Raw genomic sequence first — 236,341 nt, forward strand, 5'->3', positions numbered from 1 at the left:
AAGGACTGGACACTGGAGTCTCTTTCCACTTCCGGCCTGGTGCCTCCTCCCCCGCCATGTTTAGGATGGTGTCCTCCCAGAGGAAGGTGACAGCAAGCCCCAGGCTGGGGTGATGGGTGAGGACAACCCCTGTCCTGAGTGCAGGGCCCCCAGCAGCCTGGGGGAGGGACCCTGCTTCTCCTTGGAGTCCCTGAATTTGCACATTCCTGCCTGGGAGGGATGGGCAATCTGCTGAGGCACACGGCTCCCACATCCACCCCATCTTTGTGCCCCACCTCCGCTTCCCATGGCAGAGTGGGGTTCGGGTGGCTCGGCAGTCACTGAGGCTGGGAGCTGCGGGGGAAGGCGTCACCCCTGGGAGGCTCTCCCGAATTCCCCTAGCGACCTCACGCAGGCTTGCTGAAGCGTTACGGACTCCGCCCACAGCTGCCCATCTGACGGCGGGATGCGGCCTGACGGCCCTCCCGGGACGAGGTGAGCAGATCACCCCTGGCTGAGGCTCCTTCTCACAGCACTACTGCCCGGGCCCGGGCTGCGCCGTAGGAACAAGTCTGTCATGGCCACCGCTTTCTTTTACTACTCTGCGCTGTAGCGGGATCTGCTTCATTTTGACACTGCTGGTCAAATGTTATCCTGAGAAGAGTTCTGGGGAAGCGGAAAACGCGCTGACTGAGGGAATCTGGTTCTGGTCCTCACGCTGGGGGAGTGAGGGCGGGTCTCCAGGCCTTGGATGGCCTGGCGGTCAAATGCACAGGCTGATCTAGAAAGTAGCTAAGGTCCACGCTGAGAGGGAGAAAGAGAGGGGGGCAAACAGTAAGTTCATTCCAGCAGAACAACACTCAATCTAAAACCCAGCAGGTTAGACTCAACACTGAAAGCACAAACCATAAACAAAAAAATCTGATAAATTGGACCTCATCAAAACCAAATATATCTGCTTTGCAAAAGACCCCATTAAGAGGATGAAAAGACAAGCTACAGTTGGGAGAAAATACGTGCAGATCGCATGCCTGCCAAGGATTCGTATGTAGAACATATAAGGAACTCGCAAAGCTCAGCATTTAAAAACAATCCAATTAGAAAATGGGCAAAAGTCATGCACAGACATTTCGCCCAAGACAATACACAGCCGGTAAAACGCACGTGAAGACGCTTGACATCACAGCTGCTGGAGAAATGCAGATAGAACCACGATGAGGTCCCACTCCGCGCCCATCAGAATGGTCAAAATAAGAAACAGTGACAACGCCGGGAAAGATGTGGAGACGCTGGATTCCTTACACATTGCTGGAGTGAGTGGAAGATGAGATAATTTGGCATTTCCTTTTAAAACTAAAAATGGACTAACTATATGACCCAGCGACTATGCTCAGAGGCACGTACGTTGCATAGAAATGAAAACTTATTCTCATGCAGAAACTTGTACACGAGTGTTCACAGCAGCTTTATCGGTTAACAGTCACAAACTAGAAACCACCAAACGTTCTCCAGTGGATACACGGTTAAACAAGGTGTGGGAATTACTGGAATATTACTCGGCAACTTAAAGGAATGGATTACCGAGACACACCACAATTTGGAGGAGCCTCAAGGAAATTATTCTGGGTGAAAAAAGCCAACCTCAAAAGGATACTGACAGCATGGTTCCCTGTACATAATATTCATGAGATCAAATGATCCTGAGATGGAGAACAGATTAGTGGTCACCAGGGCTTAGGGACAGGGATGGAGGCGGTGTCCTGAGGAAGAGGCAGCATGAGGGGGTTTTGCAGGGGGAGTAGAGAGATACCTTGTTCTGGTGGTGGTTCCACAAAGCCACGCACATGGTAAAACTGCACAGGGCCAGCGACACGCAGACACAGTCACGCAGACACACCAGTGAGTGCGTGGATAACCTCATGAAATCCAGTAAGCTCTGTGCATCATACCAGCATCAGCTTCTCGGTCTGAATGTTGTACTCCAGCCGTGCAGGGTGCTAACACCGGGGGAGGCCTGGGAAGGGCATGTGGGACCTGCTGATACACGCACGCTGTTGCAACTTCCTGTGAGTCTATAATTACTTCCAAATAAAAACCTAAAAGCCCAGGAGAGATTATGTTACCGCCATCATACAGGGGACGGCCACCGTAACACAGGACCCCAGGGCGGCCGCTCTCTGCACGCTCCTGACACGGGAGGGCGTGTCGTGTGGTGGAAGCCGCTCCCTTCCTTTCCAGAGTGAGGCTCTCCGCTGGACCCGCAGCGGCCCAGTTAGAGACTGCAGTTCCCAGCAGCCCTTGCAGCCAGGTCTGCCACGGGACTGAGCTCTTGCTAACGAAGTTCGAGTGAACTGACGTGTACCAGGGCTGTGTCTGATCCTACAACACCCGTGCCTCTTCCCAGTTCTGTAAACTCGGCAGGTGCCTGGGACTCAGCTTCCACCATGTGGAGCACATCGCAGGTCACGTGGCGGCGCCAGAGGGCAGAGGAACAGGATCCCTGAGGGACCCCGTGGAGCAGAGCAGCCCTCGGATCTGAAGCGGAAGAGAGGTAAGTGTCTCTGTTCTTTAAGCCACCGTTTTGGGGCTGTTGGAGCAACTCCGCCTTTACTAAGTGGAAAAAAAGCAGGCACACAGCATGATCTTATTCTTTTACCAAAAAACGTGTCCGCACCAACACGTCCCAGCAAGAGGCCCGGAAAGGGATTCCCCGAAGTGCTCTGGCAGTTGTCTCCTGCTGGTGGGAATCAGGGACACTGTTTTCTTTCCTTTGCTTGCCCACATTCCCTAATTTTCTACAAAAGGAACACGTGTATTCCATTTGGAATGGGGAGAGCAAGCCCGGGACGGGGAGAGGAGTTAGACCAGAGTAACGCAGTAAGTTACGGCCCAGCCCACCCGCCGCGGACGGGGGCTGGCAAAGCCTGCTGGCGGCCTGCCTGGCTCTCGGGCACGGCCCCCTGCTGCCCTCCCGCCTCCCCGCATGGCCCCTCTGCTCCCCTCCCTTCCCGTTCCTTCTTGCCCAGGGGGCTGCTTCACTCTTGTCTCTACCAAGCTTGGGAACCACGCTGCACACGAAGCCGGCTGCCAGCAGGACTGGCCTTCTCAGCACCAAACCACCGCTCACACTATCCCCGAGGACAGCCAATCTCTGGCTGAAATCTCAAACTCAATTAGCACCGAGACGGGCTGAAGCTGTGCCTTACTAACTAATCATCTCAAAGCTGCCAAGACTACGCTCTACCTGGGATGTGCCTGTGAACTTTAAGGTTTATCTCTTCAAGTGCTAATAATAGGGAGCAGCCAACTTGCAATTTAAAAATGCAACTTGAGAGTGATCTTTTGAGATTCCTTTCTACTGATTTAAGGAGCTGGAGCAGGGAGAAGGGGGGAAGGACGGTGGAGACTGGGGAGAGAAGCCCGCCTGTCTTAGACAGTGAAGCCTAATTATTCCCCGAGCAGAAGAGCTGGAGGACAGGCCTGTCCATCGCCCAGGCTCATCTCCCGAACGTGCGCTGTCTGCGTCGGACCAGCCCGGCTGGCTGCATCCTCAGGGAGCAGGTGGAGCGAAGCGGCCCCTCCTTCCGGCCAGAGGTGTCTTCGGCATGCCAGTGGGGATGCGGCCCCTGGGAGGCACAAGCAAGCCAGGTGGGTCGTCACGTTTTGTCCTCTATCTGCAGACGTGATGGCCCAACCCTGCCTCCCGTCAAACTGGCGGAGGGTCCAGATCTTGCGAGAATCCTGGTGGCTGAAGCTGCTGTTCCTTCTCCTCCCAGCTCGGGTGACCTTAAAAGACTCTCGATTTAGCATCAGGCCCACACTCTGCCACTCTAAATGCGATGGGGAGCTGGCGCATTAACACTGAAAGATCACCATTTTGTGCCTGCAGCCTTCCGTCAGGGGTGTGAAGTATAAAAACACTGCTCGAAACCAAAAGGCCAACTCCCGGTTTAGCGCAGGGAAAAAAATCTGGACAGCCTTTCACGGCCCCCTCATCCCATTCTGCCTGCTCCTGTCGGGTGCCCTGCTGATTAACAGTCACCTGGCCGGCAGGAAGGACGGGGTGGACGCATCACTGCCGATCCTGGCAGAGAAGCGTCCGCAAGACAGAGATTTCCAAGTTTGGGCCAAGAGTGTTTCTCGGGCAACCCTGGACACAACACGCCTGGCAGAGCTGGGACTGTCAGTCCCTTTGCTTCTGGGGAGGAGGCTTTGCTGCTGAGCAGCCACAGAGCTGGAGGGCGGGGCAGTCTTCTCCCCGAGGGGCACTGTGGTGTGAGCCCTCCAGCCGCACCAGCCCACCTGGGAGTAAATCGGACAACACTTGGAGAGTGCCCGGCACAGAGTGGATGCTGAGCTGCGCGGGGAGTCATTGAGTCACAGAAAGCACCTCGTAGTTCCGGCCTAGTGATCACCCGGGGACAGTCTCCGTAACGTTCGGCCGGCACACCTGTGGATGGCTCCGTTCCTTTCCGTGAAGGGCACCAAAGGATGGTCCCCGACCTGGTGCTCACAGCAGCAGCGGGGCCCAGCTTCTCACAATGCACGTCTTGGAATGGATCCCAATCCATCTCCAGTCTCTATTTTTACCCACTTCAGGTCAATATGTTCTCTGTATTTTAATGGCTGGCACACCGGCTGCTCTCTGTTTGTCTTTTAAGCACCAAGGATCCTGCGATCGGGCAAACCAGCCCCTCTCACCTTCCCAGAGCTCAGCACCCTGCCGTTCCGCTTTCTCCCCTCAGGACCGAAGAAGGAGAAGGTCAGAGGTGGGGATGCCCCAAAGGTTGACAGTCCAACCCTTGTATTTCTTCTCCTCTTTTAATTAGGGACAGTCAAACGAATAGAAAAACAGAACAGCACGCGTCACGCACATATCCAATGCCCAGCCTCAGTAATGATCTACTCACGGCCAATCTTGTTGCGTCCAAAGCCTCAGCCCCCTTCGACTCCCCTGCCTCACTGTCACTGGACAATCAGCTGTGCGTCTCACAGAAGAGGGGATGGGCCCGTGCACGCAGAGGAGGAGCCACCCGTCTGACTCCTCCACCTGGAGCAGGAGGCCAGAGCTCAAGCCCCCGCCCCCAACCCCGGCGGGTCGACCCCCTCCATGCCTTGTGGCTGCTGCCACACTCTACCTGTACTATTATTTACTTACTCTTTTTCTTTAATGGTCTCACTTTTTCATCCAAGGACGTTCATTTAAAATAGAAACTTTTGATCACTCCTGTAAATGGGGAATGCGCACTCTTTGCCACAGATGGTAGGTATCACTAAAGATGACACAGAGATGATGTCATTCACTCTGAGTAGGAACCACTACCTGCCCGAGGCTCTGAACTCAGGGTCTGCCCTCTCTCCACTGAAAACGGAGCTCAGCGGGGCGAAGAAGGACCCTTGGTACCAACCGGGACTCAGATTTGCTGCAGCTGGGAGGACTCAAGCTGCTAAGAACCCGAAGAGCTCTCACAGTGTGGTTTACTGTTACCATAATTTCATTCACCGTCAGGGGGCTGGTTTTTGCACACATGAACGTCTCTGCTGTGCACGGGCAGTCAAGTGGCAGTCAGGATGTACCTGTCGCCTGCACGTGCTCCAAGTCGCTCACAGCAGTCGTGCTGTCATCACTTCGCATGAGCTGTGTGTACCTGTAAGCCCTGCCTAGGGTCAGTCTACTTGCCATTCACTGTCTTCAAAAAGATGGGCAGCAACGCGACAAAATGTTATCACACACCCACTATCCTCTATTCTGGATTTTCTTGCAACAAAGAAGTGTCTCACAAGACCAAAGAAAGGAAGATACCCGCACGTCAGTGAAGCTGTGTTATGATCTGTTACTGGGAGCCCCGGAAAGGGATCGCCTGTCACATGTTAGCCAGTATGACTCGAGGCAGGAGAAACAGCCAACCCCCTTGGAAGAGATGAAAGGAATTTCAAAGCAATGAAAGGCTGGTGTGACCGATTCATGTGTCACACAGGATGATCATTAAAGCCTGCGCCACAGTTTAATTGGCAGCATGTTTCTCTTTCTTAGTGGTTCATAAAATAATGGTGCATCTTACAAGTGATGGCAACTCAAATGTGATAAGCCCCGAATCAGCTGCGGTATGGAGATGTTCCTGCCCTACGTCCTGCCGCCCCAAACGGCACTGAGAGCACGGCCGCCTCCTCGACAGGGCTGAGGTTCTCGCCTGCAGGGCTTGTTAGTAACCAGGTTGCTGGACCCCACTTCCCAGAGCATCTGATTCAGTTGGTCCAAGGTGGGGCGTGAGGATCTGTGTTTCTGATAAGCTCCCATGACGCCACAGCTACAGGACCACACCTGGAGTGGCCCTGTCCATCATTTCCCATCACCAAATCGCCTTCATCTTCTGGCTTCTTTCAGCCCGGTAGGGTTCGGTGTGGAGGGTCTGTGTAGGACCAGAACCCAGGTAGGAGCCACCATTCTTTGGGACTTCTCAGAAGGCAGTGTCTCTCTGGCATCATTCATTATAAAGAGAACATTACTTGTAGTGGAGGCTGGGTCTAGGAAGCTCTGGGGACTCTCCCATCCTTCACAAGACCTTCAGCAGGTCAATGCTTCTCCCTACGAACAGGTTGTGGCTTCAAACTGGGGGTCAAGGCCCCGAATCAGCTCAGCAGTCTGGGCTGGAACCTGTTCATTTTAACATTTACGGCAAAACACGGGACACGCAAGTCAGGCACACCCAGCTCACACGTGTCCCGGCTGGTCACTTGGGCAGGTTCCTTTCCCTTCTGCATGTGCGTGAGTTCCTGGTTTAGTAAAATGAAACATCTGTGTACTTTTTCCCTCAAAAAGAACAATTTTCAAAGCCGCCAAAACATCTTTGAAATGGAAGATTTGCCAACACTGCCCTCTCTCCTGCAAGAAGCAGGGAAATGAGTCCTCAAAAAGCACCATTTCAAATACAGACATCACTAAGTCTGCCTTCCTCGAAAGGCCCAGATCTGCTCACATGTTCACAGAGCTGCACATCAAAGGTGCTTCAAGAAACAGAAGACAAAGCCTTGTCCTGGGTACAAAAGGTTTATTGCTTATAAAAATAAGTTACAAAACAAAACACAAGCCCGCATGACACAAGGGCTCATTCAAACCATGAAACAACTTAGAACACGGACAGACCCAGGAGTCAGCTCACCGCCTCGCTAACATGCAGGGGAGAACACACTGTGTCACTGATACTGAGTACCTCGCAAGGCCTTCTCTGCCTTCCGTTCTCCAGCTAAAGCATCTAATTAGTTCCATCAGCAGAGACGGGGTCTGCTCTTCAAGTTCGGCCTCAATGTGCAGCATGCTGTTTTGCAGGAGGGAGGGAGTGACACCGGGGCTGTGAAGACACGTCTGAGCTATCGGCATCACTTAGGGCTTGTCCGGGACAGTGCCGGACGGGGGTCTGTGGGCGGGGGTTACTGCCGGCAGGTGTCGTGGAAAGCTTCGAGGGTTCGGAAGTCCCTCCACGTGGGGGGTAGGCCATCTTGGAGAAACTTCCCGCAGCGCTGGCACGGGGCCTGGAACAGCTTTATGTAACTTCTTAACCAGGTCTAAAAAGAGAAGTGAGGAGAGAAATGAAAGAAACAGGATCCGGGGGATTCCAATGTCATCCTTTCCGTCAGGCCTAATGATCTCGAGGGCTGTGACCCCAGGAGGGACCCTGTGATTTTACAAAACGCTGCACGCAGAATCCGCAAGGTCACAACACTGCTGATTTTCAGTTCTGGTGCACCCCGGGCTCCTCCCAACGAAGGGAGCTTTAAAATAGAAACCCCTCCTCTCAGAGGCAGGACACGCTCCCGGAGGAGTGGCCGTGAGCTAGGCACAGCCTCGGGGCTCCGGGGCTGCAAGTAACACTTCACCCCCAAGTTCCGCGTCTCCTGGGTGTTAGCACTGATCCTCTCCCAGGTCACCACCCGGAGGTGGGCGTGGACGCGTGCGGAGGGGGCTGCGCGTGGGTGGCGATTTCAGAATTCTCTCCTAAGGTCAACGTGCCTTTCTTCTAATCTGATTTCAGAGGTCACCACTCACTGTCACGACGTGGCCCAGTGCACCTGGGGGGAGGGTGGGGCCGACCTGGTGCCACCAAATAACATAATAAACAGCAAGTACAGCCTTGAGTGGTTCAGAGTTCAGAGTTCCCTCGGGCATCATACATAAGGATGAGACTCACATAACTCAATTCTCAAACTCAAGGAGAGCGTGAGCTCGCCGACCCAAACCCATGGTAATAGGCAGCGAGTTAAGCAAGTTCTCACTGTGATGGGGGCACGTGAATCTCGTCATTCAATGTCCTCCTAAATTACGCCGGTCAGAGAAAATTGTTCTTTGAAGAGGTCGGCAAGTTTACTGCTACAAATCCTATCTTCATCCGCGCTGTCTTCCTGGAGGCCGACAGTGACCCCCGATTCTGTCCCCCTGCTGAAGGCTGGTGTTGGAGGTTTTGGCAATAAACAGGAGGAGGTCAGTGGATCCTCCAGTTAAACTATTTTTACTTCTTGATCTCAGGGTCAGTGACCAAAGGGAAACTGGGCATCACAACCTGTTAGGTTTAAAAGCAAGTCTTTCTATCGACATGAAAGGGAAATGCTTGCTGAAGACAGCCGCCTGACACGGTCTCTCGACACAGGAGAGGACCGCTGTGTGGACGGCTGCGCTGAGCACCTGGGTCTGCTTCGGCGGCCTCCCCAGTGTGGGACTGATCAATGAGCTGGGCTGTTATTTTCTGAGAAATAAACTGCAGGCTCCTAGAAGCTTAATTGTGGCAGCAAATGGGAGGAGACGGAGTGGAGGAGTGATCCGCCTCCCATCTGCCAGCACTGATCGGACTTGCGGACGGCTCTGTCTCCTGAGTGCCTTCTCTAACGGCAGCCTTCCTAGCGTGAGTTTAAAAGGGGGGTTTAACAGCAGTGAACAACGGAGCCGACTGGTGTGAGCACAAAGCCAGGTCAGTGTGGTGCCCAAACAGCTGGCCAGTTCTGTCGGGACGTGGTGGACACAGATGTTGGCCCTGCTCAGGCCAACCTGTGGTCACATGATAAATTTGGGCGGCCGCATGCTAATGAAGTGGCTCGGGGGAGGTGGGGGGCGGAGGAGGGTTCCTGACCTGTAGGACTGATTTCCACAAGGTAAGTATTCCGGTTCGATGTCAAGCTACCAGTGGCTGAACAACCAGCTCAAGAAATCCTGGACATTTAACAAGAGCTGGCAGCAGCCGACTCCAGCAAACCAGAGACCACAGGAATGGCTGATTCTGGGTCAGTCTCCTTCCTGAGCTCTGACACTGCCAGGCCAAGGCGTAGGTGTCTTGGAGGAACGACAGGATTCATCTTAGTCACTGCACCTGCCCAGCGCCAAGCGCAGGGCCTGGAGCTCAATGAACACCCAGTGACTAAATCAAGGGTGGGGACTGTGTCGGACGATCACTTCTGAAACCACCCACGTTTGCTCAGCACGGGCAGGAAACACCAGCTAATTAAGAGGGAACTGGTTTCTCCTAGACCCGTCCCCAGTTTAAAAGACGAATCATTTCCAAACTGGGCCGCCTCCTGCCGCGAGGCCCCGGCGAGATGAAGGCGAGCCGGCCGCCTTGTGAGCTGTCTGTCCTCACCCGGAGGGCCAAGGACCAAGGGGGAGACTTGGCTCCCAAAGCCACTTACCATGAAGGACCGGACCACAACATCAGGCATCTGGGGCAGCTGATAGTGGAGGAGGGCAGTGGTGGCATGGTCTGTCACCTGGAACCAAGGACAATGACTGGGGTTAGAGCCACTGGGAGCCAGCACAGAGAGGACAAGACGAAGGTGCTCCTTTTATGTGACATCTCATGGAGGAAAGGACAGCTGATAAAACCTGAAGGTCGAAAATTAATTAGCGAAGTTGGGGGCAGGGGAGGGGAAAGAGGTGTGCTGCAGGCAGGTCACAGGTATTCAGGCCTGGAGGCAAGTGGAGTGAGGAACTTTCCAGCAACCCCAGGCAGGTGCAGCACCTGAGAGAGCAGAGAGTGCGAGCAGTGGAGAGGTAAAGAGGGGGCGCACCACAGAGCCGCATCTCTGCAAGAAACACATGAATGCAGAGGCTTACTGCCAACTGTCCACGTTCGACATCTTTACCTGGGAGTGCTTTTCCAGCCCGTGTAATTGGTCTTTCTGCTCCCTTTAATTCCCATTCTGTCTCATAATTTGTAGCTGCATAGCTTGTGATGGGGGCTGACCATTTCTGATGATCCTTCCCTTAGGTCTCAGGTTCCTACCGTCACCTTTCTGAAAAGCTGTGCCACTCCCAGTGTGGCCCTCTGACCAGCCCACTAAGAGCCCAGGTCTCTTTTCAGTGCCTAGTGGGCTACACCCACTGTCCCCTAGCTCCTTCAACAGGGCCAAGGGCACGACTGCTTTAAGTACTAGCAGTATCTGGTGACCAGAGGGAAGGGGCACTGGGTTTAGGCCCTGGCACTGTCTGCTGGCTTCACCTCTCTGGGTCTCAGTGTCTCTCCGGAAAAGTAAAGGGCTGGACTGAGATCCCCTGTAGTTTTGAAATTCGATGACACCATTGATGGCTAATGTCTGCCATCCATCAGCAAATTAATAGATTCTACCTAATGTGATAGTTGTGTTCAAACTCATGGTTTTATTTGGCTGTCTTCATTAGGGACTCCTGCCATTACAAATGTTGTGGTTAAAAAACAAAATGAAACAACCCCACATAAAAATGATCAACTCTGAGAACAAGACTAAGCATGGTCTGCTTGTGTTGACCTGTCAGTTTTTCCCGCCCCGACCAGGACACTGTGACGGGCTGACAGACAGACCTCAGCAGCAAAACGACCAGGTGGAAATCAGCAGGGCGGGTCCGGGCCTCGCTTGGGGAGTTGCAAATGATCCAGAAGCTAGCCCAGCTGCGTCCACACCCAAGGCCAGAGAGGCCACACCCCCAAGAGTGAGGCCGCGGGCTCCCTGGCTTACAGAACCCCCTCTCAGCTGCGGCTCCCCCCCCACCCTGGGAAATGGTCATGGACGTGAAGTGCTTCTCCTCCACCAGGCTGGGGTCTGCCCGCCCCCTCTCTTCCACTCTCCCTGGCCCTCGGACTCGCCCACTCTCCCTCTGGGCTCCCATGGCCTGCCCGGGCTGGTGGGCCCCACTAGAAGGTCAGGTCTGTGTAGGCAGGGATCACACTCATCTGGTTCATGCTGTGTCCCCAAGGCCTAGAATACCACCTGGCACCTAGCAGGGTCTCAGTACATATTTGCTGAATCAAGAAATAAACTGCAAAGGGCCCACTCATCAAAGGCCACGCACCAGAAACACCTGTACTGGCTTCCTTGCAAATACAGTTCATGTACCCAACAGTGTTGAGAAATTCTTACCCAAGTGACTTTCAAGATTAACTTATTCCTCCAAGTGCAAAGACTGTTTTTATTTTAAGCATTTCTGACAGACAGCTTTCTAAAATGAGCAATGCCTTTAAAAAAAACCAAAAAAAAAAAAAAAAAAAAGCCGGTAGTAATGATAACTTGGCAAAATGGCAGGTGGTGACCGGCAGGGTGAAATTAATGGCTACAAAACCCAGCCAAGCAAGTGGGGCCCCAGTGATACCTGAGCTTAGAGCCTGGCTCTCACCCTTCCAGATGCCTTGCTAAAACCCCATGCAAGTGGCAATTATGGGCTGGTAAGACACTCCTTACAATCACATTTCCCAAAGAAACAAAGTTTCTGCAGAACTCTCCTGCCCTTACCACTTACTGCACAAAGCCTCTCACAAAGCCCCGCCCTCACCGAGCCCCGTGGAGCAGGCAGGCAGGCTGGCTTTGCTGCCCCCGGTTCCGGGTGTGCTTCTTTCCCAAGAGGCAGAAGGTCCATCTCCTGTCCCTGGGTGGGTCTAGATCTGGCCGTTGGGCACTCTGAGCACCTGGCCTGGGGCCCAATTCCCCAAGCAGACTGGTCACCCAGAGGCCACATTCATGGCTGGGATGCTTTGTCTGACAGCACATTTTCTTTTTACAATTTTTAGCACATATTTAAAGTTCTGAAAACGTCCCCTAACTTGGATCCCCAGCCTCTCTCGACACATCGGAAGATCTGGGGGCAGTAATAGTGCACCTGCCTCATGGGTTGTAGTGAAGATTACATGAGTCCAACCACGTGATGTGCTCGGCTCCTAATTATCGCTGGGACCGTGACCTGGCCCTGCCCCCACATATCCAAGTGGCCGCCGTCAGCAGGAGCCAAGGAGGGGTGGTGCCTCTGGGCAGGGCACGCATCTGCCGTTTGCCTGGCGTCCTGTCTGGCACCCAAGCCCGCTTCACTCATGCTATCTGCCTGGCCCCGTGGCTTCTGGAATTTAGGGCCTTTACCCAAACACTGCCAAGAATCTCTGCTCCCCATCCTCCTGCTTGCTGGGTGCCTGGCAAACCTGTGCCCACCTCCCACCTCCCTCCCTTGGCTGACCTCTGAACTTGACCTCTTCGGGCTGAGTTTTGGTATCTGCAAGGTGTCAAGCCAGGGAAGGCATCATGCTAATTTCAGGGATGCTCTTCCACACCTGCTCCTCCTCTGTGTTCTCAGTAACAACACCGCCCTCCACCCAGCGGCCTCAGTCGGAAATCCAGGCTTTTCCTGCCACTCACACTCAGGCAGTCTCTTGCATTACAGATCACTCATCTCGAATCCCTCTGCTCCTCCCCACTCCACTGTCTGAACTCCAGCCTCCTGTCGCGATGAGCAGAAGAGCCCCACCTCGTTCCCTCCCTCTGTGGCTCCCGGAGGGGACATTCTGCACTGAGGGGGTGAGGTCTGTGGCTCTGGAGGTTTATGTTCTGGCTCCACCTCATCCAGCAGCACCACCTTGGGCAAGTTCCTTCATCTTTTTTAGCTGCAGTTTGCCCATCTGGAAAATGGGGATAATAGCAAATAGTCCCCATCACATGGGATAACTGTGAAGATTAAATAAAATAACGTGTGCATGTTGTTCAAGACGTATTAGCGGTTAGTATTACAAAGCTAGAAATCTAACTTAATGTCACTCCCCCGCTGAAAACCTGTTCAGAGCATGTGAATGCACTTAGGACAGAATTCAGGTGTTAACCTGGCATTCGAGGTCCTGCCTCCTCTCCTCTCCTGCCTTCCGAGATGTCTCAGACCCTAATGCTCTGGCTCCTCCTCCTCCAATGCTCCCTCCCCTCCCCACCTTCTCCTCCTGGGCTCCTCTTCCTCTTTCTGGGACTGGTTTAGATCCGTGTGCTCGGGAAAGCCTCCCAGAACCCCGACTGGGTCATGTCTCCTGGCTCAGATCTTTCCTTTCACAGCATTCCTCACGACTGAGCTTGTATAATTATTTCTCTGCCATTTTTGTTAGTGTCACTCTCCCTAACTTGACTGTGAACTCAGAGCTGGAGACCATGTCTGCCTAGTGCCTGACACAGAGGTTCTCCAGATGTGTGTGCTGACTGAACAGATGATCCCTTCTGCCACTCAGACATCCAGGGAGACTGGCTCACGTGAGGTCTGGGGGCAGAAGCAAGGGCCTGACGGGTGGAGAGAGGGAGACAGGAGCTAAGGACTATGCACCCTGCTGGGAATCTTGACTCTCCATCTGCTGGGAGTTGCCTGGGTTCACTGTCGGGTCCTCCCTTCCTTCCTGGAGCACAGGTACTTTCCAGGCTCCCTCATGGCTGGGCCACGGGCTCAGTTCCGGCCAAGGCAGCAGGAAGCGGAAGTGGCGGGTGTTACTTCCGCCGGAGACAGTGCAGAGCAGCGTGGGCTCTCCTCGCTCTCCTTTCCCAGCGGTGTTGAGAGCCACGCTCCGATGGTAGATTCGCAAGACGGGGGAGCCTCTGTGAAGTCGGGTCCCAGGGTGACTGTGGAGCTCAGCCCTCCAACATCTCAGGGTGGGTGTGCAGTGTGAGCAAGAAATAAACTTTTGTTGTTTTCAACAGCAAAAATGATGAAGTTTGTTACAGCAGCCTTCTCTCTCCCCTTCAGACTGAAATACTGTATCCTCCTTGGGTATTTATTTCCCACCTATAAGATGAGCCATGGTGTCTGCCAGTTGGGCCCACTGTAGACCTAGAATCAGAATCTCCGGGGTGGGGCCCAGAGACCAAGCCAGCCTCCCTAGCTACGCTGGGGATGCCAACGTGCAGAGGCTGCATACAGATCCCCTGGCGGTCCTGCCACCTGGCAGCTGCGGATTAAGCAGGTAGGTGTGGGGTGGGGCTGAGACCAGGCACTTCCCACAGACTCCCAGGCCTACCCCTGCTGCAGCTGAGGGACCAGGCTGCTCGGGTGGCAGAATGTTCTGGGCATGACAGGAAAAAGGCCTTTAAAACAAAGGCCTGCAAACCCGAAGCAGAACTTGTTTTTTTATGAATCAAGATGAACAATACTACCCAGATTTCATGATGGGGCTGTGGAAAGAGGGGGTGGGGCAGTGGTGGTGAAATATTTTCCTAGTGAAATGTTTCCAGTGGGTGGGGGGGATCGGTGGGGTTCCCCTTACTTCTGAAAGGTGCTTTCTCAGGGCCACAGGATGCTTTTATTAACCTGATAATTACCTTCACGAGAGCTTATGATGTGTGTGCTCTGCTCATTCCACCCCCAAGGTGACTAAGGAAGCTGTCTCCTTCTGTCCATTTGGAGACTCAAAGAGGTTGGGAAGGTGCCCAAGGCCACAGAGCTGACGGTGAGGGGCGGCGGGTGCGTGAGCCCGGACGCTGCCAGGCCCAAGCCTGTGCCTCCTCTCCTAGGACAGCGCTGGCCAGCTCTCCCAGTTTGCCGATAAAGGCACCTGTCCCAGGTGCCTGGCGTCACCTGCCTACCACCTCCCAGCCTGGTCAAGTCCACCCAAAGCCAGAGCCCCGATGCCAGATGCAGGTTAAATCTGTGAACGTGGCTGCTGGGTAACAGGCTTCCCAAGAGCACAACAGACTGAATTTACAAGAAATGTCCTCCTCCAGATGCGGCTGAAGTGGCGCCCCAGAGCTCCGTTTTGGATCCAGGCAGGGCACATAATCAGTTCTCCCTTTACTGGGTCGGAAATATGGTCAAATTCAGCCTTTTTCAAAAGGTCCAGTATAAACTATCCTCTTAATTGCCAAACGGTGGCAGCTTTTTCTAGCGCTGACACGATCATTTAATTTCTTCAGTTTTCCATCACCAATTACAGAAATATTTTAACACAAGGAAACAAAGCTGACTGATTTGCTATGTTTTTCCTCCCCTCCTCCCAAACTCCTCCCCTGGTTTTCAGGTTCCCATGGCTGAACTCCAAAGCAGCAGGTAGGACTTGGTTGTCAGATGTGGGGGAAATTCACCTACAATGATCTTCCTTTTTGTCAAAGTATTCTACCTTCAGTATTTTTTTGTTTCACACTTTCAACAACAAAGTTGTTTTTTCGCTCAGCATCCAAGACGTGAAAAAAAAAAAAAAAGGCCTGAGGCAACAACAACAAAAATGGCTATTAACTAATTTAAATGGGCTCTGGGCGTCCCAGCCTGGTGTGGGTCCCATTGTGATGGACAGCTAATGAGATTCCCCTGGGAGATGAAAGCTCGGTCTGGCAGCAGCGGAGGCCAGGAAGGGCACTAATGCTCCTGCGAAAGGGAGGCCATTCACCCCACCAGTGAGTGCTGCTCTGAAAAGAGCTCAGAAAAGATAAAAGCCGATGGCGAGCCTGAGGTAAGGGAGAGAGGAGAAGACATGGAAGTAACAATAAACCAGGGAGACAGGGGACCCAGCCAAGAGGAGTGGAGGGGGAAGTGACTGCGATGAAACCAGCAAGGGCGGGAACAGGACAGCCGGGTCCCAGAAAGACAGGAAAAAAGAGGAGTGTGCAGACACCGGGGACTCTGCCAAGAGCTGCCCCGTCTGACCTCAAGCCAAATAAAAACTGCAGATGCTGGCCTAGTTTGGGGTGCATTCCCATCTCCAGGCTGGGCTGCAGGTGATTTATTTCTTTAGAGTAGGGTGACATGTCTATTGACCGTCAACACCCCCACTCTGCTTTATCAACCTTACCTTCAGTTTTCTCCTCCACCAAGCGGGGCTCACCGGAAGTCCCCCACCCCCAGCTCAAAGAGGCAGAGGAGGTCTTCCTGCGCCCAAACTGACGGGGAACCAGGCTCAGAAAGGGAGAAAGGAATCTTTCAAAAGACCTTGAAACAGCTGCCAGTCAACACCCTGGGGAAGGAGCTGCCAGTCAAAACAAGTCTCCCAAAGCTCCTCCACCATGCTGTGCGCAAAGCGCTCCGGCGCCTTCACTCCCAGGACCTGAGAGCCGGAGGGTCCTTCGGAGATGACGAGTTATTTTTGCTAAACCCAAAGTGGAACTGCCAGCAACAAGGGCAGCGATCCAAGCCGATGTCTGCTGAGCACCGGCCCCGAGCAGGGGCTGGTCTATACCGTGCAGCCGGTGAGGAGCCCGGGCTCTGGGGCCAGACTGCAGGGGTTTGGATCTTGTCTGTCACTACAAGCTGGGCGACCCTGGACACAGATCACACGTGTCAACGCAGGGAAAGCGCTTGAACGGTGCCTGACAAGCAGCAAGTGCCCACCTAACGTGAGGCATCATCTCTTCTTCTCGCTTAATCCCCACAACCTCGTGATGGCGCCACTGATGGAGGACAATTTCCACTTCCACGTGTGGAAGCGAGGTCACAGGGCGGTTAAGTGACCTGCCCAAGCCAGGCAGCTGCTGAGAGCAGAGCAGGGCCCTGGGCCTCGGGGCTCTCTGCGCCAGGCCTTCGAGTGGACAGAGGCTGGGGGGGAAGTGGGAAGGTGGCACCTGAGGCCATCTCCTCCCTAGAAGGGAAGGGACCCAAGACACTTAGGGTGGAGGCAGCACTCCGCCCCAAGTCTGTTTACTTGCACCCCCGCCCTGCCTCCCTCTGCCTCACACAGCTCTCCTGCCTCCACACTGGAAGCTTCTGCCTGTCTTGCTCACCACCCACCCTGAACAAGGCCTGACACCACCATGGGTGGGCCCTCAAGAGGAGCTCAGGACTGAATGAGTCTCTCCGCCTTGTAGAACGAAGTGGGAAACGGCAAATGAAAGGCAGCAGCACTTAGGGAGGTGTGCACACAGATTAATCAAAGGCCATGAGCAGTAGAATCTAAAAGGGCGGGGGCCGAAAAGGGGGAAAGCCCACTGTTGCCATGGTGACTCTGGCATCCAGAACACACTCTTCTTCCCACCTGCGCTTCTCCCTCCCCAGCTGAGGGGGCAAAAAGGACGGGTTCAGGTCCAGCAAGACCATTTTCTACTGATGATCAGTCCCCCAGAGCCAGGCTTTAAGGCGGCCAGGCAGACTTTGTTCTTTACCATAAGGGAAGGAGGGAGGACAGAGTGGTGACTCACAGAAAGGACCAGTGAGACACCAGGAGGGGACAAAAACTCTTCTAATATATTATCATTCCCCAGCAGTTTCCTCTTTTAAAAAGCAAGGATATGCTGTACTTCTTGGTGGCCCAGGGACTGTTCTTGGGTCCCTGAGCCCCTAAGGTAGTAGGTGTGGTCCCGACTCGGTGCGGGCTTCCGGGCTGGAGGGGAGAGCTTGCAGAGCAGCAGGGGGACGAGCACAGACCTGGGGGTGGGCTGCTGGGCACCAGGACCTGTGTTGCTAAGAAGCTCCCGAAGGAGACTCTTGGTGTCAGCAGTGTTAGGAACCACGGGTGAGCAGGCTGCTACAGGTCACTGCCCGCTTCCCACCACCAGGGGGCAGGACTGGGACCGCGCAGTCTGGGTAGGGGCTGAGCCTGAACACTGGCCCCAGCAGTTACGCGGTGCTTTTCCTAACATGATGGATTAATGGCCCCAAGTACATTATCCGCCAGCACACAGCCCACGAAGCCCAGGGCCTCCCCTGCTGAGCTCAGAGAGCTGGAGCTTCTGCCGATTAAAAGTATGTCCCACAAGATTAATAAACAGGAAAAGTTAAGTACCCAAGTGCTTAGAAGCTGCTTATTTAAGAGAAGCCTGGTAGATAGACCAAGATTGGGCTGTCCTCCACCCAGCACCTGCTGTCACACACTGTGAGCAGGAGCTTCTCTGGCCCGTGCTAACGTGAACAAAAGGCAGCGTGGTGGGAAAGGACACGGAGCTGTGGGGAGGCCAGGGTTCAGTCCCGGACTCTTCACTAATTATCCAGGTGACCTTGGCTGCATCACTCCCCCCACTGGCCCTCAGTAAAAGAGCATGAGGCTGGGATCCCTGGGCGCTTAGAGGTCTAGGCTTTCAGTGGACACCGCACAGGGCCTGACTGCACGCCCTGAGGGCACACCTGTGCTGAGCTCCACCCTCGGGCCAACCAGCTGTGACATTAAAGACCTTTGTTCTCTGAAAAAGGACAAGCTGATCCCAGCAGGCAGCAGAGGTGCCAGGGTGCCAGGTTCCCGCCCCGCTCCGCCTGCCGCTCTGATGTGATGGTACCCTCACACAGTCCTCAATTTCGGGGCCGGTTACAAAGAGCTCAGAACCACGGAGACCGTCAGCACAGCACTATTCTTGGGAACTTCTTTCCATCTCAACAGGTTTCAAAGAGACTCTGGAGCACAAAGTAGCAGGCAGCAAAGCCAAACATTTGCTACATAGTCGTACCCATGCTGGTCCTGCAAGTCAGAGAGATAAAAATAAACTTTCATTCGCTGGATATACTTTAATGCCACACAAGGAGATTGGCCCAAGAGTCTGGGTCTCCACTCAGGATTTTGCCAAAGACAGACCCACCTTTCACAAAAGACACTAGAAATCTCTTGCAAGGAGAAAATTCTTTGTGGGTCTAGGAGTCAAAGATGTGAACCTGGCTTTTTAAATGTTTCAAGAGACAGCAATGCTGCTCCAAGGATGAGCACTGTTTCAAGAATACTGAAAACAGTCCCAGAAGTACTCATTCCATGAAAAGAGAAACCATCATTATTTCAAAATTGAATGCTATGAAGCCAGTCCTGCAAGTGCTGGGGGTGGGGGTAATGGGGAAGCAGCAGAGACCAGCTTCTAAAACTGGGGTAAGAGTACAGGAGAGCGGAAGCACGGGGGTTCAGTTTTTATTACGCAGCCTGAGCCTCTCATCTGTGCCCTGGGTTTGTATGCCACGGGCCAGCAGACCCAGAGGCCCGAGGAGGAAGCATTGCAGTTCAGGGGGACTAGGGATTACTTAGACAAGATCAATACTTCCTTCTCTGCCTGATGAAGGAGCCATCTGCACGGGCTCTGAGGGGCTTATGACTGTCCACTGGAGCCTGGCAATGCTGCTCTGGGATGAGACCGGGGCAGAGCTGTCTGGGAGGGAACTGGAGAGGGGAAGACAGACACTGCCACTCCACCCTTTCTGAAATCCCCAGCCACAGCTTTGAGATCAGTCTCCATCTGAGGATGAGACCTTGCCTATAAAGTACAGAACACGGCCTGTGGCACAGACCAGGGCCTCCATAAAGGAGTTTTTGTTTGGTTTGAGAGGCTTCAAGCTGACCCTCTTGAAAGTCCCAGCCAAGATGCCACTGATGCTCCAAAGGGAAGCCTCTCAAATCCCTGGGCTGTTGAGGGCAGACTGGTTGCAGACAGCCTCCAGAGGTGGATGTGCCTCCCCTAAGCCACTCTGCAGCCACCTGCGGGACCCTGCGGACACCATGGCATAGCATATGTGGTCCTTAATGTCCTGGGTCCCACCCTCGTCTCCCTTGGTCCCCACGTCACACACCAGCAGTATCAGCTGCTTTAGCAATTCCTCCTCCTCAGCTTCGCTGACTCTGCTCTGCACTCAGGCCTGGAAGGCCCTTCCCCTGGCCGAGCCCTTCTCCCACCTGGAGACTTGGGCCAGGGGCCTCCCCTCCCACCCTGGGCCCTCCTGCACCCCCAGCAGCACCCTGTGGGTGCCCCAGTCCTGCACTTGCCCGACCTGTGACCGGAGCCTCTGCCTCAGCCTGAGCTGTGCTCTGCACTGGCACCACTCACCTGATAGGGCCCCGAGTGAAGGAGAGATGAAATACGTGAGGTGCTGTTGTTTTATTTTTGGCCAGCGGGGTTCGGGGAGCAGAGTGAAAGGAGGACTTCAGGGGTGGGAAAAACTGAGGTCACGGGGCGCTGCAGGGAGAGGGGCCTAGGTGAGCAGGGAAACTCCAGTGAGGACGCGGGGAGCTCTCCAGGGTCCTGACCAGCTTTAAGCTTCTGCCAAAGGCCTTGGGCAGCGCCGAGAGGAGCCGCACACAAAAGGTCCTTCACATTTCCCAGGATTAAGGAATACAGGCTCTTCCTTTAAAGGAACAAAAAAAAGTTCAACGCTCTCCAGATGGTAAAACGCCAGATTCTGCTGCCGGCTGCCAGGAAAGCCCAGTCCCAAAGATACCTGACTTGTTCTGCACCCACTTGGGGTGATGTCATTTTCTGCAGGAACAGCCTTGCCGTTAGAGAAACACATCCAAAGACATCTGGGCTCCCAAGGAAATACAGACAATACCACCTACTTCCTCAGCAAACTCGAGGCAACTGCAGAAGAACAGAGACCGTGGTGCAGGGGGTGAGCCCTGCCTGAGAGGCGGCTGCTGTGGTGCTGGGTGCCTTCTGCACAGCGTCTGCTGGGTGGGGGGTATGGGGGGGTTGGGGTGGGACACATCCATCTCAGCTGCCTTCTGGGGCTCACCAGAGGTGCCACTAGCCTTCTCAGGACACAAGGGGCTGTTCCAGGTTCCTGAGACTGTCATTCTAGGTCAGCATGTCAGTGCTGCCCCAACAGCACCACTGGGGGCTTGTGATTCGGGTGACTGACCTTCGGACCAGGAGAGGAGAGAACGTGCCTGGAGAAAACCGAAGGCAGATGATGCTTTGGTGTGTGGATCTGTCACGGCAGCTGGTCTTTGGTTTACTTTACAAAACACACCCAACCTAAAATGGACCCCACACAGAGACGGCCGCGGAGTCGAGTTCCACGCCCCTCCCGGCAACGGCAGCTGACGTCTGCTGCACACGTGCGCTATGACCGCACCGCCGGGCTCTTCCCAGCACTCTCAGCACGCTGAATCCTCACGATAAGTACCCTATGGCGTAGGCTTTATTGTTACCCCCTTTTAATTGCTGGGGGACCTGAAGCCTGAAGAGAGGGGCTAAATCCCTGGCCTGAGGTTCCCAGCCAGCTAGTTCACGCACAGCAGTGCGGGGTGCAAACCCGGGCCTGATTTGAGCCTGTGCCTTACATCTGGGTCCACTGCGCAGAGGCCAGCAGGAGGGAGGAGGGCGGCCACTGCTGACGAGCGCCTGAGAAAAGCCGGTGAGTCACAGGCCAGAAGTCCGCCTCACACTTCACACCGACGGGCTCAGCTACCCTCACACCCATTCCTCTTATCTTCCCTGCTTTGCAGGTGAGGAAACAGAGGCAGGTGAGGCCGCACAGGGAGCAGTGGTGAGCTGGGGTCTGAACACGTGCAGCATGGTGCTCACCACGGTGCTGGATCGCCTCTCTCCCAGCGGTCACTGTGGGGAATGCGGTGGGAGGCGGACGGGGAGCGGGCTGGGACTCTCCGTGGGCGGGCGGGCGGGCTTGCTGCCGGGAACATGCCCCGCGGCGCCGGGGGGCCTGTGGGCTGGTGGGAAGGGGTGTGGGGAATGACAGGAGGCTGGGCTTCCCAGAAGCCGCTCTGGGTTCTGACCTGGGGTACACTGAGTCTCAGGCAACCCCTCAGGAAGAAGTCAGCTACGGAGATGAAACCGAGCCCTCTGGCCTCCTCTAATGGCAGAGAACCACAAACCACTTCCAGCGGGCGGGCCGGCTTTCCTGCTCCACAGTGACCGTAACACCGGGGGCTGGCGGGCACCCCGACTCTCGGTCACCACCACCCGCAGCGGCGGGGGAGAGAGCCTTGCAGAGGGAAGGTACTGGGGTCTCATGAGGGGGAAACAAAGGATCCAATCTCTCCTGGGTTTAGAAGCTTGGGAATATTTCAACACACCCCCTAAGAGAAGAGGTGGTGATAAACAGCTTTCCAGCTATAGAGTGTGTGTAATGATCCCGCCTTTCTCGGCTCCCAGGCCCCCCTGGGCTGACACACCATCACCACCCCTGTTTTCCTTCTGCCCACCCAGCCTGGTCAGTACAGCCCGGCTCTCGGCTCAGGAAAGGGCTGCCCTCTGGGATGGTCGTGGAATTGCCTGTCGCCTCTCCTGTCCTGAAGCTCGTCGACAGCCCAATACTTGGCTCATGCCGTGTTCCCCGGCACTGTCCTCCCTCATCCAGTCCACTGACAGGAATCTGTCTTCCTCCACTGGCCCTCGCACCAGTCAGTCATTCGCAGGCTTTACGCGACTGTGACTGCCAAGACACACCGGGGCGCCAGCGACAGGGTGCACAGAAACAGGACGCCAGTGCACCATGTTCTATTGACCAGAAGTTCTCCTTTTTGGAAAAAGAGCATTTAAAAGAAGAGGGGACCGTGAGAGCAGCACCAGGCTCTGGACAAAGCACAGGCCCCCTTGTGACATGAGAGAGAGCCCCTCCTGGGGGCTGAGGAATCCCGTCCCGGTGCGGGGGCCTCTGCCCACGTGGGCCTCCCCTGAGGGGGGCACCGGGCCAGGAGAGGACAGAGATTTGGCGTGAGGTCTTAGGCCTCTCTCCACAGCCCCAGCCTCTTCCAGGGCCCTACCTGTGGTGCTTGAAGAGGGCCTTTTGAAAGGAAACGGGAGTGGGCTGGCTGGGAGCGACGGCAGACATCACAGAGCACGAGACTGAACATAACGACTGTTTGTTGAGCCTCTCTGGTGACGTGCGATGTGGCGGCAGCCTACACGCACAGGGAAAAGGGACTCAGCCCCGTGCAAAACAGGCTAGCCCTGCCCTCAGGGAGCAGCCCCCCGTCGGGACAGTCCCCTCTCCTGGGGCGTGGAGTTAGCGCTGTGCTGGGCCTGGCGCTTACTGTTTGGGCAGGCACTCAGTCTATGCCAGGTACTCCGTGTTTCTAAAACTTCTCTTCTAGGGATGGCTCAGTCTCGCCCCTCGGTGGAGTCTGCCCCACGTGGAGGCCAGTTTTTGTATCAAAGCACGAATGAGCAAGCGAACCAACGAATGAGTGCCTGAGCACAGGGATGAGGACGCAGTGGCAGCCTGCCCACAGCATCACCCACCGCCGGATAGGACGGCCCACCTGTCCGCAGCTAAGCTCTGCTGACGGCACGGGCCCGAGAGGGTTACTCTTCCCTCTGCTGCCTCTAGAATAACGACTGTGGACTGAGACATCTGCGGGCTATGACTTTTGTGCTTTGCCTCCAACTGAAAAAGCTGCGAGGCAGGCGCCAGTCCCTCTGACACTGTCTCTGGCTTCTCCACCTGCCTACCTGGGGCTGCACACACCCCACCTCTTTCTTTGGCCTCCCTGCCAAGACTGAACACAGTAAGGAGCTGCGTATTTGCTCCCACTCTTCCTAAGTTACTGGATGAAAATGCCCACTGTTTTGAAGTGAAGAGGTTAAAGATCAAAACAGTGACTGCCCCTGCAGAGTTTAAATGTCAGAAAAATCTGAACACGCTTGAAACCTTTCCTGGCTCTTTGTGATTCTGCCCTTTCAGACTGTCCCCCCCTATTTCCAAGTTCCATTCTCTGAATCTGTGCTGCTGGAGACTTGCTGGCTATAAAAAGCTCCTTCACCCCAGGACGGAGTGCAGAGAGCCCCCAGGGAACCCCAGTCAACAAGGGGAACCTGTCGGCAGTCGTGGACCCGCCGCCAGCTGCCCCCAGCCCTCCACCGCTGCCCACACCCGGGAAAGGGGTCTAATGAGGAAGAGGGAAAGGGCTTGCTGACAGTCCCTGCTGCAGACAAAAGGCAGGTCCCACTTAGCTTCACAAGGTCGGATTTGCCACAGGACCTCGTGGGAGCATCTTTAACCCAGGGAGGCAGGCACAGCCCGAGGAGAATTTGACGGTGTGTGCTTCCATCCTCTTAGCTCCAGAAGCTATTTTCCGAAAATAAAAAGGCGAGTGTAAGCTTGGCTTGGCTCTGGAGGCAATGCCCTTTTCTGCTCTCGGCTTTGTCACATTGAGAGGAAAGACCTGGGAGGGCTTCCCGCCTTCCCAGCAGGCCTCTCTGTGCGGTGGCCACTGCTACTACTTGTGGTCACTGCAACCACATGAGCACCAAAGAAAGGCAGTCCTGGGGTTCTCCACCAGGGCAATGCAGGGAGGACTCCTCCAATGATACGAGCAGAGCTGATGCTGGTGGCTCCGAGTTCCCATCTCAGACGTGGGGTGCAGCTACTGCATCCACCAACATGGTTAGGACATGTGGGGTCTGTTTTCTGCCTGAGAAATGCCCTCTGACTGGTGACAAAGGAGCTTCCTTGCCCGTGTCCTGTTCCAGTCACTTTCACTCCTGTTTCAGGTGGAGCCTTTGCAGGTAAGGCTGATAACCAAGCCTTGCCCACCAGTCTCCATGCATGGGCGTACGCAGGCAGATGACGGGCAGAAGGGAGTGTTCACCACTGTGCTGTCAAGTGATGTCTTTCTGGGAAACGCTACCAGCAGCATCAATCAGGACATCCAAAATTTAAGTCAGTGGACAGGAAGAAAATAGACTTCCAAGAAAAAGCTGATCCTAAAAAGCAGACTTTAGAAATGGTGCCACCTCATCTGTCCTTCTGGCACTTTGAGTTTGGAATGTTGAGCATCAGCCCGTCACCTGGACCAGGACTTCAGAATCGGCAATGAACGGTGGTCCCAGCCTTGCTTTCAGGGCACGGTCTGGCTATGGAATAGGAAGGCCGGCCCTCTGAGCACCAACATGGCCCGAGACGAACACAATGAAATAAGCACAGTGCAGTCGCCCCCCAGCCCCATCCCGTCACGATTCCTCGTCACACACTCTGCATCCTCTCCACCAACGTCTTGCACAAGAACAAAATCCCAACCCTTCCCACGTAACGATGATTAGTTGAAAGCTGTACTGATAAAGGACTAAACTTAATTCTGTACTACATTATTTTCCCAAATAGCCTTCATTTGACAGCAAATAGACAATGTTTTGGTAGAGAAGGGAGAGGATGCTGTAGCCCACTATTTCTCACCTGCCCCTGAAAAAGGAAAAGAACCTCAACGTTAGCTGCCTTTCCTTTGAATCAGAACGCTCTACCACCTGTCTCCAAGTTGCGGTCCTCTAACCTAGTACAGTCAGTATCAGAGGTCAAGTCCATATAGTTAAAAATAGGTGAAGGGAGGGATGATAAAGGCATCTTAGAAAAAGCTCTGCACAGGGGCAGACAACATGCCATTCACCAGTGGAGATAAAAATTCCCCTCTCTACAAATTCATCTATTTTTACCGCTTCAAACACATTACATAAACTATAAGGAGGGAACCGGTGAGTGCTCCCGAATCTCCCCAACTAGTTAATATCAAATTTTAAACACTGCTGCTGCACGTGTTTGTAGTTTTAAACAAATATAAAGAGTGCTGTGGCAGGCTACTTTTTAGGGACGTAGAATAAAAATACAGCACTGACTCTCCAAATCGATGTTTCACCCATTTTACAACTGCCTATTAAACTTTCTGCCTGCATTCAAAAATACTTAATACTACACAGAACATTAAAAAATATATCTGCAAAGGCAAGCCTGTGCAAGCCCCTCCCTAGACATACGCGGTATCTGAATGGAAACTGGCCGCTGTTAAAATCCCAGAGTGTGGGTCTGTGATGCTCACGGCCCCCTTTTGTGAAGCCAGAAAGTAACTTGTTCCAGGACCACAGAGGACACTAAGATAAACCCAAAAACTGTCTTAACATTCCTGACTACGAAAGCGGCACAAGATACAGTTAATGCACAGTGTTCCTTCTCAGAATGTTTTTCGGCCGGCTGCTGGGGAAAAAGGGACAAGAGCGTTTGGCCTGGACAAAGTTAGCAATTAAAGCTGAGCTTTGTGTGTGCTGAGCAAGTAAATGCCTTGGGTACGGTCACTTGCACAAGAAAGCCCAGACTGCGATGCGGTTGTCTGCGCTCAGGGTTGTCTGCACTCACGTCCTCACGTGACTGCGTACTTCCTTCCCAGAGGCTCTGACCCAGAGGGGAGGCTGTTTTCTCCTTTCTGCATCTAGGCAGCTCGGCTGGGTAAAGGGGTGTGAAGAGAGTCAATGCCATGATTGTCTTTTTAAAATAAACTTTTAATTTTGGGCCGGTTTCAGATTTACAGGAAAGTCACAAAGATGGTACACACAGCTCCCACGTGCCCCTCCGGTCCCCTCACTGTTAGCATCTTTCATTACCAGGCCCTTCGTCACAACTAAGAAAGCAATACTGATTACTTATTACTGACTAAACTCCAGACTTCATCTGGATTTCACCAGTTTTCCCATTAATCTGCCTTTTCTGTTTCAGCAGCCAACACAGCTTAGTGTGCTGAATTTAGCTGTGGTAAGATTGCGACACTGCAATGCTTACACAGGGTCCCTCCATGTGCGGTGTTGAGCCTCAGGCTCCCTTGCTTCCCCCTCACTGTAAAGGGCCCAGGGAACAATGTGAAACTGATGTACGTTCCACACCGTGAGAGGGCTGGTCCACTTCGCTCCTTGGGTACAAAAGCCCCATGCTCACTGCCTAATGGGAATGCGTGTCCTTTGGGGTGATAAAAATTTTTGGAACTAGAAAGAGGTGGTGGTTGCACAACATTGAAAGTTCTACAAGCTATGGAACCATTCACTGTAAAATGGTTGATTTTATGTTATATGAATTTCACCTCAATTGAAAAATAAACAAATGGGCGCCCTACGCTGCGCCGCCTGGCACACCCTGGACCCAGTTGTTACTCAAGTGCGGATAACTTGGGCCTGGCTTTCAGAATGATGTCCCTCCACCACATCAGTCCTTTCGGTGGCTTTCGCTGAACTGAGAAGACAATCCAAATTCTGCACCAGGGCCCAGAGGCTCCTGCCGGCCCCCACCTCCACCCGCCTCCGGCGCCTGCGCGCAGGCTCCTGCAGCTCTGGACCGCGCCACGCCCCTCCTCCCCGGGAGGTTCCACCTCCCACACGGCTCTCCACAGGGCTAGCTCCTCATGCTTCCTGTCTCAGTTTAAATTTTGCTGCATAAAGGCTCCCGTGACCACCCTGGTGTGAAGGAGGCCCCTCTTGTTCTCGACCACAGCCCTCTAGTAGCATCCTGAGTTAGTTATTACGCCTCCTTGTTTGTCTTGTTTCCCTGTATTCCTAGCACAGTGCTTGGCACGTGGCAAAGGGGCTCAATAAATGATTGTTGTTGAACTTGAGAAGACAATGAATAATGAATTTACGACCAACTCTGCTGTGTGCACTGCTGGATGGAAGCAGAGACAGAGAATGAGAGAACTGAAGACAGTGGCTGGTGCCCGGCAGGGGGGCTGGCCTGGTGCCGTGGAGGGGGCAGGAACCCTTAGAAGCCCCAGGTATCGAGCTGGTCCAGGGAAGGGACCCTTCCACCAACGGGAGCTGGGAAATGAATTTTCTCTGGTCACATTTCACTTCTTCCGACATTCCCCAAACAGTATTTCTCGAGAAAGCCCGACATCTGAAAAAGATGTCACTGTAGCATAAAGGGAGGTGGGGCCAGCCTGCTTCCCCCAGCCCATCCCCTGAGGCAGCTGTGTCCATTACAAGGGCTGTGAGAAACTGCGTTCAAAGACTGCGGGTTGAGCTTAGAACAACTCAAAAGCTTCCGATTTTTTTTTAAGGTGTAATTCATAAATAGCAAAATTCACCCTTTGTAGATATATAGTTCCATGAGTTTTGAAATATCATTGTATAATCACCATAATTAAGACATAGAATGCATAGAATATTTCCATCACCCTAGGGACATCTAGGGACATCTGCCCTCTCTAGGGACATCTCTAGGGACTCTCTAGGGACATCTCCTGCCCTCACTCCCAACTCCTTGCAACCACTGATCTGGTTTGTCTCTGAGGTTTTGTCTTTTCCAGAATGTCACATAAAGGGAGTCATACAGTGAGCAGCCTTTAGTACCCGTTTTTTTTTTTTTTTAAGACCAATGTTTATACCTCAAAATAGTCATATCTCCCTTAATACCTCCTGAGGAAGAAACAAAAAGTGAAACTTACCTTCTGGAATACTTGATAGTTGGACTTGGACCATATATCAAGCTGGGAGGGGATAAGAGATAAAAGTATCATCAGCATCAATTTTAGAATTTTGCACTTCAAGAAATGATACTGTATCTACTGCTATTAAGCTCGGAAAAAAACATGATTCTAGAATAACGGAATCTTGGGGTTGAAAGGATCCTAAATGTCCTGCCTGAATTTCTTCTTTATCAGCCTGTGATGACTTAAGGAGGCAAAATGAAGTCCACTTGAGGTACATGTTGCATCCACGGCCCCGTGAGCTGAGCCCCTCACTCACTTTTCTAACCTTGACTCCTACCTACCACGGTTCTCTTGCATCACTCAATATGTCAAGGTCAATCCTGCCCCAGGACCTTAGCACTTGCTGTGCCCTTTGCCTGGACTGCTTTTCCTACAAACCCCCACATGGCTCCTCCTATATTTCCTTTGGCTCAAATGTCACCTTGTCAGAGATGCATTTCCCAGTGACTGTCTAAAATGTCATTCCCATACCTGTCATCTTCATTCTCTTTATCCTTCCAAAAATGAACAATTTTCATAGCACTTAAAACTGAAACTCTTTTTGTATATGTTGTGCTGGCACAGGACCTGGCATGTCATGGGCAGGGGGAGGAAAACAGCTCCCAGCTGCTGAATGCCTGTTCTACACCGGGCACACACTGGGCCTTCCACATGCACTCTCCCACTTACTCCCCAGAACAAGCCAATGTGGCTGGTCCTGTTAGCAACCTTCCTTTCTGGATAAGACAACGGTTCAGAGCCATCCAGCTGCCCAAGTAATCTGAGAAGCTTCTGATGGATGGTCTCGCTTGGGGATGCTCAAACTTGGCTGTACAGACTCCTTGGTCCCTCCCCTGGAGTGTCTGAATTAACAGGTCTGGAGGGGACCAGAGAATCTGTTTTTCTGTTTGTTTTGGCAGTGCTCCCCCGGTTAACTGGGATGGCTGGTCAGGTCAGGAACTCTTGATCAAGGAAAACAGAGGTCTGAGATGAAACGTGGGTACAGTCTGGAGTAAACCCAGTCCAGTCCTCCTCTGGCCACACTTGGTCCTGCACAGGGTAATGCGTCTAACCAAAACCATGCTGGTTTCACAGGTTGTATGAAAAATCAAATCAGTGCCTTCTTGCTTTTTCAAGAGGACAGAACAAATGGAGTATGGCAAAACAGAACTAACCCCAACACAGTGCAGGAGATGGTGCAGACTGAAAGAGGGGCTTTCAGAATGTCCCATGGGGGCTAAAAAGTCAACTTTAATATGCAAGTTCAAGAGATGAGCAAACTGAAACACCTGCTTAATAGGCCTCTTGGAAGCTGCCCTTGGGGCTGGCCAGTGGTCAAGGTGGAAACCTGAGACGTGGCGATTTAAGCCTGTATGTTGGGGAGTATTGATTCTGGAGCGCCTGGGAGCACGCAGAGCCACCAGGCGGGAAGACTCCTCCAGGAAGACAGGGAGTTAAGTGCCACACCTGACATGGGACAGCTTGGAGTCCTGTTTCTGATTCTGTTGGCTTTCTGAAAACAGACCTTGGAAGTGAGAGGTGGGGCTGGGAACAGGCATGCCTTCAGTGTCCCCGGCTTCTTCTTGCTCAGAAGCAGAGGAGTCGAGGTCGTTCTAAGTAGGCCCCTCTGGCCCTGGCAGGGCTCCTGCTGGAGGGCGGATGTTTAGCTGGTCCAAGTCCAGAACGATCATGGGAGAATTGTGATTAAACATTTATTTGGATCTGTTTGCCTCCCTGTGTCCCCACTGCCAAACCATCTCCTTCCTGGATTCCACCAGAGCCCCCACTGGACCCCTTCTGCTCTGGCTAAACTGCTCTCCAGAAAGATGGTGTCAATTTTTGGTCACTGCCCCCAACTTAAGTCAACTGATGGAATAAGAATTTTAAAAATCTTCAGGCTTAGATTTTTAATTTGACAGGTTAGCAATCTGTAGGGGGAAAATTGGTATGTTACCTCCAGATAACTCTGAAGGAAACCTCAAAACAAACATATGAAGTTAATTCCCTAGGTTATCAGTTCTGCCGAAGAAAATTGCTGGGCAGCTGGGCATGTTTGGGAGGATGAGTTGGGTTCACATCACAATCTTAGTGCCACAGTTCGGCCCAGGGCTTAAAAAATGCAGCATTTAAAGCCTACTCAGACATTGAGGAATGAATAAGAACGACTTTTTGTATCTTTTAGTTTTACCAAATCACTGCCAAGATGACAGGGACATGCCAAAGATTCTAAATCTGAATTTTAAGAAAAGTAACATCAATGTCTGACTTGAAACTAATATAGTTCTCTTTCCATTTTAAGACCACAGCTGTTTCTTCTGAAGTTCTCCACTGTTTATCCTTCCTGCCTGTTCACATCAGACACAGCCAGCCAGACCAAGACATAAACACAGGGCCATGGAAGAGAAAAAAGAAAGGAAGAATCTGCATATAGACTGAAAAGTTAGTTTTTACTTTAAAAGAGAAAATTATACATATAAACCCTTCAGTATCTGCAAAATGTTTTAATAGAAAAATCATCCAAAAAGAAATATGCACAGGTTTAATTAAGAGACGGACTCTCTCGCCTAATTGTGGCTTCTCAAAACACACCATGCTCATTCAAAGTGAGCGCGTTGCCCTTTTTGAAGGCGGTTTAAATATATTATTCAGGACCCTAGGGAACAGTTCTGACCATCTGGGATAGAAGGACAGCAGACAATACGCCCTATTTACCAGGCGCATAGGGGTAACAAAGGGACCCAATGACAATGGCTCCCCTTTTGCTGTGAAGGCACAGCAGGCAGGGTGTACTTGATTTTCTGCTAGATTTATGCCAAAGAAAGCCATTTACGCGAGCCTTCTGGAGTCAGTGCCCTGCTTCTCCTCAGGGCCGGGACTGATCCAAGTGAATATTTATTAGCTTCAGCCTCTTTGCTGCAAAGGAGGACATGGCTACTGATTTTTTGCTGGCTGCAATATTCAAAAAGGAGAATTCTAGAAGCTACAAACTTTCAGCCTGATGAATAAGAAATTATTCTGAAGTGTCAGAAAAAAGAAAGGCAAGCACCCCTCGGTATTCTGGGTAAGCATTAGAAAGATTTTAAAATGGAAAAGCCAAACTTATGGTAATCGTGGCTGAATCTGCAGTCTTAGGAGCAGCCTCCGGGACTCTGGGGACTGGAATGAGTACTTTAGGGGTGAGAACGTGGTCTCTTCTCACGTAAAATGGAAACAAACCCCACAGATGACCAACTGCTTTAGCACAGACACGTCTGCTCTCAGGTTACATGCCAGACATCAAAGGTCCTCTTGATGCACAAGATGAACTGGAGACAACAGTGATAGTCAAATTTACTCACTGAAAAGAAAAATCGGAATGTCCTCAAATCAGCAGGCAAAGGAATGCTGACTCTGAAGACGCCCACCTCCACCAGCATTTCTGGTGCAGCCAGTGAGGGCGGATACCATTCACTGAAGACTGTGCATTTAGCTTGCACTGTGCCTGAGTTATCTTTCTAAAGTCTCCTAGCAATCTCGTGAGGATGATAAAATCACTTCCAATTCACAGATGAGGAAAATCAGGCTCCAAGAAGTTAAGCAACTTTTCCAACATCACAGTATGTGGTTGAGAATTCTAAACCGGGTGTCTCCAGAGGCCGAGCTCTTAGCCTGGGAGGAAGACGGCCCTGCAGCTAGAACTGGGAAGGCATGCTGACTCAATGTGCCCCCTATGCTGTCACAGCTACGGGGGTGGGGGTGGGGAGCACTCATGCAAAGTTCAACAGGACAAATCTCCCAGCCCTGCTGATGTGACAATCATCACCATTAAAATGCATTCGGCAGCAAGTGAGAATTATGGCAGCTTATCAGAAACGTTATCAATTCTTCATTTCAAAAAATAGCACCATGAACTATAAATGATCTAAAACTGACATCTCCAAATAAAACTCATAAGCCTCACAGGGGCTTCAACTTTTAAAGCTCTTAGTTACTATCAGCTTCGTCCTGCAAGGTTAACAGGTGACGTGTCAGTAAGGGTAGGATGCTATCAACCAGCAATGGGGACAGATTTCTCCATGGTTTAGCCAAGTTTTCAGAACCATAAGCTTCAATTTGGTCGTCTGCTTAAGTCTGCCCACCCTCCCCTGGAGAATAAAAAAGTGAACAAGTTTCACAGGTCTGTTATTCTTCAACTTTTCACTTTCAATCAGGACATACATTTGTTACTAAAAAACTGCTGAAAGCACAATTTCAGGGCATCCTCCTCATATGAATGAAACCGGATTCCCCTTCCCCAGCTTTCACCCTTCCCCCTTAAGGAACAAGAGGCCATTTTTCTGAAGGTCGTCTGAACAATTTCAAAGGCTATAACAAATCAAAATGTTCCCTGCATCTAATATCAAACGGGGCTGACGCCAACACTTATTAGAGAAATCAGATTCAAGCCTCCCCCAGCCCCCTCGACCCAAACACACACACACATCCAACTTTGAAGTGGGAAGAGTGCGGGATCAGAAATTACCCTGGAGACAGCTCTGGCTGTCTTTGAAGGTTCCCTTTGATACCACCATTTCTTCTCCTCTCTTGCGCTAGGAGGCTAAAAGCTGCCTTTTTTATTGATATGGGGTAATTAATGAAGCTATAGCATTAACATAACCTAAAATCCCCTAGTAAGACAAACTCAGCGGAGACACTGATATTTTTTTCAGTTAAGTCTGCCTAGTATAAAGTCAGGACAATAGTCAGGTACCAACTTAAACCTGCCTTTTAACATGCTGATGCATGGCTCCTTGCTCCTCCCCGATGACAGTGACGAGAGGGCTGGTAAGTCTCAACAGCATATTTTAATTTTATTAGCAGGATTAGTCTACCGGTGCTCGGCATCAAAAAGATGCATCACAGGGAAAGAGACACGATGATTAGGGTGGTGGTGGTGGCTGTCAGTGCGAAGTGGCAGACAGGCTTGCTGGGATTCTAACAGGCAAAAACCCGCCCGAGCTGGAAATTAGTGGGACCACTGTTGTAGCAGGACGGGTAACTAAACCTTTCAGAAGCCGGCTGCTCTGGGCTTAGAAGGCGCAGACGACAGCACCGGCGGGAGGAGGCGAGGCCTTCTAAGCCACGCCCGCTGCACCAGGGGCCCTGCCCTCAGAGGCTGCAGCAGTCCCCTGCCCCGCCCCGCCCCCCCCCAGCCCCCAGGCAACTGCTTAGACACTGGCTCAGCAGACGCAGGGCTGCACCTTCGGGACAGCAAAACTGCAGGCGCCAGTTTGTTCCCAGAGACCACACCGCGGGCTCCAGTGGCTCCTTCCAGATGCTGCATCTTACTTGGGATGTGCTAGACCTTCCAGCACATTAACTGCATTGACGCTTATATGTATATAAATACATAAGTTCACATATGCCAGTGTCAGTCCTAAAAATGGAACTCTAATAATGTCTGCGTGATTTTATTTTTATCATTTGTAAAGTACAATGAAAAAAGGGGGCTAATCAGATTGACTAGGATTCGATTCTGGACAGAGCGGTCATTTGAGCACTTCTCTGCCAAATGTGGTTAGTTTACCTTTAGAATAACAAATGGACCCGGGCCTCTCAATCTTGCTCTCCCTCTTTTCAGAGTCCCTGCTCATCTCCAGGGCCGATGGAGGAGCTGTAAAACGGAGCAGGAGGCCTCCTGTATCACACTGATGACACGAGTCAGTAGAACTCAGGTTCCCAGACACACACTCCTTCTCCTTGTGGCGCACAGACAACCACGCTCCTCTCTCACCAGGACAACGTGACCTGGGTGCACACATGTGTCTCCTTCATTCTTTATTTGCGACTTCGCTCTCTGCTGCTTCGTTTAGTGCCCATCTCTAATGTTTGATTCTCCACTCCTCCATCCCAGCTAGAACATTTTCGCATCCCCAGGAGGCTCCTTCATTATCTCCTCCCACACGTTATTACTCTGCTGTGCTGCAGGCACTGAGGTATATCCCGGGAGAGAGTCTCAGGACGGGAGCCTGGGCCCTGGAGGAGCTCCTGGCAGACAGAGGGCTGAGGTCTGGCTCGGTGTGTGACTGTGGGCAAGTCCCTTTACCGTTCTGGGTCTCGGTTTCCTGACCTGGGAGATGAGTCTAAAAGCAGTACCTAGGATTTGATAACCAATGCAAAATTTGCTCAGCACAATGCCTACCAGACCAGACATGGAGTGTGCTTGTATTTTTATTAATTGCAGGATAGAAGTGCCAATAACGAGTCAGGATGCACTCACTCTGGCACTAGAAAAAGCCTGTGCACAATGCTATGCTGTATTAGTGACGACGGTGATTTGTGCTGTAAGCAGAGGCAGACCCAGCCCGGCCATCCCCAGAGCCCATGTTCCTAGAAGAGGCCTCTGGGGAACTGGGGACAGGACGAGAAGGAAGACAACATTCAGCCAGCGTGAAGGGAAGAGTAAGTTTGTCAGGTGGACAGGAAGGGCAAGCACCTCAGGTCAAGGGCACAGAGCAGGTGCAAGCATATGAAGGAATCTGGCATGTTCTGGGAGCCAAAAGTAGCACAAAAGCCTGGAAAGTAAGACAAAACGTACAGAGAGAATGATGGCAGGTGAGGTCAGAAAGGCAGGCAGGGGCCAGATCATGGCACTTCTGTGCCTTGTCAAGGAGTCTGCATTTTATTCTACAAGCCAGAGTTTTCAGAAGCGTGTTTTGCCAAATGCCAGTGTCATAATATGCTCTAAGAATAATGAAAGAATAAAAAAACCGATGGTCAAAGAAGTTAGGAAAATACTGCATACTATATATACCCTTCTTGGGAGATTCTTAAGGCACATAAGCAAACGAAGAATTTCTACTATGAAGAAACCTACTGAACATTCTCAAACCCAGGATTTCTCGAACTTTTTTGACCACGGACTGCTTTGTGCCAAACATCTACTAATATCCCTCTTTTGTGCTTTGGGCAGCAGGGAGATGGCACAAAGCAGGAAATCATGCCGCTGCACGTGTGTTTTAGGAAGACAGCTCTGGAGGCCACATGTAGGACAGACTGGAGGAGGGAAGCACGACTGGAGACTAGAGGTGAGCAGGCTGGTGCAGCTGCTCAGCAGCGAGGTAATGAGAATCTGGGGGAAAAGGGGATGGACGGGGGGGGGGCCCAACTGCAGGGGTAAAGAGGGAGACTCGTCACATCCCACGCTCAGGCTACACGTGAGGGAGGGGAAGGAAGGCTGAGCCGCTGGGGGTAGAGTTACCCGGGATAAGGAACAGCAGGGGGAGCTGAGTGCAGATCTGGACAGGCTGAACTCGAGGTCCACCTGCGGAGGAGAGGTCTGACCTCGACACAAATCAAGAGTGATCCCCGTGGGAGTTGAGGGGCACATGAAACCACAGGGACGGATGAGAATGGCCAAGGGGCATGGGTGGAAGGGAACTGAACCCCCAAAACCTGGGAGCCACGGGACAGACGGGCGAGAAGGGACTTCCCGTAGCAGCCAAGGAGGGGTGATCGGAGAGAAACTCTGGAGGTGTGCTCATGAGGCTGTTTTCTAATTCTCCTGTTTTAAGTGCAGAGTAAAAGTGACACTAGTAATCATCTACTGAGCAGTAAGCAGGTGGCAAAGTGCTCGTATTATTTCGGACATTCTCAGTATGGGGCAGGTAAGTAAATATGTTAGCGATATCCTGCAAAGCAGCCAAATCTCCACCGCTTACAAGCCAAGCTCAGAGCAGGCTTCACGTGCACCCGGGACTTGGTGTCTCTCGCAGCATGGCCGTTGTTATCACCCAGCTTTTATGTACTTGTTCCTTATTTCCCCAGGTCACTTGTAAGTCTGTGGAGAGCCAGGGCTGTGTTTCACACCAGGTATGACCGTACGGTTGTAAATCTTGAAAAAAATTTTATTTATTTTTAAAGATTTTGGGAGGAGTTTTTTTTTTTTTTTTTTGATTTATTTTTAATGGAAGTACTGGGGTTTGAACCCAGGACCTTGCGCACGCTAGGCATGCGCTCTACCACTGAGCCGTACCCTCCCCCTCGTAAATCTTGAACAGAGGCACGAGAACCACGTCTCTACGTGAGCACCGACTCAGGGGCTCCTGGACAGGGCACCCGCTGCCCCCGCGCCGCTCCTGCTGCGGCTGAGTGGTCTGCAGTTCCCTGCTTAGCGCTGCCATCAGGGTTTGTGAGTCCTGCACACCACAGATCACACTTGCCCCACTTACCTACCTCATTCTCCACACTTGTTCCAAAGATATTTTGGTTTCTCTAAAACTAAAAAGGAAGTCTTCCCTCAAGGAATGCTTTACTATCAACGGGGAGGTTTATGAGACACTCGGCAGGGATCCTGGAGTCAGGTCCCTTCCCAGGTTGACAACATTCACGTGGAATGTGGAAACGGGGAAACGTGGGTCACCCGTTCAAAGTACAAACCTCGTTCTCTATGGAACACACCTGTATCACACGCTGTTATATGCTAAGCTACCTTCATCACCTGCTTCTGAAGAACATTCTATCCTCATTATAACATGGCCGTTGGTCGTAAGTGCTGCTAATAACAAACTTTTAAGTTTTAATGGGATTCACGAGGAAAAGGGAAAGCTCCAGGGAGAGTGGAAGATGGGGGCTCAGTGCCAGGAAGTGACCAGAGTGAACCTGGGTGGGTGTCTCTGGCAGAATGCTCATTACTCCCTGGTAGCAGACACAAATGGGGGCTGTCAGCTCCCATCAGCATCCTCCGATGCTCTCTATAGAGCCATATGGAGAGTGTGCAGTCAAGAGAAACCAGGGGTCCACAAGGGTGAACTGCCCATGAAACAAGCCACCCGTGGAAATAACGTATCATTTTTCAGTTGTAGGGCTCAACAGGCATGGCTGCGGCTAAGCAAACTCCGGGGGCCAGGCGTTAGTTTCACGGGACGAGCGCGTCATCAGGTTGCGTGTCAAACTAAGTCGAATTTTCCTCGTGGTTCTAGGAAAAGCAAAATGCTGAACCCTGGCCTACTGATGTGCTGCATGAATAGGCAAGAAAAAGAAAGAGAGAAAGAAAGAGAAGAAAGAAAGAAAAAAGAAAAAGGGAAAGGAAGAAAGAAAGAAAAAGAGAAAGACAGAAAGGAAGAAATCCATTCCCTCAGCAGACACATTTAATGAGGCAACTGGGTCTAAGGTGATAAATTAGAAATTCAACTAAGGGCATCAGGCTTAAAGGAAAAAGCAGAGGCTTGATGAAAAATGCAAGGGGGGAGAGAGAAATGTGTTTTGTAAAGCGTTCAGCCTCCTACGGATAAATCTGTGCTTGTTGATCATTTCAGCTATGATTGCTAGTGTTTAATGTCATTCATCTGGGGCTTGACTACATTTGCTCTGGGATACAGAAAATAAAGGGAAAAACAAAACAAAAGACTGCAGAACGCTTACCTTGCCATCTTCTGTGTACACGTTTTCATTATACCCCTTTACTATCGTTCGATCAATGAACAGGCTTCGCATGACGACAATCACTTTCAACACCTTCCCCAAGGTCACCTGTCAAAACACGTGCATGCAAACATGAAAGCTTACACCTCGACAGGCAAACCACCTGAACCGGGCAAGATCACGAGAAGAAAGGATCACCTCCCTCCTGTTTCCGAGAGATGCCCCAGAGGCCTCGTGGATGGAGGCACGATGGTGCCCCTGGTGCTCGCATCCTAAGGCATTAAACAGGGTGCAGGTCCCAACTCATTTAACTACCCTGAATTTATTTATAACCTTGGCTTATAAATTCTCAGGATAAGTTCCAAATGTTGGCTATCAGCTGGATAAAGTAAATTTCCCTTTTTTTTTTTTTTTTTTCTGTCTTAGGATTACCTTCTTCAAAGGCTATCCTATGATTCTGGCATTCAGTGAAAACATTTGTCTTCATATTATGTCATGACCCTATGCACACCCGTGGAATATGCAGAGTACAGTGGGGAGTGGGGAAGGCGGGCACCAAATGCCCCTGGCTGAACTATCTATTGATAACTGCTGGTAGAAAGTGGAGCTCTTCTGAAGGTAAGGGAAAGGTAGCTGAATTTTATCTCCAAAATGGAACATGATCCTGGAAACACATATAAGTGCTTTTACTCTCTTAGAACCTAAGCACACATTATAGATTTAAAAAAAAAAAAAAAACAACCTAAAAAAAGTGCAGTGTCACATATGCCAGGGAAGCAGCGCCTGGCTGTGCCTGCTGAGCAGGCTCGGCCCCCAGAACAGGAAGGGCACCGTCCTTTCTTTCAGGGGCTCACGTAAGCCATCGGGCACTCTGTCAAGCCTCTTTTCATTTCCTAGATGAGACCCTCAAGGCAGACTCAGCGCAGGACCCAGCCCAAGGCCCGCTGTCCGGGCTGCCCCGGGAGGCCCTGGCATCACAGACGGGCTAGAAGGAGCCCTGCCGGACCAAGCCAAGCACCGCCGCCCCAAATGAAGCCTCGCTCCTGCAGTCACAACGTGCAGGCCCTTCCCGCGGTGCTGCCTCCCAGCCTCCTCCCCTCATTTTCCGATTCCGTGCAGTTCTTAATCTACTGTCCCCCAAAACAATGGTCCTCTCTCCTTGGTTATCCTGGGTATCAGTGAACATTACTAACAACCGATTCCTTTACTATGTCTAGTGCTGGGCTGACCTGTTTCTATATGCCCAAAATGGTACAGAATATCAACAGGGTAAGAAAAAGAGATGATAGACTTATTCACATTTAAGAGAATGTTAATAAAAGTATCTTATTTCTGGGGAGTACTTTAAATACTGCTACACCGTGTGACATTTCATGGCTCATCTCTCGTATAATTGGAAATTGCTATTTATGGATGCCAATAAGCCACCTAGGTAGAAACAGAAACTGTCTCTAGTTTACAGGCAGTCTGCCGGGAGGCAGGCAGGGAGGGCAAGGAACCCGGCAGGCTACAGTTTGTGGTCATAAGCACTGAAATTAAATAGCCTCTCGCTGGTTTACAGTGAAGGTCCAAGCTACCTCTTCCAACAGGGCCACCACTTTCAACTGCACATTTTAACTCTCTTTGACGATAACAAGAGACAACTAAGCAACTGTTTCCTTAAGGGAACACAATCTAGCTGACTTTGATGAATTCCCTTAGGAGTTTCTCAAGTTTCTGAAGACGGAATTCAGGAAAAAACAGACAAACAAAACCCCACACACTAAAGATACGAGAAATGTTGTATTTCATTTTTTTGTTTTTAAAAGTGAATTTTGGTCTTTTAAAGTTAACTAATAGTAAAAAAAAGTTAATAAATGTTCATGATGGAAACATTTTAAATTAGAGGAAAAAAGAAAAGAATTCTTCACAGTCTTTCCATCCACAGATAACTGCCAATAAAATTGGGGGTACTTCCTTTCAATCTTTTTATTATCAAAGATTTACGGTTTTTGAATTTTTCACATCTATAATCGAAACTAACTATATAATTTCAAATCAAAATTTTATTTAAAGTTATGATGTTAAACATTGTTCCATACTGCTGTGCAGTCTTCAAAAATGGCGTTACATGCGGCATGGCATTCTACTGAGTGGATATGCTGTAACTTCTTTCCCCACGCTCCTGTTGCTGGACATGAGCCGCTTCCAGTTTTCTCCAACCTTAACATGGCTGCAGTGTGCCTTTTGTTCACCAAGCGTTTGGTGTGATTGGAACTATTTCCTGAGGATAGATTCGTAGAACCGTACACACTTATTTCACTCCACTCTTGTTAGCAATGGGTGCCACCAAATCAAAACAAAACGAAATTGAATCTACCCCGCTCCCAGAAGTACTGACTCAATTAATTGCTTTAAACTTCTTATTATGGAATACTTAAAAAATATACAGAAGAAAACGAAATAGCATAAAGAAACCCCCATGGACCCACCCCCATGTCAACAATCACAGCTCTTGGCAAATCTTTGTTTTCCCTACTCCCTCACCTACATTTCCCTTCCTGTATTATCTTGAAGCAAGTAACAGTCATGGCATCGTTTTCTCTATAAATAGCTCAGCCTGCATCTGTAAAAGAGAGGGCCCTGAAAACAAGACAGCATGACCATGGGGCTACCCCGCACGTAAAGCAACAGGAGCTCTCCTGTATCACCAGACCTGCAGCCGAGTCGGCGTGCAAATCTCCAGCGTCTCATAAGAGCTGTATTTTTAAGGTCTGCTCGTACCAGGATCTGAATATGATCGACATAGTGTGACTGGCTGACATGTCTTGTCAGTCTCTCCTAAACTAAGGGATCTGTCTCCCAACTGCCTCCCCACCCCACAATTTTATTTGTTGAAGAGACTGGGTCATTTTTTCTAGTTTCCCACAGTCTGGATTTTGCTGATGGCGTACTTTACATGTTCCTCCTTACTCTGTATTTTCTGTAAATTGGTAATTAGATGAGATTCAGGCTTGATTTTTTTGGGCAAGACCACTTCACGAGCGGTGTTACAGTCTACCAACAGGAGGCACGCGCGATCAGGCGGCTCAGTGCGTGATGCTGGTGGCTGCTGACCCATTAATTCACCAAGGGTTGCAGATGGTTATTTTCCAATGCCATCATCCTGTCTTTGTTTATTAATTGGAACAGTTTTATTAAAAAACTTCCCCTATCTGCTAATTGGTTACCCAGTGGGAGCGTTTATCATATCGGAAAGGCAGGATAAATGCTCAGTCCTTTCCCTTTACTTACCAGTTTTCAAACAACTTATTGGTTCACTAGTTTCCTTCCAATGCAGATGGCTTGGTTTTCTCTCCCCTTAACGTTATTATAAACTCAAAGAGTCAAATACATTTGGTGTATTTTTATCTGATGCAATTATTACTCTTACTGATGTTCAGTTCGTCCTGTCTGTGGCTGGTGGGCATCTTTTTGAGGCTGGACCCTTTCATCACACCCTAGTCTCTGTGATGGATTCCTTGCTGTCTGGAGTATCACATTCCAGGCCTGATCTGTGCAATTCCCTCCCGAGGTCATAAATCAGCCGTTTCCTCCAGCAGCTCTGGTTCTCTTCCTCAGGAGAAGCTATTTCAAGACCACAACCAGGGCAAGAGGGGCAAATAATTTTTGATACGTTAAAATTTTTGTTTTTTATTTTATGATTCTGGATGAGAGTAATTTTTCCTTTTCCTTTCTACTTTTTTTTCCCTTATCCTATATTCATTTGTACACTGAGGTTCAAGTGTTTTGTTTTCTTTTCTAAAAAAAAAAAAATTAGAGACTCCAGTCATACCTCTCACCTCCACTCCCACCTCCACCCTGTCACACCTTCCTCCACTCCGCCTGCCCAGTTTGCTCCGGAGTCCTGGGGCTGGCGGCTTCTCTCTGCCCTCCAGGCGCTGTGACCGCACAGACGTGCACCCCAGCGGGGTGGGGGGGTGCACAAGCGTGGTGGCTCACCAAGAACACCCGGACGGCCTGTGCCCATCCCGGGCTGCAGCAGTTTATGCACCATCAGTGCCATGAAGTCTTGCTCCGGTTTACATTTACTATCTTTCAAACTTGTCAAGCTCTATGAAGCTTGTCAATTCTTATTTTTCACACAGCCAGAAAAGACCCTGGTATTCACCTAGGTTGAATATGCACAGATTTATGGCTTTCTGCATTTTTAACGTGGTCACAATGAAACTGCATACACAATTTTGATGTTTAACATTTTCACGTTCTGGAATCCAGCACATTTGGAATCAGGTCTTGAAAAGGGGTGCGGCAGAGGGCCTGGCACAGATGACACTCCAGAGGCAGCAACGTTACCCGGCCCAAACCCTTGTCTGGACTTTGCAGAGGCAAAATGATCTGAAGCCAGTTAACATCAAAGCTGGAACCAGAGCGGCTGCTGTCTCCAGTCCAGTGAAACTGCCACTCCTGCTGTCACACCTGGGGCTAAAGGTGACAGTGGTGCTGGGCCCGGAGGTCTGAACAAAAACGTGCTCCTGTTGAATGACGGCTGAGAGTCTGCAAACCTGGGGTGCAGGGCAGTCTGGGGGGAGGTACGAAGCTGCCACTCGGGCTGATCTTGCTGGCTCCCAGAGGAGGCCATCAGTGTGAAGGTCAAGTGCACCAGGACTCAGTGCCACACCTGCCACTTACGGGCAGTGTGACCAAGGGCAAGTCAGACCACCTCCCATCCTTGTTCACGCAGCTGTAAAACGCAGAGGGGCCTGCTGAGGAAATGAAGTGTGACGATTCACAGGAGACACCCGTGGCCACGGGCGTGGCACACGACACAGCCTGACAGCTGTGCTCAGAGGCGGCGCGGTGGGAAGGGCCCCACAAGCCCTCGAGCCTGGCCCTCAAGGTGGAGCTTCACGCATGTTCCCTCCCGCCCGCAGGTCACTCTGTAATGATTCAGAGTCTCGTGCATCTGCACTGCGCCGGGTCCTAAGGTATCTGGATGCACTGGGTTGCAGTGACCTTGAAGTTCTGGTAGGCCGATAAGGCGGTGCACCAGATACATGCCAACGGACACCATTCTACCAACTAGCCGACGCTGGCCATGGAGGGAGGCCAAACGCCCGGTGGTGGGGCTACAGGTGGGTGCTTGGCAACTGCTTTGGGATCCCACAAATAAAGCTAATGCCATCTGGTAATGAAGCCGGCTTGCTGTTGCCAAGGTAACACATCTTCTCTACTGAGCAGCTCACTCACTACTCCTCCTGTGTCTGTCCCATGAGTGTTCAAATGGCAAGTTGTGAAGAGTGGAAGGAAGCCCTGTGCTTCCTCAGCAGGAACCAAGGTTGCTTGAAAGGTGCTTGGAAAGGAAGATGCTGGGCTGGCGCCCAGCCCGCCGGCACCTTCCAAGAAGTGCCCTAAAAATGCTGGCACAGCCTCCTCCGTGTGGGGGCAGCCGTGCCTGAATTGGTGGTCTTCTCTATCCGATCTACAGCAGTTGCCTGCCAAGCTGTATTGCATTCAGAGAACGTCTAGTTCACTGTGGCAAGGCAAGTCACAGAGTGGGAGGAAAGTTGAGGGTAACAGCAGAAATACTCAGTTCTGCTCTGTGGCCAGCTGCGATCTAACGCGTAAGTAACAAATCTGGTAGCTGAGACATTATCTACACTGGCAGCCCACGTGGGCTTAGGCGGTGAGAGAAGCAGGTGCAGGGGGAAGGCACTCTGAACCTGAGCAGTGTCTGTGTCTGGGATACAGGGGAGGTGAGCCGACCAAAAGTTTATTTGCATGAAGAACCCAGAACCAGATACGGCAGCCCCTGGCCCGGCATAAAGCACGCGTGGGGGTGGAGCGGGGAGCACAGCATCCGGCACCCAGACACAGGCTGCACTGCTGGGCTCTGCTCTGCGGGGAGGGGTATGAAAAAAAAAGCAGCAGCCACACGTATACATACGTGTCCACAAATGTTAGTTTCTAGACACAAACAAGGTAAAAGTCTATCATGCAAGTGTCCTTAAGGGGTCTGCTGTACCTGAAGTGATGTTTTTTCAAAGTGTAGTTAGAAAAGGAGGTGGGGAGAGGGGGGCAGACGGGAGTACCTAAAGGAGGTTCACGAATAGTCTTTCTTCAGTGCGGTACTAAGGACCTCTGTTTGTCCTAATTCCAAAGAAAGATGAGGATAAAGTGAAGGACCCCAATAAGCATTTTATTTATGGAACGAATAAACGTATTTATCATGCAACGCAAAGACTGATTCAGAGAATCATGTGACTTCAGACCTGGGGAGTTTTAAAGTCATTTTCTCCAACTCTCCAATTTTCAAAGGGGTAAACGGAAGCCTAGGGAGGTGAAGAGGTATCAAATATGGCTCCTCCCTCGAAGGAGGTGCTACATCTGACTTACGGCTGAACTCACTGGAGGGTAGGTGGTGCTATACCACGTGGGGCTCACCGTGCACTCGAGGAGTTTTGGGGAGAGGGGTGCCGCGTCACTGACCAGAAAATGCTTGGTTTGGCACCTGTCCACTTTACCCGATGTTTGGAAAGGTGGGGTTGGTTGTACAGAGGAGCACCCCCTCAAATGATGTCTTGTGGAACATTCCTCCAAGAGATGTTCTCAGATGTGACCTGGAAAACGTGTCCCCCCGAGCTCTCCCCTGACCCCTGGGGGTCCTCCCCAGAACACTGCAGATGCCCCCCTGGCTCCATGATGAGGACTGGGGTGTGCCCACAGGGCCACAGCTTCCTCCTCCATCTAAGAACCTGTGATACAGCCCAGGCAGGTGTCTTATGTTCATCTTCGTAGGAGGAAGCTGAGGTTCAGAAAGACTTGAGGGCAAGGTCACTGCTTTCCTGCGCAGGGCTGGATGCCCACCTCCTGCTGTTTCCCCTTCTCACGCCTGGTCCCTGACCCCACACCAGGGTCTCTAAATCACAAGAATCGGTGACTGCAGAGCCTTGGGTCATTCCACCCTCTACCCACTCAGCCATATATTTGGCGATGCTGGTAAGGGGCACAAAACCTTGCTTTGCAAGACTCCTGGCTTCCCTCCCGAATGGCTTTATACTCACACCCCTGACGCCATCTATACGATGCTACTAAAACACTTGCTTTGTCTAATTTGAGCGTTTTTTAAAAAAAAAATTAGCACTCTGACTTCTGCACAGCTGCCAGGTACGTGCGGCCCCGGCAGAACCGTGCCGGGCGGAGCTGTGCTCTCAACAGCAGGCCTCGCGGAGCCGCAGCAGCTGGGCGGCGGGAAACTGAGAGGTGCAGAGGGAAACTGGCTGTTGCTTCTTTCTAGGAGAACTGTGAAACTGGAAAGAGCCAGGAGAAAACCGAGACAGACCTACCCTAAAAGGCTGAAACTCTGGCAAAGCTGAGGTGAAGACAAACCTGTTGCCACGGCTTGGAGGCGGTGGCCACTGGCGCAGAGGAGAGCTGGCCAGCAACCAAGTCGTACAAAGCAAACGGGCTGCGTGCCTTGGAAACAAGAGGGCAACCCAAGGGATCGTCAAGGTAAAACTGACCTTTATGCTGAAGGTCACTTATTTCGCTCCACAGGCTAGTTCAGTTGTGCCTCTGATGATAAAAAGCGACGCAACGTTAACACAATAAAAGAAAAGGAAAAGGAAACCGGAAAGCCCATGGGCAGACTAGATTTGAGACACAAAGTCGACACAGCCTTAAGAGGTGCATCCTAGCTCCCCCTTGACAAAGACCCTGGAACAATAAGGCAGATAAGCTGACTTTAGGTTCTGTCTGCCAGCCAGTTAGAAAACCAGCTCGCCAGCGAGGCAAACGAGCGTGAGGGTGATGTTTATGAATTCTGGGGGGAAAACAGTCTGAGTTTAGATGTGAGATCCGCCCCTTCCTGGCTGAGTGAATTGAGTGAGGCAAGTTACCTTGTTTGTGAAGTCCCCGTTTTCTCGCCTGCAGACCCGGGATAAGGCGGTTGTGAGGAGGAAATGACACCAGAAGGGCTGAGCACAATGATGCAAACCTGGCAAGTGTGCCCTCAGCAGTCCTGAGGCGTTACTCCCTCCACGCCCTTGTCAGAGGGAAAGGCAGCAGGGGGCAGGGGTGTGAGCCAGGGCTTTGGAGCCCAGGAGACCCAAGTTCAAATTCTGCCTCTGCCACGTACAAAGCAGCGTGGCTCTGGGAAAACCAACCTACGTGAGCTCTGCTTTCTTGTGTTTAAAATGGAACCCTTTATAAGGACTGGACAGCCAGTGCTAGTAAGTGTCCAGGAGAGTCACTAGGGCACTCACTACATGGCAGTCATTGTTTTGAGCAATTATGAAACTCCTCGTCTAATAAGATGAGGTTTATTTCTCACCAGGTGGCTCATTCCATTGATGAGTGGACCTGCATCACTTCCTAAGGAGCCACTGATGCCAATTTGGGCACTTCTGATCTTCCTGAACTCAGTTCTCTCGTCTGAAGTCAAAACTGCCCTGGGTGGAGGGGAATCTCGTGATAAAGGACTTAGTCACTTGCCAAGTCTTATGAGCAGTCTTCATGACAAGGAAGAGTTAAGAAAGACATTTCCAACGAATATATGTATGTATTATGCATGACTGGGACATTGTGCTGTACACCAGAACTGACACATTGTAACTGACTATATTTCAATAAAAAATAAATAAATGTACTTAGGGTAAAATTTGAAAAAAAAAAAAAAAAAAGGCATTTCCATTTCATGCAATGAATATCAACTTCCTCACAGTCTTCTCTCTCATCTCACTTCCTGTCCCCCTCAACAGTTACAAAATTCACACACAACGTAAAGAAACAAAAAGACAACAGGGAAGAATTGTGTTTCCTGATCTTAGTTTCTGGCTACCTTGGGGTCTCTCTTGCAGGGTCATGAAAAATCCCCCAAATCATCAAAACAGAATTCTGTTCATTTTAATTTATAAAACATACGTTCAAATATACAACATAAACCCCTCTAGGAAAAGGAGAAGGCGGTGCCTGTATCAGAACAGGGAATCTTGATTCCAAAAAGATGTTATGGAATGAGATGGGATACGGGTTAGCTGACAGAAGGAGAAGCTGACCACTGTTTTCTCGAACATGCTGAACGTGTCAAGTCTCTCCTACTGGACGTGAAGAGGACTCCTCGTCAGCCCACACCCTTTACCTGTCCCCTGCGCTGAGCACGGCAGTAAGGAAGCCCCCGTGCTCGATGCCCCTGTCTTGCTGAACGTGCCTGCTGCCTGGGAAGCAGCTGTTTCCTGTACTGGGCAGGACCAGTCTGTGCTGGGTCTGAAGGGGACCCCACACTGGTCTGGTACGGAAGGCTCTGCCCATACTGGCGAGGCCAGGTAAACTGCCTCCCTCATTCCAGAATCTGGACTGGAGAACATGGGAAAGACTGGGAACAAGAAACAGCCCTCCTGGGAGAAGGAGGCTGTGTAGGAAGAGAAGGGGCAGAAATAAGGGTGGGAAGGAGGGAGGGGAGACAGGCAGATGCAAAGCGGAACCTGGAGCCACTCTGGACCGCAGATGGCTTGCTTTCCAGTTCCTCCCTTCCTTCCACCCAACGGTTACTTGGTCAACACGTATTGTGCACAGCCCGGGCATCAGGTACGCAGAGATAAAAGAGACTTTCAGAGAGCTAACGGTCTAGCGGCAGAGACAGACAACAAATAAGTATATAAATAAAAATAGATAATTTAGAAACAGTTTGAAAGGAAATGAACAAAAGGGGGACAGCTTAAAGAGATTATTTAGGCAATACTTATGTCTGAAAAAATGACATTTAGATCAGGTATCAATTCACTCAAATATGTCCTGAACACCGACTACGCGCCAAGCACTAGTCTAAGGGAACAAAACATGAGCGAACACGCTCAGTGTGGGGCGGGGGGCAGGGTGGGCAGACAGCAAACAAAATATCATCTGTGAGGGGCTAAGAAGACAACAAGCCTGGGCAAGGGGCAGGTTCCTACTGGGTTGAAACCCACCGCCAAAGGCCGAGCTAGCCCGTGCAGAGTGCCGGGCAGAGCGGCCCGGTAAAGGCCTCAAGCAGGGAACGCCCTGGCGTCTGAGAAAAGGGGCCGGGGGGCAGAGGCAGGCCAGGTGCACGGGAAGAGCCGAGGCTTGGATACGGCGTTTAGCTTCACTCGGGGTGAAGTGGGAAACCCCGCAGGGCTTTCAGCAGAGAAATGACGTTTGATGTGCGCTTAAAAAAAAACACGTCCCTGGATGCTTCGTGATGAGATGAAGAGAAGAAACAGGGAGGCCACAGGAGAGGACAATGACCACCGTGACTAGGACGCTGGCGGCAGAGGAGGTGAGGTGCTGACAGACTGCAGACAGAATCAAGATAAAATTCTAAGACAGGATTTGCTGAGGAAAAGGGAGAAACTAAGGGAGCTCCTAGAGTTTCTGGCTTGAGCACCAGGTAGGTGGTGTTGCTACCTATTGAGATAAGCTGGAGAAGCAGAGGGCGAGACAGGGACAGGGAAATTATGAAGTTCAAGATACTTCTGAAACATCTAAGTGGAGAGATGTTACATGTGCAGTTTGGAGGCTGGGACTCCCAGCTGAGGTCTGGGTTAGGCTGTTCAAGTGTATGAACGATCACGATGGACCCTCATTTTCCAGGCGGCCTGCGTGAATCCAGACGAACTGAAACCTCACCCTAACCCCATGCACCTGAGCAGCGTTACCTGGGCTCTGAGGAGCTCAGGGACAGTCTTTCCCGAAAAAGGTAGGTCCGTAGTCTTAAACAGGAACTGCCCCTCTGATGACGTGATTCAAGTCCAGGAGAAGGTGATCCCCACGCAGAACTGCCACTTGCCACCTGCATTAGAACGGTGTCCTCTGTGGCACAGGTGGCCCCGTTACATCTCCATTTCTTCTGTCGATACCCTGTTAGGCAGCACTTGGCTTTTTAATATTTCGACTGTAGGATGTGGGCCAACTTGACCTCGATGGAGAAAATTTTAATTCAAATCAATACATGGACAAGGTCACTTTAAAATCCAATTAATATGAATGGGAAAATATGCCCCACAGTTCTGTGAGCTGAAAATGGAACAGTTGCAAGTTAACAACAACAAAAAAGGCACCCACACAAGCTTGTCTGGGTCCTCCCGGGTTTGATAACGCAGCAAGCTGTGTCCTTAAATACAGGCAGTGGTCAGAACGCTGAAAAACTTTTTTGTTTTTGCTTCTATTTAGGGTAGCCTAAAATTAAACTTTTTTTTTTTTTGAAGAAAACCGTAAAATGTATTGAAAATTGTGAATTTCTGTAATCTTGTTTTAAGTAAGTTAAACTCTGGACTTTAGCTCACCTAGGAATCCTACAGAAATCGAAGGCTTTAATGTAGTTTGAATAGAGCAATTTGCATTTCTCTAGAACACATTCACAAAACCGCTTGCAACGACAACCACAACATAAGGGGAAACTGAAGCACAGGGGTTTAACAGTTCTGCTCCTACAAGTGAACACAGCCAGGGCTCTAGGACACTTCCTCCTGGGCTTCGCCACCTTATCCCTAAATGTGCTCCCTGCTGATATCACAGAAGCGCTTACTTTACGCAAGGATCAGACGCTCACGCAAGCAATGACGGGAACATATTTCATCTCCGGGTTCTCCTCTCTTCCCTCTGCTTGGTAACCCCATTTGGAATCTTAGCTTTTCCACCCTTAAATCAGGTTAGAGCAGAATATAAATGATCAAGCACCCACCTTGAAAGATAAACTTGCTTTGTAACTTCAAGAATGCCTGCAAATTATGTAAAATTGGAATGAAACATTTGGGGAGCCAGTGAAATATCATAAACTTATTTCTCAATTTTTTTACATTTGGATTTCTTTCTTTCTTTCTTTTTAAAAGCTGCTGAAGGGATTGGAGCTAACATATTTTGGACAGCCTTTCCAGCATCCTAGGGAATCCTCATTGATTTGAAGTGCAGATGTCCTGTGATGCGGGGCTGAAAAGAAAGCTTCAACTAAGGTCACAAGACAATCGTGTGAGTGTGTTCACCTTCCAGATTACATCGCAGCAGCAAATTAAAAGCAGCCCAGCTCTCCACACCCAAAGGACAAGCTGCCGCCTTGCATAATGTCTGCTCCATCCTCCCCTCACGGGCTGGTTCAGAGGGCCGTTTTGCATCCTCCTTCATGGGAAAACAATACAAAGCAGCAGACTTCCCATGCATCCCTCCCTCCCCCCACAACCGCCAGCTACCTCATGTGCTGCTAGTGTTAATGCTCGTCGCACTCATTACTCTTTAATGATGCCTGTTTGTAAATAGCAAGATGGGATGCAATTAAACCATGAGAGGCTAAATAAACACACACACTAATTAGGATCTTTACAAGAGAGTTTTTCCCCATGTATAGACTGGAATTTACCTTTCATTAATCTAACTTAATTGCAATAGTGCACCAATTAAGTGCTCTAAATGATCTCCCCACATCAGGGGTGAGCAAGCGATCCTTCCTTTGGGTAACAAACCACATCCTGCAGAAGGAGGGGATGAAACGGGAAAGCAGCACCACTAGGCACAAGGAGAAGAATTTCAGCAGTTAAGACGGGGATCGCGCCCTTACCCTGACGCAGGTGCTTCAGATGAGGTGCCTGAAGTTAATGCGGTCAAGGTCATAGGTTCACATTCAGCCTCTGCCCCTCTGTGAGTCAACCACCTTTGCTTGGTTCCAGGGTAGCAGACATCAGCCCTTAACATTTGTCAGCTTTCTGTCACTGGTTCCAGGAGAGAAGGAGTAAAGGTTTGGATCAATCAGTTCAAACCCATTCCCACTCCTGGAACACAATGCCCAGGACACTCGCTCTGTGGCAAGGCAGCACGCAGCAGATATTTCTGGATGAAAGGGGCATCTGTTAGGTGCAGGAAAAGTTATGGTGTTTCAACCTTTGATTCTAGAAGGTGTAAGACTATAATACATTGGCAACTAAACTGAACTGAAAAAGAATATGATGATATATCAACATTAGGCATCTTTTTTGCAAAGGCCTCAGAGTACGAGCAATTTATTCATTCAACAAATATTGACTGAGCCCCTCCAGGAAGCAGGTGCTGGATCAGGGTCAGGAAACCACTTTAGGAACAATGTCACTTCCTCTAGAACTCTTCATCTTTTATATATTTTACTTGTCCTTCCCTAATCACTGCTGCCCAATGACATATTGTCGTCCTCTCTGTCAAGTAAAACAAGCATGGATGCACAGAGGCCCGGCTTCCCTTCTGCTCCCTGACTGGGCCAGTGCTGCCACTGGCTTGGAAGCCACAACTCTGAAAAAAGCCAGGTCTGGAAAGGTCCAGAGTGGGAGGATGGCTGAGGCTACCGGCTGAGGGCCAGAGACTCAACATTAAACCACATGACCAAGGCAGCCTCAACCAGATCCTCAGTTCCTAATTTTAAAATAGTACTTGGGGCATTCTCATGACATTTCCCAAACTGTATTCCATGAAAAGGGGTCGGGTGGCCATGTATGTCGGGGAAGCTGTGTAGCCATCACCCCCCTCTTGAGGAGCCGCGGTGTACAAGGGGAAGGCTCTGGAATGACTGCAAGAAAGGAACCTGCTTGACCAGGTCTCTTTAACCAGTGAGCGCTGCCGAAACTCACCATGCTTATCACCTTCCTGAAGAATTAGTGCTCCAGGCTGCACCTGAGAACCTGAGCTCATTCCCTGCCCACTTTGCTCCCTGCAGGTAGCAACGGCCCCGCAACGCTGCTCCCTCACCCCAGAGCCTGGAGCCCACTGGACCTGGGCCCACTGTGCAGCGGAACAACAGGGGCTCCGATGATAGAAAACGGCTCCCTGACAGGGTGCCGATAAAAATTTATCAACTCTAAGATGTTTAATTGCTCCCAGTTCAAGAACTTTCAAAGGTTCACTTTTAAATTCACTTTTATGGTTACATTATAAGTCTCTGAAATTCCTTGTCTTGTAACAGCATCACCGACAGCCTTCACTTAATCACTCTGGTAGATCACATATAAAAACAAAATAGAGCTTAAAAAATCGTTCTGTGTTAGTGAGCAGATGTCTCGCCCATTCGCAATTAATACGACCCACTTCCACACAATCAGACTGCTTAAAATTCCTGGAACAAGATGTAAAAGTTAAGATGCAAATGTTCTGATTTTAATGAGAATGAATGGAAACTATAAAATCCTCTCTCCCTTTGAGGGTAGGTACAATCTACATATAAGTCCCAACTGTGCACTAAATTTATCAACAAAACAATCATTTGATAAAGTCTGTGTGAAAGAAGAAAATAGAACTGGCAAAGTCAGGAGTATATTCAGAAAGCATTTCCTATCAAAATCAAATGTTATCAAAACCATGATTCGTTTAAGGAGCTTTACAGGAAACTCGACGCATTTCAGTACATTTCCCCCAGTTACCTAGAGGTGTTAGGAGTTTGTACTTCTTTGAATCCACGTGACCTTTCCATGGACAGCACAGAGGGTGACAGAAAAGACCATGACTTTGTGCCTCCTGAATCTCAACTCCCAGCTCCACCACTTCATATGACCTTGAATGAGTTATTCAACCTTCTGAATCTGCGTTCTTGTCTATAAGGCGGTGATAACATCTTGTGTTGAGGGTTTGGTACGAAAATCACATCAATATGCGTATGTGAAAGGGCCAGAGTTCTGAGCACATGGCAGGCAGAGGAAGTGGTGGCAATTATTAGAATTATTACATTCATGGTGGCAGGGGCAGACTTTTCTAGGATCTAAAGACAAGTCTCACCTTTCACTTTTCTCTCTCCCTGCTTGGAAGGCCCTTCCATCAGCTTACCCCTTCCTGATGGTCCGGCTGGGAAGTGTCTCCTGCAGTCTGTATTGTCACTAGGCAGCGGTGGGTTTCTCCAGGCGTGGACCCCACCCAACTCCATCTGAATCAGACACACCCCCACCTTTCACCCTATTAGCTGTGGGGTGAAACTGACATTTCCAACAAGCACCCGGAGCTTAACGATTGTCTCAATGACGCTGGTTGAGATGCTTGACGCGGGCAGCACCAGCCGGTCTTTATTGAATTAAACAACAAAAACAAAGAACGTTAACTCTCGCCGCACTTTTCTGTGCCCCTGTCTTCATTCATTCATTCAGCAGCTATCAACAGAGTGCCTCCTTTGTGCCAGGCATGGTTCTAAGCCCTGGAAAGATGACAACGAACAAGAAAGAATCTGATAACATATTTTTCCAGGGGAACTCAGTCTAGCGGGGGATTTGCTCAAAAATGAGAGTAGAAGGGCAGGAACTAGGCACTGACACTCCTTTTATCTTCTGTGACTGGCACAAGGCCTGTGGAAAGCAGACGCTCGAAAACTATTTGATGACACCGATGAACAAAATCAAGATGGTTAAGGCTTCAAAGGCACAATAAAATTCTCGGAGATGTGGTAGTGGCTCAGAAACATCATCCAGAGATGGGAGGACATGCAGTAAAAAAGAAAGAACATGCACTTTGGAGTCAAACTGACAGAGGTTAAACCTCAGCTCTGCTACTTATTTGCTACGTGCCTATGGTAACTTATTTTTTGCCTTTCTGAGCCGTACCTACCTCAGAGGGCTGCTGTGAGATTACACTGCAAATAGCACATCCATTCATTTAATAAATGTTTACTGGGCATCCAGCATATGCCAGGCACTGTTCTAGGCGCTGCGGATACAGCGGTGAATAATACAAAATCTCTGCCTTCAAAGAGCTTGCATTCTGGATGGTGGAGATGGACAGTGAGCTAATAAATAACATGCCATATGGTGAAAATGCTATGAAGAAAAATAGAGCAGACGAGGGACAGAATGGCACGGGCTGGGGTAGGGTGCTATTTTAACAGTGCAGGCAGGGAAGACTAGGGGCTTTCAGGAAGTGAAGGAGAGAGTCAGGGCTGGAGGGCACAGCTGGTGCAAAGGCCCTGAGGCTGGAGCAGGCCTGATGTGCTCTAGGAGCAGTGAGGAGGCCATTGTGGCTGGAGCAGCACGAGCCGGGGGCAAGTGGTAGAAGATGGGGTCGGAGACAGTTTGGGGAAGGAAGGGGATCGTGAAGGGCCTTAGACACGGTGGTAAAGATATCTCTAAGTGCGATGGAATGCCAGCAGAGTCTTCTAGGCAGAAGAGTGACATTCCAAAAGTAGTAGTACTCTAGCTGCAAAATGATTACGATGTGTGACAAGGCCACAGAGGTGCCAGGGTAGAAGCTGAGAGGCCCGTGGGAGGAGGCTGCAATACCCCAGGTGAGAAAGGACAGCAGCTTGAACTGGGGTGTGCGGTGGAGCTGGTGAGAATACATTCTGGATCATATTCTGGATATACTTCCAAGCAAGAACCCAAGAAATTTACCAGTGGATTGGCTGTGCAATCTGAGAGAAAGAAGAGGCAGAGGCCACTCCGAGAACTTTGATCTGGGCAACAGGCAGAATGGAGGAGTCGCTTCCTGACACAGGGACCACTTCCCAAACGCAAGTGTGGAGACATCGACAAGCACCTGGGGCTGAGGCCCGGGGAGAGACCTGGACGAGGATGTGTACTTGGCCGTCGTCAGGAAGCAGAACATATTTAAAATCCTGGGATGGATGAGGTCACCCAGGGAGTACAGACAGAGAAGGAACTAGACCCAAGAACCGAGCTGGGACATGCCAATGTTTGGGGAATAGGACGGGGAATCTATAAAGAAGATGGAGAAGGAATAAGCAGTGAAGGGGGAGGACATCCTGGATAAACAGTAGCTAAAATTATGAACGTTAACTTTAACGAAAAGCCCGACAAAGCCCCTACAACAAAATGCCACCTGACCATCCTCACACCTCTGTGACTGAACAAAACGGAGAAACAACGGATGCCCGTAACATAAGCAGGATCACCAAGGAGTCTCCTTAAAAGCAGGCATTAAAGCTAGTCAACACGTCATTTTAACTAAAAATACATTTCAGGAGTGAGGAAAAAAAAGAAGGTGAGTATTTTCATCTATGTTTAAAAAATAGGTCCCACGTTACTGTATAGGATTTTTGAACAGAAACAGAGGAATTTTTCTTATATACAGAATGTCTAAGATTAACAGCCACCACAGTAATGAAGTCATGAGCGAGGCCCACACAGTTTCAGGATCTTCAACAAATGTCTGGTAGAAATCACGGCAACCCACTGCCCCCGCCCCCTCCCCGGCTGACGTTCCTGAGCTCGCCAGCGGCTGGCATGGCTCCGAGGATTAACCAGATGATCTTCACAGCAACCCCACAAGAGAGGGCTCAGATCTGCTCCATTTTCCACAGGAGGAAACGAGGGCATGGAGAAACTGAGCGACCACTCAACATCGCACGGCTAGAAGCGGCCGAGCAGGGACGTGAACCCCAGGGGTCCGGCCCCAGGTTTGCTTATGAGCTGGATTAACTGCGATGGTGACGAGAATGATGACGACCACTGCTCCTACAACCACATGCAGCACAACGAGTTACGTGAACTTTAATTAAAATTCAATAGAATATAATTTGCATAATTAATAATACTACAGACCATATTAGTATAAATTCATACCCATCTTTTAATTCAATTGCCAACAGAAATGGATTGTATACGTCACTTTTATTAGAATCGAGCAACTGTTTTATCTCAGTGTGCAAACACAATGAAAAGATTAACTGCAGGTAAAATCAACTCTGTAGATTGGGATTAGGGAGTAAAGTAAAGCACCAAGATAAAGTGCTTTTAAAATCAGTTGAAGATTTAACATAGCTCTGGAAGGATTCAATTATTTACATGCTTGGTCTATGCAGTGTAAATCCAGGCTAATGATCTTCCATTGCTGTGTATAAATCTGAAGCAGGACAAGCCGATTGTCTTGAGGAAACAGCAGCCTGGGCTCCTGTGTTAATAACTCTCCCAAACAAAGACGATGACTCGGGAAGAGTAACATCGCTTTGCTCCACGTTATTGATGGCACAGTGGGTACCGAGAGGGATGGCTCCATTTGGCCAAATACAAACTTTGAGACAAGCTGCCAGGGATTCAAAGGCTCTACTGATCAATATCATTGTTCTTCTAATAACGAGACCTACAACAACAATTTACATGGTCTCTTTGTCCTATGGAAATGATGAGGCCCCCAGAGAACCCTTCTTCTTTGTAGAGTTCCCTGTGTCTGGTACCAAGGGCTACGCAATGCTGCACAACGAGGCCGATCACAACAGATGTTCCCGGGCCCCGTGGTTGCCAGGCTCTCCACAGACGCTCTGCGCTCAGTGGCGTGTGATACGGTGGGTGCTGTCAAATGCATTTTAAAGCAAAGCGATCCATTTAAGACCAAACCAAGGCACCTCTGTACACGGCATACCCCTCTAATACAGGACTCCAGGAGCACAAAGGAAGGAACTATCTCAGCCGAAGAAGTACGAGTGGGCTTCTTGGAAGGTAACGCTAGACCTCAATCTCGAGGAAGGCACAGCAGTTTTGCCAGAAGGGGCAGGAGCTGGACAAGGATGCCACAGTCAGAGGGCGAAGCAGGCACCAAGCACAGAAGCAAATGGGCGTGGAGTGTTTGGGGAATCCCGTGGTTCCTAGGGAGCCTCTGGAAAGGAGGAGGTACCTTCTCCTGTCACACAGTAAGCTGGCACTTAGCTAGTCTGGGGCCAGGGGTGCTAATCCTTCTCCAAGACATCACCAATTCCATCCAAAGAGGAACCATCCCATCCAAAACGCCGCCAGTGCCTCCACTGAGAAACATTAGAGGATACGTGGTAGGGTAGAGGCAGGTGGGGGGAAAAGAGGTTGGAAAGGTAAACTGAGGTCAAGTTATAAAGACCACATAAGCTTCCCTGAGGAGGATGGCTCTATCCTGCAAGCAGTAGGGGAGGAGGCACTCACAGTGAGACCTGCCCTTTGGACAGTGCATCAGGAAGCGTGTGGAGGTGGCATTTTGTGTGTACGGGGGTGGCTCCTGCTAGAGATTTCAATTTGGGGTCATCTTTCACATCGTATTTGATTAACAAACATTTGCTACAGAATGAAGGTAAGTGTTGGAACAGAGAGCTGCCGAACTGAAGCGGGTGTAAGAAGCAGCCTGGAAGCCAGGTACCCTGAAAATAGACCCAACACTTTACCACTGAACACAGCTGAATTCAACCAAAAAAAACAAACAAACAAAAAACCAAACCCTGTTAAGGCAGTTGCGGTTTTACTACTTTTTAAGGTAACTGTGCATTCACTAAACACCTTTTTCTGAATTTTGAAAATACTGTTCACGCTGCCTCAAAAAGGCAAAAGTGCCACCTGTTTCCACCAGATACTAACTTCATAAATGTGTTCACAGTATTTAAAAACTAAAATCCAATAAAACTCCTTTGGAGTTGGAACCACTTTCTCCAACATTTAAGTCCATTATTGTAGATGCTAGGCTCACGAAATATACCTGGTAGACTTGGCAGGATGGACTTCCCAAATCTGGGGGGATAAATGCAACTGAGACGTGTTGAAGGGAACTAGGGGTCTGAATTATGAGCTTTAAGGGTATCATCAGAAATGACAGAACCTGGCGGGGAGGGTGTAGCTCAGGGACAGAGCGAGTGCCTAGCACGCACAAGGTCCTGGGTTCAATCCCCAGTACCTCCACTAAAATAAATACATTTAAAAAATCTAATTACCCCCCAAATTAAGATAAAAAATTTTTAAGAAAAGAAATGATAGAACCTGGTAATTACTGGCATATTAGCATTTGCCAGGGGAAAGGAGGGGGGGTCTATGGTAACTAACTAAGCTATCACTAATTCAGACTAAATAGTTTCAGGGAATCTGGGGGGCACCATCAGGGGCCACTGTGTCCTGAACACATTCATACAACAGATGTAAGGGCACCACTATCTCTGGGAACAACTGTGTTCAACTAATAGCAAAAGAAATAAAAGAAAAACATATTCCTAGTAAGTGGTATTTGTAAAGGAGGAAGGAAGGAAGGAGAAAAAAGAAAAGGACCATAGACGTAATTTCACCTGATGTAAAAATCTAAACACGCATGCTTAAAAATGTTAACCTCTTATTTTGAAATAATTCTGAACAATTTCAGACTTGCAGAAAAGATGCACCAATAGTACAAAGAATTCCTGTATAGCCTTCACCTAGAGGCCCTGTGTTAGTGTTACACCGCACTAGATGTGTGCACACATCTGCCATCCACACACACACACACACACAGGTGTGCACACCAACACTCATACTGTCTGTTATTAAATTTTACCCGTTAATTTTATCACTCACTGGTGATTCCTGATTCTTATGTAAAACAGTTATTACTATGGTGGCTGCAAAATTTTCTAATTCTTTCTGCATTTATTAGTTCGTATTGTACTGTGTGGAATGGCTTTCCCATAGCTATTTTTAAGTTACCCTGATACCTCCCATTTCTTTCTTTCTGTCTTTATTCATTCGTTTATTTAAATCAGTGTGGACACACAGATTATAACTGTTTCTGTGGGTTATAATCCATTACTATCACTATTTATTTGGGGGCTCAATGGTCCCAGGCTTGGCCAACAGGAGCCCCTTCAAACCGGCTTCAGTGTCCATGTGACACACCCCCATCACTCTGTGAGCACTCCCCCTGCTGCAGCACAAGATGTTCCAGGTTCACCTTGTACGGCCCCCGCTCTGGAATCAGTCTTTTCTTCAAGGAGCCCAGTTCTCATTAGTGAGAACGATGTTGAGAAACTAAGATGGGGAGAACAGAGTCCTGGAGTCTCACTGCTTGCAGACCTTCTCAGCAGACAGTTAGGACATATGTGCACACGTGTATGTGTACACACACTTACATGTCAAAAACAATCAGTTCATATTGACACTTCCAGTTTCACCAACATCAAGAATTTATTCTAGCATTCTGCCTTTTTTGTAATGTCCTCTCCAAAAGGGAGAAACCTGGTTCCCATTATCCACAATGTATTTCCTTATTTGCTCAATCCTAGAATACACATAAAGTAGCTTTAGAATTGTTAGCCTACACCCCCTATGAAAAACTGGCAAACTATGTAGAGTTTAAGTATTCATTCACAGACTTGACAATCCTTAGCTCGAGGATTTAGAGTCAAAATGCTGTGATCAAAGGATACGAGGGTTAGTTCTCCATCCCTTCCCCAAAGGGTAGTCACATTATTCATTTGAAATATAGTTAGGTTTATTTATTTCTATTCGCACTCCTTTATTAAAAAATCCACTCTATTCAATTTTACTTGTTTGTTTGTTTTTTTGCATATGTGAAACATTACTATGGTTCTAAAAGTCAAAACTACACACAAAGGTATTCTCAGAGACATGTCCCCCTCACTACACACATTTGTCTTGCCCTGTTCCCACCCACCTCCCTCTGACCAGCCTCTTTCTTTCAGCTTTATCATCTTTCCTTTGTTTCTTCCACAAATGAGCAATAACAGATATTTTTTTATCCCCTTCTTCCTTACAAAAGAGGAAGCATATTAAGGATACTCTTGCACTTGTTTTTTTCAATATACCCTAGAAATCACTTCCGGTGAGTCACAGAGGTCTTTCTCATTCTTTTTTTAAAGATGAAAAAAGAAATGGCGCGGCCGTTTCATTCAATCACTCTCCTCTGCCCAGGCATTGAGGTTAATTCTAGTATTTTGCAATCACAAACAAGCTGCAGTTAATAACCCTGCGCATATGTATTTTCGTATTGTTGGAGGTGTGTCTCCGGGGTAAATTCCTAGAAGTGGCATGCCAGGTCAAAGGGTAAATGCATACATAGGTTTACCAGACATTGCCACAGTCCCTCCGAAAAGCTTGCACCAATGTGCATTCCCACTAGCAGTGTGTGATAGTGTCTTTCCTTACAGGCTCACCAACAGAATGTGTTGTTGTACTCTTTAATTTCTGCAAGTCTGGTAGGTGAGAAATGGTACCTCGGGCACAGGTTTAATTTGCATGTCTCTAATTATGGGTATGGTTGAACATCTCTTCATATGGTTGAGCACCATTTATATCTTTGGGTGGGGTGAACTGTCCCTTTCCCTCCTTTACTATCCCATCTTTGGTCTTCCCCACTTAAGAGTTAAAAAATGACCTCAGGTATCTCAGGCCTGTTATCTGTGATACATGTAAATATTTTCTCCCAGCTTGTCAGCTGTCTTCTGACTTTGCTGTTTTTTTGCCACCTCAGTTTTTTTCCATTTTATGATGGAGGCCCTGTTGATGTCAGATGCCACCTTTATCGCATGCTAAACTTTCAAATGTAATTGAGTCTATTTCTAGTCTGTTTTATCCTACTAGCCTGTTTACCTATCCACGAGCCAATACCACACACTTTTAATTATAGAGGCTTTTCATGCCCAGCAGGGCAACGTGCCCTGGTAGCTTTTCTTATTTCGGTCTTCTATTCATTCTTGCATGCTTCTTTTCTATATGAACTTTAATACCAACCAGTGTGAACTCTTTTAATGAGTACATTCTATTCCTTCACATCTATTGATATGATCAATACATGTGGTCTCAACCTGGTCACAGAACTGCATAGTTATTATGTGTGTCACATGTTCAGTGCTTCCTTCTCTAAGTGACGTTTTCTTTGCCTGCCCACCTGGTTACTTATTGATTGATGGTATTTAGAAAGGCTGATATTTTTGTTCTCGTGCCTACCTTTGCATCTATACATTTTAATGCCCTCAGACTCCCACTTTCTTAGATACCATCTGAGCATTTCATTTGTCAATTTTTAATGGTATCCTTTAAATCTTATCTATTACATATGTAAAAATCAATGGGCTCATTCTACTTTCATCTTTTCCTATCCCTTCTCTCATTTTTGTTTACATTATTTCTACTGTGTTAAGAGCACATAACATTTATACATTATTACCTGACTCTTATTACCACCTTTGTTTTAGTCTTATGTCAACAATTAATGCTCACTATCAGTCCTTGGGCTGAAGTTTCCCCACTCATCTCTTTCTTGTGTCAATCCTACCCTCCAGTAGATTCCTCAAGGTGGGCTACTGAGTACAGAATTCTTGTATTAAAAATGGTTTCTCTCTGATACTTGAAAGACATATTTATCTTTGATTCACACTTTCTTTGAAAATGCTGCTGCATCATTGCCTTGCTTTATATATTGTTTTTGAGACATCTGGTGCCAGTCTAATTCTTTTGCCATGTAAGTTATTTGAGTTTTTGCTTGGAAGCCTTGAGGATTTCTTCCTTATCTCTGAAGTCTGACAGCATCACTAGAATGCACCTTAGACTAGACTGTAGGCGGTCAATTTTCCCCAGTACCAGGGAGCTCTTTAAAGGTGCAGACTCAGACCTTTAATTTCTAGGGATTTTTCTTAGACTACAGTTTTCCGTATTAGTTCTTCCTGTTCCATCATTTTGTTTTCCTTCTTCATGGACTCCAATTATGTACGTGTTGTTTCTTCTTTGTGTTTCCCTTCAACCACTTTCTCTCTGACCCCTTCTACTTCTTTATCTTATTTTCATTCTCCTGGTTGTATCCCAGTCTTTCTTCAATGCCCTTTATTAAATTTCATTTGAATCTATTTCTCCTTGAGCATCTTGAAATTTAGTCTTAATTTCTGAGATAATTTTATCATTTTCCTGGGTACGGTAAATCCTTTTCATTTTGTCATCTTTCCCGCTTACTTCTGTTTTTAATTTCTGAATCTCTGATTTCAGGATTTGTTTTCTCATCTCTTCAAATGCTTGAGGGTATTCAAACCAGTCTGGAGTGCCGTCTGTCTTGAACAATTTTCTTCCGCTTTGTGGTGTTTGTTTCCTTGGTTGGGGGGGTGGGGGTGGGATTTCTTTAGTTAAAGTGTTTATTCCTTCAACATTTTATTATAAAAAATTTCAAAGCATGTAAAAAGTTGAAAGAATTGTAGGGTGAACACCCACATTCCATTGAGCTGGAGTCTATGACTGTTGTCACTGTGTTCTATTGTTTTATAACTTATATATTAATCTGTCTATCCACTCATACAGCTTACTTTTTTGAAGAATCTGAAAGTTGCAGACATCAGTATTCTTCACCCCTAAACACCAAGGCAAGCACATGATAAGCGGAGTCTGACATTTGGTAAAAACAAATTTTTTGAGGTTAAAATTTGCCTACAATAGAATGCATAAATTTTTAGAATGTACCATTCTCTGAATTTTGGCAACTGCATAAGGCCATACCACCACACCTCTATCAAAATGCACAATACTCCCATCCCACCACCATGGGACGCCTCCTTGTGCCCTTCCCAAGCCGAGGGTGCTCTGCCATCCCGGCTGGCAAGCACTGTCCGATTTTTCTCCACCTTAGCTTTGGCTGTTCCAAAACCTCACAGAATGCAATTATACAGCGTGCACTCTTCTGTACGATACGCTTTTTCGTCAGCAAAGGTTAGCACAGGTGACAGTTAACAAGGACTTGTTTGTTTTTTAACTCACACGTAATTTGGAGTGTGGGTGTTTTTGGTTTCTTTGTTGTGTTTATTTGTTCTTGTTTTTCTGTATTGTTTGGAAGATATATGGAGAGACTTGAACTGAGACAGCCATCCACAACGTTTCTTACTGTGAACATTCTCAAACATAAATGAAGAGATATTGCTTAATAACCACCCAGGTTTAAAAATTTTCAAGGTTTTGAAACATCTCCTTTGTTTATCCCCTGCTTTTTGTTGGTGAAGTATTTTAAAGCACACATCATATATCATGTCATTTCAGCTCTATGGACCTACCTTCAAACAACAGATCTTTTGTTTCATAACCATGAGGACATTATTAGATCTAACAAGATCACCAACAATTCCTTGGCGCCATTTGAAATTGAGCCCACATGCAGCTCCTTCGGATTGCTTAAAAAAATACTCTTTTGCAGTTGGTTTGTTTTGAATCAGGATTCAGACAAGGGCCACACTTCACATACTGCTGTTAAACCTTTTAAGCATTCCACCCTTCCCACTTTGCCCACATGATTGACTTTGTTGAAGAAACCGAGTTGTCCTGTGGAATGTCCCACATTCCTTTGACTTTTACTTTTTTTAAACTTCAGAGCATTTAATCACTAATAAAGCTCCATTCATATCACTGTCATTGCAACAAACAATTCTAGAACCATCTTTTGAAACTTAGTTTGCTACACTGTTATTGAATAACCTCCTTAAGCAGCAGTTCTCAAACATTTTGGTCTCAGGACCTCTCTACATTCTTGAAAATTATTGAGGCCCTCAAGGAGCTTTTGTTCCTGTGGGATATAGCTGTTGATATCTACTGTATTAGAAATAAAACAGAAACATTTAAAAAGCAAGACTACAAGAGCCAACAGGTGTCAGCAAGATGATGTCATGTCACAGGAGGTAGTCTCTGGGACACTCCACCGTGAACCTGTGAATGAACGAGAGTGACAAAGGAAAGTGGGGTCTCAGTATTGCCATAAAAACAGTGCTGACTTTGTGGCCTCCCTGAAAGGGCCTCTGCAATCCTTGTTGCCAACCCATAATTTGAGAACTGCTGTTATAAAGGAAGGATCTGATTTTTGGAAACAAATGTCTTTTGGAACCAGGTTTGATAAACCAATTTTTGACCTGTCAAAAGTGAAGCAGAACTATAAAAACTGACTTCCCTTATAAAATGGCTTTTACAAAAACAAAAACAAAAACAAAAACAAAAACAAAAACAAAACAACAAAGAGTTTCGGTAATACTCTGTGCTGTGACAAAAAAAATGGGTATGCTGTGTTAAAATATGGGTACAGATGCCTAAACCGAGTGCTAGAGCATCACAGAATTTTAGTCCTGGATGGTCTTAAGAAACTTCTGAAGGACAACTAAAATTATTATCTAAGTCTCTGTATGTTGGGAAAAATTGTTTTTACTACTGCAGAATTGGTGGTGGGGTGTAAATGAGGGCACCTGTTCAGGAAACATTTTGGCATTTTCATGGGAAGCTGACTATTTGTGTGCCCTAAACCAGGGGGCACAACTTCGGCACCTTAATTGGGGGCTGGATAAGTCTTCGACGTGAGGACTGTCCTGCTCACTGTAAGACGTCTGTCAGCAGCATCTCTGGTCTCTACTCACTAGAGGTCGGTAATACCCCTCCCCCCACAATTAAAAACATTTCTAGACACTACCAAATGTCCACTTGGAGGCAAAAATCATCCCCACTGAGAGCCACTGCCCTAAACCAAGCACTGTTCTCCTAGGAGTAGCTCCAAGGAAAAGTTTAGCCCATGGGGCCCAAGGAACACGAACAAGAATGTTCAAAGCATACTGTTCATAATACACAAACAAAAAACTAGACACAAATCAATGACCACTGACAGAAAGATGGATAACCAAATTAGGATATATTCATATAATGGAATACTTTGTATCAGCAAAATGAATAAGCTATAGCTAAACCAACAATCTGAATGACATTTAGTTAAAAAAAAAAAAAAAGAATGTGGAGTGAAAAAATGAAGTCCTTGAAGACAACATGTGATACCCTTTAAAAATGATTAAGTTAAACAGGCAAAATTAAAGAATATACTATATATATATATTGAGGAATACATATAGTTGTGTTAAATCCTCCCTCAAAAAAGGACAGAGAACGACCAACAAAGGCAGGGACAAGAGTTCCCAGCAGGGCCGGGGCTGGGGCCGGAGGCGGACACTCCCTGCCAGGTTTTAGACACGTCCCAGCTCTGGGGCTAGGCATTATAACCATGCAAGGGCCACGCCGGGATCAGTGACGACAGTGTGATCCTCGATCAAGGACTATGATCAATTTTACCTGAAGTTAAAATTTAAAATATAAAATGCCCAGCACTCCCCCCCAAAAGTGTGCAAGGCCCCGAGTCTGGTCCCTGCCTGTGCAGAAGTCTCACCTCCTCCCTCTCTTCCCCTCGCTCCCCACGCTCCAGCCACCCCCCTCCAGGGTTTCACCTGAACACACCGCTGCCCTCTGCTGGGGCCTTTCACCCCGCCGCCTCCCCTCCTGCGGTCTCTTCTCTCAGAGGGCCTCTCCGCACCCAGCTCCACCCACACAGGGCCCTGGGTCTCTCTCCAGCCTGTCCCGCTTCCTCCCCCCTTCAGCCCTGTCACCCTCTGCCATCATCTTAGACAACAACTCAGGGGCCTCCTGTCCGGTTTCCATTCTGAACTGAGGGCAGGCTCCGCGCGTGCAGGGGCTCTGGTCAGTGCTGGACAGCACCCAGCACCATCCTTCCTCTCCCGGTGCCCAGAGTGTTTCCGGAACAAGCACAGGGATGCTTCAGCAACCTAGCTCGCGAGAGTCTGACGCTCCTCCTAGGACTTACCACAAAGACCCCTTCGCTGGAACTCCAAAAGCACGAAGGCTTAAAAGCGCTGCATAGGTGACCTGAGGCTCGGGCCGGAAAGGTGGCTTTTGGGCTCCACCCCAGAGCTGCTGGATCTGAATTTCTGTGCTGCCTGCCAGGAACGTGCCTTTTCCACAAACTACACTGGTGAGTCCTAGGCCTACTAAGGTTTTGGACTACTGAACCCAGCAGGGCAATCAAGGCCCAGGTTAGTTAAGCAGTTTAACTGTTCCCGTCTTCCCTGTCTCAGAGAGCCTGGGATACAGTAGTATGAGATAATGCGTCTAAACGGTTTTAAACAGATGTGTCATTCAAAAATAAGGCACCAAGATGTTAGAGAAATTGAAGGTTGGTTAAATCGTATATTAGAGAGATTGACAAATGAGTTTTATCTGTTGTAAATCGTATAACATATGAAGAAAGATTACTTTATAAAATATTAAGATATGTTTCAAATGCCATGGATGCAGCTTCATCTTTTTCTTCTTTTCTTACATTTTTATACCTAGTGGATCAGTCAAAAATTGCAGATTAATATTTTAAATGCCAAAAGAAGCCAGCTGCTTGTTCTAGTCTGACTCAGTTAAGCTCTTACAATATTTTGACTGTTGGAAGAAAATTAATAATGGGATGTTAGGCGGTAGATTAACTGAAACTAAATATCAACATAGCTAGGTTTATTTTGGGATGACTGAGCTCATCTCCTCAAAGAACGAAACAGGATTTATTCTGTCACGAGTTATTAACTTACACAGCACCAAAGCAGCCCCCCAACAGAGTGGAGGGAGCTGGCCGCAGTGTGGTTAAAGGCTGTGCAGGAGGCTGAGGGGTCGGGTTTCACGCTGGCTAGGACTTGGCCGGTACAGGCTCTGTTCCATTACCTAAGGTTCATGGAGACGCCAGAAGGTCGAGGCCACAGCTGTCCTGGGAGTTCTGGAACCAGGTTAGTATCAATGCCTGCTCCTCCCCCTCCCTGAGTAGCAGCCACGAGGGCGTGGGGAAACCGATACATCCGCTAGAGAAGGATGCTTCTGTCTGTCATTAGTGTATTCACTCAGCAAATACTAACTCAGTCCCATCTGCCCTCCCTTCCCTCCCCCCGCCCCATCTCCTACACCTGCCCTCCCTGTGGGTAGATGAGCAGGAAGCGGATTCACGCCTGCACTTCCAGGTCAAGCACGGGGCTCTGGCTGGAAGGTGACTGCTCCCAACGCTTCCGAGGCCTCCAGGCCAATGAGAAAAGGCAGGTTTAGCTTTAGATGGCCAAACTGACCCCAGATCACCTTAAAAAGTGCCAATTCTATATACGGTCCTCGTGTTTTCCTTTCTTCCACATCGTGTAGAAACAGCTGATGACAGGCCGGGGCTCCCCGTGATGGTGCATCCAAGGCGCCTCACTGCTTCTTGGCAGTGATTGCTTGGTGAAGGAGGGAACCAAAACGGGACCAGCAAAACTACCCTTTGTCCATGGAATACTCGCGCATACGCCATTTTTTCCCATGCCCGTGCACAAATAATCCGAAAACCTCTCTGTGTTCAAACACCAAAATCAGAGGAGATCCATAGCGACAACAAAGTCAGAGGGACATGCTGACCGCGGAGGCCAGGCCATTTAGCCAGAGCCATTTCTGGGCCCATCTGTACACCGGTGTGGCCACTGTATTTCACAACTTAAGTGACTCTTCTGGAAAAACTGTGCCCCACTGCTCCCAACACTCACCTTCCTCCACCAGACAGGGGCCCACACTGGCTCCGTGGCTTGGGCTAAAGCTTAAAAAGATACCCTGCTGTAAGTGCAAGCATGCTCACACCACCACTATTTAAAAAGCAAAACCGGAAACAACCCAAACATGCACTGACCGGAGGAGGGATAAAGCGTGCTCAGCCGCAGAGTGGACTGGGACCTAACACCCGAGACGGCCAAATCACCAGCAACCACCACCAACGCGACACGTCTCAGAACCAGTCACACAGCACGACAGTTTTATAAAGTTCAAACTTCAACAAAGCTCAGTGATACCTTATCTAGGGATGCATGCCCACGTTGTAAACGGTACTTAAGAAAGGAAGAGAAGGGGAAGCTTGGCAGGACGGTGGTGATTCTGGGGGGAGAGGCAGGGTCTGGGGAGAAGCACATGTTGGTTGTGTTCTACTTCTTTGATTGAGTGGTGAGTCACGGGCTGGTCACTTACTTTATAATGGACAAACACGTTACATATATTCCTTTGTATGTATCATATTACACAATTTGAAAAAGTTAAGGAAAAAAACGACCCGCCTGGTGCCTGGTAGTCTAAATCTTACTCCCCCTCATCATGAATGACAATAGAGATGGGAGGAGGAAGCAGCCTGGAGGCGGGAAGCGGTGTCCCGGGCCACCTTGGTTTCCTCACTTGTAAATGGAAACTGGGGAGCCCACCTCGAGGCCCACCCAGAGGGTGTAAGAGACGAGCGCCAGGTAAGCCACGAGCTCGCTACTGGGGATGGGTGTCTGGAGGGAGGCTGCTTTCTCGGCCCTGTCTCTCTTCCCCTGGGGACTGACCCCTCAACTCCACAGTCCTGTGCAGCTGCCAAGGCAGGACGTGTCCCCGGGCCAGGGAAGGAACGGGGGGTCGGGCGGCGTGAGCGTTTCTCCCGGGAGCGGTGAGCACCGGCACAGGACGAGAGGCAGCTGATGCCAGGTCACCTGGGCCACAGAGTCCCAAAGGGACGGCTGTCCTGAGCCGGCACCCCTGGGGCGACTCTGGTTTTGGTCCCTCCTGGCAGGTCAGCTCACTGTATCTTTGAGCATCCAGCATCATTAAAAGGCAAAACAAAGACCCAAACCCACCCTCTTCCTGCTCAAGTCGAGCAGAGCAGGTTTCTGTTGCCTGCACTCAAGGGAGCCTGGCCGATTCAGGAGGAAATGCAGTTTTATTAAAAAGCACACAGGCACGCTGCAGGCCTCAGCCAACGCAGGTAAAGGGAGATGTCAGCAGAGACTGCTCAAATGTGTCCTGCTTCGGCAGCTGGTCCCTCCCCGTCAGTCTCACTCGATTCCCAGAGCATTCAGAGTACACTGCCTTCCAGCTTAGCATGATTCACTCCAGACAAATCTCCAGAAAACAACTTCTGACTCCTGCCTGAAGCTCGTGCGGCGGGGCTCAACTGCCCACAGCACAGCCCCAGCCTTCTCCACCCGTGAGAGGGAACAGGTGACCAGCAAGGGTCAGGGGAGATGGCAGCTGCCGGTCCTGCTCTCCTCCCAGGTGAGGATTCCCTTCGACCTCGGAGATGTGTGTGGCCGCAGCAAATGGCCTAGAGATCTGTAATTTAATAAAACACCACCTTTTTAAAAGTGAAGAAGCCAAAGACAGCGATTATGTTAAAAGGATGATTATCCACCCGGCAATTTGAATCTGATTCAGATCACACACTGCTTTTCCTATAAACAAGCACCCTGTTATGTGACTTCCCATGTCACCCAAGAAAGATAACAGCCAGCTGGCCAGATGCAGAGTGCTCTGCATCAGCCACTCGTGGCAGTAAAACCAGTACATATAAAACAGGATTCCGCTCTTGAGTCGAGTCCCTAAACTCTCCCATCAGTCTATTAAACAGAAGCTCCGCGAGAAAGCAGATGAGGCTGACAGGTCATTGTGAAAAAAAAAGCCAGCTTTCTCAGGTGGAAGTAACTTGAATGTCTCAGACCCGTTTACCCACAACCCCCGTTCTCCACGCTCGTTCCTGTCAATGCCAAAGTCCTACCTTCATCACGAAACGGAAGCTCAATGACCCAGAGATAATTTGAACAAAGCTATCTCACTGAGGATGCTTTTGTTTCTATCCTCATTAACTCCTTGGTCCCTGTCAAGTATTCCCAAAGTAGGATTTATGTTTCAGCCGCTGGGTCCTGAGGATCTGAAAGTTCGACAATTTGTACGTTTAACGGAAGCTGAAATTATCGTGTGTTTTACAGACAGATCCGAACTGTTTTCTTCTTCTATTAAGAGAACACTGTTATCTCAGTCCCTGTGTTTTTTTCAACTGAAAGAATTTTAAAGTAGCTTGTGACCCAGCTGAACCTCACTAATTTTTTCTCCCACATGAAATACCACCCATTTAATAATCCCACATCTTCTCCTCCCCTAAGAGAAAACACACACACACGTGCACACACAATAAGCCTGTTCTCTTTGGGTGAACAGACTGAGTGAACAGTAACTCATCCTGGGTGACTGGCTATTTGTAAGAGTTTATGAAATTAAAATGCTAAACTATGCAGACTTCATACGGGGCTCCGGAGCAGCAGGGCTGGAGAGACGTAAAAGACACCGGCCCTGAAGCTCACCTTCCGGATATGCATCAAAAATCACTGCTCTGATTCGACTTATTCTGCTTTCTGTAAAGGTGGTGGCTCCTCAAAACCTGTGCCCAGGGAAGTGGCCTTCCAGCATGTATTAGTTCACAGCGTTTAGAAACGTGTCTCATCACTGAAGTTTCTACGCCTTTCTAACTACTAACATAATCTGACATTTCTATTCCACTGTCTTTCCCAAACACACCTGTCTTTGGTGAATTTGTGCAAATACAAACATTAACGGTGAGGCTCACCATGTCAACCTGCTCAAAGCAAACCCCAAACAGAAACAACAAAATCGGAAGCTGTCAGTGACAAGGTCTCAGAACACTTTCTTCAAATACGTAACAGATTTAAAAAATGATTTTCCACAGAACCTGTTCTGTTTTAAGAGGCTGTTTTCGTGAGCAGGATCCAATAGCTGAGCATTCCTGCTGTCTTTGGGTAACAACGTAGAACAGATTCACCCAAACCATGAACTGACTTACAGGTGAAAAGGTCTCACACTGTCTCTCCTGTCTGGGTAACTCTCAGATGGCTCTGTAATTTCATTCAAAAGCAAGGGTTCAGCATGCAGAATGCTTAACCTACACAATGCCAGTAAAAAGAAATATGCTATTCACCACCAAGCTGGGATTTAATTTCCATTCTAGAGATCTGACAACACAGAAACAGATTCAACCTTGAGGCCAATTTTCTCTCACATGTCCCTACAAATAGGTCAGGAAGCACTTACCAGAAGCATGGCCGATGTTCCATTGGGTCTGGATAAGTGGATGGACATTTCAGGAAACATCCTGTCAATGCGGCTGATCACGTCATCAACGTATCTGGGTGGGAAAAGAAACACACGTGTCTGAACTGGAACCCTGGTCACTGAAGTACAAATCTACAGTGCACGCAAGACTTCTCTTTTCAACTTAATTTTTCGTCAATGAAATACATTCTTAAGAAGGCAAATGCGATTTACGAGGCTTTTTAGGAGAAATATTACTCCCCAGCTCTTCCTCCTGCCTTCCAGAACTGCCCATTTTTTAGTGATTTCTTTTGGTATTTGCCTTCGTCGTTCCACGTGATATGTTTTTAATGCTAGTTCTTGGTTTTTCATTTCAAGGTATGACCTCATGGCTTTCTTCCCTAGATCAGAATTTAGCTCTGCCTCCTTCCTGGCCACTGGGCTCCAATCACAGGGCCCCTCCCTCTGTCCTTCTGGTCCAGGGATGGAAGCAGCTTCCTGTTTCACTCACCTGTGCTGGCCTCACTGTTCCTTGCTTGGCTTCTCATCTCAATCACCTGAAAAATCAATTCTCTGGATTGAATTCTTTTTGTTTTAAATACCTGAAGTTAGTCCTGTTTTCCTGGTTTGAGTCTAATAAATTCAGATTATATCACAATTTTTGCTTAAATCAGTATTTGTTGTTTACATCCTGAAATCTCTGTGTATATTTTTTAACAGCTGAGCCACATAATGGCTCATAAGTACATTCATTTACTTGTGCAGTTTTTTGTTTAACTGGATTTTCATTTGATTAGTCTTCTGCGTACCTATTACAGTTTTATCCCTTAAACTCTCTACCTGGCTCTAAAATTCCTCTCACTGCAGACAAACACATCAGACAATCTATCAGCTCCATTTTTCCTTGGAAACATTCCTCTGAAAGGCAGTCCTTTGTTCTTCTGACCCAAGGAACCTGTATGTCTTAAAAGTGTTAATCATTATGGAGATAACTGACACTAAGCACTTAGCATGATGCCTGGTGATACCCAGAACTCAAAAATTATAAATACTCCTATTGGTATATCATGGGCATATGCTGCAAAAACGTCCCCTCTCAGTCGTGACAAATCCCTGCCCCTCCCTACCACCAGTGGAAGCTCATTCAGAAAACGCCATCCCACGGAATCAACAGAGCTGGGTCTGGCTCAGATCCTCCGAGAATAAAATCATAGCAGCATTTGTGCTCACCATCCAATCACAGGGACCCAAAGGGGACGTATAATATAATAGCTGAGACGTGGATCTATCTGTTAAGGATTTTACATTGGATTTCGTATCCGTTGGATATGACAAATTAAATTATATGTCCATTAGATCAGGGACACAGAAAAGCTATGTTCTCTTGGGAGAAGAGGGAGGGCAGCTCTCCACTCACAACATGAAAAGATTTTAGTTTGAAACCTGGGGCTCATGGCAGGTAGCAGACAACGTAACACCATTCGCTAAAAAGTGATCATCAGCGTATGAGCCATGGAAGGCATGGAGTAATCCTGTGATTAACCTATCCGGTTTTCCTTAGAGAATGGTACACCAGTTTTAAACTTGAAAAAGGACCTGAAAAAGGAAGAGGAAAAACTTCAGAAGGCCCAGCGGTTAAGTGACGACAATGGTAAGACTGGAGCCAGAGACAGGTGAGAAGAGGAGGAGGTGAGCAGAAGGCTGCTGGCTCCTGGGGAGAAGGGCGCTTCGGGGACACCTGGAGATTCTTCAAGTATGCAAATGGCGTTTACAAACCGGGTACCAAACAGCTACCTTCCATCTCTAGACAGGACCATAAGAGGAGGACATGGCATCAAAAAGCGACCTAGCTCAGAAAGAACAAGAGGCATTTCTAAAAGGTAAGACGTCATTCTACTGATTTTGAAAATGGTTTAGAAAACAATCTTTCCTGGGTGGCCAAGAACCAGACTGACTAAGACATCACGCGGCAGCTCCCACGTAGCTTCCAGATTTACAGCTTCACGACACACAACCTTGGCTCTAAGCTTAAATGCTACAAAAGAGGTGAAAAGATGAAGAAAGGAGGAAATTCACTCATTTTTTTTTCATTACTGCCTGTTCCTTGAAATGGTGGAAGACACGTGGCAAACTTCCTGTCAAAAGTTTACACCAGGTCACTGGAAACACTTCTGCATTTACACACTTCTTTGCTAACTCTATGTGTGTGGTTTACACCATTACTTCAGCCCCAGCAGGGGGCAAAAATCCACGTCCTGCGTGAATGGAGGTCATTGCTAAGTGTATGTTAATAGGAAGGGGACGGGCAAGGTCTTCTGCACCGATCCTCAATCAATAGTCATCATAGCTCTGGACAGCAGAATGCAAATGAATATGCAGAACTTCAGCACAAAGGGAACGTCATAATTTGCTCCCCCTTGTATCTTTCACCTTGAAGGTTTCAAAACACTTTCTAGAAAACTTGTCTCTTTCGTAGGCTAGGAATTTAGGGGAATGGGTAGGTTAGGAGATGATTCCAGAAACCAAGTTCAGTGTGTAGATTTTCAGGAGTCTATGCCAGCTCGCCGACTTTGCTTGCTCTTCGTAGGGGTCCGAGTTCTCCGTGGACAGACAACAAAAGCTCCTTGCCACTTCTGGACTCCCTTATTTATGACTCTTTATAAAGGAAGGGCAGTGGCAGGAGAAGAACTCCTAGGGAAAGTATCTGCTGCGGACATGGGAAAGTATGGGAGTTTTTGTTCCCTCCCCAACTAATGATCTCAGATAAAGCTCAGCAAACTCAATCCGAAGATTTTATTAATCTTGTAAAAATGCATTTCAAGGAGACTGTTTTTCATTCCCGTGCCTAACATAAAGGAGATGCAAATTTCCTTTTTACAGGTGACACTATGTATTTGCCAAAAAGAGAAAGAAAGTCAGCTGCGTCTTCAACTGACGAAAACAATGTCTGAATCCTAGAAGCAAAATCAAAACATTTCATTTTCAAATAGACCCAACCTTCAAAACGCAGATCCACCGCTAGTGACTTGACAGAAATAAGGAAAGCTTGGAATGGCAAATTAAAAAGCTGGAGGCAAGATGACATTTCCTTTCCGCTGGGGAGAGCGGGGGAGGGGGGGTCGGTATGGGAGGTGGTCTGGGTCTCCTCCCGGATGTGCCCTCCGGCATGTATGGCCCGGCTCTGAGCGCGGGGCGGACGACAGGTAGGAACAGTGCGCCCCCCTCCCACACTTGCACCATATGTCGCACTCCGTTCTGCGGCAGGATGGAATTACTTTTAATTTTTACCTTTGGAATATAGGCAAACAAGCACTAACACAGCAGTGGTGACTAGTTTACACTTGAGCAGACGCGGTGCAGAACGACATTAATTTAGTGCCAAATTGAGCAGTGAGTCACAATTTGCACATATCTGTCAACCTGTTAACAGGGTAATAACTTGGAAAGATCGCTGTTCCTATTTACATTACAGAAGCCTTTAGAGAAAGGAGAGCTGGCTGGTTCTTCCTGAAGCACTCGGCTGATCAGCCAGTCTGCTGGTCCAAGAACCAGGCTTTAGAAACACAAACTCCTTAAGTCGCAGGCTTAGACCAAGGCGTGAGTCGTACTTCAGCACTTCCAGGTGGAAAGTGAACTTCTAAACGACCAGAGATGGCCGCCTCCCTGTCCTGCTCCCCAGTCACAGTCAGACTCCCAGCGGTTTCTGATCGTTTTTCCCAGTGCGTCCAAAGGCTCCTTCTCAGGATTTCCAAAGGCTTCCTTAGGATGAAGCTTCAGTCTCAACTATTCCCACACCTCTGCTGCAGCAGGAACAGTCACGTCATTCTCAGATTTCTGGCATTGATCTCTGAAGCCCTGGAAACCTTGTCCTCTTCTGATTTCCTTCGAGCAGGTTGGCGTGCTCCTTTAAAGGTCCTTAATTGGAAAAGTAAAGGACACTGGGACCTCTAATTCAATGTCCCCTTCAATCTAGGCACTTAACGGCATCTCCAAGAGGTGGACTACATAAAGTCCCCTGTGACACAGCTCACAAGCAGCCCCAGGCACTTTCGGACCTCCAGGTTGTTTCAAACCCACTGACTGATATCTCCACCCAATTACCCCACTTCAGCCTTGTGAAATGACATAAATATTTCCTCTGAAACCTAAAGGTCTTCTGATTTATCAGTGTCTTCAAATCTTTCTTGGGTCACAGATCCCTTTCAGAACGTTCTGAAAAATAAAATACATGTCTGCACAAAATTTTACATGCAGTTTTCCACAGTTCATAGGACTCTGGAAGTCATTCACGGGCCCCGAGTTCAGACACAACTAGACCTATCCGAGAACTGAGGTATCTGATGTTCTTCTTTGTTCTTTTCTGAATGGTAAATTGTATTTGTCAATACAGCTATTTCCACTTTAGAAATGTATATATGTATTCATATGTCACAACCTAGAAGTGAGCCCAACCGAAGGGGAGTACTGGGGGCAAGGAATCTAACAGCTCCGATCATCTTACAGTCATGCTCCCAGGCTGGAGCCCACGGTTAGTGTTTGCTCTTTTGTTGGTTTTTAAACTACTATCTCTCGCTGTTAATCTTTCCAACAAAGGCAAGGACCTACTCCCATAACCTTAGAGGTCATCTGAGAGCAACTACTTCTGGCCTCTGAAGCCACATCACCCGTGCTTTATAGCGGCTCCTGGCTCGTAGAGAAAAAGTGCTGCCTGCTTTCTGCATCGCTGCTTAAGGCTCAGCAGGGTCAGAAAGTCAAGTCTCAAGTCCTCAGAGGGCCCGCGAGGCCCTGCGGTCCAGCTGCTGTGCTGCCCCGGCCTCACCTGGCCTCCTCCTCCTCCCACGGCCCTGGGCCAGCTCGCACCACCTTGGACACCGGCACGTACTGCGTTCTCTGCCTGAAGGTTTCCTCTCACCACCGCTCCCACCCCACACCCAGGTCAGCCCTGCTCGTCTTTGGGTTCCAGCTGAAATGACACTTCCTCAGGGAAACCTTCTCTGACAACCCCCTGGTAGCAGTCAGTGAACCACATCTTCCTCCTCATAGCACTTTTTAATTCTCTCTGTGTCTCCTGTCCCCACTGTAATTAAGCAGTTTCTTGAGCGGTTATTTGTTTAATGTCTATCTCCCCAACAGGACTCTCCATGGGAGCACACGACTGCCTTCTTCAACGCCCAACCCCAGTACCTGGCCCCGGTGCCAGGGGCCCACCAGGCACTCCTTAAATATTTGCTGAAGGAGTAGACAGGACGTTGAAAGTAAGCTATGCAGACCCCAGTCAGGCAGGTATGAAACAACTAAAATGCAAAGTTCTCTGCAGCTGATGAGATCTGCGGTGCCGAGGAGTTCATTGCATTAGCCATCAAAACTCAGTAACAACAGCAACCACAGAGTCCCAGAGAACCAGCCTCAAAGAAGGCAGCAGACGTTCTTCAAAGCCTTGCAGCTTAATATGCAGCTGCAAAACCCCTGCACCTGTTTTAGGAGAAGCTCTCTGCCTCTTAGAAGCAAGAGCCTTCTGAAGATGTGCACTGCGGTACTGACATGCCCGTTTTCAAATGCTGCTTTTAATGAACTAATTAATTCTGCAAAAACATTAGTACAAAGATGTGTGCTACCAAATCGGGATTACAACACCAAAATGATAACAAAACAGGACGTGGAAGACATTTCTAAAGATATCAGGTTTTGCAAAACATTAATTTTCTCCCCTACACATTAAAATAAATTGCAAAGTATTTGTTATTAAAGCCTTAAAATAACTTGCCGGACAGATGGCTTAGTTCTCAAAAGTCTGACCCCTCCTCAAAAGGAAAAGAAAAAACCAAACCCCAACAAACCTGGACTCCAGCCAGTGATTCCCGTGTCAGTGAGATGTTTAGCAGCTCAAACGAGATTTAAATAGCATTTACCCCGCATAGTGTGCATGATACATGCTGTTCATTTTCTCCACCCATAGAAAATCTGAAAGTTAGGAATGCATATATTAATAAACCACTTTTTTGGGGGAAAGGGTAATGCCCAGTAGATAACAAAAAGAGAATAATTTGCACCATCTGAAAATGATTGCAGATTTTCCTCCACACCTGTCCAAACTGATGAGCCCGCCAGGACTCTGCAGTGGGTGGAAACAGAAGGGGGTTTGTTTAATTACTTCATGAGCATGAGATTGCCTGAGACTCCGACTATCAATCTCAATATGCTGAGGAAAAAAGATCGGGGAACTTAGGTCAAACAGGCTCACTTCTTCCCCTTTGGTCAAACTTCTCAGATTTGTAAAATACTGGCATCATCATGTCTGTGGAAGGTTTTTGGTTATTCTTTAGCTGTACATAAAAAAGCAAGACTAGATGCGTTAACAGACAGAAAGAGGAACGTTTGCTTAGCTTTCTCCACCATCTATCTCTCCCACACCCCCTCCCTTACTATCTCTACCCAACTAGCTACCTACCTGTTTTTCTCTTTCAAAGAAAGATACTTGAAACTTCAAAATCCATTTATGGGAACTCCACACCTGAGCAGACACAGCTGCCAAGAGCAGGAAGAGGGAGTGGAGCCAGGCCACAGCAGAAGGGGGAGCCTTCCCCTCTTCTCTCCTGAGCAGCTTATGAATTTTGTACTACATGAATGTGTTACCTGAACAAATTTAAGAGAACACTTGGGCAAGCAAACAAAAGCTACCTACATTTCCCAAAGTTGAAATAAATGCACAAAGACTCACCCCACGCTGAAATGTAAAGACAAACTTTCCTCCCTCTATCGGGTGTCAAGCAGCGCAGGAAGCCCGGGGAGTCTGGGCAGGAGCACGGGCCAAGCACCGCCGCACACACAGAGCTCCGCTTGCACACGCCTCCGCGTGGCTGGCGGTCAAGGGCTTAGTCTGTGAACTGTCCACGTTGTAACTATTAGCAAACACGGATTGAGCGCCTACAGCCCTCAGTAATTACTGTGCTCAGGGAGCGGTATTAAGCACCAAGGGCAGAAGAGCCCGTAGTAGCTGGCTGGCAGCAGGCTTCCTAGGAGAAGCGGACGGGTCCCGCCTGCGCTTTCTGCTGGAGGAGAGCCCCCCGGGGTTGAGCAGGAAAGTAGGCCTCGCTCTCCAGTTTTCAAAGCACTTTTGTATTCTTTACCTCATCTGCTCTCTCACCGACCCTGCGAAATAAGAAGGGCAAGTGTAAAACGCCTGCTTCATAAATGACAGGAAAAGGAGGCTAAGTGACATGCCCAAGGTAACCGCACAGCTGAGCGGCAGCGCTGGGCCCAGAGCCCACGCCTCTGATCCCCGTCCCAGGGCTTCCCTGCGCGCCGCAGTGCTTTCAAAGGTCTGTGAGGATTCCATGGAAAAAGCAGATTGTCTTTTTGTCATTTCCCAGACTTTATAAGACAACTGAGAAATTCTTTTGTAGCATACTCACAAAATGGAACCAACGTATGATTTTCTCTCTTCTCATTCAGTAAAAATCTACTCAGTGCCTAACTGAGCCTGGAGTCTCGGTCTCTGCCTTCATGGGGCTGACACTTCATTTGGTTATAAGCCATTTTCCTTCAAGGTCGCAGGCTTACGCCCAGAAGAAAAACAGGACAACTAAGTTAAATTTCCTTCCAATTCCTCTTGGGATAAAAACAAATGTGCAAAGTTGGTAGGTTACAGGAAGGGGCGAAAAAGTGAACACTTGTTTTGCATTGTATTTTATATTAATAACTATCAGGGAGATGTTTTTCTAAACTTCTTTTCTTCTTGCATTATAAGTTTATTCAGATGTTGACAGATCCCAGCTTTCCCTAAAACGTTTACATAATGTATTAAGCTTAGGAAAGAATTGTAAGTTCACTCAACTTCTACCTCCAGAGAAGACAAAAACCAAACAAACAAACAAAAGACACCCATATTGAGCTTTCCAGCAATACCAATTAACAAGTTATTAAATCAGTCATCTCTGTCAGAGCTGCTACAATGACACTTCGAGCTCAGATGGGTGGCGATGATTGTCAGCAATTCACACGTGAGAAAGCACCCCTGGCCTCTGACTTTCCACCAGGGAGGCGGCTGGGCAGACAGTGTCCGTTGAAGGCTGCACCCTTCCTACACTCCCACAGCTTTCCTTCCTGGCTCCGATGACAGCTGCGGACCGGTCACCACGCGCAGACCGGCCTGTTCCGATCGGCACTTCTCAGCAAGGCTTTCACGTGGCGACCGGGGCCAGTGACACGGAGTTTGCTGAACACACACACAGAACGAGACCTCATTCCCATTTGACTTTTTAACGCCCCGGAGAACATACACTGTAGCCTTCACACAGAGCATGCTAATAATCACTGGACACACGACGTGTTCCCATCCTAACACGACAAAGTGCATCCTAGGAGTCAGAAATGGGCAACACGTTTCAGGAAACCACGAAGCTATTTTTTCCCCTCATTCTAGGACAAACAGATTTGTGTGACAGTCATTTCAAGTTTCATTTTCACTTATCAGACAATGATTCCTTGAGGAGAGCCTGAGGCCCACCACCTCCTCCAGTCTCTGCAGCAGCTCTGCACATAATACTCGCTCATTAAACATTCGGTGAAGCGGACTGATTTAGGTGGGAGGGATCAAGGCTAAATAAAGAACACAGAGTAAATAGAAACTTGCTTTGTAACTGTTTCTTTGACAGAAAGTAAAAAATTCTAAAGCAGAAGACGTCACCCGACAGCTCAGACACCATTTCCGTCCCCCTCGCCCATTCTGAGGGCGGCTGGGCCGCAGCACGACTGGAGACCATGAAGAACGGAGAGTGACTGAAGCAAAACTTAACCTTCCTGGGTGGGGTCTCTCAGTGGGAGCTTCGGGGGCTGCACCACCTCAGCGCCATCCTGGTGGCTGGAGAGCTCCCTGCCCAACTATTCACTCTGCATCGAATCCCCCCCAAGTCTCCCTGACCCCAATCTTCAGAGGAAATGGTCTCCAAGCTCACAGATGGCAACCTTCTCTCCTGGCATCCTTCACTGGTCCTTCAGCAACCATATCACAGTCCGCCCCACACACCTGGCTGAGGGCTGCTCAGTGTGCACCTTCCTTGCCAGACTGCGAGCTCCGTGAGGGGAGGGCACAGTCCAGCTGGTTCCTGCCGTCGGCCCCCGCACACCGCCCGGCGTGCAGCGGGCTCCTGAGGGCTACCTGGTGAACAAGTCGGGCCAGCAGCGCACCAGAGCCTGAGGCCAGGGCTTCGGAATCCCACAGACACGGAGCTCCCGTTCTCACTCCCGCCTGCGTCTTGGACAAGTGGCTTGAGCCTCTCTAAGCTTTGGTTTCCTCATCTGTCAAATAAGGATAACAACACCGCCTCCTCCAGATGGTCGTGGTGAGAACTAAATGGGAGAGTGCAGCGCCACAAGCACTTAGCACAAAATACGCAGTTAGTAACGTGAGCTTGTTCCTTCCATGTGTACAACTGTCGCCTTTTTCCGAAGAAGGTCAGAAACTTTGGCTTGAGTCTAGAGGAACACAGACCCTCAGGGAGCCGATCAGACTGAAGAGCGCTTGAAGAATAAGCATTAAAGACGGGGGACGTTCTCTCAGGTTTCCTGCTCATTTAAGCACACTGCTGCGCTGCACGTGGCAAGGAGAGTTCCCCCACCACTTCGGCATGAAGGCAGACGGCAGAGGGAAGGCCGCTGCCGCTGCTGAAACAGGACTCCGCGTGGAAGTGGGCTGGCAGGAGCAGATCAGGCTTCTAGTACAGGATCTGTGCTGAGTCCTCCCCCCTGTCCCCCGTCCTTCACCCTGCCCTGTGTGCCAGGACGCTGGCCCACACTCAGATGACATCGCAAGCCTTTTACCCTCTGTCTTCTGGTCGGGTTCTGGTCAGTGACAGGCACTTGCCTGAGGTTCGGAGAGGGGGAGAAGTGTGAGGTCTCAGGGCACAAGGATGGCTGTGACAATTCAATAGGGACAAGACACCATGGGCTCCAATCCCACAGCGGTGAAGGTGTGGGTCACCTGCCATCCGGCAGACGCACAGGCGGCAGAGGGTAACGGAGACATGGCCTGGTGGTGGCAGAAGTTGGCTATGACTTCTAATTCGGGCTTTGTTACCAGCTGCAGGGGGAAGGTAATAGTTTCACGTTCACTATTTCTCGACACCCCCTGCCCCATCACCTCACAGAAAGAGCGCAGGGGCCATGAGCAAAGAGACACATGCCCTGCAGACTGACGCGCCCCTCCACAATGCTCCCCATTCAACAGGCCGAGCACGGGGACCTCATGAGTGGGCTCCTCCGCCCGCTGGCTTCCAGCTGGGTTTGGCCAAAGGGAGGCACTGACAGGAGATGTGGAAGACGGAAGGAGAGTGAGGTCAGGGTATCACCTGCTACAGCGTCACCAGGAACTGGCTGCACCCCCTCACAGCAGCCCTCTCCACGCAGCGCACACATGCTCTCTCATGTTCCAGTGAGCACACGCTCCCCTCACCCTCGGGGAAGGACTGGCTGGGGACCTGGGGCTCTCATCCACCCTCCTGCATCTCTGGAAACAGCCCCTTTAGTAAAGTCTCCCCAAACTGGAAATAGTCCCTTTGTTGGAGACTCCTCCCAGAACAATGAAATAAATCATGCCATTACAACCAACCCTGCGATTCTCCTGCTAGAATAAGAGAGCTGCAAAATAAATTGAAAAATAGTTATATGAATTGAGGATAACAGTGATATGACTATTCTAAATTGATAACAAAATAAAACTTTACATACATTCTGCTTACTTAATTCAACATTATTCATGTAACAAATATTTCCTAGAGTGTTTTAACTGTGGACATGGCTAGTTTTGAAATTCAGGGCGTTTAAACAGAATAATGGAATCATAATAAAGTATCTGCCTCACTGAGAAGCTGCTACCCCAGGCTCCCGAGGCTCCTCTCACTGCCCCTTTCTCCTTAAAGGGGCCACGCACCTCCACGCTGCAGGGACAACCACTCCTTGTCAGACCAGTGCCAAGTGCTAATTTGCTTCTCCCTCAAATTAAGATTTGCCCAGACCAGCAATTTGCAAAGCATGACACGCGTACTCAGAGTGGTATGTGAGGCGGTGATGTTAGGTGATATACGGATGAACACTTTCAATTTAGGACACTTTATATGGAAAAATATATACCCAGGAAATAAAACCTGTGATTTCATGGTTATTACTTCTTAGAATGAGGCTAAGTTTTTAAAATGAGTTTATTTAAAGAAAAATATTTTGCAAATAATAGAATAGCTGACCAAAGATTATAACAAAAATCCTATCGGTGGGGTAGCGGGATGGGGTGGGGGTACAGTTCAATAGTAGAGTGCATGCTTAGCACGCATGAGGTCCTGGGTTCAACCCCCCCCCCCAGTACCTCCATTTAAAAAATCATCTCTTCATCAATAAAACAAATAAGAAAACACCTTTAAAAACAATCCTGTAGGCGGTTGTAAATGACTGAGTTAGAAACTCCATTCAAGTAAGGCAGGTAATTAAACAGCTTTGTTTCAAAAAGGCTTTGCTTGTCTTTGACCGCATTTTTTCATTCTACATGAATCTTCACTTTCAGATCTTAAAATATAAAAAGGTTTTCATGCATGCATCTGGAGCTATCGAAAAGGGGAGATACGGCTAAGTGTCCTAGGAGGGGCTGGGTGTTTAGGTCAGCAATATGGTGGAGGAAGGGCCGCAGCGGATCAATCACCCTGGGAGCTGACTACACTGGAACGTGCATCTGGGAATCTGCCCTGTGAGCGTGAGACGAGGCCTCCTTAATAGAAAATGAAACGGCTTTCACTTGGGCACCAGCATGCATGGCCATAGGCCCCAAAATTCCTTCTGCCACTCTCAAAGGAATTAAAAACTGTCCCAGAACATACTTCTCCCAGTGGATCCAAATGTAGGATTCTGCCGGAGGCAGGTAAATGATACTTAAAGTACCCTGAACAAACTCTCGGAGGGCGCCCCCCTCCAGGTTCATGGTGGCCTCACCAAACCAGAGCCAACTCAACATTTATCATATTGCCCTGAACTGAGAAATTTTGGGTAGTCTTCCTAATCCTTGCACAAGCTCTTTTACACTGTGCATCAGAGGAAAACTAAAGGTAATCAATCTGACCCTCTGCTCAGTCATGTCACCCCTCCCAACTCCTGCCTACTTGTCCTCCCCGCTGACACCCCATCCAGAAAAAGCTTTCCTCTGCTCAGGGAAAGGTGGAAACTTCAGAGGAGCAAAGCCCACTATTTACAAACAAGGAAAGTCTTAAGAATGATTAGGGGAAAAAAAAAAAGCTTGGAACGGTAACATCATCCGGGAACCGTTCCTGAAAACAGCCCATAACAACCATCTCTCAGTAATTACTGGAACAAGCAAAAATCAGTAAGAATATAGAAGATGTGAACAATACTCGCTACTAACTTGACCCAAATGACACCCCCAAACAGTAGCACACACACACTTTCCAAGTGCAAATGGAACATTCATCAAGACAGACCACAAGCTGGGTCTTAAAACAAGTCTCAAAATCATGCAGAATGTGTTCTCTGACCACAACTGAGGTTAAAAAACCAGTAACAAAAATGTATCAGGAAAATCTCCCAAGTATTTAGAAATTAACAATATACTTCTAAATAACTCACGAGACAGAAGAAATCATAAGGAAAATCAGAAAATATCTTGAACTGAATGATAATAATAAAAATATATCAGATTTGTGGGTACACCAAAGCCAGGCCTGAAGGGAAATTTATAGTTTAAAAAAGCTTAAGTTAAAAAAAAAGAAAAATGACTAAAAGATCAAAGATCTAAGCTTCTATTTTAGGAAGTGAGAAAAAGAAAAGCGAATGAAACCCGAAGTAAGGAGAAGGAAAGAAATAGTGCCTGTAAATGAACAAAACACAAAACAGATAATAGAGAAAAATCACTGAACTCAGGAACAGATAATTTGAAAGAAAATAAACAGAATTGAGACATTCCTAGCTGGACTGATCAAAGAAAAAGAAAGAGCAGACGTAATTTACCAATATCAGAAACATCACTCAGATTCTGGAGACATTAAAAAGATAATAAAAAATATTATGAACAACCTTATGTGAATAAATTCAACAACTTAAATGAAATAAACAGTCCTTGAAAGATACACATTATGTAACTAAATATGAAGAAATAAAAATCTAGATTGCCTGGTATCTTTTTTTCAGTTCACTGAATTTGCTATCAAAAATCTCCACATCAGAAAACTCCAGGCCCATATGGATTCACTGGTTAATTCTAATAAAAAATTTAGGGAAGCAATAATACCAACCTTAAGGAAACTCAGAAAACAGAGGAAGAAGGAACATTCTCAACATATTTAACGGGGCCAGAATTGCCCTCAGACTGAAATGAGACAACAGCACCACAAAGAAAGAAAATGGCAGACTATATTCTTCATAAGCAAAGACAGAAAATTCCTTAACAAAATATTAACAAATAGAATCCAGCAATACATAAAAATGATGCTACATCATGATTAAGTGATTTCTAGAAAGGCAAAGGTGGATTAACACTGAAAAATCACCCCATGTTGTGGTATACACAGAAAACGAAATATTCAGCATAAAAGGGTGCGTTTTACATAAATAATACCTCATTAAGGCTGATTTTTTAAAAATGTTTAGAATATGTGCTGAATTCTCTGAACTATTCTCAGATATTACTGGGGGGAAGAGTCAAATTAAGTAGTTTAGACAGGTCTTGGGGAGACCAGGGAAGAGACTGGATCCCTGCGGGACGCTAGGTGGTGAGAGCTCGGTTTGCTGCGCTCTGAGCCCTGCGCCTGCGTCGGTGCTGGGGCGACCAGGAGCAACATCGCAGCTGTAAACCAGGTGGGGGCAGGAGCAGCGTGGGGAATCACCGTCCTAACAGGCTCAGGAACCAAGCTGGCTTTCATCATCATTACTGTCTTCTCGCTGGAGCCTGGAAACAGTCCTTACAACTTGGGTGGAAATGGACATGAACCCACGGAAGGAGCGAGAGGAGAGGCAGCCTTCACATGCCAAACGTGCCCACAGCAGTAGATTTCAGCAGGACGACCTCATGCCGGGAGGCCCTTTTGGTCTCCATATGTGCCCATCTGGATTGTTAAGAGTTTTATGTGCATTTAAACACAGAAAACACTTTGGGTATGTTTAGACCTGAACATCACTACCAAAGCAAGATAGTTCCCTCAAAACAATTTTGGACAGAAATGCTTTTTCACGTTGAAAGGGAACAACAAATGTATCAGGAAGGCAGTACTATGGTTCAGAGCATAAGTGTGAGTCCCACTGCATGGGTTCAAGTCCCAGCTCTACTAAGTGAGGCAAATTATGGGGCTTCAATCCTCATCTTGAAACGAGGATAACAACAGTATCTCTCATAAGGTGGTTTTAAAGGCTAAATGAGATAATGTGTAAAGAACTTAGCACATTTCCTAGCATAACTAACATGTATACATACACACAGTATGTAGGTTATGTGATGACAGTAAGTCGGTGCCTTAAACTCTGAATCCTAGTAACTGGGTCCTTTTGCCTCTGTTTACTCCATCACATCGCCTTAAATAACCCAAAGTGTGCAGGGTAGTGTGCGTAGCTGAGAAAACCCAGGACTGGGTAGAATCTGGGCTCTGCCCTGGTTCTCCTGCTCACTCACAGGGCCACAGTGGGCAAGCCACCTAGCCCTCCTAGTCTCGGTGTTCTCGTCTTTGGACTAGAGGATCCCGAAAGGTATTTCTAACTAGCCAATTCAATATGCGTTTCCTAAGAGCTTATTCTATGCACAATGAAGCAATTATACAGTTCCTAAAGACTATCCATCTTTGAATGGTACATCTGATAATTATTTTAGAAAATTTTATCAATCAGAATACCCCATTCCTTAACCTTTGTGAATAACTGGAATCTACTGTACTTTGGTAAAAAATTCATCAGTGTTTTAAGAGCAGAACTATTCCAAGTATAGTCCTGGCGTAAAACACACTGCCTTGTCGCTCTCCACCGGGGTCCATTACCAGAAATGTCTGAAGAAACTTGTAACTGAAAGGACTACTTCAACCAACTCTTAGGACTAAAGATGAGTGTCTTAACAAGAACCCCAGGAAACAGCAATTTTGTAATCAAGAAAATTTACAGGAAGGGCTCTACCCACTAGAGTTCACAAATGAATATTTACCGTGGCTGAGCAGGCTGCCCTAATGTGGCCGAGTAGGATGTGCAGACGGCATGTGTAATTAAAGGGCACATAACTAACACATCTTTCACTTGGGGAATCTCAGAATAAAATAGATAAAAACAAATATTTACCGGGGGGAGGATACAGCTCAGTGGTAGAGTGCGTGCTTAGCACGCACGAGGTCCTGGGTTCAATCCTGAATTCTTCCATTAAAAAAAAAGATAACAAAACAAAAAACCAGAAATATTTACTTAAATGTTAATGGCTTTAGGAACAGAAGTCAGGAATATAAGCATCCAGGTCCTTAAATTCTTAAGTTTCAGACACCCACTCCTGAAAACAGAAGATCTGCTACAATGAACAGATGCAGCCGAAATTCAGGTTCAGTTGTGTCATATTGATCACTCCATTTAATGCTCCAAACATCACCACGTACACCTACCCTGCGAAGGCTGTAACTCAGCTGATTTGTGAAGTGGAGTGTGTGTGTGCAGGTGTGTACGTGCACCGTGCACCCCCACACATGCAGAGCAAATTTCAAGAGCTGGGGACGCAGCTCACAGTGCTCAGACCCCACACTGCCCTCCATGCGGAGGACTGCAGTGAACCACCCTGCAAATGAGTCAACAACACAGTGTTGTTCAAGTCAAACACCCGGAACTGTGTTAATACGAGGATGACATGTAAAAGGAGAGAGAATCGTTCCATTTTGGTAAAAACAGGTGCAGTGCCAGTGAGGACAACGATCAAGCGCTGACACACTGGCGCGTGTGCTGAGAAGACGAACACAGCGAGTAAGGCTTTTTGGGAACAAGGTGCATAAGACCTCACTCATGACAGGGGGTGAGAGAGTCTGTCTTTAACAGAGAGGAGATGACACAGTGACTCCTGAAACATGCAAATGGCAGTTGCTGGGTGAAGACAGATCAATTATTCTTGGTCGATGAGAATAATAAGGGAAAGTTCCAACAGGGAACACTGAGGTTAAATATTAGGCAAAACTTCACAAGTGGAAGGCCTGCTAGCAGTCGAGAGGCTGCTGGGAGAGGCAGGGAAATAAGCACCTGTGGAGGCACTTGGGGTTCAACTTGACACCTGCCTAATTACAACTGGCATTATTCCTGCCACAGTTCGGGAGAACGGGAGATCCGTGAGAAATGTGCCAGTAGAAGGGTCTCTTCTCATCTAACGGAGGATGAAAACAAGGAGGTTAACCTAACGCTTGTCAACATTTTTAACCCTGTGGTGTAAGCAAGGGTTTTGCCCACTGGGCAAAACTCTTGACATTTAAACCACCACACGCCTGTGAAAACGGCCTGCGTATGCTGCAGGGGCAAGAAACTGACAGGACGGCCACTTGTTTCAGAGAAAAGAAAGGCCAGCTGTCTGGGGGGTGGCTCTGGGTAATACACATCACAACCCGAGAACACTGTTTCTTCCCTGCCTGAAACACTCTCTGACATTTTCCAGCCTTAATTCAAAGGTTTCTTTCCTTGTCAAGTTCCAAATAGGAGCAGATTATTTGTTGTTAAACAATGTAGAGCATTTAAGCGTGATTAACGCGACTCAGTAACTTTTCATCATCTTCATGAAGGTTCTAAGGGCTTGCGGACAGCTCTGGGAAATAGGACCTTTTTTTCAGATTTCCACTGTAAATAGTGCCTGACCAGTGGCCTCTGCCCCCCAAGGCCTAATGAAGGCAGCAGGGTATAGGACAGAACTTCTGCCTTCATTAACTAGCTAAGGAATCCTGTGTTGGGGAACTGCCTTCCATGACCCCTCACACCTAAACCAGCAGAGCCCATTCACGTCCACTGGGACGCCAGCGGTCAGGGCTCAAAGGCCCTCGGCTCACTCTGAGAGGACAAGGTGGAGGGTGTCACTTTCGGCACCTTTCCCTCTATGAGAAGGAGGACACTTTAGTCAATCAATTTGTGCTTGGAAATACATTCCAAGAGTTGACAGATCTAAGAATTAGAATAATAGCCCCCCAAAGAATCATGTAATTCTGACGCTGGAATGCAACTGAGAGGATACCTAGCCGCAATTTTTTACTCAGTGGAAGGTGAAACTGGGCACTGAGGCTGGCTGACTTGTCTAGAGCCTTCGAGTTGCCTGGGGGCCAAGCTGGGATTAGAAGGCAGACCTTCTGCATCTGCCCCAGTCCTAGATAGAGATCCTTTAAATGTGGCTACTGATACACATTATGAACCAATAAACCCTTCCAAAAGACGGACCTAAGAGACTCTCACAGCCACACGTAAAAAAGCTGTCATTGCATTTTTTCCATTGCATATTTTTTACAGTATTCTTATCCACTCTCACTTTTCCTACAGTAAATTCTGGTCACAGCTTAAATATACTTGAAATTATGCCACACGGTTTGGAGAAATCTTGATCTGGAGGAACAGTGAGTTTGTGTTTAAACGTATGCTTGTACTCGACTCGACATAACTCGACTCAATCCAGGCTGGGTGCTACCCCATGCTCAATTAACATCTGCTTCTAGCATTTTCTGAAAAACAGCTGGAGGAAAATGATAGTCCAGTTACATGCATTTGTGCAGAGTCACAGCACTCTTTCGTTCAGTGAAAAGGTAACGCTGGATGAAGGACAGAGTAACATGGTTTCATTTTATGTGGATTTCAAGCAGCAGGCTAATGATTTTCATTTCGCCGATGTGGATGACATTTCCGCATTGATTCAAACACGCTTGATTCATCTACCTTGGTTTGTGAGAAAGTTTCCACTCTAAAAATGAAACTTTAAAAAACTGAACATATACTTCAGTGCTGCAGTGACCAGTAAAATATTGACGCACAAAACCATTTTCCAGCCGTACATCACTTTGTTTGGGTCCTACTCAACTGTTTCAAAGTTCATTTTTACAGTGTTCGGGGATAATAGCAACCATATCATTCACAGGAGCCATGTCCAGTCAATTTCTACAGAGAGTAAATGGAATTTTCCCAAATAGATTAAGTTTTAGTGGAGAGAACAAAGACCTCCTGAGGTTACTATTTCTGAAACAAAATGGCCAGAAATTAAGTTTAGATAATTTCAAGGGATATTTTTCAAGTGTGACTGGCTCAGAATGGGAGGCCCACCATCTTAAACATGACATTTTTTAAATCCCCCAGAAGCAGCAAGCAGAAAAAGAAGACGGAAACAGCCAAGATTCCTACATCATCGTAAAAGTCCTTCTGACACAATGGCTGCGAGGTGCAGGACTCGGTCCCTGCAGCCTGTCCTCAGTCGCCCACCGCCACCAGAGGATACGCTCCTTCTCGCTAGCAAAGGCTTCAGGTGCCTCCTGCCTCTCTCTTTGGAAGCCTAAACTTAATTTTATCCATCTTTATGACTATCTTTTTCAAACAAAGATACCTTTTTCCTAACAAGAAAACAGTTCATTTTATTAATGTTATGGGCATCCACTCAAGCCCTTGTGCTTTATATTTGTAGTTTTTTTCTGTTTCTTCTGTGATACAAGCATTGGCTCCTGGCTGTTGTTGGAATGTGTGCTGTGTGTTTCCAAATGCGTTACCCTGACAACCCAGAGAGAACGGGCTCAGCGAGGGGGTCTCCGGGAGACTGACAACAGCACAGCGCTTAGACCTGCTCTCATGCTTCTTGGTTCTTGACAATGTTCCAATTTGTTCTAGGGGCAAAACCTGAACAGCGACTAAGCGAGTGTACCCTTATATGATGCTGGTGACCCACCCAGCATTAAGTCCCTCTGGTCTGACTGTGAGGCAACGGAGAAGGCAGCAGAGATGCTGAAGGGGCAAAAACATGGGTTCTGGTGAACTCGGGCAAAAAGTAAGCACTGTAGCCTCAGCTCCCCCAGCTGTGAAAGGAAGGCACGTTTGCACCTAGCTCAGAAGGCTGTTAGGATTAAACAGGGTGTTAAGTGCTTTGAGCAGTGCCTGAAACCGAGTCCCTCAATAAACAACAGCTGCTGGTGCCCATGGCGGGGGGGTGGGGTGGGGGGAGTGGGTCGGGGGGTCGGTGGGGGCTGCCGATTGTAAGTAGTATCCAGGCTCATCTGAGCCTTTGTTAATTCTTTCAATGGCAAGATGGTCAACAAAAATCCCACTAAGGCAGATCACTTTGGCCCCATGTCAGATAGGCCCACAAGTGAAAAACCATGGGAATTTTTAATGCTATAAGAACAAGGGGGGTGGGGAATTTTGGTATTGTGAAATTAGTAACTAACCCCTGTCCCAAACTCTCTTATTTAAACCTTGAACCAAGGATGTACAATTCTTGTAAGACGGTGGTCTGTTTTAGAAAGTGGAAAGCATAATGTTTAAGCACAGGGGATCAAACCGGCCTGCTTTGACGGAGTCCTTCCCGATACAAGGACATATTAACCATATTTCAAGCTTTCCCACGGCACTATGCTAATGTACGTTCAATGTTACATTCCCGCAACCCTCCCAGCAATTCCATTCTCAGTTCCTATTTTAAACGCATTGTATTTATACGACTGTACCTTTCTCAATAAAGACTCCTTTAAAGTGAAGTATATAAACTTACACATATCATGTATGCATTATGAATTTTATTTATCTGGATTTATATAATTTACAGGTATTTTCACTTAATGTAAAAAAGGCTTGGGAGGTGAAAAAATTCAGATCCCTTAATCTTTTCTTTTGAAAATAAATTATTCATGAAGCTCTCTCCCTCATTCCCAAATGGTTAGGTTTAAACAATTGCTTAAAGTGCTGTTTCTAACTGAAGAACACATTATTCATAAAGCCTACAGCCCAGGAAACACTTACTTGCTAACTGGTCATTTTCATCTGATCAATGACTTCACAGCAATGAAACAGACCACAGTGGAATGTGCTTCCAGCACGAGGCCAGTGGCATTAAGTGCCTGCCTCTCATAAACAAAGCAAGTTGGTTAATGGTCACTTTATGGTCCACATAGTACCCTGAAAATCTATTACAGTGTCGTGTAGTCAACCTGATCTGAGATGATTTGGGGGTACTAAGCACAGTGGGAACCTTCCTGTAACAGGTTAATGGATCAATTTATTTATTTCAAATTTGTTCTTTTCAAGTCGAAAAACCACTAAAGACTTTCCAAGCAATCAGCTCAATAACCACAGGGCGGGGCAGTCACGCTGGATCTGTAGATCTCGGCCCTTCTACGTCATTTACGGTTCTGGGTCAGCCCTCAGGCTCACTGGCGGCACTGGAGGGGGCCGACCAAGACACATGCCTGGCTTATCTCCTCGGGGGTACATGTCGAGCAAAGTCTCCGGCTACCTTAAGTTCAAAAGTACTGCCGGGCTTCACTTTTTCTTAAACACAAACCCAAAGTTAAACAGTTTATGTAACAAAAAAGAAAGGATTCCATTTAAATGAGAAAGTCAAGGCCACTCTCATTTGTTGATAAGTATTACTTCAAATTTCTCATAAAAATACGTCACTAACTTTAGATCTCACCGGATCTCACCGCCACCCTCCCCCTCAAATTGGGCATTCTCTTTTTAAATGAGTATCTTTCACACATTGATGCTCCAGCGCAGAGTAACCAAGTATCAGCAGGACAGCAGGTGACAGTGAGATTCAGGAGCCGTAGTGATTCCTGGGAGCCACAAGTGCCCAGAGAGGACGTGCCCTTCACAGTACGGTTCTGAAACCTGAGATTGAGAGTGCCTTCCCACTAACGGTCCCCAAACTCAAGATTTCAAGGACTGGGAAAGAGGAAGTTTTATTTTTGCTGAATTTCAAGTCACATTCAGTAAGGCTAAAAACTCAATGTTGTTCCTAACATAAGGAAAAACAAGTTTACAATGTCTTAGGATTCTTTGCCCTTCTGGTATTCCTTCTAATGACATGGTTGAAAGTGAGAATCTGGAATCTTTCTGTCAGTCGTCACATTGCTCCTGGGCAGTGCGATACAGCAGATGAGGACCCTGGACTCTGGACACTGACTGCCCAAGTTCAAATCCTTGCTGACACTAGCTGTGTGACCTTGGCCAAGTCACATACCCTCTCTGTGCCTCAGTTATCTCATGTGTAAAGGAAACGTAAGAGGGCCAACTTCACAGGGGGTCTGCAAGGATTAAATGGCTTAATAATGCAGAGTACTGAGAGCAGCATCTAAGAAGCACTACCTGAGCGCTCACGTGAACTCTGACCTCTGTCACTCTGCACTAGCGGTGCGGCACTGTTGCACTTTCTCGCGTCTGTCTCATCTGTAAAACAATGATATTTTCCACAGCGTGGCTAAGTAACAATGTCTGTAATGTGTGCTTGGCGCATAAGGAGTGCTCCACCTGCACAGCCGTCATCATTATATCAGGAACCGAATGCTTGCTCACATTGTTCTCTACTCCGTGCAAAAACCTTTGCGCTTGAATAAACAATACGCCATAAGCTTATTCAAGATACAAACCCCAGGCCATTCCAATTTGTGGGTGTTAATTCAAAAATTTCAAAAATACACAGTACTATTTTTGGAACTGTACTTCACCAAGAAATCTCTCTTACGTTTTCTCCCCCACGACACCACTGCCGTGAATCAACAAAAAATACTCAATGGCTACTTGCAAACGGATAATTGTAAAATCAAACTGCAGTGCATTTTGTTTAAGGTATTACTTCTGCTTTCATTATCAGGTTACATTTATAGCAGAGACTCCAACTCAAAAAACACTTCTGTCTCCTGACTCTCGCACCTGGGGGTTAGACTTGGTCTTAAGCTAACAGGTACTTATGCTGACAAGAATCCTAGGACTCAGAGCTGGAAGGAACCCAACCCCTCTACCTCACTGATGGACGGAAGCCTAGCGGCAGTAGGTGGTAGGCCCAAGGTCCCGTCATTACTAAGGGCAGAGGCGGGGCAAGGAACTTGCTTTTTGCTTCCGGCTCCAAGGTCCTCTTTTCTCCAACTGCATTACAGGGCTCCCCAGTGCAAACATTCTCTTTGTGAATCTAGGGCTTACGCTGTCTTCGACGCCAGTCACTACTCCATCTTTAACCACAGGAGACATCTACACACACACGCACACAGGCGCAGTGCGACGAGGGACTCCACGACAGAAAGCAGACCGCGCAGTCAGTCCTCTGCTGGGACGTGGGAAGTTTAGATTTTAAAATGTTTGATGATACTTAATTCAGTGTATGTTCATTACTATTTTAATATCTTGCTTTTTTTTTTTAAGTTTTACTGCCCTCAAAACATTTTAGAGAAAGATGTTTCTTATACTTATCTTTCAGGATAACAGAATCGTTGTCAAAAGGGTAGAGCTTTTGGGAGAAGTCGCACAATTTCTAGGGTGCCCAGGGAGGAATGGGGCCCCGTGTGCCCACGATTCACCATCACCTGTCACGGGCCGCCACTATGCCAGCCCTGCGGGGACTTGGCAGCGAGTAAGACAGCCCCGACAAACGACCAGAGAATGAAGAGAAGTTTCTGTTCAGGTGGTGATGGGCTCAGAGGGGTCAGAGGGGCGGCGACTTCAACGGAGGTCAGGAAGGCCTCTGAGGCAACATGTGACAGAGCCAGCATCATTTTTGGACTCTCTCTAAATCTGTTCCTGGAAATGAGACAGAGCAACTAGAAGAGCGAGAGGTGGATGAAATCTTCAGTCAAACTTGATGTGAAAAATCCCCACAAACCACAGAATACAGGTGGGCAGGACTGCACAGGACACGGCTGCGAGGCTGGGTGGTGAGAGGGGAGAGGGGGCAACTGACTGGCCCGAGGGCCACAAAACCCCCAAGCCCCATGAAATACCAATTCCAGAAAGAGGGGTACCCTGCAGCATGGGGTCTGGCAAGGGCTGGCAACCGAAATGCCTCCTCTCCGTGTCTGAGTGAGGAAGATCGCAAATCCAGGGGGCTCAAGAGGGCTGCAGAGGGTCAGTCAGTGCTGCCCACCCAGCAAACACTCCACTCAGAAGGCAGACTTCTCCTAGGGGCATGTGCTGGGAGCAGCAATCACGTGCAGCAGGATAGGAAGCCCTGAAAGTTAGGAGGGCAGGCCGTCCAGAGCAAGCGGCGAGCAGCAAACACAGCATCTAAAAGCCAGGCATCCAGCACCCGTGAAGGCCTGCGTGGCATGGTGCTCTGAGAGGCAGAGCAGTGCCCGCATCCTTCATGAGATGGAGAGGCCACCCTGGCCACCATGCCCTCTCTGCAGAACAGGGCAGCACATCCCACACACAGGGACACGACAGAAACGCAACCCAGCCCGACTCAATAAGACAAGAAAAAGGAAGGTGAAGTTAAACAGACTAATGGTCCACACCATGAAAAAGTGACCACAACCAGATAAAAACCACAACCAATTATTTCAAGCTGAGCTAAAAAAAATTAAGAAAACAACTGGTGATTTGAAAAAAATGGCACAAATCAGAAACAGAAGTTCTTAGAAGTAAGATGGGCAGACAACAAGAACATAAATAATGAGAACAAAATTCAGTAAAATGAGAGACAAAACCTTTCGAAATACAGGCCAAATTAAAAGAAACATAAGAGCAAAGAGACATCACAGAAAGCACAGCAAAGGAACTGGAGGCCAGAGGGAGACAAGTGAGGAGGACAAAAATCAAATGCATCGTGTGGAGTTTGTTTGGATGTTGATTAAAAAAAATAAAAAATAAAAACCAAATGTAAAAGGACATTTTCAAGACAACTGGGGAAATGTGAACGTGGGCTGAGGATTACACGATATGAGGGAATTGCTGTTAATTTTGTTAACTGTGATGATGACATTGCGGTTATACAGGGAATGTCCTTATTTTGTAGAAACAAGTACTCAGGAGTAAAATGACATGGTGTCAGAGCTCTGCTTTCAAACATCACAGCAGCAAGGACAATGTTTTCAAAAGCAAAAAGAAAAAACAAAGAAAAAAGGATAAAGAAAACATGACCAAATACTGGTGATTTCGGATTTAGGGGACTGTCCCATGGAGTTCATTCTTCTATTCTCTTCTACGTACACTGGAAACTTGAACGGCAGGGGATGGGGGCTCTGGCCCGTGGAGATCAGGGGAGACACAGCAGGCAGAAGGAGCCGTGCTGGGGCACAAGGTGGGGATGAGCTTGGAGATTTCCAGAACAGGGGAAAGCCTGCAGCTGGCAGGGGAGGTGGGGGAGGTGGCAGGAGGTCAAGGGGGGAATGGAAGGAGCTGACGCTACAGAACCAAGCAGCGGCAGATGGTGCAGGCCTCTGTAGACCAGGAGGAGAGGTTTGAATTTACTCTGAATGTGATGGGAAGCCACTGGAAGGTTTAATCATCAGGGACACAACTGAACTTACGTTGTAAAAAGACTGCCGATGTGTAGAGGCAAGAATGGAAGCGGGGAGACCAGTGAGAGGGGTTTGCAGGACTCCAGGTGTGAGATGGGAGCAGCCTGGACTTGGGCCGTATTAGTGGTGAGAGAGTGAAGGGTGGGATTTGTGAGGCAATTTGGAGACGCTGCCTGTGAACTAGACTGAGGGGAGAGGGGAGAGGAGGGGAAGAAAAGAGACATTCACTCTTGGATTCTGGTCATCATAATGATCTGTCTGATCACAATCTTTCCCCAGAAATGAGAAGAAAGTTTCACAGTTCCCCATGGTCACCTCCATGCAAAGGGCCCTCTTTCTCTAAAAGAAAATTTCAAAAGCACTGTCAGATTTAGATCACCATCAGAACTCCGATTTACACGTGCCCTGGCTCACGACACTCCCTATGCACAGTTAAAAAGCCACAAACACACACGGCGCAGATTCTGCAGGTAAGTGACAGAAGAGAGTTTACTGTGAGGCCAGCTACACTCTCACTTAAAAGAAAATCCTGCGCTGGCAATTGCTATCTCCTGCCCAACCGTCCCAGTTCTAGTACGGACATCTTCTAATTGGATTTGTTCCACCATAAACCCAAAGGTTTCAAATATAAGAGGTTTGAACCAATGAATATTTAATTCAGATACTTTTGGAGGAATGAACATTAAAATGATCTATTCTTTCTCCCTACGTGGGAAGTAAGTCAAATTTCATGTTCCAGTTTGTAATTGGTGCAAGTCCTCAATACAAAAGTGACTTTAGATTTACCAAAAGATGACAGCAGTGACAGGTGTTACTCCTCTATAAAATGCTGGTTTTCAGAGATGTTGCACTGTAAACAGAGGACGGGAAAGTCAAGGAGGGGTGCCCATGGAGTCAAGGGAGACAGAACAGGAACACGCAAGGCAGCCAAGAGCAAATGCTGCCTCCAGTAATAAGCCCCTCCAAAGCCAGCTCCTCGTCCTGAGGTGATCCGTCCACGTCACCTCTGCGGTGAGTCCTCCCAGTGCCCAGCGCCAGGCACTGCAGGCGTGGGGGTTTGGCGACACCCACTGAAAGGGTGGGTGGTGCTGTCTTTGCCCTTCTCCTCTGAACTCTCCATGCCCGTGAGCTGAATGAAGAGGCTCAACCAGGAGTAGCGCTCCAGGGACACAGGCCAAGGAAGCGCCTGGTGACGCCACAAAAGCTACGGTCTGGACACAAGCAGCCTACAGAGTCTGCTCCATCAGTCCTGTTCAGAAAATCAAGAACAACCTAGGCACCAGCCTACAAAGAGCAGAAGTGGGAAACGTGTAATGAAATCACCGTGAGCCTCTCGGGAGAGGGCGGAGGAAAAGGGTCACCTCCCGGCCCCTGAGGAAGAGGAGGTGCTGTGGGCACCAAGGGGAAGGCTAACAGGACGAGCCGGATGATAAGAACCTTCTTATCAAGCAGCAAGTGGGTTCCAATGTCTAAAATCTCCCAGATCTTTATCAGGAAAAGAGTAAACAGTTGGGTTACTCCAAATAAAAAGCAGGAACATTAAGAACACTTACTTCATTTGTTGTGAAGCATTTAAAAATGATAAAATTAAGCCTTAATATCTGCAAGAAGGAAGATAAGGGATGTTCAAACATCATTAATCCAGTGTCCACCTTTAAAGGAATTGTAAGGACACCATGTCGTATCATGTCGTAATATAATCAACAGCACACATTTAGAAACGAACTTCACGGCTTGAAAAAAATTGACAGTTTTTTCCAAAGAAGATATAAAGATGGCCAACAGGCACATGAAAAGACACTCAACATCACTCAACATCAGGGAAATGCAAATCAAAACCACAGTAAGATACCACCTCACACTTGTCAGAATGGCAATTACCAAAACAACAACAACAACAACAACAAAAAATAACAAGAGTTAGTGAAGATGTGGAGCAAAGGGAACTCTGCTGCACTGTCGGTGGGAATGTAAATTAGTGTAGCCACTGTGGAAAACAGCATGGAGATTCCTCAAAAAATTAAAAATAGAACTACCATATGATTCAGCAATTCCACTCCTGGGTATTTATCCAAAGAAAACAAAAATACTAATTAGAAAAGATAAATGCACTCCAATGTTCATTTTAGCAGTTTACAAGAGCCAAGATACAGAAGCAGCCTAAGTATCCATCAATAGATGAACAGATAAGAGGATAAAGTGTACACACACACGGAATGGAACATTACTCAGCCATAAAAAAGAATGCAGTCTTGCCATTTGCGATGACATAGATAGACCTAGAGGGTATTATGCTAAATGAAACAAGTCAGACAGAGAAAGACAAATGTTATACAATTTCCCTTACATGTGGACCCTAAAAAACAAAACACATGAACAAACAGAAAACAGAAAGAGAATTATAGACACAAAAACAAATAAGTAATTGTCAGAGGGGAGGATGGTGGGGAAGAAAAGAGGTGAGGAAGATTAAGAGATACAAACTTTCAGTTGCAAAATAAATAGGTCACAGGTATGAAATGTACAGTGTGGGGAATGCAGTCAATAAATATGTAATATCTTTCTTTGGTAACACACTGTAACGAGAATTACAGTGGTGATCATTTTGAAATGTACAGAAATATCGAATCACCATGTCCTAACAGAAACTAGCAGTGTTACAGGTCAATTATACTTCAAAAACAAACTCATAAAAAAAAGATCAGATTTGTGATTACCAGAGGCAGAGGATGGGGGAGGGAGAACGAGATGAAGGTGGTCCAAAGGTAAAAACTTTCAGTTATAAGATAATTAAGTACCAGGTACTTACACATACCTAATGTACAACATGGTAAATATAATTAACACTGCCGCATGCTCATGCTACACAGGAAAGCTGTTGAGAGAGGAAATCTCAACGGTTCTCACCACAAGGAAAAAAATTTTCCTGTTTCTTTAATTTTGTATCTGTAATGAGATGACAGATGACCACTAAACTTACTGTGATAACACCTCATGACGTACGTAAGTCAAATCATTATGCTGTACACCTCAGACTTGCACAGTGCTGTGTCAATTATATTCCATAAACTAGAAAAGAAAAAAATTGACAATTTTTTTCTAAAATTTATTATGTACTTTTCTGTATTGAAATGCACAGAAGTAATTACTACTACAGAATTTATAAGGACGTTAATACAGCAATAAAAGTTCAAACACTCAAATGCTCAGAATAGGAAGATAACTGACACTAATCACAAGTCATCTTCCTGCCACCAATTTCTATCTGGAAAGATTCTAAACTCTATCAGCACACCTTCTTGCTTCAACAGTTATGTGTCCATCCCCTCTTTCTTCCTTGTGAACCAGACACTGACTGTGTCAGGTATCATCCTTAGGGAAGGTGGTCCCATCCCCAGTTCCCCAGTCGGAGGGTAAATCCTCAGTAGTCGGACTCTAAACACATGAGGGTAGTTCTGGGTCCCTGGGCAATGACCTAGATGTCAATGGGCATTTGTGTGATATGTGACCTTTTGGCCAACGAAACAGGTGGGGAAATCAGCTGCAGGGCTTCTGGGAAAGGTTCCTTCTTCTTAACAGGAGGCACCAGAAGGCAACATCTCGCCTTCACCTTGTAGGACTGGAGGGCTGCAGCCGTCCTGCAACCGTGAAGGGAGCTGGCCCGAGGACAAGGCCCACATGAAAGATGACACCCATGAGCTACCGAACTACTATATTCCGCTGGCTTCTAAGACACATTCTCCCCTCACGTTCAACCATCTCTGAAATCAGATGTGTTTTATAAGCAATAGTATGTCATAGTTTAATTGAAAGAGTTTTTTTTAGTGGAATGTAAAATAAGGGTACATCTTACAGCTGGTGACATCTTAGATTTGATTAAACATAGCACACCAGAGTACTTTCCCCCCAAGAACTACCCCATCTTGGAACTTCTTGTTGTAATAAACTGTCTTGCCACAAATAAATTGTCCTACTTTTTAGCTTAGTTTTACTGGGATTTCTGATACTTGTAGAGGAAGGTACCAGGCTTAACTAATATACAGCTGTCCCTTGGTATCCACAGGGGACTGGTTCTAGGAACCTCCCCTACCCTGATACCAAAATCTACAGATGACCAAGTCCCTTATATAAAATGGTGCAGTATTTGCATATAAACTTCTCACCTCTTCCTGCATACTTTAAACCATCTTTAGATTACTCAATACCTAATATAATGTAAATGCAATGTTTGCCTTTTGGAACTTTCTAGAATTTTCCCGAGTATTTCTGATCCGCAGTTGGTTGAATCCGCAGACGCAGAGGGCAGACTGCACAGATCAACCAGGAATGACTGGGGCTCCCATGTTATACAGAGCCCACATGTGGATTTCCGTTCTTTTCCACCTGTACCGTTACTAGGCTGAGTTGTTGGTGACCCCAGTCCTTCAGGATGTGTGATAGCCAACCCTGTAGACAGGGTGTTTAAAGTGAGAAGGGGCCATGGAGATTGCTGGATTTAATTACCTAATTTAAAACATGAGAAAACTCAGGCCCAAAGGGAAGCGACCTGTTCAAAGGTGCAGAGCCAGTCAATGCCAGAGTCTGAGTCTTGACTATGTGATCTGGGCTGTCCAGTGCACCCACTGGGGCCGCCTCTGCCCACAGGCCCAAAGGTGCAGCCCAGGAGAGGGTGGGTTAACAGAAAAGAATGAGTTAACTGAAGCCATGGTTTACTGAAAACTCTCTTCCCAACTCGAGGCTTAGGCACTATTTTTGCCCCGCGTGCTTTCTCACCACTTCAGCTGTGTCCCCATGAACATCCTCCATTTGTCCCTTCACGGCTTAGTGAATCTGCAGTCACGTTCTCTGCTGGTTTTCTACATAGCTCCTCCATTTCCCATCAATTCAGAAGGGCACCTACGTTTATTTTTTTTTTTTTTAAGATCGGGAAACCCAAAAGGTGCCAGGGAGAATTGTGTGATTCGGGTATAAAATCTTTGGTAAGAGTGGGTGATCAATGGGTCCGAAGTGATTTTCTGTCTGATATACTTGGTTCTAAGTTTAACTCTCATCTATTTTCATGCTGACCTTTAAGCCAATGTAAAAAGCCATAAAAAGAAACTTAATTACTTTGCAGTCATTCGTAAGACTTGTTTTGGTTACTGTTATTTATTTTTTATCCTTTAAATATGTGATTGGGGGAAGGTCTGCTGAATACTCAAGTTAAGTTTTTATAGTATCTTGAAGCCAGTATTTTAAAAAAGGAATATATTTATCTCCCACCTTAGCACCAAATAAATGGCAGGTTAGCATTACACCTCCATTAGGAGAAGCTCACCTAATTTTTAATATTGCAAGCAGTCATCCTTCCGTGTTACAAAGATGATACAGGAAGGGGTTAGTGGGCTGTCCAGACCACGTTACTTTTCCTTCAAGCTTGCTGGCCAACCCCATTGCTAATGAACACCTCTAACAGACAACGGGCAGAAGCAGAGACAGCAGTGTGGCTCCATGCTAGACCACCAAAGAAAGAACTGGCAGAGAAGAAAGGAGACTAAAACTAAAACCAATGGCTACAGGGAAGCACCGTTTGATAAAAGTCCTGAGTTCTCATCCAGTTGCTGCTTCAAAATAAACAAACTTCATCATCAAGTTTGAGCAAATAGTATCTCTCTTGGTTTCTGTTTCCTAGTTTTAAATTTAAAAAAAGAGAGAGAGAAAGAAAAAGAGTAGCTGTGTCCAGAGTCATTCATTCCTTTAACCAACATTTAGCATATCCTATCTGTCACAAGTGCTGTGGGAACAAAGATGAACATGGTACAACCCCTGCCCTCAGAGAGTTCATAGTCCAGCAAAGAGAAACACGAACACGGGATACTGAACAAGATAAGGAATAACAGACAAGAAACAAACGGACATGATGAGGATAGAGATGTCTTTGGGATCAACTGGGTGCAAGAGACAGGATTTCACTAAAAGTAAAGGAGAAAGAGGGAGCTCGCTGGCAGCACACCCAGATGTCTCTTGCACACCCAAAGAGCAGGAAAGCTGCCAGTCCAGCCCTCCAAGGCACAAGGACTGGGAACTGAGGGGCTGCCGGGGAGCTATGCGGCATCTCTGTCTGTCTGTCTGTCTGTCTGTCTGTCTGTCTGTCTGTCTCAGGGCCAACAGCCATTCCACTCAGCAGGGTCTGTGATGGAGGACTGTGGGGTGTGAGGTTGGCAGGTCCTCCAAGAAGGGGTGTGAGGGCAGAGAGGAAACTGGTGGAGGCCACAACCGTCTCCAACCAGGAGAGGGAAGGTTCTCTAAGGACCCGAGTGATACTATAAAGAGGAGTTAAGAGATCTTAGAACTGTATTCATCCAACTTCTCGGAGTTAAGAGGGAAGAAACTGGGGTAAAGCCATGTGGGCCCAAGGTCACCTGGCTAAACTGAGGGAGCCCAGAAAGGCCCCAGCCTCTGGTCTCTCACTAAGCCCAGGAACCTAACCACGTCCCTGCTTTAAAATGTTATAATGCTAGAGATTCAATTATTTCTCCCATATCCTTATCAAATGATGATAAGTTATGCTCTTAAAAATCAAAGGCCAAGAGAAAACTGGTAAGAGACATTGGGCAGTGGGTGTATTAGGTTATTTTATTACTAGGATGAGTGATGGGCTTAATCCCAGGTTCTCAAATGCCAGTCCTGAAACCAAAAGTGAACAAAGTTATCACTAAGCCAACCTTCCACGACTGATAGGCCTTGCCAACGAATTAAAACCAATCCTGTTGGGAAAAGCAAGGGAGTCTAGGAAAGTGAGCAAAGAAATATTTTCAAAGTCTCTTTTCTTCCTTGATAAGCTCAATTTTTGAACAATTTGCCTCATCATTTACTTAAAAAAAATCTGTAAATATGAACTATTTACCGTGATAATGGAAATAGCTTCCAAAAGACATCCAACCAAATAACAAACGAGCACAGCGACAAACTAGACTGGCCTGTGCATAATCCACACGTCATCATCTAATCAGGAAAGACTGAAAACCAGATCATCACACCGTAATTGTAAAAGAGGCCTTCCCCCTTTTTGCTCTCCCAAACCCTGATCACAACACGGTTATTTCAAGATCCAGCTCGCAGCAGCCCCATTTAAACAGGAAAGGCACTAATTGGGACTCTAGTAGCAGCTGTACTGCTTTGATGTCAGTTACAAGGATGAACTTGAGCAGAATTCTTTATGGTCCGGCCAAGCCAGAGAGTCAGGAAGGTTAACCCTTAGGCTGCTTGTTACTCCCGTCGTGGTTTCTGGAACCCTATTCAAAAGCTGCTTCTGCAGGAGCACTCCCCAGGTGACACATCCTTTGGCCGGGGCCTCTGCTCTGTGACCAGCGACAGAGCAGTCGAGTGACAACTGAGTAAGTCAAATAAGGAAGTGACAGCTCTGGAACCCAAGGCAGCTGGGTCAAAGCCTAGTTTCTTGGACATAGAACTATACTGAGAGTTAGAAAATTCAGCTTCTGGTTTCCACTTGCCACAACTACTACAGCCGTATTATAGCCTTTCTGGGCCTTATTTTCCTTGACTGTAAAAGTAAGTTGGTCTGTTATGGGGATGGATGGTGTTGATGGCGGCACAACAATGTGCATGTACTTAATTCCACAAGTACCACATGTACTTAATGCACTTAAAAATAGAATGGTAAATGTTAGGTTATGTGTATTTTAACATAATTTTAAAAAGAGAGAGACTCAAAAAAAAGTAAGTTGGTTCAGATGATTGCTAAGGAGTGGTTTCAACTCCTTAAAAATCAACATTAGGGCAACCTAAGATTTATCCAGCCCAGCCCCCAGCCCCACAGGCTCCTGGTGGGGGCAGCCCAGCCTACTCCCCTGGCTGGCCTTGAAGGCCTTTCCCTCTCCCTGAGAGCTGTGTCCTGGTCTCTTCTGTGCGGGTTCTGGAACCCAGTCCACCCTCAGCTCCACTGTAGTCTGGGGCTGCTCTCAGTCCACAGAAAGGACCAAAAAAATAAATGTTCCTAATCAAAATTTAGAATTTTAATTTAAAAATAATTAGAAAAAAGGTGAATTGGTCATTATTGAAGGATGCTAGAGAATTAGCTCCAATTAGCTCTAACCAGTGAATAAAGGGAAAACAAGCATTTGCTCTGCCTGTCCAGTTTAAGCTGGACCACTGGGTAACCAAATCGTTGATGGGGGGAGTTGGTCTTTGTAGAAGCATTCCAGCTAACAAGTGAACACAGAATGATGGTATTAAAACATCACCACTCTGCACCCTAGTGAACTGGACACGGAGCATGAACAGCTGGGAACATTCTCAAAAAAGAGAGACAGCCAGACATTCTGTGCCTCCTGCTAGCAGCCAGCACCACTGACTACGCAGGCCAGGTACAACAGGCAGATCGAACACGGCTGACCAAGCTTCTCGATCCAATTCCCAATTTATAGTGCACACAGGGGAGAGAGAAACACGTTCAGGGAACCCACGGGGATGTAGTCAGCAAAATCCAGACTATGGGAAACTAGAGGACAAACCACCTGGTCTCCCCGACAACAGCAGTGGAGTTGTGAGGTGAAAAAAAGGAGAGAGAGACATGGCAGAAAGAACTACAGGTTGAAAGAGACACAAAAGACACTATCAAACCAATCACAAGATGTGGATTTTATCTGGATCCCAATTCAAATAGTTAAAAAAAAAAAAAAAAAGAACCCATGACAGCTAAGAGACAACTGGAAGTCTGGACATTGACTGGACACTGGATGTTACAGAACTATCAGTAGTTCTAAGGGAGATAACAGTATTATGTTTTTTAACACTGGTTATGTTTAAAAAACAGGTCGTATTTTTAAAAAGTCTTTACACTTTATGTATCTCTATATCTTGAAGATACACACTGAAATACTTATGGATAAAATGATGTGTATTAGATTGCTTCAAAATAATCTGAGGCTGATGGTTGCTGGGGTACACATGAGTTGATTACAACATTCCGTCTGCTTTTCTGTATGTTTGAAATTCTCCATCAAAGTTTTAAAAAATAAAACGTTAACAAAATTATTGGGGAAGAACTGGTAGAGTGCAGATAATTTTTAGGGCAGTGAAACTATTCCGTCTGAAACTATAATAGCAGATCCTGTCACTGTACGTTTGTCAAAACCCAAAGAATGTACAACATCGAGAGGGAACTGTTTGTAAACTATGGACTTTGGGTGATAATAACCCATCAATCTAGTTTCTTCAAATCTGACAAATGCACCAGTCTGGGGCGGGGGGGACACTGACAGTTGTGGAGGTTGTGGGGGTTGAGGGCGACAGGGAGTACATGGAACTCTCAACACTTTTTGCTCGATTTTGCTGTGAACCTAACATCACTCTTAAGAAATAAAGCTGATTAACTTAAATAATAGTAATAATAAAGGACTGTAGCATACATGGTTCACTCTACCCCAACACACAACTGTGCCAACCACACTGACGTTCAAACAGGCTGTTCTTTAAAACAATTATGGAGCTGGATGAACCGCCTCAAGGGGGCCCATTTTTCAGCTTTTAATTTTATATATAAAGAACGTACAGCAAAGGAAATTTTATTGCTGTTTTCAATATGGCTACATCATTTCTACTCCTCCTCCCACAATCCATGCCCTTCATTTATACATACCACAAAACCCTGAAAATGATGCCAAAGAAGAACCCTTCATACATAGAAATGAACTATGTTCCTAAACTTCACATATATTGGATTACCAAGCTACCACTATGCAGTGACAATCTGGTGCCCAAGCTCCAACAGGACAGTGATGCCCTGAGGAGATGACGGCTGTCACTAGCATCACCTGCCTTTGTCTGTTTCCCTCCCACCCAGGCCTGGGGCCTCAGCAGCTCCCCTGGGTGTCACCTGGCTCTCGGGTGGCAGAGGCCTGGGGGCTGTGGCTGCCCAATCTAGGTCAAACATGGGGCCCAGCACCTTCCATTTTGCCGCATCATTTTAAAGAGTCTGCCAATGAATTAAAACAGGTAAGATCCAGAGTATCTTTGTAATGTCTCTTTTTAAGCAGATTAGGAAATTTAACCAATACTTGTGTATTTTCCTTTCTGCATTAGAAGCATATGATAAACACTAGCAAATACTAGGTTTATCCAATTAAGTTACATTACTTACTTGCTACTAAAATTTAAAAGCTGTTCTTTAAAAAAAATCCTCAATTTTAGTACTGAAACAAGATCAGTGGGAGAATCCTGGGCTCACTGCTACCTGCTGTACCCACCCCCAAACAGTGCCCAGAACATAGCAGGTGCTCAATGAAGAAATAAATGGAGCTTTTTTAATTGAACTCCACCCGTTTTGGAAATGAGGAGGTCATGTGACACCCCCACGGAAACACATCTGCTCAGTGGCAGAGCCACTTAGCCTGGAATATTCCTTACCTTCGAATAGGGTGCTATGCACCAGACCATGCTACCTACCTCCTTGCAGAGTAGCACTCGGCCCCAGGAAGAAAGACAGGTGGATGAATAGATGGATGAATGGATAGATAAATAATAAAATCTATCCACCCATAGGATTCTACAGGATTTCTTTTTCTCAGAACCTCGGGCTACCTGGTCTGCCCAAAATGACATTTCAACTTTTTATTGAAAACATAATAAAACCATACTGAATCTCCAATTCAGAATCTCAGCTCAAACTGTAACTGTTTCTTTAAATGGCTTTTGGTCTGCAAAGTGCCAAAAGTGCAAATAAATGTATCACTAACAAGAAAATCGCTGGTTCCTGAAGTGGGAGGGGGATACAGTCATATATCTGTACTCACAATGTAAAAACGGCCTTTGAAAAAGGAAGCGGGGAAAGGGGAGAGGAGAGAAATTGAGCTGCTTAACAAGGGCCGTAGCTCTAAGCGCTAAACTGCTTTAGAAACGAATCAGGCACGCGGTTCATTAAATATCAAATGCTGGACCGGATAAGAATTCCTTCTCATTCAGAGCACTCCTGAGCTTGACCCCCAAACACAGACTACTGCAATCAGCAGAAGGCTGCAACGATTAAGAGATTCTAGTATTCGGGAGCGCTGAAAACAGACTGGCAGGCACCAGCTCACGTACACAGTGAGCTGTTTCATGTGTCTGCACTCTGTCTTTCCATAAAACAAATGGGACCTTAGGGCAAAAAGGTAAGGGGTACAAAATAATACATCACTCTTCACTTATCAGGAAGACTCTGGCAGCAGACAGTTATGCTTCCCAATTAGTTCTTAAAAATCAGTGCACAATATTCAATCATTTTGTGAATTTTGCTCGCCTCGGAAACTGCCTCTTTAAAATGGATTTTGAATGTTTGGTGGAGAAGCTGTATAGAAACATTAGCCTGCCTGCTCCTATTTTTTTCAAAAAGGCACAAGAAATATTGAGCTTTAACTCGTTCACTGCTGCCAAGGGGTAGCCTTAGCTCAGTGAATTCTGACACTTCTTGCAGGAGACAGCAGTCAGCAAAGACACAATTTAATTCCTTGTTAGTGGAAGAAACAGTTCAATGGAGCAGATTAGGAAATAAAACCCTGGGGGAAGAGTTTCAGTCACCTAAATTTTTTGATGGAATTTGCATATTTTGAAAGCAAGGATTAAACCCTGGGTTTTCACCAGAAATCAGCAGAGCTTTCTTTATCAGGAGCTAAATCTGGATGAGGGTATCATTTCTCAAAGCAGCAGGGCTCCTAATGGCAACAAAGAACACCACAGAAATTGTTACCCAAAATATAAATCTGATTTCAGAGCTGCTGGCTAGGACTCACATTCTGTGACTATGTGAAACTTAATTTCACACCTTGTATAAACATTTGCTCATTCACAGCAATTGTTGCAAGCTCTAAGGAAAACCACTATTTGTTTAGCTAAATTACAATAAATCGCATGCTTCTGATGTCTGCACAGGGTGATAGCTAAAGACGTCTTCCCTCAAAACTGGCATAAGATGAGGAGAAGCTCCATGAAGTCTGGGCCGTGTGCAGACATGAAACTAAAAACACCATCTCCGAGAATGAAGAAGTCAGACACATAGGAAAATGCACAGACGATCCCAATCGAATCCTTTTCTCTCCAGTTTGTTTATTTCAAAATGTGGCCATTTGTGAGAAACAATCCTAAAGTGATGCAAGCAGCAGAGTTCTCCCTTCATCAACAAGGGAGATTATTCCAAGGAGGAGAAATGACTGGCCCCCGAGAGCAGGACCAGAGCCTGGTGGCTGACGCAGGGCGGCAGGAAGGCAGTTTACCACACGGACAGGACCACAGAGCACAGCTCCACCAGGAGGGAGGGCCCAGGATCATCGCACTACCGCCCTGCGACAGCAGGAGGAGCTCAGGGGCGGGGACATGCTGCCGGGCAAGGAATTCACACGCTTTCTTTCAAAAACTGGCCTCACGTTTCCAACCAACTTTGACCACTGACCCGCTTTCTCCCCACTTCATTCTGAAGCGGTATGGAAGGAGAGCAAAGGGCTCCAACCAGGAGGAAAGCACCAGGGGAAAGGAGCTTCCCACACTTAGACCACCACCCTCCCCACCCCATGCCCAGCAACAGTGGTAGCAGATACATTTACTCCACACTTCGCATGTTCTTCCACACTGATGGCCCCCAGTGCACACTTCCTGCTATTTATGCCCTTCTCCTTCAGCTTCCGATGATCCTGTGACTCGCTTTAGCCAATAAAAGGTGGCTGTACTTTGCTATAATTCAGTCTCTCCTTAATGCCTCAAGAATGTCACCTAAAGAAGGCAAATTTAAGATGTGTGTGCAAAACTTAGCTGTAACAGTCAACTTGCCAAGTAAACATTCTCATTTCCTAATCATCCTGCAAACTTTCCCCTCATGAAATAGGTACTGTTAATTGCCTGGGAAGATTCCCCTTTTATTTCAGCAGTAGTTCTTATTTCAAAGGCTGCCTGTATGTAAGACTTTACAAAATTGGCTTTGACTTTGGTGTGAGACAAATATATGGAAGTTTATTACTACATTAAACCTAGACTTCCCTTCCAGTCATTAACAATGAATATTTTTAGCATCTAAAAATGTGCATCTCAGACAGATATGTAAATATTTAGCACCATCCTTTTGAGACTGTGAAGCTTTCATTTTCAATCACACAGAGGTATGTAAGTGTTTTCATTAATAGTCTAATTATATCGCATATTTTCATTCCGCACAATATTTTGCTTCTATATTTGAAATAATTGAATTCATTTGTGGTAATAAATGTTCTAAATAGACATTTTAATAATTGAAATCAGCACATATTGTAACTCTCAAAACAATTTATAAAGACAAGAGCGAATGTTTATATTATACCAAGGCAAAACTGCCCATGGTCAGTAGCTCGGTCAAGGTCACATACCAGTTTAAATTCTGTACGTTGCTCCAACTGAACCTACTGTATCTGATCAGGGCCAATTTCTTTGCCTCTAGACTCATGAGTAAGTCCAGGCATCCTCGCTTACTGTTCAAGTGAACACTTGTCTTTACAACCTTACATTAATGTTCCCCATTCTTTCGTGTTCCCCTGCCTGGAACATTTTTTCCCCAGAGATGTACACGGCTGCTCCCTCCTGTCACATAGGCTCCAATGTTGCCATCTCAAGGAGTCCCCCACACACACTGTTCTCTTAAAAATGAGAACCCACCTCCCCCAAGCCCAGCTCTCCTAGCTCTTTGTATCCTGCTCCACTTTCCCCCACGGCACGAACCACCTTCGAACATTCTGTTACTTATTTTACTTAATGTCTTCCATACTCTGTCCGCTGAAATGTAGACCCCGCAAGGGCAGGGGCTGTTTTGCTCACGGAATTGTGCTGAACACCTGGCCTCAGTACATACAGCAGGCACTCAGTAGATGTTTGATCAAGAATGACTTGTCTGCCAGACACTGTTCTAGGCACTGGGGCTACAGCATGAACAAGACAAACAGGGGCCCTCTTCAAGGAGATGTCAGCCAAATAATTAAAAAAACAAAAAAAACCCCAATAAACCAATAAGAGAACAGCAGACAGTGATGAGTACTACAAAGATAATTAAAAGGTAATAAGAAGAGAGTGACTGGGGAAGTTACCTTACACGGGGCAGTCAGGAAGGCCTCTCTGCGGAGGTGACGTTTCAGCTAAAAAACTGAGTAAGAAGGAGATACCTGACTCATGTACACGCTTGTCCGCCTCTCTGTCTCCCTGATCCGCTGCGGGCTAAGGCGAGTCACAGCCCCTCCACTGCCCAGGCTGCTTCTCCTGGCACGTCCTGCCTGTTATACAGTCGGTATTTTGGCCCCAGGTTTTCCTGTTCTGGCTTCACTGTGGACAGTATGCTCCATCATTATGTTTCCCTTTGCAGCCATTACACCGCCTGCCTTGAACTCAGCTTCCCCACTGTTTCTGTCACAAACCTAGCTTTCTCTTAGTGACGGATGCAGGACCTGCCTTTGTCCAATATCCCTCGCATGTTGCACATAGCAGGGTTCTGGTTTGGGGGGTAATCCGAGTCTTCTTGCTTTACTATCTGTTCTGCTGGTATTCACTGGTAATACAGACACGTGGTCTAAATCAGTCCAGCTTCCTTTAGGGTTTTAGCCATTAGCGCTTCGGGTGTTGTTTTCTTTTTCAGTCTCTCGCTCTGTGGGGCGTCATTCTCGTGGCCTCGGGGGTTTGCACTGCTTATACGGCATCTTCCTTTTCCCCCCAAGTTCTTCCAGGGGTTTTCCTTCTAACTTTGCACTCTTACCTAAACCTCTGTCTCCTGATGTTTAGATATACCTCTGGCTCCCAAATAAGATGAGAAAACATGCCTATCCAAACCTGATTCCATTTGCTCCGCGAACGTTTTTACATTCCCACGTTTTGTAATATCTACCTTCTGATACATTATTACTCGACAGTTATTTGGCCTTGACTATATATTCAGAATGATCTATGGCTTTGCCATTATTCACCAGAACGTAAACTTTTCTATCCTGTGCCTAAAACCAGGCTTGGTACACAACAGGCAGTCAACACATACTTGCTGAATGGACAGAGGGACTCAGTTGATCCCTTGACTCACTGGGTTTTGTCACTGAGTAGGTATTTAAAGAAAGGCTCGTGGGCCTTTCCTTGTATTCATGCTTTCCTTTTCCTTTTTTTCTTTTTTAAAGAATATTGCTAACACCGTCATCTGTCTATATAACAAAACTTGACTGTATAAAAAGTCTTGGGTCAAACTCTCCCCCCAAATTTTGTGGTACTGCTCCACTTGTCTCACAGCATTGAATAAATGCTGCAGGAAAAAATCTGATGTAATGATGTCTGTAATGTGTGACACATTCCCTGACCACCAAAGAGGTTAAGACCCATCCTTTCACTGACAGGTATAGCTTTTGCTGGTTTTAATTTCTTTTTTGTTTCTTTCATTAAGTGTATGAATAGAGACCTAGTGCAGAGACCAAAAATTCAGGACATTTTGGAAGCAGGGACTAAGCAAAGGCATAGAGATGAGAATAAGCAGAAAGCTGTGAGAATGAGCCACAGTCAGGCAGGAGTCGATGTGACGTGATGTGTCCCTCAAGCAGCCCAGCAGAGGGATTTACTCCGCAGGGAGGGGGTGGCTGGCAAGGCGGACAGGCAGGAGCTGGAGCCCTTTCCCTTCACTCTCAACAGGTTCTGTCATAAAGAAGTCACTACCTCCCCCAAACATCACACCTGACAGTGCACGAGATCAAAGTGTTTTCCTGAAGATATTCAGTCAGTCTGGAAAGGTATTTCAAAGGCATTCTTATTTTCTTGCAAATTTACTCAATTTTCTATCTCCTCTTGCTTTCTGTTTACATTATCCCAACTGTCAGGAGGACAGTATTTTGACATAACAGCAAGCAATTAAAATGCTATCTGGGCAGTCATGAAGAATTGTGCATGAAACTGGTCCTCTTCCTATGGAGCAAGCACCAGAAAACCCCATTCATCTGGATTCTACCGAGGCCGTGGGGAAAGCAGTCTGCTAGGAATCAGGGCGCAGGGGATTCACTCTGGCTCCTGTCCTGATTGTAAGGGACTGTCCCTCCCAGGGCCTCAGGGTTCCCAGTTACACAATGAGAATACAAGCCGAGGTCCTGGGCAGCAAAAAACTATTGGAAAAGGTCAGAATTTGTGTCTCTTACAACATGGACTGAATTAGTTGACTTTCAGGTTTATAATTTTTTTAAACATATGAGCTAGGAAAATTGTATCTGTAAATACAACAGTCACAAAGTAAAACAAAATCATGATATCATAGGGATAAAATTTTGAGCACTTTTTCCTTTTTAAAAATTTCTCTAGCATCGTGATTACTCACATTTTTTAATTTTAAAAAATGACAGTAAATATTGAGAAAATATTCTTTTTAGCCACTTAGATATGCTTGTGTACACAGGAATGGTTATTAATGTATCAGCTTATTTGTCCATTAAAGAAGCCATTAACTTTTGCAAGCCTAGCTCTGAATGAGGATATTCAGAAGTGTGGGGAGACATGGAGATGGTGTTAGGTTTTTCATCTTCATTATCTCATTTAAACTTCGTAGCAACTACACACGTTATCATCCCTATTTTGATAAATGATAACAAGTGTCATCAACTCTATTTTGTGGGTGAAGAAACCAAGGCTACAGCAATTATGTAAGTGGTTGGTGACTATCAGAAAAGGACACACTTAAAACACTGAAAATACTCCATTACTCAGACTTCACTAATTACGACTGAGATTCCTCCAACAAAATCATGAGGAAAGGAAATTGGTGTGGTTCTAAAACTGTACCTGGAACTTCCCTCTCAGGACAAAAGCAGGGGCCCAGGATTTCCCTTGACCTTTCCCCCCATAAAAACATGTCTTTAGCGGCCCCAGCAGTGGGTTCTGTGGCTGCCAGCCAGTGTCTGCTATTACTCTGCAAGTAATGTGGTAAAACATACGTGACACAAAAGTCACCATCTTAATCATTTTCAAGTACACGGTTCAGGGGCATTAGGTACATTCACAGTGTTGTGCCACCAACCATGTTATTTTTAATTTAACTTTTTATTACGGAAATTTTGAACATATCTCACAGTACAGCGAACCGTATAATAAACTCCCTCGTCACCAGCTCGAGCAGTTATCCATATTTGGCCATTCTGTTTCTTTTACCACCCACCCCCCACATAAACATACTTCTTAAAAACTAAAACAGAATAATGCAAATTCATTATCGATTCACCTGTGATCTAATTCAGTCCGACATGGTTGTATGTTAACATCCGCCATTAGGAAGCAATACATTCACCCTTAGAGTAACTGAACTAGGAGCACCTGCCTGCCTGCTAGTGAGACCCTAACTTCAGCCAGCCCCCTCCCAGGCCCCCGCGCACACACAAACCAGGCACTGCACGGTCTCCAATCCCACAGAACCAGCCCCAACTCCGATTTTCCTTAGGCTGTCCTCCTCACACCTTCTGTTTAAGAAAGGCCCCTGTTTCCTTCAAAGTCCAGCTCCAGTCTTCTCTGCAAAGGGTCAGGGCCCTTAATGGCACTCTCCTTCCCACGGGTGAGCCCACAGATATCCTGTAATCAACACCTATGGCTCATCGCCAACAACTCAGGGGTGATCCAAGGGGTCAACCCTTCTGGAACCTTCCTGCTCTGATGGGCATCTTCTGTTTTGTCCATGGGCCTCTTTCTGACCAACCCTGAGGTTCCTGACCTGGGGTCCTGGAACCGCATGTCCTGTCTTCACCGCTCTCAAGACTGTAATCTCCATGAGACCAGGGATCTTGTGTGGTTCGGCATCCCAGATCCCTAGAACAGTACCTGGTACACTAATTCCACAAATGTTTACTGAGCAGTCTGTTATTTTCCAAAGGCAGAGAGTGTCTCTGATTCCAAAAGAGGTTCAGAACCTCCAGCCCAGTCCTTTTGGATCCATGCCTTGGTCATACAGCCCAGCTGGTCACTTGTGTGTAATGATGTGGTCTCTTGGTTCACCCTGAACCCCAAGCTCTGCAGCCTGAAAGCCAGTCCTGCCTCAGGGGCCTAGGCTCTGACCAGATCTAGGGCTTCCTTTAGAGCAGGAGACACGGCCACAGCTTACCTCCCAGAGGACATCGGCTCACAATAATCTCATCGAGGATTGTCCATACAAACCATCAGGAACTGGTACTCTCTTACCTGCCTCTAAATACAATTTCACCCTTCAACTGGACTGCAAGCATCTCACAGTCAAGGGCACATAACACTGTGCACCCATCAGACATGGGCTGGGAAGTCCATACACACTCGTGGTCAATTCATTAATCAATGTCGCTGGCATCACAGGGCAGGGAAGGATGAGAAATGTGGAGCTGTGCCGAAGAGCAGAGCGAAACGAGTCCTGTCCCTTGAATCATAACCCAGAGGCACTAAAGAAGAGCTTGTTTTCCCTCCCAAGACAACTTCTGACAGTTCTTCATGACTGCTACTTGTACCCAAGTATCTTTAAGGCAGACATACAAAACAACAGATGCTTGCTATGCGGAATACAGCTGCATTTCAAAAAAAATGCAGGTGCCATCAGAGACCTAAGTCTGCACCTGTGGAGAGAAACACCCCCAGATACCACCATTCAGAACTTACATCTTAAAACAGAGCTGTTATCTCCACATTGTCTAACCCAGCCAGGAATCCCTTAGAAACAGATAGGAACAACCTAATTTTACTAGTTGCTGCAGAAATCTAAAGCAGTCTATTTTCTAACTCACTACTGGAAGCAAGAAAAATACCTTTGACACTTATCCCTGCCCACACCTCACAAGAATCTGAATCAAACTCATACGGGTAACAGGCACACCTCCGCCAAGCTCTTAAATGATCTGTCTTCCCCTAAAGCCAGGGTATCAGCAATCTAACTTCCTGTTTACAGGCAACACACTTAAATAGAAGTTAATCATTTTCAAAATTAAAACACATAAAACATATAACACAAAATGGAATTTAATTTTCCTTTGAAGGTTCAGGAAGGAACTCATAGATTTTTCAGTGTCTTGGATTCATTAATTTCAATCAGGACATTTACCATAAATGTCTATGAGCAGAGCTTTTTATAAGTTCATTTGGTGATCTCTGCTATGACATTTTATTATTCTTCATTGCCCAATTCTTATGATATTATCTGGAAAGAAACAACGTCCTCCCAAGTACACTCTGTGTGTGTGTGTGCGCGCGCGTGCTTACACAACAGAAAACATACAAGACGATGGGAGACGTAATTTTATCTGAGTTTAAACTGATGAGAAAAACAGGACAGGAAGGCCTTACTACTGTTTCTATCACTATCAACAGGAATCTTTTTACCTTATAGGACATGGATGTGGAAGACGGTTATATGCAAATAGGGATGAAAATCGGCAGAATTCCAGTCTATAAATACTGTGTCTCTTCTGGTGCCCGCTCTCAAAAGGAGTGCACACATTCCCACCACAGGTGCCTCTTCAGAGCGTGCCTCCTCCATGAGCCTTCTTAACTGTCCCTCGCGACAACTCCTGCAGAATTCCTGGTCCACAGCGCCCAGCTGGTGCACACCACTACCATGAATGACACCACTCAGAATAAGCAACTAGCACCCACCGAGTCACGCTGTACTGCTGTCCCACTATTATTTTCCCCATTAACCCATGAGAGAAGCTAAGGACGAGAGAGGTTAATGAAGAAGCCCAGAGGCACAGATGGTAAATAGGAGACCGAGGGTTCAAACCCAAGCAGACTGACTCCAGGACCTCCTTTCTCAGCCTACACTCCCTTGTTTATTTTTCAGATGCACTGTGTTCTAAATCCCCTTGACTGTAAACATCTAAGAGTAAGGCTTCTCTGTGTTCCTGGAGTCGACCACAATGCCTTACAGTCAGTTTGCTGATAATAAACAACATAGTAATTTAACATCAGTTGGTATTCATTGAAAAAAAAAAAAAAAGGCCAGGCCTTTTCCTTGCAAGCCCTATTTACCACGTTGGACGGTTATATAGGCATGCCTCGGTTTACTGCGCTTTGCTTCACTGAGCTTTGCACATATTGCATTTTTTTATACATTGAAGGTTTGGGGCAACCCTGTATTGTCAGATGATGGTTTGCATCTTTTTTTAGCAATAAAGTATTTTTTAATTAAGGTATGTAAATTGTTTTTTTAGACATAATGCTATTTCACACTTAATAGGCTACAGGATAGTATAAACATAACTTTTCTATGCACTGGGAAACCAAAAAATATGAGTGACAAGCTTTATTGTGATATTGACTTTATTGAGGTGGTCTGGAACCAAACCTGCAGGATCTCCAGGTTGCGCCTGTACAAAAAGACTAGAGGGTAGGAATTAAGAACAGTATTCTGGATCTCAGCTGTACAGTAACAGTCTCATAGCCAAGGAAGATTATGATAGAAAGGAGACACCCCTCAGATCCCTCTTAGGAAGGCCTGGCCACCTGGCTGCCTGGCTATGGGGAGCGCATTCAGCAGGCAGCCTCAGCTGTCAGCTCATCCAGGGTCAGCGTCAGCTATAGAGAACCAGTTCTCTGTGCTGACACCAATTCCCAGAGGCCTGAAGCTTCATCATGCTCTCCCTGCTACGAGCAGGGGCACATGGGGGGACAGGTGATAGATGAAGTCTTAGCCAAGGTCCAATTTATAGTGGGTCTGTACACGGGGTCTGCAGACCCAACTGGTGGTGCATAACTGAGATCAACATACTTGGTACAACCACCGCATTAGGTCCTTGGTCTGTGCGGTAAGACCTACCAGAGAGGAGAAGGTCAAGTGGAAGTTTGACACTACCCTGCCCTGCCCCACCCGTCTCCCAGCCCAGACAGTAAATCAAAACCAATACTGCATTCCAGGGCAATGGCAGAGACGAGTACCATTCTGAATGATCTAAAAGATGCAGGGGCAGTGGTCTCCATTACTTCTGGACTCATTTAATGTGCCAGTCTGACTCCTGCAGAAACCAGACGGATCCTGGAGGAAGACCGTAGACACACGAGAGCTCAATCAGGAAAGTAGCCCTGATCACAGCCCGTGTCAGATGTAGCATCTTTTCTAGAGCAGAATAAAACAGCCTCTGATCACACAAAGCCATTGATTTAGTGAATGCGCTTCTTTCTATTTCAATAAAAAAAGATCAGAAACAGTTTGTCTTCCATGGAACAGGGAACTGTATACAATTATAGTTTCGCCTGAGGGCAAATTTCTACCCTCTGTCATAATATAGAAGGAAGAGACCTGGATGTCTGGACATCCCTCAGATCAGCACAGTGATCCATGACATAATGACATGATGTTGATCAAGGCGGATGAGCAAGACGTGGCTAAGTCGTTGGAGGCCTTGGGAAGACACAAGCTCTGTCTTCCACATCCATAAAATGTTTGGGGCTCCAGAGGCCAGGTGCATGCAGGATATCTCACTGTTGAGACAGCTCCCCAAGATTTCCCACACTCCCACACATCTGCTGGGGCTGCTGAGAACACAAGGCCCCGACCACCTTTATCTGGGACGTTTCTCAAGCTTGGGTTGGCCATGAGCAGCTTTGAGGGATAAGGTAACATCTCCCGGCAAATAAAGAACACCTTGCTTACAGGCTCCTACAACGCAGGCCCCCCCCCCCCGGCTCGGTGCTCCCCTCCTGTGCTGTAACCACTCTGAGTGCAGGCTCCATCTCAGCCCACCTGCATCACCCCTTATGGGGTTCAGGGCACCAACAAGACCCTGCTGCCACTCTGGCCACTCCTTTGCTGGGACTTGTGTCAGCATATATGTAACTGTGATAAGCTAACATTTTAGTTTGAAAAAAAAAAAATAGAGAGTAAAAGTCTCAGACCTTTCACAGTTCTTGACAGCTACCTAAAGTAAAACAGATTCCTGCATTCGGCACCTCGTACCACAAGGAGAGAAGCACAGTCTCTGCTGGGCCTCTCTGGGGCTGTCAGACCGCTGAGCCCTAAGGCTGCACAGGCCCAGCAACGGCCAGCTCTGAGACGGAGCCGTGCGCTCTGGACCGAGCACAAGCAGAACCAGAGGCCCCCGGCCCCGGGGCACCCACCATCTGTCTCAGGACCCTTCCCACCGCTTGTCTGCAGTTGCACAGGGGACCCCGTACGATGAGCTGGAGGAGGAGGAGAAGCCCAAGCTTGCTTTACAGACGGGCCACCTTAGTGTGTGGGTTTGAGCCAAAACCGCATGGCAGCTCCATCACAGACTCACTCGGGACGACCAGGAAAGACAGCGGCAAGGGCAAGGCTCGCAACGGGGCGGGCGCCGAGCGGTCGCGGCAAGGTAACCACCCGGTACGGAAAAAAGGCGCGGCACAAGGACGGATCAAGCACGGGCTCGCAGGCAGCAGGGAGTGGTCCGGCCGGACTGGCAGGGGCCCGGAAGGAAAGGTCGGAGGGTCAGGACAGGAAAGTCCACGGCGTAGCCCTGTGGATGAATGCATGGGAGTGGACAGGAGGGTGGAAGGTCCTTGGGTCGCGTTCTCACCCCCCATGGAAGAGGCACTGAACAGCCAAGTGGACGGTGCGACCTGACCAGCTAGTATCTGCCAGCCACTGTCAGCACGAAGGGCCCCCAACAGAGCGGCCACAGCGGCAGAAATGGGCTGAACAGCATGGACCTGCACTTAGGAAAGTTGATATAACTACTGATTCCAATGACTGTCCAGTCTGCCAGCAACAGAGACCAATATGAGCCGTCTGGTAATGGAAGCACGGCTGGAAAGAGCCTGGCAGACAAGGCGATGAGGTGGCAGAGCCCTCTTCAAGGCCAAGGGAGTGCAGCTGGCACTCAGCCTCCAGCTGTCAGCTCGCCCAGGACAGCCTCCAAGGGCCTCCTCACTGAAGTCACGGCCATCCCGGAGCCACCTGCATCTGGTGACAGAGTGAGGCAGAATGATGCAGAACAGCATCCGCTCCAAAGACCTCCTGGGTTGGACCAGGCTTCCTCAGGCCTGCATCACAGTTTGCAGTCTTCCTCGTCCAGTCCAGCTTTTTCCCCCTTCCTTGGACAGAAGTTGATCGTAATAAATATATTCCCCCTCAACTCCATCTCAGCATCTGCCTCCAGAAAACCTGACCTATGACAGAGGTGAATGAGAGGCACAACTCCACCTCAGGCAGCTCAGACGTGTGGGTTCTGGAGTCCTGGCGCCCAGCTCTGAACCCCAGTTCCACCACTTCCCAGCTGGGAGACTCTGGACAAGATCTGAGCCTCAGTGTTGTCATCTGTAAAGCCAAGGAGAGTAGAAGTTTCTCTGAGAGGACAAGTGTAAGAATGAAATGAGTGCCTTTCGTGCTGGTTTTCATTGATAACCAGTCCTACGGTGTTCTTCCCTTGCTGCAGATTCGGCGTTGGTTGGTGATCTCTCATCTCATTTCTTTGAACTCTGAGTCTATAAATCTGGGCTCATTTGTAGAACAGAAGTATCTGTTCCTCCTGGCTGACAGAGTATTGTTTCTCTGCCAAAAAGCAGTGCTAACAGGGCAGAGCTCCAGGGCCACAAGGAGCGCTGAAGCAGAAAGCACTGGAATTCTTAGCACACAAACGCTGAAACTGTCCCTGTCTTCCTGCAAAGAACCAGAAGCAACAGCCTGGGTGGCCTCTGCCAGATTCACGTGCAAGACTCAGTAAGCGTCAGCAGAGCACCCCGCGTGCGGAATCTGAGAGCAGCGAACGGGGTGGCCGTTCTCTGACATCGCCCCAAACCATCGCCTTGAAAAAGACACAGGTTTTAAATATCTTGTTTTGGTTTTTTTTTCCCCTCTCGCTCCTCCTCCATTGCCCTCCTCCCACCAAATCATGAGACGGCAGCAGGGTGTCAGCAGGAGCGTAAGAGGAACACGACAGTCAAGAGGCTGCAGTCCTGGCTCTGTTACTAGTAAACCTCTGTGACTTTCTGAGAAAAACCCCTCCCCACCTGCATCCTTAGCTTCCTTCGCGGTAACACGAGGGGAGAGAAGGAGCCGCCTCCTGGCTCTTCCTGGTCTGGGTTTTCACGACACTCTAGGCACGTCCCTCAACAATATCAGAGGCTCCTTAATGGGGAGGACAGTGCTACATACTGTCTAAATGTCTGTTGAATGAACTGCATTGAATTAATTGGTCTTAGGAGACCTTTAAATATTTAAGTGCCCTTTGTTAAAAATAAAGAAAAGTATAAAAAACTGTTAAAGGAGAGGGGAGGTTAATTTTTAAGGACCAATCCTACCCCCACATCTGATCCGTCAAGTTTTGTTTATGTCACAGTTGGGGGAGGGGAGTCCATTTTAACTGACAAAGAAAAGGTGGGAGTGTTGGCCCAGAGAAGGAAAAGAAATTTGGTGCCTTTTATTTTTTTATTTTATTTTTCCCAAGGTGGCCAAGTCAACCAAAAAAAAAATCCAAATCTATTTTGTTACATGTCAGATAGGAAAAGAACATCTTTCTAGAGCTACTGTGCTTGGGATTTATAATGGCTTAACAGTACGATACAAATGAAATGAAACTTTATGTAACACTGTGTGAGACTTATAAGCATATTTTCCTTGGGGCCCTGAGATGTAAAAGTAGGAATAGATGAGCAGAAGGAGCAGGACCCTGGGAAACACTTCTGGGGCTAGGATTGGAGAGGGAACAGGTTCCTGAGTCTTGTAGCTGAGGACCCCTAGGTTCCTTCTCTGGGGACATTAAGTCCCAGCAAATCTGTCTGTGTGGGGAACTAGGGCAGTTGCACAAAAAGAAAGTTCCTAGAGCCAAGAGTTACATTCCTTCAAATGACCTACCTGGAATGTCTTTGCCTGAGCCCCAGGTCCAGCAGGGTAGGTAGGATGCAGGGGGCATGAGAAGGTTCAGCTCAACAATACAGAGTCTATCTGTGGGCAGGGCATGCAGGGGAATCCCTAAAGGTTGTTCTGTCCTATTATGATGTGTCTACCAAAGTTTAGAGACTAGAGTCTTCTGCAAGTTTGATCTCAAGCCTGGCAAAGTCTCTTGTTGTAGTTATTAAACAGTAAAACAAACAAACAAAAAAACCTCCCAAGGTTTCCAGGGACAGAGGTGAGAGGGGAAAGAGAACAATCACATGTGAGGGTGCCGACCTCCGAAGAAGAGCCAGAGAAAAGAGCGCGGACTCCCAGGCCCACTGGCACAGCAGTCTCCCCATCCTTCTCCCACCACAGTACCACAGATGACGCCCACAGGGCACAGCAGTACAAGCAGCTGCCATGGGCCCCAAGCAAGCCTCTGAGAGCCGAAGGGCTCAGCACCTCTTCAGCACTCCAGGCTCCGGGAGGAGAGTGAGGGGGAAGAGTAAGAGGTGGGAAGGGGTGGCCTTACTCGGCAGTTTCCACTTCTCAGACTCTTGTCTCTGTCTCTGTCTCTTCCTTTGAGAGGGTACTGGGCCTGTCTCAGGCTGTTCTGCTATGAGACACCAACATTATATTTTAGTCCATTTATAGGAAATTTCAGCTTTTCCAAGGTCACATCGTCTAGGGAGCCTTCCTGGTTCCCTTGGGCTGATTCCAGGTCCTTCTTTTGAATTCTAATGGCCTCTTTACTTATCTCCCCAAGACACTCTACATTCCTTAAAGGGAGGTTTGTTTACCATTGAATATCCAGTATCTAGCATTTTATTTGTTGAATTTAAAAAACTAATAAAAAGCAGAGCAGACTGCAAATACCGATGAGAGATAAAGAATAGCAAGAGTCTAGACTCCAGTGGTTCAGAGACCAGTATCCCTACCAGAAAAATCAGGACACCAATTAGAAAAAAAAGAGAAAAATCAGGATGAACTAAATTAAAAGCCTATCCCTGGCACCAGCCAGCTCCAGACCCACAGCCACGACGCAAGCACACGAAGGGAGACGAACCGGGTGGAGCAGCACCGCAAAACATTCAGGCAAAACCTGCAGTGTTTGGACACTCAGGTGCCCCAGCCCCTGACTACTATTTTCACTGGTAGAGTGATGAGCACAGAGGTACTTGAAGATACTCACGAATCAAGCAATAGATAATAATTTATCTAGGACAGGCTCCACATTAAGGCATTTTCAAAGCCAGCAAAGGAAAAGAAACCTACATTCTCCAAACTACCTTCTCATGCAGTGGTTCTCAACCTTCTTTCTGCACTTCACCGAAGAAGATACACAGATGATAAATAAGCACATGAAAAGATACTCATCATCATTGGTCACTAAGGAAGTGCATGTTAAAATCACAATGAGATACTACTGCATACCTACTAGAATGTCTAGCGTGAAAAAGATTGACCATACCAAGCGTTGGTGAGGAAGCGGCGCAACTGGAACTCTCATACTCTGCTGATGAGAATATAAAAGTACACAATCACTTTGGAAGTTTGGCAATTTCTTAAAAAGTTAAACACACACCTACCATATAACCTAGATACTGTACTCCTAAGCATTTACCCAAGAGAAATGAAAGCACATATCCATACAAAGACTTGTACATGAATGTTTACACTGGCTTTATATGCAATAGTCAAAAACTGGAAACAAGGAAAATGTCCAGCAACAGATGAATGAATAAACAAATCATGGTATATCCATTCAATGGAATACTATACAGTAATAAAAAGAAATGATCTACTGATACAGGCAACAATACAGACAAACCTCGAAATTACGCTTGGTTAAAAAGTCATATTAAAAAAAAGTATATATACTGTATGATTCCATTTACATAAAAGGAAATGTAAACTAATATACAGTGACTAAATGCAGCTCAGTGGTTGTGTGGGGATGAGGTATGGGGTGAGCAAGATTACAAAAGTGCATGAGGAAATTTAGAGGGTGACAAATATGTTCGTTATCTTGATTATGATAAGGTGATGGTTTTACAGGTATATCAAAAATTGCATATTTACGCATGTGTAATTTATTATATTTTTTGTATACCCCAATAAAGCTGTTTCAAAAAAGCTATTAAAGAAAAATAATACACATCAGATCGGCAATAAACTAAATTGTGTACTTCTGATTTACATACATACATTTAAAAGTGCCCAAAATGATGATGCAACATGCTTAGTTGTAGACACTAATTTAACTAGAAGAACCAAACCACTAATATAAAATAAAAATACATCTAAAGGAAAAAGGTAAAAAGTATCACTAGACTGTCTTATTCTGAGGACCAAAAGAGTCACAGAGCTAACACTGGTCAGGGAAATAAGGTACTGACCACACTGGATACATCTGGGAGCTGACGAAGAAGCAATCAAGTGAGGATCCATCCTTTTCTGAGTTCTAAATTCCAGTAGGTTCTCATCTGTGGCCTTGAGCAAATAAGCTCTATCAAGTATTCCCCCACAATTATTCCCTTCATCTTGTAGATGTCCTGACAATTGTTTTCTCAGATACCTCCATCCCTGGAGTGTTCCTTGCACCCCTCCTCGAGCAGGGGTTCTGAATGTCAGGTACAAATAGGAAACATCCTGGGAGCTGTTTAAAAATATGGATGACTGGAGATCTCCCCACAAAGAATTCCTGATGTGATTCTAATGTGTATCCAAAGCTGGGAATCACCCCCTAAAGGCTCCTTCAATGCCAGAGAAGGGCTGGGCGCCCACATCTGGCTGGATCCTTTACTTCGGAGTCCATGCTAGTCCACTACTATCCAGCTATCAGAATGTCCCCAGAGTGAGGACTGACCTGGATGGCTCATCCTAAAGACCATCAGGCTCTAAGCTCAGAGCTTCATCCAGGTTGAGAAACTGCCTCCAAACAAAGACTGGTCTCTTCAGACTAAGCAAACCTGAGGAGATGATATACCTAATGTCTCAAGAAGCTAGAAATAAGTATCATCTGCGCTGAAAATTGGGTTTTCAGGTTTTATTAAAAATTCCTGTGTATCTGTCATGAATGAGGACTATCAGAGTGACTGGTACCACCAGATCAAAATCCTTTCTGTCCTGAAAGACTCAAGCTAAGAAACAAAGCCATTTCCTAACCCTTGCCTGGTCCCCATGTCACTGAGGTCACTGCACCTGTGACAGCTTACAGAAGAGTTTTCATCACAGATGAATAGAAACACTGGCTTACTGCTTCTTGACTGATTCTAACTCTAAATAGGGACTTTCTGGGCCAAAATCTATGGGTTACTAATATCCACGTGGCAGAGAGAGAAAGAAAAAGAGACACGCCTCAAGAGATCACCAAAATTACTTTCCAAGAAAGATCAGAAAGATTTAAAAAAAAAAAAAAAGGAGTTTCACTTACAAGCAGCGTTGGTTGGGAATGGCACAGTGTGAAATCCTAACAACGCTGAAGCTCTTTGTTATGCAAAGAGGGATTAAAAAAAAAAACACTCAACTTCTATCTGATGAGCTGTACTATATACAACCACCCATTTCTTTTCTTCCTTTGCCCAGTACGGCCGGAGTGATGTAATAACCACACTAGACAGCTGTCTTCCTGGATAAAATCACCTTGTAAAGGAGAAATGCAATTAGAGGATGCAATGAAATACAACTTTTAAACTGATTTTGCAGGCTGCCACATTCGACTTGGTGCTTAATGGCCAGGTTCTTTATTACAGTTTTGTTTAATGCAATTTCTCTTTGATTCAGTTATCTATGGAAGACATGGAGTCTTAAATTTAGTCTATGTCACAAAGGGTCTGAGAGAAATACAGGACAGATCAGCTGAGAGTGAGGCCAAGACCAGAACCAGGCAGTAAAGGGCAGAGGTGCCCCCTTGCTGGGCCAGGTGGGGCTGGGCGGGGCGGGGCAGGTGGCCTTCACCAGCACCTCCCTCTGTGCCCTCCTCTGGTCTCCCTCCACCACCCCTGGCAGATTCTACCCCCTCCTAGGATTTCTCCTACCACCCATACACTGCTGACTGCCGAAACTCTGCTTCTTCAACAATAATCCAAGCTCCAGACTCATGTTTCAAAAAAACATTTTATTGTGAAAAATGTCAAATATACACGAAAGTAGGTAAGACAGTGTAATGAGCTCATCAACAGTATTATGTTCTCATGATCCAGTTCCAACAATTAGCAGCTATTTTTATCACATCCTCCAGAACGTTTGGGAGGTGGGAGGCTGGAGTATTTTAAAGCAAGTCGAGTCCATTACATGGCTTCACCCAAGGCTTATGGGCACGTCCAACTGAACGTGCTTCAAAATGGAATGCCTTCTCTTTACCTGTTTACAGACAGGAGCGCTTCTACACCGTTAAGAGTTCCACCTTGATCAAGCCTACGCCTAGCCTGCACAAAGTGCTTGATAAACGCCTGAACGCCTGCAGAGTGAGAAGTGCAAAGACACGTGTGCACGCGCACACACGCACAGGCACTGCAAAGGACCAGGCACATGAAGCAAAGGCGCAGACGGAGGGTCCAGATAACGAGACGGGGTCCAGGACTTGCCACTGGCTTCCTGCTGGGGGCCAGCACCTCTGAGTACAGGCGACGTGAGGAAAGCCCTGGCTGAGGTGGGGCGCACGGTGGTTCTGTCCATCTAGAGCATGGCAGTCCTGACAAGCTGCGGCTTCGGCAGGCAGCTATTAGCTGGACTAAACACGATTCTCTCAGGGGAGAAGAGGCTTTTACAACACACATGCTAATGAAGCACAGCGACATGGAGCGTTTAAAACAAAATGTCCCTATATTTATTCTCCATAGACAGATTTTTACATTAATATTTATGAGGGTTTCCTCGTTTATTTCTCCCAGAGATTTTCTCTCCTGCCCAAACAGAGGGGATAAAAGATAAGTAACATGAACAATTATCTTCTAAACAGCTGCAAAGGACTGACCGCCCTATTTATCTGCGTTGTGTAACCTGGTTACCTGCCTAACGCACCACTTTCCACAGCACACGGGCCCCGGGCCTGCCGCTCCCTGCAGCCACTGCAAGGCCTCCGCCTGCCTTTCGGACTCTGCTGCTGCCCCAGCCCCCAGCCCCAACCTCACCCACCCTCACTCAGCAGGGCCAGGTCCGCAGCTCCAAACCCTCACCTGCAGGCACTTCTGCACCTGGCTGCCAGCCATTTAAACACCCAACCCTTACACTTCCAGTCTACTCGGAGCCAGAGAGCCAAGAGCAGCACAAAATGCCTGCCCAGAACATCTTGCAAAAAGAGGGTCTGCTTCGTCAGCTGGGGAGGGGCGGTGGCAGCAGAGAAAGGAACCAGCCTTCAGGGCTTGATCATTTGGCTGGTACCTGAGCCAAGGCGAGGCAGGAAGGGGACACAGATGGCCCTGGGGCCCAAGGAGTTTCCAGTGGTGACAAAACACAAGGCAGACAGTGGCAAACGCCATGAAGAGCCACATAATTCAAGTCGTACAGGAGTCCCAAGTTGAAGGCTTCTTTCTGCCCAGTCACTGAACCACGTTTTTCCTCCTCCAGTCAATGACACAGACCGAGAAAGACACTTTCCTCCCCCACCTGCCAATAACACGAGCAATAAACACATAAAAAAGGACATTTCAAGAACTATTACTGAGCGTCTTCTCCGGGCCCTCGGATGGAAACTCTAAGGGCAAGCAGAAGAGGCAGCAGAGGGGCCGGGACCCATCAGGAGCCTGTTTTATACCCTTGGCCTCAGACGCCTGCGGATTTGATTTCAAGGCAAGTGGAAAACAAACAAATGTGCACAGCAGCAAAAAGCAGAAGGAGAAAATGAAATGGTGCTGTGCAGTTAAACTTTACAGCCCAACTGGGCAAGGCCCCAGGCTCTCCCCGGCTCCCACTCTGAGGCTAAGGGTGCGGACCGGCTGCAAGGAGCTCGGAATACCAGCTCTCCGACCATGAAGGGTTTCCTTCTGTCATGTGGCAACACGGCCGGACAACAAGCTACGGCGTTCTCATCCCTTTCCCAGCCACAGTGATAAAACCTCGAAGAAGCCAGGCACGCTAGTTCCTACCAACCTTTTAACCTTTGCAAGAAAGCTGGTTGAAACTAACAGCCTGAAAGTTATTTCGCTGACGAAACAGAGGGATACGATGAATCACAGGATTGAAGCGCCGTATTCAGGCAACCCTTGTCATGGGAACGCTCCTACTGAAACTCAGGACACTGAACAGATGTGGACAAGCTGTCTGAGATAAGACTGGTCGCCCTCATCACTCCTGGACACAGCCCCAGTCCTGCAGGAGCAAGGCAGAAGTACTGAGTCAGGCGGCTTAAACATGACTGACGTTAATAAACGAGCTTCCGCAGCGCTGGTTATTGGAAACTGATCTCTTCCTTATTAATATGGTCCCACAATGGAGAGGAAGATCTCTCCATGTTCTAGAATGCAAACAATGTTTTAATCTTTAATTATATTCTCAATTTTAACTCTTCTGGAGAGTCATAGCCACCAAGGCCTAGGATTATTTCTTTATTACACAGCCTCTCAGTGGTATTTAATGAATATTGTTACTTAATACTTGCCAGTAGGGGAAAGAAGGATTTGGCAAATTTCTACTCAAGTTTTGATGACTTTTTCCCAAACTCAGGGAACTTATAGCTGCAAAGTTCTCTGTTTCCTTTCAGGGATGCTCAGTACAGGCAACAACACACTTGCTCTGCTCACTAGCCCAAGCTCAGAAAGAGTCAGCCTGGGCAGCAAGCTCCCGGGGGAAGGGATTCAGGAAGCGATGCTCCGCGTTTCTAAATCTCACAGCAGTGAACCAGTTTGCTTCTCATTCATGGTGTATTCACTGTTGCTCTGCTCAGAGACCAACTAAACTGCAATAAAAAGGATGCCAAACATTCTTGCTGAAGGCTCCTATCACCATCTGAGTTGAGGAATTTAATATAAACTTGTCAACATATAACCAAGTTCTGGCCTCAACAAAATATCAAGACACTCAGAAGGCAAAATAAAGCCCAAGTAATCAAGAAGAAAATCAGGTCCCTGAAGGAAACACGTTCAGTCACTATTCAACTGACACCCATACCAAGGTTTTTGTAATGGCATAGCAAATTCGCAACCTGGAGTTTCATATCTGTGTGGCTGAGGGAAAGAAAAAAAAAAGAAAAAAGAAAAACTCGTAAAAAAGGTCTTGAAAATCAGCAACAGAAGAGAGAACGATGTGACGGTCAGGAAGCTACAGGAAGAGACCCCGGGTTCAGTGCGCTTCATCCTGGCAAAGACCTGCCTTTCTCGGTTTAAACGTCAGTGACCAAGATAAGCAGCCCCCTTGTTCACCACCATCGCCAAGGGCAGGTTTATGTCACTGCTTTGCTCTCTGTGATTCCTGCTGGCTTCACATTAAGCAAAAGACAACGTGAGCCTCTGCCTTTCAAGAACAGAAGCACCACTTACCACACACCTTGGAGAGAATCCAATCACCTGTATGAGCACCGTGCGTAATTTCAAGTCAATGATCTTCTTGGGAATTAGTGTACAAGGCAGTGGCAGAAAATGAGCCTCTTTTAGTTAAACTCCCAGAACCAAATCAGTGGCTGTACGGAAGGCAATCTGTTGTTCAAACACCGGAACCCCAAGGTGTGCATGTGGTGTCATTATCTCTGTTACCTCCTGAATTGGTGGCATTTCTTTCCAGCAACACTTGTCCCTGCATGTGATTTTTGTGTTGTTGTTATTACTCAAACCTGAGGTAGGTGATCCAAGAACAGGAGCATGAAGTGAAGACTCTCCGCACTCTCGAAGCTATTAGGCAATATTGAAACAGATGCCAAATGTTGGGGAAATGCCACCGGTAGGCCCCAAAGAACATCAAGAAATACCGTTCAGCAATAAAATGGAACGAGCCACTGACGCACACAATGTAAATGAACCTCCAAAACATCACGTCGAGCAAAAGAAACCAGGAAGAAAATATTATGTTCCACATGACTCGTTTATGTGGAGTTTTAGATGAGGCAAAACTGGGGTACAGGGATAGAAATCAGAACAGTTGCGCCTGGGGTGACTGAGATATTGGAGACAAGTACAGTCAACTCATTCAAGTAGTTTTGCTGTAAAGAGAGAGGAGGTGGGAGCTAGAAGCAGAAGTGGGATTATGAGGTGGGTGTCCTTCCAGGAAATGGTTTTGGGGTAAGCATGTTTGCATTCTACCGGGAATGACCCAGGAAAAGGGGAGTACTGATGGGGGAGGAGAGAAAAGGAGACCAACGGGTGAGAGAGGACTGGACCTAGTGGACATGCAGAAGGGCTGTTCTTGGCTAGGACCATGGACAGTGCATGTCCCCCCGCCCCCCCGGCCCCCACCACCAGGACTAGAGAAGGTAGCCTATGAAGGGAAGCGTGCCCTTCATTCAGTAGGCAGGACCTCTTTACAAAAGATAACATGATAACATGATACAAAGAAACTGTTTGTCCTCACAACTTCAGGTGGGGTGGCGGTAACATTTTAAAAAATAACCTTTCTGTAAAGCAATTTATATTTTTTTCCCTCAAACCTAAATGAGATCCATGTGTGGAGAACAGAAACACAGAAGAGTCTTCCACTTTAGCTGCCACTGAAAGCCAGCATTTCATCAGGCCGAGCTGCTGAAACCCACAAGTTATAGGCCAGTCAGCTTGGCCATACTGATCAAAACCGGTATTTGATGTTGCCACAGAAGTACACTAAACAATGCACCATGATGCCGAGACTGCCTCCTGAGTGAGCAACAGTAAACACGGCCACATCTGACATACACGAAATACAGAGCTATCTCAGTGTGGAACTTACAGATCAATCAAATAAGACAGCCATTTTCCAGGCTGATCCCAATCCTCCAAGGGTCAAAAGGCCGACAATGTTTACCCAGCAACAGGGGACAGAGCCCCTTTGTGAAAACGACAGTGCCCTTCTGCAAAAGACTTAACTTAATATGAACATTCGGGAATCACGGATGTGAGGTCGCATCACCAGTGCCCTCTGAACGCTAACATGCGATCAAAGATCTTTCATCATGAACAACATCTCTCTTACAAGTTTCTCTGGAGGGGGAGAAAGATATGGATCATTAATCCCACAAACCACCAATCCTGTGGGAACTCAGCGGGGAGCCCGCGTCTTCAAAGACTGCTGCTATTACAGCCAACTGCATTTAAACAACAAACACACCCACGCGTCACGCTGTACAAACCTCCTGTGTCCTTGTCACGCCTGTGGTCTTGGTGCCCTTGGGCACAGCTGGTGGTTTTGCTGCAATAGCTTTGGTGCCACCCAACTGCTGACACAAGCCAACGCGGAAACCCACCCACCACGGCGGTAACAGATGCTTGGAGTTCCAGGGGAGGGCGAGTGAGGAGCCCAGCGCCTGGTCCTTCAGAAATAAAACCTTTCCTTAGACTCCTGGAAGCCTATGCAAGAAAGCACCTAGCTCTCAAAAGGACTCCATCCTTCACAGCTGGCAGTGGAGAAACTGGTGACGCTGGGCTGGGCCTCCCCGAGGGGCTCGCTCAGCAGCCTGCCCAAGGCCTTCTCGGGCACGTTAGGGTCGTGTCCTAAGGACTTGGTGCACTTTACTGTGGCCCCCTGCTACTTGTTTGTTCCTCTATTTCTACTCAGAGCTTCCTGAAAGCCAAAATTATATCTTACTCATCTCCAAATTCCCAGCACAGTGCACAGAACCAACCACTTGTAGGCCCTGAGCAAATATTTGCTAAATAAATAAGTGAGTGGGGCTTAAGGGCTCAGCCACTCTTCCCTCAGTGCAATGTCTCTCCTCATTGGCAACTGTGGTGGTTTTAAAATATGTCTGCAAATTCCAACACTCCTTCCTTCAAAAAGGAGAGCCTCATCCCCTCCCCTTGAACATCAGACAGACTCAGTGACTCATTTCTAACAAACAGAAAGGGGTGGGACTGATACGACATATCTCCTGAGGCTAGGTCATAAAAAAGCAAGGCTCGGCCCGGCTCTTATTCTCCTAGGCCACTCGCTCTGGAAGAAGTCACCCACAAGTCAAGAGGACACGCAAGCCCCCTGCGGACAGGCCCACAATGGGGAGGGACTGAGGCCTCCCCCCAACACACAGCACCGGCTTGCCTGCTGTGAGTGAGCCCCCTTGGACCCCAATCCAACTTACAGACGACTGGAGCCTCGCCTGCCATCTGACTGCAATGTTATGAGAGGCTCTGAGCCAGAACCCCTCGGCCAAGCTATCTGCAGATTCCTGATGCACAGACAATATGAGAGATTATGTTCATTGTTGTTAAACCACTAAGTTTGGGAGCAACCTGTTACGCAGCAATAGATAACTAATGTGGCAATTATTATTTTATATATATATATAAAATTATCAGTGTTGTATTTTTTGGTTAAAAAAAGGTATCATCCAATTAGGCCAGCAGCTGTACCTTACTGGTGTCTCTCTTCCAGACATCTAACACAGTATGCAGCACACAGTAGGCACTCAATAAAAGTGCCCTGGATGTCCTTTAGACACAGATCCTGCCACGGGACAGTTGTTCTATAAAGGGATTTCAGGATAATGTGAGTCCAAAAAACTCAATGATGTGAAAAGGTAACAGTCAATTTTCACAGGAAAGAGGCTACTGAGTATAGGAAATCATTTCAACGTTGTCTTCTTAGGACACACTAACCACTTTTCTCTTTGAAACTAAGTATTTTGAGTGATTTATTATAAATTTATAATGACAGCTGTGAACATCTTTTTTTTTTTTTTTTTTTTGGCATGAGAACAGAGTCTGTTGATTGCCTTGGTGCTTAAAATAGTTTCTAAGTGTCCTCATAATAGCATGTCACCTGTAAACAGGTTTCAAGCCAATGCAAATTAACAAATGGCGAACAGATGGACTAAGAGCTGACTTTTGTCGAGAGAGAGTCAGCAGCAAACACTTTCGGCTCCAGTCTTGTGGGACTATTAGAAAGTCTTTCACTTCTTGCCAAACGTCTTGTCTCAGTAGACAATCCATGCAGGGAAAATGACAAGTTATAAGGCCCAACAGACTTTGAGAACTGAAAGTTAAGATGTGCAGAATCACCAGAGCAACACATGAGAAGCAACAGATAGAATAATGCTCCTTAAGAAACTTCCTGCCAAACAGTGAAAAACTCTACCTTGAGTAAGTCAGAGAAGCTGTCCCTGCAGTCTCTGAAAAATACGGCACCTGTGCACGCAGCAGACAAAAAATAACTTGTTGGAGGCTGGTTGGTTATGTTCATCCTCACCTGAAGCAAATGGTAATCATGGAGAAAACGTGAAAATCACAGAAATGGTGGGCCAAGGGTGCCCACTGGCCAGAGAGAAACTCCCCAGGGTCCTCCCCCGTCATCTCCCAGCTCCTTGCTGGCCATGTCCCTCCTCATTCTCCACGTCTCCACTTAAGGTCATCTCCTTGGAGAGGCCCTCCTTGACCACCTGTTTTAAGCAGTTTCCCATACTCCCGCTTCTTACCACCCTAGTGTTCCCTTCCTAAGTACTAATCATAACCAGAAATCATGAATTTATTAATTTTAGGGGTTCCTGTTTTTCATCTCCCCCACAATAAACCCTCAGGAAAATGGGACCACATCTGTCTTGCTCATGATTGTATCCCCAGAGCCTAGGTCAGTGCCTGCCAGACAGCAGGTATAATAAATATTTGCTAACCAAACAGAAAATAAATGAGATCTTGCATAAAGGCAAACAACCGAATCTCATCTGCAAACACTCCTTTGGACAGGAAATTTTAAAATGTAGTTTGTAACTAAGGATGTAAACGAAAGAAGGTACAACAGGAGAGAAGGCTGGGCTGGGGAATGTGTTTAAAGTGCAAATCAAGCCTTTCAAGAGCTCTGCCCCTTTCAGGGGAGTGTGCACACTGATGGAAAAGCTACCAGCAAAGACGATGTGTTCAATTTCTGATTCCACACCACTGAGTGAGTCCTGGCCCTCATCCACAGGGGCTTCTGGTAAAGAACCACCCAACAGGTAAATGGGAGAATCAACTGTGGCACATTGGAAGGAATACTACACAGCAACAAAAAAGAACAAGCAACCTGGATGAATCTAACAGATACTATGCTGAATGGAAAAAAGTAGATACGAAAGATTACATATTGTGTAACTCCATTTATATGAAGTTCAAGAACAGGTAAAATTAATTGTTCAAGAAGTGAGAATAGTGTCAAACTGAAGAAGGGTGGTGGGACACATACAGGCTGGGCACAGAAGGAAGGACCCCTAATTCAACCCACATGACTTGACCCAGGTGGAGCTACCTGGAGGTACACATATGTGAAAAAGCCATCAGGCTATACACTTCACAGTGTCTGTTCTCTCTCCTATTGGGAAAAAGAAGATCACATATATCACGATTTTAAAAAAGAATGAGTGAGCCTAGCACTGATTCTAATCCCAGCTTGACCAGATTCTCCAGAAGGCCTGCAGTTTATCAAAATGTGCTCCTCGGCTGTCTCATGTGTAAAATAAGGACAAGTGCACGTACGCGCTGCCAACTGCGGGAATGTGACAAGGAAACAAAGAATAAGCTATGAGGTTTCTTAAAAGCCTGAAGTCGCACACAAACTGTGTAAACTACGGAGACGCACTGTAACTGCTTCTTTTAAGATCTAGGCGAAACAGGTTACCTGCGTGTTTGGTTTCTAATCTTAACAGATACCTTTTTAAAATAAAGAAACAATTTTGCAAAAATAACTTTCCATTAGCCAAAAACAAGCACAAAGTAGAGTTCACCCAGGACAGAAGTAGTTTTTTCAAACCCCATCACTCACTGAGGTGGTAAGACAAGGGTTGTGGGTTGAGCCTTTGGTCTGCGTTTAGCAGATACTCCCATCTGGTTGGCGGACCGCTTCAACGACTGCTGGTTCAAGAGGCCAGACGCCAGCCCCGCGTGGTACTGCAACTGCAGGGTGAAACAAAGCAAAGGGGAAGGAAAGAGTGTGTGGTAAAGCAGCACAGGGAGTGTTAATCTGCCCATGTCTGATACATCTTACCAGCTCAGAACATTTTTAATAATTTCAAATACAGCTGCTAACATTTTGCTTCAAGGAATGTATTCATAAGGAGATAATCAGACAAATAGGAAAACATGAATGAGGTTGTTCATTCCAAAATGATAAAGAACAGGAGACAACCTAAACGTCCAACAATAACTGGGAACTTGGTTAAAATGTGTAAAGAATTTTACATCATTTTTTTGAATTAAAAAAAAAACAGGTTACATATAAACAGACACTTAAAAACATGTTCTCTAAAACATTAATAACAGTGTATTTCTAAGTAGTAGACGGTAATTTTTCACGTTCTTTTTCATTTTTCACTACTATTCATACATGCTTCATGTAAATGGTTTGAAAGCTTACGTCATTTTTAATAAGAGGATCCAGTGGGTTTCCTTAAAGACAAATTAGTTCTGGGAATTCCTGCCACTGTCATGCCTTGCTTATAATGAAAAACACGTAACTCACAGTCCACTGCAGTAAACCAGGAGCACAAGACGGCTTACCACAAACAGATTCAAACATACCACTGAGCCAGTGTTTCCAGTGGTTAAGATACAAGTATTAATCATAAGAATAAGTGCATGAATACACCTTATAACAATGTATACAAATGGATACAGGCCCACTAAGGAGAGCTGGATGGAGAAGTTAATTTCACTTCATACACACAATTGGAACAATTCAGCCAGGGTAAGGAAGCAGCATACTTTAAATGGGCTGAGAGCCAGCATCCTTTGCTTTGTTCTGGACAAACTGCTGAGCTTCGAGGTTACTTAGGACAGATCATTTTACTTCTCTTGACTTTAATTTCTCTATTAGAAAAGAGAGATAATACTGCCTAATTCTAAACCAAAAAAAGACTTAAAAAAATCCATTTTGAGTTATAATTTACATAAAGTAAAATGCCCCCGTTTAAGGTGTACAGTTTGGTGAGTTTTGATAATATATACCTGTGACACTACCACCCCAATCAAGATATAGAAATTTTCCTTCACTGCAGAAAGTTCCCCTGTGCCCCAATGCAGTCCCTCTCCCCCTGCCCCCAATTCTGATCACTGGGATCTTCTGGTACAAAACACAACTCATCATTCTCAGTCATTGCCAAATGAAGCTTATATCCAATTTGACATGTGACAATGATTTCCATCTTCCTTTTTAAATCCCATACTTTTGTATTTTAGATCATAAGCACTGTCATCAATCTCTATAATAAAATTATCCTTGAAAGGGACCCCAATTTTGAACAGATGTCAATAAAACATTCAAATGTGAAAATGCCAAGCTAAGATTCTGGATTGAAACCATTTATAACATCCAATATGTTTCTTCCTCCCATCTCAAATTAAGCAAAGTCTTTCAAACATTTATTTAGAATTAACTGAATATACAAATAGTAATTCATTCTGAAGCTCTGAATCAATTTCTTTCCAAAATGCTCTTCCAAGGCATAGATTTCCTTTGCAGAGTCAGCTACATTACAGCTCATGGTAATGAAACTGGTGACCACCATATAAAAGGGGCCGGGCCCTGGATGCAAGGGGTAATAACGTTCTGAAAAATAAATGGCCTCACCTAAAGCCACTGGGCTGCACACAAACAGAGAGTGAAAGAAAACAAAACCAATTGAAATGATCTGCTTCTTGAAAGTGGCTATAAAAATGAAGATATCCAGTGACCCAGTAAGACTGAAATGTCTGTGTTTGGAGCATCCATATTGCTTTTTAACAGGCTCTTGATTTACTTGGTCGATTTGCTGTGGGAGCCTTATGGCTGCACAATACGAGACAAAGATATATCACATCTATAATAAAAACAGAGCTCTTCTTGGGGTGGAAAAGGGGGGCATAATTTGGCTCTAACAACTCATCTTAGACCAATGAATTTTGCTCAAATTTGTTTTTCTCCTACAGATTTCTTAAATGGGAAATCAATGGAAGCAAGGGACAGTACAAGTCTGAAAGACAATGTTTCAAAATGTCAGCGACTTGGGTTTCGATCTTCCCCACCAGAATTTGCAATGAGTGCAATATGCACGGGGCTTTATGGAATTAAAGGGAAAGACAGCTTGGCAGGGGTCCCCTATAGCTCAAGGAATCATCTCTCCCTTTGGCTCTCCTTCTTTGTGTCTTACTAGGGTCCATGCAAGCTCAGCCATTCCGGCCCTGCTGACTCTCTGAGTAGAAGAGTCCCTCTAACTGTGCAGAGTGGCAGAGTGATTCTGCCCACCTGGCATCATTTTGATCATTTGTTCAAACAAACAACAACAACAACAAAAAACCCCAAAACAGCAGAAATGCGTGTTCAAAGGGTTCCTTTGAAACTTCTACCATCTTGGATGCTCTCAATGTATGACGCACCCCTAAGAGCATATGGAAATGGAAGAGTTTTCTTCCCCCGAAATCAAAACCTGCCCTTGAAAGCTGACTCACAGTGATTAAGCGACATTTGTTAATCATATATACGTCTCCCCGTTTCCAGGAACACAGCTCCGACTGTCAAGATCTGTAAGGGGCCCATTAAATATTTACCAAACCATCTATATAATGGGAGAAAAGGTCAAAGTTAATGAAACTGACAGGCAGCTCCTGTCCAACTGGATTTATACATTATTTAAGCACTAAATACTCCATTCCATGAAACACAGTTTAGATCTGAAAAGACTCCTGGAAAACGTTCACTCAGCCAATGGTTCTGAAACAGCAGAAGGGAGTTCAGAGCTAATCTACAAATTAACATTAAGAACATATCACTCCCCAAAATCCTGCCATAAGTTTTCAATTACAGGTTCTGTAATATTTTCTATAAAAAAAATTTCAATAAACATACTTTGCTCCAAATGTCTGTGGCATGGAAACAACTCTATTTCAAAAAGCGACTTATCAAAGTTGTAATGTGATTTTCTATCCAAGATCATTTCTCCGCTAACCAGTAAGAATAAAATGAAAGGGGAAGAGAAATAAAAGTCTGTTCTTTTAAATTCCACAGTTTACAGCTGTGGGGAATGGGAGTGTGTACAGGGCCGGCTGCGGGCAGGGGGCTCTCTATTCACTGGTAAGCGGCCACTCGGAGCAGCAACTATTTCACTGTTCTCTGGACTTTGAGAACATTTCTCTCGGTTCCAATTTTGCTATGAATGTCAACCTTCTATTTTCTATGACTCACGCAGGGTTTGTCTGTCAGTTCTCCACCTAAAGCCCTTTCTAATCAATTATGACTACGAATTACCTCTATGGCTGGGCCATTTTCAACAACTCATAATAATCTCAGGAAAATAACCATTTCAAATAAGGAAAATCTTGATTTACTCGATATTTCTTAAAGTAATGCTGTTTTAGTAATATTCAACATGCAAAAGTGCTGCGTGTTGTCAGGCAGGGTCCTGGTAAACTCTAATACACAGACTCAGAGCCTCTGTAACAAGCATCCTCCTTGAAATGTGCTCCTGGACTCTGCTGCTAACACATCTCACTTCCCTCTCTACAAAACATGCATTATATTTTCTCCAAGGATCCATCCAGCTCAAAAGTTTGATTCTCTTGCATTTCTAAAGAAGCTATATGTGTGTCTGGATCACTGTAAAGGGGTGATGTCATGTCCCTACAATTTCATGCAACAGCAAACCTTTTCCCCCGAATAGCCTAGGTCTTTCCGGCTTTTAAAGAAGTCCAAACTATTGAGGCTCAAATCCAATTAGTTTTAATATGCTTCACATTATAAACAACAAAATATACCAGAGGGAGATGATATGAAAGGAAATTATAAAAAAATTGAATTCAAATACAAAGTTTAGAAAATCAGATGAGCAATGATCCCCCTAGTCAGTTCTCCAACTTGTTTCATGTCTTCCACATTGTTCTGAAAGCTCTACCTGCTCCCAAATCAATAAAGGATATGGTTTGCAATGGACAGAAGTTTGGGAAGAAAATAGAAGGAAATTCATCATACCGATCATATTCAATATACTTACTAATTAAGCCAGTGGCGCTCAATTAGGCTAGCACTTAAAAGCTGAAGCATCTGCTGGAAGCTCCCTGGGATCCGTGGTACAGCACCTATTCATAAGCAACATGATCCTACCCATGCCATGTGGCCAAACCTCACTTAAAGAAAACTGACATTCAAAAATCTCAAAATTTACAAGCCAGATCAATCAAGGTTTGATTCTTCCCACTATGAAAATCATTGTTTCAAAGATTCACCAAAGGCTTCTTTAAGGGCAGGGGCAAGTTAAAAAAAAAAAAAAAAAAACTCTTCCTAACCTTAAGGTATGGTTCACTGTATTTTAAAAAATCACTTTACAAAGAATTACATACACGTTCCTAAGAATACTAGGAAGACACATTGGTGCTTCCAGTAACTAAACCCTTTGGCTGAAGAATGAGATGGAGCTAAGCTACAATGAATTCCGGCTGGTTTAGACCAGGGGGCCCCCAGGAGGGGAAGAAGAGATCCCAAGGCTAGGGAGCCCCACCACCTCCTCCCCCAGCCCCTCTAGGGCAGGTTCCCTTCTCTGGGTACAGAGCTCTTCTCTGTCACTGGCATTTGGCACCCAAGTAAGGTAGCCTTTTGTTATTTCTTGGTCCAGGAGTGAAACCGGCCACCTAGGGAGACATGTCTTGAGGACACAGACCTGGTTATTGATTACTCTGTGTTCTCTGCAACGTGTGGGGTAGTGCATTGCATACAGGTGATGCTAATAAATTTGTCCACTGCTAAGCGGACTTGCCGATTAGTGAAACTGTTACGGCCTGGCCTGTCACTGTAGCCAATCTAGAGAAGAGAATGACTCCAGCAGACAGTCCTCTTAAGGCTGGTCTCTTACAGAAGCAAACACACGGCTTTGCAGCTGCTGTCGTTAATAGAGACGTGAAGGAATCCTTTCTTCCTCTCACTCTAAATGCTAAAAAAGCGGTTATGTCTGAACCCCTCTGCAGGCTTGAGTTCAGGAAAAAGTATTCATAGGGACTGCACCTGGGTTATTTCAAAGCATAGAATCCCAATGTCAGAGAGGAGTCTTAGAGACATTAGTGCCCACCTCCACCCCACCCCACCCCCACTTTACAGGAGAGGAGACGCTGGCCTTAAAGAGGCCACTGGCCCAAGGTCACACATATCATAAGAAGGAAACAGACCAATCAGGCTTCGCCTTACATATCTTTGCCCTGTGGTTTTAAGAGTGCTGCATCTTTCTAACTGAAGACCTGGCATTTGTTATCTCCGCTTAAGCAGTGAAACACGCTGATCCTTCTCGGACCAGAACTAGAGTGTTCTCAGGGAGCAGGGCTGGAGAAGCACCAGCGACTGCTGGCTCGTTTGCTCCCTTCACTCTGACCTCTTTTAGGCTCTGAGACGTCTCATGTTTCTCCCTTCTACTGACGCCAGTCATGTCTAAGGTAGGGAGTTTGAGGAAGCTCTAATCACTGATCATTTTAAGGCTTTAATATCATTCAGAGTTAAAAACCTTGGAGAAAAGAAATCAAGAAAGTATAGAAACCTCAATATTGCCAGAAAAATCTGAATTTTAGGCTCAGCAGTAACACATCTGACCTTCCTAGCAACTTTGATACTATTCTGTGCTATCTATCACCTACGGGGTTTTTATAAATTATCTTATGTCCAGGAGAGCCCATATGTATAATCTGTTTCTAGTCAGGAATTCTCTTTGAGAATCTGTGTAATATATCATGATAGTAACGAGCAAGGACAGTGTCCCTGCAGCACCACCTCCCCTGCAGGTCACTGGCCATAACGGCCAGAGCTGGTTGGCGTAAGTTCACTGAAAATCCTTCCAAGATGTGAGAGCACACACCAAGCTCACAGCCCTGATCCAGGGACATGTGACACCTGGATCAATTCACACCACAAACACCTGTATCAAGCCACACCCCATAAAGCTGGCTTATGTGTATATGGCACTGGGGTGGGGGGAGGCTAATGTGACATTCTCATAGTCATATTTCCCCTAAACCATTAAGCTTTCAACTAAAACCAGTATCTGTGCAAAACTAAGAACACTCTGTCACCACTTTGAGTTGCAAAGACCTTTGCCCCTCATTATTGAAATGTGTTTTGTTTCCAGCTAATGAGAAAGAACCATGTATTACAATAAAGCTCTGTTTCTTCTTTTGAACGTAACTCTAAGGAAAGAAACAAGCAAGGCTGCCTGGTCTTATCTGTGCCAAGGAAAACAGCTATAGAAAAATGCCATAAATCTAATTGTTTGGCTCGGGTTCTTACCTAAATATTAGATAATGATATTAGCTTCTCTTCTCCTTTTATCTCCCAATGCTTCTTTCAAATAGCCAATATTAAAAAAAAAAAAAAAAAGGAAAAACAACCTTAGATTTGAGCTCTTATGGGTAAATGATCTTTTTAGTTGGTCAAAACAGCATCAATAAACCATAAGAAGGAAGCCTCCAATTTATCTGCCTATTTGTTCTCTCCTGGGAAGCTGGGCTTCAGGCCTTTCAATTACCATGAAAGCAGGACACCAAATCAGCGCTGTGCCTCTGATCAACGGTGGCATCATTTACATGCTAAATGCCATTTGGGTTTTTTTTTTCCCTACATATGAATCCTCAAATATACAAACTTCAAAACTGTCAACGAAGTAAACAGACAGGATGGATAGCAGCCTTTTTCCTTCTAAATATCTGTAACGTGTAGGGTTGCTTAGCACTGTTCCTCTGGCGTGTCCCAGAATTCACACCTTTATTAATAGGCCTTTCTCCACAACTGCTCCTATTTACACTGCAGCTGCACGCATGGTATCTTACCTCAGAGATGCCAATCAGCTGGAAGGGCTATCGTTCATATATCTAAACAGATTCACTAACAAAGCAAACTGTGAATGTGGCTAAAAATGGAGGAAACAATCATCAAAGGGACTTTTTGTCAAGGGAGAGAAAAAGACAAAGGAAAGATGAGCTATGAACACTAAAAGACGGACACGGGCCCACAAGAACTGGCGACTGCCATCTCCTGTTAACCACCCCGCGTTCCACACCAGGCTCTCAACCTACTTACCCCGCATGGTCCCAGACAGCAACGAACAGGGTCATAAAAAAAGATCATGCTGGAGGGTCACTTGGCCACTTAAGAAGATGCAGGCAGGAAATACAAAGAGGATCAAGGCAAAATCCAACAATGCACTAATGAGAGCACCCTAATAGACCATCAAAGGATGGTGACCATGAGAAGATGCCCTCTGAAGAGGGACAGCATGGCAGCAATCTTGCTCATCTATGTTCCTATTAGAGGAGGAAATCCATGTCAGACGGGCCATCATGTTCTTGTCTCCAGCTGAGCTTGAACTGCCATTGAAATAGTTATCCATTTACACACTATATCCAATACCCAACAAAAACAAAATGTGTACTTGACTCTTCTCCATTGCTGACCAAACAATGAAGTAGCAGGGAAGAAGGATATATCCTGGAATTAGCTTTATCTTTCCACCAGAAATGCCAAATACTAGTTTTTAATTGCATACTTAAGGCCTGGATCAAAAGTCTAAAACAGGAAGCTAGAATTATGCCTAAGGCCCCTTTTAACATTGAAATTCTATGATCTTATAGTTCTCTATAAAAACTCTGAACTTGCATTGGTGAAGTTTAAATATACCTACGAAACACAAACATTTTATTAGTCCCCAAAAGTCTCTAGTTAAGGCAGTCAGCGAGGGGAAAGGGCTCTTTGTGATGTCTGATGCCTGGTGTCAGCTGAAATCTGGTGCAATGCTTGAGGTCTAGCAATACTTTGTCATCTTTCCCAAATATTCACAGGCATGGGGGAAGAGCTGAATATTCCCATATAACAGGCTATGCCCCTGGATACTTCGAGATTTTTCAACTGAGAAATGAGTAAGATGAAAACCACTAGACGCTTCCACATCTCAATTCTAGCCACTGAATTCAAAGCATCAGTCATTTGCCTAGTTAGCACTGAAAAGATTTCAGTCAAGAAACCAGTAAAAATGATTTTTAAAATTTTACCTATCTGATAAATATAAAATTATGATTAGATTATTATCAACTTCCCTTATGGGTAGTAAAAATGATTCCTATGTGCCTCATAGCCAGTTAGTTTAGATTTAATTGGACAGTTTAAACAATTCTTCCTTCTAATGTCACAAAATGCTGATTTCTACTTTACGCATCATTTTTATTACCATCAAAAGCAGCCCCCATCAGCTTCCTCTACCTCCTTCCATAAACCAATTGTCAGCTGGGGGGCAACTGGCTCCAGATCAGGGATCGGATCAGCCCTAGCCCACCCCTTGCTTGCTGAAGGAGGGAGGCAGGGAGCGGTAGCACACGGAAACTGAGAAGAAGAAGAAGGGGAGACAGAGAGTCTACGATCACTAACTTAGTAAGATATGAAACTATGATGTCAGACAAGCTGAAAATAATAGGAGTGGAGGGAAAAGACACCTGCTTAGTTCAGAGGTCTGTGAGAGCAGGAGTCAGAAAAGAGTAGGAAGCATTTACGAACACATTTTTTTTAAATTGAAGTACAGTCAGTTTACAAGGTTGTGTCAATTTCCGGTGTGCAGCATAATGTTTCAGGCATACATATACGTACATATATTCCTTCTCATATTCTTTTTCAAGATATTGACTATAGTTCCCTGAGCTATACAGTAGAAACTTGTTACGAACACATTTTTTTATTGATCATTTGTAACAACTGCCTTTTCCCTTCAGGAATAGGAAGAAAAAGGCCTGGTGACTCAGGACGACTAGGGGGCAACAAGTCCAAGGAGGCTGGAGCTTTCCTTGGCACTCTGCCATGAAGCAGCAAAGGCTAAAACTCCAGAGGCAGTGTGGCCTCCTGGGTAGGGCAACGAGCACTGTCGCCAGGCAGCCCCGAGTTCAAACCTCAGCTTAAGCACGAGCGACTCTGAGCATTTCTGGGTGTTTCTTCTCCCCTCTGAGACTGTTTCTTCATCAGCTCAATATGAGGGAACAAAAGGCTTCTCTCACAAGGACAAAGTTGTTCTTTTGTTGACTGAGCACACCCCCTAAGGCAGAGTTTAAATGTGCCTTTCCTTACCCCATGGAGAAAGGTATCGTAGCCTCCTTTCACAGATGAAGACACGGAAGGTCAGTTGCAGGAACTAAGCGATGTGATATGTGTAGAAGACGTGAGCTCGGTGTGCAGCGCACCGTGAACAGACAGGGCTGGTCTATGATGACCAGAAGCGACCATGCCCCCAAATTCACCTCTTCCAACAATGCCAGGGACAACTGGATCTTTCCAAAACTGATTAAAATGATCACCTTTTAACCAAATACTGTCATCTTAAACATGTCAGATAATAAACTGGTAAGTGGAATGGAAAAAAGGAAAAAACTTCACCCCCCGGGCTGTTCTGAACGCGTAGATGTACTGAGAGGGACCCTGGGTCAGGTCTCCTTGTGCAGCTGAGGACCAGACTCCCCCACACTGGGGAGGCCTTCTGGCTGCCTCTGCGTCAAACACTCTACGAAATCAAGGACAGCCATCGAGGCCTATGGAAACACGTAGCATCCCACATGAAAGGCAACCCGGAGGGTCGGTCGGAAAACTCCTTCCAGTACACCTTGGAGATTGCTTTTTAAATCTACAAACAACCTAAATGCCCAGAAAGTTGGCTCAACCTTGACGGATTAAATAAGCAAGTTACAGAGAATTTCTTATGCAGCTAACAAAGTACTCAGCACTGGAAGATCAAAGTCCTCTCCAGACTCCCAGAGCACAGTCGTCCCTAGGTGTCCACCAGGGACCGGTTCCAGAACCTGGCGCGGACGCCGAACTCCGCAGAGGCTCAAGTCCCTTACATAAAACAGCGCAGAATTTGCATATAACCTAAGCACATCCTCTCATATACTCTAAATCATCTCTAGATTACTTATAATACCTAATACAAGGTAAATGCTATGGATATAGTTATAAAAACAATGCAGATGCTGTGTGAATAGTTGGCAGCAAGTGGGAAATTCAAGTTTTGCTTTCTGGAACTTTCTGGAAGTGTTTTCCCCACATATTTTTGATTTGCAGCTGGCTGAGTCCAAGGCTGCAGAAGCCGAGGATACAGAGAGCCGACTATACTTGTTTCCTTCTTTATCGGACTGTTGGGGGGGTTTTGTCGGTTTAAGTTCTGACTGTGAGTGTCTACACAGGAAGTCTGAGGAAAGACAAGCAGGGGTCAGTTTGGATTTATAAATATGGGGCTATGATTTGTTTCTTTTGGAAGGAAAAAAAAAAAGCAAAAGTCATACATAAACAACAGTATGTTTTTGGTTCAAAATGAACAACAGATCAGAGTGAAATTTCTACTGGTAACATGACCCAGGCATGATTCTGCTGTTCTTAATCTAAGAGTGAAGGTGTGTAGCCAACTCCCTGGATATAAATCACCGGCCCTCTGCTTAACCACCTGTGTGACCTTCAGTGAGTTATTCAACCTCCTGGAGCCTCAGTTCTCTTCTCTCTTTGGGGACAATACTGCTACTCGATGCCACCTGATTACCCTTTAAAAGCAACCTGAGTTTTCACTCAGCAAAAGCGCAGTCAGGTTTTGGAGTTAGTGAGATTTAAGTACATGAAAGTGCTGAGCACAGTGGCTGGCACAAAACAGACGCCCCAGAGACTTTAACTGTGATTATCATTACTAGGCTGAGGGGCAATTGAGCCAATAACTGAAAGGCCTTGTCTCTGACGAAAAAACCTTAGAAGAGATGGACCAGTGAAAACTGTGATTTTTTTTTTGCAATAAAAAATGTATAAAAAGTTCTGAAAGTCAAAAGCTTTCTCATCAAAGTAGGCGCCAAAACTCCCGGGGCAGCAAAAACTGACACGAACTGATGCGAGTCTATTTAAATCTTAATTCATCTCACTTAGTGTGAGAGTCCTACATCTTGCTACACAGTATTTGATTACAGGGTACTGCCCCAGACCCTGCGGGAGAAATTCATGGCATAGGAACCACAATAATAATTTTCAATAATCCAAAATATTCAAAACCAAAACAGAGTCAGACCAAAAGATCCAGATAAGTCGCTGCAAACCTGGGCCAGGCAGGAGAGCGGGCCGGGCAGCAAGCCGGACTTCCTGCCCTGCAGGTCTCACCCCGAACGCCACCTTCTCACACAGCCTCTTCTGGTCTCCTGATCTAAAGGAACCTCCAGGTACCCTCCATCACACCAGGTATAAGCTTTATCTTAATCACAGCAGCAAACTGGAGTGGGTATTTATACGTACTGTTCCCTGTTTAGTGTATATACTCCCCCCCCCACGCCCCTCCCAACACACACACTAGAACAGAAGCTGCACTAGAACACAGCCTTTAGCTCCCTCAGTCACCGCTGCAGCTCCAGCACCTAGTGCTTGGCTCTCAGTTGTAGCTGAGCAAGTACATGCTGAACAAATGAATAAATAAGAAGACACTCAGAGGAGGCACGGAGCTCTCAGGGACTGCGCACAGCCAGACCCATACACCCTGCCCACATAAATTAAAAATCCGTAATACTCCCAAATAGTACGGATTTTTCAGACCTCTGAGGACTTTATTTGGTAGACAAGTGGGGGAGGGGCGTCACTGAAGACGCTAAGCAGGGGAGTGGTATAAAGGGCATGAAAGCCTTCCAGTCATTTTTCAAAAGAACCAGAGAGCATTTGCATCAGCATCATCTATAAAATGTCCACCAAAAATGCAGATTCCAGGGCCCCACCTTAAATCCCCTGGATCAGAATTTCTACAAGGGAGCCCAGGAATGAACACTGTAAAAAGCAACCCAGGCAGCACTGAGACACACTAAAACTTAAATACACTCATAGTACAATCTCAAAAATATTTGTTGACTTGTTAATTGATTTAAGAAGTCAGCCTCTACCTGGAACCCACCAAGAATACGCTGCAGAGGAAAACCTCAGACAAGTCACACTAGCTAATACAAGGACACGACCCATGTCGGCCCGCTATGTGGATTTCAGGTTTAAACATGACTGCAATATGCATCCAGCATTGAGAAGCTTCCATCTTTCCACCTCCTCTAAGAAATCTGACTGCATCTGTTTTTGAGGAGTGGCGGAGACAGCAGGAAAGGGACGAACAGTAGAGACTGAAGGAGCTTTCAGAATTCTGATACCCTAGTTGAGCACTAAACCACATTTGATTAAGCAAATACAAAAATATGCATTGTAAAGGTCTTCAAATAGTTAAAATTTCAATCTTCACAAAAAAGAAAATCCATCAGATTTGATTGATAAGTGTACTTTTAAAAACTAAGAGTAAAAAAGTGAAGATCGGCAACATTTTTTGCCATATAATTTGCTTTCTTTGCCTTTTTCCACAGCTCTGCACATAAATCAAAGAAATGTTAAAGAGGCCCATATATCACCAACTGGCATTTCAAAACTATTTACCAAGTCTTTAACAGACACAGGTCAGACTACGGAAACCCATGACCAAGATGCCGAAATTAAAGGGAGAAAATTAACTCAAACACTGACAGAGAGTTAATTAAGTTTACAAGTAATTTTCCAATGAGTAAATTATGGTATTTCATAAGAACAGCCTCGGTGAAGCAGGGTTACAAAATATGGAGGGGGTGGAAAGGAAGACGAGCCAACAGAATTTTCCAAACAAGAAGAATGTATATTTGAACAAGCTGCCTTTCTATGATTAAGCACAGGAATCTGGGAACAAGGCAGGGGAAATGATGTTTTAATAAGGTATGAGACAGGCTTGTGAGCTGCATTTTGCATTACCCTTGCAAAAAAAGGGGGAGACGGAGTGGTCCGAAAGTTGCAGATGAAGGTACACAGGCTACTATGTGTGAAGTGCAGCTAAAGGTGGATCTAAATGGGCTAGATTTCCCACAGAAAATGCAAGGAGCCCTCAAAGGCAGCATGCTAAAGCGCTGGCTCGTCCTTATTTTCAAGGGGAGGAAGAGAGGTAAAAGGCTTGCCTGTCTGCCGTCATCAGCTCAGCTTACTGTAACAAAGCCCGTAGACTGGGTGGCTTAAAGGACAGACACTTCTTTCTCACACCTCTGGAGGCGGGAAGTCCAGCAGATGCCAGGTGCCAGCAGACCTGGTTCTTGGCGAGGGCCTTCTTTCTGGCATGTGCATGGCCATCACCTCACTATGGGCTCACGAGACCCCTTCTTTGCGCACTCACAGAGGAAAAGAGCCCTGGTCCCTCCTCCTCTTCTTTTAAGTTTATCTAATCCCATTATGGGGGCTCTACTCTCGTGACCTCATCTAACTTAATCACTTTAAAGGCCCCACCTCCTAATACAATCACACGGAGGTACCAGCAGAGCTTCAACTTACGCCATCTGGGGGGATGCAACAATCAGCCCACAGCATGGCCCACCTGCTAAAGACGGCACAGGCGCTCCGCCATCACTCTAAGAAGCAGGGCTCTGTGCACTGGCACCAGAGCCACACTTCATCTTGGGGACAGCAGCCCTCCAGTCCCCTCACCGTTGGCTCTCCCCTGTCCCAGCACGAGGGTAGTGGCTCTACTTTTAATAGAGTCACTGCTTCTTTGAAAAGTTTGGCTTTTAACACTGCCATCACCCACCATGTACTCTTGCCCTCAACTAACTCCAGAAAAGCTAACTGCTGACAGCCAAGATAATAAGAGAGCTCTACTGAGAAAGAGCTTTTAAAACCAGCTTGTAGGTAAAAGAGAGGGGAAAGGTCAGTTTTTGCTTCTCAAAAACTCGGTGTTTTATCATCTCTCCCTCCTGATATGTAATGAAATATTAGCATCAGAGAGATCTTCTTAGGAAGCATACTAGGGACCCAGAGGCATATTACTCTATTTCAAATCAGCAATGTGCAAGTGTCTGCACAAATTTCTTAGAATCATGCAATGAAAAAGAGAGCCTTCGTGGAAAATATAAGCCCATTACATCAAAATGTGCTTTTTAAAATACTAAGATGCTGGAAACCTATGTGTAATAGAAAGCAAAATGTATCCAAAACAGGAGCCAGAGGTCTTCCTGCTGCACATGGTTGAATGAACAGGTTCACTGCACTCCCTCCCCAGACCACTAAAATGACAGCAAATGAATAAACCCAGGGTGTAAGCCCACAGGGATAAAGAGAATAGGAGAGGAGACGACAACAGAAATGAGGTCAGTTAAATTTTAGAAGACAGGGAACAACTGGACCAGCCCTACCTCAGCAGAGAGCAGTACGCTGAACAGCACCCCGGCTGGCGGGAGGTGGGGGCTGGGAGGACAGGGTTAGGGAGGTGGGAGGATAGAAGAAGTCAATAAAGAGCAAAGTGAACTCGACTGCAGAATTTCCAAAGACTAAGGGAGCAGAGATACCCAGTATGGTGGAAGGCCAGATGTGGGGTAGGAATAAAAAAAGGTAGACTGGTTAAGTCTTTTCTAGACATAGCTCCCTACTCCCATCAGAAGCCAGGAGAGGCCGACTGAGTCTCAGAGACAACAGATAACAGGAGACAAATCAGCACTCTGAATGGCGCGACAGCCTTCCATGCCCTGCCTTCACACAAAAAACAGCAATCGTAGTACACTACATGGCTCAGCTGTGAACATTTCTTAGTCATGATAGTATAAAAACTATCAATTAAAGCAAATTGATGGTAAAAAATGAGTTAAATCTTTATCTTCCATAGTGGAGTCAACAGATAACATCTGAAATAGCAGTCTAAGCAAGTTGTTTAGAAAAATGTAGGCAAGTATCCAAAGAAACAACTAAAAGAGTTCAAAGGAGTTGCCTCCAGGGAGCGGCATGTGCGACGGTCAGAGGACGAATGCTTTTGTTATACACCTTGTAGGATTACTCATTTGCCTTTTTGTATTCCTTTGCTGAAAATAAAAATTATTAAAAACAAAACAAAAACAGAGCCTCTAAGCTAAGCAGGTCCTGAAAACGTAAGCCCCTGCACACTACAAAATGTGCGTCACCACCTGGGGACTATTAGTTTACTACAGTAACACTTAATTTTATTTCAAGTTCTACTGCGACAGTTGAAGGTTTTTAGAATAGCAGATGCCTTCCCTCCCACACATCAGTTAATTTGCAAATTTACTCAGGTTGCAGAAATAATGAGGTGCAGAAAGCTTTTTCCACTGGTGAGCGCTGTCATCAGAAGGTGGAGGTGGTGGGCGGGGCGGTAACGGTGCTGCCAGCTGCCAGCCAGAGCAGGCCGGGCTCGGAGGGACGCTGCCATTAGCCCACCAGCCCCAAGCACCCACCTCTGGCTGCAAATCAAGATGAAGGACCTAATGGTAACCACCCTGAAAAATGGAAAAGCAATGGAAAAATTCTAGAGCCATGCAAGTGAGTGACAGTCTATGCCTCTTGAAATAAAATCATGTTTTTTATACTCCTTTTTATAGGTTCTCATTCGGTGTTTACAAAGAAAGTAAACTTTCTGAAAAGAAATGATGTGGCACTCTGAGTTCAACTTTGGGCTATGGTTTGGCAAAAGCACCCATGGAGCCCACGCATTTGATTTTTTTCTTCTTTCTGAAAGCGCTAAACCGAAGTAACCAATGTTGTTTCAAAACACAGGGCTGAAAATAGTTCCACCGCTTCTGGCACTGCCAAAGAACTGTCTCTTTTCTCACTTTCACTTAGATCTTTTTTTTTAATGACCTAAATGATAAGATGAACAAGAAGGCACGTTTTCATTTTCACCTATGCAAGTAACATTTTGTATAGAACAAGTTACCAAAACTGTAGATCTTAACTTCTTGAGGAACTGAGAGGTCTCCTGAGGCAGAGCTAGTTGGTGGGGACGACCAACACCCCTGATCACGAGGGTCTATGTCCTTGGTTCCGCCTGCCACTGGAAGCACCTCTCTCTCACCCAGTCTTCCCCCTGGTGTCTCCCGTGCCCCCTCCCGAAGCCCTGCAGTCAGGCCACTTGCCTCCCGGGCACCGCCTCGCACCACAGCCCGTGCTAAGCCTCCTTTCTAGTTGGTGACCAACTGTCTAAGTGTGAAAAAGCATTTCAAAAGGCGTCCTGCTTTGAGACGTCGCCTTTCCAACAAGTCACAGAGCCGTCTGCGGCAGCCTGACGGGTAGCAAACGCATTTTCTCCTTTACAGCTGGTCCTGCCCAGAAGTAAACTCTCGCTCGAATATTTTTCATTCCCCACCAGCCAAAAGCAGCCTCATGCACGGTGTCTGTCTCTCTAAACATATCACTCTCTGAAGAATGCCTGTCATAGTCTCTGGATTTTGAAGACAATAATTTTCTTTACATGCTTATGAAAGCAATCCAAGGCTCCCGTGACATTTTCTGACCTGGCATTGTCTGTAAAGGGCACAGGTTAACAATGTTTAAGAAAAGATCACATACAATATATAAATCATGAAGATTCCCGAGACGTTGTTTGGTCCAGGGCTTCAGATTCAATACCATTATTACCAAGAAGAGAAACCACGTTTCTTTGCACTTGCACACCATACTGGGCTCAAAAAGCACCATTAAAATGCCAACAAAGGCATTTTTGGATCTACAATCATTTGACATTTTTTTCCTAAGAAAATTCAAATTTGAAAAACTTTGGTAAATTTAGAGTCTTGTGAAGTACCACCCGCCTCCCCTTCCACTCCCCTAAAAAGGGCAAGAAAATTCATCATCAAAGGTTACCCCTCCATCGAATGTCATCAGAGTGTGGTATTTCAGCACACACATTTGTGTATATAAACCTCCAACTGTTCTGAGATCTCTCCACCATCGCTGGCATGACCGGAGGAGTTAATAATGGAACGGCTGCTTTCCTAAACGCCTTTTTATTTTCTCTTCATTTCTCTCAGGGTAACTTAGCTCCTCAGTGTTCTGTGTAAGTCTCTGGATTCTATTTGACATAAAAGTAAGAGGAAGCCACCTTCCTTCCTTCCCCCACCAGCCCCCTCCCCACCCTAGAATCCAAGGACATTCGTAACTTGGTGATTAAAAATACACTATTTTTATTTCAAAAGTTCAACCAGAACACATTCCCTTCTTTTAAAATTTTATAGCATCTACACTTTCAATTTAGATTTTTTCATTCATGCTAGGTGAGCCTCTTATGTTCTATATTAAATGCAAGGCATGTGTGATCAGTACTATTAATAATATAACAGTGCCAATCTCAGAAGCAGCAACACAGCACCGACACACAGCCCCATCTGAATAGACGTGGAGTCATGAGTTCCACTGCAGTCTTATGAAAGACATGGGAATAAAGAATGCGGCTTACTGCTCTCCCCGCCCCCCCCGGCTCAAGAATCAGGAGAAGTTCTTTCTTTCTGTCCCAAAGGCATAACAAATCATTAGCTATCATAAATACAAACAGGCCTGAAACAGAAAACAAGTGATTACCTTTACTAGATTCAAGGAAGAAAGGGAAGGTGAGTTTTAAAGTGTTCGTGGACAAATCAAGATTATAAATTCATCAAAGTGTATCAGACTCAAGGATTTAAGGTCACTGAAGTCACCTATTACGATCACGACGGTAAAACAAACTCCGGTTCTCGCTTCTCCAAGAACCAGTTTCCTAACAAAGCCTGCCCTTCACTTTGATAGCATCACAGAGCTCTGCCCAAGGATGCAACTTGAGAAGTGTTTTCAAGAGATGTCTGTAGAAGAATCACAAGGCACACCTCGCCTCCAGGTCCAAAGGCTGGCTAAATGAGCAAGTGACAGACAACTGAACCTCAAAAGGTGATACAGCTTGGGCTTTTGACATGTTACATAAACTGCGGCCCCCTTGTTTCCTCCGCAGCCTCACACGCTAGTTAACTCAGGGATGCTTCCTCTGCTCGGACACGGTGGATTCAGGCCGAGTACCTGACTAGGCACGGTCAGTGGCCTTCACCTTCTCCTGTCTGGCTATGGGCACAGGCCAACAAGAAAGAGGCTCGAAGCAGGAGGACGTTACACACAGGTCTTTATTAGAAAACATCCAATTGTCAGGAGTAAAAAATGGGGACTGTTCGTGCTGAGGTTTCAGCTCCTAAAACTACCTAGGTGGCCTAGTTTGTTTACAGCATGATAAAACTCGTCAGAGCACACACACAAACACACACACACACACATGCATGTGCACACACATGCACACTCACCTCAAATGAGCAGCATAAAAACAGAAAGGACAAATCAAGACTCCTAGTCCACAATAATATTATTATGAAACAGTAGTAACAGCCTTTAGTGTGTGCCAGGCATTTAACCCTTACAACCCCATAAAGAAGAAGGTGTCCTTATGACACCCCACTTCACCTTTAAGGAAAGAAGCTTAGAGAAGTTAAGTCACCTGCCTGAAGTCACACAGCCTGATCTCAGGTCCAAATGAGCCCAACCCTGCAAGTTTAATCACTAAGCCATACTGCTCTGTCAAACAGAATTTCATTCATTCAGTACTGACTGAGAAGAATAAATATGTATTGCAAATCTAACACACCTGGCACTGCTCTAAGCACAATCCTGGGAGTAAAGCAATGAACAAAACAGACTCCCATCCTTGTGCAGAGTACATTCCAGAGTGGGGTGGGAAAGACAGTGAACAAAAGGAGTAAGCAACACGTGCAGGATGATAATGTGATAACAAGAAGGGAGAAAAATAAAGTGGGGAAGCCGACGGGGGTGGCGGCGAGAGGGCTGCAATATTAAACAGGGTGTCAAGGAAGGCCTCTCTGAGAAGGTCCCACCTGAGCAGAGACCTAAGGACGCAGAGGCATCCTGGAGGGAACCAAGGGGACTCCGGACAGGGCAGGAGACACGAGCACGGTCCGTCTGGCACGCCTGGGCAGTACGACGCCAGGGGGCGCCTCTCCCGGGCCGCGGCACGTCATCCGGCGTTGCCGCGCTCCCTCGGGCCCCTGTGGCTGGGCGAGCCGGGCTCTGGTCTCCACCACCACACGTGACGGCTGCCCCGGCGGTCCTAAGCCCAGACCTTCTTTCTCCAGGTCAATTTGCCAAAATTCATTCCACACGAGGAGCGCCCCCTTGACATTTTTCATTCCACACGTCCCGCTACACTGGGTCACGCGTGTGGTAACACCCCTTTGCTCACCCACTGGACTCACACAGACCTGAAAGCTAGACACAATCGAGTGTGAGGCCGAGTGCTGAGCTGCACGTGGGGGGGCGTGAACTAGCAAGACTACCCTGAAGGGCAAGGGGACAACGTCGATCAAAAGGGTCAGTGCAGGGCCCCTTGGGCAGCGACTCTTCCTCTCGAAGCTGACTGGACACCAGGGCAAACACTGACCCCCCAGGGTGTCTGCTGGGGCGCTGACTGGGGACAACCTAAACTCCCTCCTTGGAGAGCTGGCCATGGTCCACCCACACAGTGGACTCCAAGCAGCTGCGGAAACAAGAGCGAGTTCAGGGCAGTAAGGATGAAACACTGGCCTTTCCAAAGAGCATGTCTGATGTGAACTGTGGCCGTAGGTGAGGATCCCTTCACTCTGCGGAGTAAAGGGTCAGGATGCAGGCTATTTACTCCCTAACGCTTTAGCAAAAACTATAAAAATAATAATACGTATAATGACAAAGATAAGTCGATGTGGTGAATCCAGTTACGGAGCACACAGTGTTCAGTACATCATTCTTTCTTACAACTTTCCTGAAAGCTGGAAATACTTTCAAAACAACAAGTTTAAGAAAAGTGTTAAGACCATGGCCAGTCCTCACCAGGGGAAAGCCCTATGACACCCAGGCAACCAGGACCCCTTGGAAGAGGAGCAGGCATCTGTGTTGGCACCCAAAGCCGGCTAGGACGGGGCGGGGGCAGAAGACCTCTCCTGAGCAGTAACTAGCACAAAGCTTCAGGCAGCCAGAATTCAACTAGCAGACAACCTCGTTCCAGCCGGAAAGGCAGTAAGACAAGTTCTGATGAGGTTTCTGGGTCAGGAGCCAGGCAGCCCACCCTCCCACCAACCCAGCTTCCCAGTCTAGCCCAGAGGGAGCTGACATTCTAACTGATGGCTGTGAAGGACCTGCAGATTCCTCAAAAAAAAAAAAAAAAAAAGAAAGTAATTACATTTGCATGCTGGATTATTTCAAGTAGAAAAAGAAATATTTTGGAAACTTCTGAAAAAGCCAGAGAACAAAAATATTATCTGGCTAACATATAATATATACGAACACCTCATTTTCCCAAGCATTTGGAAGCATTTGGAACATAGGTCTCCTGGCTTACATGTTACTGTGTTTTACCTGTACTGGTAATTAGCATGTCAGGAATGCCAACATCCCCTGTTTATTAAGAAAGAACACGATGCAATGGTTTGGGTTCTAATCTTAGCTCTGAATGATCTTGGGCAAGTGATTTAACCTCTTTTTACCCCAGTTTCCTCATCTGGAAAACAGGAATATATAACACACACACATTTCATAGGGTTGTCTGTGAAAATGAAAACACACCATTCACTGCAGAAATATTACTGATTCTCTTTCCAGGTACAGTACAAGGTGCCAGGGATACAGCTTTGAACCTCGTGGAGCTTACAGCCTAAAGTAGAGATGGACATTAAATAGATTATTAATTAAATAGCCCCTAAACTAAAAATTCACAAACCTTTGGGGCAGAGGCCTCAACAAAAACGTCCAGTGCTGAGAGCCTAGGCCAGTTCATTTCCAGCAGAAGGAACAGCATGTGAAAGAAACAGAGCCAAGGGGGCACTTGTGAGAGTGAGAGAAGAAAGTGTGTGTGTGTGAAATGTTTAATCATGGTGATGGGGACAGGTGATGCACTCCTCACAGGCTGGTCGTAATAACAGACACTGCCGGATAACAAGCACGCCCTGACCATCAATGCACATAGGTCTCCATTTATCATTGAGAATGGTAAGCTTAAGTCACAATACAAATGAGCAAATCTGAAATAAGTGTAATCTTAATTTACAGGCTCACTCTATGTGGGGTTACTACAGACTGGTCACTTTCTGCAACGACTTTCTGATTCAGTGTCACCTATAGAATGAAAGCATGAACAGTGACAGCTGCATGAGGCTGTCAAGCCCACAGTTCAGTTTTGTACCTAGGTATCTGCTCATTCAGCCACAAATGGCCTGAGGCATCTACACAAAATGAGGGTAAACGTGGCTTTTAAAACAGTGGTTCTAGCAGTTGAAAGACTAGTTATTGGCATACAAAATATACAAACCACTGAAATCCACGGCCCTGATGGTAATTCTCATTTCAAAATCTAAAGCTTGGATAGTGGAGACAGCAGATGGCGGAGCAAGATGCAAACAAATCTGCAGCAACGATGGGCTGGGGCGGGCTTCGGCCACGCTGAGAGCAAACCGGAGCTGCAGAGCTGCCGCGCTGATGGGGGAAGAGACACTGCAGGGTGGAGAGTCTGGGGGGGAGGGGTACGTCCCAAAACTCAGACAAAATGGGCAGGGATCTCCCCGAGCAGTTCGGTCTGGCAGAAGTGGCGTGTTTCTTATGCACAAGCCTTGGCTGACACAGAGTGCCCCCTACCCAGAAATAAGATGAGGGCAGATCTCCAGATCGAGCAATGACCTGTCACCTGCCCCACAAATACTACGTTCTGGGTGGGGTGAGAGGATGGATGAGTGAGGCAACAACACAACTAAGGTGCAAAGCACCCACAGAAGCTGCAGTCAGGAGGATATGACATTTCCCCTAGTGCATGCTGCTGTATATTTAAGGGGAAAAAAAAGACCTAAAGAGAAAGTGGCTTCACCAAGGCTATATTTTCATCCATTTCCTTCACTCATTCATTCATTCAACAAATATTTATGAGCCACTTCCTAAAAATATGCCAGGCATCTTTCTAAGCCCTTGGGAAACATCAGTGAAATAAACAAAGAACATTTCCTAGCAGAGAAAGACAGATAATAAGCTCTTTTTTTAAAAAGCAAACTACATGGCATGTTAGAAGATGAAACATGTTATGGTTTTAAACATGTACAGGGTAGGGAGGCTGGAAGTCAGGGTGCTGCAGTGTTAAATACAGTGCTTATTGAGAAGATAAATTCTGAGCAAAGATCTAAACATGAGGATACAGATATTTGGGACGTTTAGAGGAAGAACAGAGGCCCTGAGGTGGAGATGGGAGCACACCTGGAATGTTCTGGAATCAGGAAGGATGCTAATGGCTGGAGCAGAGACAGCAAAGGAGAAAGGAGACGCAAGGAGGCGGGTGGGGGCGGTGGGCAGATCTCACAGGGTGCAGAAGGCCACTGAGAGCACATCGGCCTTCACTCTGGGTCAACTGGGAGCCACCGTGGGGCTTGAAGCAGAGGAATGACGTGTCTGGACTCTTCTTGCTAAAGGACACTCTGACTCTGGTCGAGACTAGGCTATAGAAGCAGGGAGAGTCACCAAGTCCGTGGTGACCCAGAACAAGAACAAAAAGGCCAACCTGGTTTAACAATGGCTTCAAATTAAGTGGTAATACTTTGGTCCTTTTACTTTCAACTTGGACTTCTCAATTGCAAGGAATGTCATAGACCAAAATTATTCTCCAGAGATTAAAGAGTTTATGATTTTTAGATAGGAGAAAAACTTTTCAAGCTTCAAAAAAACAAAAAACAAAGAACACAAAGAAAACTATTAATAGACTTGATGTTCAAGTCTTTAACTTTATCATCAAACCTGTCATTTACCGCATGTGTGTGATGTGTCAGGCGCCGGGCTGAGAGGTGAGAGGCCTCAGGGGCCAGCGGGGGGCCTGGCTCTGGGGCCAGACTTCACCACCACCCCACTGTGGAATGTAAGCTCTCGGCCCCCAGTTTCTTCACCTCTAACATGAGAACGATAAAAATAATTGTACATACTTCTTAGGGCTGTTTTGGGATTAAATGTGTTAATTCACACACACACACACAAAAAACCCCACTGCCCACTGCCTGGCTCATGCCCATGTTCAGTTAACTTCAGCCACTGTCACTACCAGCTGCCGCCACACAGTCCTCGCATGGGCTCGCACAGTTGTGGACACTGAGCTGAATTCACCCCTGGGCTGTCTGATGTCGGAGGCCACAGTGGGTCCGTGTCACGTTAGGAGGGGAGGCCTCCTTCAAGTGAGTTCACTCAGAGAGCACACAAAAACACTGCTGAACAAGGACAAGAAAGAGGAGCCAGGAGGCAGGTGTCCACCTGCACAAGAATCACCCCGAGCAGAACCACACCCCGTGTGGGTCAGGGGACACCCTGTCGCACAAGAACGGGTCCCGCCTCGAAGCGCTTTCAAAGGGACACCCTTCACCTCTGTGACTACCGTTCCATCCCTTATGAAAGACATGGTCTCTATGGCCTCTCTTCCGGCTCTGACGTCTCATGATTCTGTGTTTTGGGGTTTTTTGTTTGTTTCACGGGCCACAGAAGAGGGGAAAGTATCAATAAAAAAGTAGAACACTTTGATAAAGAGAAAACAGAGAACACCCCTTCAGATCTGATAGATTTTACTCCCACTCGCACACCGACATCAACTACTCACACAACACTTTTCAGAACGTTGTCAGATACAAATTGATTACTTGTGAGGTTTCATCTTGTCCCTCCAGTCCTCACGCGCGGGCCAATCAGCTCCAAACAAAACCCGGCCTTTCAAGCCGTGGGAGCCTCGCTCTCTTCCCTGAGGCGGGGAAATGAATTACTGAGAGATGAAAAAGCACGTGCCGCCACCTTTTGGCTCTTTTTCCCTATGGGAGAATCGCTCACACCACACAAGGCAAGAGGCTACATGGCAGGTGACTCAGGAACAGCCATTTATAAAGCACACACCTGTGACATGAGAACGGCGTGGCGGGCCGCGATGAAAGGGGCTGAGAGAGCCGGGCAGCTCCATCCGCCGCGAGCCTGCCTGTGCACATGTCACGAGGAAGCCACAAATAGGGCCTCACATCTATACGTTGGGCAGAAGTGTGATGCAGCAAACAAATACTAAGGCAGCGTGTTTCCTTTCAGCCCCATCCTGACGGGAACAGATGGCAGAGCTTCACGACATCCAGACCTTCCAGCCCATTAAGATAAATCTGGATCAAGGACACAAAGGCCCCAATAAGAAGTATGAAAAGTGACAAAGTATAACACTTACTCAGCAGGTTTTCGCTTCCGCCGGCATGTGCATCCCCTGCAAGTGCCCTCCACGCCACACTCACCAGCACACACTTCAGGATTTTCCAGGAAGGCTCCAGCCTCATTTTAATTTTCCCCCTTGTTTTGCTAATTTCAGGGAAAAAGGACGCTTACCTTAGTCATTCTGTCTGGTGCTGAGATTGGGTCAGGGAAAGGATCTGCAGCTTTGCTCCAAAGAGTCAAGCTGCACCCACAGCCAGGGCCCAGGACCCAGGGCCGCCGAGGTTCAGGCAGGACCCGAGGGTGCTGCTCATTATTTATCCACGGAGCTGTGCCAGCGTCACTCACACAACCATACATGGGCAGCAAAGAATAAAAGGGAGGAAAAAGAACAAAATGACGTAGAAGAAGAGGCACAGAGAGTGAAAAGCAAAATGAAGAAAGGCAGGTCAAGAGATGGCCGCCAACATCAGCATCCCTTAGTGCCTAACCTGGGCCAGTGGTGGACACAGGCAGGGCTAAAGGCAGGAGACAGGCTGGCAGCGGAGAGAGAAGCCTGGGGACCAAGCAGTACAGTGGACAGTCATGGGCCGAGCCCAGCCTTGAGTGGGTCGAACTGGGCACACTGACTGCACAGAGTGTGCGGATTTCCACTGCTCTCACGTTCACTCTCCTTCACCATCAGCTTGGTGAATCGGAGCAAGAAGCGACTGCGTGGGCACTGAGCGTTGGAGAGAACAAGGTACGGAAAGTGTAGGGAAGCGGCATTACAGGAACATTTAACTTATAAGAATTCAGCTCTGGGCAGGCGAGCGGCTGTCCTGAGACCTGAGTGCGGTGCCCCCAGAACTCACTGCACCCCCTCCCCGCCAGGGCCATGAGCCCCCACGTGGAGTCGGCCGGCCTGCAGGGCTCCTGTGCATGGTGACCAAGCTCTGGTTGCAAGCTAAAGCCCGGCTGCTGAAAAATGTGCAGCCATAGGATTTGTGGACCAAAAGAAAAAAAGATTATGTTTTAAAATTTTTAAATATTCAGTGCAGCTTAAAAACTTAGGACCGAAGTCCAAATTAGTACTGTGTGGCAAGAAGAAAGGGGGGAGTTCAGTCCAAAGCAATTATGTGCGAGCACATTTCTGGGGTCTGGCCTATGGTGACAGCTGCCACGGACTTTCTTCTTTTCAAGAATGCAAATGATGCAGATAGATTAAATACCTATTTTGCTTAAATACTCTTGATAATGAGTTTCTTTCCTTCTTTTAAGGGTGTTTGATGTTGGCAGTTGATGGATCTTGAGTTAAATTGTTTTAATTCAAAACAGCACCATCTGTTGTTAGGATCTGTGGCTCAAGAGAGGAGGCAAGAACAGCACTGCTGAGAGCCAGCAAAGGTGACAAAGTAAATGATCCTGAAGTGTGTGCAGAAAGGCAGGTGGCAGGGTGGGAAGAGCACTGCCTGTGCAGGGTTCAGAGGCCGGGATTCTCGTCCCAGGTCAGTCTCTGGGAGGCCATAAGCTCTGGGACTCAATTTCGCCCTCTACAAAATGGGAGGCTGGCTTCAAGACAACGACGACAGTGACACTGGCAATCATGACTGGCAGCCACAATTATTAGTGTATACTGGGTGCCTGGTCCTGAGAGTTCTACATAAATGATCACATTTATACCTTTTTCATACCTTGTTTAAAATCCTTATCCCCAAGAGTATGTACACTATTGCTGTCCCTATTTTACAGCTAAGAAAACTGGACTCAAGGAGGTCAAGTCACTTGCCCAAGGTCACACAGCTAAGAGTGGGAAAGCCAAGGTATGAGTGTGACTCCAGAGAGTGCAACCATGGTACCATACTGCCCAGTGGCCACTGAAAAGCCTTTGGAGAGCCCTGCGATCCCCACCCCTCCAGTGTCCGGAGTCCAGTGGCCACAGCCCGCATTCGCTTGAGTCATCACTGAAGCAAGAGCCGAGAGGAGTGCTAGGCATTTCTGATCCTGGGATCCGAGATCTGAGAGTGGACTCTGCTGCACCCAGCAGTACTGCAAGACAGATCTTGGGCTCCACTTTCAATCCACATCTGTGATCTGAATATTGATGTGAGCTGTAAAAATTAACAAAAACTGAACTAGATCCAGTGGAAAATCCCCAGCACTTGACTGTTTTGAAAGGCTAGCTAAGTATCTCCCAAGATATGTTTATTCATTTGGATCCAAAGCACTGACTTATAAAAGGGGTGAATGTGTTCCCATTAATCACTTGTACGTTACCTCCACCAACCCTAGAGAGGGGAACAAGTTAGGGGGCCAACACAGACATACCAGACCATCAGCTCACTTTGTGAGGGGTAAGGCAGCTTTTCTACTAACATCTGAAGCAGGCAGTGTAAAGCTCTCAGTAATAAAAGCGCTACCTCCAAACAGCCTGAATGTACTCTTCAGAAATCTATAGAGTTTAAATTGGGAGGGCGAGGAGGACATTACACTACCAAGGGCATGAGGAGAGAGTACAGTGTTGCCAAAGAAAAAGTAACAATCTACCAGCAACCCGAGATTTAGGTGCCAGTATCAGTTACTTTTACTGCCAGACTCTTGGCGACTCATTTAACCTTTAAGGCTCAATTTTTCCATCTACCATCTTAAAAAAAAAAAAAAAGGGAATGAAAATGTCTGCCTTCAGGAAATAATAAGCTCAAGATCCAGAACGCTGCACAGTGGGGTACACTGGAGGGGCTGTCGGGGCCGCTCACAAAGCCCCAGGCAGGAACTGCCCCCTGCACGGTTTCTTAGGCCAGGAGTTGGTGCATGTGTTCACTTTGTTATTATTTATACATTTCATATATGAGTAGATTCACATTTTACATATCAAATCTTGCATAATTTTAAAAAGGAGAAAATTCTTCTGATTGCCCTAATGTGGAGAGCGAATGAAAATATATGCTATCAGAGAAGAGTAAACGGATGACTTGGATTAAAATTTAAGTTAACAGACTTAAAAAGGAATTCTAACAGTCAGTACCATAATTTCTGACTCAGGAGAGAGATTCTTGGTGTGAGAGAACCAACACTCGACAGCGCGGTGGACGGAACGTGGATTATCAGTAAGAAAAATGATCAAGCATCCACCCGAAAGAGGGGCCAGAGCATGCACTAGCCAAGTGCAAAGGAAGACACGCAAGAGCACTTCCTCCCGGGAGCTGGCAGAGGCCCGCCTCCTTACTACCCGGCACTGGCAAACCAAGAGGCTTACGGCACCCACACACTGAGGTCCAGGGTGTCGGCCGGGGGCTGTTTCTTCCTCGGCTTTGCTGTACTTTCCAAATCTCTATAATAAACCTATTACTTTCATCATTTAACAGGTAATTTTTTAAGTGACTCAAGAGGTAACTAACTGAAAGAGACAAAAAAAAAAGGAGGGAGGGATAAAAGGTGAACGGGAGAGCCAGGAGGAGGGGAGGCGACAGGGAGCCTGAGGCTTGGCTCCACCGTTCGGCAAGGCAGATGCGGGCCTGTGCAGATCACTCCCTCTCTGGGCTCAGTTTTCTCCTCTGTGAACGAGCGACAACAACGCAGATGTTAGGGTTGCTTCTAGGTTCAGAAGTAACGTAAAGCGCCTAGCACGGTGCCTGACAGTTTATGAGCGGGCACGACAAATCCTCCTGTTACCAGTACCCTCACTTGTCACTGCCACCACCCACCAGTGGTCTTTCAACAGAACCCCTGGAGGAAGGGAGAGGGGCCAGTCCCCAGGAGGCCTGTCCCCAGGGGGGATGAGAGAGGCGAGGACGACGGTGGCTTCACCTCTCCCCAGGGCGGCTGTCCCACTGGCAGCCTGTCTGCCCGCTGCACCACGTTTTCAGTTTGCAAGCTAACTTTGTTTCTAATTATCTGCTTTGCAGTTGGATCTGCTGACCTCACATCTGAAGGACAATCCTGTATCTGTTTAAATGATCAAAAACACTGCACATTTTACCCACAAATTCCATAGTTGGAAAATCACCTATAGAACTGATTCAAATGAAGGCACTTGTTTAATTTGTTTCATTTCTGGTCAGTTTTCATTTAATAAGGAACATGCAATTAATAAAGTAAAAATAAAATTGATTTAATTCAGTGCAAATGTGTTAAAAACAGGAAAGGTTTTAATTTAGAGTGTTACCTCATGCCATACACCAAAAATAATTTTAGATCAATGAGAGAAGTTAAACGTATGAAATCAAGTCACAGAAAAATATGAGAGAAAAAAAGGATGTGACTGTCTCCCAACTACTCTCTTCGTTTAAAAGAGACAGAAGACAGAAAGAAGACCAACAGATCTGACTACATAAACACTTAAAACTTCAGTGGGTTAAAAAAAAGAAAATACAACAAAATCTAAGGCAAACAACAAATCGGGAAGATATATGCAAAACAAAAAAAGCTTAATATTAATAGTTTTAAAGAAAAACAAATGAAAATATTTGCACAAAGTATGCCAAGATATGTGTTCAAGAATAGTCCCTGCAGCATATTTTTAAGTTTAAAATAACTAGGCAACCTGTCTATCAATAGAAGGAAGTTAAGTAAAATATAGTGGATATACCCATATAGGGGAATCCCGTACGTATAGTGTACACACATGTGATCTGTGTGATATAATACTGCATGAAAGAAAATCATAAGAAAATATGTTTAGTAAGATTCTGTATTTGGAGTTTTGGGTTTTTTTTTTTTAATTAAACACACACACAGGTCCTAAAGATCTATTTATCAAGCTGTTCCTAGTGGTTCTATGAGTGGTAGGAGGAAAGGGCTAGGAGGGAACCTCCTTTACTCCTTATTTTTCAGACCTCTATGTATGTTTGCTTGTTTCACAACAAACAGGTATTATTTATAATGCCACAGAAAGCAATACTGTGGCAGCCTTCTAACTGCTTGTCAGCTTCCATTCCCCTTTACTTTCTTGGAAACAGCACCACAAGTTTTTAAACAGGATCCACGCCTGCCCAGCCAAAAGACTATACCCCTCAGCAATCCGTGCAGCTAGGTATAGCCAAGTGTCTAAGTTCTGACCGACAAACAAAAATGTTCTGGCAGGTTCTGGGAAATCTTCTCAAAAGCTCATGATGAGTGCCCACTGATTTTTCTTCTTCACTCCTTCTTCCAGGTTGCTGTTAGGAATGAGAATGTGATGATGGCTGGAGCCCCAGAGCCACGTTGGACAACTTGAGAATGAAAGCTATACATAGCAAAGCAATAAAATAAGTAGAACCTTGGTCCCTGACAATACGGAACTCCCATATCAACTCTGGAATATTCTGAGAGGCCATGGTATTTACAGCCAAACCTGACCCTGGTATAAATAAATTCACATGTCTAAATTTTGCAAATTAATAGATGATGATCTGAAATGACAAATGAAGAGGAAAAAAGAAATACATGTAGGTAACAAATACAAAGGTGAAAGTTCAATCTCACTACTAATTAAGGAAACAAATGAACACAGGAAGCTGCTGTGGTTCACCTACTGACTAAGTAAAGATAATAATATTTTTGTTTTATTTTGACAATCTTTCCCATTACTCATTTTCTTATGCACTGAAATAGGGCAACTAACATTGCTATGGACTGTAAACCAGTATAGTCACTTTGGAAAGCCATTTGGTAATGTGTACCAAGAGTGTTTTAAAAAATCTATACCTCATCTCAGATCTGGGCACAAGAGAGTGAGCACCCTTCACCCTGCCTCTCCCCTGAAGGCAGCTATGAAACCTGGACAGCATGTATGGAGCAGTTATTTCAGGACTCTGAGAAGAAAAGAGCAGCTGATGAATTAAGGAAGAAGACCAGAATCAAAGTACACCGAACCAGAGATCAGTGAACCATCTGTGCCCCTCAGCTTGCACTCAGTGCTGCCCCACACAGGAAGTATGTGTCAGTGAACACTGAGACACTCCAGGAAAGCTCTCCAGTTCTGACTCAGGATGGGGAAAAGGGTCACCTAGCTCAGCGACAGTGGGTGAAATCACCCGTTGGGTTTTTTTCCTCTCTCCAGTCTCTCACGTCCCAGCCCCTCTGCGATCACGGCAGTGGTGGTGGCAACAGCGTTAGCAGCTGCCAGGGAACCAAAACGGTGAACAATTTGAGGGGAGGGAAACTTCCTTTCCAATCAGAGGAGTTGGAGTCCCAAGTATGTGGAGGAACATGTCCCCCACCCCGCTTTTATTTTCTCTCTGCCCTCCCATTACCTTCCCCAGACGCAATTCTGAGAAATGCACAGCAGAGCAGGGCAAATAAAGCCCCAGCTTTCTGGCCAAGGACCACAAAGGAGAGGCCCAAAGTACCAGAGATCATAGAAAAAGATATGCTTGGTAGACTACAGTTCAATAAAAAATAAGAAGTTTAAAAAGTGTGCTTGGGGAAGCAAACTTATCAAGTTGTTTATGAACTCCTGGCTTCATCCCCAAGCTGTGCAAGCGTGGTTCTGACCCCAGAGGGCAAAAAATACATTCTTAACAGCTCCACTACGCGACAGATGACCACTAAGTCACAGGTGCTGAGTGGCACACGTGTCAGACAGACTGCAGGAACCACGCAAAGGAAACAAAACTAACATTGAAACCACAACCGACAGAAGACAGACCTGAACTTGCAGCCTGAAACCCAGCAGGGTCAATTGCCCATGAAAACAAAAATATCCATATTCTCTGTAGAATTTAAGCAGAGTTTCCTAACATAATAAAACTATGTGGGATACAATCCAAAATTACTTGGCATATAAATGATAAGGAAAATTTCAATTCAAATAGGTAAGGTAAACATACCACTACAAGATGACAAAGATGTTGGAATTTTCTGACAAAGACATTAAATGGCTATTACAAAAATGTTCCAACAAGTAAAAGCAAACACTCTTGAAATGAAGAGAAAAATAAGAGTCTCAGCAAAGAAAGAAAAGCTTCAAAGAAGAGCTAAATAGAATTTTTTAAAGTGAAGAATTGAAACGCACACACACCCCCCCCCCTTTAAATCACTTGGCACCTTTAAAGTGGTTCAACTAGTATTCTATGGTTTTATAATAAAACTTGTCCTAATCTTGAAAAAAAAAATAATTCTACTTCTGGGGGCTCTATCTCAGAAAGTACCTGTTTTAAACAAAGATAAAACTTTGTGCTCAAAGATGTTTATCCCATCACTGTTCGTAACAGTGGTAAACTGTGAATCCAATCTAATAGAGAAATAGGGAAACTATGGTACCTGCCCTGAGTAGAGTATTACACAGGTTTTTAAATTTAAATTTTCTGAATATTATATAATAATGTTACAATATCATTAAAAATTATTAGGATATAACAGGAAATAGGGTGGAGGTAGTTTTGATTGTATATGAAAAATGAACACAACAAACTAAGCACAAAAATACAAGTGTAAAAGACTGGAAGGAAAGGATATCAGAGTGTTAACGGTGCTAAACTAAGCAGAGGGATTATAGATGACTTTGTTCTTCTTTCTGCTTCTCTGTTGTTCAGACTGGGATAATGAGCACATATTACTTTGAAAATAATAATTAACTGCTTCCTGCCCCCTCCACCCACCCACCTCCATTTTCCCTTTCTGCAAACATTCTCAGCATTCTCTCTCAGGATACTAAGTCACATTACAGATTTTCCAACCAAAATTTCTAAGAGTGAAAAAAATGTTTCTTAAGTGCAGGAATCTCAATTACTCTTGTTTCTAGTCCTCTAGTCAAACTCTTGGCAAGGAAAAACATCCTACTGCTGATGGTTAATTAGTAATGTGAAATTATTCAGAACTATTCAAATCAGACCAGTCCTTCTTATTAGGGAAAAAAAATTAATACGACACATTTGCAAGAACACCATTCCAAAGCAGCTCGGTCTCTGTGGACAATTACAGAATGTCAAGCTGTCACACAGACACCACTAATAACTAAACTGTTCTTTTGATTCCTCGTAACTTAAAGGTCCCCACCCTCTCAAACTGTCAAGGAGGCCCCTTCCCCTCCATCTGTTGTACAGTACCAGGCTTAACATGAAAGGCCAATGGCAGAACCCCTCCGGACCTGTCAGCCTGGCTCATCTAGCACACGGATGAGCCAACCCGCCCAGTGGCTATGGTCCGTCCTTCATCCGACACCCCGCAAACAGTGGGGGGAGGAGGGACTGGCAGCATGCTGGGCCATTGTCCACTCACGTTACAACTTCCATGAGCAAAACAGACCATTCCTAAACCACAGCAGACTAGCTGTGACTAATTTTCAGGATAAAAAATGCACACTGGGTTTCTGCCCTTTAAGCACTGGTGTTAACTGCTTAGTAAATTAGAGCAGTGCTGTTAAAAGCAAATAGCACCGAAGGAGAGCACAAAGTCAACTATGGTGCCTGGGCAATTTGGAATCTTCTTCCATCTTCCTGAAATGTGATTAAGTATGACCTTTAAGAATAGTGGATCAACCAGTCAATTTTGGTGAGACAACCTTGCACGTGACACGGGAGTGTGCCCGGCAGAGGAAGGAACCTACCATGGCAGCAGGGCCTAACCATCTCACTGTGCAGAAAAAGTTACCGAGATTTATCTCAATTGATTTTACTTGCAAGGAAAACACATCATAAAACTGCAACCTCAGCAGGACACTAAAGGTCGGGCTGGGCTTCTTGAGGGATGAACTTGATATCAATACTTATTAGGACACATTCATACAAGATACACAAGAGAGACGAAGAGAAGATGCTGGTAATCTTACTTAATCCTGATGCGGCTCTAAATCAGGCTCTGCAGACTGTGGGAAAAATCGAGGAAAAACTTCAGTATTCCTGAGATGAGGCTGTGTGAGCACGTGCTCACATTCAAAGCAAGAACAGCAATGTGGGGACTCCAGAGCCCTCTGTGGGGAGACGTCATGCAAGGAGCTGGAAAACCACCAGCGGCGATGCTTCACTGCTCCCTACGCTCCTCGGTGACAGGTCAGTAAGATCTGGCTGAATGTCCAGCAGAGCGCTAGGTCGGCCCAACCAGGAAAACATATATGATCACAGCATGTTGAGACCTGGACAGGTCCTTACAATCAGAAAGGGCCGAGAAAGAAACAAAGCAATTCAAGCACTCCGCAGCTGATACTTAATTTCTGTTCTGCCAACTGTCAACAAGGCAGGTTCCCAGAGCCCCACCTTACCCTAAACACACGTCTACCACACAGTAAAAGCTGAAAACTGAAAACACTGCCAGAGAGAACAGAGGCAATCCAAAGAAAGCAAGAAAAGGTAAAATTTCTTCAAAAGAAATCAGGATCGAGGTAGGTGTGTGTGTGTGTGCGCACACGCGCGTACACAGATTTCACATGGTTTTAAAATAGTTATTTCTTTTTCTTAAACCTAACACCAGAAAGAGTCCTTAAGTTCAAGCCCAAGAAACTGAAGAGGCAAAATGTTCCTTACCCTACGGAACGGGCCTGACCATATTTATTACCAACTCAACAAATATCAGGCATTACTTGTGATGTTAATACAAACAATACTTAAATATGAATCAGGAAACAGGATCCAGTCACAGCGAGGTGATATGGGAAAGCGTCCCAGGGAGGTGAGGGCAGGTGGTGGGCCTTTCGGGGTAGTGAGCATGTGGGAGGGAGGAGAAAAGGATGTTTCAGAAGAGGCACACTATCAGCAAAAGGGAAGTTTGGAAAATACAAGCTGACAGAAAATTGAACAGTCTGACTAAAGAAGGATGCACACAGGGCACCAGATGGGAGGCGAGAGCAGTCAGGGGGCTGCAGTCTGACGGCGGCTGAGGAGGCTAAGGAGGGCTGCCAGGGGATCACCGAGGACGTGGACATAGCCGGCAGGATGAAAGCAGGCCGCTGGTGGCAATTTACAACCTGCTTTTGGCTGAAGATGTCCAACAAGGGAAGTCCATGTAAGAGACAGGGTCCTGGCCCTACTATACTCACAAGGAAAAGAACGCTAGGAAATCAATATAAAGTATAGATAGGACCTTTTTTGACAGTAAAAGATACTAATAGCAACGACTGTAGCAGAACGCCTTTGAAGGACTCCAAGGCTGGGTCTCCCGCTGCCTCCCTGTAGGGCAGGCTGCCCCAGAGAGAGCTGCACGCTGGGCCCCGTCTCCAAGCCCTCCCCCGACACGTGCCTCCCCGGACCCGCCCCAAAGGAGCCCAACCGTCTCTCCCTGGCCTTTCATTAGGCTTGACTGTGTCTTAATGCACTGAACACCACCTGATGTTATTTGTATTTTCTTATTTGTTCCCCCCACCTCTGCCCACAGTGTAAGCTCCACAAGCACAAGGACCTTGAGACTGCTCTCACTATCATGTTGACCACGCCGAAGCACACGGCAGGCCCGCAATACACCCTGAATGAATAACTGAAAAGACTCAGTGATGGCTTCGACCTGTGTTTCTCGATCATAACTTGCCCAAAGAACCCTAGATGCAACATATACGTACACACGCACACGCACACACACCGCACACTCATATACCCCACCCAACACACACACACACTGCTGCCATTGCTCTACTCAATCTACGTGTCAAGACAGTAGTTTTTGTAGTCAGTTGTGAGATGCCTCCCAATGGGTTCCCCAGAACAAAGTACATGAGACTGTCAACTATTTACTGATAAGTTAGACCAGACTCAAGGTTATCCCTATAACTTGTCTGCCACTCATCTGCATTTCAGTAAATTCTCTTGAGTGGGAAGAAAGGAGGAGAATTACAGCTAGCTGGCGCACGGATCTCTGGAAGGATCAGCCCGACTGCCACACGTACTTTGTTCTAAAATCTGACAAAGGGAGGAAAGAGGGCCTGCCTGAGTCACAGACTGACTCCCTCCAGCTGAGGGTCTGCTTGCGTTCTCATCCCATCATTACAACGCTCTGCAGAGACCTATCCCATCTCCTGCCCACGTCGCTGGGCTAGACAGTAAGACTGTGGAAATACAGTTAAATAAAAAAGGGGTCAGTACTGGTCTATACGGCCCAGGCTTCTTTCCAGTCTCTAGATCTGTGATGCCAAACATAGTGGCAACTGGCCACATGTGGCTATTTAATTTAAATTTAATTTTAAAAAATTAAAAATTTAGTCCTTCAGTTACACTAGCCACACTCCAAGCTCCCTGTCAATGTCCAGGTTACACGCCAGTGGTGACATGTCACTAATGGCTATCCTGAGTGGATTCAGAAAATGCGTACGTCACATGCCACACCAAGGCCAGAGAAGCTAGCGCAGGCCCTTCCCTGCCGTCTTAACCGTGACAGGGCATCCAGCTTATGATCAACTGTACAAAAGATGAGCAATAAAACAACACAGACTGAGGGCCAGGAAAACGGGCAACAGGAGAAAGCAGTGCGGCTGCCCCCCCTTCTGACTGATGTCGCCCTGCCCGAGCACCAGCTCTCCCGAGCAGGGAGGGACGGCCGCACGGGAAAGGGAGCGTGAAGGGGAAGGCAGCATCAGCAACTGGCCGGGTCTCCTGGCTCTGCGAGCCAGTCTCGCCTTCAGACAGTTTTATTCCTTTACATTTCCTTTAAAAGGGGTCAGCGCTTTGTCTGCAAACTTCTGCTTCACAAGCAAAAACAAAACGTCTTGGAGAAGAGCTGACATTTAATCTGCAAAAGGCCCCTACTTTGAGGTTTAATAATAAAAGATTCATTCCACACACACAGTGTCTATCCAGCAGTTACGCAGGGTGTCAGTTTTTGAAGCCTGTAACGGCCATCAGGACAAAGCCTAATAACTGCAGAAGTAACATTTCAAAGGTAAGACCTAAATACACAGTGAGAAAAACAATCTCCCCGTAACACAGCCCAGTCACACTCAGGTGCAGTGCGACTGGCCACACCACACTCCAGGGCAACTCCAGTGACTGTTCCACCCTGTTCTTTGTGAGTCTGCCTCTGAACGACTCCACGAAAAGGTGGCTCAGAAACCTGCTATTAGCTCGGCTGTGAAGAAAAACACAGTGAGAGAAAAGAAAGTAGTAGGGCGGGAGGTGCTAACTTCCTCAGGAATAAGCACCAAAGATGTGAATACTGTAAAGGGGAGGAAATCGTCTACTTCTTAAAACACCGCACAGACACACTCGCACGCAGAAAACAAGGGCGCTCTAGTGAGTGCTCACTGCATGTCGGACCCCAAAGGGAGTGGTTCTATGAGTCTGTGAGACTTCCTCTAGCCTCACAATAACCAATAAGGTTAGACACTTCTACTAACCCCAATTTACATGCAGAAACTGAGGCACAGAGACACTGCGGAAGCCACACAGCAGCGGCAGCCTGTGAAGCCAGAACGCAGGCCCGGAGGCCCTGTGCCGCACTCCCTGGGCCGCCGCACTCCCTGGGCCACCGCTCTGCTTCCCCTATGCTCTCCTTCACGGAGCTCATGTTCCAGGCAAGACGGTCTCCCTAACCAAACGCAGAGGTCACCGAAGCGCGCCAGCTGTCCCACCGGCGGCCACCAGGTGAGTCCTCAGTAGCTCCCAGGTGCACACTGCTTTGCACTTCAGTAGTGATGTACTATAATGCCTATTAGAAAACACATATCTAATTGATAATTACACAAATCGCAGCGTTTCCTTTTTAAAGCAAGCAGGTGTGAAAACCAACCTATTTAAAAGGTGTCAAGTAATCAAAAGTGAAGCGGTACGGGAAGAGGGAGGCGGTATGGGAAAGTCACCGTTTCAGGCGGGAAGCTCAGAGCCCAGACTTCAACACCCTGACATTTTTTACACTTGCTCGCACTGTCCTTTCCGCCTGGATGTTCTTCCTGTCCTCTTCCCCGCCCTCCACATCTGCCTGTCAAAGTGCAGGCATCTTTCGGGAGCAGATCAACGCCCCCTCCTCCAGTCTTCCTGAGGGTGTCTTCTCCAGGGTCACCTCCTCCATGACGCCCTCAGAGGCCCTTTGTTTGTGCCTCCCCAGTGAGGTCATGCCCTTCTGCTCTGTACCACGCTGATCTGTGTCCCGACTCACCTCACACTGTGCTGGAAGCCGTGTGAAGGCCGGGTGGCTCCTTCCCCAGGCCCCACACAGAGTCCAGCGCACAGCTCTGCACACAGGAGGCCCTCACGAAACTCCCCCTACAAGACTGCGCTGGGCTGCCCCGAGCATTCTCAGGAGACAAGATTAACTACTCCCCACTTCTGACAACGAATAGGAAAATGCACAAAATAGTTATGTCCCAAATATTTCCTGAAACAAAAGGCTCCAGCAGGAAGGTCATGAACCAGGTCTACAAAGAACTGGAAATCCTTTTTTCACTAATGCTCTTTGAGTTTTAAGGCAAGTCTGCTGGCCTGAACCAGGATGGAGCTTCTGTAGGTCCTCCACAAGTCACCCAGCCTTCTATGAGAACTTTATAAATAAAATAGAATAATTAACCTTGGGACCAGTGAAAGCCCCATGTACATCCAGACAAAATTAATATTTACAAGATCAAACAGGACCACAAAGACGATTAAATCAAGAAGGATTTAGATGTGGGTCAACTCAGACTCCAAACCACAAGTGAAACCTGCTATTCAGACGCCTTACGCTCCCTCGTAGCACTGATCCGCTGCTCCCGAGGCGGAACACTGGGCAGGTGAGGCATCTGGACTAGCATCGTTGCAGGGAGGACTCCACGTTATCCATCCATGCACTGGAGTCAGAAGAGCAGCCGGGACCATTAAATCCACAGAGAATGTGAAAACCTCATTTGAGTCAAACCTCCATCACAACCCAACTGTAACAATTAGTCATGTTAAGAAAAGTAGCTATTTACTGAGCCCTTACCATATACCAGACACCACTGTGTTTCAGATGCATTAATTCACGGAAGGTGCACAACCACCCAGTGAGGCAGCTGCTCTGGTCGGGCCCATTTCGTAGATGAGGAAGCTTAGAGGGGCAAAGCCACCTGCCCCTGGGACAGCCTGGAAGGACCTGGGAGAGGCAGTTTGAAGCTGGCATCAGACAGAGCCGAGTGCTTAATCATCGTGTCACGTTACTGTGTCCTGAACTCTGCAACTTTACCCTCAAGTACAGCTGACATAACACTCACTCGCACTCCACCGCAGTAACTAAGGCATATTGCTTATTTCATGCCTTCATTATGCTAACTTCATTAAGGAGGACAAACACTGGCAGTTTGCACAGCTCATTATTACTCCTACAACACACACTGCTCCTGTGAGAAATAAAGATTAATCTTTCTACATGTGAACGAATTCTTAGCCAGTGCCATCATGACAAGGAAGGGGGAGGGCGACCCTCAGATTCATGAGGTGGAAGCCCTGGTAAATGGTCAGGCCGTAACCAAGCTCCCATCTCAACAGTAACACGGGAACTGCGAGCTGAAAACATCACCAACTTCCAAGCAGGCATGAGCCATTTCAGAAAAGCAACTTTCTGACTTTTAGAGTCTAAGAGAGGGAGGTGTAGCCATGGTAACCGAAGATTCCCGACACGCAGAGGAAACCTCTGGACTGGCTCAGCAGGACTCCTTTCTCGAAGACCTGCCCATCCCTACTCCACGGACACATTCACTGGACCAGAACAGACAGCTGACTCCACATTCCCTCATGCAAAGTGGCCCTGAAAGGTTCTTCGTCCGGCCCACACTGCTCACCTAAGCTGAGGTGATGCAAACTCCAAGGCCATGAAGCTGTCTGCTCAGCCCAGGGCACCCATCTGCAGACCGAAAAGCCTGATGGAGACACGCGAAGAAGCAGGGACAGGGCACCACGAGTCCCAGAGTGCCAAGTCCGGTAGAGGTGTCGCTCAGTTCCTGACATCTTTCTGGTTCTCAGTGCCGGCCCCTTGGAAGGCCTGGCTCCATTTCCTGCCCACTGGTCCCCTAAAACACCCAATAAATGCCTCCTTTTGCTTACCTAAACTCAAGTGACTCTTTTCCTTGCAGCCAAAAAAGGCTCGACCAAGGCAAAAGTAAATGTCAGCCTCCATCACCGGACGTAATCCTCACCAACGCCATCCAGCAGGATTGTTTACGGTGCTGGGGCTTGTCAGGGTCTCATCCACCTCCAAGGAGAGAGAGGGGCCGGGACCATGGAAAGAGCCCAGGGATTGGCCATCTCAGGGCTGTCTGGTCTCAGGCAAAGCACCCGCTTTCACCAAGGCTTAGTGTCCTCCCCAGCAAACCAGCAGGGACCACCATGTTCAACTGGCCTGATGTGCAAGTCACTGGAAGGTCCAAATGAGATCTTGGATGGGAGTCTGGGCTGTGGTCTGCTGCCAGCAATTTCTACGGGGGAACCACGCACGGGGACAGCACCAGAGAGGGGGAGAAAGTGCTCAGTGAGAGCCTTAAAGAGGGAACACAGGGCTGGGCTGCACAGACACTCAGTGTGGCATTTAAATATTCTACACGTGTTCCCTTCTGCCTGAGATAATCAGGATACCTTAGGTGGGACATCAGTAAACTTCATTTTCTCTAGGATAAATATAAGCACATATTGAAGACAATGGGAGGCCAGAATTTCCATTTCTCAGACATTAAATTAGCCAGTGACGAGAAAATTCTGCCTCTGTCTGGGATTTTCTAGCAGGTGGTCCCAAGCATTACTCGCCACAGTGAAAAGACTCCCTGAGTTTAGTACTCCCCTCGAAGGCAGAAAACCAAGTTTATCTTTCTTCCAGATGCTGAATTATCAATGTCCCTGCTCCACTCTCTCAGCCCCTGACAACAATGATGAAGCCGTCACAACTGTGGCTCCCAGTGAGGCAACAAACAATGGAATGTTCTGTGCTCCAGGGAAAAGAATATCAAAAGTGACAATTTTATTTTTTTTAACATTAAGAATTATGTGAGACTTAGCCACCAACTTAAAAATAAAAATTTTATATCAAGCCGAATGAAAACATGTTGAACGAGATCATTTGAAAGTCATACGTAAAAAGCCTGATACAATGCGTATTACAAGGATTCCGGTCCCCCTTTCTCGCTGCACAGAGGGACTAGGTGCAGCATGGGGTTTTTTTTTAAAGCAGTTGGAAGGTCATGTGAAGGACACTGTCCGACAAAAACGTCTGGGCCCTCCAAATCCACATCCTTACAACTTCAGTACCAAAGCTAAGGATTTTGTAACCAACCCCATTATCAATATATCATGTTTCACTTGTCCTAAAACCTTCTGAAATCAGATGCATCTGAAAAGCCTCTGGCAGTGCTCTTCCTCAGTGGTATACAAAGTAACAACGCGTCTTACAATCAATGGCGTCTTACATGCAGTGAAACAGAAGCCATGTGGAGAATGTGCCACCCCACCATTCACACCTCCTTCCCATCCCTGAGAAGAACTGATAACCCCTCCAGCCCCACCCTGGAAACTCTGCTTTATCTGAAAGGATGGAGCGGCAGCCGGGGCTGTATGTCCTCACTGCATTCGAGAGAAATGAGATTTAACTCGCATGCAAGGATAAGAGAGAACAGTTCTCCACAAGTGAAATAAGACCTATGGGGTCAGAAGCCAAACAAGTGTTCTTCCTTTCTTAGAAGCTTCTAACCCAAACCAGAGTATTCACCTTGGAGAGAGGCTTGTACTCTCAGGGAGGGAAAGAGGGAAAGAATCACGCCCAGGGTGACTTCAGTGAAGAGCTACAGACCAGCATGCGGCTCAGTTAAAGGGAGACAAGCTTCGAGTTTCAACAGTAATTTGTGCATAATTATCCTCGCAGGTTGATACAAGATAGTTAGATTAAATAAATTAATCAAAGTACAAATTGTGCTGGCAAGCTCCAGCGCCTCGCTTCTCCTAGGGCCGACCTGCCAGCAGCTCCAGGCTGTGTCTCCCCACCCCCAGACCAGAGCTGGCAGGTGATGGGGACCCGAAGAGAGGCAGTCACGCTCCGAGCAGGGGAGCCAGGGTGGCGATCTGTGGGACGGGCGGAGGGAGGGCTCCGCTGAGCCGTGACAATGGAAGCTTTAAACACAAGATCCATTACCGCCTGAACACCCACGGCCATTTACACATCGCGGCTGGAAATCAATCCTCGGGAAGCGAAGACCGAGGGGAAGCGGCCGTGAATACGCTGAATACGCTGGCCCGAAACACAGCTCAACCAAGGTCTCTGGTCTGCCAGCCCTCCCGCCCCACCCCTACCTGGAACTGCCACTTCGAAGTCAGGCTACTATCAGTGTATCAGGATCTGTGCTGCCAGACATCATCAGCAGACTCCTCAGTTCTTTACTTGTGCTGGTAGCCCAGATGTGGATGGTGAGACTCAAGGACCAAGGGGCCTGCCCAAGGTCACACATGAAACAAACCGCACAGCCTGGGTTCCACCTAGATATCCATGCTGCCAGGGAAAGGGGGCGAGGCTGAACGTAGAAAAATATTAGCAAATTAATGAAAACTATTTCCATTTCTTCTGTAAGAGAATAATTAGCATTGTGACCCCACGTGTAAAGATTAACAGCAGAATCAGTCAACGGGTCCCCACTATAAAGTGACACACAACCTGCCAGAAACACAAATACGTGGCCACTGGCAGGCAGACACAGCCCGAAGAAGCTGGGTCGCAGGAACAAGGGAGAAGAGCTGAAAAAATGTGGTCGAACACCACCTCGACCTTCCTGGCTGTTAGCTCCCCGTAACACCCATCAGACCTGGGTGCGTCACAGAGCAGATTCAGTGCAGGCCCACGGACAGGCGCCCTTCCTTCCCGCTGTGGGAGAACGAGCGCGCAGAGACAGTGCGCGCTGCTGCCCTCTGACCGGGCCCCCTGCGCAGTCCCACTCCACGGCCACGTGTCTCTGGAAACTCCCAGAGTGCCATCCTTTCTGAGCCTCTGCAGGAAACCCGTCACGCTCTCCACCAATCATACTACATTATTCCACTTCCAAATTCAATTCTCAAACACACTGTCTCAAAATGTTTTCCTTTATTCCTTCAGAGGATGGCGTCCACAGCTTTTGCCTTTGTCTCTGTCACCCCACAAGTGGCTCCAGATACTGCAGCCGGCCTTCATCTACAAAGGACTGGGACAAAACTCTCTGAGATTCAACAACCATTTCCGCAGCACTACAGGATACTTTAGGGAAGAAAGCCCACCCAGGAGGAGAGGGACCACGGGAAGGAGAGGCAAGGGGGAACGGGTGAAGTCGTGAGGAAAGGAGGCTGAGCCCGGACCCTGGAAGTAAGTTCTCAGGTCAGACAGCGAGCCAGGCTTCAAAAGCCTGCAGGCGCCTCACTCACACACAGCACACTCCTGCGGCCCTGACCCTCGAGGCTCCAGGGCTGGCTGCCGGAGGGTCTGCCCAGCCCACGGCAGTCAGAGTTGGAGGTGCTGTTGTGGCAGAAAAAACAACAATACTCCTAGAGCTTTCGCTGTTTGTTAAGAGACTGTGCTTTTTATACTTACGCTAGGAGTAGACTGCAAGTGAAGGCTGATGGTGCATACTTTTATTTATTTATTTATTTTTAAACAGTATTTCTTTTTTTTTTTTTTTAAATTGGCAGAGGGAGGTAATTAGGTATATTTATTTCTTTATTCATTATTTACTTAGTTTTAGAGGAGGAGCCAGGGATTGAACCCAGGACTTCATGACTGCTAAGCATGCGATCTACCATTTAAGCTACTCCCTCCCGCTTCATACTTTTAAAGATATTGTTTTAGCTTGAATACTCTATAATAAGCTTTTAGAAAGCAGAACATGCTAAATCACTACAAAATGTGTTATACTGTAAGAACAGTGAAAATATTTCATCAATAAAATACTTTGTATACACATTTAAAAGAAAAAGAAACATACCACACTTCTTTCTCTGTAGCAGTGGTTCTGAACTTGTGGGGGCCACAGACCCCTGAAAGAACTGTAATGAAAGCTGGGGATTCTTCTCCTGAAAAATGTACCTGCACATATTAATGACCCAACAGAAGCCTGACCACAGACCCCAAATTAAGGACCCTTGCCTTCTGTGAAGCTACTTTTTGATGACATGTATTTTATCAAACAAAAACAGGCAAGGCAGCAGTCAGCGTGGCGGGGAGTGGAAGACGGACAGGCACAGGATAGAACATAGTTCAACACCTCTTCCAATCAAATGCGGAAATTACTTCCAGGACGTCTCTGTCAAGTACCAGCAGAAGCCACAGGAATGGATGAGCACTGTGATGACCAAGATGAGGCACCATTTCTATGGTCCTGAAGGTCTGGGGAGGTAAATTATGCTTTAGCAACTCAGATTTAAAGACCAACACCAATACTGTATGATATCACTTATATATGCAATCTGGAAAAATACAACAAACCAGTGAATATATCAGAAAAGAAGCAGACTCACAGATACAGAGAACAAACTAGTGGTTACCAGTATGTGGGGGGGTGAGAGTGGCAAGATTGGGGTTGAGGGGTGGAAGACACAAACTGCAGGGGGTAAGATCTGCTCAGGAATGTATCTTACAACATGGGGACTAGAGCCAATATTTTGTAATAACTGTAAATGGAAAGTAATCTTTAAAAATTGTGTTAAATTGTTTTTAATTTTTTAAAAGAAAAAATTTTAAGACAACAAAACCCTGAAAATACATATAAAAAATCCTGAAAATATGCCATCATACAGTTAAATCAGGCAAATACAATTTACACAAGAAATTCTCCTTTGCCAGCCCATGTATGTATTTAAGATTACAGACAATGACCTTTGTGACTCATCTAAGTGCTCGGGAACATAGATTTCATAGAAAGTTAGTAAACCTTTGGAAGATTCTATCCAAATATTTTACCTAAAAGAAGAGCCATTTTCTAACAATGCCCTCATTACAAAGACACCACCATGTTTTCCAGAAAGCAGCTGCCCTGCATCTGCTGCTGACTGAGCCAGCAAGGCCGACCAGAGAAGGCAAGGCTCTAGCCAGATGATCTGTGACTCTTCCCAGGGGCCTGGGGCAGGTCACTGAACTTAACAGGAATTTGAGCTCCCTCTTCAGTAAAACAAGGCTAAGACTCAGGCTTACTAGAAACTCCACGAAGACAGTGATGATAACGACATACCATCACCCTCCTGAGCCCTGCACACACACTAAGCCTTTGATCTTCACAATAGCCCTGGGGAGAGACCATCACGAACCTCCTCTTGCAGATCAGAAAACAGGAGTAAATTGCCCAAGGTCACAGGTCGTAAAGAGAAGAGGCAGAATTTGAACCCAGGCAACTTGACCCCAGAGCTCATGCCTTTAACGCCACGCTACACAGGCTACACAGCCCGTCTGGTTTGATGAATGATGGGTGCTTTGGAAAGTATGAAGTGCTAAAATAAACGTGACACTTCTGTAACTTTCACTGTTTCCTTTCTCTGTCCTTTTCATATCTGCCTCAAAATAATCAAGATAATTTGCCTTCTGTTTGTATCCTCAAACTAGTTTTAAAAAAACAAACTTAATATGCATTATCCTTCAGTAAATCAAGCCGTGAGTGGAATGCACAAACCAAATAAAGCCATCCCAGCAGCTGTGTGCTCAGAAGTGCAGCGGCTAAGAGTCACCTCCTACTCAGACCTAACGAAAAGTGGGACCAGGAGTCCCACCTAGCCCACCTCCTCCCCTCAAAAACACACTTCATTAGAATTGCAATACTGACTTCAAAGGCAAGGAAGCTACCTATTCAACTGCAAGTGTTTTGTTAGTTTGTCTTTCTTCTGATGGGCCTTGCTGGACATTGGAAATACAATGATGAACTGGGAGGGGCGGTTACCAGCATCACTGTCCCCTGTCCCCTGTCCCAGCCCAGTACGGGGGGGGGGGGGCCTGCAGAAGTACACAGAGTGGTCACCTCACCCTGACTTGAGGAGTTAGAAAAGACTCTCCCAAGTATGTGACTGTACACAAATATGGAAAAATAAAGTAAGAGAATATTAGCCAAACAACAAGAGGGGTGGGGCCTGTTTAAATGGGCTGTGGAAACAGCAGGAGGGCAGGCAGGCTGAGCAGGGAGCTTCAAAGTGACTAGATGCTGGGGCACCATGGGAGTCAGACTCAGACAGTTACCGGCCACACCTCGGAGCTTGTCTTAATCCTGAGCACAAGAAGGAATCATCAACTTATTTTAAGCAGGAGACTCAGGAGATCAAACTTGCATTTTTAAAGGTCACTCCAATGCTATGTGGGGAAAGACAGGAGGTGGTGAGACAGGGAGGCCAGTCAGGAGACTTCTGCAAATGTCCCGGCTATGGGAGAAGACGCCCCGAAGCAGTGGGGAGCATTCGCTCATCAGTTTAGCAACACTTATCAAGCACATTCTGAACACGAGAAACCATGGTTGCAGCCCCAGTGCCGGACGCGTGAGGGTCCAGTGCAGCTGATGTGCAGAGTGAGTGAAATCGAGGAGGCAGGGACGCTGCCCAGTTTGATTTTGCTGGTTTTCCTTAACCCACCGCAGGGCCGGTATTTCCAGCTCTATGCTCCCCACCTTCTTCACGAGGGGGGCCTGTTATCTGACAAGTGGGAGTAGAAGGTGGAAGCCATAGTTGTTGGGAACTGCCCTCCAGACCATCCCAGGGGGAAGATATGGTCAATGTGCCTTTAGAGTCAAAATCCACCTGGGGGCTTAGAGAGGCCTTTCCCATCTTGTGACGCATCAGAATAAGGCAGCTCCACCCTTGCTAACCAAAAGCTCTGAGAACCTTCCTCGAAAGCCATACATGCCCATCACTCTGAGACTGAGAAGGACAGGGCTTCACTGAAGTCTCAACAGGAAGCACAACATCCCCCACAAGACATCTTGCTAGGAAATTACCACATTCCGGTTTTATAAGCCGAGGTCCCCAAAGTACAGCATTTTGGCCGAGGATTCCAGTGAGCTGCCAGCAGGATAATGTGGTTATGCTGTCTGAGCTACTGTGAAAATGCATTAAAATCTCAATGTTTGAGCTCATCCAAGCAATTAAAATGAACACGGACTGCTCTGTTTTAGACTGGGAAAAACAAGGGATAGAAGGTTGGCCCCTATAATCCTCTGAGGCTTCTTTTACCATTTTGAAGGCATTTAGAGCTAGCATTTTGCTATCCAAACCAAGCTGGAGGGTAATCGAGTTAACCAGCAGTGTCTCACTGGCTCGAGTTAAGTGATCGGGGCAGGGGGCACTGCGGACCATAAGTCACAGGGCTGAAAGGAAATGCATCACCCCCGAGTGCGGCCTCGGTGCTGGCCCCGTGCTAAGAGCATTCACTGCCCAGAAAAATCAGTGCCTTCAGACTCATTCTGCAGGTGGTGAGGATGAAATCTGGAGAGAACAACAGCATACAGAAACTAACGAAATGATTTTAAAAGAAAAATACACTTCCACCTGATCACTAAACAAACTCTTCAACAGTTGCTTAATCATTTTCTTCTACGAAACAGAGGTCGAGAATTCATTTTATCTTGAAACTCCAGTGATTCTAATTCTCACCATCAACACAATGAATGATATAGAATTTTGAATCAATGCATTCTCTGGGAAACACACTGAATTATAATGTGATTTTAAATGGTGAGCAACATAAATGACTGATGGACAGCCGGGTGGGCAGCCAGGCAACAGGGGAGGACACGGTGCATGCGTGGGCCTCAGCTCGCCCTGGGGTAAGGCACTGAAGTCAGCGATGGGGCCAACCTCACCCATGGGCAAACTGTCCTTTAGGGCTCCAGGTATTAAATGAAACTTAAACAGACCCATTTGCAAATAGAGAGAATAACCAATGTGCAGCACCCTTTGCTACGGAGTCACTAGTCCATATTACAAAGAACACCTGGTGAGTTCTTTTAGGAAACAAAGGGTTCACCTGGGTCAGGTCTGAGGTCAATGTGGCAAGAAAGTCAGTACCCTGAAGCCAAGTGGGTGACTGTTTCTCCCCCTCTGGACACTAATATGAGATATATATTCAGTGTTCTCTTGAAATCAACGAGAAGCCTTTAAAACAAGCACAACCTTAGGCTACAACAGGGTAAGGGCAAACTGGTGACATGCCAAGGGCAAACGAACCAGAACAGTGTGTATTACAGCAATAAACTTGCATTTGCATGAGGTATATGACAGAATTAAAATGCACCAAACTATAAAAACAGGATGATATTTAAGATATCAGGAAAGCAAGACAAAATTCCCTTTATGTTCAGACACTGTCCAGATAAGCTGCACGTGTCAGTTAAGTCACCCAGCGCTCTGTGAGTCATGCTCCTTTCTGACAGTGAAGACTGATAAACTGAGGCGTATAAAGGCCACTGAGTCAGGGGGTAAAGAGACCAACAGCAGAGCCAGGAATTATCATTATAACAATGTGCTTGGGCACTTTGATCAAGTTACAGAACTAGATACAGGCTAAGTCCCAGAAAGACGGGAACTTAGTTTCATTCTTTGGGTCTAGAATGGTGCCAGCAATATAGCAGATACTCAATAAATATGTACCAGATGATGGATTAGACATTTCCTAGCAAAAAGCACACTACTCAAAAGCAGGCTAGAAGTGAACGTGACTGAGCTTTTTATAACTAGTGCAACCACTTTCTCATATGTGAATGCACACACACACTCAAAGCCTGCAGACCTGCGTCCAAATCTGCTGTGCATGGTCATCGGGAGAGAGCCGAGCCCAAATGCTCAGTGACAGCAACTACTGACAAGTGATCACTAATGAGAGAAGCCTACTGACCGTAAGTAACAGTGGTGCGGTGTAGTGCTTCAGCCGTAAAACACACAGAAACACCCAAACGGGGAAAAAGTAAGAGCAACTGGTATCCCATGAACCCAGTGGAGGACTACGTACAATTCCTGTTAAAAAGGGGGAAAAGGTAGGCAGTGGCACCTAGCTTTACACAGCCACCCTCGGTGTCCCCTCCCATGCCAGGAAGGGCAGTTAAGGGGCTCCAAGGCAGCACCTCTCTTTTCATGACACACCCAGCAGAGATACCAGTTAGTTGCTAAGATCCCAATTTCTCATATCATATTTATCACATCGGAGCTTAAAGCAGACTGGGGGGAGGGGGGCCTGCCTCTCAGAATCTGCGGGGCCTAGGGCTGCTCTGCCCGTGGACAGCCAGGCGATTACCCTGTGCCATGTCCACACCTGCGCTGGGCCCCGAGCTGTCTTGCTCTGCACACAGACTGCAGCTGTCAATGGTTTACACCTGCCCCGACAGTTCCCTTTGATACAGTGTGTGGACTGAGCCTGCTCCTGCTTCACTGATAGGGGGTCGGCAGCCACAGAAGCAGAGGTAAGTGGCAGTATTTTAATGGGCTTCAAAGCGGAAGCAGCCTCTGCTTTTCTGGACATCCGTCTGACATTCCCTTTCCAGGCTGCCAAATACTGCAGGTCCCAGCTAGAGGACTAGCAGCGTGACCCTGGACAAGACACTCCACAAAATAAGGGGCGCTGACCCACCTGATCGCGGGGGTCTCCTGGGGATTTAACACTCAGTCAAAGGAGGTACAGGGCCTGAAGTCTGTTTGGAAATATGGCAGGGGAGGGTGCTGGGCTCAATTACCAAGTGACTACTGTGCCCTAGACAGCAGGGAAGTAGTCAAAGGTACCGCCACAGCCCCAACCCTGGAGAAAAGGGGACAGACCTGAAGAGAAGCAGCTGCAGCACAGTGTGATCAGGGCAGCCGCCGAGAGCCTGCGGGGCAAGGACAGACCGGAGCATCCCTAGTCATTCTGGAGGCTTCTCTGAAGCCACACAGTAACACTGCTGGAGGAGGAAGTGGGGGAGGAGGAAGTGGGAGAGAATGCGCCCAGCAGGTGCCAGGTGCTCCAGAGGGGATGGTGAGCAGCTGGCACGGTCCCCGCTCCGGGTTCCTTGTGGCGGAACAGGGGCACGTCTAGGAGAGCAGCCATGGAGGAGGCTGGAGATTTCAGAATGAGCCTCCAACCCACAGGACTGAGCAAGTTTGACAGTGCGACAAAAGTGACTGACCTGCCAGATGAATAAGCTGTCCCCAGGGGAGGCAGGGGTCTTGGGAGTTCCAGTCACTCTGGCAAGTGGGCAAGGAAAAGATCTGGGGCCAGGACCCAGGGAGCGCCCGCCACCAGCCTCCTCGGGCCCCAGGGGGTGGGCTGGAGCCTCCCAGACAGACACGTGAGCCAGCCACAGAGGGAAGCTGAAGGCCGGCTCCAGGAGCCACAGAAGCCTCCCTCAGGCGCAACCCCAGACCCCAGCCCAGAGGCCCCAAGAATAAGGGTGTGGGCGCCAGAGAAATCGGGGCAAAGCCTCTGGGCACTCACTTCTATACCTCCTCCCATTCAGTGCCCCATACCTAACAACTGAAATCAGAAAAAAGTCAAAGTTAAGTAAACAGCAGCAGATTCAGAAGGGAGAAATCACAAACAGACCACCTAAAAAGCAAAGAAGAGATTTAGAGGCTTCAACTTAACCCCATTCAAATACTGTTTTATGTCACACTCAGATCAGCCACTAGCAATAACGACCATTTATTAAATGCCAGCAGACATTCTACCCTGGACAAGAAACTCTGCAGACAGTCTCTAATTAGACACTCAAACCAACCCCATGAGACTGGGATTATGCCCATTTTCTAGCCCAGCATGCTGAGGCTCAAAGGCTAGACAGCACGCAAAGTCTAAGTCCTAACACAGGATGAGGCTTCACCTCGTGGGAATAACACACAGGCGGAGCAGGGTAAATGCGGTCACAAGTGCCGACACAGGGGCACCTAATCCGAGTACGTCTCAGAAGACACCCGGGGGGGCTCAGACCTAAATGACGAAGAGTCTCCCAAAGAAAGAAGGAAGGAAGAGCATGTGCAGAGACCCTGAGATGCAGAGACCCTGGGGAATAGCAATGCACTCTAGAGACGAGAACTGGCAAAAGCAGAGCTGGGCAAGTGAGAAGAAAGGAAGCTGGATGCTGAAATGCTCATGATGAAACAACAGGATGCCCGGGAACTGCTTTAAAACCCTCCAGTCCTCGCCCCCCACTGAAAAAGAGAACAGGGATGTGTGGAAATCAGTAGGAGTGGCAAAATACCCTCACTGTTGAAGCTGAGCAGACAACGGTTCATTACATAATTCTCTTATTTTCATGTAATTTGAAACTTTCCATAATAAAAAGTTTTGGGGTTTTTCCCCCAGAAAGAAGGTGGGGTGGGGGCAAGAGAAGGAAGCTGGTGCCAGATCGTGAAGTCCTGCACCCAGACTGTTGATGCAAAAAAAACAGGTCACCTGCCAGGCTCTGTGCTGAACACTCAAGTGAAGATTCACGTAATCCTCACGGCTACCCCACGAGGAGGGACTGTTCACGCCACCCTGCAGATGAGCAAACTGAGGCTAAGAAATCTGGCCAAACGTCTGTCTGCTTCTGGACCAGGCCCCTGAGCACGAATGCCAGCCGGGAGCTGGAATTCATCCTAAGGGAGATGGAGGGAACCACTGAGGAGCAGCCAGTCGGGTGTCTACTTTGTAAAGCTCCCGGGGAACTGCAGAGTGGAAGGTGGTGTCCCCATAGGACACCAGTGGGGAGGCAGCAGCACTGCCCCAAGCAATAATGGGGGCCTGGGCACCGGCGGCAGCGGCCAAGATGGAGAGGAAAGAATAAGAGGTTTTGAAGAGGTGGATCAACAGATCTTTGTCAGCAGGTGTGAGGATTGGGCACTCGGCTGGACAGGACACCCTGCCACGAGGAGCAGGTCTGGTGGCATGGGCGGGACTTCAGTTTTGGACTCCTTCCGTCTGAGAGGCCTGAGTTCAGCACAGATGTCCAGCAGGCACTATGACACAAGGGTCTGGCTCTCAGGGGAGTCCAGGCCAACTGGAGTGACGTGTCAGCGGCAAATGGCTGGCCAGCGAAGCAGCAGAGGAGGCGAGATGGCCCAGAGCAGCACGGACCGCAGGAGAGAAGCCCTCGTTATCTCAGGGCTCTTCCCTGGCTCACACCGGCCACGAAGAGGACAAGACAAGAAAACGGGGAGGCAGAACGCCAGCTCCTTCTGCACTTGTAATGACGCGCTTCCTTTCCCGCCGTCAACGTGCAACGCACCAGGAAGAAAAATGATACAGGACAACTTCCCTTCTACCACACGTTTCTGGACGAGAAGAGAAAATGCCCTTTTCAGGCTCTGGTGACAATCTACAGAAGGCTTTGGACAAACCACACAAACCTAATCATCCCCGAAAAGGCTGCTGTAAGACAGCCACCGAGGGACTAGGATGCATCCCCTGAGGACAGAGTGACTCCTGGGGTGCACCCTCGACGCACTTCCAGCAGCCTCTGCAGCCTGCACGGGGCAGCTTCTAAGCAGGGTTCCTGCCCCTTTAGAGAAAAAGAATGAGAGAATCACAAATCTGACTCCAGGTCACAATAAAGTGACAACTTCCAGAAACCACAACTAATAAGCAAACACAAAGATGTGCCAAAGCCTCGGTGTGGAGACCACTTGGCATTCCAGGGGCATCACGTGAGTGTCACGAACTTTTACACTTGGCGAGTCACAGGAGGCGACTGCCGTCCAGAGAACCTTTGAAAGGCAATTTTCCATGAAGGGCCTGGAGGGCTGCTGCTCTATTCTGGTGTCTTCTGAGATGCTCTGCAGCGGACACAGCAGCACACACGGCAGTTGTGCTTAAGAAAAGTCGCTGGAAAAGAGCTAGTCTCCTCACTGCCCAGGTCACGTATTCACTTCCATAACCACAGAAACGCATGAGCGAGCGCACCGCTGCTCGCCAAGTGAGAGCTGAAAGGGGCTGGAGAGCCCATCCGGTCCAACTGTTCACTTTACCAACGAGGATGCGAGAACCCAGAGGGGTAGAGCCACGGGCACGATGCACACAGCTGGACGGTGGACAGCCAAAACCGAACCCGAGGCTCTCGAAACCTCTGTCCAGTGTTCTCCTGACTGCACGCTGCCTCGTGAAAGCTTTACCAGCGGTATTAAAAGGAATAAGAGTTAACACCACTGCACGCTCGATACACAATGGGCACTGCTCTAGGTACCTCGGGTGTATTAAACTCATTAATCCTCACAACAGCCCTGGAAGGTCGAAGCGTTATTACCTATTTTTGACTGACTCGGAGGCTGAGACAGAGAGACATTATATAATTTGTCGCAAGTCATAAAGCTGGGGGAGTCAAACCAGCAGAGTCCGACGCCAGAGCCCTGCTGGTAACAAGCACCCAATTTACAAAACGGATATAATCTAAATGTTTGTTTTTACACCAGCCTGAGTGTGCAAACATTTTCCTAAAGAAATAACGCTAGAAATCCCAGACTAGCCCATGACATTTTTCCCACCAGGTAAGAAGACTACAGACCAATCTGAATTCTGAGCTCTGGGAGGAAGGCGTTACGTCAAGGGGAGGAGATTCCTCCTCAGTTTGCACCGATGGTCTGCCCAGGGGGAAAGCCAGCTCTTCTCACCTCCTCCTCTGCCGTCCTCTCACTCCTCCTGGTGGTTTCTTCCCAGGTCCCTCACCCGGCCTCAAGTCCCACACCCCATCTGAACCCCAGCACCAACACCAAGGTCAGCCCTTCCTCACCAAACTCCCAATCCCTCATCCCCACCTCCAGGTTTTATGAAGGAAGAGTCCCCTTCCCACTAATGCATACTAATGTACGAGTTGCTGACATCTATGCACAGGCCTCCTCAAGGGGTAAAGTGTTGATTACCTAAAGGAATCTCCCATTTGTAGTTTCAGAAGAATATACTAAAGTCAAGTTTAGGAGGCTGTGTGATAGAGTGGAAATCACTGGAAGACAGGCCAGCACTGCCTGGGAGCCTGTCCTCACCATGGTTTGTTAAGATAATAACACCAGCTCCAAGAGAGGGTTTACTCTGTGCCAGGTAAGTGTTGTGCTCATGTGACCTCATTTAGTCACAAAACATTTTTCTGTGGTGGATACAACCATCATCCCCATTTTAGAGACTAGAAAACTAAGGCAGAGAGGTAAGCCTCACAGACGTCAGGAAGCAGAGCTGGGATGTGAACTAAGCTGGTCTAGTTCTGGAGCCTACGTTCTTAACCACTGAGCAACACTGCCACCCCACGATAAACACACATGTACACCATCAGTGTGCCCGGGCATTATAACTACCATGTATATTGCACTTGCCACATGTGAGTGATCCTAAGGCATTTTACATGCATTACTTCATTTAATCCTCCCTGTAATACTGTGATACAAATACTAGCATTATCCCGTTTTACAGATGAGGAAACTGACGCTTTGAACGAGCCTTTCCCTTGTTCAAGGCACAGAGTAAGTGTGGAGCTGGATCGTGTCTCAGGCAGCCTAACTCCAGAACCTGCATTCAAGTTTTGACATTTCTGGCTGTACCTTCCTTTACTGCTGAATCCAATGGTATCTAGAGATCCAGGAGATTGGTTTTGTTTGGCTGTTTTTTTCTGTGTGACTGTGTTACTCTCTGCTCTTTTCATAATAGCTGCCCCAGTATCAGGGCTTGGGGTGGGGAGGAGGAGAAGGGTGTAGGGTTCTAGGTTGGCCAGGGCAGCCAGACTATGGTCAAACTCACTATGCGAGCAAGTTCATCTTCTGAGAGAAAGGGAGCTATGAGGGTTAGACCGAAGTGAAAGGACACCTCTAAGAATGGTACCCAGCACCTCTACCAATAATAATGACAGTCAAAAACAGGGCCTGATCCTAAGGCATAGTGATTAAAGTTTGGGGGGCATTTAAGTGATTTTTTTTTCCTCATTATGTTCTGAATAAATCTGCATTCCCTGAATGAGAAGGGGGTGGGCCTGGTGGTAAGGAAAACACTAGGAACAGAAATTAGTTACTGATAATACACTGAGCGGGAGACTCCCTAAGAGGCTGGTGGAGTTGACACTCCTCTTCCCAGACCGTTTCTGCAGTACTGCCAACAGGACAGCTGCCACAGGACACCTGACATCAGCTGCTGTGGCTCAAATTAGCCTGACCCAGCCAACTCCAGGAGACTTCTACCAAGTCCCGTTCCCTCCTGAGCGCTGGCTGTCAACCCGGCTCTCCTCGGGCACAGCGGGTGACAAGTGGCAGAGATAAAACTGCTAACCTCAGCCCTCAAAGAGCTTATCATCAGTTCACCAACTGACCTCGCCCTGTCCTTCCAAATTACCCTCCTGGAACCCAGCCCTGGCCTCCATCACAGGATCTCGGGACGCTCCCTCATCTACACGTAGCACAACCAGATTTCTCAGGGACGGCCCCGAATGGAAGCGCTCTTATCCTCCTTCATCAAAAATACAAGCATGTAAACCACAAAAGGGGTTGTAAATTAAAAATTCAACAGAAAAAGCTTTTATTTATTTTTTCATTCAATCAATGAATTTTAATTGAATGCTTATTGTGTACCCGGAGCCTTGTGAGGCGCTGGGGACTCCCTCCAGGGAACCAGACAGAACAGTCTCTCCCCTTAGGGACCTTAGAGAGGACAGGGTCCCTAAAGGAAGAGGCTCCATGCTGCAATTTTTAAAAATCCTACCCCTGTTAGCTCCATGATTTCAAAACATCAAGAGCACCTTCAAGGCAGGATTTGCGGGACATGAATGTCACAGTAACTTAAAGCCGCTAAGTAACCAGATTCAGATGAGAACAGTTCAGGAGGGCAGACTGGAGGAAATGTCTTCAGACTTTCCAACCGAATATGCCTGGAATGGAAGGTCACTCTTTCTCTGATAGAAGTGAAAAACTAAGCATGCAAAAACAAATAAAAGTCTAAAAAATAATAATAATAAAAATTAAAAGATTAAAAAATAAAAGTCAGAGGCCCCCAGGCCCGTTTCCCAGCCCTGGAGAAAGTGACACCTCTGGGGCCTTTGCTGCCTCAGTCATCACCACGGAGAGGCTGAAGTCTTCATCAAGAAGACCTCGTGAAGTTTTCAGGCAAATACACAAGCTGCCTTATGCCACAAACAAGTGAAGAACATCAAAGCCAGAAACAAAAGCCTGGTGACAGGACACTGGGCGCCTTCGGAAAGGGGCCTTCAGAACAAGCTCAGTCTAACTCTCAGCATACCTGAGCATAACAAGCGATACAAAGTCTACACTCGCTATCTTACAGCAAGGACAGCGCTGATGCCAATTATTTTTTGCCCTCGCCAAGAGAGCTTGTCATCCCTCTACAGGACAATTATCTATAGGTGCACAATAGTTAAAAGCTAAATTCTTTCCCCAATTCAGCACAGGAAAAGTGCTGCTCACAGCAATTTGACATCATTTCATTAGATTAGATTAATTTTTAAATGTGTTAGCCTAACAATTATGCCAATTACCATGTAATTAATATTCCAACTGACTTTACGAAAACTACAAAATCCCCTAAAGAAAATAATTAGTCATTAAGCGTGAACGAGACTTCTCTACGGCAAATAGCACATAAAACCAAAAGCTCATCACGTAACGGGTGGTATCAAAGCCTTTCCCACACTTCCTTCAACTCTTAGCCAACAGGGCAGAAAGCTGACCCTGGCAAGTTACCCCAAACTCCACTTAACATATTAACGCACTTACTCTTTTAAACTCTTCGAGGGTAAAATGATGAATGATGAAGGCTTTTGACAATTAAAAAGCTCTTTACATTTGTAGGAGAGGCAAGATAAACATACATCACTGTTTGCTGCGTCCATGTCCTCAGCTGGAAATTAGAATACTGGCTTGTTTCTTGGGGCCACTTCTTGAGTTTATTAAAGAAATGTACATAAGGCACCCTCTCCCTTTTTCCTGCCTTTCTTCCAAGGTTTGAAGTACAGCGTTCTTACAATTTGCCTTAACCCTTCTAAAGTAAGGTAAGGCGTAAGTAAGCAAAAGTCAGGTAGAACACTATCTGCCATCACAGCAATAAAAAAACACGTTTTCCCTGCAGCCCACCTTTGAGTAACTGGCCAGGGCTACTGAGCCCCAGAACAGAGTTGTGAACCCATTAGCAGCCTCAGCAGGAAAGAAGGCAGCGGGTGATTAGTGATGTCTGCCCTGGGCAAGAGAGACAGTCTGAGGATCCATGTACCATGTATCTGCCGTCAACATCCTTCTGTAAACCACTAAAAATCAGTAAAATGTGATACAGATTCATGAGTAAAATAGATTAACTGCTTCTAGAATGAAGGTTAAAGGGGGGGGGGGGGGAATGTTTGCTATTGTCAAAAACCTTAAGGCAAATTGGATTACAGCATCAAGTTTTAGGGAAAGAACACTGACCTCAGTCAGGAAAGGCAAATTCTAGTCTAGCTACAGAGCCATGAGCAGGTCAGTTCACTGGGCCTTGGTTTGCTTGGCGATAAAATAAGGAGACAAACTAAACATTACTTACTCATTCTCTTTATTTCATCAATTAGCGGTACAAGAAGTCCAAAATCCCCTCTCTGCTGGCACACTAGGGAGCTGGGGGAGGAGCAGGGACTTTACAGGAGGGCACCAGGCCAGGACATGACCAATACCTCTACATCTCTCCCACTATTCATAAGGGATTTACTGTCGGTGACAAATTTCTACCTTTTTAAAAAAAATTTATTTAACCATAGTTGATTTACAGTATTGTGTTAGTTTTAGGTATACGGCTTCAGAGTCTTTTCCATTATAGGTTATTATCAAATTGAACATAGTTCCATGTGCTACACAGTAAACCCTCGTTGTTTATCTATTTTATATACAGTGGTGTGTATGTATTAATCCCATGGTCCTAATTTATCCCTTCCTCTCTCTTTTCCTTTTGGTAAATGTAAGTTTGTTTTCTACGTCTGTGAGTCTATTTCTGTTTTGTAAATAAGTTGATTTGTATTTTTTAGATTCCACGTATAAGTGATAGCATAAAATATTTGTCTTTCTCTGCCTGACTTACTTCATGTAGTATGATAATCTCTAGGTCCATCCATGTTTCTGCAAATGGCAATCTTTCATTCTTGTTTACGGCTGAGTAATGTTCCATTATGTATATATACATCTTCTTTATTCATTCATCTGCTGATGGACATTTAGGTTGCGTCCATGTCTTAGCTATTTCTACATCTATTTTCAACCTGCAGTATCTCCAGGACAAAAAGTTCCATGTACATAATATTTCTTTTCCTTTATACAACTTCTTTTCCACCTGAGGACAAGGATGGGGGCCAGGGAGTTCTATTTTAATACTCCATTAGATTCAGTAAACAATTAAAACTACTTTCATTCAAAAGTTAAGTGTCATCACTTCAATTTAAAACCAGTCGCTTCCACTGGAGTCCCAGGCATTCATGGTTTCAATATCAGCCTGAATCTTCCCACCACTGAAAAGTCTCCATCACTCGAGCCTATTCCAAGATCATTACCCACTGGATCCATCAACATAGCTTCCTTGTCCGAAAAGCAAAAAGCAGGACCCTCTACCACGAGTCCAACCAGAGTAAGCTGCACCATGCACCTACAGATCAGGTCCCACCCAATCACCAGGTAAATGTTCATGTTCAGATGCCCAAGAGTGCCCCTTGGGAAACAAGGATGCTCAAATGGGACAACCTGAGCGGGGAGTGTTGTCTGCATGGAGCCAGAACAATCTCATGTCTGGCCCTGGCAACCACAACAGACATCTATCACTTTCTGTCTGCCCTGCATCCCCTTCTGCCTCTATCCAACTCCAAGGAGCCCCAGTTCCTGTGCTTCAGGTGATCTGCACTGCAATCAGAGAATCCCACTTCCTGAAACCAATGAACTGTCTGCGTAGACGGGGCCACCTACCAAACAGGGCCAGAGTCCATTTCCAGGGCCTAGTGTGGACACCTGGAGATCACCTGGTATAAGGAACATGTAAATCTACAACCACCAGTCTGTATTTTCCACCACTTGGAGACATCAGGCCAACACAAGGAAGCAGGCATAGAGAGGGCCAGAGAGTGACAGGTCCCCCCACTACTTGGGCCCTCTGATCCTCAAGGCTGAATTGGGTTTCTGTTGACAGCAGCCTAGAGCTTGGAGGGCAAGCCTCATAGGCTAAGCGTACACGTCCAAGGTTCAGGCTCCTTCTGCGGCGCCCCACGACAGTGAGTCTCAGGCTCAGCGGCCAGGGTTCCACTTCAAACCAAAGAGTGCTAAACACTCCCACAGACACACTCAAAGAAAACAGTTCCACATGCTGGAAACACTGTCAGGCTCATCTGTCACCTAAGACATGAGAGTGAACAGAGCCACAGAAAAGAGGAAAAGGACGCTGGGTAACTGGAGGGAGCAGAGCAGTTCACAGCCAGTAACTGTAAGAACAACTATCTCCAGGGAGGTAGCACAGCTAATGGGAAAAGCTTCCAAAATCAGTCCAAATATATATTCTCGTTTTCTATCAACAGGGGGAAAAAATGCACAGCAACCTGCAGCACCCAAACAAGAGGAACCTGTTAGGAAACGAGCTGTTTCCCGGTTTATGAGCCTAACTTTTCCTGTTAGTTTTACACTGCAGCTTAGTCTCCCCTTCACAGCTGTCCGAGGGTCTACACCACGGGCCTGCCAGCTGCAGGAATCCAGGGCCGGCGGGTTCAGGGAGAGTGTTCAGAACAGTCTCCCTCAGAGCGGGGGTCAGTTACTGGAGAGGAGAGACTAATCTAGCCAACAGTTCTCTCGTGATGTTCTTCCAGCAGCAAGGGAAAAAACAGTCCAAGCAACATAAACACCGCGAGCGGCTGCACATCCACGCCAGCAGTCCCGAACCTTTGGGGCATCGGGGACTCCTCTGAGAATGCGCTGAACGCTGGGAAGTCTTCCCCAGAAAAGCACACCCATACCACGACACTCTGCATGTGATTCCAAGGCGTTCATAAGAGCTGCTCCCTACACGCTCAGTGTCCAGGTTAAACACACCTGACTTGGAAGTTTTTTAAAAATTTAATTACCTGAGCATCATGATGAATCCTCAAAGACTTCAAAGGACTACATCACATCTCAGAGGGAAACTCTAAAACTTCCAACTCTAATCCCACGCCGAATCAGGAACAGAAAAAGAAAGGCAAACTGACCCTCACTTTCTGCATTTATGAAAATAAGTAAGAAACCTTGTTTTTTCCCTTATTAGCTCCACCCCTGCCATGTTGCCCTTACCTTGTTTGACCATTTATACGCTTGAAGGAGCTGACTATAGAGAGGAGTTTTGTCCTGCACAGGATCCAGACTCAGCAGCCCGCTGTTATGAAGAGGATGGTTCTCAGAAGGCTTGCCTACCAGGTTGCTCAGACGCTCCAGCTCACTGAAAAGTAAACAGATAAGGCAAATAAACCCACTGAGTCCACTAAAACTCCAGTGCTGAGCCAACCACACTGGACAAAGGCTCTTCTTCAAACTCTCCATCATTAGTTTCTGTTTGAAAGGTTAAGCAGACTAGGGACCCTCGCAAAAACCTCTCACTGGGAGTTCATCTTATTTTCCAACTGAGTGCTCCAGTGCCATTCCAAAGGAGAAAAAGAGGTAAGAGCAATGAAATCAAAAAGACTCCCAAAATCAGGATTTATCAACTCAAACTATTATTCTCTGCAGGGGGGAGGAGACTTTCTGGAATTTCAAAATACGGCATTACACTGCTCTTCGCTCACAGTTTCAGACCCATGTACAGATCACTACATTTGGCAGAACAGCAAGTACCTGAATAAATGATGATTATTTATCATTCACAGAGAGAGAGATTTGTACGTGGTGCTTCACAGATGGTAAACTTAACAAAACAACGAAGAGATAAAATAAACAAATGGAAGGGGAAGACACCACCAAGGGGGCTGTGTCACTCACACACATACACACACTTCAGTCTAGCAGGAACACTCCAGACGAGCTCGGGAAAGGGAGCCAACAGATAAAGCACATTCCAGGAGCACGTTCTGAGGGGCCAGTCCCAAAGTGTCAACAAGACTCTCCAGGAATAGTTTCTCAGGACACATTCACTTTGGAATCTCCAGCCCCATTCTTCTTGGCATTGCGGTATAAAGATTTTAAAAGGCAACAGGGTAATGTAAACATTCTTAAACTTTCCAGAATGGTGAAGGGTCACAAGACCCTGAACATTATCAAGGGAAGCCAATCAAAGAGAAGACAGGAGAGAGGAAAGAACAACCAGTGCGTCCCCTCCAGCAGGAGAGTATTAACTGGCACCGCGCCAGAGAACAGCAAGTGAGTGTGGGAGTTGAGGAGGGGTGTGTGATTTCCTGGCTTTCCCCCGGCATGAGGACGGCAACTACTTAGAGAAAAAAATAAAAATAAAAAGAGGCTCCCATCATTTGGTCACCACCTCCTCTTACATTCTACCTCCTTCCATCTGGTTACTAAGGAAACCAAGTTGAGGGGGAAAAAAAACCCCATCCACTCCACAAATCAGAAGCTGACGAGCTCACCAAACACATTCCCCTGGAGAAGTCAGTTCTGAGGTAAAAAGCAAAAACCCTGAAATTCTACCCTCCCTGGGAAGGACTGAGTCTCACAAGGAAGGGAAGGCAAGTTCAGGACATAATCAATGAAAGAGTGCCTACTATGTGTCAGGCATTTTACAAACATCCTCTCACTTACTTCTTACACGACACTTACAAAGTAGAAATAAAGGAGATGACTTGTAAGAAGCAGAAGGAAATGTACAATCCTTAACCCTAAAGGGCCACAAATTAATACTTGTTGGGAGGCAGAGGGGAGGTTTAAGCGTAAGTGATTAATTAAGCTGGTTAAGCCTGAGATTAGGTGTCTCTAGAGGAAGGAACTGAACAGGAGCAGCGAGAGTGGGAATGAAAGTACTGACCAGGTGGTTTCAGAGGGAGGAGGGGACGAGAGAAAGATAGATCAAGGTCTGCTTTGTCGTGTTTGGGGAGCGGGGGCGAGTAGAGTTCAGAGCGGGAAAACTGGGGCCAATCAGATCGAATGCACTTGGGCTTGGGGCAGCCCTGAGCAGGTCCTGTTTGTTACTATTTGATTAGACAAGATAGGGCACAGAGGGCCTACAGGTGAGAACCCAGCCATGCTAAGATGAGGAGTGGAAGTTCATGGGCAGAGCACTTCCCCTCGTGAGGAATGGAAGGACCACAGAGGAGGAGACAGCAGGAGACAGCCAGGACCAGAAGGCCGAGAGACGGGAGACGACAAAGCGGGGGTGGAGGATGAGGTGGCCTTGAGGGGTAGGCAGAGGCTTGGAGAGGAGGGAAAGAGAGCAAGGGAGCAAGGAAAAGGGAGAGCGGCCCCTGACTCAGGAGACTCGCGCGCTGTCGGGACAGGGTGGGAGGGCCCCGACTCTGGCCCCTTCAGCCGGTACCTACTTGAGGTCCCGGTTGACCGAATGCAAGTTGTCCTGGAAGTGCGCAATGAAGGCCTTCTCCCGGCCCTCCAGCGTCTCCTTGTTCCGCATGCCATCCTTCAGGCAGTCGAACACCCTGCTCACGCTGGAGCGCAGCGCCTGGATGGCACTTATGGCCTGGGCGAAGGCCTCCAGGTTCACTCCGACACTTAGCACGTCCGCCATGTTGCCGCCACCACAGCCGGCCCTCCAAAACCGGCTTGGCGAGCGAAACGCCGCGCTCACTGATGACGCAAGCCCTCGAAGGACTCTGGGAAATGTAGTTCTCCCGGGGCGGGGCTGCCCAGGTGATTCTTGAGGGCACCCTCCCAAAGAGGGTGTCCACTTTGAACGAATGCGTGGGCAGGAAAGTGATCATCGGGATTTGGGGAAGTCGGGCGGCACTCTCGGCTTTCCTGGTGGTGACAAGGAAATACAGCAAGTTCTCTCAATTTCCCAAACTTGGACTGTTGGGAGTCATATGGAAAAGAATTGCTCAGAGCAATAAAGCGTCCATGGTGTGAAGGACTGAATAGAATGAGTCCATATTCGTAAATAAACGGGGGAGGAGGGCAATTTCTTCCCTAGAATGCCAACTAATATATGGAGAAGGAATGATGGAAAGAAAATTACCATTTGGCAACAGTTAGAATAATTCATTCAGATAGGAATCAAGGGATGCTACTGGGTGAAAGCGTGAGGAGTAACAGGACATTGATACAGTCTTAATGTGTCATCCCACAAGAATCTTGTTAATCAAGAAGGGGAAAATAATGATCCAGCAATTTCAGTTCTGCTTGTATACTCAAAAGAAGGAAACATTAGGGACTGGAACAGATATTTGTACACTGAAGTTCATAGCAGCATTATCCACAAGAGCAAAATGTGGGAGCAACCCAAGTGTTCATCGTGAGGTGAATTCATAAACAATCTGTGGCATATTCATACAAGGGAATGTTTATTCAGCCTTAGAAAGGAAGGACGTTCAGACACACGCGACAACATAGGTGAACCTTAAAGATGTTATATTAAGCGAAATAAGCCAGACACAAAAGAACAAACATCATGTGATTCTACTTAAATGAGGTACCTAGAAGAGTCTAGTTCATAGAAACAGAGTAGAATGGTGGTTGACAGGAGCTGTGGGAGGGGGAATGGGGAGTTGGTGTTTAATGGACAGAGAGTTTCAGATGGGGAAGATGAAAAAGTTCTGTGGATGGTGGTGATGGTTGTGCAGCAATGTGAATGCACTTAATGATACAGAATTGGACACTTCAAATGGTTAAAATGTTAATTTTATGTTGTATATATTTTCCCATTAAAATTTTAATTCAGTGATGTAAAGGGAGGGGAGGTAATGGTGACTTCACAGTGGAGAAAACTGGCGGACACCACCCGAACAAGAGACCAGGTCAACATCACCAGTGTAGGACAAAGCCGCCCCTGGTAGGATGCACTAAGAAGAGCACAACATGACTTCTGTGATATTCCTGCTCAAACTGAACAACCCAAATCTGATCAGGACATCCAACAAGCTTAAAGACACTGGACAAAATAACTGACCTATACTTTTCCACAAGGTGTGTGTCATAAAAGACAAAGGAGGCTTTAGGAACATTCCAGATTAAAGGAAACTAAAGAGATGTGACGACTGAATGCATTGGTTGATCTGGGATTTTCTTTTGCTGACACAGTTGAAGATAATTGGTGAAATCTGAATGACATCTGTAAATTAGTTCATAGTATTTTTTGGTGATAGTGTCAAGACTTTGATCATTGCAGTGTGGTTATGGAAGAGGATGTCCTTGTTTGGGGGAAATATACCCTGAAGGGGTAAAGGAGCATCCTTATGTTTGCATGAAAAAGAAAATTCTATGGGTATGTTTATTTAGAGAGAGAGTAAAGCAAGTGTGACAAAATATTAACAGCTGGGGAAGCTGGATGAGGGATACACAGAAATTATGTGTACACTTCTTGCCATTATGTCTGAAATTCTGTCGAATTACGTTGGTGTTTTTTTTTAGCATTTTTATTGTTTTATTTTTTATTGACGTGTAGTTGATTTACAATGTTAGTTTCAGGTGTACACCAAAGCGAATCAGTTACACGTACAAAATATGTTGTTTTTAAATGGCCACCAATAAGGGACATGGAAAGTGTAAACACGGAAGAAAAGTCTTCCGTTCTGCCAAGCTCTGCTGACCAGGATTTTGAAATTCTGTAGTTCACCTCAAACCCCCATCCTTAATAATTCCCTTACGCCTCTCCAACCTCGCTTCCCTCATACCACCTGGATTCAGATTCTCTAGTTTTGAAACAATCAAGATAAATTCTGCTCAAAAACTGAGCCCTGATGTTGCTCTCCATGCATGTTTAAATTTAAGTACTATTTAATAATGAATAGTCCCATAAGAAAGAAAGGTGTTTTATGGTCTTGGGTTTATTTTGTTGCCGTCATTGCCTGACATCTACCTCACCTGTTGCCATTTATAGCTTTTCCTAAGGAGAAGGGGTAGAGATAGGAACGTCTCACTGTGGAATTTTAAACAAGTTATTGAGCCTCACTGAGCCTGTGTTTTCTCATTTGTAAAATAGGATTAGTAATAATACATATCTTTACAAAGTGGCTGTGGGGCTTATAACACCTTGCAGGCAGAGCTTTTGAAATATTGTTTGGCATGTAATAACCACACAGAAGATTGTAGCTGTTAGGGGAACCGTGCTGAGAAAGTTTCGGATGGGTCTGTGGCGTGTGCTCCTATCCTGGACTTGAGGACTCTCCGCCCAGAGTCAAGCAAGGATTAACAAAGGGTCCTATTCAAATTATCTCTAATGATGTGACCCTGATGCCAAGAGCTTGGCAATGAACTACGTTCTATAATTCACTATTTTTATGGCCTTTTTTAAATCTCCTTTGTAGTGTGGGGGGGTTGTTTTTTAAGATATTTGTAGAAAATACTTTTTCAACTTTACAAAATTTAAAAAAAATCTGTGTCTGTTGGCTTGCTTTGGTTTGGGCTTCTGTTTATTCATCCTTTCTAGGGGAAGAGGCAAGTTCTATTATCATGTTTTTACTCACCTAAAGGCTTAGAGACTGTGATCCCTGCTGTATACTTTGTCCCTGGTGGGGCTGGGGGCTAGGCGGGAATTGCACCAGTCTCTTGCTGCCCACACCTGTGTGCATCTATAAACAAGAGGTTTGGCATACAATTTGGGGGATTCACACACAACCAAGCATGAACTTCTGGTTAGAATCATACTCTAAGGCAAGCACCATAGGTGTATGGTCCACAGCTACCTTGTAACTATCGTGTCTCCAATGCCTGGGGCACAGTAGGTGTTCAGTGCAACTTTGTGAAAGCAATGAGTTTACCCAATATATTATATTTACTTCTTGGATCCTCTCTCCAAATTATTTAATCTCTTTGTGTATTCAGATATCCTCTCTCCTTCCTGCTCAGCCCTTCACCTCCTGCCTGCTACACACACACACACACACACACACACACACACACACACACACACACAACTAGATTTTCCTTTGTCTCATTCTCTGATTCAGTGGTTTAGACTCTGATTGGGGCAATAAAGTACAAATACACTCTGCTCCACTGTCATTAGTTTTCAAGATTTCTCTCTGGCTCCCCTCTTCTGGGAAACGCAGAAATTGATCAGTGGAAATACACATTTCCCCTGAACCTAGGAAGTAGTCTTTCATCATGTCAACAAAAAATCTTTTCATTTTGGAAAGGAATGGACAGAGTCTCTCTAAGGTGTTGTAAATTCTTGAGAACGTTGGCATGTATATGCTTGCATCTGTGTGTGGGATATAAATTCCTTTAAAGGAGTTCATTTTGACAAATATCAGATTTTAATTATCATGATCTTATGTTCGGGTAATAGGCAGCACCCTGCTACTAATATCTTCCAAAATGAACAAGCCATTAGCTTGGTGCTATCAGCTCAGAGGTATTAGAATGAGCAATCAGAATTAAAGTTGTCAGGATTTAATTAAAATATGCTGCAACTCCATCATATTCAGAGAGCATGGGTTAAGCATTCAGACAGAGAAAGCACCCTCATCAATTAATATTATTAAGGATTCACTAGACACAGAACACCACATTGGACGGTTGGGCAGAATGTCACCAGACAGATTTAAAATCAAATCTGCCTTGAATAAGCCACTGCGGGATGAATCCACCTGTTGTAGACAGCGTGGCACAATGCTTAAGACCTCGGGGGTTGCTCTGAGGATTAAGTTGAGGCAGCACACTGTTCTGGGGACCTGGTAGGCATTCACGTTAGTCTTTCAACAAATATAGATGTTGAATGTGCTCGACATTTTGCTAAACAGCTGGGGAGCCAATGGTAAACCCAGGCCCAGTCTAGCCCAATAAACATCACTGGAAATATCTGAAGTGGATTATGTGTTCCTCCATAATCACCTGTTTCAGGCTCAGGGCCTCAGCCAGTTTTGTAACTGCTTAGAATCCGGTTTATTATAATTCATGTAAACAAGTGTGGTAAAGAATCCTCTTTTGGTCTCTTCTGAACCTACCCCTGCACCTGTTTTCCTCTTATTTCCTGCCAACCATGACCTTGGCACGATGAGGAGGAGGAGGATGACAACGGTGATGATGGTGACCGAAGTGGTCCCAAGGACAGATAAGATCTTGGAGACCAGGAAACCAGTCCCACTGGGGGCTCTCAGGAAAATGAGTTAACTCTTCTGAGCCTCAGTTCCTTCATCTGGTGAATAACAAAGTAGGATCGCCTCCAGAAGAAACAATCAGGAATTTAAGATTAGAGGAACTTGTTATTAATTCAAGAGGAGGGAAAAGGAGAGCATTGTTCACTGGTGATGCTGATCACAGCCACTGCTCCAGGATACCTGCACCCCAGTTCATTCATTTACCCAGAGACAGCCATGGAATAAAAGAATTAAAAAAGGATCCCAAGAGAACACGTTCCTCCTCTCACAACCCCCCTCACAGCCTAGCAGGGGAGACGGACGCAAATGGAACATGAAAAGCAATGAGGTTTACATGCTGGGTAGGAGACCTGCACGGAGAACTGGGGAGTCCCTAGAGAGTCACAGCATCCTCCTGCAGAGGGGAGCCCTGGGCCGAGGGTGCCATGGTGCCTAGGGGCCAGCCAGGCACAGTGGCGGGGAAGGGTGGATGTGAGGGAGCTCAATAGACAGTTCTAAGTGAGGTGTGATGTGGTTAGAACTGTGTTTTAGAAAATCTACTCTCTAGCTACAGAGAGAGGCAGGGGGACCTCCACCTTCAGAGCAGCCAACAAAGGACCACACGCAAGCCATACTCTTCCCATCACAGGAAGCCAGGCGGTATTTTAAATATTTGAGTAAATTATTGATTGTGCATTTGGATGTTCACTTAATCAACCACCGAGCATGTCGTTAGGAGCCTCCACTTTCTGCCATGTTCATACGTAATTAAGTACAAAGCATCTCAGGAATGGACCCTTTTACCAACACATTAGGCTAAATCAAAGTGGAACAAAACACAGGTTGTGTGTGCAGCCTCGACCGCAGCCCATTTGAGGGAGGAATTGCCTTCTAATTCTATTACTGTGTTATGTGGACGGGGCATTTTAATTAAGAGGGACAATGGACTGCCAGCATCAGCAGCTACTCAATCTTGGAATCCTCACTCACAACCCGGGGTCAAAGGGCAGATGCCAGGCTTGTGGGCTCCCTGTGGAAGCCACAGCACTGCAAGGATCTTTGTCTCAGAAGCTCTCATTCAGTGCCCCTTCCCTCAGATCCCACTCCAGCCCCCTGTCCTCAGGAAAGACAGCACAAAGAAGGCACATCAGATTTCTACAAATAAACAGTCCATTCACCTTAGCAACGGAGTCATTTTTTTTAGTGTATTGCTTTTGCCCCCCCCCCTAATTACAAATGCACACTTACTCTGAAATCTTGGAAACTATGGAAAAGACTACATAAGAAAATAAAGTTACGTGTAATTCCACCACTCAACATTCTGGTTATTCACACATATACATTATTTTACAAAACTGCAATCATACCATTTTGTGACCTCCATTTCTCATAATAGAGCCCAAAATACCTTTCCTTATCATCCAACCATCTTCGAAAACATTTTAATTATTGCTGAAGTTTCCATTCGATGGTTTACATCTTTTCTTGAATCCCCTCTTGTTGACCACTGAGGCTTTTCTACCTTAAACAATACAGCTGGGGACATCCTAACTTGTAAATTTTTGTGTGTAAAGTGAACACATTCCTTGCAACTGATGTCTGTTCATCATCTGGCTGCAAATCACTTTCCCTACTTGGGGGTAACAGGCGCCGAGGACTGAGAGGAGCCCAGTGTCCACCTCACTGGTGTCACCAGTCCGTTCTTGGGAGGCAGTTAGGGCAGAGGTGGGAAGAACACAAGCTTTGGAGGACAGATGGGCATGCAGTCATGTCCCAGCTGTGCCACTTACAAGGGACTTGGCTGCAACGGACAATCACAGAGACAGCTAAAGGTAGTTTAAGGAGAGAAGGGCTTATTGGTCTCATGTGATAAGCAGTCTTGGGGTACATGTGGGGCTGACACAATGGCTCATCAGGGACCCACACTCTTGCATCACTCTGCCCCCGCACCCTTAGTCTCAGTCTCCTTTCTGTCACTTCGTGGTTGTGAGATGACTGGGTCCCAATTCTGAATTAAAGGCAGGAAGGAGGAGGTAGGAGCAGAGGTGGCACCGAAAGACTTCTGCTCTTGCCTCATCGGGCGGAACAACATCACATGGCTACCTGAACTGCAAGGGAAGCTGGGAAGTTGAGTTTCATCTTTCTTTTCCATCACTGCTGTCTGATCAACATATAATGTGAGCCATAAATGTGAACCACATAAGTTCTAATAGTCACGTTTAAAAAGATAGAGAGCCTCACACTTGTTAGGATGGTTACTATTAAAAAAAGAAAGAAAGAAAGTAGGTTTTGCCAAGGATGTGGAGAAATTGGAACCCTTGTACACTGTCGGTGGGAAGGTGAAATGGTGGTCCCTCAAAAAATTAAAAATTGAATTGCTACATTATCTAGCAATTCCAGTCTGAGTATATACTCAAAAGAATCAAAAACAGGGTCTTGAGAAGGTATTTGTACACTCATGTTCATAGCAGCATTAGTCACCACAGCCAAATGATGGAAGCAGCCCAAATGTGCACCAACGGATGAATGGATAAACAAAACATGGTCTATCCATGCAGTGGATATCATTCAGCCTTTAAAAAGAAGGAAGCTCTGACACATGCTACAACACGGATGAACCTTGAAGACATTACAAGTGAGATAAGCCAGTCACAAAAAGATAAATACTGAGTAACTCCTCTCATATGAGTTACCCGGAATAGTTGAATTCGTAGGGACGGAAAGTAGAATGGTGGTTACTGGGGCCTGAGGGGAGAGGAAAATGGGGAGTGGTTTAATGGGGACAGAGTTTCAGTTTTGCAAGATGAAAAGAGTTCTGGAGACTGGTTGTACAACAATGTGAACGTGCTTAACACTACTGAGCTGTACACTTAAAGATGGTTGGGACGGTCGACTTTATGTTATGTGTATTTTACCACAATTTTGTAAAAAGTAATGAGAAATCAGGTGAAATTAATTTCAATAATAGATTTTATTTAACCCAATATATCCAAAATATGATCTTTTTTTTTTTTTAAATGAAGGTACAGGGGGTTGAACCCAGGACCTCGTGCACACTAAGGATACACTCTAACACTGACCTATACTCCCCCCAAATATGCTCATTTTGATACAAAAATGACTAATGAGATAACTTGTGTATTTTTTGGCCTACTAAATCTTTGACATTCTTTGAGTGCAGCTGGTGACTACACTGTTGGACAGCACAGCCCTAAAATAAAAGCAGTCGAGGGAGAAGCAAGAGTGGGAAATAGGGGCTGGGTCAGCCAGCTTGATCCTTGGCTGGGCTAATTAATCTCCCTGGTCTGGGAGATGAGACAGGGGCAGTCTCCCTTGTGACCGGTGCAAGAATTACGTTGGATAATACATGGAAAGCCCCCAGCAAACCGTCTGGCGCACAATAGCTGCTCCTGGAAATAGGAGTAGTTGCTATTCATGTTTTCATGTATCCATGGAGAATGGAGATAACAATAAAAAAGGACATTATCCAAACTGTTCCTTTAAACATTTGTAAGACAATAAGGCAAATTTGAATATATTTTGTGGATTATTTTTAAGAGTCATCTTTTAGAGGTATGTAATAAGATATTGGTGGGTAAAATGATATATGAGTTTTGCTTCCCAATAATTAGGAGGGACAGGGGTAAATGGGGGGACATGGTGAGAGACGATTGTCAGCTGAGAATTGCTGGAGTTGGTGATGAGTTCGTGGATTTCACTATATTGATATTTTCCATCATGAAAAGTTTGTTTTGTTTTTTTAAGGGTATTATGTGGGTATTGAAACATACCTTGAGTTTTTAAGATTCTAGGTCTTTTTTCTTTTTTCAAGAATTTATTGGTTCTGGTGACCGCCTGGCAGAAATATGTGGTCTAAGTGGATTCTTGGACACCAAAAGCAGCCAGCACACAGTCCCTTGTGGTGGTCATTGCTGGGAAGGAAGAAGAGAGCATGGCGTTGCCAACACTCGCTTTATTCCCCCTGCATAGTTTCCCCCAGCAAAAGGCTTCTGTTTCCTCTCCACCCAAAAGGTGGTGTTTTGTGTCATCTGCGCTGGATTGGAGAGTAGATAGTTGAAAGCCATTTAAGTGGTAATTGATTCTATTCAACTTCTTATTTTTCAGGTGGGTTTTGTTATTTTTTTATAATTGATTTGAATATGTAAGAGCTAACTATAACTATAGTAAACCCTACCCACCCACACCCCCACCCCGGCAAAGCTCTTTTTTGGGGGAGGTTGGTAGTCAGGTTCATTCATTTATTTATTTTAATGGCAGTACTGGGGATTGAACCCAGGACCTCGTGCATGCTAGGCAGGCACTTTACCACCGAGCTCTACCCTCCCGCCATAGTAATTACTTTTATTACACGTTCAATTACTCAAAGGTGGGGAATTTTTTTTAAATAACAACTCCATTGAGATATAATTCACATACCTTAAAATCCACCTTTTAAAAGTGCTCTCAGTATATTCACTAAGTTGTGCAACCATCCCCACTAATTCCAGAACATTTTCCACTCCCCGTAGTCCTTGGAAACCACTAATTACTTTCTGTCTCTATAGATGTGCCTACTCTGCAAATTCCATACGAATGCAGTCATATGATATGTGGTCTTTTGTGTCTGGTTTCTCTCACTCAGCACAGTATTTTTGAGGCTTGCCTGTGTTATAACACATATCAGTACCTCAATTATTTATGGCTAAAAGGAATGGATATGCCACCTTTTATTTATCCGGTCAACAGATGATGGACATTTGGGTTGTTTCCACTTTTTTGGCTATTATGAATAATGTTGAGGTGAACATATCTGTCTGATTTATTGTGTAGGCATATGTTTTTAATTCTCTTGAATATTCATCTAGGAGTGGAATTGCTAGGTCAAATGATAACATTTAAATTTTTGAGGAACTGCCAAAGTGTTCCACAGTGGCTGCAGTATCCCCATCAGCAATGTATGAGGATTTTAATTTCTCCACATCCTCACCAACACCTTTTATTGTCTGCCTTTTTTTTTAAATTAAAGTATAGTCAGTTTACAATGTTGTGTCAGTTTCTGGTGTACAGCATAATGTCTCAGTTGTACATGTACATATGTTCATTTTCATATTCTTTTTATTATAGGTTACTACGAGATGTTGAATATAGTTCCCTGTGCTCTACAGAAGAAACTTGTTGTTTATCTGTTGTCTGCCTTTTTGATTATAGCCATTCTGAGGGGTGTGAACTGAAATCTCAGTGTGGATTTGATTTGCATTTTCCTCTGTCTTTTTATTATTGCATTTTAAAAGGGCTTTTAAAATTAATTCTGAATGATACCTGACATCATTGTGCACATCATTGAGAGGATAATAAAAGTTCTTTGAGATATTCATCATACTACACCTCACTCAGACTGCTAACCAGCACCCCAAATTGTACTGGATATGACAGACTTTCATCATAAATAGCTACCATAACCAAAATATCTCCAAAACCTTTCCATTAAGGAGAGCAGAGGGAGGAGGAGGACGCCGTCCCTTTCTATACCTGGTGTTTTCTGGGCAACTGCTAGCATCCAATTGAGTGATTGCTCTCTGGAAACTGCTCCTAACAGGAGAGATATGAATACCAGTCAACTAAAATTCAAACTGCTATAAAAGACCAAGATCATGAATGGGGACCACCAAATTTGAAGAGAAGTTATAGAAGAAAGAGTCACTTTATCTGGAAGTCAGAAAAGGCTCGTGAAGGATAATTCTCAAGTCTGTCTGCAAGATATTCTGAGATTGATATCCACAGATTGTTATCCGCAGATTGATCCTCAAACATTTATCCAATAAATATTAATTAAATGCTTATAAGCTCAGGGGTTTAGCAGGGCACATAGTTAGATAAATTTCCTGCCATGCAGAAGCTACGTTCTAGCAAAGGGAAACAGTTGGTGGAAAGAATAGCTGTATCTGTAACGTGTCATGTAGTGAGAACTGTTAACAAGGAAAAATAGAGCAGGATGAATGAACAGAGGGACGAGGAGGCAGCCATTCTGATAGGTTGGGCTGATAAGGAGATCTTTGAGTGGTAAACTGTGGCAAGTCATGGGTCGAGCTGGGAGGATATCTGGGGAAGAGCATCCTTGCAGAAGAGAAGTCATGGAGGCGAGATCACATGGGAACTTGCATGAAACACCTACTGTGGAACAACATAACCCTTGGACAACACACTGATGACGGGCAGACGCATTCCATCAGGTCTTTGTTGGAGACATCTCGCGTTAATTCTGACGAAATTTGTTGGCATGTTTTCTTGTGGTGGAGGAGCAGGAACAGGTAGGAGCAGAAGGTCTGAGGGGTCTCTTGACTGGGTGGTGTGGTCTTTAGACCTTTCCCTTTGAGAACTTCTGAACTAAAGAGAATCTGGTTTTCAGCGAAGTCTATACTTCCAAAGAGACCATATATAAAGGTTATGGAAGGAATAGAAGGATTGGGATTCAAACAAAATATTGGCCAACTCTAGCTTCACAGGAGTTCAAGACATCTTCTCCTTTGTCCTTTTGTCCTCTCCACCAGGGACAGGTTCCAAAAAACTTATGATCGTTGTTACTGGAAAGAACCTGCCTAAGTCGTCATGTTCTTTCCTTAGAGGAGCTGGGTGTGCTTCGCCTGAAGCAGAGAAGATGCGAGCAGGAGAAAGACTGTGATGGTGACCTTCAACTCACCTTCATGTCAATCATGACACAAAGACTTCTGTGTCTTCTAGTGGCAATCTGAGAACCAGTTGTAGGGAGGAAGATTTCAACCTAATATTGCAAAAGACTTTCTACCATCAGAAAGGCGATGAGTCCAATGACTAAAAGTATTCCAATAGAAAGTAAATGGAGATTTATCTCAAGTCTATGCAGGGAATTCCAGCATTGGTCGCAGGTGAGACCAGAAACCCCTTGGAGCTAAGATTCTATAATCACATTGTACTATCTTTCTTTCCAGGTAAAAATCAAGGCCGTTCACGAATGACAGCCCCATGGAACAACCTGAAGGTCACTGACAGTGCACACTGAGTCTTTTTCCTCGAGTTGCATGCTGTTAAGGGGGCTTTAATTAAGCCTTTCCCTCCGGGCACAACCAGCCTGTTTGTGGTGAGTGCAATATGCCGTCCCAGAATATGTCAAACTTCATTTGCAAAATATCAGACTGCTGTTTTTTTTTTTTCCCAGAGCCAATCTGCAGAGTAATACGTTCAATAACTTTTGCTCTTTTTGCTCTCAAAGATAGGTCTCTTTTTGGAGTCGATAGCGCAATAAATGCGGAATCTGGTGCAAATTCCAATGGAAAGAAAAGATATTGTTATTTAAAGGCCAAATAACGGCTTAAAATTAGAGTTGTGAATGCATTGAAAAACACCAGACTCCCCAGATGGCTCGGAGATAATTCACTTTGCACTCAGTCCGTTCACACGCTAAAAAAAATACTTTTGACTCTGTTTCTCCTCAGATTGAAAGTTGGTGCCTGCTTTAAACATATGTGCTTCTCCCTTTAAATTTAGCTCTGAGTCATGTTGTATTACATTAGGAATTCAGCAGGCAGGCACTTGGAAAATGTACATCAATGCGTTTATTTTTAACTTATATAAAAATAAAAATATATATGTTTAAATATATTAGGCTGTATTTTTGCCCAATTTCAAAATGGTTGTTCTCAAGAACAGATTAGATTAAAAACAATAATAACGCTGGAACGCTGCCCATCCCGGAGGATCCCAGAGCAAGTTGACAAATCCTGTAGCTCCTCGCCCCCCAGCCCAGCTCAGCGCGGGATTGGTCGTTGAAACCTCCGCCTGCGCCGGGCCCGGGCAGCTCCCTTAACAGCTGCACCGCGGCCTAATTAAGATGCTCCTTGCTCCGAAGTGTCAGGTTGCCAGGCAGAAGTCAGCTAGGGGGCGGGACGGTCAGAGGGGGAGAGGTAGACAGTCTGGAGGGTCATCTTTAGCTTAGTGGCAACACTGGTGGGCTATAGGGCACAGACAGACAATGCTGGGTTCAAATCCTGGCCCTACCCCTTCTAATCCATGCATCCTTGGCAAAGTGATGGGATGGGTCCTCATTTGTGTCTTGGTTTCCTCATCTGTGAGATGGATAATGGCTCCCATTTCATGGGCTTGTGGTGAGGACAACTGAATAGAATTCATTTGATTAATTTCGTCATTCACACAGCATGAATTAAGATCTATGGGACAAAGTGATGAATCAAATGACCAGACCCACGACCCCAGGCCTCATGATGCACGTGGTCTAGTGGGCAGAGAGACGCTTCAGGAATAATGCCAGCCATCACTGTCTAATCGGAGCTATGACGGACACAAGAGGGAGAGTCTGCAAGGGGGGACCCCTCCTGATCTGACATCTTAGGAGAGCTTCGGCAAAGAAGTTAAAGAATGTAAACTGTTGGGTGGTGTCCAGGCACATAGTAGGTACTTTTTAGTCCTTTATTTGGGTTTCTTATGGCTGCTGAAACAAATAACTGCAAACTTAGTGACAACACAATTTTCTCCCTTACAGTGCTGAATGTCATAAATCCGAAATGGTTCTCTCCTGGCTAAAATCATAGCGTCAGCAGGGCTGTGTTCTTTTTGGGGACGTGAGGTGAGAATCTCGCCTCTTCTAGCTTCTAGAGGCCCCTGTATTCCTTGGCCCCTGGCCCCTCCCTTCATCTTTAAAGCACAACACTCTGACCTCTGCTTCCATTTCCACGTCGCCCTTTTCTGACTTGGACACCTTCCCCGCCCCACCCTGCCACCTCCCGGTCATAAGGACCATTGTGATCACATTGGGCCCATCTGAATAATCCAGGGTGATCTCACTATCACAAGATCCCTAACGTACTTCCCTTGGCGAAGTCCCTTTTGCCGTGTAAGATAACACATTCACAGCGTTCAGGGATTGGGTGGGGAAATTATTCTGTCTACCACAATCTAGGAAGTTCAATATCCAAAAATAAGGGTTCTAGACAAAAAGAACAGAGAATAGAGGAGAGAAAATTATAAAAAAAATACTGTACATGGTAATTTCCCAGTACTATATATTTCCAGATCTAAAGAGTCTAGCACAGAAGCTTATCAAAAACTTCCAAAGGGAGAATGTCATACACAGAGGATCAGGGGGCAGATGCTGAACTTTGTAACATAATCACTGGAAATTGGAAGCTATGGTGCAGAACCTTCATGATCCTGAAGGGAAATAATTCCCAGCCCAGAAACTTACTAATAATTTTTTCAACCAATTCTAAGTGTGGACAAAATGCATTTCAGACATGCTAGGTCTCACTTTTCTCAGGAAGCTACTGGAGAATCTCCATCAAAATGAGAGAGTAAACCAAGAAAGTGGAAAACAGAGAATCCGGGAAACAGCAGACGCAACACAGGAGAGGGACAAAGTTTACCCAAAAGAGTCAGACCACAGACATGCCCTGGCTCATCGGTGAGCATCAAATCCAGCACAGCAGTCGGCCTTGATTGGCCCCAGGGTGTAAGTCTCACAGCAAAACATGGAATTGATAGGTTCCGGGGGCTTTTATTATATTAACAAGAACGTTGTGGTTATGATGGGGAGCTAGGAGATGTTTTATAGTTAGCAACATAGAAAATGAAGCAAGGAAAAAACTAACTCTGAAAAACAGAAAATAGTACAGAAATGTAATTATAGTATTTATTTAACTGGAATCTATGATATTGGGAGGATGAGTAGAGGGGAAGTATGGGTGTGTGTGTGTGTGTGTGTGTGTGTGTGTGTGTGTGTGTAAGAGTTAATCCTCATTTTCTCTAGTAGAAAGATGCCTAAACTTGAAAAAAATCAAGCGACAGCTGAGGGAGTTGAAGACGGCTGCCTCTGGGGAAAAGAACACAGTCAGCAAGCGGGACTAGTTTAAAACATAAGCTTTATGTCTTTTTGACTTTTTAAACTATGTACACGTATTACTTTAGTAAACTTTAAAAAGTGTTAAAGGGGAAAGATACTTTTCAGGGATGCTCCCTGAGAAAGGAGGCAGGTGGTGGGTTCTGGGAAACACAGCCCCTCTGTCAGTTTCAGGTCGTCTCTGACTTCAGCCTCATTAAATCAGGGGAGGGTGATGATCTCAGTAAAGGACATCAAATCTGTAGGAGGTCCAGCGAGGCCACGAAGACCAACAACCACAGTGGCTGCTGCCCTGACAGCAGGAGGGGTGATGGACAGGACCCCGTGAGCTGCAGGCCGCTGTCACTGCCCGGAGTCCTCCCAGCAGGCCTGGTGGCCCCGGTGGAGGGGTCAGCCTGGGAGTGACAATGCTTCCTGGATGGACCTGGGTGGGGTGGGGGAGGCTGAGGGGAGAACTGGAGGGAGACTGGGGAGTTGGGGTGGGGGTGGGGCTCTTTCTTGCATTCCAGCCCCTGACACTCACTGGGACTGTGAATACAGTTCAGCTGGCTCCGGCAGCCAGAGCCACTCTCGTCCTCTTGTCCTTACCTCCCTGCTCCTGTCTCCAGCTCTGAAGATCTCAAGGAAGTGAGGCAGCGCTGGCGGGGAACTCGGGGAGCAAAGGGAGACGCCGCCGTCCGTCAGCAATGAGGTGCCTGGCTCCTGATGGGCCGCACCTGGGCGGTGCGGGCTCCGGCACTGCGGTGGCGAGGAGTTTAAAGGACCCAGTCATTGCTAGCCTGGGGACAGAAGAGTGGCCGGCGATCCTTGTTGATGTCCTCCATCTCTCTTTTAAAAGGTGATGCCGATCCCCAGTAAATTATGCTGGGCCCTTGCAAGGAAAACACATTTGAGATGTGCTGTCAAGACATCGGAGCCTAGACTTCAAGGACCTGATGTCGTCAAACGGAGATGGAAAACCAGTCTGGAGGCCCTTGAACTGTGAACAGGTCCCTCTTGAGCCCAGGAGGGAAAAAAAAGTTTATTCCCCCAAATTCTCTACAGAACTAAAACCCATGTTCCATGCAACTGACTAGGCTTGTTAATTAGAAACAAATGCTAAAATGGTAGGTACGGAGGAAGAGAGGGCTGTCTGGAGGCAAGCGAGTTTGGGAAATGCTGGGATGAACTAGGAAGTGGGCAGGAATGCTGAATAGTTTCACACTCAGTGTAAATGTCCTAAAGAGGGTTGTTCCTTCTGACAGGTGCACCTGTTTTTAAGAAGCCTCCCATAGGATTAGAATTCCATGGAAGACACTTTGGGAAACACTGGCCAAGCATCTGGAGGGCCTGAGGGCTCGGGAATCCTGAGTGCCTGTGTGCGGTGTGCTTGGTCAGAACACACTCGTTCTCTTTGCTCCCCAGCCCCCGCCTCAGTGAGGCTGCCCTGAAACGTTTGCAGGTGGGACGCGAGCTTGTCTCATACACCAGCCGTGTAGCTCCTGGTTTTCACACAAGGCGTCTTTGTTTTTTGTTGATTTCCTTAAGCGTGGAGAAGAGCTTTGGGAAACAGGACCTGTGCAGACCTGATTCTTCTGATTCTTTCCTGAATTCTTGGCTCTCTCTTCGATCCCCTAAAAAAATTATCATGAGAATTTTGAGGCCACACCACCCTGAGAGTCAGAATTATTTAGCTCCATGCCTTAGTTCTCGAAGGCCAAGAAATACATATTGTTATTAAGAGCCCTCATGCAACAGTTTCAGAAAGGGTCCCTTAAAACAGTATGGAGATTCCTTAAAGACTAAAAATAGAGGTACCGTATGATCCAGCAATCCCACTCCTGGGCATGTATCTGAAGAAAACTCTAATTCAGAAAGATACATGCACCCCAATGTTTATAGTGGCACTATTTACAGTAGCCATAACATGGAAGCAACCTATATGTCCATCAACATGATTGGATAAAGTTGTGTGTGTGTGTGTGTGTGTATATGTGTATATATATGTATGTATATGTATATATATGTATATATGTGTGTGTGTGTGTATATATATATATACACATATATACACACTATGGAATACTACTCAGCCATAAAAAAGAATGAAATAATACCATCTGCAGCAACATGGATGGACCTAGAGATGATCATGTTAAGTCAGTCAGAGAAAGACAAATATCATATGATATCACTTATATGAGGAATCTTAAAATAATGATGCAAATGAATTTATTTACAAAACAGAAACAGACTCACAGACGTAGAAAACAAATTATGGTTACCAAAGGGGAAAGTGGGGGAGGGATAAATTAGGAGTTTAGGATTAACAGATACAAACTGTCATATACAAAATAGATAAACAGCAAGGTCCTACTGTAAAGCACAGGAAACTATATTCGATAGCTTGTAATAACCTATAATGAAAAAGAATATGAAAAAGAATATATATGCATAACCGAATCACTATGCTGTACACCAGAAACTAACCCAACATTGTAAATCAACTATACTTCAATTTAAAAAAGGGCCCCTTTACTTTTTTCAAAGGCAGAGTACCATATGTCCATTTGGAACAGAACCTTCTCATGCAGTATTTGTGCCTTAAGGACATGGTAAGTTGTCAGGTGACAAAGGTAGTCTCATGAATATCCCTTGGCCCATGCTCTCCAAGGCCACTGACTTTGCACATCTGAGCCTGGTGAGTCATTAATTCCTTCCTCCTTCATTTATTCATCCATCTGTCCAACATATATTTAATTAAGCACCAACTCTGAGTCAGGCACTGAACTAGATGCCTGGATACAATGAACAAGCTCCTGGTGGAGCTGACAATTCAGCTTCATAACTGATCTTAAATGACTGTTTCCTGCAGGGCCACCACGTGTGTTTGTGCAGGCCGTGCAGGCCAAAGGGGCAGGTGGGAGGTGAAATCTACTGCTCAGTCCATTCACCAAGTCAACACGGTCTGGGGCTGCATCTATCTGGAGGGGCCCCTTTTTCTAATTTGCAAAAAGGTGCTGCTGTGTGGATTAGCAGTAACTCTGACCTCCTTTCCAGGAAGGTTATAGGATTTAGAGACCCGTGAATGGCCTCATGTCAATAATTTCTGGGTTTATCATTAGGGTCTTTAAATTCCAAAGTTGAGCTGAATGGCTGTCAGTCTCGCGTTAAGGGCGGCAGACTTGCACTAGCTCATTTGAGAAGGGAGAAAGGGAAAACGTGAGCTTTGCCCAATGCTCTTGGAACTGGTGCCAATTATTTTCTAAAACAGAGTCCGTGTCCTCTAGCCTTCCTTTGCAAGACTGGGGCACTCAGCCTTAGCCATTCAGATCAGTAAATAAAATTTCCCCTTCCCTCCATCTCTGATCCACCCTGAATAGCACATGGGGTGATCATAGGGCGCATCAGCAGTACACAAAAGCCACCAGGCAATTGTTACCACTTAAATTCAATGTTTTCTCACTCTGGGTGGTGGTGGGGGGCGGGGATACTCTTTAAAAGCTATATTGTAGCATTTGAGAAACTCCACTGAAAACACAACAGGGGAAATGTAATAAATCTTTTTGATTTCCAAAGAGTGTTCTATGTTTAAGAGTGAGATTGTTTTTGTGTGTGAGTTTCCTGGCTCAGTGCTTCTCAAGTTTTAATGTGTAAATGAATCACCTCGATACTTATTAAAACTCAAATCATGATTCAGCAGGTGCCTTTCTAACAAGTGCCCAAGTAACGTGAATGCAGCTTGTCCACGTGAGTGGCAAGGCCGTAGTCCACGTGTTTTGGCATTGGCAGTTCCTGGCTTAGAGACCGGCTTCTGCCACGTGCTCGCTGTGTGACCTGAGTCAGTTCATCACCTTCTTTGGGCCTTAGCTTTTCCCTCTGTAAAACAGACAGATGAATACCCGCTTCTTAACCTTCTTGTTAGGATGACATGAGATGACGCATGTCCAGCAGCATGATGTCTGGCACATTGGAGATAATCAATGTGGGCATTACTTTCCCTCTGTCTTTAAGAAAAGGAATACCAGAAAAAGGGAGAAAACTTAATAAAATAAAACCTCAGTTGTCACATTCACCCGGTCTTTGTCACAGAGTCTGAACCACAGGAGCTCAGCACCTGTGTGTCTAGTCCCAGCCCCCTGAGGCGGAGCCTGTTCCTGGCACATGGTCAGTGGCCAGTAAATAGTCGCTGAATGAGTGACTAAGGCACTTCTATTCATAATAGTAGCTGTAGCTGGCAGTGGGGCCCACTTCTCCCAATGGCAGCAAAATTAGAATATGTGGGAGGTGGGGGTAGAAGCCAGATGAGGAAAGCTCTCTCTGAGACTCTGTTACCTCCCCCAAGGGGACATCCTTTCTTTCCATTCAGGAATCGATAGTCTAAAGGAGCCTCCAGAGAACTTAATTTTGCCCTAAAATCATGTGTTATTCAGTACCGTGCTTTCATGTGAGCCCCCAGAGAGAAAAAGAACAGCAAGGGTGGCTGTGGTGCCCTTGTCACCTGTGCTGGGATGAAGGGTCACCCTCCCAGGGCCCCCAGCCTTGGAGACCTCATTGTTCCTTAATCTCCTGCCTGGGGCTTTGGCAAGGCGCTCTTTGTAGGGTCGGCAGGCCTTTGGCATAAAGACTCATGCATTGTCAGCTTTGCAACTGGCTCTCACTAGTATATTTCACGGCTGCTCTGCCGCTGCCCAGCCAGAGAGGTCTTGGCATCCTTCTGCCCAGGCGTGAAGATTCCAAGCCTTTGTCCCACTCTCCAAGCCAAATTGAGCTGTCTCAGCCTCGCCTTTCATTTTCTTTCTCTGTGGGTATAATTGTGTTGACAGCTATGAGGAACCAAATGTTTCCCTACGTCGTTTAGAAGTGTGTGGCCCATGAGATTCCTTTTCATTTTGTTGTTTTCACCAGGACTGCAATGAGCACAGTTGTCAGGAGGAAAACCTCAAAACATTTTGGGGAAATAGCAAACTTAGCATCCCAGCAATGTGTTACCATTAGACTAATGAATCAATCAGGCAGCCAGATCGCAGTTACTGCCTGCACTGGATGTGCCTCGCGCCGAGCAGGTGCAGTTCATGGTGCCGAAGCTGGGGCCCGTCTGGCGCAACCCAGGGGCAACTGAAGCCCAAACCCAACTGACAGCTGGGAGGAAGTGGCGGGGGCAACCAAGGTGGGACATGTCAGTTGACCGATGGGCAAATTACCAAAAGCTGTAGTTGAGAGCTGAGAACTGGGAATCAGAAAGACAGCAAAGGTGGCAGAAAAGACAAACACATCTCCCCAAGTCCATCAAGCTACAGCTCTGTCCAGTAGGACTGGATTAGATTTATTTTTTATTTTCTGTCTTAAAGGGATTTTTTTCATGTTTAAGACATAGTTACCTATTAAAAATAACTTAGAAACTAAAGAAGTACATGAAAAAGAGAATTGCTTACAATTGGCTGCATTTCTATTTGCATATATCCTATTAATACATGTTTCCATCTATACTAGCTGTCCAAACTTGTGTGGTTCAGAAGAATCTTGAACAGTTGTTAAATAAACACATCCCTGCTACTCTTGGCCCTGGAGCAGACTCCCTGAAGCTGTCCACGTGAGAAGCAGCCCAATTGCAGACCAACATCTACAATTCTGAACGTCATGCTCACGACCTTTAAAGCTTGTATTAGTATTTGCTCTCTGTTTCTTATGTCCCCGGCATCTTAGTATGGGTGGCATGTCATCCAATCAGTCATGAGATCCTGATTGCGCCACCATCAAAATGTATTTCAAATCCAACCACCTCTCGCCACCTCCCCTGATGCCTCCCCGGTCCAGGTCGTGGCTATCCCTCATCTGGGATGCTGCTTTAGCTTTCTCTTAGTCTCTTTGCTTCCCATTCTTGCCTCCCTATAGTTCATTCTTCTCACAGAAGCTAAAAGCATTTTTTAAAACCATAAATCAGGTTATGTCATCCCCTGCTTATAACTCTCTTGTGACCTCTTGTTGCACTTAGAATTAAATCCCAGCTCAGCCCTCTGCCTGAGAGGACCCCAGCTAACCTGTCCACCTCACCTCTTACCCATCTCCCCCCTGCTCCAGCCCTGCTGGTCTGCTTGTTGTTCCTTGAATGTACCAAGCTCATTCCCTACCACAGGGCCTTTACATATGCTGATCTGTCTCCCAGGAATATTTCACGCACAGATCTTTGTATAATTCAAGCCTCTTCTCCATAGAGAAAACATTCTCTAACCACTCTTTCAGAAAAAAAAAAAAAAGCTAACTCTTCAAGCCTGTTTTCTTTTTTAAAAGATATAGTAGTTACTATGAAATTATTGTTAAAGTACACAGTCACTCTCAGAGAATCTTAAGCTGCAGACTTCCAGAATCTGAGAATCATAAAATTTTGGAATCTAAATTTCACAGTCATGGGATCTTTATCATGTCAAAGCTGAGAGTTCAGGATTTCAGAAACCATCCAGTCTATGAAATTCACTATATATATGGAGAAACTGGGGTCACTGGGATTGAATGACTTGCTCAAGGTCAAACAGCTAAGGGCAGAACTAGGATAGAACTAGGCCTCAGAACTTTGAGGCAATGCTATGACTCTACCAATGGTTTTCAAACTGGGTTCCCCAAGGCACCAGCATTCTTCAGAAGTATCATGAAGGTTATGCCTCAAGGGTAACAGTAAGGAAGGGATGGTCAGAGAGTAGACGCTCTGATCCTCTTCAACCAAAACAGTTCTACTTTTAACCCATTTATATTGAGATCTGAGTAGTTGTCTTAAAAAAAAAAGTTTTCCTGCCCCCCCCAAACCTCTGTGCTATATACTATGCTCAATAAATTACCATGAGAGGCAACAAATGAATGAGCCAAACCCCGAAAACAGAACCCCACACAACCCAGTGGTACAAATGAGATATTTAAAGATATTGGTTAGCAAGACTCAGCTTGATACAAGCATGCTAACTATATTTCTGCAGGTAGTTGTGGTGTGGGTGGAGGAGGTGTGGGGGGTGGGTGGAGAGGTTAGGGCAAGAACTGTCAACAACAAAATACAGTCTAGGGGTCTGTATGTGAGCTCACTTCTCAAATATAGCCTGGCAATTTCAGGTTATGGGCACAGAGAGGAAGAGAAAAGCCTGTCCTAAAATGTACTTCTGGCATCATATCAGGAACCACATGTATTTACAAGGAAAGCGCACACTCCTTGGTTGATAATGATATGCCTGGAGGATTGGCTTTTACTCCTGATTAAGTCCTTCAGCTATACAAATAAAATCTCTCCATCGATAAAGACTGAATCTTCTAGCTAACACTCCCCAAAATGCATGTTTCCCATTCTAGTGACGCAACACCCCCAAAACTAAAAAAAAAAAAAAAAAAAAAAAAAAAAAAAAGGAACCAGATCAGGATTCAGAAAGTAGCAATCAACAAGAATATATGGATTAACTGCTTGTGAAAAGGCGTTTGTCCAGGTCTGCAACGTAAATTTAAAAAAGTGATAGAATCTTCATAAATAATCTGTTTCCTCTCTAGGACACTTTGTGAGGAGGGAATAGGGCACCAGAGGTGTACACTCTTTTAGCTCCTTAACTTTCTCTTTACATCCTCCACCCTCCAATAGGTTTATTAGTAAGACATACATATAATACATGTCTGTAAAGCACCTTGGTCCCCATGATGGGAAATCTCACTTCCACTTTGCTTGGATCAAGATTGAATTTTAGTGAAGTTCAGTATTTCTGTGGCTGCTGAAAGATTAAAGGTTAGAGATATGAAAGCTAAGAGCAGAAGTAATTCTCAAGAGGGGCAAGACCCTGTTTTTAGAGGCTTCTTTCTTTTCTAGTGGTTTTTTAAGCCATCCTTTTCCTTTATTTTGTTTTTCTGTTTCTGGATGTTTGTTTTCACACACAGTCAACTCAAGGGTCTTGAAAAACCTTGGTCCACAAGGCAGCAACCAGGCCACAAGGCATTATTTTTAGCCTGCTGTATTTTCTTCATAGCATGGCTTTATGACTTATAGTACAAATGGCTCTACGAGAGTGAAAAGGGAGAGCGCCATTAACAAGTAGTCTGTATTGTGCTATAATTTCCATCACTACAGCTTCAGAACTCCACGAGGGCAGCCGGCCCTGTTCCCGAATTTGTTGTCAGCACCACGGACAGCGGCCCGCAGAGGGCACACCTTGCAGAGGTTAGACACGAAGGGAGGCAGCTAAATGGGTGGATCAGATACACCTAACGTGAAACTTGAATGATGAACGTGGGTTTCCTACACGAGCATTTGGGAAGAAAATATTCCAAGTGTAAAGACTAGCTTGTGTGAAAACCGTGAGGAGAGAGTGAGACTGGCTTGTTAGAAAAGCTGCGAGAATTTTGCCCTGGCTGCTGAATGGAACATGAGGAGGGATAAGGCACATCGTGCAGGCTCTCCTGGGGTCTAGACTTTGTCTCAAGGGACGTGGAAATCCACTGAAGTATTTTAAGGGGAGCAGTGACTTTAGCAGTAGTCACTTTTTAGGTCCATCCGCACTGAATGATACCTATACACTTCAGGGTGTTTTTATTTGACTTTTTAATGGATGATACTTTCACGTGGCTCAAAATTTGGAAGGATTCATTGAAAAGTCTTTCCCTTCTTTTTCCCCCTGGAGTCAACCAGTGTTATTAACTTCTTTTTTCTATTTCCAGAGATGTCTTGTTGCCTATAAAAGTGAATATATGATTTATATATATGGTATATATATTCACATATATTTTTCATCCTTTTGTTTAAAAAATAATGAAAGCATACTGTACACATTCTTCTGCATCGGATTTTTCATCTGATACCATATATCTGGGAGATCTTCCTTATCAGTTGTATACGTTAGTTGAGAATTTAAGGCATCTCATTGCTCTAAAATTGTTTCCCACTATTCCTTATTATCTATCTTTTTCTGTGAGACCAGTCAATGCTTTTCATCTAAATCTTTAGGCCATTCTTTTCTAATTTGTGTTTCATGTTCACAGACATTCTTTTCTCTGCCACACCTACAAATAAGTTTGGGAAATGCCAGGTTAAAAACAGAAGTAATGTTTTTTTTTTTTTTCACTTGAAGAACTTCTCTGAACTTCAGTGGAGAGTCCGTGGTGACTCTCACAGAGGGGATGTGGCGTGCAGCATTTCCCATCTGTACTGGATTTTAGAACTCTTTCCCCAGACATTTCGGGGAACTGGTGAGCTACCAAACAGACTTTGAAAATGCTGCTTCAGATAGTGTCTCACCCTCTTGGGCATTATTGGATAAGGACTGACTAGTTCCTGCTGGTCAACTCCTTTCCTTTTATGCTTGACACTGACTAATACTTTTCTGTTAATAGGGTCTCTCCAGACAGGTTGGAGCACAATCAGTCGGGATACCAGTTTCTTAGTCCTGATAATGTACCCCAGTCACCTCTATTAGAGCTGAGTGTTTCCAAGTCAGCAAGGCATTCACAGGATATTTCCCCGAGTGAACAAATGTCTAAGTTTATATGTTCCATGCTGATGCTTACCAGATCCGTATTGAAAGAGGGTCTTTAGCTCCAAACCCCCGAGCACTTTACAGCAGCTCCTTAATGACTGACTACAGATCAAAAGGCTTTGGACTCTACCTCCAGTGTGCTCTCTGCCACCCAGCAGCCTCCCCAGCCCCTGTTTCCATACTTGATTGTGAAGTATATTTTATTGAACAATTCCCTCTCTTCAGCATAACTGAAAAACCTTTCAAGTCAGAAACTTTGTTTTCTTTTCCTTTGCATGCTCTGTCTCAACACCCCTCCCCTACAGTGCCAGGCACACTAGAGCTGATCAATATTTAATTATTTTTTTACAATAATTTTATGGGAGAGGGCGGGTGCCTATAGTCTCTCTCTCCACTTGGAGAACAAAAGATATGTTGCTCAGTGGCAGCTCTGCAAACTAGTGTTCACATGACCTGGCATGCAGCAGGCACTCAGCAAATGCTGGGGGCGGGGCACAGTCTGCCCATCTGTTTGAACCTTCACAGAACCAACAATGATAAAAGCTGGGGGTTTGTCAGGGGCCACTGGGTCCGGCTCCCCTCACTTTACTTATAAGAGCGCTGCCAGAGAGGGTCATAGCTTGTCCATGTTCACACACAGCTGGGACTCCAGCCCAGGTCTGCTGCCCTGCTCTGGCTGGCTGTCACTAACAATGTTGCCTTGTTTGTAAAATGGGGTTGGTGATGTCCACCTTGTGGGACTACTGGGCGACCCACTCAGCTGATAGGGTGCCTACGGAGTTCTCAGAGCAATGCCTAGTCATTATTACCAAGCAAATAGTCTTCTGCCCGATACCTTGTAAGCTTGAATGAGTAAGGCTAATTTCCTTGCATTCTGATGGTTATCAGTGTATTACAATTAATAATGCCCAGCAAACATTTGATGATGATAACCCAGCAATCTGATTGCTCATGAAAGTTCCATCTTATTGCCCCAAGTGATGCTTGCCTTGTCCTCTTCTCAAGGACCACAGGCTTGACTCTGAGGAAAAACTGAGTTCCTCCATGACTTAGACAAGACACTACAGTTCCGTTTGCCTCATTTTCCCCTATGGGCTCACTGAGGTTGGCCTGAGGAAGAAGATGCAGCCAGCGTTGATTGATGGATTCATTAGGGCTTGGAAAGGCTTCTAGTCCTTAGAGCCAAGCACTGTTATTTAAAGAACACTGATGGAAGAGTGGAGTTGGGTATTCAAATCGCCCTCGGAGGACTGACAAGGCGGCCAGTCATTGTAGGGCATTTAGAGAGCTAATTCCTTGCTTCAGTATTTAAGATCTTCGAAAAAGCTACATCCATCTTCCACAAAGGAAAAAAGAATGTTCTTGCATCTTCCTGCTATCTAGAGATTATTTAGTGCTCTGATAGTGACACCGCTTCTGTAGAAAGATTTAAAGATAAAAATGCAATGTATTCAAGTGCTGATCATTTTTCATTGTCACTTAGTGGCAGTACAGCCTGGAGTCAATTGCTGCAGATTTATCTTCTGTGATATCGATTGCGTGCATGTGTGCCTAAGCTGTTTGCAAATACCCAGTTCCATCACTGCAAGAGAAGAGGAGGGAGGGAGGTATGGGCAAAAGGGAAGGGGCGCCGAGGGGACCCTGCCCTTAGTTTTCTGCTGTACCAGGGTCTGGATGGGCACTGCCAAGAAGGTCCTGGACCAGGAGGCCCAGAACAAGTTGACATTAAATGCCTGGTGAGTGACCTGCTGTTTAATCATGGTGCAAAGCCCCTGAGGTGCCAGGGACAAAAAAGCCTGGAGTCATTGATGTCCTGAGGCATATTAAAAGTGTGCCAAGCTGGATTTTTAGGATTCTTTGAAATGTGGCTCTCTTCCCTAAAGTGGTCAACCAGCTTCCCAGTTAGGGAGGGAACTTAGCTCTAGCCCTAATTTACTTTTCTTCATAATGACAGTGGTATCATTTACAGGGCACCCACTGTGCACCAGGCACCTCGCTGGAAGTCTCCCTGCATCCTTCTTACAAAGAGCAACCCTGGGGTGGTGGTGGGGGACTGCAGAAACTGGGAAAGGTTGGTGGTTAGTATCCTGCATCTTACAGACAAGTCTGAACCTTAAGGAATTCACCTGCCTTAAACCACCTGCCTTTCTCTCCTCAATCATTTCCTTCTATCTTATCTCCCTGGCTGTCTTTCCTTCGAAACTTGCCCCCAATCTTACATAGTCTCCCTACTAATAAGGGAGTGGTTCTTACCAGACCCCAAGCTCCCAGTTAAACAATAAATGACAGTAGAATATAATTAAAGAAGAAAAATCATCGAAAAGAAAGAAAAGCATTGGGTTCGAGTTAGAAATGTAGAATTCTAGCCTGACCCTGCCGCTAGCTCATTTGGTGACCTTAGCTACTTGGACCTCAGTTTCCTCACTTGTAAGGCGAAAATTAAATGATACATTTCCTGTTGCACAGGGTTAATAAAAAGTGTATTGAGATAAAATCACCAGTGCTATTCTTTAGTTCACCGGTGCAATAAATATTTACTGAAACAGGATTGTGGTTCTGTGCAGATGGATACATCTTCTAGGGCAGTGGAAAGTTCCAGGCTTTAGGGTTTGAATCTCACTGCCACCTCTTGCTTACTGTGTGATCCCAGCAAAGTCGTTTAACCTCCCTGACCCTCAGTCTCTTCATCTGTGCTTTTGAGATAGTTGCTCGTGTTTCACAGGGCAATTATGGGGACAGAAGAGCACTTATGTAAAAATTCTTGGAGGGGGTGCCCAGCTCAGTGGGACACATGTTGAAAACACAGCAGATACCAGAGGAACTCAAATAGCTTTCATTCTCAGGGTCTCTGTTCTCTGCCCACCTGTGCCTCGCTGCCTGCTGGTGAAAATGGGGGCTCCCAAGTGCTCCTCCCCAAACTTCCCCTACCTCTAGCCATCACGGGCTTAAACACCTCGGGTCCCAGAGAGCCACAGCCCCATCCCGCAAAGGTCTACTTGAGCTCCCCTTGAGGACGGCAGGACCAGCCTGGCTGTAAATGCCGGGAATTTCTAAGAAGGCTGATCTCTCACTGTCAGAGAGCTTTTCCGTGATATGTAGTCTACATCACCTGTTCCTAAATTTCATCAATCATGCCTCTTCAGACCCAGCTAAATCACTCCTCCCTCCTCCCCATGAGTCTATGCTTTTCAACACCGGTCCACTCGTTCTGTCTGACGTTTCTTTTGATGCTTCAAAAACAACCAGGAAATGAGGACCACATCTGTGCCCCGCCCCAGCCATGGACACCTAGACTTTTGGAAACTGGAGAGACCTTAAGTGATCATTGAGCATCCAGTCCTCTTATTTCACAGATGGGGAAACTGAGGCCAAGGGAAGGGATGACCTCAGCAAAGTTGCAAGACCAATGTTTTAAAAGATAGTTTGGCTTTTTGAATCTAAATACATATAAAATTAAAATGAAATAAGCTTATAGGATTTTTATTTTATTGAAGTGTAGTCAGTTTACAATGCTGTGTCAGTTTCTGGCATGAGCCATAGGATTTTATTAGATAAAATAATGCATGTTGCTCTCATGAGTAAGGTCATGTGACTAGATCTACTTGCTTTGTCACAGCTTAATGCTGTTTACTGAGCACTGCCGGCTGGTCAGGAAAAGGGCTCCCAAGGCAGGTGATTTAACTCATGCAATCCTCCCAGCAACCCTAGGAGGTGAGCACTGTTATCCCCATTTCCCTACTGAGAAGACTGAGGCTCAGAAAGGTTACATAACTTTTCCAGACTCACACAGCAACTAGAGGCAGAGCTGGGTCTCAAAGCCAGGTCTTCCTAACTCAAAGCCCGTCCCTTCAATCTGGATGACATTTGAGATTGGAAGTCAGAAGAGTAGCAATGAAGAGGCTCAAATTCCGAAGATGGGAGAAGAAAGGACGAAGAGTTATCTTTGGGGAGCAAGCCTCTGGGCCCAAGCCCCAAGGAAATAGGCAGTTTGTCAAGTTGTCTATTCTGCACTGGGAGCATCCTGGGCTCAAGGATGGGGCTTACTCATCTGTGAATCCACAGAGCCTGGCACAGAGAAGGCACTCAAAAAATGTTTGGTGAATCATAATGAGAAGTGTGGAAAATGATTTTACCAGAGTGAAGATGAGGGGAGGAAAGTACCACACAGAAAACATTACAGTCCATGCCTTGCCAATATTACACACCTGGGAGAATAAGAGTGTGCTGACATCACCCCAGACAGACAGAAAGTACAAACAACTGGCTGGGGTTCTGCCTTAAGATGCTCACAAATTGCCAGTGTTGCCAATTCTCTTGGGCACGGTGATAAAGTCATAAGGGTTACACTTACTGAATGCTCACCAGGGGTCAGACCCAGCACTAAGCACTTTATTATTTTTTATTGAAGTATAGTCAATTACAATGTGTCAATTTCTGGCATACAAGTTTCAGTCATATATATATATATATATATATACATATATATATATGTATATATACACATGTATTCATTTTCATATTCTTTTTCATTATAGGTTACTACAAGATATTGAATACAATTCCCTGTGCTGTACAGAAGAAATTTGTTTTTTATCTGTTTTATATATAGCAGTTAATATTTGCACATCTCAAACTCCCAATTTATCTCTTCCTACCCCCTTTTCCTCCAGTAACCATAAGTTTGTTTACTATGTCTGCCAGTCTGTTTCTTAAGCAAATTATTTCAACACATCAACTCCCAAGAGGTAGATGTTGTTGATACTCCCACTTCAAGGAGGAGGAAACTGAATTTCAGAGAGGTTAAGTGATTTTCCCAAGGTCACCCAGCTAGTAAGAGTGAAAACTTGAACTTGAAACCTGGTCTGCTAATTTCAAAGGTCCATTAACTCAAAATTGTCTGGTTGTCCTTCTCATTGAATTGCAGACCTGAAACCCAAACGGCTATCAACCTGGGAGCCAACACTTGAAAAAATACTGTTCCAGCATCAGCGTCTCAGAACTTGACAATGATCTACATCTTAATTTCTTGTTCTTGCTATTCATCTTCATCTTTCCAGGTCCCTCATCCCACTTCTTTAATCACTGCTTGTCACCTGCTGATCTCCTGGAATTTTTTCCCCTGTTTTGGGGGGAGGAGGGCGGAGAGGTTAGTGCAGTCATCTGGAGGGTGATATCTTCCTAGAAAAGAATATAATCACCTCAGCACCCTCTGCACAAGTCCTTCAGAGGCAGGTGACCACCAAAGCAGTGTTACGTTCACTAGACTGTGGGTCTCAGGAAGATAGGGTCCGTGTCTGTTTGGATGCTGGCACTGCAGTGGATGCTCACAAAATATTTGTTGAACAAATGAGTTTTATATCTCCATCGAGCAGAAATGGTACCAGCATCTCCCAGCAGGCTAAGATGCCTTCTACAGTGCACAGCAGCCCAGCCTCCTTGATTTCCTGGTCTCTGGGAAACATTTCCAGAAGCTGTAAGTTCTCTTTCTTTGGTCCAGAAAACCACAAAGGGCCACCTGTTGGCCCTAGTCCACTGGCCTTCCAGGGGCCAAAACCTCCTGGCCCAGGGTGCCCTCCCAGAGGATGAGACGTCTAGGAAACATACATGTAGCTTCTGCGGAGCCAGGATGACCTCATAAAGGGAATTCCCTACTGCTCTCTAAGGACATTTCCCCAGGCAGAGGTTTCGGGGCCTGAGTGACCTGTGGGGCCCAGGATGGAGCCTTTGGAGTCTATGAACTTGGAGAAGTTGGGGGCACGGGGACCCCACGAATGGCATTGTATCTCCCTTTGAATGTCCTCCCCAATCTTGACCTTTTTTTCCCACCGCACACTTCCAGCTAAGGCTGCTCTCCGCCTGAACCTCTCTCAGCATTATTTTTGCATTGTTCTTCTCTCTAGGGAATTTCCTGTTTTAGACTTTCCTCCCAATTGAATTTGTCTTTCTCCCTCTGAGCCAGATCTTATTGTGTTATTTTCCATCGATAGCTTTAACCCGCTTTGAGGCATCTGCATCAACTCTCTGCCCCTTCTTGGCGATAGCAACACCTCCCGATTAAGGAGCTTCTGCGAATTTCATTAGCATGCTATTCACCCCATCAGCCAGATCATTATTAGAGATGTTAAACACGAGTGGGACAGACGCCCATTCCACACACCTTCAGCGAGGCCATGCTCTGTCATTTATCTTCGGTTTAAGTGTGTGCACAGTTCCATTTCCAAAGGAAGGTTCGTCTCCATTCTGGTTTGAATCTATTTTATAAGCAAAGTTTCATAACATATTATGGCAAACATTTGACTAAAATCTAATCTTATAGCTATCCACAGTCCCCCCTGCAAATGTGGTCCTAGCAGAAGAGTGATTAAGCTTAGGGACCTGCTTGCTCTCAACAAAAACGTTGCCAGGAAGTCCAGGGTCTTTGGGATGTTAACTGAGTTTCCTTGAATGTCTCTACCACTTGGTCAACTAGCCAAGACCATGTGCTAAATACCTACTGGATTCAGGCTTCCACTGTGCCGGGACAAGCAGACAACGTGGACAAGGTGGCCCTTGTCCTCAGGAACCTTACAGTCGAACTGAGCAGAGAAAACGTTCGCGCACGTGTACCCACCGCATGGAGAGATGTGAGCAGGTTAGGATTCTGACAAAAGCAGCAGGCAGTCCGGTTATAGGCTGCGTGTACTCGAGGGTAGCATGTGTTTTAAAACTTTAGTTTTTTATTATGGGAAATTTAAACATACGCAAAAAGGAGAATGAGTATGTGCCCCCACGCACCCATCCTCCAGTTCCAACAGTTACAACATTTTGCCATTTTTGCTCCATCTCCTCTTCTCTCCTTTTCTTTTTTTTTGAAGGGGATGCAGGGCAGGGGGACACTTTAAAGCAAATCCCAGACATCATATCATTAGCACCAGTATTTACTTCAGAATGTTCCTCTAACAGACAAACACTAAAAAAATAAGTAAATAACCAGAGTACCATTATCATGTCCGACACAATTACAGATAATTGCTCAGGACATGTCATCTAATGCCTGGTCCATGCCCAATTTTTCCCCCTGGTTGTCTGAAAAGTGTCTTCTTACAGTTGGATCATATGACTTAGGACCCAAAGAAGGACCACATATTGCATGTGATGAACATGCCTCTGAAGTCTCTTGGTCTGCAGTGTATCCTTTTATTTTTTAAGCTTTTTTGTGTGTGGGTGGGGGTAGTCAGGTTTTTTTTTTCCAATGGAGTACTGGGGATTGAACCCAGGACCTCATGCCTGTTAGGAGTGCACTCTACCATCTCCCCCTGTAATGTATCAGTTTTAAAATGCCATTTAGTTGTGGAAGAAACTCAGTTATTTATCCTGTAGAATTCCAAATGCAGTCCGTTGTAAAGGATGTCTGTTATGTAAAATGGAAACAGAGAGAAAGATCAACCGGGGGATAATCTAAGATAAACTAAAGACAAACCAAGAACGTGAAACGCGGACCCTTGGAGTGGAAGGGAAGCCTAGAGGTTGTTCACAGCGACCCAGCCCCCACCCCATCCTGACCCACGCCCGTAAAAGAGAAGCCTTGTCTGCGGTGGCCCTGACAGATGTCCATCCTCTTTCTTTGCAGAGGAACTCACTTTGAGATTCTTTCATACGGCAAATCGTTCCACTGCCAATAAAAGAAATATTATTCAGCTTAGCGACAATTACAAAATACATTTATACAAACCTGTAGCGAACATCTACTATTGACTCAACTATGCTGTGCCTGGGAAGGGTTCTGAGGGGAAGGGAAGGGGGAAAAAGGGAAGAGAGGCACAAACCAAAGAGAGCAAGAGGCCAGAGGTGCAAGGCAGTCCCAGCCACTGCTGGAGAAGCCCTTTATGCCTGGCTCGGCAGAGGGCTGGGGTGAAAGGGAGGCAGGGCAGGCAGGTAACTCCCAGAGAAGATGGACTGGCTCAATCCCAGACTATCTGGGTGCGAGCTCTGCCTCCAGTTGGAGCAACGGCTTCAACTTTTGAGCCCAAATCTCCTCCTCCATGACTGGAGTTGACAATGCTCAAGGGTTGTTGTGCACATGAAGCCAAAGGACACAGGGGCCTGGCGCTCAGCTGGGGCTCCGTGGGAATAGCTGTGTCGTGTGCTTGGCGGGGCTCAGCTCAGTCTGTCCCACACCAGACAGACAACCTGTTCGCTCTGCCTGACAGCAGGTCGTCGCCTGGGGAAAAGCTATGAAGTTGATCAGCTCTGGTACCAAGTTGATTCAGGGCAGGGATGGGGGTAGGGGGTACAAAAGGTTCCAGTAAGCAGGAGAAGGGAGCAGTTCCCTCTGCGAGTCCCTCAGGGAGGAGGCCTTCTGTATGGCTGCGTTCCAGGTTTGGGTGAGCGACCTGAGAACATCTCCATCTTTTCCGAGATATTTGTACCACACTCAGATCATCTTGCATTTCCAGTCTCAGCTTATTCTGTATAGTTTTCCCAAAATACTAAGTAGGTTAGGTAATTCCTCCAGGGGCCTCGGAAGTTCTGCCCTGACGTGCTGATGGTGCATTTGTTTACCCAGAGGGAACCAGGTGAGGAGACAGCCTCGGCCCCTCCTTCTAGCGAGCATCTCTCAGAAAGTGTGAACTTGGTCCAAACCCAGCGGCTCCCCCCTACCTCGAGGCTTCCATTCGCTCAACCTTAAGACAGGGGAGAAGGACCTCAGCCTGCGCCTCCCGCCCCTCCAGCCCCTCCGCAAAGGGATTTGGAGGGAAAGGTTGAAAGCCTGCGTAAAGGATTTGGGCCTATCACAAGAGAGTGGCAAAAGAGATACAAGCTGTTACTGGCGTCATCTCAGTATTGATCAGGGCTCACGAAGCTTAATTCCTCCCTGTTACCAAGTCTGAACTCCTAGCAGTCTTCAGTCCGTGTTAATTTCGGCTTTCTGTTGAAACAAGGTCAGCGCCGCAGCTGCTTGGGTATCAGGGGCCGCCCCTCACCCCCCGCCTCCTTTATTAGCAGGCTCTCCGCCCCTCCGCTCTTCCCTTTCCCATGGCCAGCCTCCAGCAGATGGTTTGGTTTCAGGAGACCACCAGAGACACAACAGAGCTTTTCTAAGTCCATTAGGGACCCATTATTTCGGGTGGCTGCCCCTGCTTCCTCCCCCATCCTTCTCCCTGACCACTGAGATCCCGTTTCAGGAAACTCCATGTTTGGTTTCCGGAGGGGAAAAGCCTGCCTGCATCCAGAGAATGACTCCACGTGCCATCCCCATCCGATGTCAGAATGAAGGTCTTCCTGTTTGGATGCGGGAGAGTGAAATCGCGGCTTGCACTCGGCACCATCTCAACTCCAAACTCATCAGCCAGTGGACGAGAGCTCTCCAAGTCCTGGCAGGGAAAGAACTGGAGAAGGGAAGTGATTTCTGAGTCCTTCAAAGCCAGCAATTCAGACAGAACTCTTTCCTGTTATTGATTTCCAGCAATCAATAACTTGGTTTCAATAGGCAAGTCTCCCAGTCCACCCTTGGCTCCACCAGCCCCCAAGATAAACCCAGCCAGTCATCAAGTGCCCCCCTCCCCTGTTCCTTGTTCTCAAAGCAAACTTGAGTTTCTTTTTTAACGTGAGGATTTCCTCCACTCCCTGCCAGCGACCCCCTGTTCCTGAAACACAAACCAGACAGCAGCAACAAGAGCCGATGTCATTGCAATTAATAAAAACAGTGACAGCCAGCCCGGCCTGCTGCCTCGCCGATGGTCTGCAATGCTACATGCTCTTTCTCTCCAAGTGAGGCTCACGGAGTACTCATTCCAGCCCTCTCCAATCTCATCATGATTTTATTAATAATTTAGCCCTAGGGTGGGGTTGTCTCTGCTGGTGAGTGGCTTCGGGGCCTCAAGTTATCAAAATACTAACGCTCCCAATTTATCAGCCTGCCTGATGGAGTGTCAGCGGTTTCTGGGTAGTTGTGGAGAGGGGGACATGTAATAAACTCCAGATCTAGGCTGAATGGAGTCTCTGGGACAGGAAACACAGGCCAGAAGGTCCTATGCCCTTGGCCTTCCCGGGACCCTTCAGGGGAGACTCTGGCTCAGACACTGGAGTCGGTTAGGCATCCCCAGGGACCAAGGGCAAAGGGCGGATGGATGGCGTAGCAAACCTGGTGATTTGGATTTCTGAAATCTGGTGCAGGGACCCCCAGTGGAGTCTCCTTATGGATTATCTCGCTGCCTGCCAACATGCGGGGAGCGTGGCCCTGGTGGTGAGCGGAAGAGCTTCAGTTGAATCGAGCAGGATGTTGAGTAATGTTAAATCACAGGGAGAATTACTCTCTTTCCAATTATTTTTCAACCTTCATGTTGCTTGAGGGGAAACCTGTGACTGCGGTGCTCCCGCATCTTTCACGCCTCCCTAACACCTGAGAATCTCCCTACTTCACAAGGGGAGCTGTCCTCAGGTTCCCTGGCCTCCGATGGGAACGGCAGCTTCTCAGGTGGACAGCATCGTTTGGTTTTCGTTCTATTTATTTTTACAGTTACCTGACGTTTGCAGCCAGTCATCCTGATTTTGCAGTTACCACTGTGATATAAAGTTTCCTTTTAAAGCACATATATTTAAGTTAAGCTTCAGATGATTCAAAGTTTAAAAATTAAATAATAGTCTGGCTGGTATATGGATATAGTGATATATGTGCAGGGCCGTGGGAATGCTTGGAGTTTAGAGATGCTGGCTCTGAGTTGTCATGGAGATAAGGCCCTGAAAACTGCCCCCGGAGTGGGGCTGGGAGAAGGAAGTGGGGCTGGGGTGGGCAGGACCCCTCAGGGCAACTGAAGATCATCGTGGGGGGTTGTCCTGAATAGACCTCTCCTCCCATTCCCCTGGTACCCAAAACACCCTGTTCTTCAAGGAACTGTAATGGTGGGTCCATGACTGGACACATGACTCAAGCCAGCCAGGCCAATAGGAGTCCTTCCCTGTAAGTTCTCATGAATCTGGGGGGGGATAGTCCCCTTTTCCTACAATTCCTTGGAGAGGAATTGTAAAGGCATGGCTGCCCCATAGCTGTTCCTTCTGAGAGAATGGGGCTCAACCACAGAGGAGAGATGAGATGGGAGGGAGAGATGAGATGGGAGAGAGAGAGTCAGAAAGAGAAATTCCTGGTTCTGTCCAAGTCCCTGGACCCAGGGGACCCTTCCACCAATCTCTCTGTTCTCGTTGGCTCTTCACCTAAACCAACACATGCCTTTCGTGCTCAAGCTGGTTTGAGGTACATTTCTCTCATCTGCCTCTACGGGAACCCTGGCTCACTAAGCACAGGAAGCCGAGCTCGACATTATTAGCCGTCAGGGAGATGCAAATCAGAACCCCAGTGAGGGGCAGGGCAGAGCTCAGTGGTGGAGTGCGCGCTTAGCATGCGCGAGGTCCTGTGTTCAATCCCCAGTTCCTCCATTAAAATAAATAAATAAATGAATAAACCTAATTACCTCCCCTACAAACAAACAGACAAAAACGAACCCCAGTGAGACACCTCTTCATACCCACTAGGATGGCTAGACTCCAAAAGACAGATAATAACAAGCGTCGGTGAGGATGAGGAGAAGTTGGAACCCTCAGGCACCTCTGGCAGGAATATAAAACAGCACAACAACTTTGGAAAATCGTCTGGCAGGTCCCGCAGAGCTGAGCTACAGAGGCACCACCTGATCTAGGAATCCCCTCCTCGGCATCTACCCGAGAGAAATGAAAACAGGGCTGCACAAAACACGATGTGAACGCTCACAGCCGTATTATTCATAATGGGCAACAGGTAGAAATGACCCAAATGTCCGTCAGCTGTCGAGGGGATAAACGGAATATCCTACACGGCCATTCAGTAGGATGCTGTTCAGCAATAAAAAGGAATAAAATACTGATACAGGTCACGGCATGGATGAGCCTTGAGAACATCAGGCTGAGTGCAAGAAGCCCGTCACACACACAAAACTCCACATATTGTGTGATTCCATTTATAGGAAATATCCAGAAAAGGCAATTGCATAGAGACAGAAAGGAGATTTGTCGTGGCCCAGGGCTGGGGATGCAGGTGGGGGTGATGACAGCTGAGAGGGGAAGGATTTCTTTTTAGGATGATGAAAAATGATACAGTCGACTGTGGGGGTCAGTGAGCAACTTGGGAACATGCTAAAAAGCCACTGACAAAGAAAACCCAGCGTAAGTAAAGGCAAACACAAAAATAATAATTGCAGAATTCATTGAAATAGAAAACAAGCAAAAGTTAGAAACAAGCCCAAATCTGGTTCTTTTAAAAGTTAAGCAAAATTGAGAACCCCTAGTAGACTGATTGAGGGAGAAAGAAGACGGGAGGGAGGGAAAGAGGACGAGAGAAAGGGAGAGCCCGAATGAGCAACACCTGGAATTAAAGGCGAGTTCTGCCCTTGAATCTATAAATCAACGGGCAAAGAAGTAACACCAAAATGAAATAATATTCTTTAGATCAATAGAAAAGCCAATGATTGTGTACTTTAGACTGACTAATTTTATACTATGCGAATTATATCTCAATAAAGCTGGTTTTTCAAATAGAATGAGCCCTGAGTGATACATCATTGGTGTTGAAGGAAGGCTGAGGAGGGGCGTGCAACGGGGGCGTCTGTGAATCCGCGCGGACGCGTCTCTCTGCTCCAGGCTCCGGCCCAGGCACCGTTTAACCCCTACGAGAAGCTGAATCCTCTCCACTGCCTCTGCTGGCCGGGGGTCCTGGAACCAAGGCAGGTGCCTCCAGGACCCCAGCTACAGGGATAGGGGTGGCTGTTACCCTTTTGACCTGGGTCTTCTATTTGGGTTCAATCCCCAGTACCTCCATTAAGTAAGCAAATAAATAAACCTAATTACCTTCCCCCTCCAAAAAATAATAAAATAAGATACTTTTTGAAAAAAAGAGCAACTAAGAAATTTGGGGAAGTTCTTGTGGATGGGAAAATGCTATGAAGAGGAAAGAAATGGGTATGATTAATACTGTCATGTCCTGGAATGCCTTTCCCAACCGGCCATGGACCCCCCGGGAACCCACGCTCCTTCGGAACGAGTGACACTCAGGAGAAGAAGGCCGGGGGGCTCACATCTGTCCGGGCTCTGGGCAAATCGCCTCTGGACGCTCACCTGCCTTCCCAGCAACCCCGGAAGCGAGGGGAGCTACCCTCATCCTCAGATGAAGGCAGAGGCTTAGAGACGGGAGGCAGCCGGCCAGGGCTCGTGGCTGGCAAGAGGAGGAGCTCAGCTCTGCCCAAGAATCTAACAACACACTTGCCCTCCCGGCTGATCTTTTTAACAGCAGGTAATGACGTTAAAACCAAACCAAATCAACACTGTGTAGGAAGCTGTTCACGGAGAAGTCTGCCTTACACCCACCAGCCGCCCCCGCCCTCCCCACCACTGCAGACAAGCATTTTAATTACGCTCTCATTTAACCTTCTGGGCTCTGTATGCAAACACAAGCAAATCAGGAGATGTATAGCATATGTAATATATATATTCTGATTTCGCCTTTCCTTTTCTTATTAAAAATTTAGCATACCATCAGCATGGATCTATACCTTTGTTGTTTTACCTAGCCATTTAGCCTGGTGACTTCCCCAGAACAGGGCATGTGGATTGTTCTGGCTCTTTTTCCTGGCTGCATAGTATACTGCTGTGTGGGTGGAGCAGAGTTTATTCAACCCAGCTCTCACTGCCAGGCACAGAGTTGTGTCCAGTCTCTTGCTCCTCCAAACTGCCCTTCCATGCAAACTGCTTGACTTGTGCAGACAGACCTGTAGATAGGGCCCCAGCTGCGGGACTGTTTGGTCCAAGGGTCAATTACAGGTAGCGTCTATGCACATCAGGATGGCTCAGACCCGTGGTTCCCACATCTGCCTGGGTCTCCAAGTTCCCCGTGGCATGTGGTAGTAAGACGGATTTCAGGGCCTGGTCCCAGACCCACTGAGGGAGAATCTCCAGAGCTGGAACCCAGGAAACAGTATTTTCCACATAGGCATTATCACTGGCAGTAACGATTTTATTTCTGTTCACTTCTGTTTTCTGCCTCTCTCCACTGGAATGCAAGCTCCCCGTGGCAGGTGGCGTATCTGTCTGGCTCACGGCTGGATCTCCAGCAATTAGCACAGTGCCTGGCTCATCGAAGCAGGGTAAGTGGATGGACTCACAAAGGACAACAGAACGCCCACCCGGGTGAGGGACCTCCAGACTGGGTGATGCTCTCCTCACCAGGAGAAAGGGTCACCGTGTGGCACCAGGATATCCAGTTTCTGACGGCAGTGGGGGAGGCTGGAGGGGGCTGGGGAGGCAAGAAGAGCACAACAGGGTGGTGTATGTGATGTGCTCGGGGTTGGCTGGACATAGAGAGTCGGGGTCAGGACCCAGCCATCTGGAAAACGCTGGGTGAGGTGAACTCCACCTGGTGCCACAATGAAGCCATACCGCTCTGGCCCCGTCAAAGTTCTGCCTGCAGTGGAGACTCAGCCAAATGCCAAGTGGCCTCTGCCACCCCTCCCTCAGCCAGGAGCCCGCTGGCCTTTCTGACAGCCCACCTAAGGAGCTAAGCTATCCTTTATGTGACAGAGGGCAGAGGGCAATCCAGGAACCCAGCCCCACTCTGGTCTGTCTGGGCGCTCCTGAAAAGCTCTGGGGACCAGAATGCTTGTCCTGGTTCTCAGACTTCCAAGCCCACCAGTTGCATGCACTTGAGCTGATTTTATTTATTTATTTTTTGAGTAGTGGGGGATGGGTTTGCATTGAATCATTTTCAGTTTTACCCAGAAGTACCTATGTTTCATGGCATGCAGGTCTAGGACATGTACCAGAGCATCTCTCTAGGTCCCTCCTGGCTCGCAGAGCTAAGACTTCAGGATTCTCTGCACAGGAGCAACCTTCTCCAGTCCCGCTCTGCTCTGGATCCTGGCTCTCCTTCCCCGGGGCTGGCACAGTGAGGGGAGAATCGTTTCTTCCACCAGGGATGCTCGGCGAACTGGCTGTAGTCGTGGAAGAGGCTGTTCTAGGTGGCGTGATTGAAGACTAAGTTGGACCAGACTGTGTTACTGCAACCTAAGTGGTGGGCCTCCCCGGCATTTCCCTGTGCGCCCCTCAGACATAGACCTAGGAAGGGGGAGATTTCATGAAATTCTGCCTGGCTTCCAGGTTCTGAAGGGACCTCGGGTTTCCTGGCATCTTCCTATCACCTGTGGCTGGAAGTGTGTTCTCACTCCATCCTTGACAGCATGTGCCCTCCACGCACCAAGCCCCTCAAGCTCAGCCTCAAAGGGGCTTGTTTCAGCCTTGGAAACTTGCCTTTACACCCTTACACCCCAATTCCAAAACTGACCCTCAGGCCACTGCATTCTGCCAGCAGCACCGGCCTTGATCAAGCCGTTCAGTTATTACCCCTCTCCTGTCAAAGGTTCCAAGCTTCTCACCGCCCCTGTGTCTGAGCTGAGGTGCAGGTAAAGTTCTCACAGAGATCTAAAGCGTCAGGCAGCTCTGGGCCAGCATCTTCCTGTCCTGCCAGTCACGTTAATCCAGGTAGAGGCCACGCCCACTGCACCTGTTACAACTCACCTGGAACAGGTCCAGCTTATCTTTGGCGGCAGGTTCCTCTGCAGGGCTGGGCTAGGCAGGGCAGCCACACCCGGCCGCCTAGACATGTGACTCCCTTTTTTCTGTTTGTGCAGACATTTGACTAATTTCAGCACAGAAACATCGCGTCTGGGGCTCCCCCAGCCCTTCTAGACTGCTCCGTCCTGCACTTAGCCCATCTCCCTTCCCTTGACAAGTGGACTTCATCTCCTCCCTTTAGACCAGGATTCCGCTGGTTTGTGTAAATTCTACGTTATTAAGTATTCATACTGCTCGGTGCTGGCTGTGGCCTTTCTCCCAGCTTCCTGGCTCTGTTCCTTCCCGGGAAGATGAGTGACTGGGCGGAACGGTGCTGGACGCTGCCCCGTGTATGTCGTCCTGCCGCTTCCCTTTCAGCCTAGTCCCACTGCCTCACTGGGCACTCGCTCTGTGCTCGAGTTATACGTCGTGAGGGATCCAGACGTGAACAAGAGGCGCTAGCATCCTGGTGGGCGAGGCAGGGCTAGAGGTCAGAAGCCCTGCCCAGCCGACTGTGATGAGTTGTAGGAAAGGTACAGACAGAGCCCTTCTTGAGTCCCGGCTTCAGGATGGGACAGGGAGGGCATCCCCGGGGACAGGGCACGCACAGAGGGTGGAGGGGGAGGGGGGGAAAGCAGGGGCAGATGTGCAGGGCAGGGCAGGGGGACTCAGCGATGCGTGCTTAGGTACGGCCGGTCCCATGACAGAAGGCTGAAGAGGTGCGTGACGGCTGGAGAAATTTCTTTTATTCTGAAGCCGGTGGAGGGGTGGGGGTGGGGGCAGCGAGTATAGGCAGCAGCCGGGGGGGGGGGGGGGTCATTCCAGAAGGAGAGAAGGGAGGTAGTTTCCCACGAAGTATCTCACTGCGGCCACTGTATCAGTTTCCTGTTGCTGCTGTAACAAATTATCCCGCACTTAGTGACTTAGAACAATGCACGTTTCTTATTTCACAGTCCTGGCGGTCAGAAGTCCAAAATCAGTCTCTACAAACTACAGTCAAGATATTGACAAGGCTGAATTTCTTCTGGAAGCTCCAGGGGAAACTACATTTCTTGTCTTTTCCAGGCCTTCTGAGGGCTGCCTGCATTCCCGGGCCAGTGGTCCTGCATCACTCTGACCTTAGCTTCCCTTTTACAAGACCCTCTGTGATGACACTGGGCCCACCCAGACAACCCAGGGTAATCTCCCCGTCTCAAAATCCTGCAGTTAATCACACCTGAAAAGTCCCTTTCTGTCCTATAAAAAGACATATTCATAGGTTCTGGGGATTAGGACATCTTGGGGCCGGGGGCATCACTCAGCCAACCACAGGCAGGAATTTACAATCTGCCTCATTTCATTCCCACTAAGTGCACCAGACAGTTATTATAATTCCCATTTTACAGATGGGGACGTGGGTGTCAGAAGGCTTAACAGCACTTCAAGGTTACAGTTGTGAAAGGCTCCTGTAGGATTTGAACTTAATCTGTCTGACCCCAAAGCCCACTCACCCTGTCCATGGCCAGGCCTGCCTGTCATGGGATGCTTCGGATCAGAGAGGATTTGCAGGGGCCAAGTCTTTAGAAGACGTTGCCAGGAGCTCCAGTGGGAGGTAAAGGGCATAAAAGTGAAATAAACTCAGCGGAAAAGGAATAAGTGGGGGGAGATGAGGAATACTGCAGAGGGACAGGGTAGGGGCGAGGGACCAGGAGTCATTGGAACTGAGTCTAAGCTTAGGGATGCCCATGATGGAGAACCAATGAGACCAACAACAGAAGTGGGGAGAAGGCTGGGCATGGCGCTTGGAGAGCTCTCTCATCTCTCTCAGTGTCTCTGTCTCTCTCCTCTCTCAATCTCTCTCTCTCTGTCTCTCTCTCCTCTCTCTGTGTCTCTCTCTCCTCTGTGTCTCTCTCAGTGTCTCTGTCTCTCTCCTCTCTGTCTCTGTCTGTCTGACTGTCTGTCTCTGTGTATGTGTGTGTCCCTATCCTCTGTCTGCCTGTCTGTCTGTCTCTCTGAGCCTTGAACTGCCCTGTAAGAATCTGGATGACTTTGGCTTCCATGCTGAAGAGACCAACAGTGAGCTCGCAGAGAGACAGGTGCCCCTGGTGCCCCAGCCATTTGAGGCAGACATGTAAGTGAACAAGCTTCTGGAAGATTCCAGCTCCAGCCATTGTCTAACTCCAACCGTGAGAGGGACCTTGAGCAGGAACCACCCAGCTGAGCCCCATCAGGCCCCAACTGTGAGGGACTACGATTCCATTTTCACACTGTTTAAGTCACTAGGGTATGGAATAGATTGTTACACAGCATCAGATCGCACAGATCAAGGATGCAGTTAATAATTTGGAGTGGAAATCTGGCAGGGAAATCAGATGTCTGTTGGCAGGAATTTTAGTTCCAAGTGCCCTATCAGCACGGCTAGTCGAAGCCGGGATCGTGAGGAAGAGGATTTTTCTCTTGGAAGCTTGAGCGCTCCCTACCTGCTCTCCGTGCCTCCTCCCTCCCCATGGCTATGACTGCCCTGCTGCTCCAGTGTCCACAGTTCCAGCCTTTGTCACCCTCATGAATTAAGTCTGCTTTGGGGGAATAATCTGCATTGAAGCCCGGTGTTTCCCCTTCCAGGGCTGTGAGCTAAACCTGAACCTCAAACCTGACCCCTTCCTCTGAAGGGAGAGATTTTACTCCACCACACAAGGATGGAAGAGGGAGGGGAGGAGCTTCAGGGGGTAAGGGTGGGGAGAGCACTGCGTTGGAGCTGGCTCCTACTGGCTCACAGGGGCGGACGATTCGATTTTCAGGAATTTGGTGAGCTGGTTGTTAAACACAGCCATTACTAAACATTAAATTCCATAAACTCATAACTAAATAAAATAACACCACAAGGAAAAGAAATACGTGCTCAAAACTCATCCCTTCCTAATTTTTTTAACCACGTCTCGCTATTGCCTGTGCCCTTGAGCACTTTTGTGTCTTCTGCACGTGTGGTGGGAATACCGTGTAAAGACAGCCACGCAGCATCTCTTCTGACTCCGTGGTCAGAGACATCCTGTAGGCAGCGCGAAATCGGCCCCCGTGGGAGGACTCCCACCGTGGAAATCAGCCAGCCCTCCAAATCAGAGCTTTGTTTTTCCTCCCTGAGGACAAATTGTAAACCTTTAACCAGCACATCACTTGGATTTGGGGGGAAACGATTTGGAGACAGGGTTGAGAGGGAACCGACTGACCGCCCCCCCACCAGAGTTCTTGCAGAGGTCCATCTGGCATCACGTGATTGCACGTGGTGTAACGAGGAGATACACCTGCTGTTCTCGCCGAGGTCTGCAGGCGCTGGGTGTCCCCTCCTCCTCATTTTGTTTAGTGTGATGACGTGA

General features: G+C 46.7%; 1 protein-coding gene across 2 annotated transcripts; it reads right to left on the minus strand.

The window, feature by feature from the left end:
• Positions 1-7,014: 7,014 nt before the first annotated feature.
• On the minus strand, positions 7,015-193,574 carry MED27 (mediator complex subunit 27). Of its 2 annotated transcripts, XM_010975389.3 has the most exons (8): positions 193,314-193,574; positions 191,128-191,272; positions 131,891-132,021; positions 69,797-69,890; positions 37,449-37,556; positions 28,044-28,085; positions 9,652-9,729; positions 7,015-7,542 (listed from the first exon to the last, which is right to left on the minus strand). In XM_010975389.3, the coding sequence occupies exons 1-8, from the start codon at positions 193,514-193,516 to the stop codon at positions 7,408-7,410; spliced, it is 936 nt and encodes a 311-aa protein (XP_010973691.1). In that variant the 5' UTR covers positions 193,517-193,574; the 3' UTR covers positions 7,015-7,407. The 2 variants fall into 2 exon arrangements, with proteins under 2 accessions (XP_010973691.1, XP_064346707.1); XM_064490637.1 differs by lacking the exons at positions 7,015-7,542; positions 9,652-9,729; positions 28,044-28,085; positions 37,449-37,556; positions 131,891-132,021 and having other exon boundaries at positions 193,314-193,544.
• Between the last annotated feature and the right edge of the window lie 42,767 nt (positions 193,575-236,341).

This window comes from Camelus dromedarius, chromosome 10, assembly GCF_036321535.1.
Source record: "Camelus dromedarius isolate mCamDro1 chromosome 10, mCamDro1.pat, whole genome shotgun sequence".
In the NCBI taxonomy this organism is placed as follows: Eukaryota; Metazoa; Chordata; class Mammalia; order Artiodactyla; family Camelidae; genus Camelus; species Camelus dromedarius.

What these genes read in the sequence shown, in the direction of transcription:
- MED27 (XM_010975389.3), bottom strand. Translation starts at nt 193,516, where the DNA reads ATGGCGGACGTGCTAAGTGTCGGAGTGAACCTGGAGGCCTTCGCCCAG. An exon ending in ACTATCAAGTATTCCAGAAG is followed by an intron (nt 9,730 to 28,043) that starts GTAAGTTTCACT and finishes CCTTGGTTCCAG; the next exon opens with GTGACAGACCATGCCACCAC. An exon ending in TTGTGGTCCGGTCCTTCATG is followed by an intron (nt 7,543 to 9,651) that starts GTAAGTGGCTTT and finishes TTCTCTTTTTAG; the next exon opens with ACCTGGTTAAGAAGTTACAT.